The sequence below is a fragment of the Epinephelus fuscoguttatus genome, linkage group LG13, assembly GCF_011397635.1.
Source record: "Epinephelus fuscoguttatus linkage group LG13, E.fuscoguttatus.final_Chr_v1".
NCBI lineage: Eukaryota > Metazoa > Chordata > Actinopteri > Perciformes > Serranidae > Epinephelus > Epinephelus fuscoguttatus.
The window spans coordinates 8,256,417-8,544,774 of record NC_064764.1 but is presented as its reverse complement, the minus strand read 5'-3'; the positions used below and the strand labels follow the sequence as shown (position 1 = coordinate 8,544,774).

General features: G+C 40.3%; 6 protein-coding genes and 1 long non-coding RNA gene across 20 annotated transcripts in view; 3 read left to right on the top strand and 4 right to left on the bottom strand.

Moving 5' to 3' along the window:
* The window catches only part of gulp1a (GULP PTB domain containing engulfment adaptor 1a), a 120,438-nt gene extending 103,863 nt beyond the window's left edge, over positions 1 to 16,575 (top strand). For 8 of the 9 annotated variants that reach the window (XM_049594226.1, XM_049594225.1, XM_049594230.1 and 5 more), the window contains 7 exons: positions 5,161 to 5,259; positions 5,403 to 5,540; positions 5,740 to 5,856; positions 8,769 to 8,855; positions 10,079 to 10,217; positions 10,439 to 10,533; positions 15,745 to 16,575. In XM_049594226.1, coding sequence (XP_049450183.1) covers positions 5,161 to 5,259; positions 5,403 to 5,540; positions 5,740 to 5,856; positions 8,769 to 8,855; positions 10,079 to 10,217; positions 10,439 to 10,533; positions 15,745 to 15,816 — 747 coding nt within the window. In that variant the 3' untranslated portion in view covers positions 15,817 to 16,575. Of the gene's footprint in view, positions 1 to 5,160; positions 5,260 to 5,402; positions 5,541 to 5,739; positions 5,857 to 8,768; positions 8,856 to 9,663; positions 9,895 to 10,078; positions 10,218 to 10,438; positions 10,534 to 15,744 lie in introns of all 9 variants that reach the window. The other variant, XM_049594234.1, reaches the window with a different exon arrangement.
* A 3,064-nt stretch (positions 16,576 to 19,639) lies between these two features.
* col5a2a (collagen, type V, alpha 2a) lies at positions 19,640 to 68,166 on the bottom strand. Its single transcript, XM_049593780.1, has 54 exons — positions 67,907 to 68,166; positions 44,215 to 44,439; positions 43,638 to 43,657; positions 43,492 to 43,524; positions 43,351 to 43,383; positions 43,019 to 43,072; positions 41,851 to 41,943; positions 41,234 to 41,305; positions 38,887 to 38,931; positions 38,698 to 38,751; positions 38,457 to 38,510; positions 37,815 to 37,868; positions 37,621 to 37,674; positions 37,431 to 37,484; positions 36,796 to 36,840; positions 36,419 to 36,472; positions 36,164 to 36,208; positions 35,955 to 36,008; positions 35,729 to 35,827; positions 35,549 to 35,593; positions 35,358 to 35,456; positions 35,191 to 35,244; positions 34,881 to 34,988; positions 33,775 to 33,828; positions 33,481 to 33,579; positions 33,312 to 33,365; positions 33,106 to 33,204; positions 32,944 to 32,997; positions 32,522 to 32,575; positions 32,377 to 32,430; positions 32,164 to 32,217; positions 31,940 to 31,984; positions 31,755 to 31,853; positions 31,137 to 31,244; positions 30,759 to 30,812; positions 30,502 to 30,555; positions 30,162 to 30,215; positions 29,999 to 30,052; positions 29,740 to 29,847; positions 29,419 to 29,472; positions 29,121 to 29,174; positions 28,595 to 28,756; positions 28,046 to 28,153; positions 27,770 to 27,877; positions 27,621 to 27,674; positions 27,433 to 27,540; positions 27,122 to 27,175; positions 26,830 to 26,937; positions 23,974 to 24,027; positions 23,685 to 23,792; positions 23,109 to 23,418; positions 22,594 to 22,775; positions 22,126 to 22,368; positions 19,640 to 21,235 (listed from the first exon to the last, which is right to left on the bottom strand). The coding sequence occupies exons 1-54, from the start codon at positions 67,995 to 67,997 to the stop codon at positions 21,089 to 21,091; spliced, it is 4,491 nt and encodes a 1,496-aa protein (XP_049449737.1). The 5' UTR covers positions 67,998 to 68,166; the 3' UTR covers positions 19,640 to 21,088.
* Positions 68,167 to 89,940: 21,774 nt separating this feature from the next.
* LOC125900231 (uncharacterized) lies at positions 89,941 to 103,933 on the bottom strand. Of its 2 annotated transcripts, none has more exons than XR_007450836.1 (3): positions 103,807 to 103,933; positions 94,417 to 94,628; positions 89,941 to 89,971 (listed from the first exon to the last, which is right to left on the bottom strand). It is a non-coding gene; the product is annotated as an uncharacterized LOC125900231 (long non-coding RNA). The 2 variants fall into 2 exon arrangements; XR_007450835.1 differs by lacking the exon at positions 89,941 to 89,971 and adding an exon at positions 90,665 to 90,780.
* slc4a3 (solute carrier family 4 member 3) lies at positions 103,903 to 204,367 on the top strand. Of its 4 annotated transcripts, XM_049595135.1 has the most exons (24): positions 103,903 to 104,057; positions 124,090 to 124,160; positions 124,295 to 124,466; positions 141,519 to 141,693; positions 144,259 to 144,509; positions 144,704 to 144,891; positions 148,142 to 148,368; positions 170,113 to 170,258; positions 172,186 to 172,366; positions 172,570 to 172,705; positions 179,019 to 179,202; positions 179,979 to 180,084; positions 182,638 to 182,822; positions 183,225 to 183,444; positions 185,363 to 185,578; positions 185,665 to 185,813; positions 185,923 to 186,117; positions 186,357 to 186,548; positions 187,920 to 188,009; positions 188,119 to 188,285; positions 188,421 to 188,674; positions 191,391 to 191,560; positions 194,811 to 194,984; positions 197,769 to 204,367. In XM_049595135.1, the coding sequence occupies exons 3-24, from the start codon at positions 124,413 to 124,415 to the stop codon at positions 197,844 to 197,846; spliced, it is 3,738 nt and encodes a 1,245-aa protein (XP_049451092.1). In that variant the 5' UTR covers positions 103,903 to 104,057; positions 124,090 to 124,160; positions 124,295 to 124,412; the 3' UTR covers positions 197,847 to 204,367. The 4 variants fall into 4 exon arrangements, with proteins under 4 accessions (XP_049451092.1, XP_049451091.1, XP_049451093.1 ...); XM_049595134.1 differs by having other exon boundaries at positions 124,090 to 124,466; XM_049595136.1 differs by lacking the exons at positions 103,903 to 104,057; positions 124,090 to 124,160; positions 124,295 to 124,466; positions 141,519 to 141,693 and having other exon boundaries at positions 144,314 to 144,509; positions 144,709 to 144,891.
* Positions 204,368 to 204,405: 38 nt separating this feature from the next.
* Positions 204,406 to 217,508, bottom strand: LOC125900230 (receptor activity-modifying protein 1-like). The gene is made up of 4 exons (XM_049595141.1): positions 217,289 to 217,508; positions 216,338 to 216,383; positions 214,378 to 214,516; positions 204,406 to 206,833 (listed from the first exon to the last, which is right to left on the bottom strand). The coding sequence occupies exons 2-4, from the start codon at positions 216,381 to 216,383 to the stop codon at positions 206,575 to 206,577; spliced, it is 444 nt and encodes a 147-aa protein (XP_049451098.1). The 5' UTR covers positions 217,289 to 217,508; the 3' UTR covers positions 204,406 to 206,574.
* A 9,383-nt stretch (positions 217,509 to 226,891) lies between these two features.
* Positions 226,892 to 258,606, top strand: LOC125900229 (insulin-like growth factor-binding protein 2-B). The gene is made up of 4 exons (XM_049595140.1): positions 226,892 to 227,730; positions 246,565 to 246,716; positions 252,064 to 252,204; positions 256,107 to 258,606. The coding sequence occupies exons 1-4, from the start codon at positions 227,370 to 227,372 to the stop codon at positions 256,263 to 256,265; spliced, it is 813 nt and encodes a 270-aa protein (XP_049451097.1). The 5' UTR covers positions 226,892 to 227,369; the 3' UTR covers positions 256,266 to 258,606.
* Positions 258,607 to 267,141: 8,535 nt separating this feature from the next.
* LOC125900228 (insulin-like growth factor-binding protein 5) lies at positions 267,142 to 282,251 on the bottom strand. 2 transcript variants are annotated; one of them, XM_049595138.1, is made up of 4 exons: positions 281,538 to 282,251; positions 271,315 to 271,544; positions 271,019 to 271,138; positions 267,142 to 270,516 (listed from the first exon to the last, which is right to left on the bottom strand). In XM_049595138.1, the coding sequence occupies exons 1-4, from the start codon at positions 281,869 to 281,871 to the stop codon at positions 270,382 to 270,384; spliced, it is 819 nt and encodes a 272-aa protein (XP_049451095.1). In that variant the 5' UTR covers positions 281,872 to 282,251; the 3' UTR covers positions 267,142 to 270,381. The 2 variants fall into 2 exon arrangements, with proteins under 2 accessions (XP_049451095.1, XP_049451096.1); XM_049595139.1 differs by having other exon boundaries at positions 271,315 to 271,529; positions 281,538 to 282,246.
* Between the last annotated feature and the right edge of the window lie 6,107 nt (positions 282,252 to 288,358).

Sequence of the window (288,358 nt, the reverse complement as noted above, 5' to 3'; positions counted from 1 at the left end):
GTGAATTAAATTATCTAATTAGACGCTAGAGCCTATATTTGCATATTTATGGTGAAAAATACATCTTTTTTTAGATCCATATAATCCCAAAATATTAAGTTACACCGTGTTTATAGAGTTCATACCACCTGTGTAAATACAAGTGTGCTATATTATTTGCGAATTTATGCATTGATTGTTGGCTCTATATTGAAATAGGCATCTGTTTGCTGTAACAACATATAATGGTTGCACTATAAACTTTGCTTCAAACCTGCAGTCATTTTTTATGGCCACTTGGGGGCAGTATAACAAGCTGTAAGCACAACATTGACATGTAAACATATATTAAATTTGATATGGCAAATGTGGTGAGGCCCAGATACATCAAACCGACATCAAGGAACTAGTGGCGACCAAGGGCGACTGTTGTGTCGCCTCACGTTTCTGTGTGTTGGCCAAGAGGTTGCACTTGAACCCACCGCAATGGCTACAGCCAACAGCCAACTAGCATGTATGTTCTATGCCTGTGTGAGTGGACGAAACTCTCCATACCAGCAAGAAGTGGTAGTCTGTGTTCGTCATTCAAAAAGGGAAACCAGAAGACTGACAGGATTCAAGATGCTAGTTAGCCGGTTAGCACACACAGCACAACCCGGTATTGGAAAAAAAACAACGTATATTTACCATCTTTACCAGTGTATAATAAAAAAAACAATTGCAAATCATTTCTGCAAAAGAGCTCAATGGCAGCCTACCTTACCCTACCTAATATAACACGTTTATTTCGATCTCACGCCCTCTTGACTTTAGTAGTTTGTTTATCACAGTGATTTCATTCACTGACAAGTTCAGTGGGATTTGACGCTGATTCAATGTGCTGAATCAGCTGTAAAACGGTGGCAACAGTGCAGGACACACTGCAAAACTAGGGTGACGGACACTTACTAATGGCCAGCCATCACTTTGGTGTGTCAGGGCCCTTAGCCAACTTCAGCTTTAGCTCTGATTTTGGTCTCCACCAGCTCTAGAGAAAGGTCTGTCTTATTAGCTGCTAAATGTTCCATTGTGTGAGCTAGTCACTAACCTTGTCTCTCTGCTGTTTGGTGCTGGACAAGTAGAGTACATTCCTCATCATCCGCATTTCATTTCAGAACAACTGTTAATAGATCCCTGCAATATCAAACTGTTGAAAGCAAGCTAATATAAAGTCATCATTTAAATGTTTATTCATAGTAACAGTGAGACAACAGTGCTACCATGTGGCTAAACAGGAAAAAACTTTAAAACTTGTATCACTTCCATCCAGCATACCCTGAATAATAAACTTTTTAGAGAAAAAATATGAGATTCTTTTACCAAAACATCTGATACCAGAACATAGTTTAAAAGCAAATAGTTTGAGTAATTCTATATAGTTAAGTTTTCAATTAAATGAAATTAGACAGGGTGTGTAGTCCCTGGTCGCTGAAGAGCCGAGGCATGTGTTGAAGGGTTAAGGTTAAAGTGCAGCTAAGACTCTCCTTTCTCACAGCTTCTTGGTAATGTGGCTCCACTCGCTGCCTGCTGGCCTCGCCTCTGTCTTCTCCTGCCAAGAGTTGAATCTGTGAGGCCGCTTTTAGGGGAGAACTGTTTTCCCAAACCCATACCTCTATTGTTACATTACATTTGATCTTGAAAGCCTGTTTGGAGACCAAGGCTCCATGGTTACTCTCCCAGATACACTGGCAGTCAGGACAGGCTTGGTTATTGTTCCAAAGACCATGTGAGGAGAATTGAGAGACAGCCCTGGAAGGCATGTGTCCACAGTTTAGGTCAAATACTGTAGTCTCATATCAGTTAGAATATAAGGTCATGTGTGTTTTTACTTAAGCAAGATAAATATCTTTAACACACACACTTAAAATCCTGTTCCCTCTCTTTGTCTGTTCACATTTGTGTCTGCAGGCCCTGAAAAGTAAATGTTTTAAATTATAGAAGCTTAACTCAAGGCCTTACAAGGGCTGGATTACAGCATCACTTTACTGTAAGCATTAAAGTGCCAGCGTGTTAAAGGCTGTGAAAATACTGCAGTATCTTATTGGCACACACACACACACACACACACACACACACACACACACACACACACACACACAGCATTGAAAAATGAAATCAAGCAAATGTTAAAGCTACAGATTTAATCTTCTTACATTTTCATGATTATAGTGGATACTTCCTAAACATTAATATTTATGGATATATAAAAAATGGAAATAATTGTAGGGTATTATCAGCTTCCTGCAAGTTTCCTCAAGTGTAGTGATACAGGGTCTCCTTAACTGACAGTGTTCACTTCCCTTTTAACAGACGTTTTTATTGGTTATTGACCTAAACTCACTGCCAAGTCCTGTTGGTATTTATGTCAGTTGGCAACATAACCGTGAAAGACTTAAATCGTTTTTTGGCAGTGCTTGAAAGAGTGACCCACTGAATGAATCTCAGATCTGTTTAATATCCTCTCGAGTCTTCTGTAAAACACTTAACCTTAATGATAATTTCCTCATTGCCCTTTAAAAAAGAACATGCTGCAGTTTTATTCCCCAAGCAACTTTCTGTTGTTTGGGGCTTTTTTTTTTTCAAATGGATTTAAGTAAATGTACCTTCAAGATGTGCAAAATGTAAGTGGTACTTTTAAAGCTGCACCAATCAATAATTTTTAATTAACAATGGATCAAATGACTGTTTGTATATTGAAAGTATTCACTCATGGTGACCAATAACAGAGAATTATCACCCCACTCAATTCCTTTCAGCGCTACCGAATGTCACAGGCTCTTTTAACTCATTGTTTAGGTGTTACAGCACTCAACTAAAATGTTTTGGTTCAGTCTCACTGCTGTGATTGGTGATCATTTCCAGCGGCAGCAACTGAAGCTGTTTTTCATGAATCCACTGCACATTACCTGCTCAGCACCAAACAGCAGATAGATAGACAAAGCTGGAGGAGCATTCAGGAGCTCAAGAGCCCAATATTTTTCTCAGGAGCTGGTGGACACCCAAACAGAGCTAAAAGGAGACTTAATATTGGACTTGAATATGCCAGATGGCCATAAATGCAACTTTAGATGGATGTTGCTCTGTGTCTGTTGAATGGAAAATCAAAAATTTAGAGCTAGCAAGTTTGTCATTACAACCTTGGAAGTGAAAGAAGTAAAATCTTGCATTAAAAATTGCTAGATACCGCTAGATGATGTCACATTTTTATTTGCATGCCTATGACAACACAATGTAATTACATATTTATCAGAGGTCTTAAGGTTTTAAAAATTCAAGATTTGGTTCAATACGATACAGTAGTGCCACAGTGCGGTGCGTTTTCCATACAGCAAAAAAAGTTCAAATGCCAGGGAAATTTATTGAATTTTATTTATTTATTTTTTTTTAAATCTTCTTTTATTTCATGTATTTATTAAAACTAACATCATAAATGTGTTTTGGTTTTTTTTTTTTTAACAGTGATGTAGCTACACCTGAGTGACCCATCTTCTCGGGGTGTGTTCTTAGCAGCAAATAAAAGGAAAACAGCTCCTTATAAAATACCAAATATAGTACTGTAGTTATTAACAAATACAAATAAAAGAAGCAATCTGTTCGTGAAATGCCAGAGACATTTCCTTGATATTTAAATTTTTAAATGTATTAAAATTGACATTGACATTTGGGCTTTCGTTTTTTAGTACAAAGCAGGAATTACTGCCTTGTGGAAATGGGTTTGTGAAGGAATACTGTAACAGGGCTTGAATACATTAAGCATGCTTGTAGACCCTGCATTTTAAGAGCTGAGTCTCTGATCTGCGGCTATAAATGTAACAATACCAACAGTAGCATGTAGCGTCTTTGTTGCCCCTTTTTTTCCTCTGTGGTTCTGCCAGTTGCCATATTGGGTCGATGTTGGTGTAAATGAGTGGACATGTTTGAGGTATTCCCACTGATGTGACCTTGTGTTGTGTAGCAAACTCTCTCACCATCGGCTTCATGATTCACACCAAAACCAAAGTGGCTTCAAACACCAGACCTTTAGGTTACTGGAGGATCTTCTGTTTGGTCTGGTAATGGCGTTACTAACCACACTGCAACAAGCTAACAGTTAGCTTAGTGTAGCGTGCCTCTTAGTGTGTTTGACTTGCCTAAAATGTTTTGTTTTGGGGGTGGGAGGGGCAGACAGCATATTGTCTGTTCCGTCATGTGGACTGTCTTGTTGAGCGCAGTGGCACCAAGAACATTATATTAAACGTATTGTAAGATGTATATTTTCATTTCCAAATGTAAAGAATATCGTTTGGTTTGTAATGTGTACAGAACTCAAAGCTTTATATAGTGAAATAGCCTACATGTGTTGTTACACCCCGAATATGTATACATACATGCAAGATTTAAAAGAATCTAAAGAAAATTAAGTTAAACCTAAACTAATTACAATTAGCTATATCATTAGCTTTTTTTAAACATCTCCTAAATTTGCATCAAACTCTACCTGTATTAGTAAAAAAAAAGGTTTTATGCAGACTGTTGTAGCGACTCCGTTAAGTATGAACAGAGAGATGATCATGCACAGGAAAATTTCACTGTTGTTAACTTTGTCTATTTAGACAAAACAAAATCAAACTTTTTAGATAGTTAAAGCATTTAGAATACAAACAGTGGGGATCAGTGATTGGTCATTAATTACGTACATTCACAGCTCATTCACATCTCTGTCTGACTGATGATTGGTTGACTGAACGTGCTGCTGCTCTGTCCCGCCCTGAACACAGTCAGTCCAGGGAGACACTTAAGTGCACATTCACTGAGAAATACTGGTGACTTCCTTTACGGAGAGTGGAGATCTTTCCAAAAAGTCGCTAGACATGACGCTAGCCACTTTTTGTTTTCCTTTTTAAGTTGCTAAAGCTGTCTTAAAAGAAAGTTGCTAAGTTAGCAACGTTGGGTGACAATGTTGTGTTTTCAGCTTGTTCTGCTCCTCCCTAGTGGCCAAAGACGTTGGCAGCTTTAAAGGTGTGTATGTGGATGTGTACGTTCTGACAGGATTCGTTACTAGGCATCCAGTTGTACTGTTGTACAGTTGTGTTCCTTAGAGATAATGTTGCATTAATAATGTGTATTAATCCAATGTTACCTTTTTATTTGTCTCATTGGCAGTTTCAGAGACATATCAAGAAGTCAGAGGGTCAGAAGATCCCCAAAGTGGAATTACAGATCTCCATTTATGGCGTGAAGATACTAGATCCCAAGACAAAAGTGAGTCCAAAAATAAGATTTGTTGTTTTTTCAGTGTTTTATCACCTGAAGTTACACTGACAACAAACACCATGTAGAAAAAGAAGGGAGTTGTAGTCAACACAAAGAGAATAAATAATGAATGTGTTGTGTTTGTTTTCCAGGATGTGCAGCATAACTGTCAGTTACACAGGATATCCTTCTGTGCAGATGACAAAACCGATAAAAGGATATTTACTTTCATCTGCAAAGACTCAGAGTCCAACAAACACCTCTGCTATGTGTTTGACAGTGAAAAGTGTGTAAGTGCCTCCTGCTTCCTCGTCTTTTAAGTGAAACAAGTGTAGAACACATTATACAGAATGTTAGAGTTATTGTACATGTCCTATATTTGATGCTGCGCCTTCATGTCTTTGGTATTTTTACATCTTTCATCATCATACGCCACGGTGACATTTAGACAAATATCATGAGCAAGTCTTTGTTGCTCCCCTGCTGCAGGCGGAAGAGATAACTCTCACCATTGGTCAGGCCTTCGACTTGGCCTACAAGAAGTTCCTGGAGTCTGGAGGCAAAGATGTGGAAACCAGGAAACAGATCGGATCCCTACAGAAAAGAGTGCGTCTCACGTTACATTGAGTCAGCTTGTTTACCCTCACATGGTCTTTAATATACTTTGAAAACTTGTACCACCATGCTGACACATTGCTATTTTTATTAATTAATGCAAGGCTTGTTTCTATCGACAGGTTTCAATCATGCAGTGTGGACAATTAAGCTGTGTTGATGAGGATATCAGTAATGAATATCAATGAGCTCTGTTGTTACAGACCCAACACCCTGCTGAAACTGTTGAGCTTTCCCAGTGCATTTGGTTAAATGGTGATTTATTAAAACATTTGTTTGAACGTGATTAAATAAGGGACAGGGTGTGTGGCTAAACACCAGCAGGACATGTATTTGAAAGTTAATTTGCAGTCATTTATTAGACTATCTATTTGGTGTTTTGGCTACCTGGAAAAAGCTTTAAAAAAAGATGAATGTATTAAAGGGGAACACCAACTAAATTAGGAATTCCAGTATGTTATTTCCATGGCCTGACAAAGTTCAGTCAATATTTGTGAACATGAGCTACTCTCTCTCAAAGCCAGAAACCAGAGAAGTCTTAACCTAAGGTCCCGTTTATACGACAACGATTTCAACTGAAAACGGTAAACTTTAGTTGCGTTTTAGCCAATCGTTCACACGACAGTGGCGTTTTGGCTGCCTGAATATGCAACGTTTTGAATATGGGTTTCAGAGTGCAATTTTTTGGAAACGGCACCATCATTGTTGTCATGTGAACTTGCAATATGCAGTTCCTCTGAAAACGGAGACTTTCCGCACATGCGCATTACGCTTCCAGTCACTAGGCATGCACGAGAAAGTCGACCATCACAACAACAATGCCGGACTCCCGAGCTCTGTTTGTGCTGCTCACCCTGTTGAATTTATCAACGCTTCGCCATCATAGTGTAGTTTTACTGTAGCAACTCCACCTCGTTGTCCATCCAGACGTTTGTGCGGTTGCCATTTTGTTTGTTTATACATCGCCGCTCTGTAGAAGGAAGCGTAAGCGTCACACCGCCAACTACTGGCCTGGCATGTATACTGCAGTGTTTTTGGTCATTTTTGCGGATCTGTGTGCACAGCGATTGTTATCAAAATGTAGTCATCTAAACGCAGAACTTTTTTCAAAATGAAAATGAGAAACAGTTCTGTTTTCAGTGCATCGTTTTCATGTAAACATGGGCTTAAACTTGTGATGTCTTAAGCTGAAAACACACCAGTGCCACTGCGGTGCAGCGTGTCAAGTAACATGTGGGCCACCCATAGCACACACACGTTGCGCTACAGCTTGTTAACAGACAACCACACAATGTTGTTACTACTGTTACTGAAAGATCGTAACCTCTTCCACCTCTGTATGAGCTGAAAATCACGCGTGGACACCCACTAATTAAAGTTGATTTCTTGCCTGAAGAGCCGTTCTCCAGAGTTATGACTCGCCAGGCATTTTCTTTTTGGTCACTGTTTTTATAATGACGGCATTACGAGTCGTTTAGCTGGGGGTATTTCTCAACCTTAACAAGTCTCTCCTTATCCATTCTTTGTCACTCAAGAGTCACAGCAACAGCTACAGAGTTCTATATATCCATGGTGAGGAGAGAGGTTGAGCTGCCATAGGAGCAGAGAAAGGGAGCTGCTCCAGGAGGCTGGAAATAGCACAGTGGCATGAAGTGCTGTGGAACAGTGTGTCCAGGAATGGCAATGCGCATCTAGCCGTTGGGTGGTACTTTAAAAATAAAAGGGTTCACCGCCAGTGTGTTTTGGCCTTTAGGGTATAAAGTCTGGAGCTGCTCCAAAGACAATGAATGGGAGCCTGTTTCTGTGGACCCACACAATTTTTGTTTTCTTTTTTTCATACCCTAATGAGTTTTATTCTTTTGTGGTGTTGAAAACTGTTGTAAAAATGTCCACATGTAGGATGTCAAAACATCTTCCCCAATTCATTGTCTGTGGAGCAGCTTCAGACCTATTACCTTATGACCTCACAAATTTGAGTTTCAACACTCTAGCTTTGGGATTTGGGAGGGAGTCAGTTTTTGGACTATCATACTATATGAACAACATGTATACGTTTTGAAAATAGGCATAGTTCCCCCTTAACAACTTGGTATTTAAACAAAGTTCATTGTTGTCCTTGGAAATAGTACTTTGACGAAACAATCTCAACCAAAGGTTCACTTACTTGGATTTATGAAGCTTTCAACTGTATCACACGGTCTTTGTCAGTGGATAAGGAGCATTGCTCAGTTGTCTTGGGGATGGACCAATCAACGTGTGAGCTCAGTAGTTGTTATGGTTTCATCCATGACACTTAAGACTTCCAACATGTCCTAACAAATGTGAATAAGAACCTTAGAAAAGCTGATAAATGGCCCCTGAGTTGGGTTTTATTTCTTAAACTGAATTTTTTATGAAGGGTTGACGATGAATATATATGATGAGACAAGGTAATTTTTCAACTGTCACACTGTTTATACCATCTCTGTCTTTAATATGTCAGGATCAATGGGAAGATTTGTTTCAGTATTTCATTCTATAAAAAGCCGAAATTCCTATCTGCAACCACATATTTTTATGTGGGTATATTTAATTTGAAGAAGCTGCATGAGGATTAAGTGTTCATTTTGTGGGGTTAGGAAAAAAATTAATAACCCATTAGATTAAATGCATAACCACAAAGCTGAAAACAGGCCTGTTTTTATTAGACATTATGGGTTTTCCCAGAACTGTGACAGTATACAGTATCATGCAGCGATGTTGCCCACCCCAACCTAATTCATAAGATATATATGAGAATGTCTTCAAAACTCTGCAGTTAAATTGGGTTTTATAGTTGATGTTTCAATATCAGACCCCATACCACACTTCAGTTAATGTACTCTGGCTTCTAAAAAGACTGAACTGCTTTTGTTTTCATGCAGATTCAAGAACTGGAAACAGAAAACTCTGAGCTGAAGCAACAGCTTCAAGATCTTGAAGAGCAGCTGATGATCGCTCACGTGCCACCAGTAAGGACAAACTGCACCAACACTACATATTAAGATATCAAAGCAAGTCTCGGTAACGTCTTAACGGCAGCCTCTGTGGCCACAGTTAGATGAAAGTGTTACATGCTTAATGTAACAGTAACACAAGTAGAGTAGAGTCATGAAGTCAGCAAGCTGAGTCTGCTACAATATTTACCTAAACATCAGCTAACATTAGCCACCATGAGCTAGTAATCGTATCAGACCAAGTGAGGCTGTAGCAGCAAAACGGCTGAGTGGACTGAACTAAGCAATTACATATGAATATAGTTATTTCTAAGATAAATATTGGGTTATTTCAAATTTCTAATGCCACATAGTCTCACATTAACTGCAGAATCTGCAGACAAACTGACACTTATCACTGTAATGTGACTCTCAGATCATTTGAGATTCAAATGTTCCACATCAGCCAAAAGTACACAACCACGACCATCTTTTAATTATGGACATTTATCAAATTTAAGCATGCAAGTATTAAAAGTGTTCTTCGAGGCAGCTGGGTTTTCAGATACTGCTGCTGTAATTAAATGCATTGCCTCAAACTCAGGTTTGGAATGACCACAGCTATCTGGAGGGAGACTGTGGGGGTCTAAGCTGTGTCTGAGGCAAAGCAATTACACACCTGATTGGTCTGATGAGGAATGTGATACATTCACCATGTAATTAGGCCAAATGCCAGTACTTTTGACAGCCTCCTGCGGATGCAATTACCCACACCTCTCTCACTCTACGAGACTGAATAATATTGTCCCTCTCTGCTCATTGTCTGTCTGCCATCTTTTGTCAGCCGCTGCACATAAACGCAGCTAATGAAGCGTACATGCTGCAGAGGCCCTCCGCTCTCTTCTGGTGTCACAGCATCAAGTCGCTCTCCTGTCTGGAGATCTCCTCTGTCACACTCACTCCTATGAGTTCGCCGGAGTCCAACTTGTCCAGTGGGCTACTAACTCCTCCTCCTGCCAAACCTGCTCTACTTCCTCCTAAGCCTACTGAGGGATGCAGCATCCCGCGGCCTCGTGTAAACACCCTATGCTTTTTCTTTCTGTCTGCTCTGTTGCTAACCCTGAGGCCTCAGTGTCTCCTGCTTCTGCTTTCTTTGATTCTTCTCTTGCTTTTGTATGAAACTAGCTGAGTAGTTTGACAGTGAGCAAGCTCACACAAGCCTGACCTCGGCTTAACCATCTCCCCGACTTTATATACAGGCAGGGAGCATCTCCATGAAACCACAGTCCACAGATGTTTTCGACATGGTTCCCTTCTCACCTGTGACACCGCTGGTGCCCACACTGGCCAGTAATGGCTGCCCACCACCACCACCAACCACATTACCACCAGACATAAGTGAGTAGTTACTTTGTCACTCTCTGATCGTATGATTTACAGGTTTTCATTATTTGTCTGGCTCCTGAAAGATTGATTCTGCAAAACTGAAAGATTAGGGCTTTTAAAAATACACTTTAAATATCTGTAGCATAATACCTGGGAAACATAACTGGACTGTCTGTTGAAGCTGTTGTTCCTTTTCTGTCTGTATGATGTTTATCTGCTGTCTGCATTTGTAGGGAAAGACCTGTTTGGGGCTGAACCGTTTGATCCGTTCACCTGTGGGTCAGCTGATTTCCCACCAGATATTCAGTCAAAGCTGGATGAGATGCAGGTGAGTGAACATTAGTGTTTTAAGTGCATGAAGGCAGGTTAACCCTTTGAAGTCCACCACAGACCCATTTTTACCTTTTTTTAGGGGGGACAGGGAATCTTTATGGGGCGAGAACAGGTCAGCAGGAGAGGTCATATAGAAGTGTTATACATCATCTGAAACCAGCAAACCTGAAGATTAATTAAAGATGCAGCTCAGCACTGTGCGTCAAGTTTTTCTAGTCATACATATGTAATAAACGTGTTTGAGTTAGGCGTCGATTCAAACCAGTTGAAAGTGTAGTCTGTAGTGAATTAGACCATTATGAATGAAAGTACAAGGAATATGATGCTATTCCAGTGCTCTATTATATCTCATAAGTTGTTGCAGCAATATTTGGATTAATACCATTTTTGCATTTGCATTTTTGACCAATAATAAATGTCAAAAATCTTTCCAGAATACGACATTAAGGCACCAAGGCCTCGAGGAACACTAGAAAAACTTAAAAACTTTTTGGCGTTTGGAGATTTCTGTAAGAATTGCATTTTTCAGTGATTGCATGGCGAGCACTTCTGTTCTGGAAACTGCTCAAAAATCCCCTTATTGTGAATATCTATAAAAGCCATACGTCCACTGTAGGTTTGTAGCTGTAAAGTTCCATGAGGCTGTGATAATCCTAGAGGTCACTATAGGTCATTCTATACAGTGAGGTCAAATTTCAAAAAAACAGTTTCACTAAAATGAAATGGCGACTTTGAGAACTAACATCATCACATGTGAATAAAACTGGCCTCATTGCATCCACAGGAGTCTCAGCTTTCCAGTCATATCCAAAATAACACAGCTGTACTGCGTTTGAAAAACTGAGTGGTTTTTGCCCCAAAACTGCATGTGGCCAGCATTAAGTGGGGAAGAATGAGAAGGGGAGACTCATGGGTACCCATAGAAACCATTTTCATTCAGATATCTTGAGGTGAGAAGTTAACTGACCCCTGTGAAAATGGCCACGTCAGTTTTTTCTCATGCCAAAATGTAGTCTGAATTGGGAGTGTTATTTAACCCCTACCAAACAAGCTAGCATGACATGTGTGGTACCTCTGGATTCTTTAGGTCTTCTAGTTTAATGTGTTTATTCCAGTGTCAAAATCCAGCCAGGTACAGTCTCTGGAAGACAGTATTGTCTTATTATCACTATCAGCACATTAAATATTTAAACGTTCCTTTGTTTATATGGACAGAGGCTTTGAGCATCATGAGTGATGCCTCAGTGGTGGACATTACTGCTGAATCATTTCAAGACAGTTTGGTCCTAATTGGCTTGTTATGGACTGCAAGCAAGGCCCCACTTATTCAAATGAATAATGTTAGAGTAGATTAAGTGTGACAAACTGTTGTTCAGAGAGGAGTAAAACAAGCTGATGTAAGGGAGTCCCTAACTCTACATTTTTGTCTTTGTAAAAAAGCTGAGCACAGTCAGAACTGAATGAGATCCTGCTGAATACGACTGACGTCTTTATTTAGATGAATCAGGCATATGAAACCAGTTACACATTAATTTCGAAGTGCTTTCATAGAAGGTCTTTTGTGTATCACTTATTTCTGTTCTCTTGTTCCTTGATGCGTTTCGTGGAGTGAAATGTCAGTTTTCTGTGAAAATGAATAATATTACAGTGGAACATCATAGATAACTGAGTTTGTGGGCTGGTGGAGCAATAAATAAACAGCTGAACTGAAATTTTTCTTCCGAAATACACATAATTAGCCCCCACTGTCTGCAAGATTGAATAAAAAGTCAATCAGCAGTATTTCATTAGGGGCTTGTTGATGTTTTATTGCTGTCTGCAGAGGCATCACATGTACTGCTGACACTGTGGCTCAGTGGTTCACAAACTGTGGGGTGGCTCTCAGCGGGGGAACACAGAGCCATTGCAAGGGGGGCAGGAAAAACATAGGAAGGAACTTAAATTGAATAACCTAAATCATCCTGTCAAAACAAACAAAGAGTTCACCAGCAAGACTTTCAGGGCTTTCTATTTGGACACACAAAAATATGCAGCATTGAGCAAATTCATCAAAGTTGAAGTCAAGAAAGTACACCGAATGTTTCCTCCTTGCTCTGAGGTTCTCTAAGAGTGTAAGCTTTCTGTCTTCTGGCAGCTTGGGCTTCATTTGCTCAAAGGAAACTAACATAATAAGGCAGGAAGGCAAGCCACGTTTTTATACCTCCACATCAGTGATAGTCGTGGACAGAGGCATTATGTGTTTGGGCTGTCCGTACTTCCATATGTACGTATGTTCGTACTTACATCAGTCCCATTCTCGTTAGTGCAATATCTCAAAGCTTTCTTTAAATTAGGCAAAAACGCCCACTTGGATTTTGCAATATACTCAGATTTTGGTGGTCAAAGGTCAAAGTCACTGTGATCTTGCATCTGTGTTATTCTTGTGAACGTGATATCTCAAGAATCTTAAGGGCATGTCTTAAAATTTGGCGCAAACATCCACTTGGACTCAAAGATGAACTGATTCAGTTTTGGTAGTCAAACATCACTGTGTCCTCACAAAACATGTTTTTTGACCATAACTCAAGAATTCGCACACTAATTATGACAATTTTTTACACAATTGTCTAATAGACTAAAATGATGAAGTAATGATACTTCACTGTGACACCATGATTTCTACAAAAACACTTTTCTGGCCATTATTCAGCATCATAACTCAGGACAGAAGGGCGGACATTTGGTCAGAGACTGAATTGGTGATTGTATAGATCCTCTGTGCTGCTGCGGGGAAGATGTTTATGAAGCAGCCGTGTTTTCACAGACATGGATGTAAACTTTAACTGCAACTTGACTGACTCGTTAGCCGAGGGATATGACCACGAGGCTGTAATTCCAGTTGGTAATATTATTTTTCTGAAGTAACTTTAAACTGGACACACTTTGTTACGCTGTAAAACATTATAAATGAGTCCAACTGAAAAACAAGAGTCGCATGCTGCCTTCAAAAGTTAACTGAGTTACACTAAAGTTGTTTTTATAAAGTAAAATTACCTGATGTTAATTCACTGAACTACAAAAAACACGTTGTTTAATAAGCACCTGTTTAGTCACACTAATACAGTACGGTCCATTTTAAGAGTCATTTTTCACTGGACATAAAGACTTTATAGCTTTGGCTGCTCCTGTTGGAGCAACTTTGTACCAGAGTTCATCCAAAGGCAACATGTGTGTACTCTCAGTAGCTTTGTGAAATCATATATAAGGTTAAAGACTGGATCTAGCCCCCATCATGGTTTGCATTGTTTACATCATTATGAGAAGAAACTTAACTCAGCAAGTTTTCATCATGTCTGTTTTCTTCAAACTACACAGATAAAGCATGGCTGAAGATGGCTTAACTCCTCTTCAGAAACTCCGTCTCACAAAGTCAGAGGTGTCCAAGCTTTTTTTGAATAGGGGCCAGATTAGATAATGTAAAAATACCTAGGGGCCAGCTGCTTCTCGCATCATATTTGTTATTGAAAAAAATAACACACAAATGAGACAAACACAACTGTCTCATCTTTCAGTGAAAAAAAAGTATTCAACTTTCCACCGCTCCTAAAAGCAGCAGCCCTTGCTGACAACTTAACGCTTCTTTGCTGTGGCCATGTCTGCTACCTAGCAGGAAGTGTCTATGGTTTGGTAATCATACCTTTGCTTGTTTACTGAGTGTTTGTGAAAACACATTAGTTCCACCTGCGTAGCTCCCACTTTGTGCATGTCAGCAAACTGTATGACAGTCCTGCCAGCGTGAGGTGAATGAAGAAAAGCCACAAAGTGAACTTTGTGGCAGCAGGCCATTTATAATCAGCTCTGGGGCCACGATTGGCCCCGCGCCAGCCTTTGGACATGCCTGAGTTAAGTCATCAGTACCTTCATTTAACTCATCATTTAAAGTCATATGATGTCATGTTCTAAAACAGCCTGAAAAAAAAACATTTAAGTTGACTTAAATTAAAACAATTTACATGAAGTTATTAATAAAAAATAATAAATTGATTCCTTTCTACAACGTGCTAATACCACAGTATGGTTATAGTTGAAAACAGTTAACCTGCTTTACTGTGGTGTTGGGGAGTGTGCCATTTTTGTGCTTGCAAAGTTTAGATGAGATGAAGTTTGAGAGCCACTGCGCAGATTGAGTTTATGCCACATTGACAGCAGGCAGTCATTCTGTGTGTGAAGGTTTTGGATAACAGTATGACTGGAAAATAATGATTTATGGAACTAAAGATCAGCTGCAACTTCTGTTTATCTGTTTGCAAAAAAAAATCTGCTTTACGTTTTAGCAGGGTGTTGCCAGTAGGAGGCGGTATTGCACTGACACTTCAGTTTTGTTTAACCTTTTCTTTCCATTTCTACCTCTTTCTGAATGCATCGCCTTTCCACTTGTAGCGTCAGAGATGGTTGGTACTCCTTGCTCTGCTTCTGTGCTGTGCCTGTGGTTGTGTCTTGCATGCTTTGGAGGATGCTGCATGCTCTCACACACTGTGTGATTTAATTTACCTCTTCCATCTTCCCTGAAATGTTGATCATTCTCTCCGTAGAGATTCAGTTTATTGTGCTCGGGCCCCATTGTCTTTAATTAGCACTTTGTTTCCTCATCTCTCTTGCTCTGTAGATAATGAGCTGCTCTTGTGTCAGACTGTGGCTTATTAATTACTGCCAGCAAACACGTTTTATCATCCAAGATGTTGATTTTCTGCCAATAATTGCTCGGGAGTGTGCTATAGATTTTGGAACAGATGTCATGTTTTATATAGAATAATGCATTGATATAAAGAGCACATTAAAACAGTTACAAGTATATTTTACCATTTGCAGTTTGCAAAGTTTAAAAAAAGCTTTTGACTTTTTCCTGTGATTAAAAAAAGTGTTTCACCACTGCTGCTCCCATTGGCTGCATGTCTTTTTGTTTCTGCTTGAGTTTATGGTCTTGTACATAACGCATGGCCAAGCATGGCCAAGCATGACGGAACAACAGTGCTGTAATCTCTGTTTTGTTTAGCATTTCATTTTCTTCCACCCTCTGAGGTTTATTAACTTGTCTCCCATTGGCCCTAATCTAAACATGACTCCAACCTCCTGTTTGTTGACTAAATTGGGACATGTAATCTCACAGAGAGCGTGTCGGCATCCATGGTCACTGAGCGTCACAGCTATTCTCTGGCTTGTCTTCCAGGAGGGGTTCAAAATGGGACTAACCTTAGAGGGCACCGTCTTCTCTCTGGACCCGCTCGACAGCCGCTGCTGATGCCAAGAAGATGCTCTTTGTTGCGTACTTTTAACTCGTTTGTATGAAGAAGTGCCAAAATCCACTGCTAGGGTTGAGTCAAGATGTCACAGTTTTCATCTTGAGGTTTATATGCATTTGCATTTAGATTGGTTTTTCGATATTTCAAGGTAAACTCAGATCCATTATAGAAAAGAACTATTTTTGTAAAAAAAAAAAAAAAAGAGAGAGTACTTTTGCTTGCACAGGCAATGAGAGATGTAAATATCGGAATATGTCCAATGGTACACTCTGTGGCAGAATTTTCATATGAGACCGTTTGTGTGTATGCACCATTTGAATTCTGTATTGTTAACACATTCCTGTTTGTATGCCAAACACAAGCTGGCAAAGAAATTAAATGGAATCTGTATCGTTAATGCAAACTATCAGCTTGCCCGTAACATCACATAGCTTACTTTACACACCCTTAAATCACACATTATGTAGCTAATAATCCAGTCTGATGTTTCTTTGGCTTACTGACCTTTCCATCTTTTGTTTTGGACATGAATTGTTTTTGTTTATTTTTTGTTTGCATTTCATAAGTATGAGTTGCCCTTTCAGTATTAACTTGTCATATTTTTTTACTTTTTCATCTTTTTAATCTCTTTTCTTGCACCAGAAGGCACTTTTTTGGACAGCCTCTGTCCGTATACAGTAACTCTTCCATTATTTTACTTTTGGTTGCATTGACTTCGCTGTTACAGATATTAAAGAAAATCTTACTGGAAAAACAAATGCTGCTCACTGATTCTATCATTTAATGTTATTTGTATGACTTTATTTAGATGTTGTGTATTTTTGTGTTTTAAATGTTTTCCTTCCATTCAAAGATTTTGCCAGCATGGTGATGTGGTCGATCCGTCCACCACTTTGGTCAAGATTGAGACATCTAAAAGGAGCAGTGTGTGCTATGGATTTAGTGGCATCTGGTGATAAGGCTGCAGACTGCAACCAACTGAGCCCCCTCCCCTCACCCCTCCCTTTCCAGGCCTGTGGAGGGATCTATGGTGGCCTTCAGGGAATGGAAAATGTGAAAAGCCCCATCTGCAGTCAGTGTTTGTTTTGTCTGTTGTGGGCTACTGTAGAAAAACGTCGGTTCAGCATGGCGGGCTTCGTGCAAGAGGACCCTCTCTCTATGTAGATATGAAGGGCTCATTCTCTGCTAACAAAAACAACAATATGTTTCAGGTGATTATACACTAATGTAAACATAGTCATGAATATTATGTTCAATTACTACTGATAGATCCCCATCAATCCTACACACTGTACCTTTACGACGCACGAAATTCATAGTTCCCAGATGATGAACCCAACTTGAAGTTGGTGATCCCATTATTTTTCCTCTGGCACCACCAGCAGGTCAGAGCTTTACTTCCTTCTGTAAAATACATACCATGAGGATGATACATTTATCTTGACAACTATTGGATGCATTGCTATGGAATTTAACATTTATGTCTGTTCCCCACAAGATGAATTTTCATATCCCCTGACTTGCCATGGACAGGTCGAATATTTTCTGTGTCCCCTGTGAATGACTCTACTTTGTGTTTGCGGATAAATTACAAAATGTTAGCATGCTAACATGCTTAATTAAGATGATGACCATCGTAAACATTACTACTAATGAAATTTCTGCGCTCCAATACCTTTTGTTAAGTGCTCATTAGCAAATGTTTACAAGCTATCAGTAAACTAAGATGGCTACGTGGGCAAATGTTACCTAACAAACAACATGTTAGCATGCTGACATTATGATTAGTTCAAAGCATTGCTGTAAGCACAACCTCACAATGCTAGTACCCCTTTTTGACAGTCATGTCCTGGCTTGGCTTGGTTTGTTTTGGGCCGTCAGCCCAGCGCGACAGGGATTTGCATTTCCATTACAACAGGGCTACCTGCTTGACGGTGTGTCTTTAACTGTCTTGAGTGATGACTTTGGCTGATCCATGGCTAAACCTTTATTATGAGGCAGCAAAGTAAGGAAATGTTGAGTTTTCAAGGAGCAACTTCTTGGAACTTCTAATATGGCCGAAAGTGAACATGACACAGTGAAATGAAGCAGATATCTAAAGTAAAAACAGGACGCAGGGGAGAAACTAAACTCCAAACTACAGAAGCCCCTTTTACACTGCCAGATTTTTGGCAAATGTTGGGCCTTTTGCTGGCAAGCTGCATGCGTTTAGACACACAGAGCCGGATTGGCGAGTTGATCCGAGGTGCCCAATTTTCCGCCTCGTAGGTAGTCATATTGGCGAAACCGTTTTAATTTGAAAAGACCGACACAGGAGGAACTGTTGATGACTTGTGGGAGGAGATGTTGATGTGCGACCCCCTGGCGGTGGATAAACAGGAAACAGCTGATAGCAGGAATTAGCAAGCAGCTAGTAGCAAACTGTAAAGATGAGCAACTGGGGAGACAAGGAATTGCACGCCCTCGCAAACGAAGAGGCCATTAACCATCAGATGACAGGGATGGTGAAGAACGGGCCGATTTACAAGAGAATCACCCTAAGACTGACCAGCTGCGGCTTCCCTCCCACGTCACTGTTTACGTCACATGCTGAGCTACACGTTTTGTTACTTGCTCACGCCCCCCATTGCCCCGAAAAGGGCGCATTTTGTATAAACAAAAGTAGGTAGGCGCATTTTGCCGCACTCCCCAATTGTGTTTTTATACTGCCAACGCTGAAAGAAAACTGACTGGGCTTTCCTGCAAATTTGCACAATTCCTATTCAAAAAGGGGCTAGAGATTCAGTCAGGACCTGCAACTACTGAGAGCTGAACACAAAGAGACTACTACAAACGTCTTTGTTTCTCTCCTGCACTGACAGAGGTTGCAACACACACAGCTTGTTTGAGGGGGGAGAAGCAGGGCTGTCAGAGGTTGGCTGTGGTCAGTGAAGTGTCACCGCTAACCGCTTGAGGGCAGGCAGCCCAACGTTTGGACCTTCTCTGGAGAAGTTCCATCTCTGGCACGGCTTGGCGTGGCACGGTTTGTCTAAATTGATGATGGAAGGGCAAATCAGCGCAGTGAAAAGTCACAGTGGAAAAGGTCCATAGCATGTTTATCAAGCAGCACCTCCAGGGCTGAAAAAATAAAACAAAGCTGACACGAAGTGCCATAAACTGCAGTTCCTCTAATGGCCACTTGAGGCTGCCTTAAAGAGCAAGTCAATCCCCATAGACCCCCATGTTAAAATACCCAACTTTACAGCAGAATTACACATGTTTACAGCCTGGTGCAAAAACAGTTTTGGTCTCTATAGCTAATTTCAACATTTTTTTTTATAACTTACCTGTTTACATTTTATCAAGGATTAAAGTAAGGCATAATTAAGGGGGTGTCTGTCTGGAGTCAGATGCACCCCTTGCTCCTCCACAGCTCCACCCTCTCGTCCAAGCACAGTCCAATTCTGGCTCCAAAAATCCAAGATGGCGACGGCCAAAAAGATAAACTCGAGGCTTCAAACTAGGAATCCACAAACCAGTGAGTGATGTCTACATCCATTATTTTATACAGTCTGATGGCTATAGATTCGTAGTCTTGCTGTAGATACTTGTGTGACTTGCAATAGTGAGTAAGTCTCAGGAGCAGTTCCCTCTGCCATTGTCCTACTTCTTCATTTACATCTGTGTTCATTTTGTGGTCCAACATCACATTTTACCTTCATCTCTATTTTTCAGGTTTTTCGCCTCAGGATTTCACAGCCCCTTGAGGCTGAAACGATTCTGTAATGATACAAAGTTTTTAAAGGACCAAATGAACTCTTCTAAAACAAGAACAGGCAGAGAGAAGTATTTTCAATATTTATTTTCAAAGATGAAATGCATCTGCTTCCAGTGTGGAAAGCCCCTTCCTCCTCCTCCTCCACCTCCTCCTCGTTCTCTTCCTCTCTGCCGCTGGGGTGTTAGCAGGCAGTCTAGCCTCGCAAAAGTTACAAATCTCTAATAAATATACTCAAATACGAACCAAATGGTCACAATAGAATTACTTGAAGGCACATTCATGAAAAATTAAAACAAACAGCTTACATTAGAAACAACTGTGAACATTATGTTAAATACATCGTTTAACTACAGAGTTTGTCTAAAAATGAGCTTGTGTGCAAAATGACAAACGTAGAGGACCTAACTATACCTGAATTAATATGACAGGAGCTTGGGGGGATAAACAAGCAGTTTGTTTAATTTGTTGCATAGCAAGAAATACAAAGCAAACAGGCACTCACAGCCACCTTATTCTATAAAACTGATAATAAAAAGGATTTCAAGAGCATATAAAGTCCAGGATACTGAAAAGGGGGAACTGACATGCATAAAAAATAGAATATTCTGTGCTACCGTTTACGATATTGAAACTGAAGGGAAAATAAAAATGTTACAAATCACCACACACCACTCACACGACACCTCATTCGTCTCTCCGTCGTTGACAGAAAGATCTTTATTGGTACCCCCACACCCTGCCCTGTACCGCGCAGCCGGGAGAAGTGCACAAGGATCACACTACTTACAAAACAGCACCTGTGAAAAAAAGATTTACATGTATTGTCATCGTTTCTCAGTTTCGGTGACGAGGTAGCTAACACTGAGGAATCGACAGTCTTAATGTGTCTTTTAATGTTCTACGTGGTCAGTACAGAGTTTCAAATAACTGGATACAGACATTTGTTCATCAAAACTGTCTTGAGAAAATACCTGCGCCTGTGAACGCATCACAAGCTGTATTTGTTTCCTCAATAGCACCACAATGTTGTTGTATATGCACACAATTTAAACAAAAAATGAATAGACAAATCTGTATAAAATAGTAGTGGAGGGACATTTGACGTAGCTTCAGTGGGATTTTTCTGGGCCTATTAACAGCAGTTACAATTACCATTTTAAAGCTTTCATATTCATAAATCTTTGGCAATGTTTTCTGAAATAAAATTAGAGGGTAATATCTTTAGATCAAACTACACAATAGTGGGCCTCAGATCATCATCACGTTTGGAGTCAAACACACAAGAAGACAGAGGAATGATTCTGATTTTTAGCAATTTTCTTTTTAAAGCAAATTCCAAACATTCATTCTAACTTACAAATCTTCGATGTCTTGAACTGGGTCGAAAGGCACAATAAATATCTTGCCACAGGGCCAGAATAGTCCTCAGTACTCGTATGTACAACGTGGCTGATCGTGTCAGCTGTCAGTTCAATAGTCTCAGGATTCTCCTCGACGCTTCCCTGTTGATGATTTTACAAGAAGCACACTGGCCCGATGTCGATGCCGAACTCTTGATCTGCGCCACCAATGTCCACAGGGGCCATATCCACAATAGGAAGTCTTGCTGTTTTCTGTGTCCTGTACTCAAACACTGTCTTGCCCCAGTTGCCATTTGCTTGCTGTAAAAGATTGACAAACAGAAGTTCAGTGATTAACTTAATAGTTCTCTATAGTGAAGAGCTAAACTGTATTTTAATGCTCAGGAGCAGCTGGGTGCTGCCATACTGTATTTATTTCATCTGTGCAAATAAGTTTAAACTTTGTTTTCTATTTTTCTTATTGTCCATAAATAACATAAAAGACCCAAACCAACCATTAATGAATCCAACTAACAAGTACTGCCTATGTAGCAGCAATCTGATGTATCTCATTCCTCTGTGCCACAGAGCTCCGCTGCTGTCCAAAAACTATTAAAAACACATCATTGAGACACACTGTGGCGCTGGATGACATTTTCCATTGTTATCATGAACGCACACACACTGTAGTTTGTTTTGACTCAATGCCACATACACCATCATGTCGCCAAAATGCTCACTGGAGCACCAGATGTGTAATAATCTATGACTGTAAAGAGTCCCCCGCAAATGCACTATTTAATACTGCTTACAGATTCTTAGCTTCAATTTTCAGCCACTAGGGGGCAGCACAACAATGTAAAAAAAATAATAATAAAAAAATGCAAGTACAACATTTAGTCTTATTAAAGCTCTGTTTTTGGTCTCCACGCACTCTTGGGGGAAATATCCGGCTCTGTAGCTGCTGAATGCTGCAACTTGTTCCCAGCTGGTCACTAAATCTGTCTTTCTGCCCTCTGGTATTATCTTTTGCTAAGAACAGCGAACTGCTGTGACTGGATACAATGCAAATGAGAACAATGAGAGTGAACCAAAACAGTTGCTAAACTGGGGAGGAACAAACCGTTGAACAGACGCAATATTTGCTTTACAGTGTCCTTTGCTTATGTTCACATTGACTAGACAGCCACTGTTGAAATGTGTGAACTTACTGAGCAGGTGTCCTCCACCACTGTGTATCTGAAGCGGTTGTTTCCCTCTGCTTTGAGCTCCAGATCATTGGAGCCCTTGAGGATGACAGCTTTCTTAAAGTTGCCCGCCTTCTCGTCCTTGTAGCCCACAGAGTTCTTGCAGTGGTAGGTGATGGTCTGAGATGCTTCTTTGGAGAGCAGGCGGATGAATGTCATCTGAACTGTGACGGAGTTTATCGGCTGATCCTTGTTGCCATACGTGAACTAGAGAAAGAAATACAGCGATCAATACAGAGCCTCACAGAAATCCACCAGTAAGTCGAGTTGAACTAATAAAAAATACAGCATGAGTTTCACTGGTTGTTGCCCCCAGACATGGTTGATTGATGATTTTTTAATTTTTTTTTACAATTTTTTCCCCCTATAAAGTCTTCCCTGTACAAAGCCCTGCTTCCCTCTCTTTCCCATCATCAAAATGTAACTGCTCACATGTGTTCCACTGTTGATGTCAGCTCCGAACCAAACAGGTTTGTTCCTGGAAGAGCTCCACCACACTTTACGAGGTATGCTGGATGGGTTGGCAGAGATGCAGGTCTCTCCGGTGTCCATGTTGCAGTGCACTTTGATGGCATCCTCCACACTGCCTTGGTTTGGATCCACCCAGTACTCACCTACGCAACAGAATGAGCAGGAATTATGGACATGTGGCTTTTGACCACATTGCTGATTTATTCTACAGCTGCAAACACTGTGATGGTAAAATCAGTCAGCTGTATTGCAAACAAGCAGGTTTAGAGGCATCATGTCCCGACAGTATTTCTACATTTATCATGTTAAAGTCAAAACAGCACTGAAGAGTGTAATAAACTAGAAGACAAAAGACTGTATTTCAGTTCTGTTTTTTACATAGTAAGTGTAGAATATAGATTTCCTGTCACTTATTACCTTAGTGTAAAATCTTCCCAAACACTCCTCTCACTCAATGACTTTTCACTGACACTCACCACTCTTCTTCATTGGGTAGCATCTCTTAAGGTCATCGCAGGTCCTGGCAGGATGCTTCCTGCTACCGTCGGGGCTCTTCATGCTATCGATCTGGCTGCTGAGGGCCTTCAGGGTGGCCTGAACGCCGGGATCCACAGGCACTATGGTGGAGGAGTTGCTGTTGGGCAGAGCCTCATCCTCACTGAACTCAGGAGGAGGAGGGGGGCCGGAGTCATAATCCAGAGGGCCGTCAAAGAGGTCATCCACAGCAGCCATGGGAGGTCCTGGGGGACCAGGAGGGCCTGGGGGTCCAGGTTCTCCTGGAGGGCCCTGTGGATTTAGGAATAGTAGAATGTTTTATTTAGAATCATATATATAGTCTTTATTTACTGCTCAGAACTCCGTACACACAATAATAAGCCTCTTATTATTCCCTACCTACTGAACATCTGTTGAAAAGATGTTCAACACTTTAATGACAGTCTGATCCTTCCTAACAGCTGACTCTACAACTGGCTGCTTATAAACTACATTTGCTGTAATCTCTTTACAAGTTCAACTAACTTACAACTCAACTCTGTATAATGAGTAAATACCTCTGGTCCAATTTCTCCACTGATTCCACGAGTTCCAGGAGGTCCCATCGGCCCAGGCTGTCCAATGTATCCTTCCTTTCCAGGAGGCCCAATAGGTCCAGGAGGCCCCTGAATCATATTCATATAAAACACTGTTAGTCTTTAGTCTTAAAATAAGGAGTTTGATTCAAATATGAGAGCTGGAATAAAACTAAAATATATATTCTGTTTGCTCCATGTCAAACTTGTTATATTATCACAGAAAAAGCAGTATGACAAAGGAAAAAGCAGATGGAAGTGTAGCATTTACCCTCGGTCCACTTGGTCCAACAATTCCTGGAGCTCCCTGCTCACCTGTTGTACCCTAAAGGAAAGAGGTCAATATTCATTAGTCTCTTCATGCATAGAATTTACACACATTAGATTTAAAAGTTTACCTAGATATCACACAATGCACAGGTGGACCTGCACATGATGACTATGACCCGTTGGATGATACTCAAGCAGGAGAAGTCCCAAGTTTGTAACAGCACCATACAAAAGGAGAGTACTCTGAATCTAAATACAACAAAATCTGTTTTCTGCTTATATTACTATTCTAGATCATACAGTGTATAATATAGTTTTTGTACATTCTGATGCATTTGAGAAACAAAAGGTTCAGTTTTGGAAACAGGTGAACACCCATGTTGTAGTTTGCAGAAAATGTATGCTTCAAAAAAGTGTGTTTAAAACTCTTCAGGCAATCAACAATATTATGACCAGTTTTCTAAGTCAGATTCTGCACCAATAAGGATTTTAAGTGCTGGTGGGGCCATTCACATTCTTGCATCGGCTACTGTAGCACGCCCTCCACAATGAACCGTACAGTATCGGAATAACACCGATTTTTAATGTGAAACTGCTTTACTTAGTGTTTTTACTGGTTTAAATCACTGGGTCCATTTGTTCTGGAGTGGAAGAGACCTCTGCCAATAATTCGGCTACTGGTAAAAACCTGCTGAACATCTGAGTCTTAAGTTAATAGAGAAAAAGGTAAGCACATATTAGCAGACGCTGGTCTGACAAGCCGAGCAGCATAGGAGAAACACTGATTTGTAACGTGAAACTGCTTTATTCAGTGTTTTGCCACTTGTAAACACCCCAGGTCTGAGACCTCTGAGGATAATTTAGCTCCAAGTAAAAACCTCCTGAACAATGAACACTCAGTATGTTTACACGCAGCTTGAGAAAATCGAATTATTGGCTTAGTCTGACTGAAACCGGACATTTCAATGCATGTAAAGAGCTTAATCCGACTGAAATTGGACTATCTGGACTATCGACTAACACACCTAGATTATTCAATTGAACATTGAACTATTGCTGCATGTATCCACTTAGATTGACTGGAGTCGGACTCTGTGTTCTGTGCGTGCACCACTTTTTCTTTCGTGGGCTCTCACCCGGAAGAAGAAGGAGATGACGTAGCAGCAGTGCAGTAACTCCTGGAAAAACAAACAAACACCATGGCGACCGAGAAGCAGAGGACGCGCTTCTGGACAGATGAGGAAACTACATTCATGCTCCGTCAGCTAAAGGAGCTAAACATTTTGAAGTTTATGGATGGTCTGAAAACGCGAAACGTGGATTTATTTTGCAAGGCCAGTGATGTTGTGGGAACGGAGTGTGACTCTCTGATGGTGGTGTCAGAGAGGAGGATGCTGTCTAAACTACGAACTATCTTGGACAATGTCTCACACCCACTCCACCATGTGCTGGTCAGGCACAAGAGTACTTTCAGTGGGAGACTCATACCACCAAGATGTACCACTGAGTGCCACAGGAAATCATTCCTGCCTGTGGCCATCAAACTGTACAACTCCTCCCTCTGAGAGGCCCTGAGACTTCTTCACACACTGCAATAATTTAATTTAACTTGTGCAATAACCCCATTCACCCTGACTGTATATATTCTGTTTGTGTAAATAATCTTGTTCAGTATACAATATATATATATATATATATATATATATATATATATTTATTTACATTTATGTTTGTTAATAATTCCTGTTTATTTAACTATATATTTGTTAATACTACTGTTTAAATTTCTTATATTTTCACGTATCTTTCCTCTCTTGCAAGGAGCACCTGTAACATAAATAATTTCCCCTCGGGGATCAATAAAGTATTTCTGATTCTGATTCTGATACTGATTTATTTTAAAAAGTTTCTGAACAAGAGCTGGAACTAGTTCAATACGCACTATCAAGGCGGAGTCAGACGTACTTGGTCAGAAATTAGATTTTCTCTTCTGCATTCATACTCAGACAAGATGAGAAGTCCGACTTGACTGATTAGCTCAACTACTGCGCGCATGTAAACGTACTGACTGAAGGAATGCTAACTGGGAGTTCATGCTTGGCACAATGGAAAAGTTTCAGCTTGTTGCAAACTGCAATCCTCACCACTAGCTACCACTGAATCCTTCACACTGCTCCTTTAACTTTGAGTTTAATTGTTATTTAGTCCAGAATATTTTATTTTAAACAAAAATACTTAGGGTTTAAATTCAGGGGCTAATTTAAGGGGGCTTTAAAAATGAAAAATGACTCCAAACAGCAAATAAAAAAATAAATAAACTCACCCCCTGCAGTCATTTATGATGACAAAACAAAACAATAGGCAGTCTGTTTACTGCTCTATCAATTGTCTGCCATATATATTAGGCTTTAGATTGCTATCCACATCACACCTGCTTTAACATTCTCCATGGTCAGACACCTCGGATCAAAACACTTTGATAAATCCAATCCTGGTGTGACTGCCGTCATGTCCTCAGTCAGACATGAGATTTGTGCTTCTAAACTGTCTTTACTGTCAGTACTATAAAAAAGAAAGGGTGACTATGTTGAAGGTTTTGTAGCCTCTCCTGAACTGCAGTGTCAACAGAGGACTCTCAGGTGGAATCACCCAGTGCCTGCACTTGTGTTGGAAGCTCTGAAAGCCATTAAAAGTTAGCTGAATGCATTTGAACTTTTAATCACTGCCCCACCACATTTGTGTTTTAGAACACAGATGGCAAAAGTCAGTGTGAACAGTGGAGAGAAAGTGTGCACACAAGGTGGGTGACGAGTACAGAGAAGAATCCACAGTGAGGTGAGTCAGGATTTTAACTTACTGGAGGTCCAGGAAGACCCTGCAAACCAGTAAAGCCTCGATGTCCCTTCTGCCCTCTCTCTCCGTGATCTCCCAGGTCACCCTTATCTCCTCTTGGTCCTTGGGGTCCCTGAATTAGAAAGATTTAACACATTTCACAAAGACTGTTTTGAACTGGGGACATTTTCATGCTGTTTCTGGGCTTATATCAGCTGTCATGTTCATGTAAATTTATCATTTACAAAAATCTACAATGCATCTAGCACATGTTAATGTACTGTATAACGACAAGATGTTCTTAGTTTGACACTCACCACTAATCCTCTCTTTCCAGCTGAGCCAGGTGGACCAACGGGTCCTCTTGAGCCCTGCAAATGAGTCAAATCATTAGGAGTCCCTCAGGGAACACAGCCCTCTGCCAGCACTGAAAAACTCTTGCTTGCTTGTTATACCCAAACACATCACTCCTATCACTTAGTATGAAGTTCATACACGTTCCAACGTGCCCTCAGGGCTTACATCAGATCCACTCCCAGAATGTAATCATGTGTAAATCTGTTATCACATGCTTGTTTCCTGATGAACTGACAGACATCCTAACACACAGATTCTAGGAGACACTTACAGCCTCTCCTCTCCTTCCAGCATCACCCGGTGCACCAACAGGACCTGGAGTGCCAGGATGTCCCAGAGGACCAATCAAACCTTCTGGACCAGGATCTCCTCTGTCTCCCTGGAAAGTAACACATGTCAGTCACTATGCGATATGTAAAACAACACACAGGGCATATTTTCAGTCTCTTTGTCTCTTACTCTTAGTCCAAGAAGGCCATCTTTGCCTGGGGGGCCATCAGATCCTGCAGGGCCCTGAGGACCAGACAGGAAACATTAGGGCAACTGTTAACATGACGGACACACTTTGTGACGGACATCATTTGAGAACCACAACAAGTTGTACTCACATCAGGACCAGGATCACCACGAGGTCCGTTAGCACCAGGAACACCAACTGGACCTGGGGGGCCTTTATCGCCAGCTGATCCTGTGGATCCCTGTTTTCCTGGTGGACCCTAAAAAAAAGAAACAGGCAACTCACAGTGTCGCACTAAAAGGACCATTCCACACACCAGATGAAGCACTGAAATATGACATACTAAATAAAGTAGAAGTTACAGGATTAATATGATTCACGTTTAAACTATGGCATGAAGAAAAACACGCATGTGCAGAATACAGACCGCAGGTCCTGGAAGGCCTGGCATGCCGCGCTCTCCTCTCTGACCAGGAAGTCCAACAATGCCTCTCTGTCCTGTAGTTCCAGCTGGGCCTGGAGGACCATCAGGACCCTGGAGCACATAACACCCCACAGAAAATTTAGATGAAACACTGGCAGAGGTCCCTGTGTATCCAAACTTGATGTAATATGTCTGTTTGACAATAGCACCACACAAGCCAAGAACCTCACAGCTTATTTCAAACCAATTTGTTTTTAAGAGGAGTCAATAAACCCCACAGTCATGAGGCACCTACAAATTAAAAGTGTGCTGGGAACAATAAAAAGCAATATAAGTTTAACTGAAGCACTTTCTCCTTGTTTTCATTAAAACTTTTATACAGCTACAGAGTAATGTGTGGGTTTGATCATTTCAAATATTGTTACTATAAATGACCGACTGCATTTTTATTAAAGAAGATGCAGCAGACCCTGATATTTAGAAGCAGGCATATTAATAATTGATTGAAACTGCCAGTTAAAATGTAATATCCTAACAATGACATCAGTTTACCGTGGGTCCGTCTTCTCCAGAGTCCCCTTTGTCTCCAGGGCTGCCAGGTGGTCCTGCTGGTCCTCGCTCTCCTTGTCTTCCAGGGGCTCCATGGTCTCCACGAAGACCGCCAGGACCCTCTTTTCCAGGAGGTCCAAGAGGTCCTGGTTCTCCAACTGGACCCTGGTAGGAATCGAAGTGGTGATAAGCAGTTGTATAGCATTGAGATCTCAGTGTGTTTTTAACAAAGTAGGTTGTAAAACATGCTGTCCTGCTTCATCTAAGAGTCTTCGTGACTTTATCTTTCTTTCAACTCAAATAGTCATCTACATATTACTAAGCGGTTTACTATAAAGATTTTCAGTGTGTCAGCTGCAGGTCTTCCTCCCAAACAGTCTCATTGCAGTGATCAAAGGTAAAACAATTCAGCAAGTCATCTTCACTGTTCCTTCTGATTTTAGATAATAAAGATGTATACAGTTTTAAACTTATATGACAAATATGTTACCCTAACTTTGTTTTGATACGAACTCAGGGCCATACTTACAGTTGGGCCTGGTGGGCCGACTCGTCCTGCAGATCCAGGGAAACCAGTGGGGCCCTGGAAGCAGAAAATTAAACCTAAACCTCAGATACTGCTATATGAGGACAGAATGCAATATTTGCTGTTTGAAAAAGTGACCTGAGATAAATATAATGTTTAACTTATTACTCAAATGCATCAAACTCTGCAAAATATCAATTAAACTTTTAGGATTGTCACACTTCCTGTGCTCATTAGGTATTTTCTATTCCATGTAATTTCCTCTTATCATAAATTTTCTATGGTAATAAAATGGTCTTACTGGTGCACCCTGTGTTCCTCTTCCACCTTTCAGTCCAGCAACACCAGCAGGCCCCTACAAAAACAACACTTGGTTAGCATTTATCAGCAGCCTATTTACAAAGCTGACCTATGGAACTTTGAAGACATGCAGAACATTGACGATACATTGATTTGTAGAAATTAATTTAGTAAAACTTTCAAAGTGGACCAAATAAAATGTGACAATGACAATGTTTACAACACTGACTAGTAGTCAGCATAAAAATATCATAGAACAACTACTTTTAAGCTAATTTCGCCTGAGTATTTTTCATCTTGTGTCTTTTCATGAGCAACTCACAGGAGGTCCATGAGCACCGGACAAGCCTTGAGGTCCTGGTGATCCAGCATCTCCTTTCTGGCCTGGCTCTCCAGGCTCTCCCTTGACTCCAGGTTGCCCATCGGGACCCTGTAAAATGTTGGTAACATTAAAAAGAATACATGAAAACTAGTCGAATCTGTCTTTTATTTTGACATCACCTCCTGGAGCATTACGAAGAACTGCTAATCATTTTTAGGAAAAATAAAATAAAACAACGTGACCATGAATATCTACTTACAGGAGGTCCAGCAAATCCAACAGCACCAATTGGGCCAGGGTCACCTCTTGCTCCCTGTTATAGGAGAGATATTATTATTTTGAACGCACACGCATCCTGTATCACCGCTGTAAACATGGCCTAAGTAGACTTAAGTTTGAAAAGACTGGTCAGGTATACTCACCGGCATTCCTCTGGATCCTGGGGGTCCAGCTGGTCCTTTGGGTCCAGGTTCTCCCTGCAAAGATGTCACAAGTTTATTGACAACAATTTCTAAAACCACTCACTGAGCCTATGCTGCCCCATAAATCCAGTATATTTTTATGTTTGAGGGGGCAATGCAAGCCAAAGACTGTCCTTCACTGGAGGATGCTGTCAGACACAGCCAACAAAATAAAAGCAGAAGGATTAACAGCGTAGTGTGCATCCTGGGAACTGACGCTTTCCTAAAACAGAACTTGTCATCACCCTGAATCCCCGTGATGTGAATAGCAGCCTCTCTAGAAAGAAAAGGAAGACTCTACCTTCTCACCACTGGGTCCAGCAGATCCTAGCGGGCCAACAGGGCCTGGGGCTCCCTGTTGACAGAAAACAGATCTGTTTGGATATCTCCGCTCATTACAATAACTTGTGCAGTCAAGTCAATGAACACATCTCTTTAAACAAGCTGTGACAAGTCTAAAATATACACTAATACATGATTGGTGTCTTTTTTTCTTTGTCGTCTCACAAGTGTAAATATAACTTCCTTCCTTGGCTGAGTGGAAGATAATTTACTCACTCTTGCACCATCGTTTCCAGGTGTACCTTCTGATCCTTTCTCACCAATTGCTCCCTACACAAAAGAAAAAAAGGGGTAAGGCTCCTTTATTTACTGTTGTTGGCAGACATCAGCACTCAAGTTGTCAATGGGTTCTGTAGTGACATTCACTGAACTCAGACATTGACTTGACAGACAACTCAGATTCATTGATTGTAACTTAAGAACATACTGCTACCGCATCTCACAAAGAGCACTACAGCACATTTCCACTGTAACTGATTTTTCCAACCACATAAGTAAAGCCATTTTGCTGTCAACATATATTTATATGTACTATGAAACAGACATCATATGAAAGAACTGGTAGCATAAGAATGAAGATAATGAAGAACTTACTCTGTCACCTTTAGGCCCAGGAGGGCCAGAGATGCCCCTCTCTCCTGGCATTCCCTGAAGACCTGGAGGACCCACGTCACCAAGGGCACCGGGGGGACCAGGACTGCCCTTTAGTGCCAAACACTGAGGTTAGCAGGCTTACAGCTTACCAGCATTAAACATGTATCAACAGTGCAACGTAACATACTCGCTGCCATTCCTGTTTTCCATTGTAAACTTTAAAATTGTTTATTGGTCCTTCTGTGCAGAAGTGTATGTCTCTGTGTGTGCTGATAAAACACTGGCATGAGGACGATCTTGCTGTCAGTTCTAGCTATCTGATATACAGTGTATTTTCCCTCTTACTCAGTGCTCTGCACTCCAGGCTGTTGCCATAACAGGTATCAAATACTAGAGACTTGCTCTCCTTTTAGTTTAACCCCTCACAGTAATAGATCCACATACATCGGGCCATTTAATTAGCTAATATCTCTTTACAGTTTAAATATACATACATTAAAATATATATCCTTATTTGCTTCATTTGTCTGACAATGATTTAAATGTTTCTGCACTGAACTATCACATGGTCAAAAATAATGTTTTGTTGTACATGCAGTTGAGGCCTCTGCAGAATACCTTTGGCCCATCTGGACCAGGTGCACCAGGGATACCCTTAGGTCCCTGCAGACCGGTTGAACCCAGCTCTCCTCTCTCCCCTGGAATACCACGCTCTCCCTGGGGAAGAAAGAGCATCAGCTTCAGTCTCAGGTATTCAACTTTAACACCCGCCTGAATATTTTAGCGTAATGAAATTCACCTACCCTTGGTCCAATTTGGCCTACAGAACCAAGCTCTCCAGGAATACCCTAAAAGAAACAAACAGTGCCATTATTAATGTTGAGTCTAAACTGAATCCTGATCACTCTCAAGTTTCTATTCTATCAAATGATTGAGTTTTGTTAGGACAGAAAGCGATATTAAAGATAGGACATGGAAAGGGATGCTTCAGGCATTTAGCCCAAAACATTTAGCTTGTCACACTCACTTGGTCACCAGGTTTTCCAGCTTCTCCAGGAGGGCCTTGATTTCCAGGCAAACCCTATGAGCACAAGACAGTCAAACACGAACATCGGAGCACTTCCTCAGCACAGACTGAAGCCTGATCATTTTTAATACTGCCATGTGTCTGGCATCTATTGTCTCGAAGTCAGCATTTTTGTGTTGTCTGTTTTACTACCAACCAAAAACAATTACACACCTGGAATCCATTTACACCTGGGGGTCCCTGCTCTCCTCTGTCTCCCGCGACTCCCTTTGGGAGGATATAGTAATGTCTCAGTCATTCGTGATAGCAGTAAAACTACAATAAAATGAACTCAACAAAAGAGAAATCAGACACTTACAGAGGGGCCAGGGGGACCAGCAGGGCCAACTTCTCCATCTTTTCCAGGGGGACCCTGAAGACAAAGAGACAATTAACAACCTGCCAATAGCACATCTTGAGTGTAAAGGTGTTCTGAGGCTGTGTGAGATTTTTAGATAACTAAAATCTAATAATGACAAAATATACTATGGTAAAGTGGATCATTGTAGAATGTAGCAAGCACACTATATAGAAGCCGACAGAACACATAGAACATGCTGTTGACCCATGCAGTGTTTTATTATGCTTATATGTTCTGTGTTCTTGCTATGTTTACTTTTGATGGATCTATGAATCACTTGCATAAGTGTGATCTGATTAGCATCTGATAAGTTTCTATGCTTGCCCATTTATTGCTGATAAAGTGTACCGCACAATTGTTTATTCATACGCAGTACTCACTCTTTGACCTGGCACTCCTGCAGATCCTTGTTCACCTGTCTTTCCTGGGTCACCCTTTGAGTGTTAAAAGAAAACATGTTTTGCATGAGAAACACAACAGTAGATAAACAGACTGACATGGCTGACTATTAATGCAATGTTTTAGGGACTCTGCAGCCTTACACTGAAGCCCTTGGGGCCTGGCCCTCCCATGATTCCTGCGGGCCCTCTGTTTCCAATGGACCCTGCAGGGCCTGGACGACCATCTTCACCTGGTGCACCCTAAACAAAGAAAAAACACTTTGAGTCAGTCATTTCATATAATTTATCATAAGCTGGAACCTAACTCAGATGTTTAATTGTGAATATGTTTGACCACTGTAACCTACCAATGGTCCTGGCTTGCCCTCTGCTCCCTGGACTCCAGGGGTACCAGTAAGACCCTTTGATGAAGAGATCAAATAAAATATGAACAATGGAAATGTGGGATACAAACAAACATAGTGAATGAAATGATATAGTTGCTCAAAACCAGAATAGCAAACTCTTCAGTGTTACCCTTGCACCTGGTAAACCAGGTTCTCCTGGACGCCCAGGGTCTCCTACAGTAGCCTTTGGCCCTGGTGGGCCAGATGATCCACGATCTCCTTGAGCACCCTTCAGACAGAAAAAATGATGATAACTTGTTCAGTTTGCTGATTAAAACATGTAAGAGCCAAACAAAACACCCACAGTACAAACTCTGGTAACATCTGGCAATAAGTTGCTAATATCAGCTTCTGTGGTACTATATACATATCTTGCCCCATATATTTGAATCTTTATTATATCATTTAGTAGACAATGATGTACCTTTGGTCCTGGCAACCCATCAGCACCAGGGAATCCTCTGTTACCAGGAGCTCCCTGAAAAACACATCATGAGTCAGATTCTACATCATATTCATACTTTTATTCTTACACAAAAGATAGGTAATAATAGAGTATAACCAGGTGAATGAAATAAACACTCTCTGTAGGAATGTTCCCATAGATGTACAGTATAATAATAACTACATATTAGATCCAAGATGGTTCCTATTCATTCCAACTGAGTTGCTCACCTGCCAAAAAAAGTCTCTAGCTTCCAGATTTACTTCTATGTTATGCAGCCCTCTGAATATGCGCAGTCATGTTTCTCCAACTGGCTCCACCCACTAGTTCCAGTTTGGCTCATAGACTTTACAAATTGTTTTTCTTTGCTTGGGTAACGTTTTATAAATATAAAACCTCCAAGGCTCAAAAATTCATAATAGAAAGGGTCATAAGTGACCGTGTGTGCGTGAGGTGTCCAGGGGTCTATGAGGAATGCTTTTTGGGCCTACAACTACCATATCATGAGTGGCCACTGGGAAAACTTAAAGGCAAGGCTAAGCTGCTTTTCTGGGGCCTGGATGCTCCTTATGAAATTCCCAAAACAGAAAAGGTTACATCTATGTGTTTCTAGAAAATCAGCGCTATCAAACAAAATGGGGTTTTACTGTTTATCCTTCTTCTTTACTGGCTTCATTTTGTGCAGGGTCACTGGGGAGCAGTCATCACTATATGGGCGATTTAGATTTTCCAGTCTACCTAACTTTCAGACTATGGCAGGAAACCAGAGCATAAGGAGGACCCCACACAGTCATGGGAAGAGCATGCAGACATCATGCAGAAAGGCCACAGCTGCCTGGGATTTAAATGTTCTTGCTGCAAGGCAACCATTCTAACTATTTTGCTGTTCTCAATGAGTCAAAATATTCCCTGCGTACATTGCAGCATTTCCAATTTCACATACTAATTTACCAGAAACGATTAATTGAACCCCTAATTTTCCCCAAGGAGTGATTACTTTTCTTTCTCTCATTTACTAAAGATGACCCCTGTCCTTCAGCTCTCTGACTGATCAAAGTTACAGTAGGAGACATAATGTGACTCACTCTCTCTCCGACGGGACCGGGAGGGCCAACAGAGCCAGAGTCTCCACGTGGTCCTCGCTTTCCTTCTTCACCCTGAGGTCCGATTACTCCCTGGGAGCCTGGCGGACCCTAGAAAGTTGTTGCACAAACCAGAAAATTCTATGAAGCCAAGTTCTACCTATTTTCTTACTTAAATTACATATGTAAAAATGTCCAGTAAAAAACAAGACATAAATTTGGTTTTGCATGAATGCATAATTCACTGAAATCCAAATTTCATACAGAGCAGCATTAAAACCTAGTTATTTCTATAAATGTAGTAGAAGCTTACAGGTTCTCCTTTGGGTCCAGCCTCTCCTTTAAATCCTGGTACACCAACATCTCCCTGTAACACAAAAAGGCAAAAGTTTGAGTCTCATGCACGTTAAGCAATGTCAGTGTCTATTCAATATTTTAAAAAATTCCAGTAAGAATCTTTAAAATGTAAATCCAGTTTACCAGTTGTCCTTTGATACCAGGCTGACCAGTGCTTCCCTGAGGTCCTGGTGGGCCAGGGGGTCCAGCATGGCCGCCTGGACCTTGTGGACCAAGATTACCCTGTGAAGAGTCAGCCATAGTGAATGTTACCTTTGTGTATCCTTATCATAAATAGCGGATAAGCTGTTTAAAATAAATAACTGTGTACGTACCAATGGTCCTTTGGTACCTGGGCCACCATCTGTACCCATGGGTCCCTGTGAACACACCACGTGTCCAATTTGATCAACAAAGCAGTGCACTGAGCAGTATGTTGACATACCAAGTATAGTTGTAACTTCATTTCTTCATGATGTGTTGTATGTCATGTGTAAGCAAAGTAAGGAATTCACCGGTAGGCCAAGTGGTCCAGCTCTGCCCTGATGACCAGTCTCTCCTCTCTGTCCCTGTGGACCCTCTGGACCCCGGACTCCTGTTGGACCGGGTTGTCCCTTTGGAAGGCAACAGGCAATGTTAAGAAGTAATATCATAGAAGAGTAGTAATAAAATAGACAGTTTAGGGTGAGTGCCCATTAGCGTGAGTATATAGTCAAATGAAGAGTGTTTTACAGTTCTTACCTTCATTCCTGGGGTTCCTGGATATCCAGGTGGACCGCTGAGACCCAAGGGACCCTGTCAAACCAACAACAATGACAATTACACTTGAGTAAAAGAAGCTGGAATTGTGCATCCATTAAACAAATGTACAAACATAGTGAATGAAATCTGAGTATCCATGCTTAACTATGTAAGATGGAGTGTACAGTAAACACTGAATGCTGGCTTACCATTGGACCAGGCTTTCCGATGTTACCAGGTGAACCACGTTTACCCTAAAAGACAAAATTGTATCACTCAGTCTTGTGAATCAGTTAAACCCTGATGTTGGGCACTTTCTTTGTAGGTGCCCCAGTTTGCAGACAGCTGCCACTGAAGGAGCAATTAATAAACAAAACAGTACGATACAACCACCCATTAATGAGAGAGAAAAATGTATGATCGTGGTAGCAGATGTTTCGGATGCACAGTGATATGATCCTTACTGCTATACCACCAGGTCCAGAGCGTCCTCTCTCCCCTGGCATCCCAGCAGGACCCTGTTACACACAGACAGTGATAAATTACACCTGTCCTCCATTCAATGAAAAAGTTTAGAGTTAGGAAGTTCAGAGGGTTATTATGGTATACTGGATATAGCCTCATTCAAGATAAGAGCAGGCAGCAAATTCAGAGTAGTGTCTGTGTGTGTGTGTGTGTGTGTGCGTGTGTGTGTACTGCAGTCCACGTACTCGTACATATAATTAACTGTATAAGCTGCGTGGGCTGTTCCAGGAAACTCGAGAGCGTCAGATACTGTCAGTGTAAGCATCCATTTGCTTTATGGAGACCTTAATAAAGAAAGCATTAGAATATAACTTACCATGGGTCCAGGTGCTCCCATGGGACCTGAAGGCCCTGTAGCACCCTATAAAACCACAGAAAAAGTACTTGTTTAGTAACAACATCATTTCTATAAACAGATATATTTTGGTATCGGAAGAATTCTCTCTGTATTTTCTGTTTGTAGTCTGATTAGTATTGATCAATCACGTTTGAGCAGGCTTTGGTTTTATGCGGAGAGCAAACAAGGCAGAACGCACTGGCTGAAATGCAATCTCAGAACCTACTACTACTACAACTACTCGCTATTGTCTGGCGATAATTTAGTTTTTTATTTGCCTTTTTCAAAAAATGTATCTACATTCATATGCAGATATGAACTGACAGGGCGCCATGACTCTGTGTATAACGCTTCTCAAGTTACTAATTAGACTGTCAACAATAGTCGGTGCAAGAAAGAGGAAGTTTTGGCTCGGTTGTTCTTTATCTGGATATCTGCTTGCTACACTGGAACCCAAAATCGCTGTTAGACTGATAGTCGGTGAGTTACAAGATACATGGCACAATGTTTTACAGGCCTTTGAGCAAGGCAAGGAATTATTATAGAAATTAATTCAAATATGTTTCCCTTTTCAACCAATCGAAAAAACTGACGGACTGACAATAGTTTTTTACCTTGGATCCAACGGCTCCAGTTTCACCTTTTTGGCCAATGATTCCAGCGTGACCCTGTTAACAAAAACAGAACAAAAACAGTTAATGAGTGCACTGACATACATTCTTTAGCAAACATGTAGAAAAAGAAAAGAGCAGCATCATATCCTCAGTAACACTTCCATAAATGCTACATAGAATTTCTACTCACCCTGTGACCCTTCAGTCCAGGTGGCCCAGGTGTACCTGGAAATCCTCTGGCTCCCTGAAATATTTGACATTGAACAGTATTGTTAAGAGCACTACCAACACGTCACTGGGTTTTATCCTTTGAACTCTGAATGACAAACAGAAAATAAAGTGTGTGCAGTTAAGTGATAGAGGTATAGAGGTCGAAAAGCGTACCGCTGATCCAGGGAATCCAACTTCTCCAGAATTTCCTGGTTTGCCTGGTTCTCCCTGTGTGAGGACATGACATTTACACATTACTAACTCATTTGGTGGCAGAAAGTTTTGCTTTGAAAGTTAAATTAAAGCCACCAAACACATCAGATTTCTTTTTGTCACTGACATAGTGGTCCTTTATTTTGTCTTACTATCCCATGAAAGGAAAACAAATGAAATGCTAAAAAAATGTATTTGGATTAAGGGGTGACTCAACCATCTATTATTTTGACATGTAAAACAAAATGTTTGTAGGTCACCAATGATGATACTTTGACATTTCAGTTAGTTTGTTGGTATACTATCTGTCTGCTTGTAATCATCTAGCATTTCCATGATCTTCCTCCTCACAATAATACTGCATGAATGCAACCAGGCCTGTCTAACTGTAGGGATGACACACTTATAATTACAGATTACTCAACCTCTTTCTAACTTTCCTACTGATTACAGTCTTACTGTAGCTGAATACACATTAATTAAGGTGTGTGACAGAAATGTGAGAGTTTGTATTCGAGTTATGGCTTTGATCACTTTAATGAAGGCATAAAACCAGTGTGCTGCTTTAAGACTAAATATGATTTTGTCCCAAAGCTGACTTACATCTTCACCCGGTTTCCCTGAAGGGCCCTCAGGTCCCCTTTGCCCAGATGGACCCTGAAAAATACAAACATACTGTAAACATCCAGCAAAAACCCATCCCTCTGAAATTCATCACAGCAGAATTTAAATGTATTCAGGCAAACCCAGGTGTGTATATACAGTAGATGTGATGTTGCTGCTCTCTCGTGTTTATCTATGATCTGACCATACACACAAATTGTACAGAGGAAGGATGTTATACCATATGCCCTGGATCACCAACATCTCCAGGAGGTCCTTGGGGTCCAGCTTGGCCCTTTGAAGAGGAAGAGATATGACAAAACATTTAACAGATAAACAGGGAGCAAAGCAAAATCATAGAGTGCCTCTGAAGTATTCTCAATCTTTACTGCACAGTGACATTAAAGACTTGTTGAAGATGTTGACTTACAGGTGAGCCACTTGGCCCAGGAGGTCCTCTTGCTCCAGCTTCTCCCTAAAACAAAAATGATACAAAATGATGTGATGAACAGAATTCAGCCGAATCCACTGAAAATGGCCAGAAATAACTCAGTATTTCCCTACTAAATTGATTGATAGTCTCTGACACATACAGTGGAAGTATGAATTCATTTTTTAATGGAGAAACTCTATGAACCCATGTGCAAATGGCCACCACAGCGTAAACAGTAGTCCTATAGTTAATGGTTCATTCCCTACCTGATTAGTTTGACTACAATACAAGCATAGGCTATGTGTCTATTGTAAAAGTTAAATGTAGTTCATTAACTATAAAACATGAAAGATACCAGAAAGAATTTTTATGTCCCACTTTTTGTTTAAAGTTCCTCTCCAGGCCCTTCAGCTTGCCTGCAGTATCACAACATTATTCAGCCTGCAAGACAGGATCATGGGTGTGATGTTTTGACAATGTGTTATGTGTATGACCCATCACTGGGAGATTTAAAAAGTAGCTGGTAGCACTGAGCAGCTAACTCAGAGAAGAAGAACAGCTGCCGAAAATGTCCACAAATTAGGCCAACAATGAGGTCCAGGAGCTCCTTACCCTCTGAGCAGATGATGAGATCAACTGCTTTATAACAGGGGCAGTAAATGATTGTTATTTCCATGTTAATGCCATTTTTATTGTTAATAAAATGCTGCTGATGCATACATTATATATCATGCTACAGGTTGAGGCTGTTGTGTTAAATGTCATGCCCATCACCCCTTTTTTTGATTCTGCAGTGCCGGTATGCTGGCCAAAATGACACACCGGAGCAGCGTGATGCCGCTGTTCTTTGGTTCTGTGTAAAAATGCAAAGGATGCAGAATGAGGGGACTTTAAAGCAGCTCCATAGCAGGATCTCTGTTTGGTGAAAAGTTGAAGTGAAAGTAAAACTTAACTTGCAAGATACCAATACGTAGCTAAACCTGGTTTCTCCTCTGATACCCCTCGTTTTGCCTCAGCGTTATGGGATTGGTTCCTTAGGTTTGTGATGTAACAAACCCTGAAAATCTGAATCCACATTCCTGAGGCTGTCATTGGTACACTGCAGTTCCGAGGCAAATGGCATGACTGCTTATTTCACTCATGATATCTATATATCTTTTAGCATATAAGAAACATCATGTGGACATGTTAACAAGGTCAAAAACTTTATCTTCATTAGATGAGGTCTTGTAAAATCTTAAAAAACAAATATTAAGGAGCGTCGTTGGCTTATTGGTAGAGCAGAGGCCCCATGTATAAAGCTGTTGCTGCAGCGGCCCGGGTTCGACTCTAGCCTGTGGCCCCTTGCTGCATGTCATCCCCCCTCTCTCTCTCCCCCCTTCACACTTGTCTGTCCTATCCATTAAAGGCTGAAAATGCAAAAATATCTTTAAAAAATAAATAAATAAATAAATAAATAAATAAATATATATATATATATATATATATATATATATACATATGTTACTCCGCTTCATGGTAATGAATTTAGAAGCATGGATCAATTTCAACTCTGCCAATGTGCTGTGTTCACTTGCTAAATGTATGATGTACTTTCTAATTAAAACAACAGTAAATATATTCTAATCTGAAGTCAGTGGCTGACAAGCTATAAAACAAAACAAGATGGTTTATGTTCTTTCTGAGCTGGAGCAAGAAAGTTTAAGCTTTTAAAAAATGAGTGTTATAAACTGTAACATTTGAAAGTCTGTGTTACAAACTGGGGGCAGCTGTCACGTCCCTACTGAATGGGGTGTTAACTAGACAGTGAAAAAATTACGAAAATATACATTAAGTTGAATTATGGGAAATTTATATATTTGTCTCTTTATCTCTGCATCTGCTTCACCAATTTTGACTAATATTTTAAAAAGTATCTTTAAGTTCCTTTACATTGTTGAAGAGTAATACTACATTCCTCAAATACCCTGGAAAGCCACCATATTAGGTGAAAGAAGAAATGTGGTGAGAGAAACTCTGAACTGATTTGAATTTAAATATCAAACCTCACATAGACAGCAGTGGTTTGCTCATGTTAAGCTTACAAGTTGGATTTGACAACTGAAAAACTAGTCAAATCAAGTTAGCTTTATTTATATTGCCCCTAATTACAATATGGTTTCACAGAGAAACCATTTCAGTAATTTACAACACTGTTCCTGTGGGTTGTCCTTATATCTTACATGCCACTGTTCTCTGCCACAGCTACAAGCAGAGAAAAATCTTTTTCCAATTCAGAATCAAACCTCATTTTTAAAGTTAAATAGCGCACGCTTTTGACTGATGTTTTTAAGAACATTCTTACCCTTGAGCCAGATAACATGGCTTGAGGTCCTTGTTTTCCGTCCATCGCTCCAGCCATCTGGGCTCCCAGACCCTGCAAGTGAAACACACACACTCAGGTTTAGGTTAACAGTATTAAGTCAGTATATATTTCCCATGTATCAGTATGGCAAAAAGCAAATCTGGATACAAATGATTTACAACAAAACACATGAAGGACAGGTAGAATTATGGGAAGTTGATTAAAACAGCATCAGGTTATGTACATGAAGTGAGTTCGAGTATATGACGGTGAGTCAGTTTTTCAAGGTACCAGGTTATTATTGGTCTACTTGCACATGAATGTGGCCCCATGTGTACAGTCTGCCCTCTGTCCACACCCTAAAAAGAGATTTCTGCTTAAATCCCCAAGATGCACAGTGGTGCAGAGGAGCGACCAAGTCACTATTTTGCAAGTCACAAGTAGGTTTCAAATCAAGACATGTGTTTTTAAGCTGTTTGAGCAATAACTCAGATCAACAACTTGTCGTTTAGGGTAATCTGTCCTGTGTGTTTGCTCTTACCGTGCATGTCAGCACATGCATGTAGGTGTACATATGTGTGTTTGCGGCATGTGAGAGCCCAAAGTGCACAACTCACTCCTGGGTGTGATGGATGTCCTGGAGGTCCTGGCTCACCGGGCTGACCTGGTACACCAGGCTCTCCATCATAACCTGCAGCGCCCCGCAGTCCCTAGAGAGTAAATGGAGAGACAGAGGTGCTGATTCACTCGTTTGAAAAACATTTTATGACTATGCTCAGTCTGACACTGATTTATTATTGTGTGGCTGTGAAAACACTTTGGTTTTACTGTTTGTTTTATGAACTTAAAACTGAAACATAATCAGAAGTAGCTAGGATACTTTTGCATCAGCCGAGATGTACATCATTCCACTCTGATACAAATGATGCAGCTTAATTGTGTTTGTTTATGAACCATGAGTTGTAAAACATGTACAGTATTGGCTATGTACTGATAAATCACCCTCACAATGCTGCTGCCCTCGACTGCACTGTAACTCCACCAAGAGCGGCACATTCATTTATCAACCTGCTTCGCTTTTGCTTGCAAAGCACGTTATACATCAACTTGGCACATTACACTATATTTTGACTGTTAGTCCCTTGCCCTTGAACCAAAATATATGTATATATACTGCAGTGTTTTCATTTTATTTTGACGACTTTGGTGTCATGACCCCAGCAAGAATAGAGTCATGTGAATTCTATTTTAAAGAACATACAGCGAGCTTCAAATGCGTCATGCAGACATGATGATATATTGAAAACAATCTAATATGTGTATTTAATTTAGATATAAAAACAAATATCCATGCATTAGTCTGAATAATGATGCTACAAGGCTTAGAGACTCCATCCCATAATATTGATGCCAAATGTAGATACACAGAAACGTACACATGGAGACTTAGACACAAGACTAATACTGTAATGTATATTTAAGTTAATAAAACTTTGGACCCTAAATGTCACCCATTATTAATGTATAATTTAGCCCATTAAATACTGCTATGGTTTATCCTGTTGTGTACCACCAAATATCCTCTAAAACCAGCCAAAATAAAAATTAAATCTGTATGATGTCTGCTTTAATCTATGATATTTCTAATAATATTAAGTTAAAAGAGGTGAGAAGTTAAAATCACTATTTCATCATCCTACTCTTTGTCTTAATTTCATGTTAAAGTTCTGCTTTTTTTTTTTTTTTTTTTTTTTTTTTTTGTGGAGACTTGTACTTATGACTTACAGGCCTTCCTTTGTTTCCACGAGCTCCTCTTTCTCCTGGAGAGCCGGGAGGTCCCTGTTGTGATAAACAAATAGAACCAATAAAACTCTGATCACAACAAGACCTGTCACAGCGGTGCTTCAAATGTCACAGTGACTCAGATGACTAGAGGACTATTCCCTGCTGTGCAACAGTCCTTGTAAGGTGATGTTATGCAGAAGGTAGCTGTCCTCTCATGCCATCTAGTGTCAGACCAGGTTGCTGAACAGTCTCACACAAAACATGTAATTTGCAGAGGAAGAATTTCTTTTTAGGAGGAGGTAAAAGGTGAAATAAATAACCAAGATGCTCACCATGGGTCCAGGGCGGCCTCTAATACCAGTGACCTGCAGGGATGTCATCAAACACACTAGTTATCACCTGAATTCAGACAGTGCCTCTGTGACTGATAATGTAAGCCTGTTTAAAGGTATATATACTCAGCAAACACTCACAATTGGGACATCCCCTGGTTCTCCCTTCTGACCCTGAATAAACAGATAAAAGACAAAACCTTTTATTAACACACTCCGTGTCGGTGATAACATCAGCAAACACATGATGAAGTAGTAGCAGCAAGTATCACAAAACTGTGGCTCACCTTATAGATCCTGCCTCCACCTACAATGAGAAAAAAGATCCCATTATTTGTTCATCCTAGCTCCATTGCATTGTGAATATGTCAGACATAAGTCCAAAAATCATCCATGTGAAAGCGCAGAATGATGAGTGGGCAGTGATGCTGTTCTTAACAGATTCATTTGTCATCATTATGCAGGTTTGTAAAGGTGAACAAAGGCAACATAGTCAATTAACATTATCACCAGTAACACATATCACTCACTCTTCACACAGGTCTATTCATGTCCAACAGCTTGATAATGGCAGGCTTTTATTTTGTTTCTGACAGATCAATGCTGACATAGTGACTGAAACATATTTCATGGTGATAATATCGTCAGTACTATTGATTCCAGATGTGAATATTATTTCTTTTTTCTTTTTATTGTCCTTAACTGGGGCTCTATGGTATATTTTATCAGTGTCAAACCTGTGTGTGTGTGTGATTGTGTCCTCTACACTCAATATAAAGTAGACACATTAAAAATATTCAAGCACTGACACGTTTTTCACCTCTCAACCTAATAACTAACCACAGGCAGCAGCTGCTCACTCACCACCAAAGGTGCCCTGCCCGCCACCGGTCGACGTATCGCTCTGACAAACTGGGCAGCACTCGCCATCAGGGATGTGCATCTTCTCACAGTTACTCAGCTCATCGCACTGGATTTCGTCACAGAGGACCTGACCGTTGTCACAAACACAGATCCGGCATGGCTCTGGCTTCCAGATGTCCCTGTTGGTGTACACCTGGCCGTCTGCCGTGCAGCTTTTATCATCTCCTGGAACACACAGAGGTAGAGGACACTTTACCAAGTTTGTGTCAGTTAAATTGAAAACAAAAGCAGCAGGTGGACTGTGGTTTTCCAAACCTTTGTTTGTCTACTAAAGGATTGCCAAACACACCTGGTCTTTATTATGATAGACTGCAGACAAGGCAGTGTGTTCATACTAAGCTGGGGTCAAGAAATAACTGAAAATGTTCTTGATCCATTAAACCAGGTAAACATAAATAAACAATCACCCATCCCTCTTTATTTTTTCATCTGGAATGATAGAGCTGAGGTTTATCCCAGTATGCACTACACAAAAGGTAAGGTTGTGGGGTTAATGCATTGACCCTGGTGCTTTTAAGAAAAACTTAATGCAAACTCAAAGAGTACATTCTTTCTATACGGCATTGAAGAACCAGGCTGCAAGAAATTCATGAATTCGTCCTTGGAGCAGCTGCTTCGGGGGGAGCAGATCTGAGTTATGTTCCTGTTTTGATAACACTGCAGGGTATTATAACGGCCTAAGAAATCATGATACATTTCAAATGCTAATAAAACTTTAATCTCAGGTTTTAGTGTTCCACAGCAGCTCTTACGGGAAATGATTAATCCAAACAAATCACCTAAAAAAATCATAGTGGAGAGAAAAACAACTGCAGAGCACATCTTTATACTGTGCCCTCCAACACAAAAACAATATATACTCTCTATATGCTGTTCAATTCATTTAAAGTGGAATGAAATAAGGCCCATATTCTGTAGAAAAAACAAAGTGTGTGCAATGTGCCTCTTTGGTTTAGTGAAGTCTGCAGCCGACAGACATGACATCATTTCCTCCAGAGGCAGCGTCTCAAAAACTTGACTCATGTTCAAAAGAGAAAACCTGCAGCCTCCTATGAAGCAATTGTTACTCCCACAAGTCTCATTATCCACTTTTAAAAGTTGACTTTATATTTCTAATGCACTCCATGTGGTACCTGACTCTTCTGGCAAATTATCAAACAACAGCTACATACACAATTCAACTCACAACAATCTTGAAAATATTTATTGATTGAACAACAAATCCATCTTCTCCACAATGTATGGTCATGAAATTAGAGATGTGAATGCAGAGGGAGGCCCTGGGCCTGTTGTGGGCTGTGCCTGGCTTTAACAGTAATCTGAGCCCACATCTCTCAGGTCTGCAGTGACAAGCCTCTGAAGGAGTCACCTGTTCCTGATATAAACAGCAGGTGGCAGCTCTGAGCCTCAGACTGCAGGTAAGTCAGGTTAGCTGCACTACAGGGGGAAAAAAAAAGTTGCAGAGAGGAGCCCTGACTGCTGATGAAGGTTCATATCATTCTGTATTATTCAAACACACGCTACATTGATGACTTAATTCTACCTCACTGTGCATTCTGGATGGTTCCTAGATAAGAGAGTGGGAACAATCAGGTAAAAGTGCAGGTCGACTTATACCGAGGCCTTAAGCAAGCAGACAACATGTTTAAACATGGCTCCGTCCCATATTTATATTTATGTAAGACAAGCCTGGGGATGTATACACACCGCCTAGGACAGATGCAAAGGGAGATACGGCTACAAGTGCTCTGCGTTTATATGCCCTAACATACACCTCACCTGCACTATAGTGCCGTGGCATGGTGTAAGTTAAAGCCTGATCGGTACTAAATTTTTCAGGCACCAATATCATTACTTAAGAGTAAAACAAGAAAAGTCTGATATTTGTTTTTTACATAAACACATAACATAAATTACATTTTCTGTCAAGCGTACCTATAATTTGGTCACTGAAGTGTTACACTATAAGAAAAATATGGACTAAGGCAGAATCTTTAAAGGTTAATATAGTCATCAACAGTAACAGTGTATAACACATCATTCTGTTAAATGAAGATCATTGGGCAGTAGTTTTTCATCACCCCATTTGGTAGTAGCAAAATATACACTGTGTCGCACAGCAAAGTGCCCTCAACCCACCACTGATTCAGTCACTCAACTACTTTATTGAGCGGCCAATTATCAACATACATACTTTTATGCCCCTATGTAAAATCTAGATACATAGAGACTCCTGAAGGAAAGATCAAAGAACGCTAAGATTTGAATGTGAGTGATAAATAACATTTAAACTTTTCTTAAGTCATCACTGGGACCTCTGAATTACAGGAAGTTGAGGCTTGGATGCTGTACAAATGCACCATGTAATCAGGCACCTTTAGGCTCATTACATCTAATCTCACAAGTATGGGTAGCTGTAATTTGGGTTATACCTCTGTACACCTCTTTTCACCAAAATACAGTCATATAAAATACAGAAATACAGATTTTTTTTACTTCTGCATGTAGTTTCTTGTTTTTTATGTCAATGGGGGGCTGGAACCTATTCCAGCTGACATTGGGCGAGAGGCGAGGTACACCCTGGACAGATCGTGTATCACAGGGCTGACACATAGAGACAGACAACCATTAACACTCACATTCACACCTACTGACAATTTAGAGTTATCAATTAACCTGCATGTCTTTGGACTGTGGGAGGAAGCCAGAGTACCGGGAGAAAACCCACGCTGACACGGGGAGAACATGCAGACTCCACACAAAAGGGTTCTAACACCACCCTGGGTTCAACCCGGAAATGCTTTTGCTGTGAGCCAACAATGCTAACCACTGGACCACCATACCATCATTTTTCCTACTAGTTTTGTTTATTCATTGATTTGCCTTTTCCTCATTCACAATGAAATACATGAATACTGTAAGAATGCTACAGATTTATGGATATTATATGTGAGCAAGTGTATATCTATGCTATGTGCTCTTGCAATAAAATATAAAAGAATACAATCAAATCATTGATAGTAACTGAATAATGCTAATATAATGCTTAACAGGATAGTTCAGTTTTTTGAAGTGGGGTTGTATGGGAAACTTATCCATAGTCAGTAAATTACATACAGTAGATGTCAGTTGGCACACCCCCAATTTGGATGTGAAGCAACCTACTGCTATGGCAGGGTCAGCAACACAACATATTTTAGACACCTGAAAAAACTCCCATCTAAAAACATCAATATCATTTTAAATGTATGCTAGATTGAGAGTATTTTCACTGAATTCCAACTGGAAAATGTAGCTGCTCTTTTGTTCTTTTCAGAGCCAGACTCTATTGAGAAAAACAGTAATTTAAGATCGTTAATTACATGGAGCTGATGGTCTGCCGCTGCCGAAATCAGTTAGTTAGTTTGTGTGTGACTTCGGCACTTAAAATGGTTAGTTTGGATTCACCAAAGTCACACAATAAAACAAACTAACTAACTGATTGAAACAGTGGTAGACCAGCAGGGCTCGTATTCAATGCAGTAAAATTACTGTTATTCTCAATGGAGTCTGGTGGCTTTGATGAGAGCACAGATAAAGAACTCAAGCCGTTAACTGCTTCCCCGTTGAAACAGGCTGTCTGACAGAAAGGTAAAGCTGTGAAGATACTCATGATACAGCGTACACTGAAACTGATATTGATTTTTTTAGATGGTTAAAAAAAAACGTTTCTTTGCTGACCCCATCTACAGCAGTACATTGTTTAATTTCCATGTCAGACTCCAGCCTGCTTCTCCAAACTGGAGGTGTGCCAACTGACATTTAATGTATGAAATACACTGACTATGGATAAGTACACCATACAACCCAACTTCAAAAAAACTGAACTATTCCTTATGATTATTGGGCAACCTGTCCACCTTAAAAAGTGTGCATATGTGTAATTTTAAAGCATTTTAGTATTGGGATCTCACTACAGGTCAGTTAAGGTCTGACTCACATTAACATATGTAAGAACACACTCACCCACACACAAGGCCACAACTGTAAATGACCCCTTGACACTCAACAGCAGCCAGACTTAAAGACAGACTCTTTATGTCCACGCCTCTCCCACCCAGCTGTGTTGACTGGGGACCACAGCCTCTATCTGTGTACACTTTAGAAGATCAACACTGTGACTAGCTATTACAACCTGAAGGTAGACTCTCTCAGCCATCCATGTGCTGTCGGCTGCAAAGTCAAAAACACAACATAGTTGTTCAGGAGTGAAATTTCCTGCCTTTTAGCGGCCAGTAACATCTCACTGTCTGAGCTGCGGCCTTTCCAAATAAAAACCAGTACTTCCTGGAACGCAAGAGTGCATTTCTCTTCATTTGTGGAAAGGCTTGGAATCACACTAGCCATAAATCTTGATTTTTGGAAAGCAAGCTTTTTTTCTACTATAACAATCCTTTTTTTTTTTTTTATTGTTTCACAGAACAAGCACAGTTGTTCCTGGTGCATAGCTGTTCCCCTGGAAATGCTACGTACGACTGACTGGATTTGAATTGTTGTTAATGTGTGTAATGTAATTTTTTCTTCAGCCTCAAGCACACTTCATTAGCTCCTGTTGAGATCTTATTAAGGTAAGCATTATCTTTACAGGAGTTAAACTGCATAACTTTAGTCCCTTTTACTGCTGAGACATTAAAGCATCACACCTGGGAAGTCTGGCCAAGAGAACAATTTTTCCTGTTGGGTTTTGGGAGATCTCAAACACTGCGTGTTGGGACTGTTTGAAATTTACTGGAAGAGAAGTGTGGCTTTCAGAGCGGTCTTAAAAAACCCCACCGCAAGCCCTGTGGAGGAGGAGCAGTGGGACGTTCACTTTTTCCCCTCCTCTCAGCTAATTCATTGCAGGTTCCACACTTTTCCACAGACGCCGTAAAAGCACTGTTTAACCATGACAACGGTGAAAAGGCATGCTCCCTTCCGACGGTGACTGCTTGATCTAGATTTTCCACTAGTCAGCTAAGTGGGCAGACAGTTTCCTCTCCTGGTTCATAACATGGAGTCTGGAGCTCTTCGACATGACTCATGCGTCTGCTTGTACCCATCATTTAGTACAGTTCACCAGACATCAGTCAGATAACAAAGAATCCCAAAACACTGTCTTCTAAGTCATGGAAAACATCAAGAAGAAGACAGAAAAAAAAAACAGGAAAACCTACTGTAGCATTGCCACAAATGTGACTTTGCTGGCAAAAAAAAGTAGATAGTTTATGGATTTTCCTTGGCTAATATGGAAATAATCATAACACACGGTGTTCGGGGAGAATCTATTGCAGCCACAAGTGGAGGGGTTAGAATATGACCTGATGGAAACAATGAGTCACATAAAGCTGGAACCCTCATTTCCTTTAGAAAAAAAAAAAAAAAGATGAGTTGGGTCCAAATGCAAGCCACAAATTGATGACCACACTGTGGTCTCATTTTCAGAGAGATAGTGCCCACTGCATGGAGAGTTTATGAAATCATACCATGTCTGAAGTTTGTTTCCATATCATTCCGAACAAGTTCTTCAATGCAGTGAGAGTAACTGACATGGTTAATGCCATGAAGAACAGAGCCTGATTCCTAGTCCAGATGCAGATGAGTTACAGCTGCTGAGGGGTGGCTCTGCAGCAGCTGCACTTTCCTGCTCTAAAACCCCCGGTGTCATGGCCAAACATAAATCTTCCCTCTGTAAAGGACCTTTAGCTCAACCTGTGATTGGTCCACTGATAAAGCTGTCCTGAAAAGTAGCCGCTCCACACACAACACTCAAGGCATTTGCCATATTGGCCCAAAGCCTGAGATGTAATGAGTCAAAAACATGTCAACACAGTGTTTTGCTGCAAAGGGATTTAACGCCCTGTAATTATCTCGCATCCTATCTCCTTTTTAATAACTGGCAAAAGAATTTTTATTAAGTTAAAAAAAAAAAGCATCCTGTCGGTTTAATATTGTGATGCATGGAGGATTTGCTGTATTGTGTTAACAGAGCTTGAAATCTGAAATAACGCTCTAGTTTGAACATGCTCGCTCTTCACCTTGGCTTCCACAAACAAAGCTCACTATCTCGAGGGAGGGGTAGGAAGCTCAGGCCAGGAAAGTTGAAATGAATAAGTAGCTTGCTGATTACATGTCTCGGCTTTTCCATCAACAGGTCCCTGTCTCCGAAGGGTCTTCCTTTAAAGAGGCAACCACAGTTACGAGCTTTTCCCATCCAATGTTCAACCCTGGGAGGATTGTGGTCCTGCTAAATACACATCCCCCCTCCAAGCCTCTTTATCTATTTGGCTGACTGACTCATTGCTTTCTGTTGCCTTAGATTTGATTCATCTCCATCTTATAACTGTGTATATTAAAGCACAACCCGTAATGGCAGTTACCTACACGACATATAACCTACAACATAACTTTCTGAGTTCAATTAAATTAACTGTGAGAGGAGGTACAAATCAAAACAAGACAGATTGTGCATTTGGCCACATATTCTCAAGCATCCTTCACTGCCATTGTCATCAAATGCAATAAGAGATGCATGCTTAAGTCCTTACGATTTCACCAAACAGGTTCTGTGTCTCCATGCCACATGGAAAATGCAATTTACAGCTTGTGTGTGTACTCATTATGAACTAAATATGCAGTGCGACAGATGGCATGCTCTAAAATGAGTAATTTGCTGTAATGAGAGAATGAGAGAACACAAGCTGTTGCACTAAAAAGCAAGCAACTAAACAGTGAATGTTTTTCATGGCAAACACCAAAGACTGGAGCCTCTTCGGCCCGAGGCTCTCACCAAGGTCAGGGTCAAAGTTCAAAACTGGGGCAATGTATTTCTGCTCAGGCATGAAATGGAGTCAGCATAAACTTTACATGAAAAAGTCTGTAATGCAGAGAGGGTGAGAACACAGAACAGAATTTATTTTGTATTCATGTTCCTCTGGACTCTTTTTGTTTTATGCTGTGTGGATTTAAGTCTGATAATGTTCTGGTTACTCTGTGACCACATGCGTTCTTTATGTTTGCTTTCTGTTCTCTGCTTTTTTTCTGCATCAAATATGTTGCAGACATGACTGAAGACGGCATGGTTGCGCAAATAACATGTACTCTGCAGTACTTAATCATAATAAACGTGGAATGTAATGACTGCACAGTCTGTCTTTATCTTCCAGTTCTTAAACCTTGAACAACCTCAGTAAAGCACACTTAATGGTCTGATGACTTTCAGCAGTTCCTTCTCACTTCAAAGGGACTCGTACTTCCACACTAACACAATCATTTCACATTAAGCAAAAATAAAAAAAAAAGTCTGCCTTAAAAACAGCGTTCCAAGAATCTTCAACACGGTGAACATACTGACATAGAAACACAACAAAGCACCACTACGACTGTTTAGCTTTACCAGGTGGAGCTGTTTGATTTCCTGGTAAACTGTCAACCATGTGTTTCTCATCTCCTCTCAAGCTACATCTAGTGCACATTGATCAAGCTAAATAAAACACACTGACACACTTTACTAAATAAGAGCAATGTGCTGCACCTCCTGTCTAACCTTTACTTGATGAAATGTACCTAATCAATGAAAAACAGTGTACGTGTTTGTAATGATCTACATTGAACGACTGAGTCAGTTAACAGAGACGGCTTGGCCATCAAATCTGACCATGTAATCAAACACACTAAACACTGTGATATTTCCTGTTGCTGCTACTAACACACAGAAGAGGTTTGTGTTACTGCAAAGGCTGATTACTCTAAACCTAACTGCCAAAAAAAAAACTGTTGACATTGTACGTTTTTGCAAACCACAGTTGGGTTACATTTGTATATTAGTTTGTAGCAGATATGTTTAAACTTTACATTTCTTAACATCGCTGGGATGAAGGTGTGGCTAACTTTAGGCACACAAACCACTTGGCCATGGTTAGGAAACGATTATGTTTGGGCTTAAAACACCCACATTTGGTATGTTTTGGCAGAAATGGCACTGGAAAAGCAGGGATGGGTTGGTGGAAACCATCCAGCTTTGGTGCCAATAACACCAGTGGAAACACACTCACCAGAAAACAACAAGGGTTGTTTGTTGGTCTCAAATAATGTTCTGCAGCTTGGCAGCACCCCCTCCACCTCCCAATGACAAGATCAGCTCATTTACTACATCACCTTGGAAATGCTCATATGCATGAAATGTACAAATGTAACATATTCGTGGTTTGCAGAAACGTACAATGCCAACATCTTTTTCTGAAATTCTCCATGCTATGTGTACATAATTACGTGCAAGCAAAATACGTTGTAAAGCACACACAACCATTATCTAATCTCCACTGACACATTTGTAAAGATCCAATAAACATGGATAATGTATTAGTACTGTATTGATTAATAATGTTACATTTGGCTGCTCCATCTACAAATAAAGCAGGTATGCAGCAAAGGAAAATGGATGACGTCAAACATTCCAGTTTACCAGAGCAGAGTGCTAACATATACAAGGGGTCAGAGCGCCCTGGTGTTTTACATCAACTGAGCACATAGCCAGATGTGAAAGAATAAACTGTGGACTCTGTACAGCGAGGAACTCAGAGGAAGCTTTCCAGCACATTGTGCCTTGCCATCTGACTGAAACACAGTGAAATACTATACAGACAAGTGTTTCAGGCTTTTGTATTTAAAAAACAAATGGCAGTAATCTGGATATGTGACGAGAGAATCTGGCAACACAGTGTAGATGTCTCTAGAGTGAAATGGATTATCATGACTGTACGTGTCCTCTCAACACATTCTTATCTTTGTTCCACTCAGAGTTCAACGCATCTATTAGAAGGTATAAATTTATTCACATCCAGCTTTGGAAAAAAATTTTGCCTGTTAATCAAAACTTAACAAAAAACATAGTGAGTGTTAAGGTTAATGCTTACATTATGGTAATGCCAGAAAAGCTAATACCATCAGTGTAATCTAATTGCTTGCTGTCAGTCAGTGTGGTGTGAGATGTTAATGGGGAACACCACCTAAACTAAGAACTCCAACATATTATTTCCATGGCCGTGGAAAGTTAAATCCATATTTGAGAACATGAGTTTCTCTCTCTCAAAGCCAGACACCAGAGAAGTGAGTTTCCAACCCAGTCTCACTCTGAAGTCGTCAAAATCTGGCACTTGGTCAGTGAGGTCCAGTAGCAGACACTGATAAAAAAAGCTGTCCTTTCACATCGTCATTATATGTGGCTGGTCACTGTTATTGTTCCATGGTGGCCTTTGGCGTCAGGGGGAAACGCAGTGGGATAACAACCAATGGTTAGGCAGCGGATGTCTGAGTAGGGTGGGTGGGAGTAGGTGGTGGATGGGTCCAGCAACCATTAACTTTCACCCGGGAGGCCGATGATCGCTCGCTGTGAGGTTGTCAAGCCAAACCCTGTTCTTTTTTCCTAAACCCAACCATGCGCTTTTGTTGCCTAAACCCAACCACACGTGTGTGTTGGCTAAATGTAACCACAAGTGTTTGTTGTCATTTGTTGTGCTGTGTGAGACTGTATGCAAACGGTACATTTCCTGTAAAAACAGACGTGTATTTTTAAAACAGACAGTGCATGTAATAGGCTGATGTTGACATGGCATGCCAGAACATCAACAACCAACACACCCAGGGTACCAAGCTGTATCGTGTATATTGACGTGCAAAGTCCATGACCAAATGTCGATATGTGAGGAGGTCAAAGTGAGACTGCGTTTCAAATTTGTGATTTAATCAAGTAGAGTCTGGAGCTGCTCCACAGACAATAAATGGAATGCTGACATTATGGACCCACAGCATGTTTGTTTTCTTTTTTATACCAAAAAAGAGCTGTATTCTATTGTCGTGTTCTCAGTTCTGAAGAAGAACATCTTTCTCCATTCACTCTCTGTGGAGCAGCTCCTGACTTTAAACCCAATGACATCACAGATTTAAGTTTTAGCACTCTAGTTTTTGGATTTAAGAGAGAGTTCATTTTCAATAATATTTTTGGACTATCTTGGACAATAGGAACAACATATGTGAATTTTGAAAATGGGTGAAGTTCCCCTTTAAAGTGTCAGTTAAGCCAAATCACGTAACATCTTGTTCTCATGTACTCCCAGTGGTACATATTTAGCCACGCAGATCATTTCCTGAGGTTTTAAGACATCTGTCTTTAAATTTTGTTTTGTTCAAATTCAAATCGTTGAAAAAGTACATTAGATGAAAAAAGAGCAGTGTCTGAGTTACTCTTTATAATCCACAGACACCATCTGACTTAAATAGCTCTCATTTGAGCTAGAAATAGTTCCTATAAAAAATGCTGACAGGGTGTTCCACAGATGTAATATCCTTGACATTTTGCTGGAGGATTTTCCAAATGACAGAAATCTCAGACATTTACGTCACATCACCTTGACTTCACATTAGGACTGCAACATTTTTCCCTGTTAAAGGTTATTTTTGGGGGGAGTTTTACCTGTGAGGGTCCAAAGAAATCATGATATTGGGCTTTATTGAATTGAATTATGAGATTTTCATGGTACAAAAAAACATCTCAGAAAGTACTGCGGATCCACAGTATCAAGGTATTACAGAATTATTAGTATTATCAGCAGAATGACCCTTAAAGAAATGAAAACTGAAGGGTCATTTTTGTTTGGACCAGTATTTTATTAATATAACTGAAAGCTGAAATCATTTTTTAACCAAAGTATGAGTAAAATGCCTCCCTTTTGAAAATAAGTTAAACAAAGATGAGATTCTCTGTCCAGTTGCATTTTTTTTATTCAATATTGTAGCTAAGGAAATATATCATGGTATACCTTGAAACTGGTATACCTTTGCAACCCTACTTCACATAATTCTGAAATGATGTGCATGGCTAGAAACTAAGGGCTAAATGAGAAATCTTTTTATGATTTGGATGGAGCAGCTGTTTAAAGCATCAAAATGCATGCTCTGCACTGTTCACCACTGTCTGCAACTCACATCACATCACATCTGTTTGCCTTTTCAACTGCAGACCGAGGTGCTGGCACAAAATGTCTCCTCTCTGCAACTCACTTTGAATATGTGACAGGAACATAATCACAGGGGTTGCATCACCCCAACATCTTGTTAACCATTTCCCCTGGGCAGCCTAGTGGCTTTAGTCCCTAAATCAATACCACAGCAGCATCACACTCATCGGACAACATGGTACAGCATATGGTCAAAATCATCTAAATGCTGACTCTGTAAAAGCCAAATAATAGAATACTCATGTTCTGCTATTCTTCAGGTTGGAAAGGATTTTAAGGTGTTTCACGAGGCATTCTATATTATTAGTGAGGAGGAACCCCAAAGGCAAGATTTATTGCATCCACATTTTGTCTGACCTCATTGCTGCAGCAGTTTAAGGATGCTGCATCCACTCCTCGAACCAAATGGCTGCCGCAGGCTCTGTTTTAAATCCCACTTTTTCTTTCGCATTAGCCTGTGTTTTCTCATATCCCTGTCAAGCTCTCCAATCTCCATTCCTTTCTCCTTATCCCTATCAAAGCACGCTGCCTGCTTTTTGGACTTTTCCTCCACACTCCTCTGTTTTTCCTTTTACTGCTCTGTTCTTTTTCTTTGCATTTCCAGTTTGTTGCTCTAAAAGCTCAGAGAAATGATGCAACTGCGAGGCCACGACACCAGCATGACCTCTATCATACATGCAGCCCCTCAGGCAAAGGATGTTGTCCTTACATTTTCAGCTGGACTGTATTGGGTAAGGTCACAAGCTTAACTTTATTCATACTGAGTTTTAGCTGGTGTCCTTATCCAGAATGTGCTATAACATCTGCAGCATAAGTTAAAATACTGCAATGGGACCAACTCCCCTTAAACAAGCTCAAAAAAGGCCTTAATCGCCTTTTAAGGTATGTACACCCCTTTGTGCATGGGGCGCGTGCTTTACCAGGTGAGCTAGTGGGCACCCCCTTACGTTTAGTCATTAATAATAAAAAAAAAGAATGATTTTAATAATTACTTATTTCATGGATCCTTTACCTGAACCTTTTATACATTTAAGGGGTTTTCAGGTATAAATAGAGGTAATTAGGGGAGTGACTGCAGGGTTTAAAGCCACAACAAAGGTTTTTTCATGCATAAAACTGCATCATGATCCATCCAAAACACTGCCAGAAAATCCTTGTTTGAAAGTGATGTTACATGATTGTATTTACAGAAATGCAATTTAACAAATGGGCTACAGCCCTGAAACTCAAACACAAATCCAGTGTTATGGAGAGGCTCTTGGAAGCACAGACTGAATCTGTGAGGGAAACAACAGTCTGAGCAGCTGTTTAGGCCAAAGATTCCTCAAAACATTTAGAGATATGCTTAAATTGGCGTCAGCCCAGTGTCATCTCTGAAATGGAAACCATGACTTAATTCCAGGTGAACTACATCAACTGTTCCCAGAGCTTTTCAAGCACTGCACAGAGGCATCTATTATTACTTTGCTTGGATAGTGAACACATCAGTTATTATTCTAACAACTGTTAAAGTCAGCTGAGTGTAACTAAAAACATAGATGGATAACAGCTTGGGCAATTTCCACTGATTGCCTCTCCACAGGTACAAACCACCTGGGCCTGTCATTAGTTGTAGAAAATGAACTTTACTTAAATAGAAACAGTGTGGTGCCTCTGCTGGCCAGTAGCCAGTGTTAGCTGTGTTTAATACTGTCCAGATAACTGAGCGCAGAGAAGAACCTGAAAGGGGGTCCACACTGTGAGGCGCCTCACTGTGGTGACGTCACTCAGGCTGAAGCCCCAGGGGACACACACACACACAGAATTTATCACTTTATCTTTATTGCTTAAGTTTTCTGCAGCCTGCATTTTTGTAAATGCTGGAGGCAGACAGAGACAGAGAAAGGTGATGAGGTCAGAGGGGCTCGGTTAAGATACATGTCAGCTTAGTGAGGTCACAAAGGTCAGGCACAGCAGTGGCCACGTGGGTCTCTTTTGAAAAAGTCACATCTTTGAAACTTACGCTAATACAATATTAGCTTATCATATAGACAAGGGCGTAAATATATAGTGCAGGCAGGGCAGTTGCACTGGGGCCCCCATGGGGTGAGGGGGCCCAACTATTTTTTTTTTTTTTGTAAAATAGCCAGTAGCAATCTATAACAAAATATGTAGCAGTGTTAAATATATGCTTACTCTACATTAAGTATAAATAAGGTATAAAAAACTACTCAATTTAATGAATAATTCCTTATTTTCTTTAGTATTTTTGTCCTATACATATATGCTATGAATATTTCTGGGTGATATGTATGTTGGTATCGTCCTATGTCAAGTCTCTATTTGATCATGTGACAATAAGATTATAAAGCGGCTAGTTTAGCTGCATAACAAGTGACTAGCGTGCCTTAGGGCCCGTCATAATAGCATGCACTGGGGCATGCTGTAACTACCTTATGCCACTGACACTTATACTGACAAATTGTTAACAATAAACTCCAATACAGAAATGCAGAGTACATGTTTAAGGTAGTTTAGGAACATAGTTTCTGTTACATATTGTGCACTAGAGATGATTTACAGATTTATTTTGCAAATATAACATGTCCCACTCAGTATATATCTTAGTAACGGTTTCTGATTAACAAAAGAAAGACAGCCTTATCAAATATGTTATTTTTTTCCTAATATATAAATACCTTTATTAGATTTGAAAGAAAAAAACAGCAACTTTCAAATACTGTTTACAGTATCAGCATCATTCAGCTCTTAATTATACACATTTTTGTACTTAAACTGATACAACATAGTTACATAGTTTCACAAAATGACATTTGTTTTCACAGTTCTGACCATCTGTCTGTAATAATGCTGATGGTACTGGTACATTCCCCCAGCAGCTGTGAGGTCAGTGAACTGAGCTAGCAGATTGGGTTTTAAAGCTGTGTGGCACTGCTACAGTGTCTTCACATCACAGCAATTAAAGTAGGGTATAAATATTTTATTATAACAAATTGGAATGATGTCAAAAACTACAAATACAGTAAAACACAGTTGTTTAAAATAAGTGAGTGTTCCTCTATCTGTCCAAAAATGATTAAACTAAATGCCAGTGTGCAGCACATAATACACTCCTGCTTACTAACACAGCCAGTCTACAGTTGCAAAGGAGCTGCTGTGTAGGAGCAAGTTGTATAATCTTCACTTCAGCTTCAATGTTTAACACTTGTAGTGTGCTTAACTTTGCTGACAGAATCAGGCACATTGCTGTGTGATATAAAATCATACCATATAACCTCATTAATTCTGTGTTTCGTGAAGGCATTAAGTCCAAATTCAATTGTACTTATATCTACTTCTTAGTAAATGGTCCCTCTCACACACTCTTGCACAGTGACCTGTATTTCCCTAATGAGGTAAGCATGAGGGGAATATTCCCACCCATGTCCTTGTGACATTATGGCAAAACACCAAACTGCATCAACCAATAAAGCACAACTTTACTAGCATCGTGAGAGCGTTCTTGCAGTGTCATCAGTGCCAAGCGGAGGATTATTTCTTGGCAGATGTGCTGCAGTTTGTTTGCTGAAACTCCTCCCTTCTATCAGTAACAGCTGCATACTTTATTCAACATGTCATCAACAGCTGGGTGAGCCTTAGAAATGTTTTCCCAAAAGACAGACTCCAACCAGAAAAAGGCTGTAATCTCAGATGTCTTCAATTCTTGAGAGCTAACAAATCGCCAACTGACCTAATTTCAATAAATAAACCTTCAGCAAAGTTAATGATTCTAAATTTTGAGCTCAGATAGCTGTCAATGCTGGCAACAGTGCACACTTGCTTTACTTTTGTCTGTAACATGTCCTTTACTAAATTGTCTTTTATTTTATTTGCTCATGGGTACAAGGGGAATGCAGGTACTGGCACTCAAACATGTCAGACAAGAATCTTAAAAAACTTTGTTGTAATCTTATATTTGTCTTATCTCTTGACCATGACTCACAGTAGTCATTAAGGACAACAACCAGAGCTGAAACACGTGCTTTTCCAGGGGAAATTCCAAATTGACATGACTTCCTGTGCTGGACTTGGACCAGTCTGCTGTGATGTACACAGGCTAGAGAATGAGACTACAGAAAAGGACATGTATCAAACACGGGCTTCCCTCATTGCTGTGTCTTCCACATCCTTTCACATTCTCACCCTTGTTTTTCTCTCCCTTTTCTCTCTCATTATAGATTCCAACTCTTATCCTCATCCTCTGCCTTTACTCCTCTCTGTCCTCTTTCTCCTCCTCTCTCTATCTTTCCTCTGTGATCTGCGCCTTTGCTTTTCTTCACATTCAATCCCCCTCTGCTAATAGATATGAAACTATGATGAAATGAAGCCCATTCTTTTCTGTTCTTATCCTGTGTTTAAGGCTTAACCCCCTAAATACCAGGCCACATCAGTGAAAGGCTTGGAAACAAGAGGTAGCATAGGATTAAATAGAAATCAAGACTCAAAGCCTATACTTAAGAGCTCTAATTTAGCCCAGGTAAATAAAGACTGGCATGATGCACAGCACTGTGTAAACCTGAGCTATTTGTTGGTGTGGAACTGGTGTGGCTGATTAAGTTAAGCCTGAGAGAAAATGTCTAAATACACTGCAACAATTAGAAGGTTATTGTGCAAGATACTGTTTCTTTAAGAAAATCCATGTGGCTTTGCTTTAATTCTCAAGTATATTTACAAAAACACAAAGTGTTAGTATTTGATGTCATTCATATGGAGATAATTTTAAAGCTAGCAGACTGTAAATGACCATGCCGGCATTTGGAAATGTTGTTCCTCTGGCTGAAATGTTTCTAACTTTCCACGTACTGTAAACACTAAAAGCTGGAGCAGCGAGGGCGCTTGATGTGTGAAGCCTGCTAGCTGGCAATTTGAATGCAAACTAAATCGCCTCATATAAACAATAAAGCTTTTGCCACTCCACCTGCACCTCTTTCAGCCACTTTTTTTTTTTTTTTTTTAAGCAGTGTTTTATGTTTGATGACTTTTTTTTTTTTCATCTAATGGTAGCCATGAGTCACAGACTACAAGCAGACATTTCCACATCTCATTGGTCTGGCTCTGTGTGAGAAGTGTTTGTTCGGGAACACTGACTGGACATTGCGGCCAGTGGGTAAAGGGGCAGTACAGACTCACATTGTGTTAAAAGAATGCACCCTTCTCTCTACTGAATAACTTACTTCTTTACTGGACATCTTTTGAGTCTGTCACATAGAAATCTGAAGGAGTGATGCTGCTTTTGACGCAATAGACCATGATTCAGTAAAATGTGTCTGAATACCTAGAATCTCCTGCTCAGCACATCTGATTGTCTCTGTGCTTCACAGAATTGATGCTAAGACATAGTATATCTGCTTTGCACACAATATGAGTTTAATAGTAGGTGACATTTCAAGAAACATCATCCCCTCTTCTCTGTGCTGAGTTCTGGCAGTGCTGCACAGTAAAGACTCCAGCAATATGTGTGTTGGAACTATACTAAACCTAACATTTTTCCTTCTGAACACGAGCCTCTTGGAGATTATCTATGTCTGTACTATGGAAAAACACTGTACATTCTTTATAACAATCCATTTTGCCAAGCACACGCTCTGTTTCAGGACTGTATTCCATTGATCTGGTGGAGAAATATTGTGTCTTCACAAGACGCGTCTTGACAGTGAACAGGGGAATCCCACAATATGGTCCAACTCAGTCGAGGCATCCATCATACACGATCAACATAAAGTCAAAGAGATCTACTGTTTCTGTTGCACAGCATGCCAGGGCTCGCTGATAATGATGCAACACCCACATTTAATCACACACAGCACAGTGCTTTTTAACTAAGAATTAATCATTTATAAGACAACATACAGTCTAATATCATTACTTTAAAAGACTGCAGTGATATATAATTCCCTCACATTCAGCTCCACCATAAAAAGACCACCTGCGCTCAAAGAGGACCTGGAGGCATTTCACCGTACTTATATGAGGCATTTCACCATCAAGTCAATCAGCTGTCCAACAAGTTGTTAAGAGCCTAAACATAACTCAGGCCACATTTTTAACCCTTGTCACCCATGTAGCTCCACTTGTTCACCCTCTGCAGTTGTAATATACACAACCTCGCTACAACTTAGAATTTAGGTTGGACCACAACCTGCAATTATGGCTGACAGTCACCATGCTGTGGGACTTAAACAAGCAGCGCTGACAGACAATTTTATCACATTTTAAAGAATATATGAAGAGGATGTTACATGTAAAATTTGGAGGATTTTTCTGACAAAAATGTTTATTGACTTCGCCACATAACGTAACAGGAAAACATACACATCCCATTGAATATAAAAGGTACCAAAAAAAAGGCACATCTAAACAAAACACATATTCAGTTGTTCACGAAAAGGCTTGAGCAAAATCTTCCCCCTCCAGATATTCCATGAATGAGCCCCAAATCTAAGCAAAAGTGTTTCATTTCCTTTTTGCTACGTATGTAAGTTTCTCCATGGTCAGACACTGCAACAATCCACCAACCCAACTTTGCTTGCTTGGTCTATTACAGCCTGTTCTTACTCCCAACCTGCCAAATGTCGCTGCTTTGTCAATGACACTGATGCACAGGGACATTCTATGTGGTGGTATGATCCAGCTATTTCTGACGCTGCCAGCAGCTACCGTAGTATAAAGAGTAAGAAAGTCCATATAGGGTGCGCAGGAGGGGAGGTGGATGGGTCAAACAAACACTGGACTTTCACTTGGGAGCCAGCTTAACTCAATGTTATTTTAATAACAATGTAGTGTGCTAGTCTATGTAGCATGCTACACTAGTGATGTTTGTCACACAACATATGTCATGTGATGTCACATCACGTTAGTAACGACCATACGTATTTTGTTTAAACTTAACCACAGACTTTTGTTTCCTAAACCTACGGAAATAAATGTAAAAATGAAGTGTTTTACTTATGTAATAAGTTTATTTTGAAAAAGACCGTATTCGTGTCACAAGCAGAAACTGTATATTTCCTGTGAAAACAGAAATTAATTGTGAAAAGACGCAATGTTTGTAACAAGTGTCAATTGAGATGTTGTCTGATAACATCCAAAACCAAAGCAGGACATCATACATTGAAATTTAGGTCCACTGACAAAGCAGCAGTATTTGACAGGTTGGGATGAGAACATATAGTCTATTAATAGATTTCCATGACAGTGCAATTTTATGTTTAGCTTCAAGTAAACAGAATATAACCATTTTCTTATTTGTACTTTTAAGTTTTGCATTTTTTTGGGAAGTGATGGGCATCACTTGTTATTAAAATGTTTTTAAATTTAACAAAGTATGCTCGTACTATACATTAAGGTCTCTCTAAAGCTTAACTCTGCCAGGATAGGAAATACATGTGTAAGTCAATCATTGCTTAATACTGAAAATGACACTCGTCTCTGCTTAATTTGAAAATTCACTCCCAACAGTTAATCTAATTTTGCTGAATCATTACCTGGCCCAAAGCACTTCACCGCTGAGAGAGAGGGGTCCCCAGATGGGACGTAACATCTCATGAAATTGGAAGATTTAAAGCAATTACAGCAGCCTTTGAAATAGTCACCGGGGGAGAGACAGAGAACATGTTCAGAGGGAGTGCTTTATTACACTAAGACCTGCCAACCTACAGAGGATAAGCTCCAGAGGGCAAAAGTCCTCCTGATCCCCTGGAAAAACTACAACCAGCTGTATCAACACTCACTGTACAGGCAAACTGCACTGCACAGCAGCAATGGCAAGCCTTCTAAAAGGCATTAACATGAACGTTATGTTTGTTTTCCTGGCATTTAGGGATGGACTATATTACTGTTTAATTCTTAAGAGAAATAATCTTTGCCTAAATTAGATAACTAACAGTCATCTATCAATATCTCATTAACATACTCTCATAAACAATTAAAGAGGTACTCCACAAATATTTAGCATTGCACTTCCATAAAGATGGGGGACCTTCAAGAGTCAGATTACAAAATGAATGGTCAAAATTGAAGTAGCAGAGGCTGAGATATCCTTTCAGTCCTTAGTGTGGGTCAAGTTACAAAAATGTTGAATCCTAAATTTCCCATGATGCAACAGGACAGCATCTTTCTTCAGAATCTCCTTGCCTCATTATTGCCCACTTCTTTCAAAAATACACACCTCCAGATTGTTATACCAACTTTTCATTCACAATTAGAAAGTAAAAGTTTCAAGCCCAAGCTAAGATAACCCTGATGACATCATCCTAAAATTGTGGAGTGCACCTTTAATTTTGAACTTTTTTTCACATTGTTGGAATACAGTAGAACAGCCCAAACTTCAATCTGTAATAAGTTTTATTTTGTCAATTACAACACATCACATGTGAATTTAGTGGCCAAGCTCCTGCCGTACGACTAGTACGAGTATTCTAGCACGTTCTTAATTAGAATGAAATAAAGACAATTACAGCACTCGGAAAACTCAGCCCGTTCTGTGTTTATGTTCCGTCCTGTCATCCTCCCACATGAACAGGCTGAGAGGATGACAGGGCAGATTGGTGACTAAGTGCCAATCAAGGGCCAGGAAGCCTGTCAGGAGGAGCCATAATTGCATGGCTTTTGAACAAATAGTTACTTTAACTTGAACCTGCGTAGGTGTCCGGTGTAAAGATACAGGAGAAGAAACATTTAGGCAAACTGTAAGCTAGTAAGTTCCACATCTATCCATGATCAAGTCATCCAAAAGCAATACTGACACTTCATGTCTTGCATCAGTCGGTTAACATCCTCCCCTTCCAACTATATCTAAAGGCTGAGACGTTTTGTTTTTTTTTTAATCTTTTTTCCAAATACTGCCAAAGCGACTATTTTAACATCTGGAAGTCATCCCCCCACCCCAAGCTTCCATTTGCTGACTGCAATAATTTGGTTTATAAGTGGTTCCCATGGAGCAGTCCTCATAGGCACAATCTGCATTAAAAATCTATCACCTCCATCGTCTGTGCCACCAAGACACCCCAGGTTCATCGCCAGTCCGACTGTTAATACTCTGCCCTCCTTCGAATGTGTAACCCAAGACAATGTACAATCTGGTGAGCCCGACCCCCTTAACTGAGGAAGAAAAGAGGCGTGTAATCAAGTCATAGCTCAAAAATGCAGCATGTGTTTCTAATCAAAGCCGTCTGTGGACCTGGTTGAATTCACATGTTTGGACGTTTCAGCTTTGGTAGAAAACAGCCCATTTGTTGCGATGTCAGTGATGTGGCAACAACAACTGGAACCAATTTGGAAGACAGAGTGACCTCATGTAGGTTTTGTTGATTTGGAATACTAGGATTTTTTGCTTTCTGCTCGAACGTTTCTCTCAGAGAGGGAAAAACGTTTTGAGTTGATTTGCGTTTTGGCTCTGATGTGTATCAAAACCCTGGTGATGGAGAGACATATGTAACTCTGCTAAGAAACTAAAGTAATCCACTGGTTTCACAAAGACCAAGTGTTTGCTCTCTTTGATGTAAGGCGCTAAGTGGCATCTTTGAAGATGTTTTACAGCTATGTCAGCATCTGGGAGGAGTTATGTTCAAACTGTCTCACACACACACACACACACACACACACACACACACACACATACATGCAGAGGCACAATTCTTCTCAGGCTTATACTGTGGGCACAGACTCCGATTTTTTGTTATTGGAGTCAGTGAACTACTTTTTTTTTTTTTTTTTTTTTTTTTACTTTTTCCATGTTCACATCCCTAAACCTTACTCCAAATATTATTTGAACACTTCTGCTTCTTCCAATACAGGTTGTAGGTTTTGTATGAGGGATATACTATATTTCCATCCTGGTAATCTAAACTGGCGTCACCATTTCCAATTGTGAGCTTAAAGTCTGCTCCTTGATCTCATTTGCCAACTTATGTTCTTTTGCAAAGTTTCCGCACATGTGCGTCCAGCCATATGACTTTCATTCTGAACTCTACAACTGCATTGACTAAAAAAATACAACATTTGTTTTAAACATGTTTTCAGTCTTCAAAGAACCATATTTGATTTTGTAAATTCCACAAAAGTCTGGTTCCTCAGATATCTGTCCAATAACCTCAGTGTCCTCAACACAGACTTTTTTGCTGACTTCTTTTTTTTTAAGAGGAGACCTGAATCATGTTGTTAGTTTACTGAAAGAGTGAGACCGCTTGCAGTGACACAGTTTCATCAACATTCAACCACACTCAATTGGAAGTTCAGATTTTCCATATAAAAGTTCCAGTTAAATAGAGAAACGCTGGTAATTGTAGCTGTGGACGTAAGCAGTACCCCAGTGCGACTCAGTGTTTTAAACAGTGTGAGTGCTTTAGATTTAAACTGGTATTCAGTTTGGGGGTGTAGAGTGTGTCTCATGCTGTTCTTACAGCCCCTTATTGGTGGGAAGCATATTGTCTATTCTACCTAAGCACACTTGCTAATAGCAATCTCAGAACCCACTGGCTATCAGTCTGACAATTATAAAGCCTTTGGGAGCAATGGCCAACATTTCAGGATGGCCGGTGGCTTCCCAGATTGCATTTCGGCCAACGCGACCCGCCTCTCCAGATGAACTGTTTACCCGCCGGTTAAATGTGATTGGTCAATACTATTCAAAGCAAGATGCTTCAGAAACCAGAGCACTTCTGATTAAAAATCTTGTCCCATTGCCTACAGAATCTGCATACATATGCAGAATCTGTTTATAGAGATTAAACAAATAGCTACAAATGTAGACTGTAAAATGCTAGAAAAAAATCTGCACATTAAAAACGTTTCCATACAAAAACTGGTCATCGTGTGGAACAAGCCTTTAAAGCTCCTCTGGCACACACACACATACATTGTCTCAAAGTGTTGGTGAACCACATTTTCCCTTAGTCTACAAAACCCATGAACTTTCCACTGTTTTCATTTCGTCGATATGCAATCGCCTCACCCACCACTATTTCATGGAAAGAGGCCTGCAAGATCACTGTGCTGTTTCACATGAACAAATATGGACAGAGACAGTTCCTCAACAAGGACAGAGAAGCTGGTCAGAACAGTGCGTCGAAGGACTTTTAAACTACGAAGGACACACATACAACATACATATATATACATCTAACAGAAAACCTTTTTCAGTAGCCATGTTAGAACAGCAGAAAGCTATAGAGCCTGGTCAAGTTGTATCTTCTTTAACAGTCAGGTAAAGTATCCCTGTTGACTCTTGTCCACATAATTCAGTGAAAATGTATTTAACTGCAGTGTTGCCCCATTTATCAAATAACAACACTGGTTATACAGTTACATTTTTTCAGCAAAGGCAAGGCCTGCACAAACAGTATGAGACATAATTTGGGCCCTGTGCTACATTCACCACAGGGTGGCGCTCTATTTGGTGCCACACCATCAGGCAACTGTCTGTGCTTAATGTGACACTTAGTAATGCCAACTTACTCTGGTTAATGACATAATGAAAGAAAGACTTAAATTATCCGAAGGGAATGAAAAGTATAAAAAATAAACAGTACTGTCTGTGCTTCACTGCCTAACTCCACACTCCATTAGGGGCCCATCAAATGAACTTTCCAGAGCTCTGTATGGCCCATGACATCACATGTAGAGACAACACAGTCCCTGTGACGACACAAGACATCAAACACTCCAGTTGCAGAAAAAAAAGGGGGAAGCACAGTTCAAGTAAAACAAGAACACTCAGGTGTTCCAGCTCTCGGTGTTGCCAGCTGAAGACATCAGCGGCCCCGCAGTACACCGAGTGACTCACAGAATCCAACAGCATCTCTCCTTCTCATGTCTCCTCACATCTGGCCTGAATTAACATGCTGCAGTCTGTGTTCCCTCAGAGGCGCGCGAGCCCTGGTGCTGAAATTCTTTTTGCAGATGTACGATGTAGTCCGAAGGGGAAGAGAATGGTTGTGGTAACACTTAATGAATGTTCCAAAGTGCTGGAGTGGTGCAGGAGTAGTGCAAAACCGCAAAGGTGCTCATTTCCCTCCTCTGCACATTTTCAGTGCCTGAGGGTGACATCACTCACAATCACTGACAGATGTCCACAGGACTGGTTCTTGACACACACAGCTTGTTTGCCAATTGCAGATAATCCACATTAGAGCTACTCTCATCTCTTTTAAATCTACTCTAAGATAAGTCTTCAATAAGCACGTAAGGTCTCAATCATCCCCAGCAGGGATCTAACATGCCGTCTCTACATTTTCAGCTGCTATCCAATAGAAAACAGCAGTCCTAAACAAGGCAGGAGAACAAATTAAGTTGTCATATATAAAGAAAATTCCCTTTGGCACAAGAAAAAATCCAAATAAAAGAAACTAACAACATCTGAGGAATCTCTCTTATCAAAAATGACTTCTTCCTTAATCAGTAGCACACTTAAAGGAGCTTCTGTTTCCTTAACCACTGGCAAGAAAGAAACTTGTACAAGCCCAAGCTTAAGTTCAGTCCATTCAAAGGACAACCATCAGCCACCTTCAAACATTATACTCAACAGCAATTAGGTGTTAAAATAAACAGCAGAGGGGTTCACTTACCACTGCTCCCGTCTTGACATGTCACAATCAAAACCTGAGCTACGGAGACTACCAGAAAAAAGATAGTCCTTAAATGCACAAAGCTCATCATGTCTATAAAAAAGACATGAGCCGTCCTTGCGCGTAAAGCAAGGGGAAAAAGGATGAAAAGGGGGAAAAAATGCTCAGGTTATCACTGCAGCACCATGAATACAAGAGTATCTCTCCTTGTAAGCAGCAAGCAGACCCAGCCCAGACTGCGTGAGTGCTTTTTTTTGTGTAGTTACAGCTTTAAATGAGAAGAATGCTGGCCAGCCTAATTTTCCTCCCCCTTTTGTCAGCCCTCTCCCATAACCATCCTCTCACAGGCTTTTGTGGCTGTGGGAGAACTACACCCATGTTCACAAGTTCTCATACTTTCCAGTGATTCTTGCTGTCTGTGGACAATGCAATAGTCTTAACTTTGGTTTACAGTAAAAGGTGCAAGAGAACAGATAAGGAAAAATGACTTTGTGTGTTTGGAGGTGTCACAGATTTTTGCCTCTCTTCAGAAGTGGTTGCTAAGCAAGATCATAAAAGTGTGGTTTTATTGCTGTCTCTGAGGCACCAAACAAGACACACACAGTAAGCTCAGAATCCCTTTTTACTGGGCAATTAAAAGTAAGAATAGAGTTTATAACTGCTGTTTTCTGATGAGATATTGCAGTCGAGAAATTGTAGCGTTGCTGGTTGATTTGTTTGCTTTTAGCATCTCTTTAGTTGCACTGTCCTTAGTCAAAAGTGCAGAAAGAGAGATAAAAGGCAAACTGAAACAGTGTGTGAGAGTCACTGTGGGTGGTCAGGATTGTAGGTGGTCATGATGGGGAATCCAGGGTGTAAATTTAGAGAGAAATCTGAGGTCAGCACCTCTTGACTTATGGCGAGAACATGGAATCTGACCACAGTGCTATTATCGATTAGATAGTGCAATGTTTGAGATCACCAAAAGCAATATTAGCTTTGTCAGTCTGTCTGATGCAAATAATGTCAGTGTGTATCATCAATGAGGCTATCTATAAAGTTTCTGATCTGGACTCTGTCTGTGTCATCAATGGAAATAGTAGAGTGTGCTGACTTGTATCTTACACTATTGTACCGTACTGTATGTTAATGTCATGTACTCCCAAATCCAACATTGTGCAAGATTAAGCCACAGGCATATAAAGTTTATAGATTCAACTCTTAATTTTGACCCCGCCTCTGTCAAGTGAGACCACTTGGGAAGATGAGCCATTCCTTCTCCTCCCAAAAGACAAGAAGGAATCTGTTCTACTTTAGTTTTCGAAGTCACTCAAATGCGTCGTAAGGAAAACATTGATTCATCTATGGGAAAATAAGACGCTGGAGGAAAAAAAAAAAAAGAGCAGCAAAAGGATTCTCTATGGAGCAGTTTTTCACTGTGTCGTTCAGTTGTGGCGAATCATGGTCGGGAACAATGGGTTCTGAATGCAAACACAATGTTACCATCAGTTAACTATCTGGAACAACACTAAAATCTCAACAGAGAGACCACACACGTCATGTGATGGTATGAAGTAACTGTTTACATCTCAATTTTTAGCTATAAATTATAGCTGAAACTGGTCAAACATGTCGTTAAATAACTAACCTCAAATACACATTTAAATCTGTTTGCAGAACTCAGTAAAATGAGACCTTTTTTTCCCCCAAACTTTGTCACACACCCCAACCCTGGAGAATATGACAGGAAACAGCTGTGTGCCATGTTCACAGGGTGCTAAAAGCATCAGGTGATTGGCGTCCTATCAGACAGAGTGTGTATGAGTGTGTGTGTGTGTTTGTGTGTGTATGACAGGAAGGAGGGGGGTTCAAGACACTAGAGCAGAGCTAATGAGAAAGACAGCTGTTTTCTTGTTGGCCCTGCCCACAAACCAGGTCAGCCAATTCAAAGTTCCTCTGAACAAGACTCACAAGAAGCATCCGTTGTATTTTCTGTGGAAACATTGGTGAAAATAAACCTGAAACATCAGGGCACTGCAAATACTGCCAGTTGCTGCCTGTTTGCCAAAGATATTGTCATTTTAGAAAATGTTGCCAGGGAGGGAAGGTGCTCTGGGCATCAATCTGTGTTTTGTACCCTGCTGGTCTGTAAACAACCCTACTTTGCAACTGATTGTTTTAAAGTAAACAACATGATTGCATTGAGAGCCCATGTGCCTGGCTATTTGTGCATACTTTAAAGGCTGCTGTATTTCTATCAGTAAGCCTTCAGATCTATTTACAGTTTAATATTCTCCTAAATGACAAGGCTGTTGATATTCTGTTTTTGTTCTTGTCAACAAATCCAATGAAAGAAATTGAAGCAGCACTGTTAGTATTTACACTGTCACTTCTAACACAACAGGAAAAATTACAATCAATCAGACGTTCATAACACAAAGTTTTTGTGTGTGTAGTGTGCATCTGCATCTTCTTGGGTGATCCCCATCTGATAGGCAGCACGTCAGTCTACAACTCCTGGTTTCCTTTTACATAAAGGCACACAGTTACAAACATTATGTTGTCATCACTTACAGTAATTCAATAGAGCAGGATTATTTCGATTCAGATTTCAAGGGGTTTGGAGATACTTATCCAGCTCTGCTTCCTGCCTTCATACATCACAAATGCTGGTTACCTTCTTTGACTGCACTGTAAAAAAAAAACAAAAAAAACAACCCTCTCCTTTCTTACAGGTCAGATGTGCAAAAGATAATCAGGTCAAGGTTATAAATATTGGTGTGGCTTGAAGAATGGAGACTGAGCATTAGTGTGTGTTCTACACAGCATAGACAGTGTTAAGCATGTGTTATTCACTGATTTACACCTGTAAATAAAGAAACATAGCTTACATCAGAGATGGGTAAGGGTTACTTTAAGAGTAATCAAAGTACTTTACTGTGTTACTTGTTTTTAAAGTAACCAGGTACTTTACTGCATTACTCCCTGCGTAAAGTAACTCAAGTACTTTTAAAGTATGTCCAACGTTACTCCCTGAGAAAAGTAACTCAAGCACTTTTAAAGTACTTTTGAGTATTCTACATTTCCTATTGGGCAATGGACCACAGGGTGCTAAACCTACATTTGTTTTTGTCTCCAAAATTAAAGTTATGGACCACTTGCCCTTCACTGAGATCCAATTCTCCCATCACAGCCGTCACTTTGACCAGTAGAAACACAGAGCGATCTGCTGCTGTAGACAACTGTATGACAACAACACCCCAGCATTTTAATATTTCCTCTAGGGATGTTACCACACAGAGTAAAAGGGGGAAATGATGGTGTGAAACAGCAGAGGCACTTTGTCAATCCGCTGAGTTAACGTTACTGTCATTAGCATCAAGCTAGCAAACAATGCTACATCCTCACAGTCGGATATAAAGTAATAACATTAACAAATAGCAGCGGGGCTTTTACTCACCACAACTGCAGAGGCTCCCAGCTTCATTTGAAACAAACTACATTATAGACGGTCCGTTATTTATTAATCCCTCTGTGTGTTTATATATTTACTTTTTATCCGCTCCGTTGTCTTTGTAAAGTTAACATATCGCACCGTCATTTCAAACTCAACACTTCCTGAATTTCTTTCAAATTAAAAGCCCCTTATAACCTCGGCTAGAGAATCCCTCCATTTTCTAAATAGGCTTTTATTCTGAAACATTTGTCAGAACTTCCTGTGGAGGATACAGTAGCTTGAATGTTTACATATGGCGCTTCAAATGTAGCTCCTGCCATCTTCTGACGCTTTTAGGTGACTACAACAACATGTCGGCTGGCACATGAACAGACACACAGGGAATCAAATAATAGTAAAGTGATAAAAATAGGACAAGAATAACCCGATGACATCACACACGCCGTGAAAGACGACCGGGGATAATTGGTGAGTACCACTGTGTTGTGTGTCATGTCTGTCGGCCAAGTCACAGCATGATTTTATAACTCCACAATCATGTAATGTGACATAGTGACTTTCAGAACGGGCAGAAAAGTTGTGTAGTGTGTACCAGGCATATAGCAAGTCCTCCTGAGTCTGACCTGTCTGTCAGCGAGTCCACCTTTTTTTAGACTCCACCATAGACAACAGCAGCATTTCTCCGACGACTTCTTTCGGACTGATAGGTTTAACTTTACCTCCGTTATTAGAACCAAACGACAGCCGTTGCTGTTTCGGAGCTGAAGGACCAGCGTTCTAAAAGTAACGGAAGTAACTGATGTCTTGTTTGAAAATGTACTTAAGTATTTGATTACTCAAACAGCAAACTAACGCGTTAGGTTACTTGTTACTGCAAAAAGTAATCAAAATACTCTAACGTGATAACGTGTTACTTTGTAACGCATTATATCCAACTCTGGCTTACATCCACATTTATTTGAGAACTGAATTTGTTCTGTGTAATTTTATGTAACATCACATTTTTATAATGTACTCTCTCTGCTTTTTTTTAGATTTATTACATACATCATTAACATACAGTGTGAAGTGAAGAAACACAAAACACATAAACGAATCAAGCTTAACTTAATGTCTTAACTTTTCCTTGGCACAAAAAATATTTGCATGGGGACTGTTACAGAGTGCTCCAGGGATGACGTTTTTCTGTAGGCCGACGCCGAAGTTCCCTCATCAAACAGCCTATGGGATTTTTTCACTGGATTTTGGACTATTGCAGAAAAGACGCTCTTTGGCAAACAAACATTTATGATGCTTACACATTTTATTTAGCAAGATAATTTTCACAAATGAACACCACTGAGGCCTATATGATTTTGAAGCCTAAATGCAATCACCAGACGTAAAAAGCTAACATTAGGCCATGAACCAACTACACTAAGGTCGCATGACTTAACATCCCTACCACAATGAGGCTGTAAAGCTTTGTTCGACGTGATGATGTTCTGTAGTCTCACTTTGCCACTTGTTAGCAAATGCGTTTTTTAAGACACAAAATTTCTGAGTGGCGTATTTATTGTCCTGTTTTAGAACAAAACGTGACAATCTCTTAGGCTTATGTTAACCAAAGACTTTATTTCAGGCATGTAGCCAAGTCTGATTCAAGAAAATCCATTGACTTCAAGATGAGGGAACCGCGATTGCTAAAATGCTAACTCATCCCCGGGTTTTAGAAATCATTCTTGGAGCACTCTATAGCACTCTAAGTATCAAGATCAATCATGAGCTGAATGCAAGCCCACCAATTGGCTCAGACAGTCACAGTCATGTTGTTAAATAACTGTTCTATTTTATATCATTAAATAACTAATTAAAACCAAATTTATCAGAAAAACAACCTTGTACTTTGAGTTTTTAGTTTGGCCCATGTTGCATCCACTTACATGGAGCTGATGGGCTTTATAACCTGTACTGCAGCCAGCCACTAGGAGGCGATTGAGATGTTTCCGATTTCTCAGGAGCTGTCGTGTCATCCATCTTTATATACAGTCTATGGTTAGACTAGGCTGTGCTCCATAGACTCTCATGCAATTGTCTCAGATTTCCTTTATTTTCAGGCTGGTTTTCTGGGGTGCACATGTGTTAATGATACTCATTACTTGGAGATATTGGATGGAGATACATTTCATCACGATCCAAAACCAAAATGAAACCCTGAAAAGTGTAGGGTTAGCTAGCTAGCTACTGAAGGTATAGCCTACTGAATGTATACACATGCTGCTTTTGCTTTTTAATAATGGAACAATAAATAAAGACCTACCCTGCTTTACATGAACCACCGAAGTAAACAGAGAAACCAGCCGACCAGGCTGATAGCCTTTCGTGATTTTTTCACCAAATGGAAAATCCACCCACATTTGCTGCTTGGCGGGTGTTAATTTCAGACCCTCTGTCTACTGCTCTCTGAAACTGCTTTTTTGTTTTTCCAAAAATTTGATAATATTTCTTCAGGGAGCACAGTTAGTAACAGTGGGGGCTCTATGCTAGCTCCGACAGCTTAACAGATCATCACAAAGGTGTGGGGCTTAGCGAAAGACCAATTCAGTCACTATTCATTGTGTTCTTCCTAGTGGGACTTTTTTTTTCCTTTATAATTTCTAGGTTATATTTGATCAGCTGCAAGATCTCAGGAGAAATTAGCATGGCATTACAAGTTTGATTTATTAGCTTCTATAATGTCTGCATTTATCTACACACATTAATACGACTTAAGCAAACATTTAAAAGTCAAGAGTTATCAATTAGCTGGAACAAATACATTTTTCTTTATTAGTGTCACTAGTGGGCTTTGCATATGGTATGCTTTTAGAGACACTGACAAGAGCAGTTGTGTAGAAACTATTGCTGATCCAAGGATTTCATCTTTTGTAATGCTGCTGTAGATGGAAGTAGAACAAAAGCTCTGCTATGGTACAACTGGCAGGGACACCATCCTCCGTTTCACTCCTCCATCTCCTCCCAGGCTATTAAACTCCTCCAATTGGTCGTTTATTTTGGTTCTGTAACTGTGCCTAAACTGCGTCACAGCATATTTCACACATTCTCCTCCTCAAATATGAGGTTAAAATATCTCTGGAGCTGAAATTGATGACTGCAGCAAAAAACGTCTGTTACAGTGATGTTGGATACAAGCACCTTTTTAATAAAGACACTTTAAAAGGTTTGAGACATCGCTCTAAAACCACATGTTAGCATTTATGAAGGTTGTCTTCCAGTTTGTTTTTAGTCGTTAAGCTAATGCATGCTTTTGTTTTGCAAAAAGACAAACCATGCAACAACTGTTAATTCTGTGCTCCTTTGTTAGACATGGAACTAATGGCACTGACAGACGTAGGGGTGCTTCTTTGATACGATCCCAAATAACCTTAGCTTTGGACAGAAACAGAGAATGGAAATAATTATCAGTGTCTAAGTCTCCAAGGCTACGCCTGCCAAAATATTGCAATAAACACACTCTGCAGCCCGAGCTCACACACTATCAGCAAGCTCACCATTCCTGGGACGAAGTAGCCGTCCATAACCAAGAACTTACATTGTTTCCACCTAGGCTTTTCAAAGATCACGTTCGAATCCACAAGATGGAATTCCTTTTACTTCTGTTACTTTCTTGTAAACTGAGCGATTGGATTGGACAGGAAGAATGTTGGAACAGATGGAATGCATATGGAGCCTATTGTAAAATGCAGACCTCCATGTTGTATATCAGATTATATGGTGCTGTCAAAGGATCACAAAGAGACAAAAAAAAAGGAAACCTCTGGATGACCTACATTTATATAAATATTTGACACAGCTGTACTATATGATCATACTAATGATATCTTTATTTATATATTCTAAGAACCCCTTTATGGACCATCGTAAAAAGATTAAACAAAGCATAAAAGAGCATAAGAATTAGCAAGACAACATTTTTTAGGCAAGAATGCTGATCAATTACTGTTGTACAATATGGACAATTTCCAATAGATTCACACGCTGTGACGTTAAAAAAGTAAAACACTGAATTGGGTGTTCTTATAGATTCAGGCGGACTGTTCCACTTTAGAGGCTCTGACCACAAATGCATAATTACCCATAGAATTTTCTGGAAGTTTAAGGAGAAAGTTATTGGCAGACCTAAGGGTACATTCCAGAGTGCAAGGAGTCCAAAATGTAGGTTGGAACTGAGCCATTAACCACTATATATTTGATTAGTAAAATCGTATAAAATGAATTCTGTATTCAGCTGGGAACCTGTCTATCTTTGGCTTTTGTGAAGAGCCTGGCTGCTGTGTTTTAGGCCCGTTGTTAACAGGAGTGTTTTCCTGCTAATGCCAGAGTAAACAGAGCTGGAAGTAGTTTAGGCGAGATGAGATAAAAGCATGAATTACCTTTTCTACATTTGTAAAAGATAGGAAAGATCTCAGTGAGGATTGTTTGGGGTATACTGTTTGTATTTGACCTTAAGCCTTGTTCTATTAAATTTGATCCAGATGATGCTGGTGTTTGATGAAATCACACAAAACCTGTGCTTTGTTAGTCTGAAAGTGAAACTCTTGCAAGAGCTGATTGGACAGGCAGAGACAGGCATTATGACTTGAGAGAATTCTCCCAGGCAATGTAAGCTGTGAGCGGACTTCCTACAGCGGAAAAAACCTCTGTGCTATCTCCTACTTGTACTTCAACAACCCTCCCTCAACTCCAAACTAAGTCTGAGTCTCCGACTGCCAAGGCTGTGATGACTTTCCCCTCTTTCCTAACATGCATTTTCATGGTCTTGGCTCATCTGCTAAAGTCATCTTATCCCAACCCCCCACTCCTCTCCCCACTTCCAAACCCACAAGACATTTTAGGCCAATAAAACAGAGACAATAACAGGAGACAACTTGAAACAGAAAGTCTGATTTTCTTAACAGAACAAAATGCACGTTGAAGGTACAAAATGTCCAACACAAACAAACATTCACAATATCAAGCCTTTTTTCCTCCTCTGCACTACAGCATGAGTTGTAAATCTGTTCTGGTGAAACAACGACCATGTGCCTGTCATCAGAAATGATATAATATCCTTTTCTTAATATCAATCAGCCACTTTAGGACAGATCTGTCCTCCTGATTCATGGTACTTATCCTCCATTGTCAAGTGGGATTAATGATCCACCAAGGCTCAATAAATATTGTTTTACAAATGCTGTATTACTAGTATGAAAGTCTGCAATAGGTCTTTAAGAATCAATCTATTGAGTTTGAAACTTCACTTTGAAAAAGGAACATCATTATTCATTGGTCTTAAATTCTTGTTTTCTTGCTGTAATTGAGGATGAAACGTGTTCTCACCAAATTAGCTTCTTTGATCATGCAATTCAAAACCCATCTGAACTGCGGGTGAATGTTGGTTTTAGCATGAAGCACATTTCCGGCAAGCATGAGTGAAGGGAACTTTGAAACCTACAACAGGGGCCCTTCTCAGTGCCCACATATGAACACCGCATGCTGCAGTGAACCAAAGGTCAACTTCCTTCACCCCAAAGAGAAATGAATTGTTTCCTTCATCTTCCTGCTGAACTCTTGACACAAGGGCACAGTGTCCTGAAGAAAGCAGGCCAAGGCAATGCTTGGCAACGAGTGAATCAACATAATTACCATGTCTCTACTTCATTCTGTCAGTACAGTGTGCACATTAGTTATGTCCTTAACAAAGATGGATTTGTGAAATAAAAATAAGATTTTCCTAGCTTCATTATTTCAAAGATATTTTAATCATAGCTCTACATCCTCTCTATTCACTGACAATGAAAATCATTATATTCATTCTTTAGTATAGACAGTGACTTTATCAGATGAACAGCCATTTAAATAAAGTTAAAGCAGGATCAATACATTTTTGGACCAATGAGGGCCACAGACTGTATAAAATAATGGACATATTAACTGTGACATCACCCACTGGTTTGTGGACTCGCATTTAAAAGCCTCAAGTTCGATATGTGAGCGATTGCCATCTTGGATTTTTGGAGCAGAACTGACCATATTTGGATGAGAGGGTGGAGCTGATGAGGAACACAGGTTGGATCTAACTGAAAACCTGGGGACACTATCTACAGATACCTATCACCTATAACTGCCATGAAGGGAAAAATTAGCTATAGAGACTAAAACAATTTTTTGTCACAGGCTGTAAACATATTTCTGCTGTGGGCATTTTAACATGCGATTTTTGGTTGTTGACTCACTATTAGAGCCACCCTCAAGTGGATTTTCAAGGAAGTGCAGTTTTTGGCACTTGTGTGTTAGTTTCATTTTTCAGCCCTGGAGGTTCTTGCTTGCTATTAACACATTATGAATGTGTTAGTAAACAGTTGCCTATTTACACATCCACCAGACACAAGGCGACATTAGCATTTTTTTTAGCTCTGATTTGGTCATCCCAAATCCTGACAAAGACACCTAGCTCTTTAGCTGCTGTTATGTTCAACAGGTGGTTGCTAACTTGTCTGTCTGCTGCTGAAAACACAAGAGTGACATACGAACACAGTGAACTCTCATTAAAAAAATACCCGGTAATGTCACTACAAACACAGTGAACTCTTATTTTTTTTTTTTTTTTTTAAAAACCCTGCTTTTGTCACTACAAACACAGCTGGACATGTCCCAATCTCTTGTTGAAAAATACATGATGTGGTTGCTAGAAACATGGAGAACTCTCTTTAAAAATTCTCACTTTGGTCGGTATAACATGGCTGGACATGTCTCAAACTCTTATTAAAAATACACGGTTAAATATTATCACCATATAAAAGTTGTGTTGGTTCATTGTGGTATCAACCAGGTGACTTTTTATACATCCGGCAGATAGACAGCAACATTAGCTTTCATTTGAATTCTAGCCAAAGTGTTTCTCCCTCTAACCGTGTTTTGGTCTCCACCCGTATGTATAAAGAGCTAGTGGCTAGTGCTAGCTAGAGCTAGTGGATTGGTGAGAGCTGTTTTAGAAACCAAAACAGTTGCAAACGAACAAACGGACTAACTAAAAAGTTTGTTAGAGCTGGGAATGGCAGCAGAATTAAGAAATAATTATTTGGGATTAGACTGCAAGTGATATCTTTTAATTTAATTACTTAAAGGGATAGTGCACCCAAAAATGAAAATTCAGCCATTATCTACTCACCCATACACCGAGGGAGGATCTAGTGAAATTTTTGAGTCCTCACATCACTTGCAGAGATCGGCGGGGGGAGCGGCTAGCACACCTAATGGCTGATGGCGCCCCAGACTAACGTCCAAGAACACAAAATTGAAACCACAAAATATCTCCAACATGCTCATCCATAGTGATCCAAGTGTGCTGAAGCCCCGACATAAAAAGTTGTTTCGAAAAACGTCATTTGAACTCTGTTTTTAGCCTCACTGTAGCCTGTAGCTCTGACTGCTTCTTTGTGCTCCGCGCTCACGTATGCGCTTGCGCGAGATCAGCGAAAGCATGAGCTTTGCTTATCCGTGTTTACATCACGTGATACGTGCACCGCAGGGGGACACAGCAGTACCACAGTAACTAAAAGATAATTTGCACTACGGTCTTTTAGCATAGGACAGCCCAACATGTCTGAAGACTTTGAAATTGAGGAGGAACAGCATTTCTTTGTTGAGCCGTATTTGTTTGAGCCCGAGTAAAGTAAGTTAAAAAAAAAAAAAAGTCTCTTTTTCCATTGGATTTTTCCATTTTGGATCATTGAGGAAAATAATCTTTGAGGCGAACAAAAGTTTATGATACTTACACCTTTTGTTCAGCAAGAAACTCTTTACAAATAAACACCACTTTTATGATTTTTGAAGCCTGAAAGCAATCACCAGAAGTGAAAAGCTAACTTTGGTGGTAAAAAAAAAAAACTACACTGCAGTAGCATGATTTAACCACACCACAGCAAGGCTATAAAACCATGTTCAGCATGATGACGTTGTGTAATTTCATTTAGCCACTTGATAGCAACTGCCTTTTTTAAGACACCTAAAGGCTTCATAACTCACAAGCAGGATTTTACTGATGTATTTTATGTCGTAGAACAAGACGTAAAAGTCTCTTGTGTAAACCACAAACCTTATTTCAGGCCTCTAACTAAAAAATCCATTGGGTTTGATAGGGAGATAGGAATGCAAAAAAGCTCACTCATTTCAAGGTTGTAGGACTCATTCCTAGACTACTCTATGGTGGGTCCCCATGTTTGTGTTATTGATGCACATTTAATTTAATTTTAATTTAATTTTTAATTTTATATACTTTATTAATCCCGGAGGGGAATTTCAATTTTTCACTCAAATTCAATTACACACAGGTCCGAACACACACATGCACAAACTGGACCTATACATGCACTAAGTGGAGAGATGTCAGAGTGGGCTGCCCATGACAGGCGCTCCAAGCAGTTGGGGGGTTCGGTGCCTTGCTCAGGGGCACCTCGGCAGTGCCCAGGAGGTGAACTGGCACATCAGTCCACGCTCCATATTTTGGTCCGGACGGGGACTTGAACAGGCGACCCTCCGGTTCCCAACCCAAGTCCCTATGGACTGAGCTACTGCCACCCCCATGCAGATGATGCAATGTATATTTCTGCAAATGGTTTCACACTGATTCCACTGGTGGCTGTACAGCAATGCACCAACAAAGGCTAGCAAATGAACATGGATATAAACAATGCAGGTTACAAAATGCTCAACAAAACAGCTTTGTAAATGATTTATGAGGAAGGAAATGCATCCAACACATTTGTTAGTCTCCATGGATACACACAATCAATTGTGTTGAGTAACACTGAACATAAACACAACTTTTGTTTGTTTACAAAAAACCTCCACTGAGTCCCTTTAAGGGAGAGGACCGCTCAGCTGGCTGAAGCCCAGTATATGTCCATTTAACTTGTATTTTTACTGCCCATTTCACCTGACAGCGGTGCTTTTGATGTTGTAATGGTGATTAATGCTCTGCAGTAGATTGTCGAGGAGCTATCAGAACATGTCCCAACAAACAGAGCAACCAATAGGAATGTCGAGTGACAAATGAGAAAATGAAGCCGTAACACAACAGTCATCAGTCACAGTCTCAGAGAAGCTCCTCCAGGCGGACAGCGAACAGATCTGGGGAAGGGATTTCCTCAGTAATGTGGGAGGACTAACATGGGAAGTGAGCAGGGGATCTCATTTATGGCAAAAAATAAATCCACTCCAGTGAGGGGTATTATGGAAGGACATCCATTCCCCAGTCTGTGTTTGTATCTGTATCTGGATATATATCACGTCATGTGGTGTAGATCACAATTGCAACCACATATTTATGACGTTACATTTAGAGATAATGAAGAAACCTGCTTTTGATCTGCAAAAAAGATGAGGATGACTTTATTTTTATGTTAAAACTAACTAGACTGAACTAGACTATGAGAAGAAGATGGCACGCACTTATGGTAGGCCCTGATTAAGATCTGATATGGTTAGACACAATAATTATACATCTATCACGATCCAAGATTTCTTACTTTCTGCTAAAGCAAGCTTCTGGATGGGAGGTTGCACTCATGCCAAACAGCCTCAGCTATTCAGTGTTTTGCTTCTATAAATTAGCAGGACCAGCCAGAGAACTGGAAGAACCAGAGCAAATAAGTGGTATAAAGGTTTTCAGAGTGGCTTAATGCCTTACCACATGTACATTTGGTTTTACATGGTTGTGGGGAAATGATTTGCACCTTGTGGAAAATGTGAGGAGGGCTGAGGCCACTGAGCATGAGTCATTGGCCAGCTATCTTTGAGGGGGGATGGAAGTCCTGCTTTTGAGAGCCGGACTCAGACATTTGTTTACTTTCCAGACAGAGGAGCTGAGAGGCACAAGAAGGGGAAAATGGTGGACAGAAACGTCACATAACACATTTCAGTGTTACAGGCAATGGTTTTCGATCAAATGCTCTTGTTCTCTGCAATGACCCTGCACCCAGCTCAACAGCTGGGGCGGCTCAGACCTTTTATTGTGTGTGAACACCATTGATGTTCCTCTAATAAATGACATTAAATGATAGAAATTAATGTAAAATGAAACCTCTTAAGGCAACAGAAATGACTTCTCATGTATTTTCATTTAAGATATAACAAAATTATGATGTGGGCAGTTCTCAATAGTCGTCAATTTTTTTTTTTTTTCCAAACTGTGGTTTGCCTCTGTGGATGGAGTTCCCATGAGATCATGGCTAGTCAGAGGATCTTAGTGTCTGTAAGAGAGTCAGGATGCAACAGACTGGGGAAAGTATGACTACCTCTCAGGAGCTTGGCCAACTCTTTAGTGAGATGTGAGGACTGCTCACTGTGAGAAGCCATTAGACAACTTTACAAAGACCATACGTCTTATCAGATGATGACACCTTTCACGTCATTCATTAAAATGTTAATCGGTAGACCGCGGAGAATATTTTTTAACGCCATCCCAACCAAACAACATTGCACTGGAAACATTGGGCCCTTTCTCCTGATCTCCCTCCAGGTTGCCCCAGTTAGTAGTGGCTCAGTTTTGAGCCACAAACCTCCTTTAGTATTTTAACAACTGTTAGTTCTGTCAGTACCGTTAGCAGCGTCAACACGGCTAGTGGTGCTAACATAGATAACAGTGCTAAAGGGGTTTTGCAGCAGCTAACCAGCTGTCTGTCAGCAGATTCAACAGAAAATGAAATTAAAGGCACAACAATTGCATTACAAAACATTAAAATTTCACCACCTCTTAATGGATAGTGCTTTAAAATGCAGTAGTGAAGCTCATTGAGTCAAAGGAGTGTTGCACTAGGAGGAAAGCACTCTTGTATTTTACATCATTTTGACTTTTATTTTTTTCTTAAAAATGAATTGGTAAATTTCCTTTTAGGAATTTGACAACCTGCAAACAGCCCCTCAAAGGCATTATCTGATGATTATGATATGTAAACAACTGCTGTATTTGATGTGTTTAAGTGGTTTACTCAAAAGACCTATCCTTTGTTAAGCTACACTCCTTGTGATTTGATTGATGTGGACAATTTCAAAATACAACCACCACAGCAGGATCAATAAACACTTCTGTCCAACAAAAAAAACAAACAGTTGTAACTCACTCATGAAGTTAGTATAATCCACAGATCAATATTATGCCAACAAAAGCACTGCTCATACAGTCTTTAAACGCTGGTGACACTGTTGCCATACAATCGCAAAGGTTGAAACGATCTAAATCCAGCAAAATATTTAGTCCAAACCCATTGTTACATCCATAGATATCCATAAACTGCTATTGCATCCCTCTAAATGTTCATATTTCTCCACATATTATTTATATTTTTTTCACTCAAGATCTGGACTGGTTGCTGTCTAAATTGTTGCTGAACTCTGACCTTTTGATTGACATCTCACTTGAGCAAACAGGAGCTTCCATACAGACAGTCTGGGCTTCAACAAGCAACAAGGGTTCCTTAGTTCCTTTGGCACCAGAACCAATCAATAGACAACCATTGGTCCGATGACTTAAGGGTCTTGCAGTCAATGACAGTTCTCACCTCCAGAGCCCCTCAGTGCCATCCTTTTAGCCCATTATTGCCGCCATAGACTGTTATAAAAGTACACAAATAAACAAATATCTTATATATCATATATCTTATATATCTTACCAATTTAGGTTTTCTAGAAGTGTCTCTATATACAGTTTATCCTAGCAGTACTGTATCGGGTGGTATGGCTCTGTTCTGGTACTTCTCCACCCTTCCCCAGGCTTCCAGAAAACCTATGGTAGAGAGCGCAAACCTCCCTGCCCTTCCATGTGCTTACATTGCAAGCCTAAGGCAGGGAGAGCAGCACCAAAGACCTTCAGGTACAGAACAGAGCCAGCATCAATGACAATTATAAACGACACTGATAAGTCAGACACAGCATGAAAAGGAGGAGTTGGGGTGGGTTGCAAATCGCAGAAGAAGTAGCAACAGTGGGCAGGCTAGAGCAGTTTAAATAGGGCACCCTGAAGGAGTTAGCCTGTTGGTTGCATAGAAAGAAATCATGTGATCTATCAGCTCAATTGAATCATCAATTGAATGGGCTGCTGAAGATCAGCTGATGTAGCTGGCATGTGAGCTGAGCTTGACATTGTGTCCTACATGAACTAATGCTATGCTCAATTTCTGAGAAATAAAAACAACAAAAAACCCAACCCCTTATTTCAGTGTGTTGAAGCTTAATTAACTCAGTGACTGCTGGGGAAAATAACTTCAGTGTTTTCTTTCAAATGAGATCATATATGTACATGTACTCAAAATGGAACAAAGACAATGACAACTTTCAGTTTACTTTGGGCATGCCTTGGATAGGCATTTCAGGTGAATAAGAATGAAATGTATAGGATGCTTAATAGTTTTTTGGTTTTTTTTAATGGATGTCAGGCTGTCAAAAGTAAAATATACCGACACTGACATCCCTAATCTTGACAACTAGGGATTGATGAAAATTTGTTACATAATACTCAGGGTCCCAAGACGGTAAATTCTAACAACTTTGGCGATTCCCTGAATTTCCATTAGCACCAGCATCAGGTCAAAGATCAACTGCTTTACTTTATAACCAAATATCTTCAAAACATCTGTACAGCATCAAACTGTGTTTTTTAAAATGCTAATTAGCAAATGTTAGCATGATAACTTGGCAGAAACTAACTGACGTGAACTAAACATCAGCATGTTAACACAGTCACCATGAGTATGTTAGCATGCTAATGTTAGCATTCAGCTCAAAGCACCACCATGACCTCGTTTAGGCTCACAGAGCTGCTACTGTAGCATGGCTGTAGACCATTAGGTTGGTTTCATGACAATCATAAGAATGAATTCCTGTATTTTAACAACAACAATTCAATACACATTATTGTCCTGCTAGTGATCAGCAGGCCCAACACTTGGTCCAGAGCATTGCATATTGAAAGTTGCTGCAGATATTTATGATGATGTGAATGTGACTCCCATTGATTTATTTGCCATTCTGGCCTTTCATCTCAGATAAGCTATCTTGGAAACTACTGGCTAGATTTCCTGTGGCTTTTCATGATCCCAGAGAAATAATCAGAGTGTTTTTTCATGACCTCCCAATCTTTCCTCTTGCAAAATTTCCACTTGAGCTTAAAAAATATCAAAAGCTAAATCAGAAATTGCAGAGCCTTAACTTTTCCAACCAAAGTATCACACTGCAGGCTTTTCACATGGAACAGGACTGAACTTGTATGTTTGTGAGTGCAGCAGAGGCTTTATATAGGCTTAAAGCACTTTGCATGGCCTCGGGGCCTGTAGCATGGCTGTCAAACTGTTTGGAAACTGGCAGGCAACTTGGCTGTTAGCTCAGTATGTGCTGAGGTTTGATGGGTGCTCACACTTGACTGGAAGAGATGAAGAAATACTTGAGTTCATTACTTTCCAGCTTAATCTGACACACTGTGTCCCACAGGCATCCGGGCATTGGTCATACACGCAGAGTTTAAACAATGATAGATGTGAAGGTACCAACAGATCAGAGAAAGTCTGCGACTTCATGGCGCAACAAAGCACTTCTTCAAATGACTGTGTTTTTTTTTATTTTAAGAGGCACTCGTATGATCACATAAGACTGTTCCCTTGTTATTTCAGCTGTGCTCATCACGTTATTCCAAGTGTCCTTGAGCCCCCCCTTTTTCAACAATACAGGCTCTTCACCTACAGTAAATTACATTGGTATTTAATTTTAAAAAAGAAGAGCTCTGGAGAAGAATGTTTAAGCAATGTTCAGCAGACGCTCAGCAATTTTCTTTTAAAAATGTAATAATTTTCCATTCTTGCCATCCTTTTTTGGAGCATATTTCCTCTAAATATTTCCCTGGTATGTCTGGTATAGGGTTATTTTTTATCCATTGCAATGTCTTCTGATGTGTTTGCACTTTTTGGCTAATGAAACTTATCAAGTTTTGGTTGATAGTTGAGGCAGTCTGCTCAGCCAAGGGGGCTGGGAATGGGTTGCCCCATTTCTTCTGTTGCAGTATACAAGGAGCTTGAAATATCAAGCAAGGGCATGAGCTGAGTGTGAGACCACTTGGTTTACATGAAAGGTAGATAGGAGTTGACAGCAGTGTGCAGGTCAAAACCTGGCTTAGTTACAGAATACTGCATTGTTACTGGATACATTATGTGTGAATGAATATCTAATCATACATACATCTTACCTACCAAGTTCTGTGCTTCAATGGTAGCAAGCTAAATGAAGTAATCCTCATACCCCTCTTCCCAGCTATTTCATTCAGCTCCTCCTAGGGAATCCCAAGGTGTTCCTAAATCAAATATATGGTACTATCCCTCAACAGTGTTTTGGGTCCTCTTCCACTTAGATGTGCTGGAGTACCCCTGCAGGGAGGTTTACATGAGACATCCTGATCAGATGCCATGCACCTCTGCTTCTTATTTAAATGTGAATAAACAGCAGTTCTACGACAAGGTCCTTCTACTGTAGGTGTCAGAGCTCCTCATTCTGTCCCTAATGGTGACGCACCCTACAAAGGAAGCTTATTTGGTTGCTTGTATCTGTAATCACATTCTCTCAGTCACTACTCAGTGACCACAGGATCATAGATTTACCGCAGTTGGATTGGTAGGGAACTTGAATCAAGGCAGATACGTGTCAAAATGTATGAACACATCCACAAAAACTTCTCAAATCACTCCGGCAGTATAACATGTCTCCTTTGAGATGTAGGTACAAAAAGTAGTTCACATAGTTTCTCTACAACCTAAATACACCAGTTCTGTGTCACACTACTGCCTCCCTATAACTCAGAAGTGCCGCTAGTGTACAGTGTTTTAATATGTGTGAATGTCAGGGTAATCTCAGGTAAACTAGGGCTAGATAGTTATTTTTTACCTGGGGATCTTCTGTTGCCTGTGACTGGTATTTTCTCAAGGATCTTTCTGAAAGACAGGGAGTCAGTAATGTAGATAGGCAACATTTCATCCAACACATATCCAGCTGCAAGCCTCATTAGCTCTTTGTCACTAGTAGCCAGCCAAATTAAAATACAGTTTGGGTTGTTTAGCCAGTGTAGAGCTACAGCCATCTGCAGCAGCTGCAGAGACCTTAAGTTTGGTGGGGTGTATTTCCACAAGCTTTATGTTGTTGTGCTGTAGCAGTAGGTGTTTCTGGAGGTTTGAGGTCATGTACTCGGTGGTGGAGAATATTTGTACCACTACCTGGAACAATGATGTTCTTGTCATCTTTCCTCCAGCAAAAAGGTAATGGAACGACATTTCCAGCTACTGAATGTTAACTTTTCCATCTTCCAAGCTAAGTGACATGCCTGTGCGACGATTACGGAAATTTATCCGGGTACATAATCAACTGTCGGATTTCAGATCAGTCGGGGGTTGACAACAAAGTTTGTAACTAGTAAATTGTTTTTGGGGTAACCATAATATTATGACTGAAATTTTATTAGTACTGCACTATATTACTCGTTACTGGGAAATGTGGTATTAGCTATTGCACTGTTAAAAAGTGCATTTTCACTAAAATCCTACTTTTTAAAACATTTCATTATAAAACATCTCATGAGGCTGGGTAGCGTACCTTGGCATATGTGTGCATTTAAATCTTTGCATAAGGGAAGCTCATATGTACATGTGCTAAGTCATGCTCAGGGTACCGTACTCGAAGGTGCAAGTGTTTTGTACTGAGCACAACTGGATAACTGAGACTTGGATGATGTGTGAGGGTTTGTAAAAGGATATTTTGACAAGGTCCCTGTTTACTCCAACTCAAGAATGTTTGCCTTTCTTGGATTCTCTGTTCACCATGGAGGCATGCAAGAAAAACAAATTTTCTTCACAAATTCAACATAACAGGCAATGAGCAACTGAAATACAAATGGTCATACTGCGGTTGATGTATTCTTTTAATACCAGGTATAAACAGGGCCACAGACACAAATACACCTTATTCAAAGGATGTCAAGTGAATAGGCGGCCCTTCGGTGTGGCCCACGACGCACACACCGCTGACAATATGTAGCCCAGACTACCTCTGAATGTGGTCTAAGCAATCAGAACTCAAGATGCATTAAATGCTTTCACACCTGTACTTAGAGCTGTCTACTTGTGATCCCTATCACCCAAGATGCACTTTAATACCAGGTGTCAAAAGGGCATCCGTCATCAGTTAAACCCAATATAACTGCTGTCAACCCAAGCCAGTTGCAGCTTTTTTTCTTCCACAAAGGAACAAGTAACAGGACTCTCACTCCTTAAGGCAATGTGTATTGGATACTTTGGTATTCCAGCACTACTTTAACAAACTCCAATTTCCTATCCTCCTATTCAGAGACAGACTGGACTGTGTGTCTCCTGTAATGTATAAATTTCAAAGTCAGGTAAATAAAAAACCACTACGAGCTTAATGATCACTGGCTCACATTAAACCATAGGCTCCACCCTCTTAACCACCAGAACTGGTTTTACATGATGAAACACTGTGTTTCATCTCAGCAATATGAGCGATTTGAACCTTTCACTCACTTCCATTATAAACCCTGCTATGCACAGAGCCCTGGTCAAATTAGGAGTATTTGGTGTAATAGCAGAAGCAGTTTTCATCCAAGCCCCTGTGACCACAAGCTGGGGAGCAATTCTGCATACGGAGGCAGAAAACGTCCAGGCTTCTTGGAGCTTGGGCAGTAAAGCCATCTCTCCTTACAATGCAATGCAGATGAGGTCGAATGAACTTCATAGTCCCCGGCAATGTGAATATGGGAAATTCTCTGTAATAAAACTAACACCTCGGGCTACAACTTTGCCTCTGACTACAACCCTCTCCACTGTTAGCAATGGACCAAAGAGATATGGTGCTACACACTTTTTGCAGTATTCAAAAAGTAAACTACTCTATAGAATCGACTGACACATATGGAATTCTGATAGCATTAAAATGAAAATAACAGAGTCGTTGAACTGATTTGCTTGAAGACTCCTTCCTTTTAACTGAAACCAAGACAGAGAAGTGAGTAGAGAGAAGCTGGAGCCTATTTTCTTATGAGAAAGTTATAGTCTGCAACACAGGGATAATCACTGGGTATAAAACAAATGCATGCACTCTGATGATGTCACACTTTTATTAGGACGTGAGCCTTTTCTTTCCACAGCCGAGGGGGGAAAAATCACTGGTCCTCATATTCCAGTAGCTTCTACAGATGGGTAAACCACCCCTGTGTGTGTGTGTGTGTGTGTGTCTGGTGAGTGGGGGTCTCCTCCAACCCAAACTGGAATGTACCAGAGTAATTTATCACTCTGAGGTCTCTGAGTCAAAAGGAAAGAAGATGTATAATTCCCTTAGGGAAAAAAGAAGCATGGTTTCGGAAATGTATGTGAAGCATTTCACAATGAAAAGTTACAAAGCCACCTTTGTACTACAAAAACAGACAACCATTAAAGGTCCAGTGTGTAGGATTTAGGTGGGTATATTGACAGAAAGGAATATAATTTAATATGTTTGTTTTCTTTAATGTATAATTACCTGAAAATAAGAATCATTGAGTTTTTGCTTACCTTAAAATGAGCTTTTTATATCTACAAAGGGATTGGATCCTGTCTACAGAGATTGCCATGTTGCACTGTCATGTCTCTACAGTAACCGAGAATTGACAAACCAAACATTGGCTCTTGATAGGGCCATTTGCATTTCACATTTTTGTGTTTTTGTATCAGCCACTGAAGTTAGAAGCACCTCCGCGGGAGGATTTTTATTCCAGGAGCTGCATTATCCGCAGAGGTCTCTTCATCTTTAAAACAAACGGACCATGCTACTAAAAAAATCGAAACACTAAACATTAAAAAAGCCGATTCATGTTACAAATCAGTTTTTCTTCTGGACTGTTTAGCACACCATAGACGTACCACTTGCAGATATTTTTACCAGGAGCTGAATAATCTGTAGAGGTCTTCTCCAAAACAAATGGACCAGGGGTCTCATTTATAAACATTGCATACGCACAATGCGAGGTCTGAAAGAGGCGTACGCCACTTCCTACGCAAAAGATGTGATCTATAATAACAGGCTTGATGGAAGAAACTTTGACCAATGCTTGTGGAAATTTTGGGGATGAGAAATTGGCGTTGCAGATGGTGAGGTTGAAACCTGATTGTAGAAATTGCTGAATAGTTTTTGGGACATGCTACTTTTGGCATTTGTCTGAACATATATTTTTAGTATGGATCCTATGCATTGTTTTATAATGAGACCCCAGATAATTTAAATTGGTAAAAACAAAGCATAAAGCAGTGTCACGTAAAAAAAGAAAAAAGATTGGTGTTTTCCCTTCACTGCTTGTCGCTAAGGGGCTTCTAACTTGATAACTTGATTGGCAACAAAAAATGTCCATCCATCCATCCATCCATCCATCCATCCATCCATCCATCCATCAGCTTATCCAGGGCCAGGTCATGGGGGCAGCAGGCTGAGCAAGGACCTCCAGACATCCCAATCCCCAGCACCACTGTCCAGCTTCTCCTGAGGTACCCTGAGGCATTCCCAGGTCAGGGGACATGAAAGCACGAACGGCCCTAAACAGCATCGGAGAAACGCTGATTTGAAACATGAAACTCATTTATTCCATGTTTTTACCGGTTTAAGTCAAAGGGTCCATTTTTTTTTAAGAGAAGACCTCTGCTGATAATATGGCTAAGTAAAATCTCACCATTGAACACTGAAGCATTCTAACTGGAAGAAGTTTTAGCTGGTGCAACTTGCAATCCTCACCACTAGATGCCACTATATCCCCCTAAGTCTTACACACTGCTCCTTTAATGCAAAATGCAACTCATCTGATGTATTTGTTATCAACAGGAAATTGTAACTTGAAAGCACCTCTTAGCCCCAGCCTGGTGGTAAATCATCAGATGGCAGGCTTCTCCATATAGCAGCAGTACTATAGTTATCACCTCAACCTCCCTGGACTCCTATGACAACAGTATCTGTTTGCCTGTACGCGTTCTTTGTAACATGCCTGCTGCATGCCTGTGCAGACTCCTCCTTAATGTATACAGAAGCCTGAAAGCAGAATGACCCTCCTTTGCTACAGAGCTGAGTGATGGAGAAGGAGAGCTAACCTCAGGCAGGTAATGTTACAAATAGCTCATAGCTGAGTAATGACAGCTCTTCAAAAAGTTATTTATTCAACCGTGTCGGGTTGTAGTTGGTACAGGTAGGGAGTGTTTGCCTGTGTCGACCCTGCCTGCAGATATCTGTGTGTGTCTCTCTCTCTCTTGTCATCTCTTTTTTCTTTTCAACTGTGAGGCATTGATGATGTGTTGAGTTTCCTTGCCAATAATTCACAGAGTACACCTTCCTCCTCTTGTCCTGACTTGTAAAGCTTCAAACAGAGAGAGGAGTTCAGCAAGTTGTTTAATCTCACATGCAAATCAATCTGATTTATAAGTTTAATATATTTTTTTTTCCCTGTAGTTGATTGATTTCTCTACAAATTAACTACTCTCTGGTTTCGTTTTACACAGTGAACCTGTATTTTAATAAGCTTTATGTTTCAAGAGTGCTGCCAGAGTGACATTATTACATCACAGTATGTTCTTAATGAATATCTTAATGACATAATTGAATATTTTTTCAGCAAAATTACCTTGCTTGTCATTTTGCAATGTTAGCCAACATTTGAACTGGTGGTGTGTTCTGGGTTGATATGAGTTCCACTGGAATGAGTTTGGAGTGAAGCCATGTTTTCATGGCAAGCCTGACATGTTGTGATTTGGCGACTATGCCTGCTATATACTCTCATTTTTCATACATCCACACTTTTATCCACACAAAAACCACAATTTGCATGCACACGTGGACAACAGAAAAAGCCCCTGTACAAGTTTAAGTCACCCTTATCATTTTCAATCCTACTGTCTTGCTGGCAGGACAGTCAGTGCAAACTCGTGTCATGCAGCCAACAATTTTTCAAATCCACAGACTTTTATTATTCCAAAGTTTCCAAAAATATCAAATATGGCAGGCTATTGGGTAACTGTGTAAAAAATGATGGACAAGACATCGAATATTTATTTGACTGAATGGTGCAGCCATAGAAAACCTGGAGTCTAGAGTTTTACTCAGTATAAACATCATATGGCTTTAAATAAAGAACTAAAACAATGCAATAATTTATGTGATACTGTCATGCAGTGTGATAAAATATATTTATGTCCAATATAAAGGTATACTATGCAGGATTTTCCACTCATACAGAAGTAATCCGTCTCAATCATCACTTATGACCCACTCTGTGTGTGGCAGTGTATTTATTTGCAGAGACTCTGCCCTCTGCCTGTATTTTCTTATTTTCTTCCACATTTGTGATGCTCAGGACGGTAGTGGGCATAATGCTCAGTTTAGATCTGGACTTAGTAAGCGACCAACTGTAAGCAACATGCATCTAAGAGGAGCTATGAAAATAGCAGACACAGCACCAAAGAAACACAAATATAGTGAAGGGGAGTCACTCTGGGTTGGCTTTCACTTTCAGTTTCGCCGGGGAATCTATTTACAAAGAGTAACCGTCAATTCCTGCATAATATGTAGGCCTTCCTTTAAAGCTACATCAGGGCAAACGAAAGGTAACTGGGTGAAAAAGGGCTATTAAAGGTAAAGTCTGTATTCACGTACTCTGGTGTTGTTGAACACCAGATTTGATTTGGACATAAAGGTAAAGTGAGATTTGAAGAATATCCCTCTCTTTTGTAGCTGTCTATGTTGGTTATGTGTTATACCGGGGTCAGTCCTATGTTCCCACAGCCCTATGTTCCCACATTTCTAAGATTTTTCTTAAAAGTAGGCCCTATGTTCCCACATTTCCGAGATTTTTCTCAAAATTAGGCCCTATGTTCCCACAGTTCCCACATTTCTAAGATTTTTCTTAAAATTAGGCCCTATGTTCCCACAGCCCTATGTTCCCACATTTCTAAGATTTTTCTTAAAATTAGGCCCTATGTTCCCACATTTCCAAGATTTTTCTCAAAATTAGGCCCTATGTTCCCACAGTTCCCATATTTCTAAGATTTTTCTCAAAATTAAACCCTATGTTCCCACAGCCCTATGTTCCCACATTTCTAAGATTTTTTTTTAAATTAAACCCTATGTTCCCACATTTCTAGGACATTTTCAAAATTAGGTCTTGTGTTCCTACATTTCCCTTCAACTTAAGCCCTATCCCCCACAAGGGTTAGGGGGGATAATAGGTTGGGTGTAATTGGCTACCAAATTGGGAGAAAGGGGGATAAAATCTGATACAAATTTATGAAAAATGAAATGTGGGAACATAGAGCTGTGGGAACATAGGGCTGTGGGAACACAGGGATGTGGGAACATAGGGCGGTGGGAACATAGGCGCACTACCGTTAAATATTGCCATTTTGTCTGTGGACTTTCACGTCTAAATGCGGGTATCCTCCAGCGTCTGTTGCTGACAATTAATGTCAGTGTATGCTTATTACATGCATTGTGTCTTTTCAAAATACACCTCTATTTTCATAGGAAATGTACAGTTTCTTATCATTCCCTTTTGCTAGCCAGGTGTAGCTACACATTTTGACAAATAAAGGCCTGTCTCAAGTAGACACCTGGTCTGATTGCCAAGCAGTTTTTTTTTTTTTTTTTTGTTAATAGAAGTTCTTCGGATGTATAAAACTGGGTTATTGACAACCTCAAATTATGTTTCCATTTCTCAATTACCCTGTATGTTATTCATATATGCATAGTCCATAAGGGTTCTCAGATCAAAAAATCAAAAGTTTTTTTTTTAATAAATAAAATGAACCCACGTTGTGAATATGGTTTTAATGGGATAAGGTGACATTGTATCGGTATGTTGGGTGCCGTAATCGTCGAGTGCCGTAACTCGCATTTCATAATGCTGAGAAAGGTACCTTTGTGCGTCAGTATGTTACACGGATGTCCACTGATAAAGATGCCAGTATTTGGCGACTTCGGTTGGTGGCCGCTGTGTCAGCAACTGCTATCACCCAGTGCATATTATACCTCCGCTAAATGTGCCTTTGTGCATCGGTATCTAATGCCAAAGAGGCAGTATATGACAAGCCAGAATAACAGGCTAGCTACCTAGAGCCCAGTGAGCAGCAGAAAAAAATATGTATATAAAACAGCATGGTACAGTTGAACATTCAGTACTTTGTGCTACTTTGGATTTTGGTGTCATAAGACTGGTGCACTGTATAATGTGTATATTAAAACCACAACTCAGAACTTACTTTTGTGGTCTCCAACTAACTGGCCAGTTGATATAAAACAGCATGGTACAGTTGAACATTCAGTACTTTGTGCTACTTTGGATTTTGGTGTCATAAGACTGGTGCACTGTATAATGTGTATATTAAAACCACAACTCAGAACTTACTTTTGTGGTCTCCAAAACCAACAATTGGCCAGTTGATTTTACAACTGGAATCATTTCTTCATGCTTTTCCAGACCTGTTTGATATGTGCACCTCATTATGTCTGAACGCAGTCTTTCCTTGTAGATGCCTACTGCTCCCCTGATCTGCATTTGTGGGGTCTGGAAATGTCAGTAATGCATGTTTTCATGCTTTCAAAATGTCTACTTGGAGTTTTTGGAAGATGTGTTTTATTTCAATATTTCCTTTAATCTCGTTACAGGAACAGTGGACTCAGGCTCAATCTCACCATCTCACCATCAAACACTCTAATACAATTTTTTTGTGTGTTTCTCCCCTCAAAACTGAATCTCTAAACAGACAGGGTCCATTGCTTATTCTCTGTTACTTGCTACATTGCAGTGTTTGTCTTTTCCCTCTTTCATTAGGAACCGTTTTTTGTAATTGTGCTGCTGCTGTTTTAAAACCCAATGACAGCCTTTAGAAGTTTTTGTGTTGAGGAAAATATCAGATTTCAACACAAGCACTCATGCTTTTTATTTTTTATGAACTTTGAGTTTGCGCAGTGAAAACTGAAAAAAAAAATTGAGAATACTCACGTGTAGGGAAGGAGGGACTAAGAGTGAAGGAGGGACTGAAAGTGAAGGAGGAAGCCCTCCTATCCAAGATGAATGCTCGACGATGACCTCAGAGCTCAGATCTGTTCACCACATTAGACTGGAAAGGCTGAGCTAATTATCCTTGTTTCCTGGAGATGCAGGGACTCAGGCCGGACTCCCCCAGTGTGGTGAAGGTTGAATCAGTTTACCCCCTATAAAGCAGAGTTTTAGTGCTGAGTCACATACAGTGGGTGACAGTACAAAGGCAGAGTGGGCAAGAATGTAGCAGCACTATAACATGTGTTTCTGGGGTGTTTTTGGGTTGGTGCGGCGTGTGTGCTGCATGTGTAGGATGTAGTGTAACATCCATTTTAGGAGCACAGCAGTATTTCCTCTGTTTGAATTTGACCCATGACTCTAACCAACCCCCAGACTGATTTAATAAAAGTGCAATGCCAAGAAAACGTTCTTAGAACCGTCCTTATCTTGCTGGTTCTTCCTAAGATTGACATGACAATATAAGACTCGACAAGCTCCAGTGTTTGCTGACTGCTAAACAAGCTAGTAATTCAACTCCTTGTTTAGCCTTGTTTAGCCCGAGCAGATATACGGGGCTGTGCCACACCATGCACAACATCATTTGGACGGGAGGGTAGCTTGACACTGTTTACACAGTTCCTCTCTGGCAGCAGGCCATGTTTTCCTCTATGTAGATGTGTCTGGGTTTGTGTTTACGCAGGAGTTAGGCCTTTATACTGCCGACCCAGTAAAAACTGTCAGAATCCAGCAGACGCCTTGATGTATGGCTCACATGTGGGGGAAACATTGCACTTTAAAGTTGCATTCAGCGTTTGTCATCAATGTCCCCTACAATTTGGGTTCACTCATAAAATATACTGAGGTCAACAAATCATTCTTGTTAAGCCCAGACTGACATAAGAGTATACTTTAAGGATACAATCAGCAATTCAAGGAACCATATAAATTTTGGGTGTGTAAGTTTAAAAAACAAAGGTCAGCAATTAAATAATAGAACTCTCAAGCCAAGAAAAAGCAGAGGAGGGGAAAAAATGTAAAGCTTTTTTCTGTAACCTCCAGCCAGTAAATAAATAAATAAATGCATAAATGATATGCACAGTGTCACAGGAAGAGATCATGGTTTGGGTTAAAATAACATTTACTTTCAGTTTCACACAAGACACAAACACCAGTCTTCAGGTTGAAATGCCTGTGTTTGTTTGATCCATCCAATCAAACAACATTTCACAAGAACTTTCTCAGTATTTATACATCAGTTGCTCTGAGTGTCTAATGTTGTCGTGGATGGATTTACATTGGAGTTAGTTGAAAGCTTGGTGTATCTCATAAACGCTTTAAGGGTTTGACAAAGTATTTGCTAACCTGGGAATGAGAACGGGTTGTAATGAGATAGGCATGTTCAGGGCCAACCTGTTCTCACCCTAACTCTTCAAATACTGTCACTTTGTCAGTAGACTGAAACATATTCTAAAAATGCTTTTGCATCTCACAGAAAATGTACAGTTTCTGCTTGTTACTGTAGATGCACAGTCTTTTTCAAAGTACACTTGCAACGTATGCCTGCATAAAACACTTTGTAGGTTTAGGCAACAAAAGACCCACCATGTGACATAGGCTATGTCATGTGATAAACATCACTAGCATAGCATGCTGCACATAGTAGCACACCTAACTGTTATCAAAATAACTTGATTGACTTTTGCTTCTTACACAAGAAACAAACAGCAGGCTCCTGAGTTAAAGTCAGGCGTATATATGAATCTACTCACTCTTTGTGCTACGGTAGCTGCGGACAGCATCAGAAATAGACGCCACATGGTCATACCACCACAAAGTGTCTCTGTGTGTCAGTGTCTGACATCAACATCCAATGACAAAGCGGGGGTATTTGACGCATTCGGTGTTGCCAGCGGCATTATAAATAGCTGTCATTCAATGCATATCATCCCACCACGAACAGTGCCTTTGTCAGAGATAACTGTCAAAGTAGCGGTACAAGTTGGGAGTGAGAATGGGTTGCCAGGAGAGGGACTGGCCTGTGTGACTACAGCTTAGCTAAACACTCTAAGCACTAGCCTTATCAGCCAGCTACTCAGCTGCAGCTCATCAATCCATCTCCAACCGTCAGTGCAAGTATTGTTAATCATCTATACACCACATACTGTCATAGAATCACTGTATGAACTCCTGTAATAGTAGCTAAAACCATTTAGCCAGCGAGCTTCGCTAGCAAAGATAGCTGGTTAATGCTACTTTAAAAACAAAACTAAGAAAAAAAAAACATTTAAGTCACACGTATCTACAAAATGTGACTTAATTAATCGTCCTGGAAGAGGACAAGAGAAATGCACTGGAGAATGAGGATGATATAAATATGGAAGCATGTGTCTGTGAAATATTTTAATAATACCTAGATACCAGATGCCAAGATGGCGCCTACTCATCTTAATGGAGTTGCTTGCCAGGTGCATTTACAGAAACGTTTTTAGCTTCAGGAATTTATTTACGTAGTATGAGGCCCACTGAATATTCACAGCAGGCCTTAGGTTTACCCCACTGGCCCTGCCCTCAGGTTATCATTTAGCTCATAGACTTGTGATGACCTCACAGATTTTCACATGTAAAACATCTTTTATAATGATATCTTATGGGGAAACTTATGACTGCAGGGATTTTTTCTGCTGCAATGCCATCAGTGGCCACTTCGAAAAATTGGCTGCAAGGCTGAGCAGTGTTTATTGGGGCCTGGTCTGTGAACTAGCTAATTAATGTTATCTTTATCAGCATTTGCTGGCTGGCTAAAATGCTTTAGCTACAGTGATACAACAGCAGACACAAAGTAGTCTACAACAAAACAAAATCAACAATAAAAATAGCTTGTATACGTTAAATAGATGAGTAAAATTTTACAGTGTATTTTATTTTAATGACTAATTGGTGATCAATAGTTTTATATTTCTATTTACACTTTTATTTATTCAGGTAATCATATTCATTGGTGCATTTAGGTGCAGTATATAGGCTTTTTTTTAACTTTGTTTTGTCAGTTATGGGGCTCCATATTTAATTTCTGTTATTATGCATATTGTTAATATCTTAATAAGCAGTGGTGCTGTGCTGTCAGTTGGACTGTTCAGGAATCCTGGCAGCACAGGGAATTCAAGGATTTTCTGTAACAACATATCTTCATAAAACAGTTTGTTATTTCACTTTTTCAGTTTAGCACATTATTGTTGCAGCACTAATTAAGATAGTGTTTTATGGCTTCTGGGAAACTCTCCAAAGGGAAATGAGAGGTTTCACATGGTCTTTGACTAGTTTTGCTAACAGCATAGATGTCCAATTCAACAGAACACTCAGTTGTTCTTTTGTTAGACTTATCAAACCCTTTGGGTATTTGTGGGAGCTGAGGCAACACAGATGTTGTTTGCTAAGTCGTAAGTCGTGTTACGGCTCTTCTACTGTTCTACTCCAAGCATTGTGTGGCTCACCGCAGCATTCCCCTCGACTTCTCCTGGGGAGCCTGTCCTCTGCCTGTTGTGGGTTGTGTCCATATTGTCACAGAGCTTCTTCTTTACTCAGTTTGGTTTGATTAATTGTTATTTTTACCCACGAGACCTTGTGTGTTTTTTTTTTTTTTTCAAACTTAAGATCAGAGTCTAATACACTCTAGATTTTAAAGAAATGATACTTTGGACTCACAAACTTGATCACAATTCATCTTAAGTGTTGGACTGTCCCTTTAAGATGTTCAGCCTTGTTGAACCAGGCTCCCAAGGGGCATACTTTTCATCATCTGCACATTTGCAGTCGCGATACTGCCAACTTCCTTTCAAAATGTCTGCTTCGAAGGACATTTTCCAGCACAGGCATGCACTGGCATTACTCGCCACAAATCATCATTTAAAATTTATTTAACTGGTAGAGCGTCATGCTCATAAAGGAACTATGCAATAAATTATGAGTTAATCAGGAGGTGATACCCTTTAAATAAAGGATAGTACCAATTTGTAGAACCCCACCCCCCCCACACACACACACACACAAATATGTTTATACTTTCTCATTTGAAAACAGCTAGGATGCTAACCGTGCTAATGAACTGCCTTGAACACTATGGACACATTTGCCTTGGCAACACACAACAGCCCAGCTCTAATGGTCCGTGTTGCTGTCTGCACTGCCAGATGAGATGCAATGACACATCAAGATGCAGTTTAGCAGCTGGCACAGAGAGAAGCAGAGGGGCGAGCTTTGACTTGTTATCAGACAGGAAATCAAAATAAATTAATCGACTCCATCAAACTCCAAAGGAAGCAGGGAAGTATGAGAGGGAGGAACTGATTTTATATGAGATTACAACCACTGGAGAAGCTGCGCCATTACGTTGCCATTTAAGGAGCTATTTCTTATTGATGGACTTTTTGTAAGAGTCCTCTCTTGTGATAGCCTGCACTTTTGGTCAGCTTTTTTTTTTTTGACACAGACAGTTCCCCCTCCCCCTCAAATTCAGCCCCCTTTAACACATGCTGCATTTCCAGTGGTGGAATATGATTACATTTTATTCAGAATTGACTTTAAGTACAATTTTGAGGCACTTCACTTGTGTTTTCTTTTAATGCTACTTTGTACTCACTTATACGACTATTTCATAGAGAAATATTGTTTGTTTTAGTCAGTACATTGAGCGTCCCCTGGTTGCTGGCTGCATCATGAACCCCACCCCCCTCCATGTTAGCGGATGGGACATGGGCCAAACTGAAAAATCAAAGTCAATTTAGGTTGTTTTTATCGTGCGGTGTATGTTCAAGTGTTTCGGATGAGTTTGGTTATAACCAGTTATTTGAGGCTGATGTCATGATTAACAGCTGTGCGCCTATCAGTGTGCCCCTGAGTAATGGCTGTGCTCGCTATTGGTCTCATGGCTCAAGGAACTCGATACTGAATCTGACTCCTCTGACTCTACAGATTCTGGCTCCAAATGAAATACCCAGCACAAGATGGCACCAGCCAGAATAGTTTGGCTTCATTTTTGTACAGTGGGTGGAATTGGAGATATGTCATCCATCTTTAGAACAGTCATTGGTTCCCACAGGCTCCTGAGGAAAATATCAGGCTCTTTAGCTGCTCTATGCTTCACATGTTCATATGTTTGGTGCTGGGCAGGTAGAGTACAGTGGGTTTATTTCTGAGAAGTTGTGGGCCAGAAAACCAAAACAACGATCTAAAAAAGACTGAAAGACTCAAGAATTTGGTGATAACTCTCAGTGGGTATGGCACAATGAATGACCCCTTTCACTTCACACAGAGTAATTTGATCCATTGTTGATATAAAAATAATGATTAGCACAGCTTTAAATCAAGAAATGGAAAAGACAAAACTCCAAGCAAATGTAAAGCTGCAATTGTACTTATTGATTACAACATGAGCACTGGGTTGTCACCGAGTTCATCGGGGGAAGAAAGGTGTTTGAACAGAGTGAAATTAATGACTGGTGGTTTTGAAGTTATTTCTCTCTTTGTGAGACCTGTAATCACTGACTAACAGCCTTGCCCCTGGGCCGCAAGATTCAAGCCTCAGATACTGACGGAGCCAAATGAAACATCCCCTAAAAGCAGCTGAGGAAGTCTGTCTGAGGTCACGTTAGGAGACAAGCTCAAAGCCAGTGATTACATTCCCTGTAAGTTCATTAAATGTGTTGTGAGAAAGTTTCTACTGTACGTGCACTCAGCATTTTGCACTGCTGACTCAGTTCCGCAACTGATCCTCACTTTAAGTACAGATCTCCACTTTTAACTCTTTCTTCTCTTGTATAAATCCATTGCTGTGCCTTCATGTCTGACACTGTAACAATACTCAGACGGTGTTGATCATGTTAAACTGGTGTGCCTGAGGAGGGTGAAATCATCTTCATCATAAAACTGAAGGATAGTCCCAGCAGGAAACCTGAACACAATAACCTACATCATGGCTTCCATGTGACAAAATGTTCAAAAAAAAAAAAAATCTCCCTTTCTCTCTTTAACCAATTTAATGGCTGTGGAAAATGTTCCATTTGGATGATCCTCCAGCTGTGAAACGTCTGCCTTGCAGATTTAAACATCTTTGAACTTTAAACATTAACAGGGTTTCCTAACACCATTGTAAAGTCTGCCACATAATCTGTCTTCCTCTTGACAGGATATTGTGCGGCACTTCTTGCCATAAACTAATCTTAAGAATGATGTAAAAAAAAAAAAAAAAGTCTGGTCATTAATGTTTTGGGGAAAAGAAAAGGCTTAAAAAATAAAATGCCTGAGAGACTTTAGTCTTCCTCTTCCTGTTATAATTCCTAAGGTATTTCCTTTATTTCTAAGGCATCATGAGCTTTTAAACAACTTTTTGGTATTTGTGCTGGGATACTGTGTATCATACTCAAGTAACTTTTAAAATGTGTGTTTTCATTTTATATTTGAAGTTAGGGCTCCCTCTAGTGGACTGAAGCCATGTTGCATATTTCCACATCTGTTGCATGCACAAATGTTCAGACTGTCTTCCATCTGTTTCAGTGTGTGAACTAAAACCTAGTTAAATTTCCTTTACAAAATGTATTCGAAAATAGTTTATTAGGTGTGTGTTTATTTGGTGTGCAACTTTGTGTTGTTGGGAGGGTTAAATATGATTGACTCCTCACTGTCAAATGGTGGCTGAACTCTGATCTTTAGACTGACACCTCACTTGAGCCAATAGGAGCTTCCATACTGACAGTATTGGCTTCAATAGGCAGCAAGAGCCTGTGGTGAAGAAAGTGCCTATCCTAGTTCCTGTGGCCTTACAGCCTATCAATAGTCAGCGACTGGCCCGATTGCTTATGGGTCTTGTAGTAAATGACACACTTAACCTCAAGAGCAGTTTTTAACCCCTAATGATAGACTAATGGTTTAAGGGGAAAAAAACACTATATATTTTTTATCTATTTGGGTTTTCTAGAAGAGTTTTTATATATAGTAAGCTCCTGAGCAGACATTTCTGTCTCTGTTTACTTGTTTTTCACTCATATTCACACATTCTGTGCATTATTTTACCCTCTTTGTTTGGAAAGTACTCAGACAAGACCTTAGAAAAGCTTTTGTAAAATGTTTATTTGTTTGTTACATTGTGATCTACTTTGAATTTGGACCAGGTGAGGCTTTGTGCTATGGTCCCATTGTGTTTTCCAGCAAATACCTCCCAGTTCTAGTCATCTGCTGCATATGTTTTCAAGAAAATATTCCGGTTAAGATAAATATATATGTATTACGGTCAGTTTCAGAGCCGGAAGTTTGATTCTTGTGAAGCACCGCAGACTTGGAGCGTGACTCAGAGACTTGTTTTAAAGGTCTAGTGTGTAGGATTAGGGGCATCTATTGGCAGAAATGGAATATAATATTTATAACTATGTTTTCATTGGTGTCTTTGTATCTTGACAAGAGTCCTCCATGTTGTTCAACAGTAGCCCAGAAAGACAAAGTAAACACTGGCTATAGATAGGGCTATTTGTGTTTGTGTCAGCCACTTTAGTTCTCCTATGCACTTTTAGAAATTTCAGTTATGCAACCTCACCACTAGATGCCACTAAATCCTACACACTAGACCTTTAAAATAACAATAGCAAGCACGCAATTCGCACCTAAGCAGTTTAAGTATCAATTTCAGCCAAAGGTTAGATTAAAAAATATGAATTTTTAAATGTTCTTGCACTCAAGGCAACTAACCTCTCCTGACTGGTCCAGGTTTATAATGTGTGAGTTTATTTTTAGTCTCCTAATTAATCACTCATGTAGTTAGGAATATGCACCATGGAAGAATAATGTGAGCTTAGAGGATTTTGTCTTTATTAAAAGTGGACAGTAGAGGGGTAAAATAGGGCGTTAAAGAGCAGGGAAATGACATGAAGCAGAGGATGAGAATTAAACTTGGAACCTGCATACAAAGTATCTGGCACAGCACATGTCCTAACCATGAGACCAAACCACAAGTGAAATGTTCTAAAACCTTTATTTGACAAAAGACCCCTCAAAAGAGCCAAACTATTAGTAATAATATGTCATACTGGCTTCAACAAAATCATTCAAATGACAGAATCACAGTGAATTGGAGCTTTAGGGGCCTCAAAGTAGTGTCCCACTTTGTCTGGTTGATGAGCCAACCTTGTGTGTCAGTCTGTCTCAGTACTTTAAATGTAACACATTACTGCCACACAGTGGTGGTGATTTCACTTGCCTGAAGCCTCAGTAATAACGCTGTAATACTTGTGTGGGTTGAATTTATTTTGTATCTTTAAAACGTATTGGTCTATTTTTCTTGTGTGTCATGTGATGTATTATATTTGCACAATTCAATCAGCTGCTTCTTTGTTCAGTCTGAAGCTCGGAAAGCTGGAACTTTTGTTGGATTTAAAAATCAAATTATAGAAATTTATCTCCATATGTAATTTTTCATTGAATAAAGATGCAGCTCTGCACTGTCACCTGGCAGTCCTGTTTTTTATGCATTTTGTTTGTGTGTGAATGTGTGTTTGTGTAAATATGCATACATGCATATGCAAAAAATTATCGGTTTGCCCTATGTTATGCTTTACCACATCAGACAAGCATTCTATAACAGTAGAAAAAAGGTTGATTAAAGAGATATATGCTTTGCTTCTTGTAGAAGATTTCCTTGCCAAAAATGCTACTCCCTGAGTCATGTTAGGGAAGAGGGATAGTCAGAGGGCGTGTTCAGGAGGACTTGCATCCGAGTGATGGGGGGAAACTCGACTCAGGGACATATTTTTAAAAAATTAACCATTAAAAATGTGTAAATAGTGACTAGTAACATCTGGTGAAGAATATTATAAATAAGACTATGCAACAATGAGAGATGTATAATTTGTTTGATTTCTATATATTTGTCATTTAGATTGAGCAAACATGATTGGGGACATAGCAATTTGAACTAGTTGTGCTAAAAATGGGGTCATTATTTTATAGCCTATGTATTTAATCCTTTGTACATATCATACTGTTCTATGATAGATGTGGGTTAACCATGTGAGACAAGCTTTTAGAAGTTAGTATTAGCCCATTTGTTTAACACAAAAATATACCACATTATGTCATGGGAACTCAAATGGCACTGAAGGCTAGGAATGACTCATCTGGTGTATACTTAGTAAATGAAGTGAGCAGCCTGTGTTAAGTCTGCATATATTAATCTACTCCTCACAAGGCTGCATGTGCTGCAACCCTGAGGCTTCTTTACTGTTGAAGTTTAATTTCACAGTTGCAAACACTACCACCACTACTACTGCTTCTCCTGTTACTAATGATGATGGTAGTTTAATTACCTACCTCTCTAGGTCAGAACACGAGCTGTTGAGACAGCATGCTGTTGTTGTCCATCCATTAGTGACTTCAGATTGGCAGGTTGTCCTCCAGAGTCACGTGGTCATGCCGAGCATCCTTTGCAGATCCAGCAGGCTGCGTGGCGTGTCTTCACCAGGTTACGGCATGGACCAGTGTTGCTGCCGCCGCGTTTAGTCGCAGCATCTCTTGCTTCTAGTTTTTTCTTTCTACCGCTGGACTGCCCTCGGAAATCGCAGGTAAGGCGAAGCACACGGTGCGGTGGTGACAAATGCAAATGTTACAGCGTGTACTTTGGAGTGAGCAGTTACGCACTGGCACCAGGATGATGCTGAGTCGCTGCCTGGGTACTTGCTATGCAACAAAAGACACACATGTGCTTGAGGAAAGGAAATGAAAGGCTAAGGTGATGAGATTGAGGTGTTTACGCAGACTGAAATATGCAACTTATTGAATCAATGCTCAAGAGTCTGTCCTTGCAGGTGTAGCGTTGCCTTTGGGTGCAGGGCTGCACTGTGAGGCAGAGACGTCTTCATTGTGTGCAGGCAGAGCGGCACCGCTCCGGAGGCGGTGGCTTACTGATTGTAGTATGTTGATAGTCGTTGTTGTGCTGCAGTCTTTGTAATAGAAATTACATTATCTCCTTGCTCCAAAAAAATATCCAAACACGATAGGTGATCAGCGATCCGTGTGAAACTGTCCAATATTCAAGTTCAAACACAAGCTGGAGGTGGGAAAGGTCACATAGTAATGACTCAGCAACTATCGTCTGCTGAGGAGAGTAAAGTCATGGTGCTTCACAGGGTTCCCTAAAAATTGAAGGCATACAGCAGCTGGTTGTTTAGGTCTTGTGGAAAGCAGATGGCTGTTGCAACCTGACACCTTTTAGCTTTAGTGTTTTATAAATAAGGAGTTTCAGAATTGAGTGCAAGTATTGATTATTGTACCACTTATGTCTGAGCAAGAAGAAGCAGAGTGGGATTTTAAAAGCTGTGTAGACTACAGTATGTCCTCCAGCTGGGTTAGCATCATGAATACACCTAGGGCTAACATAATATGTCTTTTTAAACTACCTTCTATTTTGCTTTTCACATACAATAATAATGTAACCCGTTTGCCATTTAGGAGAAAACCTGGTGATTGGAACTAAGTGATCAACGAGTCTGTTTGGAGTCACAGGTGTAATGAAGACAATTTCTCACTTACCACCAGTAGTATCACCATGTAGAGTCGGTATTTTGCTTTTAGTTGTTCTTGTGTCATCTGTGAGATTTCTGCCTCCATCACAATACAATGGAAGTCAGCAAAATTTTGTTTACGGCACTCACTAGGGATGCACAATATCAGGCCGATAAATTATTAGCTGATAATGCGACATTTTTATTATTATACATTGTTCCGATAATTGAAAAAATATTTGATAAATAGTGCCAAGATTGCTTTACTTGACTTAACAGGGGCAGCATTTACACACCGACACAGTGGGTGGCAGTGCATTTACCTTTAACCTCGGTTTTGAGCCACCAATAAACACAGAGAACAACAACAACTGCAGCGTGCTGTCTGAAAGGCAAAACATGTCTCGGAATGGACGTCTTTCACGGTTCCAGAGGAAGACAACAGGATCACGCCAACGGTCTGATCTCCGACTGTCCAAAACCCTACCAGATCAGCAAACTTCCTGCAGCTATTAAACAGGTTAGACTCAGGGCTGAACAACTGTCTCCAGAGTGTTAGCACAAGCTAATTAGCAGGAGTGGCTCACATCCAACACCAAGCGTTTAAAAGGCTCAACTCTGTTGTTAAACTAATTAATAACTGCTAGCCATGTCATGCTACAGTTAGAGATTATTTGACCTGTAAATGTGCATTTACCCATTCGTATGAGTCAGCTGTCACTGTTTGTTAGTAGAGACTCTACTCTGCAGTGTAGTTTATACACTGATACACCAGGGAATTACACAAACACCAGGCTTTATAATCTCCCGCTCTCTTACCGTTAACTATAAATTTAGTACTCATTAAAAGTAATTTTACTTTCAAACCCTTGTATTTATTATGTTCATCTGTACTGTGGGGTTATATGGTGGCAGAGGTGTTGAGGGTAGGCCATTGATCAATACCCCAGAAAATCTGCCTCTTTTTAAGAGCCTAATGTTGGCAGATATGTAGAGGTCAGAAGTGTTCTTTGTTTTTGTTGTGTTAACAATGGTGATGTCAGTTTGATTTGGTTAGGTCAGGACTAAGGTATATCTAATCATCCATATTTTCTCACTACAACTTAGCCGTTCTCACTCCCAGGTGTAGGCCTATGTAAACTACAGGTTATACACTTCTTTTTTTAAATACAAAAATGAGAAATTATCTGTTATTGTATGGCTTATCGGCCATGAGCAGCAGGTAATTCTCGGTTATCAGTATCGGTTGTAAAAATCCATATCGGTGCATCCCTGGTACTCACAGCAGAGAATTTTGTCATTTAAAACAAAATTAGAAACCTCTGAGCTAATGCTAATGTCGGCAGCATATGCACAGTAACAATGCTAACATACGTACTTGAAACCTTTTAAAAAGCTACCAATTACACAGTAAAGTTACTCATTGTGGGTATTTTATTTTCGTCACTCAGCACAGCTCAGTCAAACTGTCTGAGCTGTGCTGAGTAACAGCCAGGCAGCAGCTCAAAAGGATTTAGGTTGCTTTCAAATTTGGTTAATTTGTTCGGCACCAGAGGGGGAAAATGATACATTGACTGTGTTTACAAGGTCTTTAGTATCCCGGTTTTGAGGCTTATCCCGGCTTTGAGCATATCCGGGATATGATGTTTACATGGAACACAGAGAAACCCGGTTATTCATACATGATAAATACCAGTAACCCGTTTTCTGATCACTGCATCCTATCCGCGCAGGCGTGTGTTACGTCTTTTATGTCTTTTGTTTACAACAGATTGAGCAGGAAATGTGATATATTTATTATATTCAGAGCCACTTTTCTGGTTCTGATGCTTGGCTAAGTAGTAGTGCTTCTTCAATATTTTCCACTGCGACCTAACTTGTTCAGCGGTGCAAGGTGGAAAACCAGCGTCACGTAGCTTGTCCACAACAGACTTGAAAAGGTCGGGATTTCTGTCTCTTCTGCCGTCTAAACACGTAGTTATGTTGAGTTCTTTCATCATTTTCAGGCAAAATTCATTCTCTTCATTGCTCCAAAAATGGGAAGCTCTCATTGCTGCCATGTTGCTTGTATATCTGGTGCGTCACTCTGGTGCCTGCGCACAAGGTGGGCAGCCGTCAGAGACTGGGATAAGGCGTATCCATGCTCCAGTATCCCGGCTTTTATCGGAGGACTCCAGGTGGCAAAAAAGGGTTTCTTGAAACTGGGAAAAGGGCATAACCCAGTTTCTGAATTCAGGATATGGTGTTTACATGCACAAACACAAAAACAGGATACTTAAAAAACCCAATCAAAACCAGGATACTAAAGACCTTGTAAACACACTCATTGTTTTATTTTAGTTTTGGTGTGCTTCACACTCACTTTTTGCAAGTGAACTAAGAGAAGTAAACATGAAGTCCTGCTGACTGAGAGGTAACTGGTTGACTGGACAGTTATGGTGTTTGTAACCCTGCATCATCAGGACCCACATTCATTCATTCATCTTCTAACCGCTTCATCCTCTTGAGGGTCGCGGGGGGGCTGGAGCCTATCCCAGCTACATCGGGCGAGAGGCAGGGTACACCCTGGACAGGTCGCCAGACTATCGCAGGGCTGACACATAGAGACAAACAACCATTCACACCTACGGACAATTTAGAGTTACCAATTAAGAACATGCAAACTCCGCACAGAAGGGCTCCCACGCCCGGGATCGAACCGGCAACCCTCTTGCTGTGAGGCGAGAGTGCTAACCACCACACCACCGTGCCGCCCCAGGACCCACATGGGGAAATCAAATTCTATTTCTGCAGCAGCACCTTAATGCTTCTAAAGTCTTTATATTTATGTTTGTTGGTTTCACAAAGAGATCATAGAGAAATAACTGACTTTAAGCATTATTAGTTGGTAGGGCTGCCACGATTAGTCGACTAATCGATGACTAATCGACTACTAAAATAATCGGTGACTATTTTAGTAGTCGACTAATCGGTTTGAGTCATTTTTCATAGAAAAACTATAAAAGTACCCCAAAATACTCTTATTGCAGCTTCTTACGCTCAAATATCTCTCCCATGACGGTGAACTAAAACCCTTTGGCGTACGAAACAAGACATTAGATGATGTAATTTTGGGGTTTGGGAGAGACAGGCCGACATTTTTCAACATTTTAACACATTTTCAATAAAATGATTAGTCGACTAATCGAAGAAATAATGGACAGATTAGTTGACAGTGAAAATAATCGTTAGTTGTAGCCCTATTAGTAGGCTATTATTAGACTGCAAATCAGTCACATGTTTTGAATAATAACTAACATAGAGACAGAATGAAAAGAGTGTCTTGTACAGTAATGATTCTGGGCTTAATACTGTGGCATCACTGTCACACACTTCTTAATGAACAGACAGTACACAGAGTCAGATACACTGATGGCCAGCTTTTTAATCAGCAAAAATACCCTCCCTGACATGCAAACGTGTAACCATTGTCACATGTATGCATTAGCATAAACAGGTTATGGGATATACATGGCATTTATCAGGATCAGTTATGAGATCGCTGACAGATTTCATGATCAGTAGATGGATTTATTATTGGTGTAGCTGTTGAAATCATGCTATCATAAAATCCTGTGGTTGTTTTGTTTTCTTTCACACCACAAATTGCATTGCCACAATGTGCATTGTCATTGCACATCCCAGTACAACGAAATTTTGTTGGGCAACTCTCCTTATCGTAGCAGCAAATGAACCAAACCAGAGTCTGTTTGGAATCAGATGGAGACCCACAGTTTCAGGCTGTCTTGGTTTGGTTGTTTGGTACTAAACCGTAATAACCGTGCAAATGGACCTGAGTTTGTTTTAACTAAACCAAACAGGTTAGGTGTGAAAGCACCCTTCGCAACTATAGACAGCTAACTCAACGTCAGCCTCCGTAACTGCACCCAGCAGTCCCTCACAATGAAGCTAAAACTCTGTACAAAAAAATTGATACAGCATAGTATTGTGATATTTTGCATGGCAATACAAGAAAGCCAAGTATCAAATTCTTTACTTAAATAAATCATTAAAATTGCAACTACAAATTAGACTTTGGTATATACTAGAAAAATAAAATCAGTTATTTTTTCAGTTCACTTTGTACATTTTGCTGCAATAAAAAGGAAATTAGACAAATGAGCTGAATCCTTATAAAATAAAACAAATGTTAACAAAGTTTTCCTTTGGGGGACACAATTTGCAGTTAAAAAAAAGGTAATTAATTGCAATCCATCACATTACTATGTTATTGCAATGCTCAGCGTATTGCAATCTCTCGTATTGTGTTAAAATCACAATAATGTTGTATCGTGAGTTAAGAATGTGATAATATCATATTGTGGGGCCCCTGGTGATTCCCGCCCCTAAATAATGTAGGCTTATCTCTGGCTTACATTAGCAAGCCTGAGCCTAAGAACACGCCACATGTAAATTAGACAACTTACAAGGTAGCAGGAGTCACATTTCTCCTCTTTAGGTAGAGACTCCTGTGCCAAGCTAACATGCTCTGTAGCTGCACTCAACTTAACACACGGAAAACAACTGATATTAATGCTCCATCAAACTCCTGGTAGCACAGCCAATCCCAAATGTCAAAGCAAGGTAACATGGGATTAGTGTCTATAATTCAGGGGTTAAAGTTCTCCGGCACAGCGCCGGATTTCCGGCGTGACGAAGTTTCTGTCTGGCATGGGCAGAAGTGCTCTGCAGTGCGAGCATTTCACTCGTATTTGCCCCTAAAAATATATGTGCGAACCGGGAAAATGATTTAGGCACACAGTGTGCGAGTAAACACAACCTACTGTTTACCATAATCGGCATCAGACGTTTTTTCATTGATAACCGATCAAATAAATGTATTTTAAAACTCGCTCCTTTGGCTCTGATGCAGCCGTCTCGCTCTCTGTCTGCAGTCCCCACTGGGCTTTGTAACAATGTCCCGCCTACAGCCCCCTCTGATTGGTTACACGGCACAAGTGATAGCCAATCAACACTGACGCCTGTGCATGCTTTCACATCATGTCACATTGAGACACAGAGCTCAGACTGAGCGGGAGAGGCTCCGGTAAACTCGCAATAATTTTGAAGGTAAGGTAACAGAAAGCAGACAGAAACGAAAGTTTCAATAAAAATCCTCTATGCTGAAGTTTTAAAGTCACCACCACAACGTTATATGATCCATTTCAATGATGACGTGCTTGCCCAGAGGCGAAATTTCGATGTAACTGCCTGTTTAATTCACATCAAGCACGATACAATTTTGCAAACAGCCTAAATGATTTAGCTTCTAATAATAAATAGCACCAAGGCAAAAAAGAGAAGTAGGAGCTATAAGTCAAAAAGTCTGGTGACCACTTAAAGTTTAATCTTTATTTATGAACTCATTATGCTATAAAAGTTTAATCTGAAAAGTAACTACTAAAGCTATAATCTTTTTGTTCGTTTTGATAATAAACACGTTCCTACATACATTTTTATTTCTTCATTTTGTGACTGGAACACCAAGCCCCCCCCGCTCCGGAAAAGAAAATCTTCCGTGCTCCACATTTCAGGCACAAATTTTTTTCTTGCTTTAACCCCTGATAATTACTAAATTGTAATTCTTTACACTCCTAGCTAATGCATTACTAAGCACTTTTGCCAAAAACAGGTTGACATGCTTACTTTAGCTTATTAGCACCAGTCACAAAGTGTGCTATATCTGATGGGGCTAGATAAAGTTGAGGTTGCAGAACTGAAACTTCTCCCATGTTCCAGGTGTGTCAGAGAACTATGTGGTGGCCAACAGCAAAAAACAAATGGCACTATCTAGAGCCAGTGTTTTGTTTGTCCATTGTGGGACCTATGTTCTAACAACATGGCGGACTCCATGAAAGAGGGCCTGCTCTGTGGCTCATTCTTAGGGAACAAGAACACGATGATTCTTATTTTCAGCTGATTAGAAACTAATAAAAACACAGCTTAGTTATGAATAATAGTAATGCCCCTAAATCTTACACACTGGACTTTTTAGAGGTCACCAAATATGTCATGTCATTGGGATTAATAAAGTTTTATCTTATCTCTTATTGGATTAAATAGTTCAGAGTTACATAGATATTTTATTTCCATTAGTTGTGACGATATTTGATTAAAGGAGAACTTAGCCTATTTTCAAAATTTGTGCATTGTTCTTATGTTTTAAGTTAACATAAACAACTCTCTTCCAAATCTAAAACTAGGGTGCTAAAACTCAGATTTGTGATGTCATAGAGTAGGCTATGGAGTTGCTCCATAGACAGTGAATGGTGAAATATGTTCTAGATGACAGGGGACCCAGGGGAATGTTCTTAGTCTGTGTGTACATTTTCTGTTTCAGAACTGAGAACATTACAATAAAGCTCATTTGAGTATTAAAAAGAAAACAAACATTCTGTGGGTCCACATAATCAGGCTCCCGTCCACTGTCTGTGGAGCACCTCCAGGCTCTATACCCTATGACATCGCAAATTTGTGACTTGCATTTCTGGCTTCTGGGTTTGAGAAAGAGTAGCTCACTTTCACAAATACTGATTGACATTTCCCAGGCCGTGAAATTAATACTTTGGAATTCTTAATTTAGGTGGTCTCCCCCTTTAAAAATATAACAGAAATTTGTCTTTTCAGAAGAAGTCTCCCCAAATCTGAGTGCGCTGTTACCTTTTTTCCACAAGGACTATTTTTTGTGAAAAGTATATCTAATCAGACATTATCAGAGCGGGATCTGTGGATCATTCAGAGTAACTAGGACATGCTGCTGAATTTTTATTAACATTATTTTTTAGTGCTGGGAGGACCCGTAATGGAATTCCATTCACCTGGGTTGTTGTAATTGTAATTGTAATTGTTGTAATTCTTTTGTGTAATTACGGTGAAGTAATCCTTCAAAGTTTTTCTTGTGTTGTCACTCAGCCTTTCCTGTGTTTAAGTTAATAACATTGTTAGTGTAGTAAAGAGGTGCCACTAATTTCACCAAAACAAGTTGCAGTTGGTATATCAGATCTACTCTCTGATCACCTCTACTGTCTGAGTGAATGAATGAATGATAAATGTAGTGATACAAAGATACTTGTGTATTGCCTGTGTACTTCAGTCTGTGGCATCACATTGTTGGAGTTTGAAGCCTTTGTAGAACTATGAGCCACAGAGTTTACTGCCCACTTGTCTCTAAATATAGGTCTTTACATCAAAAAATAGAAAATCACAGCCGTGTCTGGAGAGGCTTGATCTGGCCTGGAGTGGGAGCATGTGGTTGTTACTGGGCAAAGACCTGTGAAGGGTGTCTCTGCTGGTGGCCTCTGTTCAGACTTTCTGGCCAACATGATTGCATTGTGTTTGCACAGATGGCTTTTTGGCAGTGCTGCCCATTAGTTGATAAAAGCTGTGCGTATACGCAAGGCTACATAAAGTACTCAGTCGTGTTCGTGGTGCTACAGACTGATATGTGTAGTTTTAACAGGTTAACTGTGGTTTGCAGTGACTTGTGATCTTGCTCTCTCCCTCTGCACTGTATGTGAAGTCCTGTTCATGTTTGTCATTATGCACTGTGAAACTCAGCAAGATGTCTGTGCACTGATGCCAACAGTCATTCTTGTTCAGTTTTAGTTTCGCTCCTAGGTTTCCTAAGTCCTATATTAATTCCCACTTAATATGATTTATTGATTGCAAAGATAACAACCTGGAACATGTAATCAGAGTATCTGTTGTTAATTCAGGACAGTGAAACATTTTATGATGAAAGTGGTAGAGAGGTGTCCTCACCAACTAAGATTTTTCACGTAGTAACTTTTTGATGACACCATACTAATACCTGTGGGCTGGTCTTCCTTCACTAGAGGGTAACCTCTGGGGTTGAAAAAGCCGGCTCCGAAAAATTTCCCCTTTCATGACAACTGTACAGGGCCTGAATTTTTATTATACTCACACTTTTAAATGTTATTAAGCTTAAAGTGATTTAAGCTCGTAACGATCCATCGATCTGGATCAATATATTGATTCAATGATCAAAGATCCAGTATCATCGATACAAATTGAAAACATTGATCTATATTGCCATCTTTAGGATACGCTGTAATTTTGAAAGTCTGTTTCATTGTCAAACAGCGGCAGGCAGATGGCGAGCAGCCAAGAGAAAGACGGTGAGGATATCATACGTAAAAAATGCCGTTACGAGATAAAACACAATGTAACGTTACCTGCCTGGACAGGCATCTCACTCCGCTAATGCTCTGTTTCAACAATGTTCGGCTGAAAAAATGTGCATGCAGGCTGAAATTCAACCAAGCTGTTACTGTCCGGAGATACAGAGACTAAGGCCATGTCCACACGGAGACAAGATTAGGTGTATCCACAAAGGTTTTTTTTTATCATATAGACCTTTCGTAAACACAGAACCAGCGTTTTAGAAGCCTTATACGCCAACTTTTGAAACCAGGTCCCAGAGTGAAAAAATCTGAAGACGCCACCTTTGTGTTTCCCTATTTACAACACAGTACGCCTCTTTTCTGAAACGATGATGCCATAACCCCACCTCTCCCTTAATCTGCATGCACTAGTCAACATTCTGCAGTTGTGTAGTTTTGTAATCAAGTGTGACCCTAAGTAGCAGCTCTACTTCGTCGTCAGTCCATACAAAGTGGGCTCCTTTAGCATTTGTATTTTCCGCCCTTCTTTTTCTTCGTGTTTCTTTACATCGCACAAGTTTTATGCGCATGCTCCATTTCTTATTCTGTTTTTGGTGTACTTTGTGGCAGTGTTGCAGTGCCACTTACAGGCCTTACATATGTACTACAGCGTTTTCAGTGGCTTCATGTTTACATACACATATCTTGAGATGATTCTGTGTTTATGGAAAACTTTTAAAAAACAAAATTGGTTCCGTCTTCATGTGGATATAGTCTAAATCCAACACTGAGTAAGAAAATAATAATGTTACGTGCAAGCTGTTAAGCTATAAGTCGAGGAAAATGTCTGCTAGCCACTAGGCTAATTTATGCAATGTAAACATGCTAAAGCTCATGATGGGTCACTAGCAAAACAATTGTTTTGTTTATGAACCTTGTTAATTAGCCTATTACTGAGCTGAATTTAATACTTTTGTTAAATGATGTTGTTAATCCATGTTTTATGGCTGTTTGGAGTTTGCCTTCAGGGTTTTAAACCAGATTGACCTGAAGTTTTCAGAATAAAGATGATGGTTTGGGTTAAATTGAAAGGATCTCTTATCATGATCAGTTTATTCCATGTGCTGTTTTATGTGTTAGTGGAGTTGGTTTGAAGTAAACTTTACTGTACTTAAGCAGTTACAGTTACTTATTTATGTGTTGTTTTTATCTTTTATGGCCAAAAGCAAAGAAGAAAGGGGTGGCAGCTTCTTTTGTAACTGATTGTGTTAAATGGGCAGGTTATATTAGCTTAGATTAGATTAGTTTCGATGCGCATCTAGAAGTGTTGCATCGGAAAATTATGATGGAAAGGCCAAAATTCAAATTAAAATCCCCTGATTCGCACAAATTAAAATACGTTTGCTTTAGCCAGGTTTTGGTTGATTCGAAAAAATGTTGATTTGCAAAACGGGGGATGGAAACAGTTATGTTCGAATTAAGTCTGACATAGCGCACCTCTCTCCATGGTGATATCCACACTCTGGGTCAGGAAGGTAGAAGTTTGTAGTTTTCACCAAAGTCCGTACATTTAAGGGAAACACACAGGATTCATAATGCACATTTCCCAGTGATTCGAATCACTTTTGGATGGAAACATGATTGTGTCTCATATCAACAGCAGGCCCCTAAATGTTATCTGCATATATCATATCATTTTCCAAAGAATCATTATAATATCGTATCATGATGAGACTGGTGATTTACACCCCTAATAATCAGGGGCGTGGCAGTTTTGATTGACAGGTGGGTGCCACCCATTGACAAGTTGCTGTCATGTCCGCAATATAACAAAACTCTCCAGGTGTGGGACACTTTTTGTCAAAAAAATTTCATTTCTGTTGAGTGACATATCAAAAGTGTTGCGTGCCCAACAATAAATCAGGCTTAAAGAGTTGGATGCTCATTTTATTCAGAAAGTACATTTTGTTTTAAGACTTTAACCCTGTTTTTTGCTTGCTAAAATTTCCATTAGCAAACCCAGAATACGCTGGAGGGATTACACATCTCATCTGGCCTGCCTTGCTCAAGAGCACCTCGGCAGTGCCCAGGAGGTGAACTGGCACCTCTCCAGCCACCAGTCCACACTCCATATTTGGTCTGGACGGGGACTCGAACAGGAACCCTCTGGTTCCCAACCCAAGTCCCTATGGACTGAGACTGAGTTTTTTATGTTTACTAATATTTTTGGACTGCCGTGGACCGGGAGGATGACATGTATGCATTTTAAAAATGGGTGTAGTTCCCCTTTAACCATATCTGTAAATGCAGTGTGCTAACCAAGCTAGCAGCTTTGGTTGGGTTAGCTCCACCCTCTCTTCCAAATATGGCTACTTTTTGCTCCAAAATCCAAGATGGCTTCAGCTGGGTGATGTCACTGTGCCTTTGTACATGATTTTATACAGTCTATGTCCTATACCTGTGTTTCCAATAAGCACCAGCTGCCAATGAACCTCAAAATACACTGAGTCTCTTGTGGTTGTCACATGAGTATGGTCTGTTTGTTTTTACTATGTGACAGGTGTGTGAGCAGCTACAGAATCCTGCTGAGGGACAGGGCAGCAAAAATAAGAATAAAATCAAATACACTGTAGTAAGCATAGCATAATTAAATGAAACAGATGCTATCCAAACAGTAGAGACATTGGAATCAACATAAAAAAATAGAGGTCGGTATAGCAGTCTGCTGAGCTGAAGACTGATAGTGATATTCACTAATATTCTATATTATTCATGACTGCTTTTAGGTTGTATGGAAGTTGCCTTTAGTAGATTGAGTCTGTATAGCCAGCTGGAGGCCACAGGGCACATATGACTTTGGCATCTGTAGTAATTTGTGAAGTGCTGCACCAAACCCAGTGCCATTAGGCACAAAGATCCACTGTGGTTACTTTGATTAATTGATGTGCAACAAGCACCAGGCTGCTGCAAAAATAAATAACCACACCAACATACTTGCATTAGTGCTTCTGTGCACATCAAATTGTTCACTGCTGTCCTGGTTTATGTGTGCCAATTAGAGTTCACTCCTCTCTTTCTCTCATTCACACTTTCCCTCTATCGCTCTCAGGGGTCTTAGCTTTCCTTCCAAGTTGCCTGGAAAAAAATGGCACTTCATTCTGGCCTCTGATATAAAGTGATACAGCAGAATTATGACTGCAGCTATTTTTGTTACATTTCATTGAGTAAGTCATCTTGAAAAAGACCCTCTTGAAAGTTAATATGAAGCTTTGTTAATTGATGCAATCATTCATAATAGCTCTATTGTTCACTGGCAGTAGCTGTATTATTGTGAGATGTAAACATATTTAAATCCAAATGAATGCATTAACCTCTTCAACTTCAACTTATTCATTGCATCATACTCTGGGAGTGCAGAGCATACTCTGGCCACAGACAGAGCAGCAGATAGAGCTCAGAAAGAGTTTCGTCTGTTCTGCAAAAACATTTGAATTTAGAGAGGAGACACAAAAAAAGGAGAAAAAAAAGGCACATACACAATAAACCCCCCACAGACCATTGTCAGATAACACCACTCACACATTCCAATTCTGTGGGAAACACTGCAATTAATTGATTTGTCTATCAACGGAGAAATAGTTTGCAACTATTTGAATAATGAATCAGTCATTTCAGCCATATTTCAAGCAAAAATGGCAAAATGTTTCCAGGCTCCAGCTTCTTACTTGTGAGGATCTGTTACTTCTTTTTGTCTCATTTGATAAGAACCTGAGTATCTTTAATCTTTGACAGTGTGTCGACAAAACAAGATGACAGGACGGTGACATTAGTTTGGGATTTGAGAAATTATTGGCTTACATTATTTTTATTCTACTTTTTCATTAGTTTTTGATTAAATCAAATGTCTGATGTCTGATTATAAACACAACTTTCTGCCTTTTATATCTATCAAATGAGTTGCATTCAAAATGTGATAATCATGAGAACAGTAGTAACATTTGTTAGCCATCAGTTATCTAATCAGTGTGCCTGCATATTTGTGTTTATCAAGATTTCTCACTTTTTTTTTTTTTTTAAAAAAAAATCCATTGGTAAAATTTTCCATCATTTATTTGGTATATTGTAATGACATTATTATTCCTCGATCAGCAACATCTTTAGTGTGAATATCTTTAGTGTTTGTTGGTGGGTGAAGTTAAGGATCAGGTGCTGAGTGTGCTGCCCCCTGGTCCATATGACCGAGTATTTAGGCCAGTATTTATTTTCTGCACTAAAATATGTGGTTGATTATTCCAAGGAGGTTTGTCCTGAGTAAGCCTTATATCATTTGTATTATTGCCCCGTCATTCACCAGAGGTTTTGTTTCCCTTTTTAGTGTCTGTTGCTATTCCTCAGCTGCTCCAGACCCCCACCACAACACTATCAATGTCTGTCGCCCACGTCTGTCAGTGTCCCCTTCACACATTCAAAGGACTAGCCATTCAGGGCTCTCTGATTACACAGTTGGTATGAAGGGGGTGGGACATTTGATATTAGTGTAGCAGTGGGTTAGGTGGTGGTGGTGGGCAGGAGCTGTGTCAGCTTTTGCCAAGGTCGCTACGCACTCCACCGGTGGCCAATCAGGATGACACACTGGCCCTCCAGACACAAAAGAAGGTAGGAAGTAACATGTGAAGGGGGTATATTTCCCCATAGCATATTTAAACAGCACAAATACTACTGTAGTTATTAAGAAGGGTGTTAGGTGGTGGGGTTGCTCAGAAGGGTAAGGGTTAGGCACATGTTATTGAGCTGTTGTTCTTAGAGATGCAGCACAGTGTAATAATACCACATTGTGCACAGTTACTGCCAAAGTGCAGTTCTGCATACTAATCTCATACTTTTATTTGTGCAGCGCCTTGTGGGTAATTTCAACTACAAGCGAGCTGTAAATGTCTCAGAGGGAGCAAATGAGTCAGCTGGATAAAACTGAGACAGATGTAGGGACTGTTATTGTGTCAGTGGGAAAACAGCAGCTTTAAACAGAGTGGCTGACTTGGAATTTATCATGGATTGCCATGATTTCTTATGTCCACACTATCTAATATTCACATAATGTTTGCTTGGTGATAAAATGATAACGATGATCATCTTGATTAAATTTTTTTGTCATAGAAATTTAACAAATGTTTGATAAATATACAATATAAATAAGTCACCCATACACCAAGAGAGGGGTCGCTAATGCACCTTAAATTCTAGTTTCATCACACCATTAAACCAACACATTCTCTCTCCCAGCAAGCCAGATATCACTTTGGTCAGTGGACTTTCACGTCTTCATGTAACACGCTAGGTATCCTGGCTGCATTTGTTATTGCCGTTCCGGGACACCGTGTCAGTTGACACTTGTTATTGCATGTCTTTTCAAAATACACACATTCAAGTGTACAGTTTTTGCTCGTTATATACAGTCTTTCAAAATGAACTGACTGTCAGTAAAATACTCAGTACTGACATTTATTTCATTTTGCAACCAAACCCCCAGGTTAGGTTTAGGCAACAAAAGCACATGGTTGATTCATATGGGAAGTGATAGCTCATTCTCATTCCGAAGTCATCAAATACCGCTGTTTATTTTTTGATGAAGCATGGCTAGGTGACGTCAGCATTTAACGCAGCTGGATATAACCTTTTGCATTGTTATAATATGCTGCCGGTCACCTGGATGGCACCTGTTGCTAGGGATGTCCCAATCCAGCTTTTTCACTTCCGATGCGATACCGATATTACAGCCTTGAGTTTTGGCCGATACGATACCAATCCGATCCAAGCACATATTATACATATTAACTTATTTTGTTGTCAGTCATGTTAGAAAAGGTTTGATCAAGTGATATTACTCTAACAAGAACAACTACTTAATTGGGTTAGTTAGAATGATCCACAACAGTTGGTATGAGAAACTGACCTGTTTATTGTTAACTGGGTTAAATAAACAAACTTTAAACTTGAACATTAACATTAGATAAAAAATATAGCTGGTTTGCTTTGGCTGCTTTGGCCCCTTAATAAATAGAAAATAAATCAACACAAGAAATCTTTAAAATGTCTAACATTGAAATTAAAATAGCAGCAAGACTCCACACACTTGTGCTTTGGCCCCCTAATAAATAAAAAATAGATTAACACCACAAGACATTGTTGACATTTAACAAACAATGCAGCCTTTCCTTTTCAGTTATTTTGTAGTGTCAGTGCCAGCCTGGTGCTGCTGTTTCCTGTGTGTCTACATGCTGGCCTGGTGGATTGATAGTAAGTGCTGGAGCGGATCACTGGAATGGACTGCTTGAATCACGGAGTGCTGGGCTGGCCGGAAAACCTGGATTGGAGTACATGAAAAACTGGATCGGAGTTCGTGGGTCTGCATTTTTTCATGCAGTCCGATCCGATGCCGATGCACGTTTTTTGCTAATATCGGCAGCCGATACTGATCCGAATATTGGATCGGGACATCCCTACCTGTTGCAGTGGTATGATAAGTGGTCCAGCAGCATAGCATGTAACATCATCTGATTTAACCTTTTGCGCTGTTATGATATGCTGTCCGATGGTCGGGAAGGCAAATGTTGTGTTGGTATGCTACACTAGATGCTACACCGCTGGAAGGCGTCAGGTTGAAATGCTGCTGGTTACAACATAACATAAGGTGAGTCCCATAGGTCAGGTGGGAGAGGTGGAGGATGGATCCAACAAACTCCAGACTTTCACCCAGGAACCCAGTATTTGCTTCCCAAATGCCAAACAAAGATCTTTCTTTCTAAACCTAACCATTTGCTTTTGTTGTCTAAACCTAACCATGTGCTTTAGGTGACCTCCTGGCATTGGTAGCGTGTCAACATCAGATGCATATGGAGACCTAGCGCATACTATGTAGATGTGAAAGGCCACTGACAAAGCGGTGATATGTGATGACATGGGATAAGAACGTTTTGGAATTGAAAACAAAGCTTCTAGGTGAAAGTCTGGTGTTTGTTGGACCCATCCACTCTCGTACATCCTATAAGGACTTTATAGCTTCTTAAGTTACGCTGTTACCCAGTGGCATTTCAAACTGACACCATCCGGTGGCAATACGGGCTTGTGGTGTATCATACTGTGGTGAAAGGATGCCTTTTTTCATCTGTGTCTGGCGCCAAATTCACTGACCAAGTAGTGGTATTCGATGACTGAAGAATGAGAACAGGTGACTGATCAGAGGAAAGTGAAAACGTAGAAGAAGAAGACAAGATTTGCCACCAAGCTTATACGGAAGGTAGCTTTATAACTTTAAATCGACATTTAACACACTCATAAAGGTATTTTTGTAATGATTTTTTTTGACCACGGAAGTCAGCACAAACCTCGAATAACCACCCAGATGATGTTAGACAAGCCCCGACTCTGACCACTTTTAAGTCAAAGCTAAAAACATTCCTTTTTTTACACTTCCTATCCCACCATGTAATGACAACGGCAAATTTATTTTTAAACTTATTTTTATATCATTTTGAAATAATCTTTTATCTTTGCGCCTCTTGTCTGCACTTTTGCTCTTTTTAATGGGGATTTAAAAATTAAAATTATAAATTATTTAGTACATAATTTTACCTTTTATATCTTTTTTGTCTTTATTCTTTTATTGTAAATATACATCCTTTGTTATGTTTTATATTTTATTGCTCTGTAAAGCACTTTGAAATGCCCTGGTGTATGAAATGTGCTATACAATAAAGCTGCCTTGCCTAGCCTTGCCTTGCAACGTTCGCTACAGTAGCTGTATAGGTAGTAAACTCATCTGATGCTAATGGTAAGTTTGCAGTTACCATTAGCTGTTGTCACTTTCAGATATTTCATTAGAATGTAGTGACATAACACTAATAAACAGGAATAGTAATAATGTGAGGAAAACTTTAATTTGTTCAGCTGTTTGGCAAGTTTGTCGTGTCCTGACAATACATAATAGTTTTAACCACAGCTAACTGTATGGTTCCTCCAACTTTCACTCAGAAGCAAAAAATTAGCCCTTAAACTTATGAACTGATATGAAACAAAATTTTTAGCCACATCGCCCAGCCCTACTTGAGTCTGACTTGATTTGTCTCCTCATTACATGCACTGTTCTAACTTTATGATCAGAGACCACAGGAGCATTACTTTATGGTATTTCCTATTCATAATCTATGAATCTATCCATGCAGAATTGCATATTAACTCTGAGTGACTGGATCTTTACCGGAGTAAATGGCAGTGATAAATGGCCATGGTCTGGCTCGCCCTCTCCCACACTGCCCAGAATAATTGCAGGCCAACAATCCTTGGCATGTTTACATGGATGAGAGGCACCTGTTTTCCTCCACGTGAAAACCAAAATAATCATCAGTGTCTATTTTGGCATCATCAGGACAATTAAGTGGTCCCAAGGTGCCTCCTCTTGTTTGTTTATGAGCATGTGTGCTAGAGTGGTTTTCAAGTTAGACTAATAAGTGAGAAGTAAGAGTTAAGTAATGCCTGTAGCAGAGTTTGTTACTCAATATAAAAGACGTGGATTCTACCAAGACAGAGGTTCATTTTATTTTTAAGACACTGCCTGCAACAACTTACACATTCTTCACAATTAATCAGTCAATCTGATATGTTAATTGTTTCCCACAAAATTAGGTATCGGTTTGTATGAGTTTTGAGTCGCTGTAGACTTTAGACCCAGCAACAAGGTGCACCTACCGTTCTGCTGTGCCCTCTGTCTATGGAGCAAATAATAACCGAATGGTACATATATTCTAACAGTGCACCTAATGATCATTCATCCAGAAGTAAAAAATCTACCATGGTGGCAGATGTGTTAATCTTGGCGACTGCCACACATATATGAGTGGGAATTCCTGAAATTGCTAATTGCTGTGAAAGGTTTCAATTCTTAATTGGAGTCTAAGGGCATTTTCACACCTAAGTTTCTTTGCTCTGGTCCAATTGGCCTCTTGGTTCAGTTTCTTTTCACACAGAAAAGGATCCAAGTGAACCAAAATGCATCATAACAAACCATATGAAAACATTCAGGCAAGCTGCTGTACACAGAAAATGTACACAGAATGGTTGGCATGAGATCTTGTGAATTAGCGTCTACAAATGACGCCACATTCTTAAAGTAAAGTTACGTTAATCCCTTAGTAATGGAGGTTAGGCTTAGGCAAGTAGATGTGTGTGGCGATGCAGACCTCAGTGGACACAAAGCTTTTATATACTTTAATTTCACAGATAAGAAACAATAAATTGTGAAGACAATAAAGCCCCCACAAAATAGCATTTCAGGTCTTGTGTATGATTTATCCTGGCTTTATATAAATAGAGGAAATCTCCACCCGTCACCAGGCTAATTTATACAATGTAAAATGCCATAGGCTTGTGCTAATAATGTTAGCATGTTATATTTGTTTGGAAAACGTGTTTAGGATAAGACAGTTGTATTGGTGGTGAACCTTGTGATCCAAATTTTGTAACGTTAAATATTGCTGTTGTCCCTAGATTTGTATGAAAAAGCCCGCTGGCCGCTAGGCTAATTTGTACAATGCTATAGGCTTGTGCTAATAATGTTAGCATGTTGTATTGTGGTGAAAATGTGTCCAGCCAAAGACAAATTCTTTTTCTGTAAATGCAGCGAGTTATAGTGAAGCTAATTCGTGTACTTGTGTTTGAAATTGTCCATATTAAGGCATATTTAATGTGTGTTTTGAATCAACTAAACTTTACAGCACTTCACAGAAACCCCACCGCTGACTGGTGGTTTAGATGTGTAAATGCAGAGTGACACAGACATACCGCCGCACAAGTATAAATGCTCACAACGGTGCAGGCCACGTAGGCTATGGCGTAGGCTCTGCATAGAGCTGATGCACAAATATTAATCCTGCTTTAATCCAGCACCCCAACCTGCCTCTTCCTGAGTACTTGTGATCGCTTCCTTCTTTACTCATAATTTATCATGCTTACTAATGCATTACTTTCATAGGAACACGTATGAACAGGTCACAAGAACAGCCCGTATAGAGTCAACTGTGGTCTGTTTGGTTAGGGTTATGCATTAATGAGCACTGATTCTGGTTCTGTTTGCTACATGCTTAACAAACAAAATGTTTTGAAATTGAGAGTAATAATGTTTAGTTTTAACTTATACCAATTTTGTGCATGGTGAGAAAATATGTCTGAGGCCTGCTAAATGTCTCTCACATGCTTTTTGAATCCAACAACACTAAACCATAAGAGAAGAAATATTACAGTAGAGGCATTGGAGAATAGGACACATTGTCACACATTCTTAGAGGGGAATGTGTAATGTGGCATCATAACTGTTTTTTTAATCAGTGCATTCATTGTATTTACCTTCACTCCACTAAGATACCAGAAGTAGAAAACCATCTAAAATGAGCAGGAGTGGCATGGGAGTAACTACAACACCCTCAGTGTTAGTGCAGACAGGGGCTCTTGTTGCATACCAACGCCCTCTGCATCCTCATGGCAGCTGATAAAAACACCATAGGGAACATATGGATCATAAGAGATGAATTTATTCATTTTAAAATACAAATACCACTATGTGGGTGGGAAGCAGCGATGAAATGCTGTGATATACAGTATGAGAGGGAGGTGTTTGGTTTATTACATAATCTAATCTCATACTCCTTCATGTATTTTCATTAAGGTAACACTCTGGTTTACATTTTATTTTGCAGATATTTAAAGGGTTACTCAAACAAGTAAAGTATTTAAGTAGAAACACAACTATCAACACAACTATTCACTGTATTCTCAGCATGCAGTGATTAATTACGGTGTCATTATGTGTACTTGGTTACTGTCCAAAAGTTGCCCATATATCCCTCTAATCAGACTTTTTTCTCCTGTCCACTCTCTTGCAGGTTATGCCACCGCAAGGGCTTCCTGGATCCCCAGCCGTGAAAGAGAAGGGCTGATCCCTGTTCTCCCCCAGGTTCCTGCTGCTTTGCACCCCATCTTTCCCTCCTCCTTTCTCCTGCTTACTCCCCTCTCCCAACTGCACAAACCCCATCTGACTCCCACACCCACACCTGACCTTGCCACCCCTGTCATCCTTTACATCCACAGCAGCTCCATACCCAGCCTCTCTGCTTAGTTTCACTCCAGCCACACCAGCCGTCTTCTCTGCAGGCTCCTGCCCTTGTCATTGAACTACTCTTCACCCACTGGCTGCACGCCAGGCCCCATGGCTACAGGAGGTCATGCCCCAGAGATAGATGTGTTGATCAACCTACAACAGGTAAGAATTAATGTGTTTCTTGCTGTTGTACGAGGAAGATTTAAAATGTGAGAACATAACTATGGTAAAACAATAAAATCTAAAATCGAACATTACTCTGTTATTCCTTCATCCCACTCTGAATTAGTCTTGTGCAGTTCTGTTATCAAAATTTCTTAAACCTGATATGTTATAGGACTGATATGACATACATCAAACCCCACTTCAGTTTAACCCAAAGCCAGTCCGTTCTGAGCTGGAGAGATTCAGTTGCCTTTTGGACAGCAGCCCTCCCAGGAGGTTGACTATCCAGCCTGGTGCTTTGAATGACATAACCTTGTGTCAAAGCCAGCAGCTTTCAGTTTGATCTGAATTGCCCTAATTAGACCTGAGAGCTCTCCAAAGCAACCGAGTGATTAAGAACGGTGGCAGATCCCCTGTGGCAAGTAAGGTAACCTGGGCCCCTACAGTTGTGCTGTTCTGTTTGTGTATTGAGTTGGTCCTATTGTTTTCATTCTTGGATTTTCCATAAACAGTGTGTTGATAAATACACTAATGGAGTGTATTCATTGTAATATTCCTTAGTCGGTTTGCTTGGCTGTCAGCAGGATCATACTGTAGAAAAACTTCATCTTCATTTTCGTGAAAGTTGGTGGAAGGGTGTAGCATGGGCCAAAAACGAACCTTTTAGGCATCTGGCCTTGGTGGAGGTCTGTATCTTTGTCTGCCTTTGGGTTTAGTAGTGTATTCCTTTTAATTCACAAAATCAGTTATAAGTGCTAATTTATATTATAGATAATGTGCTTTATTGTGTCTTACACAGTCAGATGAGAATATTTATGGCACTCTCATGTCTGTGTCTTAACTATAGATAGAGCCAAGAGGAGATTAGATTAGTTAGCCTCAAGATTGGGAATGGACTAGCTCTCTCCAAAGTTCACTTTCTGTATGTTCCAAAATGTCAAACTATTACTTAAGACATACTATGCAGGATTTGTTGCTCAGTGTTTCTTAACACAACATCCAAACTCAGCTCATGAGACTAAAGTCCAAAACACACTGGCGGCATCACATGACGGTGGCGTCACATGACGGCGGCGTCACTGACACGAATCAAGTGCCGCCCCCAACACACACAGAAAGCGTTGTGCTGTGGGGCGTCTACCAGAATTCTATTGCACACTCCACTCCACTAGGTGGCGGTAGTGTGACTAGCAGGTTGCCAACCGCCAACTAGAACAAAAGACGAGGAAGAAGACACAGAAAGAGAAAGAAAACACACAACACAAGACGACTACGACAGCCAGACTAGACCAAACAACGACAGTAAAACAAACAATAGATGGCGCCAAAGTTCTTCTTCTCTGCTCTTCAACAGAGCTGCTACTACGGGAGATGGGAAGTGCAAAATAGGCCTTTCTCTTAAAAAGAAGTGCTTCTTCAAGAGCGGTGACGCTGGAAAATAGGACAGTAGCAAGAAGTGCTGTGGCGCGTCACGTCGACACGTGTTGACACGCCGCCGGTGTGGGTTTGTAAATAGAGAATAATGGGGATGTCTGTTTTGACGCGCATCATACGGCGCCAGTGTGTTTTGGCCTTAAGAGAGCACCAGATGCAAGTATATGAATCAAAGAAATAAAATGGAATTTTCTCGTTGTTTCATGGCAGTTACGTTCATGAACACAAATAACAGACTCACAACTCTGCACAACCCTGCAGAATGGTGTATGGTTTATGGATTCAGCTGCAGCGCATGCTCCTTTCCCGCTTGGTTTCTCTCCCCTTGTGTGTGTGCCTTTATACAAACAGACACATAGACCTGCAGCTGGCATCCACAGAGCAGAGCACAGTTGCAACGTTTTTATAGACTCCTGACTTAATGCACACACCACTTCCCAAAGGTTGACACACAGAAATGTCTCAAGCAAACCAAAATAGAGTGCTTTAGGGATGATGTTTTTCTGTAGGCCACCATGGAAGCACCACACTGGTTTCCTTGTCAAAAAGCCTGTGGGATTTTTCCATCAGATTTTGGATTATTGCCGAAAATAAGCTCTGTGCCTGCACCTTTTGTTCATCAAGGTAATTTCACAAATAAACACCATTTTCATTAATATTGAAGCCTGAATGCAATCAGCAGAAGTAAAAAGCTAACATTAGGCTATACACAAATTACACTGCGGTCACATGATCAAAAGTCACCACCATAACAAGATTTTAAAGCCATGCTTGGCACGGCTTGGCTTGATAACGATCTGTAGTTTCATTTTGCCACTTGTTTGCAACTGCCTTTTTTTAAGACAAGCTTCAAAGTTCATGAATGGGGTATTCACTGAGGTACTGTATGTTGGAGAAGAAAAGGTGAAAGCCACTCAAACTTGTGCTAACCACAGACCTTATTTCAGGCATCTACCCCAAAACGTATTCAAAAAACCCCACTGACTTTGAGATGAGGGAACCATGAGTTGTAAAATGCTAACTCATTGTAGGGTTTTAGGACTCATTCCTATCACACTCTATAAGAAGAAAATAAATACAGGCGGAGGGCAGGTTCTCTGCAGATACAGACACCACTGCACACTGCTAGTGGATCGTAAGTGATAATTAAGAGAGATTACTTTTGTGTGGCCGATGTCAGTTTTGGTTAACTTTGTTTTCTTAAGGCTGACACCCATTATCTGGTAACTAACTGATACGTTTTTAAGATTTTTTATTTTTTTCTTTAATTTTTAAAAAAAGACGTGATATCAAGTGGCATCCTCCGAGGCTGAAAAGTTCGTCGAATGGCCACTTGAGGCTGGCTCAAAAACAGTGAAAGTCCCCACTGACCCCCATGATAAATGCCCAGATTTACAGCAGAAATAAAGGTGTTTACCACCTGGTACAAAGAACAGTTTTGGTCTCTATGGCTTATTACAACATTCATGACAACTGTACATAGGGTGATTTTTTTTTTTTTTTATAATTCACCTGTTTACATTGTATTAAGGCTTAAAGTTATACATATTGAAGGGTGGGGCTGCTTGAGTGACAGGCTGTTTGCAAGGTTTTGTCACAGTTTATGTGTCAGTTCCACCCCTCGCTCCTCCACAGCTCCAAGCTCTTGTCCAAATATTGTCTCTTCTAGCTCCAAAAAAGTCCATCCCAATATGGTAATGCTGTCTTGGCTATAACAGCAAATAGAAATACATTTTAGAGACTGGATTCATACAGCAAGACCATTTGTGGTATTTAAAACCACTGTGTGCAAGAAAAATAATATGATTTGTCCTTTTCAGCTGGCAGTGCTACTTTGCATTATGGGATATAGAAGTAATGAAAGTGGAGGAGGGTTAATGGTTCATTTTAGAAAGCGACCGGCATCTTAAGAATGGAAACATGGATATGCAAATGCAGACTGCTGAGGAGTGAAGGGAGTTTGACTTTGCAGGAGAAAAACTGCTGTGCAGAAAAATATCTGAAGAGAGAAATGTGGGCAATGTGTGTGCAGCAGATGCCAACATTACTATGTCAGCTTGTACAATGGAGTCATTCTCAGCGAGCCAGTAAAAGAGTCCTTTATAGTTAAAGTAGGTGGCCTTTTTAGTAGGGACATTAATGCTGGCAGTGTGGCTGTAAGCTTGAGATTGAGAAGTGGAGTGAGAGAAAAAAGACTTCATAAGCTTGGTGAACAGATAGCTATGAGAGTGCTTTGCTCCAGTGTTATTTCTTAAATGCAAAATCCCAAACACTTATTTCACATTTTCACACCAATCGGCTGCCAAATAGCTTGTCTATTACAGGCCAATAAGCAATGTCAGTGTGTCAGGTAAAATATATATGCTAAAACACACCGTATTTATTGGATGTGATGTTTCCTGTTTCCCTAATCAAGCATTTTCCCAGCCAGATCTGGTGTTTCTAAAAGAGGCAACTGTCCTCTAACCCTAAGGCCAGTGCTGCCCTTTGAAACAGTTTGTGTATCATAAATGTCAAACAAAGGGCCTGTTTCAGTTCTTTGAAATGGCTCTATTGATATTGTTGCAATACTGTAAAGGGCTGGAAAAACCACATCCATACACAGTAGTGCATGAAAAATCTGAGTGATTCTCAGCTCTACATGCATGGTGCACATAAGCTGGTACAGAAAACATGTCATGCAGAGCTGCCAACTCTCAGGCAGTGACTGTAACATGCTCTGCACTGGTGCTTCTAATGTTGTGTTCACACTGAATGCAATGCAAATTTTGAACGCTAGAATATTTTGTGTTGACTCGCTCCATATGCCCGAATAACTCACACCATGTGCGTGAAATCACTGAATTGATGAATGAACTTCTGCCGGTATGTCCTTGGTGTCATACGTACCTGGAAGATCTCAGTGCTGATTGGCTATCATGACGCAAATTGGTCGCTGATCTTTCAACTCTCGCGAATAAGTTTATAATGTGCGTAGGAACAAAATTACTCACTACCATACCATGTAGTATTCTGCTTCCTCATGTGTATAAGGCTGCATTGTACCTGAAGTTAACTGTGTCCTTGGAGAGTTTTCATTTGTGCACGAGAAGCTTGCTTTGTAGCTGTCCTCAAGACAGTCATCAGTTAAGTGGAGGCGTCCCGTTGCCTCCCTTTTGCTGTGCACTTCTAAGTTTAATTATATTATGTGACTGAATCTGTGATTTTTGCTCAGACCTACAGAGGACACTCCAGGAGTCAAAGCTCTGACCTTTTAGCTGAAATAGATTGACTCTGTTATAACTCTTATTATTCTGTTTAATCACTTTATAAAATAACACAAAGACAGCTTCATTGATTCACTCTTTGTTTTTTCACTTCCGCAGCAACCATGTGAAACTGTGCTTCTGGCTTCATTGGTGACGCTTCATTTGTGTATTTTGCGTCATTCGTGTCAGCCATCACGCTGCCTGGCGGGAATTCACTCGTGCAAATTGTTGTATTTGTGCTCAGTGTGAACACAATATTAAATGTCACTTTTGTTTTTATTATTATTTACATTTTTATTACTTAAATTCAATAGTGAATAGAATACATTAATTTCAAAATGTGCCACTTTGTTTGGCTCAGATGCAGCTGCCTCTCTCTGCCCCTCTCTATAGCATTGCTCAATGCCCCACCCACATTGCAGTCTGATTTTTTTACATGTCACAGGTCAATACAGAAAGCTGCCGTGCTGGGCAAAGACAAAGACAGACTGGAGCTGTTCTGGTGAGCACGTGGAGATGTGTGGCACTGAAGTAAAAAAAATATATATAAATATAAAAACAAAAACACCCAGTGTTTCTGCTGGTAACGCTCTGCCAGTAGTAAGTTACTGAATGTAACTTGTCTGAGTGCAAGGCTAGAAATAGGGAGTGAGGAGTAGAAAAACAGTGTGAAAACAGTCTGGAGCCTGTTTTCACACAGTGAAACATACATTAATAACTGATAATATTGTGGCACAAAAAGACAAGACACAGCAGCACAACACAACAGCAGCACTGTGTAGAACACTTCATTCAAGCCAGTGCTGGTCAGATATAGCTGGTCAGAAATGGCTGGAAGTGCAGAGAAAAGTAGGATGCAGCAAAAAATAAAAATATACATATATATATGTGTGTGTATATATATATATATATATATATATATATATATATATATATAATAAGTTCACAACAGAATTTAAAAGAAGTATTTGTTATTTTAGGGTTTTCAGATGAACTATAATGAATATCTGGAATGAAAGGAGCACTGAAATGCCTTCAGGACAGAATTGTTCCCTCCAGCGTCTCAACATAGGGATGAGTCACACTCGGGTCTGTGGAAAATACTCGTGTCCTGCATAGCAGAATGCTTTTTTAGCTGTTATTCAAGTAAAACAGATTAGCCTGTATTCTCATGGAGAAAAAAGCTCTGCCAACTAAGTAGGTGATGTGTCATTATGCACAGTGGGGACCATGACATCCACAGTGTGCGTAGCATATTGTGACTCTGGCTTGAAGGAAATAATAGGCTGAATGCTTGGCTACATAAGTGGACCCCTTCAATTTCCTACCCTCAATTACTTGTGCACTCTGTACTTAAAACACACACACACACACACACATACACACACACACACACACACACACACACAGCATCCATAGAGAGAGACAGACCAGCTTCTTTGCACCGTTACCTCTCAGTTGTTCGATGCCGCTCTGGTCTATGACCAGCTTGTCTTTCTTAAAGGTGGTTTAGTGTGAAGGTATGTGTGTATGGAGGATAATCATCTGAGTCTGTGCCACCACAGGAAAATCACCAGCTGCTGCCATCTTACATCAGCTGCAGTTACTCTAATAGGTCTTAGTGGTTTGGGGCATTGTGTATGTCTCAAAGGAATACTTCACCCACAAAATGACAATTTTAATATAAATTGTCCTGCTGTGTTACCTTGAATTCTTGAGGAATTCTTACATGCCTCATGCCTGAACTGAAAAAAAACTTTTCTATGCTCTCTTCAAAGCCAGACTCCAATACTAAGTTTTTGTAACAAACATATATGTGTTTGGGAAGCACTGAGTATATGCCAGATAAATTATATTATACTGCATGAGTTGTATAAGAGTTTGTAAAAGGATATTTTGATACAAACGTGGTCTCCAATCAATCAGTAAATCAATATGTTTGCCATTTACTGTGCAGGCGTTCAAGAAAAATGAAGTTCTCTTGATAAATTTAATGTAACACAGCATGTCTAAAAGATTTACACATTTTATGGTTTAAGTATTCCTTAAGATAAAGATTTTAAGATTTTATAAATGTATGTTTTTTTGGTACTTTTAGCACGACAAACTGAGTGCTGTCTAGAAATGAATCTGATTAATAGGGGTGGGCGATATGGCCCTAAATTAATATCATGATATCATAACAATATTCTTGACAATATAAAATTAGTACAGAAAATAAAATCATTTAGGTAAATAGAATTGCAACAAAATAAGTGATATAGTTTACATGTTACCCTAACAGTTTGACTTCAGATATTGAGTAAAAATTAAAATGATCTCTTACTTCTTTAGTTTGTAAACAACAACAGTAATTCAGATTGAAATTCAATTTTTTTTTACAATATTAATATCACAACAAAATACAATCAACCACAAATAACACATTTAAACAGCTCCCAAATCCAAAAAATATACTCTGGTATCTATAAATCAACAGGCGATATTTTTCTCTTTTAGCAAAATCCTAAATGATTGAGTTGTTTTTTTCCCACCTGGACCTTTTTGCTCTGACATTTCTCTTCTAATCATCACGCTGTAACCTGTGACAGGCTATGCCACCATAATGATTGCACATTCACATATGTAGTTTTTTTGTTGCGCCACAAGCGGCACTTGAATTTACATTACCAAAGGTTTATAATAAAATCACTTCATGACATCGACTCCCGTGTGTGTGAGATGCTGTGCAGCTGCCGGCGGAGTCGCTGAATGAATTCCTTCTGCAGGGAGGGTGACTTGCAGTAAGTCACTAAAAGAGTCTGAGAAGTCCAGGCCTGTTCATAAAACATTCAGGACACCACAGTATATTCCACAGTACTGAAGCTGCACCTCTTTGTTGTCTTACGTCAACAAGTTGAAATATCGCGAGTATCACAATATTAATTTTTAATTTAACATTAAGAATTATACTGGTATTATCATGAGGGAGATGATATGGCACACCCCTACTGATAAATACAGTACAACAAAGGGCTGGACCATATAGTAAGATTAGTATCTTAGCTAGGTCTGTCGAGTCTAAAGTCAGGGTTTTCCATCCTATGAAGGTGGCTCTCTTTTAACCTGGTGGGATTGCCATGTAACTTACTATACTGCAGACCTTTTTTGTTCAGAGTTTTGGCTTGAAACCAACTCAAAAGTGCCTTTCACAGCTCCTTTAAGTAGTGTCACTCCATGGCAAATGTCAACATATGAGTGATACAGTTTCTCAGATGAGGGAATATGCTATAAATGCACTTTTTCCAGCTTGTTGAGCTGCAAGCTTATGTAAATGCCACCGAACAAAGCCATGCAATTACAGAAGTATTTTCTGTAGGCTATGTATAGCCTCACATTTTTCTTTCTTTCTTTTTTTTTAAACAAGAACCTACAGTATGACAGGAATGCAAATGCAAAATCACAGGTAGCATACATCAGTAGTTTATCATATTATTAATCAGGATGACGTTTATGTAGTCCTGACGTGATCCTGAGTCTATTTTACACTGCTGTTTATGGATTGGTATTTATCACAAGTAATAGTCCATGTAAAATTCGTTTTCCTTTGTTTGTCCAAAAACTTAAGTGATTTCCACGTCTCCTTTACTGTATGACTTCAGTAGACCTAATTGCAGTTCTTGAGTGTTACATTTGAATCTGCTATATTAAATTTAAAGTTTAAGAGCTGTACAATGTGCAGCTGTCAGAAAGAAACAGAGTGGTAAAATAAATAGGCTATATTAACTTAACTATATTAACTTGTCTATATTAAATCACACAATTAGTTATTTTACATTCTCGGAACCCATCGGCTGTATTCAGCGTCTGACTTCCGGCAGACGGCGATACAGCCTCTGGAGGCAGACCCCTGATTTTTTGGCATTCTGGTTTGATTTGGGCGGAGAAGGCAAATTTCCGTTTCTGACTTCCGTTTATATATAAGTAAATATGCTGAATCATTGTGATGGATTCAGAGTTTGCAGTGACGCCAATTATGTTCCGCCTCGTTAGTTCACCGCACGGACCCTTTAACCTGGCAACAACTGCAGCTGGCTCAAACGTGATTGGTCAATATCACGCGGACTACAAACAGCCTACAACCAGAAACCAGAGCTCCTCCGCTCTTCTTACGGAGGCAAGATCTCTGGGGTTTGCCTACAGACTCTACATTCACTGAATGTAGAGTCTGTATATAGAGACTAGACATTTTATGACAGAATTCCTCTATCTCCTTAAGAGAAGCAACAGTGGTGCTTTTTACAGTCATCATTTTTAAATATTATCTAAAGGAGGAAGTAGACGGCACGTGATTGTTTTTTATATATGGTGGTCGTTTTATGTGAACGCGCACAGAGCCTGAAGACAAAAGCCTGGGTTAAAAAAGCAAGTTGATATTCAAATTCGTGGTACCTGTTATCTGACTAAGGCTTTAGGGTGATTTGAGCCAGCTCATTCAAAGAGAGCCTGGCTCTGTTGAACTGGCCTCTCGGTACAGCCCCCAGGTAAAGTATGTATTTTTGATTTCCCTTTAAAAGCTCAATGAAAATGCATGAGGGTTGGGTTAGAGGGTAATGGGAAAACAATACCAAAATATGGAGGGACAGTTATTTCCATTTGCATTGTATTTGTATGTTTTTGCACTCCTAATGTTACTTCCAATAAAAAAAATATATATATACTGAAAAAAGATTAATAAAATTAATTAATTAATAAAAACCCCCTTAGTGCCACCAGGCAAGTTGTTACAGCTGTTGTTCAACCTTGTTCAGATTCACTGATAAATACATCAAATTCTGAGAGAGATCCAAAAGTTTTGAAAGATGCCAGATATATCAGAATGAATGTTGGTAAATGTGTCTCATATGATGGCCAGGAAGAATGTGCAATACTTCCAAATCTGCTCTGCTCTGCTGAATCTGCAGATAACAAGTGTAGAGGAGCTAACTTAAGTTTTTGCATTAGTTAGATGTTTTAGTGTATGTAGGATGAATTATATTTAAGGAAAAAGTGATTTCTTTCATTAAAAAAATCCATTGAGTAATAAGGGAAACTTTTTTTTTTTAAATAATGGCTCATAAACATCAGCTGCGCAGTGAAAAGGAAAGCAAAACACTGACGCTGATATTTGTTAGTTGTGATTTGTTTGTCTGGGAAGTGTGCCAGCTCCCTCAATCAAAGAGGCTGAGATGAAGGGATGAAGGGAGTGGGAAGCGGTTTTCAACATAGCTAAATAAAAAGGGCAGGAATCAACAGAAAGCAATGTAAACTGCAGAGGCAAACACATTGATTGCATATTTTTTTAATCAACCTGAATTTACTATTTTTAATACTACACAATTATATAGTATAACGTACTGTAGCCTGAAGTCATCTGCACTGACATCTGGTTCAGCCTAAAGACAAAAACAACTCCCTTTGATTTTATTAAATTGTTGATCCACTTGTCATAAATGCGTCCACAGTGTCCAAAAATGTTGTGATCCTCTATATCACCTCTAAATTTCACATGCTACTGCTAAGCCTCTGTCACAGTCAGTGTGCAGGGTACTGTTTGCTGACTTTTTTATATAGTTCATCAACAGGTGGTTCCCCTTTACTGTGCATGTACTGTACGTTAAACCTGCATTCACTGCTGGCCTCGACAAATGATGATTTTTTTTTTTTTTTTAAAGTGGAAATAGACAGTTTTTGCTTTAATTGACCATTATGAATCAATTATTGATTGCAGAATATAATGGCTGTACAATAATGACACTGCTGGTGTCTAGATTGGTTCCTTATGAACCTAGTTTTCACTGTGCAATTCTGTCTGCCACTGAGTACAATTCCCCTTGAAAATGAAAGCTCAATTTACGGCATAAAAGGAAGTGTGTCGACCACTTTGCAACTATTACAGGAAGAGGATAGTGTTTCTGTTTTACCTGGTAGCTATTGGTAGCTATCCCAAGTGTAAGTTCTTTGCTATCACTGTCCCTGCAGCGAAAATGGCAGATGATGGAACAACTGAAGAAACTGTGGAGACTGGGGTAGTTGCGAGGCTCTGAGGAAGACGGAAAGCGATGCAGTTGTCTCTGTGACAATGACCAAAACTGTTTTTTGCACCAAGCTGTAAAAGTGTTCATTTTGGCTGCAAAGTTGGGCATCTTAACATGGTTACCAGCCTTAAGTGGACATTAGAGAAAATACAGTTTTAGGCACTTCCATGTTGGCTTCATTTTCCAGCCCTAGAGGTTGCTACTTGTTTTCAGTATCTTAAGATGCTAAATGCGCTCCAATGTTCACCAGTGCGTCAGTAAATTTGTATAGCTTCTGTTTGGTGCTCAGCAGGTAGAGTGCAGTGGGTTTATCTGAGCTATTTCACATAAAACAGTTGTGGCTAAAATAGTGCTATGACAGAACATTAGAATATTTAATGTGCAAGCTGTAAAACCAACAAGTTGAAAATTATTGCTGTGTAATCCCTGCCCTGTAGGGGCGGCAGTCCATAGGGACTTGGGTTGGGAACTGGAAGGTCGCTGGTTCGAGTCCCCATCCGGACCAAATATGGAGCGTGGACTGGTAGCTTGAAAGGTGCCAGCTCACCTCCTAGGCACTGCCGAGTTGCCCTGAGCAAGGCAGCGAACCTCCAACGGCTTGGGACGCCTTGCCAGGGCACTCTGACATCTCTCCATTTAAAGCTTATATAGCCTGTGTGCATATGACATCAGAGCGAAAAACTTGAACTTCCCCTCTGGGATTAATAAAGTATATAGAATTAAATTAAAAATTAAATTAGAGCTGAGACTGCAAAGTTTAATTTGGTTTGTCACTACTAGGGACCACGTTACACAGTAACAGCCACTTGAAGTAACCAAAATGTCCCACCCTTTTACGATGTTCTGCAGATGTTTCTAGAGTTATTGTAGGACAGAGCTGGGCAAAACATGCAGCTCCTTCACATTTAAAAAGCTGGAAATGTACTTTTTTGTCCACCTGCTACTGTGACCAGTGGATTCAATTGAAAAAAAAAAACAACAGGGGTAATCAATTGAATTGATTACCCCTGTTCTTTTTTTTTTTTTTTTTTTTTGAACTTGTTAGTGAAGCAAATTTACCAGCCACTTGCATATTTTACCAGCATTTAGCTGGTGGGCGGTGCTTATTTCCAATATTAGTGGAAGGACATGACTTTTTCAGAGGTTAGTACTCATGGTGAATTCAGTTTTACAATTTGCAGTTGTGATTAATGCTTTTACTTTATGAAAACTCAAATGCATGTGTATGTATCTTAACTTGGTTTATGCTCTTTTGTCTGACAGTTTATTGAGTATTGTATTGCAACAGTGTTGTGTTTCCATCTTGGCTTGAAAAGAGCTTTTCTACTCCCAAAATTCTAACTGGGGAAAAATAGGGAAACCGTATTATGTACCTTATGTGTACCCAATAAGAAATCTTTTGTAAGGTATATAATGCCTATAGTATATTTTTATGGCTGCACCATCACATCAGGAAAGATGTGGATGTCCTGTACAGTATTAACACACACATTTCTCCCAGTTTAGTTCTCAGAGTTAATATTTGGTGTTCAGACTTTTATGTAGAATAATGAGTGAGTTTTGCGGGTACTTGCTCAGCATGTGTTTGTAATGATTGATCTCTGGTGGGCTCAGCAAAATGGAAGAGACTGATTACATTGGTTAGATGGTCTGCAAGTTTATGAGTGTGTTTAGCCTACAACTATTCAGGTTCAATAGTCCAAATAGTTTCTACTGTTGGTGAATTTCTCTGCTTTACTGAGCATATTCCTGGTAACTTAAACCTGAAAATTAAACCTCGTTGATTTAAACTTGAGCCTTATTACAGTCCCATACCTCTATATGTAACCTCCTACCAGTAATCCTCACCCACCTGTAGCTTTAAATCTAATGTCTTGGACACAAATATGCCACTGATCACTACTGTGAGGGCATTTGATCCTGACAAACAAGATAACACATAACACAGACACACACAGCCTCCTCCATATTAGTCACCAGCTGATGAATATTTTAATGCTGCTCTCTGGCTCAGCATTCCATTAAATATGAAATATTAATGTTGCAGCTGAAGTTTAGCAGTTCATGTGAAAAGGTTAGACAGCAGCATGTTTTCAACTGAACAGCGGCTTGGCTCAGATGATCATGCTATTTTAATTGAAACCTCCCCATAGTTGATTAAGTGGCCAAACCAGCCACAGAGTAGATGGATTGTGATGCATCGAATATCACTGGGTTGTTGTCGATGGTAACCCGCAGTGCTAATGCTCATTCATGAGATGAGAGCTCTTATCCAGTATTCATTAAAATAATATTAATATTAGGAGATTTCCATCTCCATGTTGGCAACACAGCTTACTGAAAATGGATTATATTAATCCTTTGCGCTCCAGTGGGGTTTCACAGCATGTCAAATGATCCACTCTGTTGACTGCTGATTATTTTTTACATTTTCCTCAATTAATTGCTAAATGCCAAATGTCAGAAAGAGTCCAAGGTAATGTCATCCAATGACTTGTTTGGTCCAATAGTCCAGAACCAAAGACAGCTAGTTTACTATCAAAAAAGATTTAAAAAAAAAAAAAAAAATGCAAATATTCATGTTTGAGAATGTGAAGTCAATGGATGTTTGGCATTTGTGCTTAAAGGTACAGTTCACCCCAAAATCAAAAATATTAACACAACCCAATCACACTCTCCAGCCGTATCACCGTGCAGAAGGCAGCATGCATCTACTCCTAGCTCAAAAACAGACACTGATGTAATATGGTAGCTGTAAGCTACTGTCATTATCGTCTGTCCTGCATCTCTCTCTCTCTCTCTCTCTCTCTGTCTCATTGTGTCATACGGATTACTGTTAATTTATTATGCTGATCTGTTCTGTACGACGTCTGTCCGTCCTGGAAGAGGGATCCCTCCTCAGTTGCTCTTCCTGAGGTTTCTACCGTTTTTTTCCCTGTTAAAGGGTTTTTTTGGGGAGTTTTTCCTTATCCGCTGTGAGGGTCTTAAGGACAGAGGGATGTCGTATGCTGTAAAGCCCTGTGAGGCAAATTGTGATTTGTGATACTACTGCTAGCTCACCTAGCACCTGAGTAGATGCACATTTCCTATTTCAGTAGAAAGAAAATAGTTCCTGCATGAAACAGCTCACAATAAGGTCTGTGGATTATCTTCTATCTTTTATCTAGTTTCATTGTATTCAAGAGAGGGCAGACATCTCTATGACTGATATCGCCAACATTCTGCAACTCACACCAAACAATCTAGATTGATAAAAAGCACTACAGGTAAGAGGAAAAAAGTGTGTTTATGATTTTGGGTTGAACTCTCTCTTTAATGAATGAAAAAAATGTTGATTCATTTTAATTGTTTAATCAAGTAATTGTCATGGGGCAACATGTAAAGAACTTGACAAGGTAGATTTTTCTCTGACAGTCAATATTTCCATGTTTACCACAACTACTGTATGTACAGTAACATAAATATTAGAGTTACATGAATTGCCCAAGGCTTCATATTTATAGAAGAGGCAATGCTAGATTTATTATCTCTCAAAGAAAGAGGCAGCAGGAAAGCAAACACATCTGATACAGACAAAACAGATACTGTAGAAAATTATACTGCTTCAGTATTTCAGTATTGATAAATCATATTTCTCCAGAGTTTGGTGCAATATTTTTCACCAGGAGCAGGATGGGAGCAATCTAGTTGGAGTCTTGCAAATAGTCATCCTGCAAGATTCCCAGTTTTTGCAAAATCTAATAAGGCATATTGTCTTCAGATGTATGAGAATGTCAGACTATAGTCTTCTAAAAGTATTGCACAGTCTTCCAGTGTACAGTAGGTATGATGCTGACACCGTCAGTTGGCTTGAGTCGAGCTAAAACAAGTCAGTTCACACTATTGAGTCTCGTAGCGAATCTTCGGTCTGAACTGGGCATAGGCAAACCCACCTTTGAGAGCTCCAGTTCATTCTGATTTGATTTGAATCCCTCTTATAACTGATGTACCCACAAATACGTCACATTACAGCAGCTGAAGAAGCTCTAGATTCCTTTTCACTGTGACTTTAAGATATTTTCTATCTGACATTAGAATTTCTTATCAGACAGAATGAATGTTCCATCTGTGCTGATGAAAGCAGAGTTTCAGTGTATCCAAACACTGTCATTATAGGAGCCTGTTCTTAAACCTCTGATTGCCATTTGCGCCCCACTGTTGATAGAATGCATTGTATCTGAAATCACTGTACTCTATTGTCTGTCATCTAAATCCTTCTCACATAGTGCCTCCACCACCTGGGCATGGATTGCCCTCCTCCTGTGTCTCCCCACCCTAACTGACTTCAAAGCTGACATGAAAGAGTTTGGAGTCATGTGCACCAATGGAGCTAGAGCAAAGCAAAAGCAGGTTTAGAGGAAATCTCTTTACTGTAATATCTGCCACAGCTAAGAGTATTATTCCCTCATGCATTACATTAGGACTATTAAATTCAGAGTCTTACACTGATAAACAGTGCTCACCAGAGCAAGGTAAGGAGGGAAGAAGTCAGAGAGGTTGAAATGAAACTAGAATTGGTTCTCAGGAATATAGAGAACCTTAAGTAATGAGCAAAATTGAGCTGGCCGTCCAGTGAAAACAAGGCTTTTACCGCTTAAGTTAAAATTCTCCCTTTTATATTCGATTTGGCTTCATCTGCCTCGGCCTTGTGGAGATAGGTAGCTCAGATCATTAAACGTATCCTGTCCCTTCATCCCACTGGTAATTAGGAGGTAATGGAGCCCTGGCTCAGAGAAATCGGAGACCACAGAGCTGTAGCCAGAGTGCTTACCATGCCAGCACCAATCTGAGGCAGAGGAAGCAGCCTGTCCCAGTGATTTGACCTATCACAGGGACTGAATGGCTCTGGCAGGACACTCCCTTCAGCCTCCACTGTCTCTAGGGAATGTCTCGTGCATTAGTTCTTTGCTGCTTAGCACTTTGTTGTATTGATTTAATGTCCTCCATACATAAGGTGGAGGTTGTACAAACACTATGTGCCCATTGTGCTGAAACAGAATTATTTTAAAATGCATTTTTGAGGTTTCTTAAAAATGTATTTTCAATAAATACAAAGCAAAATCAGGGTTTGGGGCCAGCCACAGTGGGCTTTGGCTTCAGTTATAACAGGCACAATAAAAAAGCTGTGTTGGCAGCAGGTTGTATTTTTTTGCTCTCCACAATTTTAACTGCTTGCATGCAGTGCGTTGAGACGGAGTCACAATAATATAGACGTAGTACTGAATTGGTGATGGAACTCCCTCACATTTGTTTGTTCTGAGTTCATCCTGATTAGGATTCTGCTTTTATCATGCCTCGCATCAGAGATAGCCTTGGCTGGAGGCATTATGTTTTTATGTTGTCTGTCCTGTCCGTGCATTTGTAGGTACATATGTATGTACATACATCCCATTCTTGTCTCAAGAGCTCCTTGAGGGTTTATCTTTAAACTTCACACAAACGTTCACTTGGTCTGAACAATAAACTGATGAGATTTTAGTGGTCAAAGGTCAATGTGACCTTGCATCCATCTCCTTCTCATGAAAATGATATCTCAAGAACACCTTGAGGGAATTTCTTCAGCTTTGGAACAAAAGATAGAAGTTTTACTCAGTGATGAACTGATTAGAATTTGGTTGTCAGAGGTCAAGGTCACTGTGATCTTGCATCTGTCTCATTCTTGTGAACACATTATCTCTTAAGGGTGTTTCCTCAAATTTGGTACAAATGTTCACCTGGACTCAAGAATAAAGTCATTAGAATTTGACGGTTGAAGTGCAAAGGTCAAGGTCACTGTGACCTCACAAAACATGTTTTTGCCCATAACTCAAGAATTCCTATGCTAAAATGATGATGTGATGACGCTTTATATCCAAAAGGTCAAAGGTCAGCTTCATTGAGACATCATAAAGATCTACAAAACACTTTTCTGGCCATTAATCAATGTCATATCTGAGGAGCAGATGTGGAGATATTTGGTCAGATACTAATTTGGTGACACAAATCATGTGTAGATCTTCTGTGCTGTCTGGGAGAAAATGTTTGTGAAGCATCCATGTATGAATGGAAACTGTCAGAGAAACTTGAGTGGTTCACAGAGGCATACAGCCGCGAAGCAGAAATTCTAGTTTGGCGTGAATCAGCTCTGTCACCCTGTTTCTCACCCTGTTTCTTTGACAGCTAGAGCTGTCTTGCAATTCTTTATGTCATAGTGTCCTCTCTGTGTCAACTGCTTCTTCCTGTGCTTTTTTTCCCAGTGTGAAAGTTTTCTCATTCTCTCCATCCTTCTGCAGGTTAAGGTGGATGAGGAAGATGAGGAAGGATCGGTGGAGGAACTGGAGGAAGAAGAGGAGGAGGAGAACTGGGAGAAAGCACTGTCTGTGGAGCGCTTCGCAGACATCATCAGTGACTCTGCTTCCACCAGCGGAGACAGGATGGGCCGACACTACACTGAGAAAGATTTTGAATGTAAGCAGAGCTACCATGTACGAATACCATAAACACATTATACCTACAATTAACCCAGTGTGACTAATCCAGTACTGAGTATTATCAATATCAAAAAGCAAGTTATTATGATTAGTTAGCATTAGTTCCATTAAATTCTTAATTCCATACAACATCAACATTTTTATAATCAAATCTGTAAGTATTTCAGTGGACTAAAATTCACCATAATGGTGTAGACTGAAATTATTCAGCCATTACATGGACTGCCATGAAATTCTGTTGAGCTATTCCTGGTCCTCAGAGGAGGAATCACACTGACTTCCCTGATCCCCTAAATTTTCTATTAGCACCATCATGAGGTTGACAAATTTAGTTCTTAGTGAAATATCTGGTTTCTTTTGGATGGATTACCTTGAAATTTGGCACAGAAATGCATGGTGTCCATAACTTTGGTGATCCCACTACTTTCCATCTAGTGTCATCCTCTGGTCAGTGTTATACATTGACAAGTACTTTAGTTTATGATTGAATACCTGCAGCTATGCAGCTAGTGACATATCCATGCATGGTGGTGTAGTGATCATCAGTGTCACTTCATAGCACACAAATACTTCTGGTGTTTCGGTGTGAGATCTGCATGTTGTTCCCATGTCAGAGTGAGTTTTCTCTTGGTTCTCTGGCTTCGTCCCAGAGACCAAAGACATGCAGTTTAGGTTAACTGGAGACTCTAAGTTGCCCATAGATGCCAATGTGAGTGTGAATGGCTGTCTGTCTTTGTAGGCCTTTATACACGGAGACTGTGCTATAGGGCCACTATGAAGTCCCTTCCTCATGCTTCTTTTGCATTTTTGCACAAAACCAAACAATGGCAGCATCGTGCCATGCCAGTGTGTGATTGTAGATTCCTGTGGTGGGTTGTAAACATCACATTTGTTAGGATACCTCGTAAAAATGTCACACCTGTCCTGTCCATGGTCCTTTCAGCTGTCCTATTTATAGTACCAGCCCCCCTGGAAGTGGCCAAACAGTGATGCTGCAGTTTGTGGGTCCATGAAGTGATGACATTGGACCCTAAAAACTCTTCCCCATAGACTTACATTCGGAAAGACAAGTCTGTATATCAGTGGATACTTTTTTTTGGAGCGTCACAACCACTGCAGAATGACTTGTTTCACTATCAGGATTTAATCAGTTTGGTCTGATAACATTTCGAAAGTCTAAAAGAGCCGCAAGATTAAATTCATACTGTGGAAACAGAGCTTTTTTGGCTTCTTGCACCACTGAGCAACTTCCATAGGAATGAACGAGGTCCTGCCACCAATGCTGTATCCAGGTCTCCTAATACATTCATAGTTCATACATACACAAATTCGGCACTACCTCCCGCGGCAGCTTAAAGGTGATTCCTTGATCATACCTTATATACATAAGGCTGGGCAGCATATTCCTGTCTTGAACAGGCAGTGTAAAATGGGCTTATGTATCAGCCCTCTGATTGTGTGTTAACCTCTCCAGGGTATACCCCACCTTTCGTCCAGTGTCAGCTGGGATTTTCACTACTCTAAATAGGATACTGGTTACAGATAATGGATAAATGGAAGGCCAGATTATGTGTGTTTACTGTTGTAGAAACACATTATTGTGTCATGTTATCAACCAGTTAAATATAAATGTGTTTATGTGTGTATAAATACACTTGATGCAGGATGCTGACCTTGTCCATCATAGTTTGAGTTAGATTAAGAGATCAGATTTAGAGCAGGGCAACAGTTTCTGTGTATAAGTATATCAGTGGATTAATATATAGAGATTAGCAGAGGGGTACCACATGCTCTGCTTGGAGATAATAGTGGCTGGGATTAGACAGAGCTGCTTATTTTGATGTGTATTTAACAGTGCATGTCTTCATTATTGCATGTTAATTAAAATCTAAAGCTTCTGTTTCTGTTGTGTTTTTCAAGTTTAATAGGGCATCAGGGGGAGAGAGCATTTCCTCTGAGAATAGCACATTTTTTTTCATTTGCATGTTTTATTTGATTAAATTAAAAGCCTACAGCTAAGAAAACAGTGTGTTCCTGTAAGAACAACAAATACAAGGTGACTGACATTATGATTTCTTAATCAAGTTAGTCTTGGTTGGAATGCATATAGTGACGCATATACTTCTGTGTTAGAGCTTAGATTGCCTAGATTAAATGCCACTATGGAAAAATTCTTTGCCCAGTGTTTGAGGAAAAATCAGTAATAGGTCAGGAGCATTGTGTGACAGGCTGAAATGTGTGAAGTAGCTTAGAATACTAACCTCCCCTGATGAGGCTGCTGTCATCCTGAGTAGACCTCATGACTTGCCATTTGCAGCGTCAACTGAGTCTCATATCAAAAGCACAATAGAACAATAATATGCCATCTGTTCATAGAAACATCAAGTACATACTTTGCTCATACTTTGTGCATCTAGACGTCACGTACAGTACAAAGGGATCAGAAATGACACACTGTATGACACTGTCTACACAATCAGGAGACTGAACATTTGGAACCATGATGTCCTTTTGATTTTATTCTTCATTTTGTTCAACACAGATCACAGACACACATTTCACCATACACACCACCCCTTATCCACCCACCTGCCCCTGCCCCAGCGATTACGCAAGAGGGTGTACAGCACGGACAGAAGGCGCAAAAAGAAACGGAAGAAAAAAAAGACCTCTCTCCCCCCCTCCGATGTAACACCGACCATCCAAGAGGTAGACGAGGAAGAGGCCGAGTCTGAGACAGATGGACAGGGAGTGGCTGCCACGCCCACAGAGCTACCTGATATCCAACCACAGGTAAAATAAGACTGAGGAACCCTGGGACCTTTAGTGTAAGGGTCACAAGATAAATCCAGACAGTTAACCCAGAATCTTCCTTGTGGAGGTATGAGCACATGTAATAGTATTGTTGCAGGAAGAATAAACTTGACATTCTGCTGGGTATGATATATATATTCCTCCCCTCTCACTAATTTTCCTCTTCCTCTCAGTTTAGTTTGGGGAGCAAAGAGGACTTGGAGGAACCCCTTCCACCTGCTACCTTCCACGCGGAAAACGAAGAACACCCACTGTCGAGGAAAGTTGCATCTACTCTGATAAAGGGGGAGGCTCCTAATGGGGGAATTGCCATTCTTGGACAGAATGAGGAGGTGCATGGAGAGGAAGCAGCTTGCAACAGGTAGGCCATTTCAACATCTCAAGATGCTCAAGCTGTCCTGAGCTCTGTTACCTGCATGGGTTTATAATCAGTGTAGTGGTACATGTGGATACTGCGACACTGATTCAGTTAGAAGAGAAGATTTGGATACACTGCAATATTATGTTGTTAATATTTTTTATGTAAACAAATTAAATTACTATTTGTGGTGTGAAAGGTGTCGCTTGTAGTGACAAAACCAGACAATTATCACCTCCACTGAGCCTTCCTCTGCTACGCATCATTCAGCTAATTGCTTTGCTTTCCGGGCCACACATTTAATGTCTTATTAACCTTGTTGTCAGTGGCAACAGCTATTTTCAGTTTAAAAAAAAGCTCAGATAAACCGACTGTACCCTACATTCCAAGCACCAAACTGCAGAGAGAGCATGAGTATGAAGCCAGAAATAGATAGCTCTTAGCAGCTAAAGAACCAGATATTTCCCCAGAGATTTGGTGGAAACCAAAACACAGCTGAAGGAGAGTGAATATTGGACTTACAACTATCAAGTTGCTCAAAACATGACATCAACATACATGGGAAGGTTGCTGCCTGTCTGCTGGATCAACAAGTGTGAATTTGCAATAGCTGCAATCGCATCCATGGTGTGTAATAAAGATGGATGTCATGACAGCTTCCCAGAAGTGGAGCTAAAACATCTCAACCACCCCCTGGTGGTTGGCAGCGGTATAGGTCATAAGCCCCTCCCACTGTGGATTGGCCAAACTAAACAAAGTACACGTCAAATGAATTTTTTCCAAAGATTGTGTCTGTCATTTGAGGTAGTTCTTAGGCAGCAGCCAAATCTAGGATATTTTGGCTTCATTTTTTGAACAGTGGTAGGAAGTGGAGATGTATATTTAACACACACACACACACACACACACACACACTAGGGTTTCCCACACATTCATTTATTTGTGGCCACCCTGCCACAATAACATGGCTGGACTATATTTTAGAGGCACTGTTGGAATATATATACTGCTTGGTTATTGATTGCACCATAGTCTTTGAGCACAGAGCTTACTCCAGGCACAGATGGAGCAGCAGAACATCAGGGGCAGTGAAAATTTAACTTAATTGTACACTGCGCTGGGTCTGAAAGTTCGCTTTCACTTGTCTCTGCAGCAGTTGCTCTTCTCATCTGATCTGACCAGCTCTGATTGGATCAACTGATCAATTATCCAACCTTCGATTCAAAACCCCACAAACTGCTGCTGAGATAAAAAAAGAACTCAACGGTTTTGCCTGCGATGCATTCACAAAAATATTTGAATTTAAAGAGGAGACACAGAATGATACAAAGGACACCAAACAAAAAAAAAAAAAAAAAAAAAGTTTGCTGACACACCCCCAAGCCCACACACACAATCTCACAAACACAACACAACGATGCCTTCCTACAACAACTAGTAAAAGGGGGAAGTGGCAAAAATTGGGTTGTGAGTTTGTGGATGTCGGTCTAGCTGTGTGTCTGTCTTTTTGTTGAATCTGTTTAGAAGGTATGCAGGTTTTTGTTCCAGACCTCTCCCCACAAACAGACACACAAAGGGTGCAGTATTTCTGTGGACCTACTGACAGACAGAGTGACCTATAGAGCCTCTGGCCACAGCTAAAAATAAGCAACTATTACAAATACATTTGCCACAAGAACTTTGTAAGACGATATTTTATGTTGTGTTTACAGCTTATTCTGCCTCCCCCATGTGGCTGAAACAACTTTTATGTTCTTAGTAACTGTGCTTTCACCACTTTAACAAGGCAAAATGTCTGCAGTGATAACTGAGCCTGCACACCCAGCAGACATGGAGCAACATTAACATTCATCTTGAGTCTTTTCTCTGGTCACTGATGAATGTAAATTCAGTAGACTGTCCTTTTAGATTTTTTTTGGGGTCTCCATCGACTCATTCTACCTGTCAAATATCTGTCTCTGCTGCTGTTTGGTGCTGGGCAGGTTTTTGTTTATTGCCATAAACAGCTGCCTGCTGTGGTTGGAAACAAGGCTGATTAGAACAGTGAGGATGAAGTGTTGCTGTGGGCCATAAAACTAAAACAATCAGCTTGAAGATGCTAAAATGCTTCATGGAGCTGAGGGAAACTGCAGCGTTGAGTGATAGTTTCTCATTATGAACAGGTCCTTTTTCAATCCGTTGTAATTAATTGATATAAAATATTGATTTTGCAGCTTTAAAGGTTTGTAGTCACTTTACTGTTTTATTACTGTAAATCTGTTCACCAGGGAGTGTTTACTGGTAATGTAGAATGAAAAGAATGTTATACAGAAGCGTGTTGCTATGGTTACCTGCAGTTTAATATGCCTTGTGGACTGGTTTACCGTAGATTGGTTAAATCCACATATGAACAATGTTTGTGATGCAATGTTTTTCAAATTTAACGGCTACCTGCCAGACTGACAGAAAGTAGTACTTTGCCAGCCATGGCACTAGAGGGGATACCAAAGCGGGATTAAAGATGATTTAATTAATATTCGGAGGTTTCTAAATTTGGAACTGACCCCTTACATCAAATATATTCCTGAAACTCTTTTAATATAGCAGGTGCTTTTCTGAACAGCACAGTACAGAATAGAGCAAACAAGACCATGCATCAGGCTCAGATGTATGCATGTGAACTTTACATTAGCAGCTTAAGTGTTTTAGTAGGAATGTGAGCATCAAACAAACCAACACTAATAACCAGTAATATATCTACAACTCAGAAGGCAGTAATGGTTCACTAATGGCTTCAGCAGGATTCTAGATATTAGAAGGCCATCGAGCCCGCAAAACAACCATAACCATCTGAATATGGATTCATTGTTTGTTTTTGTTCATCATTTTTAAATTATGTATGGATTTTGCTGCTGGGAGGTCAGGGGCCCCATGGTGATTCAGGCATTTGTCTCTGCTAATGCCTGGTGGGATAAAAGCACAGAAACACCACCACGCCTGTGCCATACAGGCTTGTGTTTGAGTGAACACAGCTGAGGATGACTCAGAGGGTTGGTGAGGAGGTCCGGGCCTGCAGCTGTGTTGTGAAGCCCTCTACTGGTGAAGAGACAGCACTGCAATTAGGAGGCACAACACAGCATCTTAGTCAGCAGCAACATTTAACCTCAAACTTTTTAACACTTTTTTATTAATGTCATATGATGTGGAGCTCATTATGGCAACATTCAATTGTCCATACACTTTCTTACCAATATCTGTCTGTGCTTTTTGTCAGCGTTCCCCGAGGATCAGACCCCTCGAGTTCAACCACGACCCGCGGCTGGTTCCGTAGGAAGCCCGTCCACCATCGTCTGGCGGGTGCCCAGCGGAGCAACTATGACTTGCGGGAGCGGATCTGCATCGGCAGCATGACTGCTCTGGAGACAGCTGTCTACCAGCAGGTGCCCACTGATGAGGCTGAGGCCCAGATGTTGGCAAGTGCTGACCTGGATGACATGAAAAGTAAGAGGGATATAACTGAGGGCTTTTTTTTTTTTCATAACTTGTTGGGAAGCTACATGCTAATCATTATTTAGCTGACTCTGTGTTCATACTTTGTGTTAGCTGCTTTTGGTTGGCAGGATTTTGTCCTCACCAGTTACAAGGAAATTATGTATCCTGTCTGTTATCGTCATTTTAAGTGGACATAGAAGACGTGTTTATGTTTGCTGAAGCAGTAATCACAAGTTTTTTGCAACAGCCAAACAAATCTAGACTCAATATCTATGATTATTAAACCTGTGATGACCAGTGTTCAACGACAGTGTTTTTTTTTTTTTTTTTATGACAATGACGAGATGTTGGCGAGCTAAAACTAGATCTTAGTAATTAAAACCATGTCAAAATGTTTGTTTTTTTTATTGTATTGTAATGTACTTATTTTTACATTGACAAGACATGACTAACATTTTAGCAGTGGGCTGTCAGATATTCAGAATGCATAAAAAAGGTTTGGTCAGAAAAAAAATAACTGATCTATGTGCAAACATTATTTATCATCATGAAGTAAAACACAATGCACTGAAGTAAGGGCAGAAGGAGAGACGTTCTCTGGCTACTAATTACCAAGCTAAGGAATTTGGATATTAAGGTATTAAGGCAATCAAAAGTTGCTTTATGAATTTCAAAACTTGACACAACCTTGATTCCAATTTCTGATACCTATATTTGTTTTATTGAATTAGTTTAGAGAGAAAATATTTAGAGCAAAAGTTGACTAAAGTTAAATGACTTTTTTTTTTTCAATTAAAACTGGACTAAAACATTTTGAGGTGCCATCAACTAAAACTAGATAGCTAAATGGATAAAAAATAATGAAATGTGGCATTTTTGTCAAAAGACTAAGATAAAATCGAAACTGGCTGCCAAAATTAACACTGTTTCAGAGCTGTTGTTTCTGTAAATTGACTTAGAACAGCCTGCACAACAGTGTCGCTCTCATGCCCTCCGCGCTTGTTAACATTTTCGGGCCCTTCTTATCCCTCTGTGCCAGCACCAGCTGTGGCCAGCTCTTTGTCCCATTCATAAATGCAATACCTCAAGAACGCCTTGAGGGAATTTCTTCAAATTTGGCACAGATGTTTACTTGCCTGTCTCATTCGTTTGAATGGGTTATCCCAGGAACACCTTGAGGGATTTTTTTTTTTTTTTTTTAATTTGGCACAAACGCCCACTTGTATACAACAACTCACTGATTTGATTGTGGTGGTTAAAGGTCACTGTGACCTTGTGCCCGTCTCATTCTCATGGACATCATGACATCTCAAGAATATCTTAAGGACATTTCTTCAAATTTGGCAAAAATGTCCACTTGGACTCAGGAATTAACCTATCAGACTTGGGTGGTTAAAGGTCAAGGGCACTGTGACCTCACAAAACATATTTTGGCCATAACTCAAAAATTCATACACTAATTATAACAAAATTTCATACAAATGTCTAATAAGATAAAAAGATAAAATGATGACATTTTATATGCAAAAAGTCAAAGGTCAGCTTCACTGTGACATCATAATGTTCTGCAAAAACACTTTTCTGGCCATTGTACAATGTCATAACTCAGGAACAGAAGGGGAGACATTTGGTCAGATAAGCGTTCACGTTTTCACAGACATGGATAAAAACTGTAACTAGAGCTTGACTGGTTCTTGGAGGCACCCAACCGCAAAACTATAATTCTAGTTCTGTCACTATTTTTCTGGGTCTGGCACAGGAGGTTAACCACCCACAAAGCTCTGATTTGCTTGAGCACTTTTTCCAACCAGGGAGTCAGCTTTCAAAAAGCACAACAACAAATATTTTTCTTAATCACTGAAAGAAAAAGCAGAGCAGCAACTTAGCAGTCTGGAACCAGGCTACATGTACACTTCAGATTAGCACAAAGTCAGATAACCAACCAACACGCCAAGAAAAGTGAAGTGTTGTGCTGTAACTGCTGATGGCTGATATTCAAGCTAAATTGTAACACAGCATGAGGTAAAAGTATTGTTGCTATGGTTGCTGTACCAAGTGCACTGACAAAATGATTAATGTTGGCAGGAAAACACTTTAAACAGACAGCTGCCATCTAATAAGAAACAAGTAAATATTCACTACAGTGGTGCTGCAAAAATGTTTTTGTTGATTCTGTGTCAAAGATTAAACTTACAGGTCATTTTGGAGGCTGTTACTTTTGGTGATGTTTTGGACTGTATTATATTTAGACATATTTCATATATTCCACCCAACATGTATGTAAAGAAATGAGATTTATAATAGTTTTTTCTTAATCTGCAAATGTAATAGGGCTAGCTTTTGGCATATTTTGGCCCCCAAAGTGATGATATGGCTGCTTTACTATTTACCTTGACTGAAGAAACAACCTTCTTATTCTCTCATTGTTGTTGGCTTTGGAGAAGGGGAATGGGAGATGATTTCCTCTGTTGTTAAATGCACCTTCTGAGATGACTCAGTTTTACTTTTCACCCACGCTGCAACAATGATGTGGGGGGATCTTTGTGAGGTGTCTTTTTCTAGCGTGGTTGTTACATATCAGCCAGTCACTGTGCGCTACCACTTCTCCATCAGACCTCCATGATAGCACCTGATGTAGTTGCTAGGATATTTATGATATAACTACCAAGTCTGTATAGCAGTTCATGTAACCATGCATGGAATACATTTTTAGTTTGTGTATTTAGGCTAGTGGTTCATTTCACAAATTTCAAAGACTCATGCTCTTATAGCCGGTTACAGTGCTTTAATTCTACACACTACGCTAATGACTCAGGTATGAGGTCACAGCCCAAAATGAGAATGCCAAATATTATAAAGATTAAAGGTATTGACAAATGCCAGAAGCGCTCTTTTTGGTGTATGTCGGCCTGCACTTTGAAATATCTTATATTGAAGAATGGAGGTCAGGACAATGTATTTGTGTAGATAAATGACTGTGAGGATGTGGGAGAGAAAACTGAGAACTTTTAAGATGTTTTATCTGACAACACAAAGAAAAAACATGCCAGTTCTTTAGTTGCATCAGCACTCTGATCTGAACATAAATGGTCATGACTCTAGACTCCGTGCTTCTTTCCTCTCAGTAGACAGGAAAGGTCGTTAGCATCCATGTTATCTGACAGAGGTTTGGATGCTACTCTCCTGATGTTATCTTGACTGTTGTATTGCAGAGGACAGATTCATGTGCTTTGATCATACACAAATAGTATAAATGTTTAATTAAAGACTTAAAGTTTTACTATCACAGTAACAACATGTTTCGATCTCGTGCAGAATATTAATGTTAAGTAGCAAAATACATCCTGAAATAACATGATTTGCTCAGATTGGGTTTCCACCTGCATTTTGGTTTTCAGGCTGGATTCATATTTTTTTATAAAGGGTTCAGCACCCTCTACTGGCAGTAAAAAAAAATACATTTGCCTTTTCAACACATTTTTAGTTCAAAGAAATCATGGCTATTACAATTTAACCTCTTCCACTCCCTTCCTCCCTACCATAGACACATTTTTGCTTTTTTCAGCTGGGACAGGGGATCTTATTGTTGAGATAGCAGATCACCAGTATATGCCACATAGATGATGTATATATCATCTGAAAGCTGGGAACCTGGAGATGAATTTGAGGTACAACTCAGCACTGTGTGTCAAGTTTTCCATCTCATAAATCTGTCATAATCATTGTGGCTTGGATAGGCCCCTATTTAAACTTAGAAAGTTTAGGGCTTAGAACATTATGATGGAAGTATATGATGACAAATGTTTGACATTTAGAGATTTCTGTAAGAGTTGCATTTTTTAAATCCATTCTAATTCAGATACCTAGCTTAAAACTCAGACCACTACAACCTCTGAAACACCTTAATGTTGACCAAGGACTTCAGCTTCCCAGGGGAGTGGAAGAGGTTAAACATTTTAGTTTTTTAAATACGAATCCATGACTTCCCTGTGACCCTCTCCAGTACTTGGATCCTGGGCATATGTATTTAGATTTACTAGAGTTTCACCCAGTGGATTTTTCTTTCACACACACATGCAATTTATTTTTCCACTGGTTATCTGTCTAAACCAAGACACATTTACCATTTGCCTTGACTCATTATGACTCAGCAGCCACTGCTCTTCTTCATGAGTCTCAAACAGGAGAATAACTTAAGCCTCTAAGTATCAACTAACAACAAAGTATGATTTTAAATGTTGCTTGCTAGTGTTCTGTTATTTTATCCTGTTATCTGTAGTGATATCAAAACACCTCCTGTATGGAAACATTTCTGACCACAGAAACAACTAAGACAGCGCAACAGACCTTTACTCATTTTTATTTCTTTAAATGTCAAATTTAGAAAATTCTCTATAGATCATCTTTCATTTGGATGATGATAAGAAGTGGGTTATCTACAATATGTTAACCTTAAAGCCTATTTTATGTCAACACTAACATTGATTTGCTATTATTCTTGCCTCTTTGAAATAGTGGTCAACCAGGAATGCCTGTTGCAACATTTATTGACTCCCTTGCTGCTATGGTGCTGACCATTGACAAGTTTTCTCACTGCTGCCTGTAACTAGGCTCTGCTGTGGGCGTCCCACACATTCTGTCTCATGAAATCAGCCCACACAGCTCCTGGCCCCCACATACACTGTTAGAAACCAGCTTCCTACTAAATAACACAAAGGATGGAGGACAGAGAATTGACAGTGTTTAATCACGATTTCTGTAAATCATAATCACATTAGAAAGTAAACTCCAGAATACTCTTGGATTTTCATTATTCAGTCCCTTTTACATTGACGTATATGTTTAGTTATCCTTGTGACATATGGGACACTGAATAAACTGCCAACCTAATCACTTGAACAAAAAGTTTGCCTGGAAGGTTTCTGCATACCATGGATATGCTACATTTGCACATTATTATATAACAGCTCCACTGAAACTTTGCATTTCAATGACTTTATGTGGTTAGGCTTTGGCACAAAAACCACTTGGTTATGGTTAGGAAAGATCATGTTTTGGCCTAGAAAACCCAGTTTGCTGGGTGCAGTCCCAGCAGGAAGGGACGCATTGTCTTGCTAAAAAACAGCCACTTTTTATGGCACTATCCCTGTCAACGGATCTTAACAAAACACATTTGGAGCCAAAACAGCTCATGGAAACACACTGACAGGTTGCTACAGCAGGCAGTTTTGTTGTTTGTTGGTCTCAAACAGTAGTCTGCAGTAGTCTACAGCTTGGCAGCCTTCTCACCCAGATGCCATGTTACCCACCCCCCCTCCACCTCCCAATGACAAAGTCAACCCATATGTTACGCCACTTTAAAAATGTGAAGTATGAAACGTGCAAATGTAACGCAGAAATGTATAATGCCATTATTTTCTTCTGGCGACTGGGCTGCAAATGCATCAGAAGTAAGCATCACTATCCATTTCAATCTAAAGCCCTGTTTAGATGACAACTGTTTCTCTAAAAACGGAAAAGTCTGTCCTTTGCGTTTTAAAAACTTTCGCGTTTATATGACAATGTTATTGAAACAATCCCCATTCACACAGAGCTGCAAAATCTACTGGAAACGCCGTAGTATGCACGCCAGGCCAATGGGTGGCAGTGTAAATTTGCAAAGCAACACCACGGCATGACGCTACGTGGCTGCGCTGAAGCGTCTTCCTCTACAACACAGTGATTACAAATGAAAACAAAGAAGACACAATGGCGAAAGCACGCACAGATAACTTTGTTTGGACGGAAGATGAGGTGGAGTTGCTACAGCAGACCTGCACTTTGCTGGAGAAGCATTGATAAATTCAACAGGATGAGCACCATAAACAGAGCTTGGCATTGTTGTTGTGATGGTCGACTTTCTTGCACATGCCTAGTGACTGGAGCCGTAACGCGCATGTGCGAAAAGTCTCCGTTTTCAGAGGAACTACATATTGCAAGTTTACATGACAATGGAGATGGTGCCGTTTGCAAAAATTGCACCCTGGAACCCGTTTTCAAAATGTTGCGTTTTCAGGCACCCAAAACGCTGCTGTCGTGTAAACGATCGGCCAAAACGCAAATAAAGTTTACCGTTTTCAGTTGAAATCGTTGTCGTATAAATGGCACCTAAGGTCCACTGCAGCTAAGTTGCCAATTGCTCATTGCCAATGATAGATGACATTATCTTAACAAAATGTCGCCCCAAGTATCATATTACCATATTACCAGTGTTTGGGAAGCTACTTTGAAAGCCTAGCTTTGCAAGGTGCCGATTGATTAACATTGGAAGAGGTTGAACTATATACAGCTGCTCTAGAAAGAAATCTAGTAAGGTTTACTATAGCTGCATGGAAAAGATAATATAAAGTACTTAAACAAAAGAAAAAAAAGACTATTAATAATGCTTGTAGCTACTGTGACATCAGCCATTGGTTTGTTGACTACATTTAAAGCCTCAAGTTTGGCATATCCATCATGGTATTTTGGAGCCAGATGTTACCATATATATTTACCAGGGTGGAGCAGCAGAAGAGCAACATCTCACAGACAGCGTGTCACTCAAGTGGCCCCACCCTTAAACATGCATAACTTTAAGCCTTAATAAGTGAGTTATAAAGAAATTAAACCTTTCAACATTAATGTTGAAATTAGCTATAGAGATGAAAAATGTTCTTTTGTACCAGGGTGTAAACATGTATCTACTGTAAAGCTGGGCATTTTAACATGGGGGTCTATGGGGATTGACTGGCTTCTGGAGCCAGCCTCAAGTGGCCATTAATGGAAATGCAGTTTGTGGCACCTCCACATTGGTAGACTCACAAGTCAGTCTTTAGACGCTTTGCTTAATTAAAGACTGATGACTTTCTCCCTGATTTTGTGTTTAGATGAGCGGATACAATTTCAGAGTTTAAAACCAATAGTAAATCCACAGGGCAGTCCTTTGGTGGCTTGCTGAATTCTCGTGCTCGTAAACATAGTCCAACTAGAAACACGTGTAGCGGTACAAAATGGCTCATGTCGCTGTAAGTCCTTCATTTCCACAATCTTGTGGACTGAGCACACGTTTGATAAAACGGAGTTAAATCTCTCGACATCCATTTTCAAGCTCTCTGCGTGTTTGTATCCTTGCAGATGAGAAAAGGGGGAGCGCACATTTCCGGGAGGGCGCGTCCTTTTCAAAAATGCAAGAGGCGTTGCTTTGTTGCCGGCCGTTTTCTCTGGTGTGTTAAACACACTTTAGAAAGGAATGTCCCCAGACTACCACATTGGCTTCATTTTTTCAGCCTTGTGGGTTGCTGCTTGGTTTTGTATAAATTGTTCAGTCAGACACCTGCCTTCTAGAAACTAGAGTCCAGGTGGAGGTATTGCACCAAGCAGAATTTCTCAGTTAGCCAGATAACTTCTAAAATACCATGCAACAACTTCTCTGAACAGCTGTTAATACATTTTAATAATTGATACCTTTATCTGATTCGATTATACTAGAGAAGTAATGGTTAAAAAATTAAAAAAAATCCTTTCATGGCCCAAAAAGTAATGTAACTACTTGAATAATGCACATATGAATGTAGTTGCAAAATATGGTTAAACTACTAGTTTAGTTAGATGTAGGTCACTACTCCCAGACACTGATTATAACAGGGTACAGGCCATAACTGGTGTTCTGCCAGGTGAGTTAAATGTTTAGAATCAATAGAAAGAAAGAAAGAGTAAAAGACATTAGGTGCTGTGGTGGCTGTAAACCAACTTAACATTTTCAGTTTTGCAGATTTGACCGAGTCAGCAGCACCATTGATCATCTGTTTTGTTCTTCTGTTTTATTATTTCAATGAAAGTTTCAGATGTAATAAAATAAGATGCACCAAAAATGTCATCATCTTTCCTGGATGGTTCTCCCTTCCCATGAGCATGGTAAAAGATAGAAAGAGAAAAAGAGAGAAAGGAGAGAGTAGGAGAGAGCGATGGGGAGGTGAAGCTTGTGTTGCCAGAGAAAAGCCTCTCCCTCACAGCATCCAGGGCATTAATTAACAGAGCCTGCAATCGATTCCCCTTCAGCAGCGACCCTGCCCCTGGCTTTTCCTGCTTTACCAAGCAGAGTAATCATTGACTGTTTAGGAGCCATCTGTAAACAGCGAATGGGGCACCCACAGTCACTCAAAAACAGCTATCTGATTTGTATTTGTCTGTCAGTGTCTCAGTCCCAAACCCATCTCAGTCAAACAACACTGTATTGTCATGATGTTTAAAAAGTAGAGCATAACATTAAAATAGAGGAGTGTGAGATGGAAACTGTGAGATTAGATAGAGATACTATGACTAAAAAACTCTTGAACACTTCCGGCTTTTGTGCAACTTCCAGCTGTATTTCATTGTCTTCATCAGTGGATGGAGTTTGCTCAGTTGTCATGGAGATGGCTTTAGTCTTGTGATAATAAGTAGTCATATATTTGTGTTCCACCGCTCAATGATTGGATCATATAATCTTTACATCTTAACTTTAAATGATCCTTCTTTACATCTTAATATCTCTGAATCTATACATCCAGAATTCGGAGCAAACCTGACAGGGTTTAAGCTAACAACAAGCTGTCTTTGTCAGGGATGGAAATTACCAGGCATAAAAATCGCTCACCTTTTGGCGAAATTTGTGGGTTTGAATACAAATAGGTGACCTACATGAATTGTGTAGATCAAATGATGGGGGGTGAAGCCACAGAAAAAAGACATAGCGAACATGCGCGCGGGTGAAGGGCTGAAACAAAATGCGTGTGTGTGAAACTCCTTGGTGAAGGGAGCCAATCATGGATCTATTAATGAAACGGAGCCATACAGCATGGCTAATGAGGGAGGTTGTTTGCCATTCCAAAGTGTCGACATTCCGAAAATTCATTTCCATTAATCAAAGTGGCGACCCTTCCTCTTTTTTTCAAAGGGTCCGCCATTCTGAATTCTGTTCCCTGAGTCCTGACAGTAGCCGTATAACTTACTGAGGGCATATATATGCTATGCTTTTTAATAAAATTACCAGAGGAGTTCTCTGAGAAACAGGTAATGTCAGCCTGAATTACTTGCGTGTGTCCCCAGTGAAAATCACGGACATGCATGGGAGATACAGCTTCTACAGGCTCGCCATAGCTTTTTTTTTTTTTTTTTTTTTTTTAACCTGTCTGCATTAGTCTTTGTAGCTTAGCGCCACAAAAGGGTGTAAGCTTTTTTATGAAGATTGATGCACTGTTAGTCTTGCAGTCAAGTATTTTATACCCATACTGTGCATGATTGTGACCGTCACCCACCCTCCCTTGAGACTAGCCTATCAGTCTTTATTGGAAAAACTTCCTAATATGAGCCAGAGAGGGCCGTGATACACCAAAGTGTGTCAAGGGGAGAGTAAGGGACAAGCAGGGGGGATTGAGGGACAGGTGCTTAAGTCCTGAATTATATAGCGACAGCGCATGCGGAGAAGACGGAGAAGAAGAAAAAAAAAGAGGAGAAACAGGCAGTGTAGTTGATGTATTGTGGCCTTGAGGTTGTTGTGCTCCATACAGATTACCGAAAATAAACAAATAAATGTATAATAAAGAAAAGAAAAGAAAAGAGAAAAAAAAGAAGTCTATACTGAACATCAGAAATGTGAGAGTCCTGGTGATGGAGGAAAGCCCGATTATGGAGAAGAGTTGCCAGAGCAGTGTGGTAGGTTTGAGAAGCAACTGAGCCCCTTTTGTGTGATCCCATCGGTTCTTTGTGATGCGTCACGGAGCTGAAGTATCGGACATGCATGCGTGTATTTTAACCCTCCCAATGTGAGATGAGATGAGAACCATCACCAGGGTCCAGGGCCAATGTCCCAGCCCAGCGGGGAAGGCGGGTGGTAAGGCACCCCAAGGCTCACCAAAGCTTACTGTCAGGACTCAGGGACCAGAATTTGGGATGGCCAACCGACAGAATGGCAACATATCACAGTGGCGGCCTGTAACCGGATACAGTACAGCTAACGTTATTTAGACTAGCTAGCTAGCTAGCTAGCAAGTGTTAGCTAGCTAACATAGCTTGCTAAGTTTAGATGTGTCACTCTCAGTCTGGTCGATTATCTAATGTTTCCTAATGCTAGATAATTGACCAGATAACTTTTTTGTGTGACACAGGCACAGCTAGCTAGCTATATTAGCTAACAGGTAACTTTGGCTAACCCACTTAACAAGTTAACCGTAGTTAAACTAACGTTAGCTAATTGTTTTTCATTCAGAATGAGTGTGTTAGGAGAGAAAGATGCTCTTGTTGTTAAACAACTGGATACAGGGATAAAGTGCAGCTGGCACTGGTCTTGGCTTAAATTGGAAGCTAAAGTAGAGGTAAAAGGACAAGAGGTTTCATTCCATCTGGCAGATGTATTCAGGAAGATCAAAAAGCAGGGATTGGTAGGGTTGCCACCTTGGATTTGTGAAAAAAAGGTACACTCGACCAAATGTTTGAGGCAGAGGGTTCGGCTATTATTACCAGTTCAGACTGACCAATGAACATGAAATTCAGACATAAGAGACCAGATTTGCCATCATTTCATGTCCTCCTATGTGCCTGTATTTTATATTAATTTTTATATCAATGAAAAAAACAAATCTGTGTTACTAAATTCTTACATTTTTACATGTATCTCACCATAGCAAGTTGGAAGTTGACATATTCTGCCATATATGAAGAGGGGAGACTCTCTGGAATCTGGCAATATAAGAACCATGATGGTGGGACATTATGTCACTTCACAGCTGTCCAAAACATGTGGTTTGTGCCAGGCGGAAAATGATTGCCAGTATTTTTTCATTATTGCAAGAAATTCCATTGACTCATTCACAAGTCAAAAATGTGTTTTATCTGAAAGAAACATGCAATATTTACATCTAAGATAATAGAAAAATAGTGAACCAAGTGCAATGATGTCCTCCAAGATAATATTTGCCACTTTGATTGCAGTAAAAAAAAAAAAGGGCATTGGGAGGGGGCACGTGTCCCCCTCAATGTATATGGTGACTATGGCCCTGTCAGCATGCATAATTAGGCTACAGTTGTTTGGGTGCGCAAAGGTAAGTGTGCTGGTCTTGTCATACAAAGTTTGATGGAGTGTCAGCTGGACAATATGGAAATATTTGCATCTTGAAAGCCGGACTACAAATGTGGATAGACAGGGAGAAACACACGCAAGCCTAAGACGTGGTAAGATACAATATTCCTCACTATATGAAGTGACTGATAACAAGATCTGTATAATGGGTTGTAAAGAAATTCGTTAGGACTTTATTTGGTAGACAATTGATCTGTATTTATAGTGTGATGGGATGACAGCACAATGATGTGTGTGGTATCATTGGAAAGCTTTCATGTGATATGCGTGGCATTTCTGTGCGAGCCTGCATTCGCGAGTAATCCATCCAAGAGTAATGTGTGTGCAAAGCTGTATGAAAGCTCTGTTATACATCATTTTAGTATAACTTTATCATTTTTTTTTTTTTTTTTGTGAAAACATTCAGAAAGCTACGATTCCGCTGTTTCACATGATATGCGTGGCTTCTCGCTATGATGCATGGTTGCGGAGAAAAACCATAGAGAAGAACAGGTGTGAATTTGGACACACTATGCGTCGTTCGGGCCCAAAGGGTTAAATATAAATGGAAAAAATACAAATTAAAACATGATTGGATGTGCAAAGCGAACTGTTAGGACTTCCCACAGCTCCTCTTACCTCTTTGCTGTCTCTCTGACACAGATGTTCTTGAGCTTGCACTGATTCTGGATGGACTCCTTGGCCTGCTGATGCTGCATTTTCCCCAAAAAACGGGACAAATTGTGTCCCGGGAGAGATTTTTTTTTTCCCGGGACATCTGATGAAAAAAGAGAACAATTCTGGGAAAAATGGGACGGGTGGCAACGCTAGGGATTGGCAAGATGAAAAAAACAACAAAACAAAAAAAACAATTGAGGAGCATAACCCCGGGACCCCCTAGCAGGTGCCGGATCTCGTATCCTTCTCACCTTTTTGACCTTTTGACCCATTTTCATGCCTAAATTACATGAGTTTATTGACAGGTTAGGACATTAAACTGTTGGCAGAAACTGATTTTTGTATTTATGAAATATAATTTAGTGCTATTCAATGGTGTAGTAAAGTGTATGGAACTCCACTGTATCCCTGGTTGTCTCTGAAAATCATGACAACCAGGGTCAACCTGCGATAGCTGTCTAACTACATCATATGCGCCCTGGGAAATCTGGTGATAAACAGCTGCATCTTTTCATCAGATGCTTTTCATGTAAAAACTAGATCTGTTTTAAGTAATGCTTTGTAGAAATCTAATACCAAGGAGACCACCAATTGGTCAGGAGTGTAATGTACTCTATGGACATAAATTATATAATATAAAACACAAAGCATAATTTCTATATGATATATAATTCGAATTTAAAATCACAATTTGGTTAGAAAAAAAAGTTACTATCCCCAAATATCCCAAAAGTGTCCAGCCCCAAAGCAGTTTTCCTGTGTAGTGTACTTTATAAGCTGTGAGCACAAGAATATTTGGCCAAAGTTGCCCCCAAACCCTCCATCATTGATGTCAGGTCTGTGTTAATGTGAAATGCTCTTCAGTGTCATCACTAGTGGCATTAAAAAAAAGTCTAAAGAAGTCTTAAATTTAACTTGCCTTAAGCTGTAGGAATCCTGTGGTCAGTCTTTCCACTCCCCAACAGTCACCATCTGGTTTAGTTAAAAAAACAAAAAAACATTTAATTGACTGATGTAGATGTGAAAATATGCTGGCTCAAAACACTGTTTATCTCTACTGTTTCTCTCTGCCATTGTTGGCCTCTTTGTGCTACTGGGTTTGCTTGCTGAACGAGAGTCTGTTGAGTAGTCACGCATAGTCAGACTTATCTCCACACTTTGTTTCAGTATGTGCCAGCTGCCCACTGAGCAGTGGCTCTCACTCTTTCTTTGAGGCAGACCATTAAATTAGCAAATAACATGACAGAAATCGCCATAAAAAGGGCAGTGTAGTCAGCCAATTGCCAACAGCTGTTATAGGCTTCAGTCACCCAACCATAGTAAGAAATTAAAGTCAGTGAAAACTAGAATACCTCCTGCGTTCCTACAAAAATTTCTAATCTACATCTTCACGTATAAGCACAGGTATGCAAATGTGAACAGTTACACACAATATTCCAGCATGTCAAGCACATTTTAGTGAGGGTCCTGTTTACCTCACACTGGTGCGCCTGCCATAGACGAGTCAGACCATGACACCTCAGGGGACGAATGGTTTCCATGGAGACCCAGGGACAGGAACAGTGCAGCTTGCTCTGATAATTAGCACCATGATCTCTCACTAAGCGGAGTGGTGGAGCTGATTCTTAGGTGTTATTTTATTATTTTTATCATTTAGGTTCCTCTCTAGCAGCCAGCATTAGTACACTCTGAGTTCTCAGTTTAGATTTCTGAAGGTGTCTTTTTGGTGTATTTGTGTGCTTCTTTTTTTAATTTTTAAGCTGTCCAGGTGGAGGCGCCAACCTTTCGAACTTGACCTTTACATCCGTGCACATCACATGGTTGGAAAGTGATGGTGGCACTATGGAAATGAAAGGCACCGACTGTTCTGCTTGGATCCACATTATGTTGGTTTTCCAACAGCCAGGAAGATCAATGTGCTGGGGACATCATTAAAAAAGGGCGGCACTACCATTCAGCTGACAGGCAGGTCTCACAAAGTAGACCATCCCTTATCGATACTTACTTTGGGAGTTGCAGCTAAAGTGGATGTTGCTACCATTTATGTAGCTCTCTCATCTTGGATATGGTGGATCTTGTATATGTATTTCTGGACTGAAGGGTAATTATTGTGACTGATGGAAAATTTCCACGAGTTTTTTCCTTTTTTGTGCTTGTTTTCTTCTTGATAGAACTTCCTTTTGAGAAGTTGAGCTCCCTGAACACACTCTTTTTATTTTTTTTGGCTGCCTTGGGCAAAAGTCTTTTAAAAACATCTGATTTAGGAGCTGGTTCCCAAAGTTTACACAACCAGAGCAATACATAGGAAGTAGGCTAGTGGTGTGTGCAAAGACCCAGGCTCATCAGAACAGTGACCCAGGGTGAGCGACGGCGTTCAAGAGTTGGAAGCCCTGGATGAGCAGTGTGTCCACCTGGAGAGAGGAGGATAGGAGGAGGTACCGACCGTGGAGATGACAGACATTGAGGGACAGGAGAACCAGGGGCATGGGACCCCTGATAAGAAGCGTGGCACCGACCACCACGGACCAGAACGTAGGTGCAGTGTCCAAAGAGGCTTTGGCACCCCAAAGCAGCACCAACATGACCACCAGAGCTCGTTGTCCAACGTGGAAGGGGACTTTGAAGAGTTTGTTTTGGATTTTGATGACTATGACTTGCTTGAGTCAATTCACTCTCATCTGGAGTCACCACTCGAGCCTATCCGTAAGTTATATGTAAAATCAGTCGACATTCTTGCTTAGTGGCATTGCATTACTGCCTATGCAAAGAAAAACTTTAAGTCATGCACAGTAGTAAAAGTTACGTCAAACTTCTGATGGCAGAGGTTCTGATGCAATGAAAACACAGTGAGAAATTCACATGGACGAGCATTTCATTCTATTTTTACATGGATGATCAATAGACAGGAGCTCACTTGTTTCCATTGATCATGTAGCATGCTGCTTGCTTAATTAATGGCATTATAAGGCTCATTCATGCCCACACACAGAACAAAGTTGTCCATGATATTGAGCAAATTGACACGGTGCTCGACTGCTGCTGTTTCCTGCTTTCTTATTGATCCAGTGGCACCCATTCGGCTTTGGGGTCAGCCGCAGCTAGAGCGGAAAGACATTTCATTGACCAGCAATGTGTGGCTCTGCTATTTTTATCCCTATTTAGAACATGGCACATTAGTCCTGTGATGAAGTTGTTTTCCAGCACATACAAAAAAAATGAAAGTGATCAGCCTGCAATATCTTACCACATTTGAAATCACTAATTGATGTGAGCTCAGCTGTAGCTAAAAAAAACTGCTGGCACCAACTGGGTACATTGGGTAGGGCTGACATGGCTAGTGATATTTGAGAAATATTATTAGTTGCTTGATAACTGTGCCTGCCAAACACCATTAACCATCAGTGTAAATTTAAACATGGCGCTGAGTCTGTGTCACCCTGCCTTGCCACTTGTATGCATTTTAAAATCTATTTTTAGGATCTGTGGGGATGACAGTGTCAGTCAGTCTCAACTGATGTGAACATTTCAACAACTATTGAAATGATTGCCGCTCAACTTGGTTGATATTCATGATCCCCAGAGGATGGGTCAAAATGACGATTTCCTGATGTTTTCCTGATTCAGCTGTACTTTGTGTTTAGTGCTAATTAGCAAATGTTAGAGTGCTAACTCGCCATAAAGATGGTGCCCAGGGTGGCAGACATTGGCACCATCTTTGGCCCATATGCCCCACATAACTTACTAGACATCAGCATGATAACACTGGCACTTTGTGTTTGTTAGCATCCTGATGTTAGCATTTGGCTGAAAGTGTTGCTTTGCCTAAGTGGCCTCACAGAGCTGCTAGCATGGCTGACTTGATCTATTGGTGTAAGCTCTGTGCAGTTACCATAAACTAATGACCCAAGTCTATTGGCCAGGAAGTTACATCCCTATGGTTATGTTTTGTCAGGCTGTACTCATACACTGTTTGTTAACCTACAAAAGGTAAGGTACCAGAATTCATATAACCCACTTGTACACATATGACTCAGTAATTTGTATTTGGCCCACATAATCAGAAAGGAGTGATCATTGCCAATGCGCTGACAAGAGTTAGGAAGTATTATAAGGAGTGGAAGTCCACATAAGATTGTAGGTGGGAGTGGTGGATGGGTCAAACAATTACAGGACTTTCCCCCTTGTTCATATCCTTTGTAAAACCAAAATAACTTTGAGTTGTTTTTTTTAGGTACCTTGTCAACGTGATTCTTTTGAACCTACACAGTTTTATGCTAAGTGTTTAACATGACAATGCCCAACCTAAATTCTTTTCCTAAACCTAACCATGTAACTTTACTTACCTAAACCTAATCTACATAACTTTCCATAAAGTATATAATTTTATGTTGTGTTTGTAATGTGACAACACCATTCATCGGGTGCAAATTTTTAGATATCATACATTGTCTGTGCATTTTCATAAAATATCACAGGACCTTTTATATGATGATATGTTGCTTTTATCAACAGTAAAAAAAAAAAAAAAATGGCCTAAGTAAAAGCAGAGCATTGAGGCAAAACATGCCTGTTTTGCAGTAACGAGTAAAGTAACGCATTAGTTTGCTGTTTGAGTAATCAAATACTTAAGTACATTTTCAAACAAGACATCAGTTACTTCCGTTACTTTTAGAACGCTGGTCCTTCAGCAACGGCTGTCGTTTGGTTCTAATAACGGAGATAACGTTAAACCTATCAGTCTGAAAGAAGCCACGGAGCTTGTGGCTCGATACGTGGTCGGAGAAACGCTGCCGTTGTCTACGGTGGAGTCTAAATAGGTGGAGTAGGACTCACTGACAGACATATTTCAGACCCAGGACTTGCATTATGCCTGGTACACGCTACACGCTGGTACTCACCAATTATCCCCGGTCGTCTTTCACAGTGTGTGTGATGTCATCGGGTTATTCTTGTCCTATTTTTATCACTTTTACTATTATTTGAGTCACTGTGTGTCTGTTCATGTGCCAGCCGACATGTTGTTGTAGTCACCTAAAAGCGTCAGCAGATGGCAGGAGCTACATTTGAAGCGCCATAAGTAAACTATCAAGCTACTGTATCTTCAACAGGAAGTTCTGACAAATGTTTCAGAATAAAAGCCTGTTTAGAAAATCAAGGGATTCTCTAGCCGAGGTTATAAGGGGCTTTTAATTTGAAACAACTGCTGAGTTTGAAATGACGGTGCGATATGTTAACTTTACAAAGACAGCGGATAAAAAGTAAATATATAAACACACAGAGGGATTAATAAATAACGGACCGTCTATAATGTAGTCTGTTTCAAATGAAGCTGGGAGCCTCTGCAGTTGTGGTGAGTAAAAGCCCCGCTGCTATTTGTTAATGTTATTACTTTATGTCCGACCGTGAGGATGTAGCATTGTTTGCTAGCTTGATGCTAATGACAGTAACGTTAACTCAGCGGGTTGACAAAGTGCCTCTGCTGTTTCACACCATCATTTCCCCTTTTACTCTGTGTGGTAACATCCCTAGAGGAAATATTAAAATGCTGGGGTGTTGTTGTCATACAGTTGTCTACGGCAGCAGATCATTCTGTATTTCTACTGGTCAAAGTGACGGCTGTGATGGGAGAATTGGATCTCAGTGAAGGGCAAGTGGTCCATAACTTTAATTTTGGAGACAAAAAAATGTAGGCTTAGCGCCCTGTGGTCCATTGCCCAATAGGAAATGTAGAATACTCAAAAGTACTTTAAAAGTGCTTGAGTTACTTTTCTCAGGGAATAACGTTGGAAGTACTTTTAAAGTAATTGAGTTACTTTTCTCATAGAATAACGCAGTAAAGTAACTCGTTACTTTTAAAAAAAAAAAAGTAACGCAGTAACGTACTTTTAAAGTAACCCTTATCCCGCATCCAGGGTACCTTGCACATCATATCTTGATATGGAAAGTCCATGACCAAATGTCAATATGTGACGAGGATGTAGTGTAGTGATGTAGTGAGTATGTGTTGTTGCTGGGGAGTACCACTGCATATGTGGAAAAAGTTGTACAAAGTTTCTCCAGAGAGCCATTACCAGCATAACACATCCAAATCTTCAACCCCTGCCACTTATTCAGCAGGGGTAAAAATGAAATTATTTATCAACTCCCATTAATATTAATTGTATTGATCTAAGAAATGTAATACAGGCTAAAAACGCTCAAAAGATAGTTTAAATGTGGCGGCAGAGCTTTAAATCTAATGACTTCTTCACAAGGAACAAACATTTTGGAGGCAGATGCATTGCAACAGAGCATATTGTGTGTATTTTACAAGACTCTTAGTGACATTTATAGTGTTTAGATAGTGACTGATCTTCTGTACTGTAAATGCCATACATATATTTAGCAATTGTGCTTTCTATTGCAATATGTAATTCAGCTTCTTATAAAAACATTCCTTTCCTATTAGAACCCCTTAAAATCTTAAGATATAATGTTTAAATTCTCTTTTTGATTTTTATGAAGCCAGATCTCATCCCAAGCCAGATTTTAGATTTGGTGATGAATATGACGCAAATCAGAATTGTACAACAATTGGATTTCAATTGGACCATGAGCACAAGAAAAATCAGATATTTGGACAGCATTGTACCTGGCGAGCAAATACATTGTCTTATGATTTTTGATATTGAAGGGATTTGGTCATCCTTGGGATTAGTTTAATTTGTAATTTTGCACATAGATCAGCACTATCAAAATGAGATGGTTGGATTCACAGGGATAGTTTATCTTACTTGTTTTCTCAGAATAAATACAATCTAGAACACGTGTGTCTTATCATTGACCCAAGTGAACAATCAAGACTAGTCACGAAGCTGCTCGAGTTGCCCATGTTAAGTCGCATCACAGTTAAAAGCCAAAGGGTTTGTCTTCCAGCTCCCTACAAAGGAAATCATAATCAAAGGTCTATGAATGTGCCACAAGGCTCTGCAGTCAGTTATATTAAAGAAGTACTGTGTGTGAACTCTAGGTGGACCCAACATTGCTTTTTAAAGGCTTTATCTATGATAGCTCCCTAAAGTCATTCCAATTCCCTTTTTTCCATGGAATATAGGGTATCTGTATTTACATTTATTTAGGTGTGGATTTCGCGGCAAGTGCATGTTAGCCAAAGAGATTTTTAAATTGTTTCATTTATGCATGATGCTTACTTTTGGCTGCTGAACCAAACGGTTCAAAGCTGTCAATACCACAGGACAGAGATTCAAAAATAATGTGCAGTATTGTTGGATTATAACATTACAAGTAATGTTCACACCTGCTCCCATTTACTGTAGCTGACGTTTTCTTTGGCGTCATTGAGCAAAAATTCCATGACAGCCTTTGAACACATTGTAATTCAAGTGGTCTGACAGAGAACTAAACTTGTGCACCTCCTCTTTGTTCTGTTGGCTGTGACTTGAGACGCTGGTCAATCACAGGTCATTTCAGATTAAAGGTGCGGCTGTTCTGCGAAAACAGATACACGTCCCCTCAGATGGTGAGAGATTGATTCACTGGCAGAGAAATCTGCAAAAGTTGTTATTCCAACATTTGCAACAACTACCTACACTGCAAAACAATCCCAAAACAGGCTTATCAAAAAGAGATTCTAAAAGAGAGTCTGACAATAAACAAAATAAAACATGTCAATATTGGCAAGCATCAGAGATGCAGAGAAAATGTTGCTAATAGTTTAGCTGTCTCACGGCTGCAGCTTATTCAGGGGCATGTTTATGTAGCTAGCTGGAGCCTTGCAACACGGTGTTTCATCTCAGAGGGCTTTACAGGCTCACAAGAATGCAAAGAAATCAGGATGGTAATTTTTATGGAGTTGCTGCTATATAATGACATTTGGATCACAATCACAATCGGGATGGTTGAAATGACTTACTTCTACTTGTTCAGGTTACTTAGGCCCTGTGTCCATCAAAGCCATTTGTTTTTTTGGTTTTGTTTTGTTTTTTCTGTTTTGTTTTTTTGGGAGTGTCTGAGAGCATTTTGGAGCTACAGTGTTTTTTCATCTAAGACACTTCGGTTGCATCTGTTTGCTATGATACAGAATATCCGCAGAAGTCAACTTGTCGACATAGAATAGAGTACTTGCTCTGGATAAAGGGAAGGCTGAAGCATGAGGGGAGATAGGATAGACCAGCCAGTTCATGAAATGAAACATATAGTAATATATATACAGTATACTAACAGATTTCTCCTGAATTGTTGTTGTCCAGCACTAAGACAGTAAGACACTAATACAGACACTACACTAATACAGTAAGATGTGACTAGGCACTGGGCATGCCTCGTCACACTGTTGGTGTTTGTTGTGCATGTAAATTGCTATGATTTTAAAAAAAAACAATACATTGGCCTCAGAAAAGAAACACAGATGGACATCGTCCCTTATTGTATGAAGTGCGTGTATATGCCCCTGCTTGTCTGGTCGAAGGGGGTTTAGGACAGAGAGGGCGGAGCTGCAGAGTGAGGGTGTGTTTTCAAATTCTGCTATTTTTTTTTGTTGTTGTTGTTGTTGTTGTTTTTTTTTTGCCTTTTGGAGAAAACTGCCTACCCCAACTTTAAAAGCCTTAACCCAGGTCAGACACCAGCTCAAGAGGAAGGAGAATAACAAATTAAGTCCTTTTCACCCAGAGTCATTTGCCCTGTCCATGCCCTGCCCTGTGGTGAGAAAAATCAGCTCATCCAGATCAGCTGTAGCGGTTCATACAAGGACAGCCTTTAGAGTTTTTCCCTCGGGAGACTGCACAAAAAGGAAATACAGCCTAACTTCATCTTGATTTCCATTTCTCCCTGTTTCCCTGAGGAAGGCATGACGCAGCAGAATGGAACAGTTTTATGCACACACACATCCACACACTCTCACACCTCCACTTTGGTTACTTCTGGGTTCTCATGTAAAAGATTAAAAAAGACAGTGTTTATTTAGTCAAAATTATATTTGGCCAGCAAGAATGGTCACCAGCAGTTCAGGACTGAATGTAAATGTCAGTTTGTAAACTGTTCCCCAGATCTTTACCGTGACCTTAAACACACCAACCCCATGTCATAACTTTACCATATACAACCTAATACAGTACCTACCCATAGTCCCTAATTGCAGCCTGGAAAGTCAGAAATCAATCTAAACACTCGGGGGATGCTTTGGAAAATAGCTGACAGAAATGTAAACACACCTGATTTGCTGTAAAAACATGCAGCTACTGGTATTTTCCTTCCACCATCTCAAATGTATTTCTGAAGTTATACCTAAATGTCACCAAATAACTACATTTTACCATTTCTGTATAAAAACACATACTGGGCCTCAAAATAATTCATTGCTCACAATTTTGCCAAATTACAATCATTACTTCAAATCATGTAAGACATCATTTACCGCTCTCTAAACACATTTCCACACAGGTGGTTAGTGTTTTACGTTCCATTTCCCAGTTCCTTTATCCAAATTAAGTGACCTCACAAGCTTCCCACTCTTTTACATGACAAATGATAGCCAGGTCCTATAAGACCTCCTCATTATGCTAAATTCAATAAAATGTGATTTGTGGGCAAAGGAAATTGAAAATGAAATTACTCTTTTTGAACTGACAAACGTCTGGGGGCAAAACCACCTCCTCGGTAACAGTTTCCCATGGCGTACAAAGATTCTCACTCACCCATGCAGCTTTTGCCTTCTGTTATTGGATGTTCTTCTGTCAGCTGGAAACTTAAACAGACATACAAATTAGATTTCTGATTTTCCAGCATAGAGCACATTTTCTGAGTTAGAAAGGATGATGTTGAATTTGTTCACAATCCTAAAAAGAGCGTTTCAGGCTTCTGCTTACAGATTGTGCCTAGTTAGGTTGGTTTCTAAATGACTCCTCATCATGACTCAGTAATGTTGACCTTTTGTATTTTGAATTAAACCACTTGTGGCTGTTCAGGTCACAGATTTGAGGACAACCCCGGGGTGAGACGCCACCTGGTGAAGAAGTCGTCACGATGTCAGGTGACCCGAGCCAGCAACAGTTCCACACCACTAAGCAGCCTGAAGAAGAAGAAAAGAGCAGCAGATAAGAAAACCCATGAGGTCAGCAGCACACGTGTTTCCCCAACCCATTCACCTGCATATTGAATTGTACTTGAAATGATGACATTTAAAGCAGTACTCAGTTCTTGGCCACTTCAGTGTTTTTGAAGTGGCAAATTAGCTCTAGTTCTTGAACCAGTTCCTTGAAAGACACTTGGAACCTTAGTGCTTTCTAAGAAAACAGCCTGTGTTTCCACTGGTTTTGTTTTCATCAAGACAACAAGCATTGACCAACTGTTAAGAGACCAGTGCACTCATTTTTTTGATGATTTCTGTTAGGTTAAGAAAAACTTGATATGTTTTTTGGTTCCAGCTGAGAACCAGCTTTTCAAGTTCCAAATCTATTTATTTTTGGTCAAATGCTCTGAATGGTTCAAAATTAGGTGCAGGAACCAGAATAGAACCTGTTCCATGGTGGTTAAAATTAGGCAGACCTCTCATTCACTTGAAAGCAGGTAGTGAGTCTAGGCTGCTGTGGTGGGACCGTAGGGGATGCCAGAAAAAAAAGCTCAGTGGCTTGTGGCGAAAAGTTGAATCAAAATCAGGTTTTGGAGAACACTGCTGTGGCCATTCACATAACCTGTGATCAGAATGAAAGATGCCCAAATTCCACAGGAATGAGTAATACACTTTTTATATTATTGAATATTATAGTGAGTAAAAGCATAACAAAGAATGTATTAACAGCTTGTGTGTCCTTTTTTACACACGAGAGCTCTCATTTTCTTTGCGAGTGTGCACATTGTCTTTGGTGGCAGTAAAGATACCACAGCAATGATAATAAAAAAAGAATCCTACAGATCTTTTAAGCCAACATAAACAAACTTAGTGAAGACAAACACTCAGACACTGAGATAATGAGATTGGCTATGAAATGGTCTCCACCCTCCACTCCCCCACAAATGGGCCATTTAAGTGATACATTGCAGCACAACCCTATGGCTAATTGCCACAATGCCTGATTTGGTGTGAATGCAGGACGTTAATGTGTTAGCATCCACTTGTGTATTCACACAGCATTAATTTGGGGTAGTGTTTCTGTTCCTTCAGCTCTGGAACAGAAACACCACTGCTTGTAGCTCTGGTTTGGTCTCCACCAACTCAACGAAGCTGTTAAACTGTCTATCATGCTTATTTCAACTATTTAGCCCTAGGCAGGTAGTGCACAGTGGGTTTGTCAATGGTTTTGCGCTGTTAACAGCTGCCCACTGCTGCTGGGAGCTGGATTAATGAGAGCAGTGAGTGTCAACCAGAAAGTCTAGGACAACACTAGAGTTAGTTGTAATCCTTAGTCTGTTTATCATTACAAGTGACATCTCTCATATTACAGAGTCATTCGATCCATTGTTGATAAATGATTGATAAGTACGTACTTCTTGGTAAGAATGACTCCATAAATTGTGCAAGTCTTACTGTATAAAGTCCAGGTCTCCTGGAGTGTGGTCATAGATTAAACACATTTGTCTTGACTGAACTGATGAGACAAACTTGCTCCTCATGTTACTTCTCAGCTAGAGAGCAAAAAATATCCCAAAAGCACAAATCATGTGAGTATTATTTTGTGTTGCTCTGAGGACACTTTTCTAAAAATGAATTCTATGTTGAAATGTGACTTAATGTCTCTCCAAACCATGTGGTTATCTTCTCAGTCCAAACCACTCTTAACTCGAGCCAAACCACTTAGTTTAGTTGCTCCCCGTAAACATGTGTGATGACTGTGTCATTGGATTAGCTGTCTTTGAATTCATTTTCCTATCAGTACGATATCATGTTTTGGTTTAAAAACAATCCAGATAGGGACAGACAAACTCTGGTTGCTGGTGCAAACTGCTGGTGTTAATGTAGGTGCTAGCCTTTTTATAGCTACACTGTAGGAGATCAAACTGAGAGCAGATTTTAATGCTCATATGCTCTACTTCATCTTCAGTTGTTTGTGGAGCTGAACGAGCTGATTGTGGAGAAGGACCATGAAATGCGTTGGAAGGAGCGGGCCCGCTGGATCAAGTTTGAGGAGGATGTGGAGGAGGAGACAGACCGCTGGGGCAAACCTCATGTGGCTTCACTCTCATTCCGCAGCTTGCTGGAGCTTCGCCGCACCATCACACAGGGTAAACAGCTCCTGCATACATACAGCAAGGCAGATGTTCACAGCACATAAAATATACAAAGATAAACATCAAAGACGCAAAACTCATCCAGTGTGTTTTTGGTCGAATTTCTCAAATAACTATATGTAAATGAGCAACATTTTCTTCCTGTTTAGCAGTTTTTAACAGCTTATTTGGCTCATTAACTTCCCTTACCTCCCAAGGTGCCATCCTTCTGGACCTCGAGCAGAACTCTCTGCCTGGAATCGCCCATCTGGTGGTGGAGACGATGATCATCTCTGATCAGATCAGAGCTGAGGACAGACCCAGTGTGCTACGGGCTCTGCTTCTCAAACACAGGTCAGTAACCAGGCGAACATTCACTTTAATATTTAAAAGGCATCTAATTTAATGTGCCTTTTGCAAAGAGAACATTTGCTACAGTACTGAGTACAGTACTTCAGAGTCTGTTAAATAAATCTTTTACAGTACCTGAGGCTGTCTTTATTAAGTGAGTTCAGCCTAGTCCCACTCTCTTTGATCAACACTCGGCTTCACTAAACCTAATATTAACAATTCACTTAACCAGTCTCATAAAGCTGGCAGTCTTGCCTCTGTGTCTGACCATCCACCATCCCCTCCTCCTCCTGATGAGCAACTCAACGTATACATATACATACATATAATTTTACTACAACACTTAAAAAATGTTGATATGATTCGTATGAAACATACATAAGTTACATATCCCTGGTTTGCAGAAACATCAATGCCAACATTTTATTCTGGTGACTGGGCTGAAGCCTGATATCTGGAATTTTTTCCACTGTGCTATAGAGCTCACAGATTATTGTTATGTAAAAACTAGTGAAAACACATCAATGATTCACGCTGCCGAACTGGGTGATGGTGACAACACAAACATACTGGAGTTTAATTTAAGTCAATACCACACTCACTGCTGTTGGAAAAACTCACTAGAGCACCAATGGTATATCAACCTGCCACTGAAAATAGTCCCAAGTAAATGCCCTAGTTACAGCTAACTTTTGCTAAAGATTACAATGCCCAGCTGTTTGAGAAAACTGGGTTTTATTTCATTTCTTCTGTTGGAAATGTTGGACAGGACTAGGAACATTTTTACATTTTTGCAGTTTATCAGTGTAAACTTGTTTACCCGGATTGTGAGAAAGTTCTAGAATACATAGGGAAGTGGTTAGGTTCAATGGTACCTGTGTTGCATAGATGATGCCTACCAGGGGATCCAGCAGAATTGCCCAGTATATCAAAATGACTTTGCAGTGATAAAGATAGGTGTTGTCCTGGCTGCCTAGATGATCTCAGATAATGGAAAAGTACACCCTCTCCAGATCTTAAAAAATGGATGATATCTGTTAGAAATGGTATATGAACAGATGTTAGCCAGAGTCAGTTATGAAGGTGAGAATTTTAAGAGGTTACAGGTCTTTTTATGCCTGCACGTCAGCAACAGCCCTGGCAAGAGACATTTCATTTTGGGGTTGCCGTCCATCCCATTTTTGTGAACGCAATATCTCAAGAACACCTTGGGGGAATGTCTTTAAATTGGCACAAACGTCCACTTGGACTCAAAGATGATCTGAATACATTCTGGTGTTCATAGGTTAAAGGTCAAGATTACTGTGACCTGGTCTGCCTCATTCTCTTGAATGCGATATCTCAAGAAGACCCTATGTAAATTTCTTCAAATTTGGTACAAATATTCACCTGGATTGAACAATAAAGTGATATGAATTTGGTGGTCAAAAGTCAAAATCACTGTGACCTCTCAAAACATTTCTGCCCGTTCCTCAAGAGTTCATTATGACAAAATTTCACATAAATGTCCAATAGGATATACTGATAGTAAAGACATTTCATATCTAAAACATCAAAAAGTCAACTTCACTCTGACATCATAATGCTCTACAAAAACACTTTTCTGGGGCGGATCATCTCAGTATCTGACTGTATTGCTACAATTGCTAATTGTGTATTTTGATTGTTCTAAATAGAAGTTACTTTAGAACATGTTATGATGTCATCAGAGGCTTATCCCGTAAACATGTGTACTTCAATGTGAACATAGTATTTTTGACTCATGGTTGATTGATGAGGACTTTCATAGGTTTTTACATGTTTGTTCCGAAAATCTGTGCTTCGTGCTACTTGCAGTTTTGGTCTGTGGTGTTGGTTACCATGGCAAAAGATCATGATTTCATTCTATTTAATACCAAAGTTTGATTACTTTAATTGTTTTATGATACATGTATTAAAATACCCGTCAGCGTATGGTATTGTGGATGCAGCTTTGTTTACATTGTGATTGTGGGTTGTAGGTATGGCAGCATGAAGCATAAAATCCTTGCCCTCTTCCTCCTCCTCATTAATCATCGTGCTGCAGTGGAGGTTGTTGCAAAAAGTCAAACCCAAGGGAGCTGAACAGGGAATTTCCAAATTGTGACATTTAACAACACTTGGCTCATCATCTGGTGTACTTCCCCGGGGTTGACTAAGTTGCAAATGTGAACAGTGTGCTGTAGCTGCACTGGGTCTTAAAGCCTAGACGTTCAGATTTAAAGTTTGATTCTTTATCGTGTGAGCTATGCTGGCCCTTTGATCTCTGCTTTTGTTAACATCTTTGCTTTCTCAGTCAGACTTAATTCTATTTCATACAAAAAAGAGTGAGCGATTCAATCTGATGCTCAGAACTACACACCAAGAATGAAAAATATAGTGATAGAGGCTTTGTAAAAACATTAACTAGCTTGGAGCCAGCCTTTCTAACAGTTTTGGTACGTTCCATAAATCCAGGTTCATTATGTGTCTTAAATTTTTGGTTTGAGATGAGACAGACGAAAAGCCTAAGATTTAAGATAAAAAGAGACTGAGTAAACATCAAGCTATTTGGGTGTCTTCATTCCAAAGGTTTACTGTTTCTCGCCAGCAGGGTCAGTTGTTATTTTAGCCTTTGAGGTTTTTGGTGCTTTGTGGTTTCTGCATGAGCCATTTTTTTCCAGCTCACCCAGTCAGACGCTGCTGGTTTCAAGTTCGATGGTGTTGTTGGAAATTATTGGGTGTGATGTTGTTAAACCAGCAGAAGTGTATGTGAGTAGATTTAGAGAGCGGATAGTTATTATAGGACACCACAACTTGTTGTCAGGATCTCAGTTTAAAAAGGCATTAGCAACAAGGACTATTGGAAAATCTCAAAGATGCAAATTCTCTCAGCTGAACTTTTTCTTTTGTAGAAGTGCTTAAAAAACACCAGAGGGGATATGTAGCACACCCCGTCCGCAAGCGTGCCACAAGTGTCAAAGTCAAAGTCACAAGCGTGTCACTGTAATACATGTGACATGTCATCTCCATGGTATCTCTCTCAAATGGTCCTCACTTATTGATTGGCACTTGCATTGACATGCCAGCTAAACTGACAAACACATATGGCCAATGGAATACATAGTGCATTAAAGATTTTTCACAGTTACATAACCACAAAAACAAGTGAACTAAATATCGGCCGTCAAATTGAATTAGCAGAAGAGAGATAAGCAGTGCCTGTCAAAAATACAGATGTTGTTGTCATGCTTGCTTGTTCCCCAGTTCATTATTTGTGTCATTTTAGTGATCACTTTGACCAAAGTCGATCACAACTAATCAAACTCAATAGCAAACATTAGCATTTAGCACTCACTGAGGCACTACCATGAGGACTACTAGTCTTTTTGTCTTTGAGTTGACTCGCACAAAGGTTAGTGTCGAAGCCCACTTGCACTATATATAAATCTATACACACCTCTTGACAATAGGTTAATCTATTTCTTATTATATCAGAATTTATAAGCTGTTTTGGAGCTTTGATATGATGAAGGTTGCTAGCACACATGCTTCCTTAGGAAATGGGGTGTGTCCAGTTGTCATAGCCTGGTAGGTGTTCAGATTTCCATTGTTTAAAGGCACTTTCCAGACTTCTGTGTCAGCTTAAGAGTTCTCAACTTCTGTTGTGTGATACGAGTAAAAGCTCCAGAACTGCTACTAAATGGACTGGTGGTAAATGGTGAGATTGTTTTGACAACTGCTGTTGCCAGGGTCAGGAATAAATTTTACACTTTTTTTTATTTAGGGATGCACGATAATATTGGTACATTATCTGTATCGGCCATTATTGGCTTTAAAATAAACTAAATCAGAATTGGCCAACATGCTTTTACTTATTTTGCACAATGAATGAATATAACATACATTGACAAGCATTGTATGTCTCCATCTGCTGGTGGGCCATCACGATAAGTGTATGCATGCATAATATGAGACTTGATGATCAATAAAATTAGCTGTTATCAGCCAAATAAGTTATTATATATTGGCATATTGGATATCGGCAAAAAATCCAATATCACGCATCCCTAGTTTTATTTTTCCAAAGAACTTATATTACCCTTATGTCTCTGTATACAGCTCTCGTAAGCCACTGGTCCAGAATTCTCTGTCTGGCTCCCCCTCTGTTGAGCCAGAATGGTACAGTCTGGGTGTGATCACTAACAGTTATTTTGCATTGACAATGCATTGGTGTGATGGCATTTCAAAAGTTTGGATTAGGCTCGTATATTATAGCAAATAATTCAGTATTACTTACATTGTGATCACCAAATTTGCTGTTTCGCTAAAACCTAATGTGCACGGGATGTATTTTGCACACACAGAGCGACTCAACAGATGCATAGAAACTAAGCCAGCCAGCGGACATTCTTAACAGCAGGCCATCATGCATTCATTCCATCTTTCACAGCCTTTCCACATAAAGTCCCAGCATGTCACTGGCTGCTTCCACAGGGCTGAAAAAAACACTGTCATTAGAGTCATCACCAGTCTGAGATATCAGATTTATGACTTGGAAAGACACACATTGAGCTGCTGCTAAAATTTAGCTCATCGCTTACCCAAACCACTTTAAAGATCCTCTGGAAACGGTTCGAGCACAATCCACTTCAGTGTCACACCTCGTTCTTTTGTCTCGAGGTGCTGTCGCGTCCAATCTGGGCGCCGTCTTATTGGACCGTGTGGGCTTAGTGAGGTGATGTCACCATTGGATTGAGTAGTGATGTAATGTTAAAAAACTTGGCCGGTGTGACACACAAAATACTTCTCTGTAAGAGTGAGTGAAATGCTTACACTCAAATGCATAACAAGGGAAAATAATAAAGCTACACAGATTTGTCTCTGGCCATTTCATCGATGTTCTCATGCAAATTTCACATTTTGAAAAATTACTTGTCAGCTCAGATTTTCTCTTAAGAGTTTTCTAATTAGTTTGCATCAAAAAGTGATTTAGATTTGGAAGGATTTTGCAGTTGACGTTTGTAAATCGATCAGCTGCATTGCAACTGCATGAGGTAAAGCTCTTTAACATGTTGAATGAAGAAAAGGTAGATTGGGTAAATAAGAATCACAGCTGGGCTTGTCACTTCTAAAATCCAAATAATTCTGCAGATCTCTTAAGTGAACTCCCCTTTGTTTTTTATTCGGCCCATAACCAATACTGATATCGATATATAGCCACTTTTTTCCCCAACTAATTTTAGTGATCATCAAGTCTCTTCTGTTATGGAATTAACATCATATTATGCATGCTGCTCTTATCGTGATGGCCCACCAGCAGATGGAGACATGAAATATAATGCTTTTCAATGTATATAATATTCATTTATTGTGCAAAATAAGGAAAACCATGTTGGCCAATTCTAATAGTTCAATTTCAAGCTGAAATTGGCCGAAATTGATAATAAACAGATTATCAGCATGTTGGCCGATTCCGATATTTCATTTTAAGGCCAATATCGACTGATTCCAGTGACTTGCCAATATTATCGTGCATCCCCACTAGCAATTGAAGGAAATCCATGACAACTCAGCAAACTCCAACACTTCCACACTAGGGCACAAAAATGACTCCAGACACTTGCCAGCATTAGCTGTCTCCCACAATTTCAGCTCTTTGCAAAGGCAGTAGAGTGGTCAGGCTGGCACATACAGGCATTTTACAGGCTTTTTTTCTCATATACTACTCTGTGGATATAGTGACAGTTTCAGCAAATATGAGGAAAATATGTATATTTAAAGTTACTTTCTGTAGTGGGTCTTGGTTTAAGAATTCGTCAAACATACATGATGATGATATGGGCTCTCTATGAAGTAAGATAAAGTACAATGTTTTGATGCAGTCTGCTGCAGAAGCCCCTGTTAGGCCCTCCACCATAGTGGCAGAATGCGTTGTGTTTTTCTTTGAATGACAGAAGATACAGTAAAACCTGGGGACTTTGCTGATCTTTTCATCGAGCACCACAAGCACGTCAAGGATTCCAAGTATATAGTGAACTCACTTTACATCACCTGGATGGATTGGCCAAGACTTGGTTCAGATATTCATGGTTCCATGGTTTGGTTGATAATACTGACATTCCCATCAGCCTCAGCTGTACTTTGTGAAGTGCTAAATAGCATTTGTTAGCATGCTAACACACTAAAACAAAGATGGAGACTTTGGTAAAAATTACTTGCTAAACCTTAACGTGTTCATGTTTTCACTGTCAGCATGTTGGCATGCTGATGTTAGCATTTAGATCTTACTCATGTATGCTTTTTTTTCCCCCATCAGCCATCCAAGTGATCTGAAACATCGTTTTCACCGCCACCACTCATCCAGCAGTCTTCATGGTAGCTTCAATCACAACAACGTCCAGGACACCAGTCTACCACTGGTGGCTGAAGAGCAGGAGGAACACCATGATAATAAAGGGCCGGTATACGACCCAAAACAAGACGTGTTTGTCAGCCTGTTTGTAAGTTTCCTTGGTCTTTTCTGTTCGGCATTTGTTTGTCCACTCCACAGCAATCCTTATACCTCACACCTTTACTCTTTGTGTCAATTTGAGCAGCAGATGACAGAGATCTGAGACATAGCAACATAGTTGAAACAGTGCAAGCAGACAGCACAGTAAATACGATTACCGAGGCCAAAGTAAGCGATTAACTACTTTTGACAAGAATCCACAAGGATAATTGAGCTCAGCTATCTAAATGGACAGAGATAAAAGCCATTCTGAGCTGTCTTGTTCTAGTTTATGGTTTGCATTAAGTTCTGAGAATCAGCAGTAAGCATAGATTTAAGCGTGATTACACTAAATTCCTGATGTGAGGCCTGTGGCTCTCACATTGTTCTTTGAAACACCCCTCTATGAGGTCAGAAGTCATGTAGGTAGTTCTTGAAGTCGGAGAAAGCGAGCCTGCCTGTGCCACATGTGTTGAATTATGTTCTTAGTCAGCTTACAGGTGCTTCTAGTTAAAGCTTCTTGATGCATTAACTGTGAAAACTTAATGCTCCCCGTGGCTTTAAATGTTGGCAAATTTAAAACAGCCTATTAAAAACATTTTGTTCAGACATAAAGAACTAGTCATCCTGTTGTGCAATTTAAAATGAATTTCGCAGGGCCATTAGAATATTATTATTCATGCATACATTGCTATTAACACAATAAGTTCACATTATTGGTCCCGTGCCATATTCTGGTGTCACATCAAGTTGGTCGGATAATCTTGGTTCTTTTCTTTTTCCAAGAAATCTCTCCACCCTCTGCCTCCTGAGAGCCATCCAGCTGCAGCCAGATCGATGAAACTTCTTGCCAAGATTCCCAAAGATGCTGAAGCTGTCATTGTTTTAGTTGGTAAGCTGCGTGACTCTTACAAAGTAGATTAGTTAGAGGAATTGTCTCTTTTCTTTTCTTCTGTTTAAAGAATCTGCCAAGAGATGAATACGTACTTCTGTGTGTTTTCCTCTGTGTTCTACCACAGTTTTTAGTGTTATGCTGCTTTGCTAAACCCCCTGAGGATCAAAAACTGAAACTGCAGCATGTCTTGATTTAGCCTTAAGGGAATACGTCACTCACAAAATAACCATTTCTACATCAGTTACTCACCAGGTGTTACCTTAAATTTGTGAAGAAAACTTTGTTTTTCTGGCTCCCTCCACAGTGAACGGAGAATCCAAAAAAGGTGAACATTCCTCATCAATTGAAGTAGTCAGGAGCCACGTTTAACAACAGCAAAACTTGATCAAACATCCATTCAACTTATGCAGTATAATCCAAGTCTCATTTATCCAGTCATATGCTCAGTGCCTCCCAAACACATAGAATGTGCTAAATATTGCAACTGAAATGACGTCAGTACAGTCTCATGCATGGCCGAGGACTTTGCCTGGGAATGTGCGTGCATTTTAACTCTGCTTAAGCGGAGCTCATGCGCATGTATGGGCATGCTAAGGGGGCGCTACTTATAGGCAGAAGTGTTTTGTATTCAGCGAAGATGCATCTGTTTTGGGAAGTATTGAGCATATGACTGGATAAATTGGACTTGGATTCTACTGCAAGAGTTGTGTGAATTTCTAAACAGATGTTTCAATATATTTTTGGTCTTGTTAAACATGGTCCCCATTTACTTCAATTAATAAAGAATGTTCACCTTTTTTGGATTCTCCGCTCACTGTGGAGGCATGCGAGAAAAACAGTTTTCTTCAGGATTACAATATAACATGTTGTATTTGTTATAAAAAAAACAGTCCTTTTCTGGGTGAAGTATTCCTTCACAGCAAATTAGCACTACAAAAGAAGTCAGTGAGGACATTCATTTTGCAGATCCACTTCTGTTGAGATTATGTGACCAGCCATGGAAAAACCAGGAACAAGTCTCCCGAGAGGCATTTTGAGTTATTTACAGATTCTGAAAGTGTAGTTTCTAAGCTTTCCAACGATGTCTAACACATGGAAATCTGAAAATATTTGAAGAAGTTGTGGCCATTTGAATGCAGGCACTCCTCAAACTACTTTACTGAGAAATCCAGCCTGAATGATTTTAAAGTGCCAGGTAACACAATGCTGCTCATTTGCATCTCATGTAGATAAGCCCTACCCCCTACTGGTCTAGCTCTCAGTGACATCTGGTATCTGTTAGCCTGCAGGGCAGAAACTATTGTAGTAGTTTGAACAATGTAGTTAATGTTGATGTAGTGTTATTTTCCTTAAGCACTTTAGTGGACTGATCAGAATCAGAATGTACTTTATTGAAACGGGAATGCGTTTGTTACAAAAAGCCCCTGAATAAAGTTGATCATTGGGGTGTACTATTCTGTATACAAACGTGTGTTTTGTGTTCCTCTGTGTGTGCGTACGTACGTTTAATCCACAGTAAATGCCCTAAAACTCAAAAATACACGATCGGCCATCCAGTCAAAGTACACACATTAAACGGTTAGAATTTTAAACGGAGGTCTTGGGTCAGGGTGGTTTGGATCCTGTAGAAAGTGGACTTACCGGCGTGGGCCCAAGCACTGGGCCCGTTGAGATGAATGGGTGTCCGCTGTCCACAGCTGCAGTCAGTCCGGTGTCCAGAAAACAGCACAGACGGTGTAAAAATGGGTTCTGGGGTGGCCGAAGTGTTCACAGGGTCTTTCCCTCTCAGGCGGGCAGTATTGTTGTGGTCGATCCGGTTGTAGAATGGAGGAAAAAACTAGTATATTGCTAAAAGTTAGCGAAACGCTAAAGTAGTTGGTGTGGCTGTGTCGTTAAGCTAGCTTGCTAATCGTCAACAAACAAGTTAACGTTCACCAAAACGCACAAACACGTATCGTTACCATGGTTCTCAGCAGAATGATGGAGAGCAGAGACGTTATAAAAAGTCCAGAAATACTGATGAAGTGTTTAAATCCTCGTAGCAGTTCCTTATGCAGGAGTGGCTGGCTGCATAAGTAGCCATGTGGTTCAGCTGATTGGCCAAAAAAAGAACAAAAGCACGTGAATAGCCAAAGAAAGCCAGTATGCAAGTTTACTGTTATTATCGCCGCACCCCCAACTAGGATCAGAGCATTTCCTCTAAAACAACCCAAATTCAAATACAAAGTTTATGGTTTTAAGGCCACCAATACTGTTATTTGAAACATGGAGTGGCTTCTTCATGATTTCAACTTATACATTCTGCAAAAAAAAACCCAAAAATCACTCATTTTTAAAAAAAAATTTTAAAGAAAGATTTTTTCTTTTTTTTTCTGACTTGTGCCGGGCAGACTTGTTGCTGGGTTTCTCATGGCGGGTCACATATTTGAGAATAAACAGGTGATGGTTGCACAGATTCTGTTACCAAAGGTGTCACACATTCCCCCATGTCGAGATGTGAAAAATCTCAAATGACTAATGTTGTTGTGGTTTGTTGTTGCTTCCCATCAGGCTGTGTTGAGTTCCTGGAGCAGCCAGCCATGGCCTTTGTCAGGTTGAACGAGGCAGTCCTTCTGGAGTCCGTACTGGAGGTCCCTGTCCCTGTTCGCTTTCTTTTCGTCCTGCTTGGTCCCAGTCAGTCCAACGTTGACTATCATGAGATTGGACGCTCCTTTTCCACTCTCATGTCTGACAAGGTAGATAGAAAACTTAAAAGATGAAAAGCCACATTAGGATTGAGGCAAAAGAAAGAAAGTAAACAGATGAACTAAGTCATTTATACACTCAATACATTGATTATATTTTAAATTCATATGGTTTTCAGTAAGTGAGATTTATTCTTCCAGGGCATATGTCTGTAGGTGCTGTTATTCAGTGGTGTGGTTTCTTGCCACTTTATACTAAACCAAAAACTTCTGCAAAGAGGATAGTCCAGATAACGATCCTAGAATTAGAAAGTCGAGAGAAGAATGGGGAAAACATGGGAAAAAAGCTGCTAATTATTCCCCTCTGAATAATTTCTGAAGCAGCTCATTGGATATCTTTGTGTTGCATGAATTTCATCCTGGTGATGACATTTCTATTGTATTTTGTTGCAGAACTTCCACGAGGTGGCCTATTTTGCTGACGACAGACAGGACCTCCTGAATGGTATCAATGAATTCTTGGACTGCAGCATTGTCATTCCACCCTCAGATGTGGAGGGCAAAGACCTCCTGAAGACAGTGGCCGACTTCCAGAAGCAGATGCTGCGCAAGAGGAAGGAGAGAGAACTCAAGAGGCACCACTCCTCATCTGGAATGGAGCTGAACAACAAAGGTACTCTGTCAAGTCCCTTAAGAGCGTCTGATCCAAGCCAAATCCTCAATGACTACGGTATAGAGGAGGCATTTCTGATTCTGCAAACTAATTTTAGTTCTGCAAAGCAAGGACAGATTGATGGCAAAGTTTAGACATCTTTTAAATTGCGTGCAGACCATTCCCAGCATTTGCATTGTTAAAAACATACGTAGATTTAAATGTTTCACAGCTTCAAATCAGCAGAGCAAAGATTGGAGATAATCTAAAACTCATCAGCTACTGCCCTGACAACAATAGGCTTCTGAGGGTGAAGGCCAGTATTTCGCGCTGATGCAGTGTAGCCAGTGGATATCAAAGCGAAGACTTCGTCTTCCATACACCGCTAATGTAAAGTTAACTGTCCATCAGATAATGGTTGATGGACTCTGAGACTGCGTGTCAGCCATTCTGTCTCCCCCCACAAACTGTTTATATGCTGTTCAGATGGGATTGGTCAATACTACTAAGACTACAAAAGGAAACCAGTAAACGTACGATACCAAAATTTTGTCCCATTACCTACAGATTCTGCATACATAGGCAGAATCTTTTTTTATAGAGATTAATCTTTAACTAGTTTTACAAATTAGATAATGCATCCCATCACCTCAGTTAGCAAAACTCACATGATCTATTTGTTCGATTGGTAGTGTTCCCAAAATCTGAATCAGTTAAAAGATCTTGAATTTAATTTTATCCCCCTAATTTTCAGGAATAACTTAACTTAAAACTTTTTATAATATGATTAATGATCTAAAGCTGCCATCCACCTCTTTAAAGGGCCAGTTTGTATTTTTACCATATAAATATGATATAAATGACATAAATATGTAAAATTTTTGAGATATATTATAGAATATAGATACATAATTCCCATTTTTTGTGTTGCTTAAGAATCTTTTTTAATACAACCACTCGGGGGTGCCAAAGTTAGGCATTTTCAAATCCCACACAAATCCCACACACAGTGGACTTGGCATTTAGGATGGCATTATTCTGCATTTTTCTTCTTATCAACAAATGTCATGAAAAGAACTAACCAAGCAATTCATTAGTCCACCTCTAAGTAATCCAGTAATGTCACTTAATCCACAAGCAAAACAGCTGGGCACTGTAGTTTTTAAGAAAATGTCACTCAAATAGAAATAAACAGTGCATTTGTTGAGGACTAATTTCAGCTGCAGATGACCACGCATTCGATGCTCTTGTGAGTATCTTTTGAGATAACAGGACAGTGTTTCTGGCACCAACTCAACTATACTACATGTTAATGGTAATGAAGGCACATGTCACCCAATACAACAGTATGTTTCAGGCTTTAGATATACATATACGATACTTGGTTGGTTTTGACCTTTTCAAAGTATTGTTCACAATAACAAGATATAGAGTAATCGGCAGTGTTTTCCTTGTGTCGGGGCAGAGCGAGGGGATGGCTTTCAGAGCTCCAGCCCCAAATGTTTGCTTAAAAGCCTTGAATATATTCAGGTCTTTAAGATACCTTCCACTTTGTGTCAGTCAGATAATAATGAATGCCCATGCTGTTTCTCCCACTGTGCTCTTCCCTAAAACAATCTAATATAATTACGCAAATGTTTTCTATTGGCCTTATATTCTAATCAGAGTATTGAAAACCACGTTTGCTTGGCATTGTTGGGGATCCTTGATTTGCAATTACAGCAGCCCAGATTATTATGGTATGGATTTAAATGTAGCAGACTTATCAGCTAAACAATCATTATGTGCGCTCTGCTCCAGCATAGTGTAACAAAAATAGCTTCAAAGGTTAGTAATGCTGTTTAAGCCTAATTTATACCCTACCTTTCTAATGCAACTCAAAAATAATAAGTAAGTAAGTAGTTTCTTCATGTAATGGAGCCTGTAACAAACTCCCTAGAGGTGAGTCCAGAAGAGGAGGAGGAGGAAGACCAGGAGGTGGACCCATTAAAGCGTTCAGGGATCCCTTTCGGAGGCCTGATCCACGACATACGCCGCCGCTACCCACAATATGTCAGCGACTTAAAAGATGCTGTGGACATGCAGTGCATTGCCGCCGTCATCTTCATCTACTTTGCTGCACTGTCGCCCACTATTACCTTTGGAGGCCTGCTGGGTAAACTGAAACTACAAAACATTTGGATTCCATGCCATTTTTAACCTGTGGTCTGAAGGTGTGTTTCTATCTGATTTCATATACAGGAGAAAAAACAGAGGGCATGATGGGAGTGACTGAGCTTATTGTGTCAACTGCAACTCTTGGAGTTATATTCTCACTGCTTGCTGGTCAGCCCCTCCTCATCATCGGCTTCTCAGGACCGTTACTGGTGTTTGAAGAAGCCTACTACAAGGTACTGAGTTTACACAATAACCATCACACAGTAGATCACATACTCCAGTTTCTGTCTTATGTAATTCCCATTTTGTTTTCCCTAAACACGTCTGTGTCTTTTCTCTCAGTTCTGTCAGGCCCACAACTTTGAGTACCTGACTGGTCGTGTTTGGATTGGCTTCTGGCTCATCTTCATTGTCCTGGTGATTGTGGCAGCAGAGGGCAGCTTCCTCGTTCGCTACATCTCACCCTTTACCCAGGAGATTTTTGCTTTCCTCATCTCCCTCATCTTCATCTATGAGACTTTCTCTAAGCTCTTCAAGGTAACCAGACATTGCACAGCACACAGAGTTCACCAAGAGTTTGGACAGCAAAAGACACTTTTTTGTGTCTTGTCCCTAAGAAACGAAAATATTTTCTCAATTACTCATTTATTGTGTGTAATAGCACAGTACTTTTTGGTGAAGTTGTAGCATGCAAGAATTTAATTTTATCCTTTTGTTGTCATGACTGCAAATAGCAACTGCCAACAATCAACAGAGGCTAAACTTCTTGTTTCCAGGTGTTTAGGGAACATCCGCTGATGGCAATGTACCCCAGTGACACCCCTCCAGCTACTGGGCTTCACGAAGTTGATAGTCCCATCTTCAACCAGCCCAACACTGCTCTCCTGTCTTTGGTCCTCATGATGGGCACTTTCTTTGTTGCTTTCTTCCTCAGGAAATTCCGAAACAGTCGATTTTTAGGTGGCAAGGTACACACAAAGTTATGTTGACAATGTGCATCTCTGACCAAAATTCATTGTGTGCATTCTCAAGGTTACCCAACGTCTTTCTCATAAAACATTGGCAAAACAAATTTCAAACCTCTTTTCCGCCATTGCTGTTTCTTGGCACATTACCTCCACCCTCTGTTGATCAGTGGAATAAGTCAAAGCTGTCAGCAGGAACCAAGTGGCAGTTTCCAGGGCTAAAAATTGGGCCAATGCAAAAGTGCCAAAAAAATGCAGTTTCTCTAATGGCCACTTGAGGCTGCGAGCCGCAAAAGCGAGTCAGTCCCCTTTGCCCCCATGTTAAAATGCCAACTTTACAGCAGAAATAAACATGATTACAGCCTGGTACAAAAAATAGTTTTGGCCTGTATAACTAATTTCAACATTCATGACATATTGAATATTTATATAATTCACCAGTTTACATTGTATTAAGGCCTAAAGTTACACAAGGGCGTGGCTGCTTTGAGTGACAGGCTGTCTGCCGATAGTGTCCTCTGCCTGTCAGTCAGATCTACCTCTTGCTCGAAATTGTCTAAATATGGTCAGTTCTGGCTCCAAAAAATCAAGATGCCAAACTCAAGGTTTCCAAACAGGAGTCCACAAAACAATGGAAGACGTCACAGTAGTCAAGTCCATCATATTTATGGTCCATGCCAAGTGCAAGTTTGTCCTTAACATGCACAAGAAACAAACAAAAAGGGGCAGACGTTTTTAAAACACTGCTCCATAGTGCTACGAGTGGTCAGAAACCCCACAGGGTTCCTTTGCATACATTTCATTTCAAAGTCAACACAGATAAAATGTGTATTTGTGCATTTTATTGAACTCTAATTGTACAAATTTAGTCAATCAAAAGATGTGTCCAGCACAGCTACAAGAAATCCTGACAAAGGAATCTTTGTCAGCTTGGTAACAGTTAAGAGTAAATGTTGGGTTTTGCTGTTAACATACCAACATAACAGAAATACAAATACTTCAATGTTGTAATGCTTTTGTACTTAACCAATGTTACTACAGTTTCTAATAAATAAATTATACATGTACACCTTAGAAGCAGAGGCACCATTCTGTCTGCCAGCAGTAGCCCCTATGGATCCAACTATTATACAAAAATGTATGTACTCTATGTTAAGGAGGAGTTCTGTTCATGTTTGGTGTCTCAGAGCTGTTGAAAATAATTGAGGAACTCTGAAAAAAACTCTTTAAATTGAATCTGAAGATGCTTGCTTTGACTTCTCTCTGGTTAATCTTTGGCTTGTGGTAAAGTGAGCTTTATATGAACTCTTACAAAGCAAAGTATGCTGAATCTTGGCTTTACTTGATTCATGTCTGGTTTCTCAATGTTCCCAGGCCAGAAGAATCATTGGTGACTTTGGCATCCCCATCTCAATTTTAGTTTCAGTGTTGGTGGATTACTCCATTACTGACACTTACACGCAGGTAACTGTCATGTCTAATACTATAGTGATAGCAAGTACATTTGTATCGCAGTTTCAACATATCATGGCCTTCCATCAGTACTTTAAAATCATTTTTTACTGTCTTACAGAAACTCAATGTACCATCTGGATTCTCAGTCACCTCCCCTGACAAGAGAGGGTGGTTCATCAGCCCCTTTGGTGACAAGCATCCCTTTCCCACCTGGATGATGGGAGCGTCTATTGTACCTGCCATTCTTGTCTTCATCCTCATCTTCATGGAAACTCAGATCACTTCGTATGTACAGTATGATTATTTGCAGTGGCGATGTGTTGGGTGCAGTATCTGAGTGTGATAGTAAGGTCTACTTTTTACTAATTTAATGAAATTCCATTTTTCAAATCTTTTTAAACTTTCCCTCCAATCTATCAGATTGATAGTCAGTAAGAAGGAGCGTCGCCTGGTTAAAGGCTCCGGCTTCCACCTGGATCTTTTGCTCATCGTCATTCTGGGTGCCATCTGTCCTCTTTTTGGCCTGCCGTGGCTCACCGCTGCCACTGTGCGCTCCGTCACTCATGTCAACGCCCTCACCGTCATGAGCAAAGCCACTGCGCCCGGCGAAAAGCCCATGATCCAGGAGGTGAAGGAACAGAGGCTGACTGGGCTTCTTGTAGCTATTCTTGTAGGTAAGACCAAAGGGAGGGATGGGAGTGTGGGATGTAAACAGATCATATGATATACCCGACCCGCAAACAGTAACTGTCCAATGAAAGCAGAGCGAGCTTTCTAGCTTTGGATTTCTGTATGTGCTGAAAAGTACTACTGAGTATCTCAAGAGTTCAGAGTGTGCTGTCTTTTTTCAACCCTAATGAAACCAAAACCATGTTTACTAAGAAAAGCATTAATCAACCAATCAGAGTCCCCACTGTGGATCAGACTTGGCTCTGATCTATCGAGGCATGGACACAGGTCCTCTGGTGGGTGTCCTTTGGTGTCTGGCACCGTGGCTTTGGCAGCAGATTCTTTAAGTCCTGTAGGTTGCAAGGTGGAATACCAACATATCCCACAGATGCTCTGTCAGATTGGGATCTGGGGAATTCGGAAGCCAGGTTGATGCCTTGAGCTCTTTCCTACGTTCCTCATGCCATTATTGAGCAGTTTTTACAGTGAAGCATGGCACATTTTCCTGCTGGGGGTGGGGGTGGGGGGTAGTGCCCTGCATGGGCCTATTATCTGGGCCCGGGCCCGTGGGGGTGGAGCCCCGGCCCGGCCCGACAGGTTTTCAGAATTCTCTTGCCCGAACCCGAAAAAAAGTTAAAATAGTTTAATTGGGGTTTCTAGCATGGTATTAAGCTATATTCATTATATTTTGATTGAAAGGATAAAGTTAAATATGAATTTATTTGACTTAATGACTGTATTCTCCTATTTAATGAGAATTGTCAACTGTTGCTGTGCACTGCTGCACACTGTTGCAGTTGTATCACACACAGTCTTTTCAAAAAACAAAATAATCATTTAAACAATGCCAAAAATGCTTCAAACACTTTTCTAAATAATCTTAATATTGAAAGGAAATGAAATATACCCACTTATGCCATTAAAAGTGCTTAGATAAGGTCGGAGGTCTCCAACCTTATCTGGGTATATTTCGTTTCCTTTCAATATTAAGATTATTTAGAAAAGTGTTTGAAGCATTTTTGGGGTTGTTTAATTGATTATTTTGTTTTTTGAAGTGACTGCACAGCGGAGAGGGAGAGGCACAGCGGCTGCTGCGTTCAAGTGTTGCCGTTTAAATTGGTTAAACACAAACGTACACCTCTCTAATTGGCAGGTTAAAAAAAAAAGCCTGAGCCCGGCCCGTGTCCGAGGTAATGATGTGGTAATTGGCCCGAAGCCCGGCCCTCGGGCTGCCATCAAGGAGTGCAGTTGCCACAAGGGGGTGCACTAGGTCTGCAACAGTGTTTGGGTGGGTGACATATGTCAAATAGCATACACATGTGACAAGCAGGCAGGGTGATCAGAGTTACTCACTTCACCTGTCTGGTTTTAATGTTTTGGCTCATCGGTGTAGCTTTAGGCTCAGTCTTTTAGCACGATATCATGTATGCAGCCATCATGTACATACTCAGGACTCTTTTACAGTGTTCATGTTTCACAACAAATTAGCAAGACACATTAAAAAAGTCAGCTATAGTTTTCAGTCAGCGCACTCAGTTTTAACGTTAGCATTAGCTTCTGCTAGGTAGAGCCAGGCTTGTCTCACAACCAGACAATCAGAGATCTCCGCTTTCTAAAGACTGACTTGTGAGTCTAGAGCCAGGCTGGCTAGAAAGGAGAGGTCTGTTTGTGTTTACTGCCTCTGTGTAACCAGAGACCCATTGTTTCAACAATTACTGAGAGTCTTGAGTAGTAAATGCCACTATTATCACTGTAAACTTTGTATGTGCCGTGCTAACACACAAGGCTTCACAGGCAGAGCAACAGTAATCGGGGGGGATGGTGCCTACAGTTAGTCAATTGGTTGGTGGAATGCTCCTCTTGAGTACCATATTAAAAATTATTTTATTGTAAATTCAATTATAAACATACAGTGAACCAAGAAAATCCTTTAATTCCACAAAATTGTTCACTCACTGAAAGTCACAACAAACAAATCACATCGACACACAACATTGCATCTGGAATCAGCTGGAGGAAAAGTGGACACTGAACTAATGGCCACTACCAGAGCAATTATTCTGTTTTATTATCTGGCTGTGGGGTTGTATGTTTCTACTGCATTATTATAGTGCTGGAATTTCCAGGCAATTATTTGTCTTGAAAGAAAACATGAGCTCAAAGATACAGAGGGCAACTTCTGCAGCTCCTGCATGTCTAGACATTAATGAAGTATGAACCAGCCGCTGCAACAGCTTACAATGATTTTACATTTTGTTTACAACCATTTTGTCCTCAAGACGAACCGAAACAATCGTTTTTCCAAATCAAAATTATTAAACTCAAAATGCAGTGTCTTGACATTGCAACATTGTTTTCATCCACAGACTAGTAGTATTTTGCCAGCAGAATATCTTGTTTCAATTAAGGTAGGGTTCCCAAAGTAGTCTTAAGTATAGTTTGATCCCGTTTGGGTATACAACCATAATGACTCATCGTGATTGTTGAGCTTTTGTTTGATTGAAATGCTGTTTGGATTAGGCATAAGACTTTTTGGATTAGCCCAAAGAGCGTTTTAACCAGTGAATATGTTTCGAATAAACGGCATTGACAGTATGTTTGTCATGAGGGCTGCTCCCTTGTTGAATGGATAATTCTCTCCACAGTTGCAAATTGCTGTGTGCATGTGATGTGTGCAGTGTCTCAAAAGCACGTCACCTTTAACCCTTTTCTACCCATCAGGTATGTCCATAGTGATGACGGACGTACTCCGCCTCATCCCCCTGGCTGTGCTCTTCGGCATCTTCCTGTACATGGGGGTCACCTCTCTGACGGGCATCCAGCTGTATGAACGCATCACACTTATGGTCACGCCCGCTAAGCATCACCCTGACCACATCTACGTCACCAAGGTAACACACGCAATAAGAATGTTGACATGCCCTTGTCTTCTGTTATTAGTGGTAAGATGGAGAAGCCAAACCCAGCAGAGTGGTAACTGCAGCAGAGTCCAGGCAGCCTTTTTCAGCAGTCTTGGGTTTCAGCTTGGTTTGATAGAGAGACATGATTATTCAGATCCCTGTATGCAAGATACATGAACAGCATCCAGGTTTTTACAGCTATGCCAGTCTTGGACTCCTCCACATCCAGTAAATCTGTCATTTCTTTACCAACAGAGAGCAAAGTAGGGATTTCATCTATTTCCATGATGCATGGAAAAAGGAAAATGTTGCTGGTGTTTTGACCCCAAACAGAGAGTTACCTCAATGGTTGAGGATAAACACAGTTTGGTTTCTGGCTGCGTTCATCACACTGCTGGATTTAGCTTCTCCATCTGATCATCAGTAATGGAAGAACACAATTAATGTGCCCTCTGCATGACTGGCGTCAGATGTTAAAGTAATAATCTGGAAGATTTACATTTAAATGAATGTCTGTTGAGTCACTATCTATCGCGGAATGAGGTGACATCATGACGTCTGAACCTATGGCCCACAAATGAAAGCCCTTGCATTTACAGTATTACAAACTGGTTATCTGTGGCAAGATTCTCGCAAAAAATTAAAAGCGGTGTAAAGCTAGTGATTCAGTCACCCAGCAGGGGTTGGCCCCAATGAGACTTTTAGCCGGCTAACACAACAGACTGGCTCTTTAACTTACATGTGTGTGATGCTGCGTACTGTTTTTCCAGTCTCTGAGCAATGACTATAGACAATGAAACTTAAATAAGAAGTGAAACCCAAACAGTGCACTAAATATTTTACTGAAGACATTTTAGGTGAGAAATAGACAAAGCAGAAACATAATCTTTATCAGCACTGCTTAGTTTTAGAGTTTGATTGGTGTTTGATCTGAATTTGAGAGAGCGAGAGAGGAATATCTCTCGATCCGCTTCTATACTCTTTATGTCTATAATGGCGGGCATATGAAAATGCCGAAGTGCAATCTGTAGTTCAGGCAACAGCCCAAGAGCCCACAAATTACCGTTGGATGACACATTTCTTGAGCTAGGAGATGAGCGGGCCGATCTGGTGCTGCCAAGATGGAGAGAAGTTTAAACATACTACCTACCTGTAATGATGCAAAGCTGGTTGAAAATCAGCAGAGTATTTCTTTGATAACCCAACTGTACATTCCAGTCAGTCTTAAAACAATTAGGTGCCCATATGAGCATAAAACTAGCTGAAATCATCCTTCCTGTTCATATTGGCCATTAAAAGATCGCTTTCTCCCAGACTTCCAATGGAAGTGATGGGGACCATATCTGCAGTTGTCATTCTCTGGAAAAATGAATTCCAAGGTTTATTTGATCATAATGTGATAAATCTTGTTATTATGAAATGCCCTCTATGTGTTTCCCCAGCCAATGTTTCCTTGCTGAGCTGCAGTGGAGGGATAGTAACACAAAGAGGGACTTTGATAATAAAAAACACGTTAACTTTGGAAGATACCAACTGGGTTTGTCTAACTCAATTTGCTAAAGCCTCATACTAACTTCAGATATAGTAAAAGAGATACTTTTTTTCCACAGAACATGGACGGCAGATCATTTCCCCCGTCACTAACATCCAGTGGGCATTTGGAAGGGGTCTCTCTAAGGCCACCGAACAGCAAACCCCTTTTTCTTTATGTGTTTTGATGTTCATATGGGAACCGCACAATAATATACAACGCTTCCTTTTCAGGGAGGCCAAGGCTAACACAAAAAATGAATTTTCATTCAATAATAAACAAACCTAGCACTAACTAAAATGGCAGCGGTAGTCACAACTAAACTAACACTTCCAACATTACTTGCCATTACTTACCTTAAGACATCAAAAAGTATGAGCCAAAGCTGAGGGTAAAGGTTCTTCCCCCCTAGAAATATGTGTTTCAAAGGCTTTGTGCCTGCTTTCTGGTGCATTTTAAAGTAAAAATAACAAGTATTGCAACAGCATTTCTATGTTAAATACCTCAAATTTGGTTTCGTTTTTGGTTCATCACCCTGGTACTCCGGCCAAGTACCAGGAGGAGAGAGGGAGGCCAGGTTGTAGGCTGGGAATGTTTAAGGGACCTACAGCTTGCTGTCCTCCCTGGCCCACATTGGATACCTGAGCAAGACGGAATGGGAGGCTCACAGTCTGTAAAAGACTAGGTACTTTGACACAGCAGAAGAGGGCAAGTTAGGTCCCTCACAACACTCAAGGCATCCCTCAAACACCTGCCAGAGCATCTAGCCACGCACACGTAACATGGTCACGGTGCTCTCAGCTTATGTGGGCCCAACTCTAGAGGACTCTCTCAAGCCCAAGAGGGTCAGAGAATGAGTGGATCACCACCAATGGGATGGAAGTCCCAGCCCTAGAGTTTAGGGATTCTACACACTGTACATTGCCACAAACTGGTTGTGATAATGAAAAGAAAAAAAAGGTGTAAAATTTTGTCGTGAATTGGAAGAAATATGAGACAACTGTGACCCCTGGAAGAAACTGGGAGAGGGCCATGACAACTAGAACTCTCCTGGGAAGATTAAGAGGATTGGCAAGTAAACCAACAAGTTGACATTACATACAATAGTAATCTCACAAAAGTATGAGACAACGAGGGGAGTGAACATGAAAATAAAGAATCAGGGCCCAAGTGTCTTTTTGAGTTTATACTGCAGCAGACTGACCACAAACCAAGGTGAATGGATCAACTTAAGTACTGATATCACTAGATCCTGTTTTGTGTTTTGATATTTGCATGATTAGAATTAATACCAATAAGGAAGGAAAAGAGGGATCCCTCTCACATGAACACTCATCTTAGTGCATACACTCTGCTTCTTTGCTGCTCTTGTGTGCATTCGACCTGTTAGTGCAGACATTTCATGCATTATCATCATCATCTGATAACGTGTGTTTGAACATTAAATTTGATCAAGCAATTAAACTTTGTTGTACATGAAGCGAGGACAGCAGCAGTCTCTGACATCATTAGATGTAAGACTTTCCACTAGATGGAGCCAAAAACATATCAGAGTTTCTCTATGCAGGGAACAGTTTGGGATTCAGTATGTTTAGTGTGTCTTTATATGTGTCTTTGAGTATTTGTGTGTGTGAGTGTCTGTGTGTGTCTGTACTGGGGTTTGTGATCCTTTGGTTTTCTACCTATTAACCACTATGTGTGTTGCTTCAGGTGAAGACATGGCGTATGAACATGTTCACCATCATCCAGCTGTTGTGCATTGTGGCTCTGTGGGTAGTGAAGTCTACTGTGGCCTCCCTGGCGTTCCCCTTCGTCCTCATCATGACGGTGCCGCTGCGCCGTCTCATCCTCTCCAGGATTTTCGAGGAACGTGAGCTCCAGGCGGTAGGTTGGGTAGCAGAGACACTCCAGGAATTTTTGAATCCCTGCCACATTAATTTGAACCCACATAGCCTCAGGATACTTATTTTACAGCAAATTTAATACTAGATGGATGTTGGTGTGTTTTTATAGGCTTCTTACACAAACATCCCTTAAAGAAATCCTACAGATGAACTACGGATGATTTTCTCCTCTGTGATCATGGACAGCTTTCTCATCCAAATATTTTCAGTTGATATGCAAATATTTCTTTTTGCTCTGGGTTCTAACCAGAAAAAGATTCACAATCCATCCTGAGGCCGGGCTTCATGTTTTCTTGGTTAGATCCCCTAAAGCCATACATGTCAACACCGTCAGATTAAAACCTTCCATTTCCAACATGTCAACTTTTTCAGGAGCTAGTATAAACAGCTTTGTTCTTAACTTGACCACCATTGGTGTTGTGTTCATCCAAAGGTCTCATGAACCCAAGGCACTGTAGAATCAAACTAAATTAAGTTAAAACTTGAAATTTAGCAAAACTGACCCTCTACGATGTCAGACCCCTAACCCATCTAACCCTCACTCTTAAAGTATGAACCAGATCCTACTCTGTATATCTATTTTTTTATTATTTGCTTTCTTCTTCGCTACCAAACACATTGATGTTTCTGAATCTGAGGTTGTTTTACATCTTCTTTTTCTTTTGGTCCAGACCACTTCTGATCCGCTTCGTGTTCACACTGACACACAAAACATCTGTAAGCATGAAGACCCGGAGCTTGCTCTATCAAAGCAATTGTCTGACATTTGGAGAAATAATTGGGCTTTCTTGCCGAGAGAAGGATGAGAAGATTGAAACCATTCACATGTCAGTGTGCTCAATATGAATCTGATTGAAAATGGTCAGGCACATAACCCCCAAATAACGGTAATTGTTGTTTTTAGGCTTTGATTTTTGTAGATGGATTAAACAAATGTGATACAACATGTTTATTAGTGAGCGTAAGGGTCTAGTGTGTAGGATTAAGGGGGATATATTGTCAGAAATGGAATATAATATTAAAAGCTTTCATTTGTTTAGAATAATCTATCTAAGAATCATTGTGTTTTCATCACCTTAGAATGAGCTTTTTATATCTTTATACTGAGTGGATCCTTTTTCATGGAGTCCGTCATGATGCTCTACTGAAGCCCAGAACCATAGACTGTATATAAAGATGAACAATGCATCTCCACTAACCCCCACTGTGCAAAAATGAAGCCAAATATTCCAGATACAGCGGCTGCCATCTTGCACTGGTGACATTATTTCTGCGCAGTAGCGATCTCCACAGTGTCCAGTTCCTGCCCAAACACCCGTTCGTCCAATCACAAGCAGCGCCAGCTATGGCGGGCACACCAACTGGCACACATAGCTTTCAATCATGATGTCAAACCGTTGACACAACATCAAATGACTAATTTAAACCAAGCATTTTCGAAGACTGAACACTTTACATACATTGGCGCGATAAGAACTATCTCAAATGTCAGAAAGCATCGTTAGGAATCATGTATTTGATGTGTACTTTGATCTTTTAGTTTGGTACATGTGTCATCTGCTAACAGGGAGAGGATGGGGTTTATGACCTGTACTGCAGCCAGCCACCAGGGGGTGATCGAGATGTTTTGGCTTCACTTGTTGTCATGTCATCCATCTTTTAGGCCCAGAACGGACAAACCAAACACTGGCTCTAGATAGGGCCATTTGCATTTTCGCGTCAGCCACTATAGTTCTCCTACATGCTAGGCACACTTGAGACATTCCAGTTGGTTGCAATCTGCAACTTCACCGCTAGATACCACTAAATCCTACACACTAAACCTCTAAGCAATGCTGATTCCCCCTGTTTTCAGTCTTGATGCTCATGCTGGCTGCAGCTTCATGTTTAGTATATAGATATGTATCTAGTGTCAATCTTCATGTAGCTCTCTGCAAGAAAGCAAATGAACAAATTTCCCGAAATGCCGAACACTTCCTCTCATAATCAGCAGATTTAACGGAATTTATGCTAAAATCATATATCTATGATCACAAAATCCAGCTGGAAGACCAAAACGTGCACAAAGCTCCAGACATGAGCAAAGGTGCGACGGCACATTTATCACTGCTTGCAGCTTTAATTATTACCCTTTTTAGTTTTAGAACTTAAGCGCGTTTTTAAGGGACTACGAATGGTCGAAAACTCATGAAACTTGGCACACACATAAGGTCTCAAGCTTGTTGGCTCAGTAGTGCCCCCTAACAGTTTTCAAAGTGCCCTCACCCTTAAATTCCATGTACACAAAGAAAGTTCGGTGTGCACATGTATCATGTCCAGACTTTTAAAAAAAAGTCTCTCGGAGCAATGACCCAATCCAACATGAGGTCAACCATTTTGAATTTACTGCACAATTTTAAGCATTCTTTCCCGCTATTTACGGGGGTCACACTTCAACAAACTCCTAGAGATTTAACCCAATGGACTTTTAAACTTGTCTAAGCCATCTAAAGACCTTTGAGATGAAAAGTTGTTAAAAGCTTGAGGATTTGTTGAAGGGTGTTGCCGTGGCGAAGTATCAAATTTTTGTGTTTTGCCACGAAACAGCAAGTAGTTTGTAACTCAAAAGACCGAGACCCACCTTTTTACACGTTCTGATAAGTTTGTCCTCCCCAGAGTTTGTTTGAACAGCACCGAACAGATTAGGTGTGAAAACATCCCAAACTGCCTTACTTTGAGCCTTGAATGAAAATGACTGATGATAATCTAACATTTCTTTTCACAGCTGGATTGCGACGAGGATTCCCCCAACTTTGATGAAGATGGACGAGATGAATACAACGAGATCCACATGCTTGTATAGATTGAAATTGGACTCAGCCAGTAGAATTCCTCCACCCTCCATCTCCGACCAATCAGAGCAAGCCTCTTTGGAAACCTCAGTGTCTCTGGGTGGCGTTGACAAAGTGAGAGGAGCTACCGTAATGGTGTATGTAAAAATATCTAAAGGCTAGAGCTGGATGATCTCTTCTTACCTTTGTTTATTCCAGTTTTATAAAAGAGCACACCTGATGTTAGATCTCTGTGGTTGTGGTGGTGGTCGTGGTGGTGTTGTGTTAAACTCCCTGAGTCCAGAAAAGAGCTCTGAGCACCCTACCTGAAGTGGACGATGCAAATCTAGCAAAAAACATGAACACTTTATCCAACTTTTTTTCCTATCAATCCCTTTAATTACTCTGCAGGTTCTGGGCATAAGTGCAATGATGATGGTGACCTCTGGGACTACAGTGGGTGGGATTATTTAGATTTATTTTTGTCCCGAAAGTGGGAAAAAGGGTCAATTTGCTTTCATTTCATTTTATTTCATTCAGGAAGTGGATTTTCATCAAAATTCATTATTGTTCTTGTGAATTGACCCTAAATCTCAAAGCCCTGAATTCCACTGCCTGTGAAATTTAGCTGCCTTTTTTCCTTTATACTACTGCCATTGCCTATAGGTTGCAATGATGTGCAAGCAAGGAGTTAAGTAGTCCCTTTCCTTTCTGTACAGTCTTTTAGTAATGAGCACTTTGACTGGGCAAAAGTTCACTTTTGTCGCTGCCAACCAAGCTCCCTGGCACAAAGCCTCCTCTCTAAATGTAGTCTCCCCTTGAAGCCAAAATTTCTACAGAGACTGTGCGAGCCTCTTCAAGGGGTGTTACTGTACTTTGTTAGGTGTTTAATGCCCAACATACCAGTTCACTGACCCTGTTATTGTGACCTTGGATGTATAAGTAAATAGCTAACATGGTCTCAACCTTATTTTTCTACTGTGTTGTATCTGTTTATTTTGTGACCTTTGGACTTAATGCCATGCCAGATTCTCAGTGATGTTGAAATAGCTCAAACTGTTAAAAGAGTTAATATATAATAAAAAGAAACATTGTGTAGGTTGACACATTCAGCCATCATTCACCCGTTCTTTCATCTTCTCTGCAATATTTCCACGGCGTGGTGCATTTTTCAGAGATGTCATGAATAATATAATAACACACTCGACTGGAAAAGCATAGAAACTAAGCAAACACACAAGGACTGAAAATGCTGGGGAACACTTGAGTGTTGGCAGGGTGTATGAATGATGCATTGTACAGTTAGACTGTGAGCTTGGAATTATAATATACCATCTGTGCTCAGAGTTGTTTTGCAGAGATTTAGTTTTACGCCCTATATTGCGAGCCCACTATAGAATTGTAATCATTAAGTCATGACACCTGTAATCAGAATCCTTATGTCTGCCACACAGAAACACCAGTTGTTAAAGCTACTGTACATAGAAATGGCACAAAGAGATTTAATTATCCTGTAACAAGTTGTGCACAGATTTCTGATTTAGGAAGAAGAGGAAGAAATTGATGTGATTTTAAGAAAAGGTCAATGAGTTAGACTCTACTCTGACAAACCCTCCACTCATACTTCATTTTGGAATATTCTGTCAATGTTGTTGTAGAAATGACATTGTCTTGACAGTTTCTCGGAAATGTGCTAGAAGGATTAGCCCATTTAACATAGAGAAAGGTTTCTGCACATGGTCACTATTCCTAAAATTCAATACTTAGTCTATAAACTTTTGGAGTGAATAGAATGCAGACTCCTTCCTCCTTCTGTCCTTACACCTTTGGTTTCTACCCCAGTGTCCACCTCTGCACTGTATCTGCTGCAAAGGATAAAGAAAGTCAAAGTGGAATCAGTAAAGAGACTTTGTGTGGCAGCTTAGGAGGTTTCTGTAAATAACTATTAAATATGATAAAATAGAAAAAAAGTCATTATGTTTTCATGTATTTACCTGACAATAATGATTACTGCTGCAGGCATACAATCAACGAAAAAAATCCCAAAGTGCTAAAAAGTGACACACAGATTATGACTTTTTAAAAGTACATTAAAAGACATTTAAAGGTCAGCAGTGTAGAGTAGTTTTTGTATGCTAACCACAAGAATTAGTATATCTCATTTCACGTAACCGTGTCCTACATTACGAGCCATGCAAGAATTCTGTCTCAGGGGAAACTGACCTTCGATCTGTAAATATCACTTCCCAGCCTTTTAGTTTGCTGTCTCTTGTGTGTACATAAAGCGGTCAAGGCAATCCAACACTTGCGATGTAAAAAAATATACGGCTTACAGTCCAGGCTTTTGTGTTACACAATGGAGAAAATGAGGGCAAGCGAAGAGAATAATGTGTTTATACCAGTGACGTGACAAGGAGTTATAACTGAATTAATCCTCCATTGTTCTCTTTAGGCCTACACGTGAAGCTTCACTTTGATGTGAAGCGTTTACCTGGTGTAGTACGTGTTTAATTCTGCAGCTCCCCAAGTTAATGAGTTACTGAGTGTGCTTTACATTAAGACTCTATAGCAGTTTAATTTAATGTAGGCTTAATGGACCTTTTCAACCACATGTTTATGTTTTAGGGTTTACAAAGACTGGACAGGCAAACTGAGAGCTAAGACACTGATAAGTTATCTCCATTATACTCTATTATACATGGCCCCACTATGTTTGTGACATTATTGAATGTAAATGTTTGGCTGCCCATATTTTCAGGCACATGATTTCGCTTGTCAGATTAAGCAAAACTGATTCCACTTTATGGAGGCTCACTGACGACAAAGCTATTGAGCGACCATGAATAAATTTTAGTTGAGCACACAAGAAGCATTATATGTTAGATGTAAGCAAGCAGGGCTCTCGTCATAATTGTAAGAATTTTTAGGTTTAGCCAACCTCCCAGTTCCATAAGCAAATTTATAAACTGGAAAAAAAACTTAAATTGTATTAATATTAAAATATTTTCCATGTTTAATTCAACAACAGTTTTATTGTTGCTTATTTTGTTATGTTTTTTTTTTTTATTTATTTAAAACAAATACATGCCACAGAGTATCCCTACATGGTTGTCCAAGAACTCTCTCCCCTCTGTCAGGAATTAATGTCTAGTTGGGAAAATTATTTTTTCCATTTTATATTGAGTCATTTTTCTTGGTCTGGATATAATCAGATTTAAATTTCAACCATGCTTTAAATGTTACTACAGTTCAGATCCCAAAATACAGAAGACATGGCCTCTGTACTTAGCTACAGCCCTAAAAGCTAGCAGTAAGGCTTCCTTTGCGTTCTGTCTTCAAAGTCACTTGCTATGTGTTTTGGCACTATATATTTGTTTCATGTGAACTCCAACTGAAAACAGAACAGTCTATTAGAGTTGACCTGGAGTATCATCTGATCAGAAGATTTTAATTGTGACCTTAATAACTGGACATACTCATGTCTTGTCAAAGCCTGTTAGCCAAAAATTGCTGGCAAGCAGTTTGATATTGTCAAGACCTCAGAGACTCAGCTGAAATAGCTTGAGAAAATTGAGAACAGATTTTACAACATGTTTTACACAAAACTTGCATTGAGATGATAAATATGTTGAGCTCGTTGTCATTCCCAGGTTGTCAAATACCCAACGCTTTGTCACGCTCCTTGGCGTGATATCGACACCAAAGGCACATTGTGGCATCTTTATGAGACACAATGGGCTTTCAACTACTATCTCCAGTTTAAAACCATCCGCTGTAATACTTGATGCCTAGGCAGCTGACGTGGTATAAAGATTGAGTAAGTCTGTGCAGGGTGGGAGGGAGGAGAGGTGGAGACCACTGTTTGTCTCCTGCGTAAAATCAAAGGTCAGTGTTGTTTTAATGTAACGTTACATAACTTGGGTACCCATTTCCAGTATGAAACCAAAAGTCACTGTTGTGTTACAGGAGTCAGCAACCTTTGCCATCAAAAGAACCATTTTTGGCCTGAATGTACTTTTTTTAAATTTTCTTTTTCTGGGGCTGGAATACATATTTGTGCTTTATGATAAAAGTAACACAGCCTATTAGGTCTAAATTAGCCAATCAATATTACTAATAGCTCTAAATGAGCATCCGTTAATATGTTTTAGCACACGGTGGCTACTCTGCAGTGGGCTACTTGTGATTATTTTGTACTACAACAGTTCAGCGTTGGCTGTGAAGGCAAAGAAATCCTTTTCCTCTGAGGCTTTTTTGCATTTGGAATCAATAGCTAGGCACGGGAGACTCCACTGCAAGCTAGCCACTGCCATTTAGGTTTACAAACATTTAGGAGAAGGGACCAGGTCATAGACGTATGACGCACACTTTAGTTGACAGAACTTTTTTTTTTTTTTTTTTTGAGTGTATAGGTTAGACATGTTTACAACTGAAAAATGTAAGAATCACTTTAGGCCTACAGCAATGACAAATTAAAATGTTGAAAATTAACTTAGTCATTTCCATATATTTTTTTGTAAAAGCCACATAGAGCCATGGGAGAGGGGCTAAAGAGCCGCATGTAGCTCCAGAGCCGCTGGTTGCCTACACCTGTGTTAACATCATATTACACTACACTTATTTGTACCCAAAACATGTTTTTTTTCTAAACTTAACCAAGCAGGTTTGATTTGTTTTTCTTTTGTTTTTTTGCTAAACCATTTCAAATCAACCACCTGTTAAAATGTGTTTCAGCTATACCTCGCATAGATACAGTAGTAGTAGTAGTGCCCTGTGCGTTGATAACAGACACGGAGGGGCATTTCAAATTTGACGACTTTGAAATGACAACGGGCGGATCTGTACCTGTACACTCTCATGCTGACTAGAATTTGAATTTGTTTTGTGCTCAATAAATAGTTTTGTCATTAATCACCTTCCATACCTAACCAGCGCAGGCTAATATTCACACAACACTTACATGTGCAGTCCTATGAGAAGCAAAGATTAGATGGACACCAGCTGTGATCCTCTGATCAAAACAATTTTGACTTGATCAAACAAAATGTCCATTTAAATAAGATGACAATCATTGTGTGGGTGTAAATTTTGTCTTAACAAACACTAAATTAGCTTGTTTACATCTGATGTGAATTTTGACCAATCCGTTTTTAGTTCAAGTTGTTGCAACTGCCGTCTAAATTCAGTGGAACTATGTATTTGCTGTGCTGGTCAACCCACAGTGGTAAAAGAGTCAAAGGCCTTTGTTGTCTGAAAATACAAGTCTGTTAGACTGCTCAACACATCCACGTGCTCTTGTTATGGTAAGACCCGGTGTGTCTGAGTGTGTGTGGAGCTGCGTAGCCCATAGCCAAAGACAGAGACAGAGCCAACGAGCATGTACGTAGCAAAACATCCTTTTGGTGTTTACACAAGAGAGAAAGTGGAATTGTGGGTATTATTTAAGATAATAAAAGGTGTGGTGCTGCCACTCTGTCCCGTCTGGGCGCTGAATGTTAAAACGTGCAAGATGAAAAGAAAAATAGTTTTTTTCTGACCCTCAAAGTTCTGCCATGTCAATGTTCTGCGTTTACCACATTTAGTCGCCTTATACCACCATGGTAGCAGGGCAGACCACCCACCAAAATCTAAGACTTGGCTTTGTTATTTTTGAACCTCTTTTAATTCAGCATCATTGCTTTGAGTAAAGACGTCTGGCAATCTTGGAGTTCTAGCATATGGAATAGTGTGTTAGTTTCAACTATTATATAGCTATAAATCAGATATGTGTGAAACTAGATCCACTATTATAAGGAAGGTAGTTCATGCTGATAGCGGAGCACAGAATTTAAGTGGATAGTATATTTTGGATACTACAGGAATGCCAGTCATGTTTCGTTAATTGCACTGCATACCAAAGGATTAGTTCCTTGGCAGGGTTAGCTTCCAAATTTTGTTCTTCATTGTCATATTTTGTTGATCTTGTAGGTTGCATATTAAATACTAATCCTTTGTGGATACTTTTTTTTTTTTTTTATTCAGCGAAATATTCTCATCAACACAAAACCTTTATTTCAGTGTTATGAAAGATATGTTAATTCAGGCATGCCTGATTTCTACGAACGATGCCGCTCATTTAAAGCTATGATTTCCATAAAACTTCAGTATTAATGTCAAAGCACTGTTTAAGCTGCGCTAAGTGTTTTTATAACCTCTGGAGCACAGAAACTTTACAGCAAGCTCACGGTAACTTGTTACACATCCAGCAGAAACAGAGCAACATGGCTATTCCATTGGACAGTAGAGCACAGAGCTGCACATTGGGTCGTTGATTCTCAGTGAGATTGGCAGTACTAGCATCAATTTCCCATTATAGGCATTAGACTCGAGTTCAATTGAAAGCACTGCTTAATGGAGCGTTAGATTGTTTTGATGACACACAGCCGGTCCTCATGAAGTCTAACCAACAGTCTTTTGATGGATACTAATCTGATGACAAAATTGTGACATGCAGTGTGATTGCATTCATTAACAAAGACTGACACTCAGTTTGTGTGGATACCTGAACAGCAGGTCCATCTTGTTGTAAAGAGGTTTTCAAACGACTGTAAAACATTATTTTTTTGTCTGAAATAAATATTTATTATGTGTTTCAAATACAAACAGAATCATTGTTTTCTTTTCGTTTTTCTTCTTTTTTTTGGTCAGCTTAAAAAGTTGATGATACAATACAAATTATTCAAGTGCCACATAAACTTCTGGAGTGAAGTTGGTGTGAACTGGTGCAGTAAATCATTAAGGTTTTGCTTTCCTCTACTTGCTATAGGTGCCAGATGGGTGGGGTTCACCATATATGACAGAATAATTAGTTCCAGAAAGTTCAGACATTCACAGCAAAGTATTTAGACAGTCAAGTATAAATTTCTGCCTACAGAATGATGATATGTGTAATGCGTGCTGATTTACAGAACCTCATGACACACCCAGCCACTGAGAGATATAGAACGTTTGACATTTGAGGAGAGAAAAAATATTGCAACAATAAATGGCTTGACAGTTGTTCTGGAAGAAATAGCAGCCAGTGATGTGGAACACATTTGATATCATGCAATGTAAGGTTTTAGGATGAAAATGAAAAAAACATATTGAATATTAGTGGAAAATATCGTCTTTGATTGGGCACTTTTAATTTAAAGAGGACCTATAATGCTCATTTTCAGGTTCACACTTATATTCAAGATTTCTTACATGCTTTAGTGGTAAAAAAAAAAAAATACTGTCTGTGCTTGAACACTTGTATTCAAGTGCACTCGTTAGTGCCAGTCTCTTTAAGCCCCCTTAAAGCCCAGTCTGCTCTGATTGGCATTTCTGCACTGTCACTGCAGCCATGGAATGACTGTAATGGAGAACAGAGTCCCCCAGGGATGACATTTTTATGTAGGCCGCAGCAGAAGTTAGCTTCTCCCTGGTTCCTTTGTCAAAAAGTGTTTGGAATTTTTTCACTGGATTGTGAATTATTGTGGAAAATAAGCTCTGTGGCAAACAAACCCTTTAAAAATGTACATGTTTTGCTCAGCAAGGTAATGTTCACAAATGGACACCACTTTATTGATTTTTGAAGCCTAAATGCTATTACCGGAAGTAAAAAGCTATCATTAGGCTATAGACGACCCACACTACAGTTACATGATTTAACACCCCTACCACAATGATGCTGTAAAGCCATAGTGATGACATTCTGTAGTCTCATTTAGCCACTTGTTAGCAAACGTCTTTGTTTTATGTCGTAGAACAAAATGTAAAAGTCCTGTAAGCTTGTGTCAGGCATCATGTTCCAACAGGAATATGACCCAATATTGAGGGAAAATTTACAACATCAGCATAAAGGTTTACGTGCTTCCCTGATGTTAGCGTGTACTTGCAGCTAGGGAATAACTGTAACTGAGGATAGCGGCACTTTTACGGTGAATTATCACCAGTGATAGCTTCTAAACAAAGGCAGATATGCTCTGGCAGGAATAGCTTTCAAAATCAGCGAGAAATTGACACCATTGGCAACCAAGTTTACGTGTTTTTCTAACATTAGCATGTAGCTTAATTTAGCAGTGTAGCCTACATAATATATACACTTGCAGTTACATGCCTAGAGCAGAGGAACTCCAGCACACTATGATGTCATACTATAGCTGAGTAGAAAATCCTTTTGGAAACGGAGTGTTCAAAATAGTAGAGTCACAGAGATTACCTCCTTATATGTTTACATCAATATTTAGCACTTTTGCCATGTTTAATATGAGCACTCATGTTCATAGAAATGGATGTGTTTCATAGAAACACTATAAAACAAAAGGTCCTCCAAAATTTAAGTTTGTAATAGTGCCATAGTACATTGTATGTTGGTTTGTGTTCGCATACATGTGTAAGCAAGTCTCTATTACTCGAAGGAAAACTGCAGAAGGCCTTCTCTTTTTTAAATTTCTACAATCATTGGTTCTGACTGGGTGATGCCAACTTTGCACTCAGTCTCTGTTTAACATGAATTATTACAGAATCCGACCAAAAGTGAAAAGAAGTTATATGGCAAATTGTTCCGAACAAACTTTGTAAATTTGAGGTTTATTGAAAAAGCCTATCTTATGTACAGTATTTGTTGTTTAGCTAGAGCCCACATTTCCTCATATCTCTGCGCCCCCACTGGGTAGTGCAAAGCTAGCATGACCCACTGTCAGAATAAGTCCCAGGCTGAAAAATCCTGCAATTTTCCTTTGTCAGCCCAGCATATCAGAGGCCCAAAGTGCTGGGCATCTCTGTGTCCCAGGTGGTTAGAGTGACACACAGAATCGGCAGGAAGAGTGTGGCGATTAAAACAGGTGCTATTAACATAATGAGAGTGGTGAGTGGGGGGTCGTGGACCTGTCCGCAGAGCTTGAAGTACATCTTATGAACTTCCAGGAAGACCTCGTCTACCAGAAATCCGTGACCCCTACACCAAGACACACTTGCCCATTCATCCACACAAACCTTCAGTGCGTTGTAGGTGCTGCAAAGAAAGAGAGCAAGGTAGAGCACAAAGTTAAGATGGCTCAAAATGTTTCCAGTGGTCCCTCTAACATTCTTACATTGTTTTTTTTTTTTTTTTAGAATTAATATTAGTCTGTAGTCTGTGAAAAAGTTCTTGCTAGTTCATTCCTGCATTTAAGTTTGTGTTATGAATTTTCAGTTGCATGGTAAAGCAATGCTAACATCTTATATCAGTAGACACTTGCAGTTAACAGTATTTTCACACAAGAGCAAAACTAAATTGACAAAAATACAGGAAATGCATGACGTTTGTGTACGTTGTGTACGTATTTACGTTTATTATAAGGCAGCAAACTCTAGTGGCAGTAATAATGATGACACAAGCAAAGGAGGTGTCAGGTTAAGTATAAAGAGGGACAAAGTCTGCATAAGAAGGAGGTTGAGGTGGATAATGAAGAGGTCAAACAAACACGGGCCTTTACTCAGGCAGCTGCTGCTTGTGTTCCATGTGAAACCAAAAGTTTGACTTATTTTACGTTAACTTACATGTAAGTTTGTTAAATAATTTAAGTGAAGCACTTAACGTACCAAACTTAAGTCACATATGTAACCTAAATTAACCTAAGTACATAAATTATGTTACAAACTCACTTATTTTAATCCAACCCATGACCTATTCCTAAACCTCTGTCGGTGAAGATTCTCAGTCATCCAGGTCTTGATAATCGTAAGTGCTACGTATATCATCTTCAAGAAACGCAAGCAAGTCCAGTTGTCTACAGTATAGCACTTATGATTCCTAAACCTTGCTACATAGTTTTGGTGCCTAAGCCAAAAGAAGCTGCAACCGTTTCTTAATGTTGGAAATCTCTTTTTCTTCTCTTCTTCTGTCTTTTTTCTCTCCATTCCTGCCAACTGGTAGGTACAGTTTGCCTCAATTAAAGCATTACAGTGGTGGTGATAATAACTGATAATGGCCATTTAATGGGCTGGTAATTTTTGAAAGAGGTGCCAAACTCATCTTTCAAGTCTGTATCTTCATATGGAAATTAATGGAAAACAATGTCTGCAAGGTAGAAGACCATTTATAAATACTTTCAGCTGTGGTTCCTGTGTGTTTTGAAAGTGGCCACTAATGTGACAAATATCACTTGAAGTATCGGCTTTTAAAAAAGAAAAAAAAAAAGGCTGGCATGGGCCTTTAAAGCTGCAACTTTAATATTTAAAGTCAGTATTTTAAGATAACGCAAAGTGAGCCAAAAACATCTAGCCTTGGCGACTTCAAGCTTTTTATAAATGGAGAAATCACCCACTGGTGTTTAGGAGTCAGCTTACATTTCACTGTTAACTTTTGATGTGTCATGTCCTCTGGGTGGGGAAGCGACCATAGCCTCACTAAAGCAGTATAAATCGCGCGAGTGGTTGTCACTACAAGGTTTTAGTGTGGAAAATATCCACTGAGATTCAATTGAGCCTGACAGCTGGAAGCCTGATCAACAAGCTGGGCTCCGTGCGATGATAGACACTCCACCCTAACACACCATTTGAGCTGTATGGAAGCTTAGCCCCAAATCATGTTAACAGTAAAATATGGATTATTACAGCCATAATTAAAGTATACTGCAGTCTACTGTAGGTAGCACGGCAAGAGCAAAAGTCTCCACAAACAACAGCTGTCTGGAAATATGAGCCCAGCAGCAACAGTCTAGCACTTTTTCATTAAAAGTTGAGTAATTAGCTGAAACTTTGACCAGCACCAAATGTAGCCAGGAAACAGGAAAGTATCTGACTTTCCCATGACTAAAGGTCGTATATCTTTACTGAAAAGGCCATAAAATGTGTAATGTGCCACTGTATCCAGCCTTCAGTTTTCACTCAGTGGGCTCTACAATGTTTTTTTCAGAGATGGCAACACATGTATGCCAAGGCAACCAAACAAACAGCAAACATTAACACAGACTCACAGATGGCGTGGTGTATATTTGTAATAAAGTGCTTGCTAAATACACAGTTTATTGTATAAGCAGAGATGTCCTGATCAAGCTTCAAAATACATTTGAAAAACTCAACAGCAATGTCTCGTTCCAGAAATCATGACCCGATTAGTCAAGATAATCCATAGACCTTGTTGTGAGCAGTTTCATGTTGGAACTATTTTCCTTCTACCTAACTACACTTGCGAGCTGTATCACTGTGCAGAAGGAAGTGTCCATTTACTGCTAGCTCACCTAGCACTCACTGAGCTAGCTAACGTTACAGCTCAGCTGATCAGGACAGCCTTGCCTCCACCAAGGCATTTATTCCCAGCTGAAAACACCAGGAAATATTCAGCTGGGAGTGCTTTGGAATGCAGCATTTTTTTCAGCTAAGACACCTTGGTTGCATCTGGTTGCTATGATAGGAAATATCCTATAATACTTCTTGGCACAAGATTGAGTACTTGTTCTGGATAAAGGTACACTGAAAAAAGTAAATCTGAGAATATGTAATTGTAACATAATTAAGCCTGTGATAATAACGATAAAAAACAAAGTTTGTCTCTTGACATGAATATATCAAGTTGTGAATTACCCTAGGTGCACAACCTAATGCACTGATGGATTGACGCCGACTGGAAGTCATTCATTCCAATGGAGGTGAAAATGACGGATAGTAACGGACTAACGCACAGCATGGTAGCGGTTCCGTTGACCATCGGACTGTGGAGGCGTTGGATTTTTCCTACTCGGGCGCTGACAACATGGGAGAAACGGAACGTTACGGTGCCGGATGTAGGAAATAAATTGCAATCGCAGTTGTAAACAAACAATATCTAATTTATCTATGCAAAAGAAAAATAAGCATAAGCTTTTATTTGCACTATTAAAAGTGATTGTTGACCATAGGTTTATTTCTATGCAGTTGATAACTGATCTATATTTTCGAATTTTGCACTGATTTCCATAGCCCATTTCGCGCATATCAGCTCTTTCAATAGTACACTACTCAACTAATCTCAGTTCAGTTGGTATAGTGACAATCAACATGAGAGATCTTCCCAGGAAGATATTGCTGGCTCTTCTGCCAGATGACTTACAGCTCTTGCCGACAGCACGCTGGCTAGCCGCCCACATCTGGGCAGGTCCGTCAACGATGGAACCTCGTGGAGTGGGGAATGCGTTGGGGGAAACACTCGGTTAAAACAGGAAAAATAGGTTGTGCACTCAGTGTTAGTCTACATTTGTTCAAAAAACAAGTCATATTGAATTTTTTCCTTAACAAGCTATATGTAAGTGGCTCAACAAATCTTCTTATGCAGACCCACACAACAAACAAATTGCTCATTGTATTTACTCTGCTCCAACTGCGCCCCGTGTGGTGCCTTCTGGGTACTTCGTGCTAGAGCAAACCAGTCCAAACCAGTCCCCGCCAAGGAGAAAAGCTCGAGAACGTGGGAGACTGAACTTTAAGGTAAGAATAAAGTTAATGTCAGTGATATCGTTGGTTAAATACTACCGTCTTTAAGGTTTTATATTATTGTAGAATTTAATAAGTAAACTAACCGGAGGCTCTTGGTGGAATTAAGAATAGCATTCATTCATTCATAACAAGTGGATTCAAGAAACTTCCTGTGTAGGCTAACTTGAAACTCATGTTAGCAAGTTGTTTTAAAATACTTGCTTCAAGTGGCTGTACTTTAAAGTAAGCAGGGATGTGTTTTCTTTCCTCCACGTATCAGACGGCGCCCGGGTGCCATGTTTTCGGCAGCATGCAGAACACACCTGTGCGGTGTTAGCCGTTAGCAAGGAGTTTCAGCTCTTAGTCGGCCAGAAAAAGGCACCCGTGTGTGTCTGGGCGTGGGTGACCGCGCTAGTGAGTTAATTTGTGGAGGTTTTGGTCACAGCGGTGGCTGTAGGCAGTTAAGTTAGCTCTGCTTGTTAGCCGCTGAACCGTAGCAGCAGGCAGAGCGAGTCCAGCCACAGGTGATAAACAGCGCCGACTTCAGAGTTACCAAATACGAGAGTAGAGGGGAACTGCCCATTGGTTCGACATCCCATTGTTCCAACCATTATTTAGGCACAAAAACCACTTGGTTAGGGTCAGGAAAAGATCATGGTGTGGGTTAAAATGAAAAAGAAAGTGATAAACACATAAGCTGTGAGCCTGCTCCGCCTCAAGCCGGTCGCGACGCACCATACGCCCGCCGCAAGCCGTTCAGCACCGCAGACAGTCGGACTAATGGGCTGTCAAACCAATGACATGGACCCATACGAGAGCCCCCTCGTGAGATGCGTGCTGCACAGACGATCTCTGTGCTCGCTAGATTGCACCAATCCTAACATGTACCAAAATGACAGGGATAAACTCAACTAAATGCCCATACCAAGCATTGGCACCCTAACGAAACACAAAGAATGTATTCCAGCTCAATAAAACGCTGCTAGTTAGCTAGCTAGTTCGTCTGAAATGCATTGTGAAGGTCATAAACCTTCATAAAGACAAAGGGGGTTCTAGAGTAAAGTGTGCACTCTTTTTTACCATACTATCTTTGGGGTGACTTCCTTCTGGAGCGTTAACTGTGTTTCTCACTTTAGGCATGAATGCACACCATGAAAGAGGCCCAGGAAGTTTGTCGCTGTTTTTGTTTGTTTTTCCTTAGTTTGACACCACACACATATATACATTATGCTCCTAGTTATTGCAAATTTGGGTTTATGTTATGCTTGATTATTCACTTTGTTTATATCGTAATATATATTTCAAATTTCTATGCATATTTTTTATTAGAGATCTGCTGATCACACTGAAGCCACTACAGTCCACATTCCTGGGGAAGTTGGACCAATACACGCCCAGCCTGTTGACCCTCTACAGGAGGAAGGGAGGCGCTGTTTGGAAGAAACTTGATGAGACCCTTGACATGTTAATTGAGGCATGTACTTACTGTACAACAGTTAAACAGTTAGTTATAGGTAGTAGCTCTCTGATGTCTGTACTTAGCATGATCTCATTTCTTTTTTTTTATTGGACAACAGCATTGAGTCCAGAAGAGAAGCTGTGATCAGAGGCCTCATTCTGTACCTTGGTGAAAAGACAGAGGAGCTAATCAAGGACTACAAGGTAAAGAAAACTGTTTCAAAGCCCTGCCTGTTTGAGATGAGGTTGTGCAATCCAGGATAGCTGATGGCTTAGTTGTATTTTAATTAAATTGATTTTTAAGGAGTGCCATAGTAGAAATGGATGGAATGTTATGATTTTAGCATCTAATTATTAACATTGCTATAGTCAAAGTTGGAAAATCATCAGAGAGATACCTAGAGACTTGTACATGAATGTGCTGCAATTTGCTGAGAACTGCTGCTAACATTCTGATTAGATTATTTTATGGAATTTTGAAGATTGTCATTTATTGGAAATTAAACTATCAAATTGAATGAGAAGATTTAGCCAATGGGTCTTAAAATGCTCTTCAGTAGCATTAAATTTAAATCTGTGATACCTGTAGACAGTCTTATGAAGCTACAAAACTGCTCAAAACTACCAAAGCAACCAAATCATATCAATCTGATCTTCCATGCAGGGAGAAAGTGCACCAAGAGAGCTATATTATATGCATCATTCACACTGGTATACACGAGGGTTTTATTCTTTCTGGTATATTTTACAGGTTTTTGATGATGACGATGCTGCGACTGTCCAAGAGGCCCTTACTACACATGTCCTCAACATCTTTGTGGTTAGCAAAGCCAGAGACGAAGATCTCCCCAAGCAAGCTGGAATAGCCATCGAGGGAGCAGAGGTCCTTTTTGGTATCCCTGATGTGGCACATGCTTGTACATATCTGATGGGCCTCATCTAGGCTACGCCGTGGAACTAAGGTACCCTAACAAACTGAAATACACTTTTGAGGTTTTTCAGAAGATCTTCCTAGAGCTGGAGGATGTCAACCAAAAGGTGTCCTCCAAAGTTCATGATCTCAAGGTCAGTTTACATGCATAGTTTACATACAGAACAGGAAAGTTCTGTACAGTTTTATATTTTGTGAGGTGCTGCATTTTGTGTTTTTTGCGTTATCAACGTATTGGTCAGATTTTGAATGGAGCCGTCATTTGCTTGGGATGTTCAAACCTTTAAGGTCAGACTTTCGGTGGGGTCTCATCCCTGCAAGTGCTTCCTCAGGCTAGACAGAATGGATGTTCGTTTTGTAGAACATGTTTGCGGAAGTTCACTTTTCATTAGAAGAACCATTATGTAATAGGATGTGAATGCCATGAGATATGTGTCGGGTCATTGGCATTGTCTTATGGTGCGTCTGGCGCTGGCGTCTCAGGTGTTTCCGATGTTGTATACTGTATGTTCCATGCCGTAAATACACTAAAATATTACAACACATCTGGAATTATTATTAAACAAAGCAAACAAACCCTTTTGTTTTGTTACGTTGAATAATTAATACCAGAGTATACAGTATTAGGGCTGCAACTAACAATAGTTTTCATTATTGTACAATATGTCAGTTTTGTTGAGTGTACTTATGATTTCCAGGGAATTAACCCTCTTAATTTTGTTGTTTTTTCTAGCACCATGAGGCCAAAATGTCAATTTTTATATTGGACAGATTGACCAACACATACGTAGATGTCATACTTGATTTAAGTAGTTCACCATGACAAAAATATATCGTATTTTATCTACTGAGAAAAAATAAGGCAACGTTTTGCATCATTTTATCACATAGATCAAAAAAGAGTAGTCTTTGTATGTACATTAATTTTGCAAGTCATGTTAACTTACCTTTGCTAGTAAAGTCAACTTAACACAATTGAGTTGACTTTATTTGCAAAAATAAGTTAACATCACCTGCAAAAGTAAGTTGACATCACCTGCAAAAGTAATGTACATGCAAAGACTACTCTTGCTTGATCTACAGGATAAAATGATGAAAAAAGTTGCCTTACTTTTTTTAAGTAGATCAAGTACCGCACTTGTATGTGTGAGATGTGACAGTTGGTCCTCGAATTTGCAGCATGCAGTGCTCAGCGACGATCAGTGCCTGCTCCCATTGCAAATCACTAAAAAAATATGCCGGCCTCAGGAAAAAAGCTTTGGTGGACATGGCGAGGTCATGATTTCTGGAAAGAGACATTGCTGTTGCATTTCTCAAATGTATTTTATTGGTGCTTCCATTACTCATGGCCAAGTTACATCTAGTTCAATTTCATTGGAGAGAAGGCAGACATCTCCTCAGCTGATGTCTCCAATACCTGTTAACTCACACCAAAACAATCTGGATTGATAAAAAGCACTACATGTAAGAGGAAAAATATATATTTCTGATTTTGGGGTGAATTGGAATATCAGCTGTTGTCTACTTCATCTGACACCTTATTTTTCACAAGCTACCTGATCAAAGTCCTGAAGGTCCTAGTAAAAAAATATTAAGTTTATAAGTTTACATTATTGATACTGATATGAATAAAGAGATTAATTGTGAGAATGCAACTGTGAACCCTGCATTTGTTAAGCAATGACCAAAGCAAATTCTATATCTGTATCTATAATTAACTATAAATTAAACCTTACCGTTTTACAGTAGGCCATGGGCACATGTCTTGATAACCACTCGTCTCCATGCTCCTGTTGAAGTCTGACAGGCAGTAGCCAACACCACTATCAAACATGTGGCTGTCACATGGTGGAACAACAAATTTTGCAGCCATTCCTGCAAAAAACTTATCATGAGTAAGAGTAACATTCTGAATTGTCAGTACAACTGAAGAAAAACATCTACCATCATTGACACAGACATGGTTACCTACTCTCTGTGAAGACCTTGTCCACACTGAAATATCTGGATTCTTTTTCTTGTCTTTCAGTCATTAAGCAACAAAACTATCCCCTCTTCTCATTTCTCTGTTTGTACATTCTCAATTCCTTTCCTCACCCCCTCTCCGTGCATCTTTGTTCCTCCCACCTAAGATGCAGGTGGAGGAGGCAAGGCAACAGGCAATTCACAATTAAATATGTGTAGCACAGCTGTATCATCAGCCGTGTGCTGAGCTTCAGCTGGTTAAACTTCCATTCTGTAATCTTATGCTCCCTGTGTTCACCTATTCTATTTTAACACAGCTGATCTCGCAATTTATTTTGTTGTCATGGAGGCCTGCTGTTCCTGTTGTCAGGATACTGAATGACAGCTATTCGATCCCAGGTAATAAATGCTACCCAGGCGAACAGTATCTCATCTACAGCTGTATTGAGACACTGATTAAATCCTTATTTTATGATCGTGAAGTTGTCAGACAAAATCAGCATGTGTCCAGGCAAGCTTATATTATTGTTTCCCAAAAGCTCAGTTTCATATTAAAACCCAAGGTCAGCATTTTCAGACTGTACTCTCTGTACTCTCGTTTTTGAAAAGCTAATTTTTCAGTAGTGAATAATGCCTTCTTAGTGTAGACGGGAGTCCAAAATGGAGAGAAAGGCAAACATTTTTGCCTGCTTAGTATGGACTGAGCCTGACTGATATATAATAGGCATGCATATCAAGGGAACCTGATAGGTCTAACTTTAAAACCACCCTAACATTGCCCTGAATATAACATGATCTCACAGAAATATATGAAATGACCATAGTCTCTTAACACCAGATTACGTGATGGTGGTACATAATGTGTTAAATTACACGGTGGCGGCATGGTTGGGTTTAGACACCAAAACTACTTGGTTAGGTTTAGAAGAAGATAATGCTTTTGAATGGAATAGCTATGTTTGTTATGTATAGGGCACCACGGTTTGGTTTAAGCACCAAAACTATTGGGCTATGTTTAGAAAAAGATGGTGTTTTTTATTTAAATAACTACGCTTGCTACGTACAGGGCTGCAGGGTTGGGTTTAGGCACAAAAACTACTGGGTTAGGTTTAGGAAGATTGTGCTTTTGATTAAATAGCTATGCTTTTCATGTACGGCATGCCAAGGTTGGGTTTAGGCCCCAAAGCTACTTGTTTATAGTTAGAAAAAGGTTTTGTTTTCAGTTGAAATAACTATGTTTGTTAAATATGGGGCAGAAGTACATCGTGAAGTGACATAAGTACATCACGTAATGTGACGTAACTATGTAAAGGACGTAAGTACGTAAAAGTAAAAGAAGTCAACATTGACTTGACATGAACAGTGAAGTCCTTTGTTTGTTCGACCCATACACCACCCTAACTTTCCTCCCTGTGTGGACTTTCTTGCTCTTTACGGGGTCGTAACATTGTGGCATTGCTGAATCAGGGAATTTGTGCGTCCACCATGACAAAGGATCCTAACTGACTTTCCACTGGTATTGTTTCCATGGAGCCAGCACGTAACTTTAATACATTACAAGCCATAACTACATAATGCAGTTTTAACAGGTCGTGGTCATTTCACATGATCTGTGAGACCAGATGGTCCAGATAATGCTCATTTGAGCTTCAAACCATTGTGATGATTTTGCTTTACTAATGTGTGGATGACCTTATTACCAGAAAGCTAAGTACTTGAAATTTGGCTTACCTGTCCCAATGAAGACAAGTGCCAGCAAATATGCAGTGAACACCATCTGTTAAAAATAACAACAATCATGGCATTTAGTTAAATTGTTCTGTCATTTAGGACCAGCTTTTACAACAGAAATGCAAACACAATGGAGATTAATGGACTAGTAGCATGCAGGAGCCTGAGTTCTCTGCTTCCTCTGCAGAAAGAACAAAATGTAATTTTCAAAATGTATTTGTCTCAATTTGTGATATCTGTCATGTCCAAGCACACAGGCACACTTCCTCCAGCTGGAAAATCCATTTTCTCCACTTCCACCCCCACACTATAGTGATAATGTGCAATACAGTACATCGATTAACACCAAATCACAGAGACAATGCATGACCTCTATAGCAACTATTTCTTCCTGGACCTGTCTATGCTTAAATTTAAAATTCCACCCTCACAAGCTCTATTATTTTGAAAGCAAGGATTTGTGAACATGTTCAAACTTCCAGCAACACATTTTGAAACGACAAAAAAAACCAATAAGCTCTATGAAACAGACGTGATGGCCATCTGCTTCCTGGACATTCCCACAAATTAATGAACTTATCTCGTGGGAGGCAGACACTGAAAACAGATGTTACCAGGGAATGCAGTGAGAGGAAGATTTCCTCTTTTTTTTTTTCCTTCTTCTTCTTTTTTATTTGCACACATGTAATGTCTGTGCTTGTGTAAAACAAAAACACTGTAAATGCTGGGAATTCTCAAAACTGGCAAGTTACTTAAAAGTTCCTGAAAAATTAAAAGACTGATAAAAATGCAAAAAACTGAACATATTAATCTTCTATATTATTTACCTTAATAAAACAAAAGCACCAGTTATTGTGCTCAACAAATATGAATTAAGTAAAGCAGGTTTAAGTTTAAAATATCAAAAGCCCAGACTGATAAGCAAAGAGAAAATACTCTATAGGCACATACCGCAGGTTTCACGTTGCTGTTTGAAGCAGGATTGTTTCCGTGTGGATCCCTGGTTAAAGCCTTGATTAGAACCTGTGCTGAGGACGCTTCAAATGGTTTACCAGCCAACAAACAGATGTACAAGTGGTCACAAAAAGCCTCTGTGTGATCTGGTCCAGTTTTCTTATCGGTGTAACTCAGAGCTAATTGGATTGTGCAACAGAAATGGACAGCCTGCTTCCTTTCCCAGACTGAGCCCGGCTGTTCCCATGCTACCCAAAGACATGTTCTGCACAAAGCCCCCTAGGGACACTTGAACTGAGAGGCCTCAATGTCAACAAGCCTGTATAGTGGTATCTCACAGATATATTTAATAGTAATGTTTGTTTTGTGGTCAGTTTTATTCCTACACAGGGTCAGAGGGGTAAAGGTTTAAGATCAGGGGGTAACAGCAACATTTGGTTAATCCAGCATGCACTCAGCAAGAGGTGGGGAAATACCTTCAACAGCTTGCCAGGCTGTTATTGCAGGCGAGCAAACACACAAACAGAAAGTGAAACATTCACAACCAGAGGCAGTTCACAGTTTCCATTTCACCTGAGCCTCATGTCTGTGGACTGTGACAGGGAGCCAGAGCTCCTGGAGGAAACACACAGACCTGAATGTTCCCATCTTTGCTCAGCACTTTCACTACTGGCTGGAGATACACACATACTCAGATGTGATCATGTGCACTTACACTCAAAGTTTGACTTGCATTTTAGGAAACTTAAATCAGTTCCTGGAGGCCTGTCTTAACCTTTAGCTAACACTTATCCTTATTAAGTTAGGAAACATTTAAGCATGCCGAATGCAGCCGGAGTGAAACCAAACTGGGAACTGGCTGATGAGAGTGAAGCCGTAAAAAAACAAAACAGTGTGCTGAAAGATGCTACAGTTTTCCGCAGAGCTAAGGGGAATGGTAGATGCAGGTGATCTTCTGTTGGTTCCCTTACACCTTTTTATATTGCACATTTGATCTATAATTTCCAAAAATATTGATTAGTGCAACTTTCTAACAAACCTTATTACTGGATCAATACAACTAATTTTTACTGTGTGGCTAACTTTGGTTGTAGAACTAGATGGCCTAGTCACTTGGAGACAATTTTGGCATTGTGCATTTCTGCAAACCACGATTACGTTTCATATGTATCAGCATTTCTACAGTGACGTGATGTATGAGCTGACTTTTTCATCAGGCGGTGGTGGATAGTGTGTCATCTAGGTGAGACGTCTGCCAAGCTGCAGACCACTGTTCAAGACCAATAACCTACAAAACCTGTTGTTTTTTAGCGAGACATCGCAGTGTTCATCGCAGTGTTTCCAGTCAGGGTTGTAAAACAGGGTATTTTAAGACAAAGCATGATCTTTTCTTAACCATAACCAAGTAGTTTTTGTGCCTGAATCTAACTACATGTTAACCACAGTGTTGTTGACTTATAAAATTTCAACGTATCTGCTACATAATAATGTGCAAATGTGACGTATCTGTGGTTTGTAGAAACGTACAATGCCAACATTTTTTTCTGGCCATTGGTTTGAACTATTATTGTTGCACCACAGTGGACAGAGCCAGGTATTCATAGAGATGACTGTGGCGGTGAGCATCTTATTACATACTAGTTAAGGTGACCACTGGATACTGGATCACATTCAGCCCAAGCTCTTTGTGTACAGCCACTGTTTGATAAAACAAAGCTGGATGGAGTTTTTGCTGCAGGGCTGTTTGGTGTTCTCTGGAGTAATTACATGATAATCTGCTTTCACTGATCTGCAACTGAGCCTGCTTCCCCAAACACTGCAGATACGTACTTTTTAAAAAAAACTTTTATAAGTTAAATATGTCTCATTAAATCTATTAGAAGGAACAAATGTTCCTCTGTGTGGAGAATATTAATGAATACTGATTTTGTTGAGGTACAGTTTTATAAAGTACAAATCCTGCTATTTTATCAAAAATCATTTTGAGACCTATTTTTCTTCTCGACCCTACAGCCTCATTAGTCTGTTGTTTAGTGCTTGGTATCAGAATCCAAGTTAAGGCCTCTTTTCACTCCTCTCCTTTGCATTATATCCATGAGTGAGGAAAATGACTGACTGTGGAAAATGTGACCACCTTTCTGTGGCATTCCATTTGTCTCGACTAAATGACGCTTTGACAGATGGATCTTTCAGGAGACCAGTTAAAATATCTCTCAGCACTGCACTATCAGGTCGTTCCGCTTAAGTGTAAAATTAAACGTTCCAACATTGTTCAGCTATTGCCCACTCATTTGGAGTTGCTAAGCGACGCGTACACATAATATAATCATAATGCATTTGTGAGTGGGGAAATGCTGAGGAGTGGTCGTAAGAAAACATTTCCATTTCCCTAACTTGAAGGCATAACAGTGTAAGTGACAGAGCAAACAGAGTACACAGCAGATAGACACGGTTTGCTAAATGCTCCATGCCTGTGAAAGGCAACGCACGTGCTATTTGGACAGTGTCTCTTATATAAAGTCATGGAAAATATTTTGTCAGGTAGGAACAAGAGTAAAGGCCATGTACTGTAAACATGATATTTGCCTTAGAAAGGAGGGGGAAACACATAAATCCTTGTTTTGGTCTGCAAAAACTACTACGCTTTTTCCACAGATCTGTTAAGTACATACCACCAACCTTGTATAAATTTGTGTGTGTTCTGTGATTTACTGTCATTTGTACTACCCTGCTTTGCACTGGAGGAGATGTGACGATTCAGATGGTTAGGTAGTATGGATAGATCTCCCACAGTTAAGTGAGGTATAAGGTATAACGGCTGATAGCAGTGATACCCTGGCAAAATCACATTAGCTCTATCTATACCTGGTACTTACATGCATCTTGGGTGATCCAATCACAAGTGGACAGCTTTAAATACAAGTGTAAAGGACCACCAAGACGCATTATGATCCGATCACTCAAACAAAGACTATCTGAGACGCATTTGACCACATATCTTTTGTGGTGTAAAAGCTAACACGTCCTGATGTGTCCCCATCAAGGACTACGCCATCAGTGCAGGATTTGGTGGTTGTTTTGGTAACAGTGAGCCAACACTCTATAACTTGCCCAATTTATGTTGAGTCGGATGAAGTGTTGCATGACTGTCCATCGTTCTGCCCTATGGAAAATCAAGATTAAATACTGTTGACAGCGATATCTCCTGCTGTACTCACACAGCTGCTAATGTGGCTAGCAAGCATAGATGTAATAGGCCTAACTGTGCACATGGTCCTTTGCCCTTCTGGCATAAGTGACTTGGGCAGTAATGGAATCTGAACACAAGTTGTCAGCTGGAGATGCATTATAAACACAGGCATCAACAGAGATGTGTCTTGGCTGTCCACTTGTGTTCGCATCAGTGAAACACGTTAGAACTGGAATGCCTCTATTGTCATTGCATGTAGCCATGGATGTTTAAAGAAAACCGAATACACCTTTGGAGGTGGGGCCCTGTTCATTCCTGTGAAAGTTATTTAGGAGCACATGATGCCAAAAAAGTTCCACTTCCTGAATCCAGTGCCTGGACAAAACCTTAGAAACACTTGAAAGATGTTGATTTTCTGTGACTTCAGGGTGTTTCCTTTTCGTCATGGGATTTCTCGTTCATTTGTGAGAGCCAGTTCTTTGGCTCTTGGTCACTTTGAAGAGCCGGTTCAAACATGCAGTTCATCCGTTTGTTTCATTTTATTTTTTGCTCTGTGTGTGTGTGTGTGTGTGTGTGTGTGTGTTTGGGGGGGGGGGGGGGGGGGATCCAGTCCATAACATGTCCCGTTCGTACCTGAATAACCAACAACCTCCCCCTATCCCAAAACATGGCCAAAAGGGCTCTCAATAACAAGTTTAGAGTCTAAATTCAGACTTATTCCAGCGTGTCCAAACTGCATGCTGGGTAACATGCAAACTAGACAAATAAAGAAATTAGGAACTGGTTCGTTCACCCTAAGGAGCCGGTTCACTCGTTCACTTCAAAGAGATGGTTCAAAGACTCGGCTCGTTCGCGAACATCACATCACTATTTCCTTTCAAATAAGACCATGCATGAAAGTGTACTTAAAATGGAACAAGAACAGATTGCAATTTACCTTGGCTATGCCTTGGATAGATGTTTTAGGTGAATTTACAGGAATAGTAAGAGTAAGCTGACTAATTTGAACACTGACCCAATAAAAGAAATGAATAAAATACCTTACCAGCCTTTAGAGGATTGAGAATGGAGTGTCTTGTGATATGCCAGTTGTTCAGTGGAACAAGAGTCTTCCATCACCATGCAGCTGCATATGTGGGTGGGGAGAAAATTGTAAAGTGCCTTAAAATGTCAGTGGGTTGGAATTTTGTCCAAATTGGAGTTTGGACCAGAAAATCCTGAATTTCACCACGCCAAGTAATGCATTACTCTCTGCCACAGTCTTTTTTACAATACCACCGTGGCAGGTGCAGCAAGAAATCTTCAGATTATACACGCAGTGGTTTCAATCAAAACCAAAACTATTTCATTACCAATTATATCAAATTTACTCCTAATGACATATGAAGCTCATAATAGGGCAGCAACAGTTTAAGGACATAAACATGCTTTTTAACTAACACTTTGGGTTATTTTTCAAGCTAGGAATTCATAAATTTGAAGGCTTAGTCTTGTTTACAGGTCGTCATGCCAAAAAAACAATTAAACCATTACCAAGCTTTTCTTGTTTCTCCATTGGTCCTGTCACAAACATTTTTTTCCAGTCCAGAAATCTTATATAAGTGGCAGAATTAGGCATAGTGAGGATAGATGGCCTTGACAGACATTACTTCATACTCTCAAAACAGCTAAGGTGAAGCATATTACACAGTGAGTTACCGTGACATCACACTGGCGCTGCACTGCAAGGCTGGAAACCCTAGTGTGCATCCTGAGGTCAGTTAAAGATGAGGAAATATCTTCCTTCTGTAATGGGCGAGAGGTTTCCTGTTAGTGCAGAGTCTCCAAGAGGTGCAGCACTCATTTCTGTAATGGGCGAGAGGTTTCCTGTTAGTGCAGAGTCTCCAAGAGGTGCAGCACTCATTTCTGTGTGTTAGTCCATCATTACATCAAATGTCACTATGCAATCATCATTCATGTTCTCATGATATAGTTTTAACTTCTCTGTTTCAATCAATGAAGCAAAATTAAATATAAAATCTAACCAATATAACCTTGTAGTTATACTGTATTTCCTTGAAAAGTTCTTGAGACATTCAATAAATAGAAAAAGAAAGTGACCAAAATCCATGACTTGTTTGACCTGTCCTGTTTGGGAGGGGTGCATTTAGTTTAAGTCTAACCACTCAGTGCCATGTCATATGTCTCATTTGCACTAAGTGCCGTACCTGTCCTGCCCACACCATTTTCAGCACAGTGCAGGAGCTGTGTCGGGGTTGCTGGGAGCAGTTAACTAAACATTGCGTGGACATGTCAGAATGATGGCCAGTGGTTTGTTACCCCCCCCCAGTCAGAGTCAGAAGTGATATGAACGTGGTTTATGACTATTGAAGAACATGATTTTTACATTGATGAATTGGTTAATTTTAGTTAAGCATAAAAACAGAATATGTTTAAGTAATATGACTGGAATCCATAGCTTATTACAAGCACAAAAATGGTTTACCACTTTTGACTGTTTTGACGGTGACTGACAGTGTTAATCAGGAGGGATATGTCAACCAAAACTCATCCAAAGAATTAAAGCCTGTTACTTCCTCTGTGCTGCAACCCTGTCAAAGCTACAGATCTGACAGTTAAAATATCTCACTGAAGAGAAGGAGGAAGCAGCGCTGATGGACTTTTTCAGAGGGGTTAGCTGCCAGGAGGAGGTGTGGAGTTAAGTGCCTGAGGCTGTGCTGATCAGGTTGTGTCGTTCTGTCTAAGACAGAGACGAATACACCAGTGGCCAAAGAGCAGGAGGCCCCCTAGTGAGGAGCTTTAGTAGTCCTTGCTCCAGGGCCACTGAAGGGATATTAGTCCCATCAAATGCTCCAAGGGTACTTATTAGGAGTGTACCAGATCTAAGCAGAGTCTGACTGAAGATGTCAGACTCTGGTAGACTACAGTCAGCAAGGCTAAAAACAATAAAATAAGAAAAAACGGATGCCGACGAGAAGGTGGATTCCTGTGTGACGAACTCTAGTATTGGGTACTCCAGGGTCACCGAAGGGGAGTCCGTCAAAGTCCAACAGACTTGGCCACTGAGGATTCCAGCAGAGGCCTGACAGGAGATGGCTACCCAATGCTCAAAGGGCACCGATGGAGAGTCCACCAGAGTCAAATGCACTCAAATGGAATACTTCAGACTCTGGTGGACTGCAGTCATGAAGAATCAAAGACAGCCAGAGGCTAAACAAAAACTTTCCAATATAAGGATAGGAGGCTGTATCAGAAAGTTAGTGTTATATAACTTGTATTAATTATTAACTGTGGCTGTTAAGACTTTGGAGATTGAAATGACTTTTTTATCTTAATGCAAAAGGCCAAACAACCTCAGTCCAGACGAAAAGAGGAACAGAGTGGATACACTGGAGGCAAAAAAAATCTGTTTCAATAAAAAGAAGTGAAAGGCTGATAATCCAGATCCAGTGTTGTATCACTTCTCCTTATTGATTATTTGCCACAGTCTTTAAGATACTAGAGGTTGAACAATTTGTGTGCAAAAGGCCTGACAGTCTTGGTCCAGACAGCAAGGGGAGAAAAGTGGACCTAACTGGTGAGTTGTAAAACAGAGACGATAAATCTTTAGTTATCATGCCACAAAGAAAAAACTGAGAAACAAGACGAAATGGGAGAGACAAATGGAAGCCTGTACAGGCTGCAGAGAAACTATAGCAGTTTCTCTAATGGCAATGCTTGGTTCACAATTCACAAAAGATCCAGAGAGGAAGGAGACAAAAGGTGAAGCCTGGCAAGGCGCTGACAGATAATAGCAACACACCAACACTTGGGACCCATTTGTTATTTCAGTTTGTCACAAAATGTCTTCAGATCTGGTAAACTATTAACTGTGGTTTCTCTGACCTTATCAGGACATTAGTTTCAACATAACACTTTGATGTAAGGGAATCATACTCAGGGTTGGTTTTGATTTTCAAGCTGTTTCTGACTTAGGGACTTTTCCCTTTTCCCCAAAACCAGTTGGTCAAAACCAGGTAAAAATTCGGACATGTTTGTTGTGGCAAGTTAAAACACTCACTCAGAGAGTGAAAGTCTGGCTCTGAAATCTCAGGTCTCGCGAGATTCTTCCTCTTCTTTGGTGTTTTACTATACAGTCTATGGTGTTTTACGGCAGTTGGTCTCGCGAGACTTGAGTTGTTGCAGGAAATTACCGCTGGAGCAAGCTTACAAATGCGACTGTTTGGAGTAGTCATGGCTGAATTTTTACCCGATTTTGACCAACTGGATCTGGATGAGCCATTTGAATTTGATGACCGCCCGTATTTATTTGAACATGGAGTACACGGATGTACATGGACACAGAGCTCATTGAAGAGGGACGAGGAGAGAAAGAGAGGGAGCAGGCATAGGAAGTGTTTTGACTTGCCACAACAAATATGTACAATTCCAGCTAAAGGTAAAGACAGACGTTCATTTCTCCTTTCCGTTATGTTGTCGGATAATCCGAGCCTATCTGTGTGGAAAAAATGCACTTTTAGTGGTTAGTGGTGTTTGATGCTGTCCGAGTGCCCTATTACTCAATATAGTGCGCGCTCACGGGTTGCAAGCAGGTCAACCCTAGCTTCGTACTGGAGAAATGTCAAATATTGAACATCCTATCACTCACTCAGACAAAAGTAGATCGGAAGATATGGCCCAGGTTGAAAAAAAACGTTAGTTCCCCTTTAAGTGAATGATATGTTTAGAATATTCAAACCACTTTACTTTGCTGTGGAGACAGCCTTTTCCAATGGGGAATTGAAACTTTATCAAAGCCACCAGACTTCACTGACAAAAACAATCATTTTACCTAGACCACTTGAGTTGCTGGTCTACCACAATGTAATGTTCAAATATAGCGTACACTTACACTAATATTAATTTTTTAGGGTGACTGAAATACGGTTTCCTGCAGCTCCTGTCCACAGCAGTACATTGTTTAGCTTCTGTGCCACTAGATTTGGTTTATCAAAGATGATAGCAAAGCAACACAGTATACAAAATAAGCACAGCAGGAACATCACACATGTCCGACCACTGTGTTTAATTATCTTTAAGTATCACAGTTACGACTGAAAATGACGACAGAAATAAACAAGTGTCCTGATTTTACATATCTCTGCAATTCAAATCAATTGCCAGTTGTTTACATGGAAATGACTATTGTTTGCGTGATGTCATGGTGATTCAGTCTATTTGAAGATTTTTTAGATTTTTTTTTTTTTTTTTTTTACTTTTTTATAAAACTTTTTTGGCATCTATTGTTAAATAGGTGCACAAAATGTCCAGAGATGTGATGTACAAGGGTCTAAAGGGCATTTTTATTGCATCTCAACTTTAATGAAAACTCTAGACACAGTTTCCTCTGTTTAATCAAAATATTGCCCTGTCCTGCAGAAGGTATTATCCATCTCACTTTTAAGTTTTGCAGCCTATGTGCAGTCATGATCAGGGCAGAAGCCCACTGACCAAATCACCTAAGAAATAATGATTGCAAGTGACAGTAATAATGGAGATACATTTAAATGTACTGTAAGTTGGTTTAGTTGTTGCCTTGATGGGCAAGTATGTGTTCTTATGTTAAAACAAAGTCTTTGTTTCCTGAAGCTTAAAATCCACTCAAGAAAGAAAAAAAGACAAAATATGTTATTTGCAATTTTTGTTTTGTGCAAAAGCAGTTCAGCTCTCAATGTACATTTATTGTATACAACCAAGACACATGTTAAACTCGACTTATTATTTCACTGGATTGAATTCTGTGTAGGACTGGAGTGGTTACTTTTTCATTTCATTTCATTTCATTTCATTTCATTTCATTTCTTCTTCATATTTATTGAAATAATTTCATATCAGATTATCAGTTGTGTATTTTGCATTTCTTAACCTGTTTATATACTGATTGAAGTGTTGTTGTAAGTTGTCTTACAAGCACTCACTGCTGCATGGATGTCATTCACACTTAATGTGTACTATATGTAGTTACAGTCAAAGAATAAAGAGGTGAAATGACAAAAAAAAAACAAACAGAAAAAAGAAACACCAGATTGAGGTCAGTTGTATGTCACAACAGTCCCATCTCCATAGGGTTCAAGTAAACACTGACTTGTTTGAGGCTGAGGGACAGCTGTGGCGTAATCAGTTTGGTTTTCCAGGAAAATTTGGTAACGTAGCACATTATGTTAACCACCACCACTAGTAAAAATAATTGGGATACATAGAAATGGAGAGCAATTTTGGTCCCCCCTGGCCTCACCTTTAACTGAGTGCCAGCTGACGTGCAGGGAATGAAGGGGCCACATCACAGACACTCAGCACTAGCTTTAATATTCCCCAGGAAAGATCTGGTTTTCTGTGGTTTGTATTGACTTGAACTTTCTTTTATGAGGGAGTGTGCATGGGGCTGAGTCAGTTGTATTTGTGTTTGTCATTTCAGCTCGGCACTGCTATGATTTTGAGAAAAAGAAAAACAATGAAGTCCACCTGATTTTTGTTAATATATAATACTGAATTTGATTCACATGTGGGCGTAAATCTTTTTGTGCGCAAATGAGAATACTTGTAAACACCTTGTAGACTTCTAGGGATTCCACAATATCTTTCTATACCATTTAAACTTATATCTGCACAAATAAACCGAAACAAAATAAATCATTCCAGGATGGAGCCTATACCTTGATGTCATGGGCCCTCTAGTTCTTCTGATTTTCAGCCAGGCAGTAATATGAGAGCAGATAGGACCCTGTCAGTGGTATCACAGTGTTTACCCACTCACAGTTGACTGTCAGGGTCCTGAGGTTCATACTGTCATCTTATGACCAAGGGTCATTTTGACTTACGGTAGCCACGAAAAACCTAGAAAGCGTTAGAATGGTCATATATGTTACTTACGGGTTGCTGTTTGCATATTTTGCTTTGCCAGGATTCTTACTTGGGGATTTGGCTTTCCGATGCCCAAGTTGTACCGCGGAGCGCCTAGCTGCTTGTCCCAAAGTCACAACAACATGTGCGGAAATAGTAAGGGAGCCAGGCTGCGGATGCTGTCCACTGTGCGCCAGGCTTGAGGGGGAGCTTTGCGGGGTCTATACACCGAGGTGCTCCAGTGGCCTGAGGTGCTACCCAAGCTTGGAAAGTGAATTACCTTTGCAGCAGCTCATTCAGGGTTTAGGACGATGTGGACAGAAAGTGGACCTGGATGTCACAACAAGTCTGGACCACCAGGCAACAAATGGTAAGTTTTTGTTTTTTCAGAAAAGTTTTGAAAGGTGGAAGTTCAAGCTGCTCTCATCAAACACTTGCATTAACAATGGATAAAATCGCAACATGTAAGGTAAAAGGGGTCAGTGATAAACCCATGGAGAATTTTCACTCTACTGAACCAAAAAAGGCCAAAATGCTCTTCTTAGCATTTTGGCATTTTTGGCTCATTGTTTCAGTTTCATGGACCACAACTCAATAATTCTGCCTCAGTCTCACTGCTCTCATCAACATTGTTTTTAGCTGATACCAAAAGCTAGCAGCTAGCTGTTGAACATCACTGGTTTAATGTAGTGGCATTTAGCTGTTAAATAAATGTCTTATTTGCAGTGCTTCAGAATAGTGAATAGTCTATCCATCCATCCATCCATCCATCCATCCATCCATCCTTGTTCATCCACTTATCTGGGGGTGGGTCGCAGGGGCAGCAGGCTGGGGCCCCCTACCAGTGGGACATGCCTGGAACACCTCTAACGGGAGGAACCCAGGGGGCATCCTAATCAGATGTCCAAACCACCTCAGCTGGCCCCTTTGCCAGTGGATTGCCATCCACTAGCAAAAAGGCAGCGACTCTACTCCGAGCTCTCTCTGGATGTCTGTGCTCCTTACCCTATCTTTAAGGCTGAGCCCAGCCACCCCACTGAAACTCATTTTGGCCACTGATATCCGCAATTTCATTCTTTTGGTCACTACCCAGAGCTTAAGACCATAGGTTAGGGCTTCTGGCTCAGCTCCTTCTTCGTCATGATGGTCCGGCACATAGCCCGCAATACTGCAGATGCCACGCCAAACCGTTGATCCATCTCACACTCCATTCTACCCTCACTGGTGAACAAGAACCCAAGATACTTGAACTCCAGCCCTTGAGGCAGTAACTCACTCCGACCTCAGAGGGGGCAATCCACCATTTTCCAGCAGAGAACCATGGCCTCAGACTTGGAGGTGCTGACTCCCATCCTAACACGCGTCACACTCAGCTGCAAACCACCCCAGTGCCTGCTGGAGGTCAAGATGTGATAAAGCCAACAGAACCACACCATCTACAAAAAGCAAAGAAGCAATTTTGAGGCCTTTTCCAGTGTAAATGTTTAATTTTCCCCCCAAATCTCACAAAAAAAATCTGTTTCAGTCAGGGTCATTGTGCAAGTACGTCATTGTTGTTTTTCAAAGGAAAGGGAAATTACATACAGACAAACATTTACGATGTAGCACAAAGTTAAAAATCTGATTTCCATGCAAAAGAAGTTAATTACTAGCAGGGTCAGTCAGACCGAACAATGACTGTAAGAGAGTAATTGTTACTGTTTTCAATAAGCTTGCAGCATGCATACATACTTTGATGAAAGGATGAACACCAAAAGACTACTCAAAAAAACTTAACATCCTTTTGCTTTGTTTAGGAGTAGAAGCATCTGATATATTCTCAGAAATGTAGCCTTTGTCTCTGGTAAATGTTAATTAATTAGGGATGTTAATTTATGAGTCATGAGACAGTGGTAGTCTATAACTGTGCAGCAATATCTTAAAGTGGCAGAGAATTACCAAATATGTGTAGGGACTGTATAAACTTTTTTTTTTTTTGATCTTCTAAGAGTGGTCCACTGCCAAGTACTTGCATACTATAATTTAATACAAAAGCCCTCTAGTTTAAGGAGTATACTGCAATAATTAATATTTTGCATGTGTGCACGCATCTCCAAGCCAGCTAGTTTTGACCTGGCATCATACCTGCACATGATGTTAAAATAGTTACCTTAAAGTGGTGAAGTTTCACCAAGAAGCTGTACACTGACTAAAACCAGTATTTTCACCGCAGGACTCCGTTAATGTCAGAAAAACCACATCTACATCAAACGTAGTTGGTCACAATAACTACCCAAAATAAATAACCCTAAAAATCCTGTGAGAACATAGAAATGTCAAGCTTTGCTCTCCCACATTATAGTTATTAAGGACAAAGGGTCACTATCGATTCCCGAGAATGAATGTTGACATATGCAATATGTTTGGCAGGCAGTGGAAGGCCCACATCTGTGAGCACAAACAAGCAGTATCCCTCAGATGAACCCATAACATGTCTGTAACCCACGTATCCTCAAAGCTCTCCTATTGGGAGTGTCCTATCTTAATACAATGTTATTGATGGTGCTTGAGGGAAACAATTTAATACACACTTAAACAATTAAATACTTACAAGTAAATATGGAAGACACACAACAGACACTCTTCAGTAGGTGCTGGTAAAGTTGCAGATCTCTATATTAACAGGTGCAACCTAGTTTCTCAATCAAGCTCTTTTTGTATATAATCATGTATCTTGGGTCAGCTCTCTGAGGAATGTATTTTTTAAGTTCTTGGACTGAAATGTTTTGAGACAATAAAAGACTCAACAGAGGTGATTTTTTTCTGCAGGAATCTTCTGTTGTTTTCAAGACTCTTCAAGGTTTTGTTGGGAGAGGGTAGTAAAAACAAACCCAATTCCAACCCCTGTAACTTTAGCTAAGCGTGATGCTCTCTGCTGTGATTTACCGTCTCTGGTGTTCAAACCAGTTAGAACACATAAAGGAAAAGCTGAAAATGAGCATCAGATCAGACCGCAGTTTGCCCTCAGTTCACTATGTTATGCTTGGCTTTTCAAGCATGAGCAACTGCTGGCTATCAAATGTCAACATCTGTCTCCTTTGTCCCCATTAAAATGCACATTTTGGGGCTGTTTCCTGTGGTTGGTTGAAATTACATTCTCACTCCGAAATAACCACACTGCTGTTCACTTAAAAGAGAAGAGATACTTGTATTTTTAGGCTTTTTGTTGTGGTTATTTGGTGTAATCCTTAGTTCAAATGACCTTATTCTCACCTGCCTGAACTAAACTGAAGTAAACAGCATGGTGACCTGAGTAAACAGTCCAGAGTTCAAATCAACCACTTCAGCTTTATACAGTGCAAGCACACTCCATATCCTCTTACAATCTGGGCATCTTTTACATTGCTGATGTCATTAACATGGCATTTACCACCTCTGTTGCTCTCATACTCCCCCACACTTCGCGGCAACAGTACTTTGCAAATTTCCACATTGCAGTGGAGACAGAAAACAGCAACACTGATGTTTTGAATTCAGGGTTTGAATTCTTCCAATCTGAAAAGTGTAATATTAGAAATGGCACATCATCTTCAGTGTTTCCACTTGAACTATTTTTGCAATGGGAGTCGACTTGGAAATGTTCTCTCAGTCATGGTCCACAAAGGTTTCAGTCCGTTGATGAGTGTGTGCATGAGCTTCATTTTCCAAATGAATCCAAATATTTCCCTGCCTTTGAATCCTGGACAAAGAAAATTAATTCACTGTCTCTCATGAGGCACTGAAGTTCATGGCAGGTGTGGAGCATCTGTGAGTTACACGGTTGCATCATTATTCAACAATATTTGTATTAGCCATTAACTTGTCAACATGTACTGTAATGCAGAGGTCTGTTGAGCAATGCACAGTCTTTGATTAGCACAACTGTGTTCATTTACTTAAAAAACTGAAACCCAATACTTCTTTTCCACAACATTATTTTAACTCCACTGGCAGCAGCAGTTTTGATATTTAATTACTTAAATATTTGTGAGGGTAGAGCTGCTCTGAAGGCCTAAATAATCATCATGATCGAGCCAAACTTTAGTGGCAGAATCAAATGTAGCTACCATTTCATACATATTTCCGATTTACAGATTGAGGAAGGTCCACTGTTTTTAAGGAAGTAGAATTGCACTTGTAGCAGGCTGAATGATGGATATCAGTCTCTACGCGATATCTCTGACAGAACACAGAAATAGAAACCATAAAAATAGCATACCATAAAAAAAAAAGAAAGTTCTTTTTAAGGTATGTTCTGTTACACTCAAAGCCATCCAGGATATGTGACATTAAAAAGGTAACTGTAAAAAAAAAACAGTGAAAATGTACAAACAAAAATTCAAAGTAACATGTGTAAGCCTTTTTCCCACTGCCCACACTCGCAGACTTTAAGGTGCATTCCTGTTAATTCTGTGAGGGCTTTGGGCTCTCCTAATATCAAATATTCAAGAGCACTTTGAGCCCTTTATGCACACATTCTGTAGTCCTCATTTCTGCCGACTTTGCCTGAGATAATTGCGCACAATTCATAGCATTGTGATGTTAAATATGGGGTTAGCAGAGTAATAGCAGAGTAAAAAACAAAATGGTAAACAGGCACAAAAGGAACCACCACAACTACCTAAAGTTGGGGAAGGCAGTGATCTGGAAAAGGGAAAAAAAACCCAGGAGAATTTAAAAATACACCCTCTATCTGCAGCTCTCCCCTCTCTATCCTAAGCCCCTCCCACCAGACGACCACAGGCCAGTCTTTCCCATGCACTGATTTATGTAATCTTATTTTTACTGTAGAGCTGCACACAGCAGATTCACTCAGACCCTCATTGCTCTGTGCTCTCCCTCTCTACTTATTAGACCAAAAATTAGAAAAGAATTAGCTGCGAGCCACCCCTTGGTTCCACCACCTCTCCACCACTGTGGAATACTTCCCCATGAGGAGAGTGGCAACAGCTCACTAGGCCAACCTTCAGTGAGTGACAATGGCATCTAAATGCCACGCAAACCGCCTCGCGCCAGGTGTCACAGGGGGCTGTTAATCTGTGTAAAGGCAGCAACAGAAAGTTTGCTGATCTAGATGGGATTTGGGTTGTCTGGCTCCCCTGAGCTGGGGTTTGTGCTGGCTGGGTTCGTGTTGCTATGGCCACTGACTGGGTATTCATTTCCAGAGCTGCTGCCGGCTCTCCTCCTGGTAAGGTCATTTGTAGCAACAGGGAATGACGTCACAGCCTGGATTTTCTTAAGCCTGAAAACGGAGGCAAGAGGATGTACAGAAGTCTAGTGTTCTCTCAGTCCACTTAAATTACAGTATACCTAAAATTTGTTGTGGGATTTTTGGCCAGTGACTCCAAAATTAAACTGCCTACCCCACCATAAATGAGGCTATCTTGACAAAAAAACAGTAAATGTATTACCTCTACCTACCTTAAAACTACCTCTAGCCCACACTGTAAAGCAAAAACCTGCAAGATGTTAAAATCAAGCAGGCCTTGACTGTGAAGACAGTAAAAAATCGTAAGCTTAAAAGGCCCAAAAGCCACAAACTCTCCTAATACGTTTAGGTGTTATCAAGGTAAGGTGATATGTTGCAAAGTGTGGTCCCATTCCTATTTATACCATTTCAAGCCCCTGCAGCCTCTTGCACTCAAACACTTACCAGGTGACTTAAATTAAGTCCTTTAGGGTTCAGGGCTTAGGGTTTAGGGGGACATTGCGTTTGGGCCTTTGACTTGTCAAGCAGGCAAAGCACAGGTTGCTGATAACATTAATGTTGCCACTTTTCTATTCAAGTGTCCCAAAACATCAGCCAGTGTGCACAATACCAGGACCCTGAAACAAAGCGGCTAAATAGCATAAGCCATCATTCATTTTATTATGTACTAGTGATTTTTCTACTGTGATGTTTCTAAATGTCTGCTGTGAAAAAAAAGCCTACTGCTTCAGTGAACGTGTGAAAAAAAGTCACCTGAGAGAATATAAAAGTTTAGGAGTCAGACCAAAGTTGAAAATACCTTTCTTTGATAAGTCTAGCCTTATTTCAGTTATTTTTGATGATGTTGATCATGCACTGCTGTCACAGAATAAAGGAATGGGAGCTGTTTTACAACAACTTTGACAAATTCACACATACACAGTCATACTCTCTGCACATAGCCCATCTACATCTAGGCCTAATATATCTGCAGTAACATACATATTGGACTCATCTTGACTTCACAATTTAAAGCCAATACCTATATTCAGCAATGATGCAGGAAGTAGTGTGATCTTTATGTAGTGAGGTGCACAGACCTGCAATTCATATTATATGCATAACTTCTACCTTAAGTGTTTATAACCATACATGAGCCATTTTCTTCATTGCCTATCTTTAACCAAACCTTAGTTGCCACGTCCAGATACTGTAATAGCAAGACTCTTACAAATATTGTCACTGAACATCATTTTGGAGAGCTGTCCAATATTGTTCTTGCCTTGCAATAGGGTTGTTACAATCAAATGCATCAGTATGAAGTCAAATCACCCCTTTCTTTTTTTTTTTTTTTAACTTTTTATTTATCAACATGTAAATAGAACATGAGATCATCATGGGCGGTACAGTTAAAATCAAAGCTTTCTATTACACATACATACTGTACATACATATACATCATAGTCAAATGTCACACTTTTCAAGGCGCATATTCGATCCATTTTTCCCAGCGTTCCATACACTTCTCCAATTGGAGTCTTAAAATAAAAGTAAGTTTCTCCATACAGTAAATTTCATGAATGATCCCGTGCCACTGGATCAATGTTGGAGGATCTACTTGCATCCACCTTCTAGTTATGGCTTTCCTACTGCTAGCCAGAAGAATCTTCAACAAGTATCTGTCCTTATGCAAAACTGTTTTCGGAATTTTGCCGAGATATAAAACAACAAAAGAAAATTCTAAATCCACTCCTACAATTTTATTTATCTCGGTTAATATGTCCCTCCAAAATGGCTGGATTTTCGGACAGGACCAAAAAACATGAACATGGTTAGCCATAGGGGTTCCACATTGTCTCCAACAAAAGCCTCGGCTCTGTGTGCCTGTTCGTAGTGCTGTTATTTTAGGAGTTATAAAAAATCTCACTACATTCTTCCAGCCAAACTCTCGTAGAGATCTCGAGTTTGTAGTGGTTGCTTGTGTCTCACATATTTCTATCCAGGTCTCTTCTGATATTTGTGTTTCTGACTCCTTCTCCCACTTCTGTTTAATGGAAAACGTAGAATGATTTTTAGAAGCTTGGATACTTCCGTATATTCTTGAGACCAACTTTTATTATCTTTCTTTTCATAAGCCTCATGAAATATAGAGATTAAATTGTATTCCTTCTCCTCCTTGATTTGTAATTTTTTAATATAATAGTCTCTGACTTGCAGGTATCTATGGAAGTCCTGCTTCTCCAGTCCAAATGTGGCTGAAATAGACTCATAACTCTGAAATTTACTGTTTGAAATGAGGGAACAAAAGGATGTGATCCTCTCCTAACCCACTGTTTAAAGCCCCCGTCCAATCTAGCAGGTTCAAATTCTGGATCACATGCTATCCAATTCAAGACTCTTGCCTGTTTCTCTATTTGTAACTTCCTCAAAACCTTAAACCATAGTTTGAGAGTGAATACAGTCCATTGATTCAAACTGTTATAATATTTTTCTGCTTGGTTTTTATTTCCTATAATAGATTGAATTGGAATTTTTAACTGTGTAGTTTCCAAGCATTTCCATTTAGATTCACAATTTGGAGAGCACCAGTATACTAAGGGTTTCAACTGTGCAGCATAATAATAATCCTGTAAACATGGTAAAGCTCTCCCTCCCTTCTCTTTTTTTAGCTGCAGAATCTTGAACTGGACCCTAGGTCTTCTACTGCTCCAAATGAACCTCGAGATCCAGACATTCCACTCATCAAATTGTTTTTGGGGCACCTCTAGTGGCAGAGACTGGAAAAGAAAAAGAAGCCGTGGCAACACATTCATTTTAATGATTTCTATTCTATTACTCATGTCCAGTGGGAGGAGTGTCCATCTAGAAATATCAGATTTGATCTCCTTATTAATGGAGCCGTAGTTACTTTCAAAAAGTTTTGACATATCTTTAGTAAGGTTTATTTCTAAATATTTTATTTTGGGCGAGTCCCATTTAAAATTGTATTTCCCTTTAATATCTGGGTGGGGAATATAGTTAAATGTGAGGGTTTGGGTTTTTTGGATATTAAGCTTATATCCAGAGTATAAATTATATTCTTTTAGCAGGGACATCAATTTTGGGATGCTTGAGTCTGGGCTTGTAATAAAAAGCAAAACATCATCCGCAAACATACAAATCTTATGTTCTTCTCCTCTAATCATAGTCCCCTTTATCCCAGAGTCCTCTCTAATCGCTTGAGCAAGGGGTTCAATAAATAATGCGAATAAGGTCGGACTCAGGGACAGCCTTGGCGTGTCCTCTTTCCAAATGAATAGTTTGCGACAGGTGTCCATTAACCCTGATCCTGGCTGTTGGAGAAAAGTATAATGCTCTAATACATTTAATAAAACCATCTTTGAAGCCGAATCTTGCGAGTACCCTGTATAAATATTCCCAACCCACCGAGTCAAATGCCTTTTCAGCATCTAGGCTGACTAAAATTGCACTGATGTTTTCTGATGTAATATGACTCACCACCTGTAGAGTTCTCCTTATATTATCCTGTGTCTGTCTGTTTAATACAAAACCTGCTTGGTCCAAATCTACCAGCTCCGGGACGATGGACTCCAGTCTCCTAGATAGGATTGAAGCAAATAATTTATAGTCTACATTTAAGACTGATATTGGTCTGTATGAGCTGCATTCATTTTTATCTTTCCCTTCTTTCGGGATGATAGAGATAACTGCTTCCTTCCATGATTGGGGGGCTTCTCCTGTTCTCAGTATATGGTTGAAACAGTTAAGCAGAACAGGTGTTATCTGTTGTTTAAATGTTTTATACCACTCAGACGGATAGCCATCCGAACCTGGAGCCTTATTAGCTTTCAATCTCGAAATGGCTTTGTTCAGTTCTTCTGCCGTTATCCCAGCCATAATTTCTTTATTTTGTTGTTCTCCTATAGATGGTAAATCTAGTGAACTTAGAAAAGTCTCTATTGTTGTAATATCTACCATGGTCGGTTGGTTATATAGTTCTTTATAATATAGTTCAAAAGCATGTTGAATGTCCTCTGATTCACTGCAAACTTTTTGTGTCTTGGGGTTTCTAATCTTATAAATCATATTTTTCCCCGTTGTTTTCAATCCTCCAGGAGAGTAGTTTCATTGCCCTATGCCCTGTCTCATAATACTTTTGTTTAGTGAATTTAAGTTGTTTTTCTATTTCTTCAACGATATGCCATTTATATCCTGTTTAATTTTGTTTATTTGAATTAATATTTGTGGATCTCTTCGTTCCATGTGTCTAGTTTCTAATGACTTCATTTCCGCTTGTAGTTCTACAAGTCTTCTGTTTTTCCTTTTACTTAAAAGCTGTGAGGGCAATAATTTTGCCTCGAACAACTGCTGCCCCATAAAATACTTGGAGACACCTCCCATTATCGTTATTTTGTAAATATGTTTTAAATTCCTGTTGAATCTGTTTCTGAACTGTTTTGTCATTTAAAATGCTCGTATTAAGTCTCCAAAGTGTATTTTTCCGTTGCTTAGTTAGGTGCAGGGTTAGGTACACCCCTGAATGATCAGATACATCCCTAATCCCAATTTTACAGTCCCTGACTCTGTGCCAATCTGACTTATACATAAACAGATAATCAATTCGTGAGTATACTGAGTGACATGGGGAATAATAGGTGAATTGTTTTTCTCCTGGATGAGACTCTCTCCACACGTCTATCAGACCCAACTCTGTAAGCATCCTCTGAACTAGGATGGCATTAGGACTTTTCTTTTGGCGCTGATTAGATGTATCTAATTTTGGTTGCAGTTGGACATTAAGATCACCACCACAAATTAGAATTCCTTGTGTTTCCAAAACTATCAATTCAAATAATTTTTGAAGAATATTTTTTGCTCCCAGGGGGCATACACATTAAGTAGAGTTACTTCTTCATTGTCTAATTTACCCTTTACTAAAACGAATCTCCTTCCTTGTCTTTCACTTCTGAAATAAATTCAAAATTTACTGCATTAGGGATCAGTATAGCCACTCCTCCTGCGGGCTGATTTATGAGATGAGTAATAGGTATTTTGAAATCCAAGTTTTTAAATTTTTCATGTTCTGAAGAGGACAAATGAGTCTCTTGCCAAAAACTACCTGCAACTTTTCTCATTTCATTTTAGCAATAATTTTACTCCTTTTGATCGGGTTATGCAGCCCATTGACATTTAGTGTGACTATCTTATATTCCTGATGATGCATGTACTCTTTCAACCTGTGTACACTCGTATAGCATTACCCATGATATCCCGAACAAGGACAGTGAACAAAAAAACAGCAGAACAAAAACCAAAGACTTCCAAGTCCGAAGTTCAAATAAAATCTCAAATTGAGAGGAGATCCTCGTGTCCGTCGGGGGCCTCTCATCAGTATCAGAAGAGATACTGTGCATCGGTGACATTCTTATCGAGTCAGTTTCACCAAAACCGGTATAATGATCCATCTTGTCAAGTACAGTAAATAATAATATGTATTCTCTTTGTAAATTGGCAGAGAGTTGAGAAACACATGAATTATCTTCTCAGGTAACTTTTAGCAAAGAAAAATCTAATTCCTTAATAGGTTGAAAATTAAGTTGTAGGAATATTTTCTTTTTGGGTATAAAAATTCAAAATAAGTGAATTTGAGTAGTAGCCCTCCTTTTGTAAATAAACAAAAATTAAGGGCTCAGAAGCCCAGGTGTCATCATCTTAGGTAGACTATATAGTTCAAATTTAGGTAGATTTAAGTAGAAACAGCAAACTGTAATATTTACCTCTTGAATATAAGGTTTAGCTTAAACAAATCTGGGTAATTATAGTATTACCTCACCTGTTAAATTAACTAAAGATAAATCATCCACTTTACATTGGGGTTAATAACACTTTTCTTTTGAAACCCAGTGTAATTAATGAAAAAAAAAAAAAAAAAAAAGGGGAAGTCCAAACGAAAGTGGTTGGACCCAGATCATCACAGGATGATATTTCAATTAACAGTCACTGGGTTCTACTTCTGTAGAGTCATATGGCTCCAATCACTCCCCCCACAATGTGTGAATATGTTTGTCCTCAGGTGTTTCACTCGCCAGCAGCAGTAGCTCCAGGTGGAGCCCGCTGAAAGCTCCGTAGTCTCTCTCTTATCCGCCCTTGGTCCACTACCTGTCTGCGGCGATCTGCACCTGCCCTCTCCCACCTTGCCAATCTCCGCTGCTTCAGCGCTGCAGGGTCAGGCTCCTTAACGATCTCCATAGGGAATCCTCTCTTCTTCAAGTCTTTAGCCGCCTCTGCTGCGCTCCGTAGGTCTGTGTGCCGCTGTCAAAAACACCTTCAACTTGGCTGGATGTGGCGTTGAAAGCGGATCCCTTTAGCTTTAAGCTCTCTCAATATGCCCACATACGCCTTTCTTTTCTTCAGTATTTCGGGGGGGTAATCTTGATCAAAATAGATCCTTTTCCCCTCGTAACGAACATCTTTCTTTTTCCACGCCGTACGCAGTACTTGTTCTTTCACTCTGAACTCGAGGAAGCAAATCACCAGTGATCTCGGTGGTGCGTCTTGGGGAGGCTTTGGGGCCAGCGCCCGGTGGCAGCGCTGTATTCCGAGGTCCATGTCCGCGACCGGCAGGCCGACTTCTGATTTTATTAGCTTCGTTACAAACTCCGACAGATTGGACCCCTCTGATTCCTCCGGTACTCCGTATATACGGAGATTGTTGCGGCGCGAGCGTGCTTCTAGCTCGGTTAGCTTAGCCTGCAGGGCCTCTTGGTTATCTAGCACCTGGGTGAGAGCCTCCTTCGCTGCCATATTCCAGTCTTCAATATCGGATATGCGCTGCTCGGCCTCGCCCACTCTTGCTATGGTGGCTCGTAGCTCACCTGTAGCTTCTTCGAGTTTTCGGTTGATTTCTCCTCTAAACTCATTCAACTCCTTCTTCATGTCGTTACGAAAGGAAAGTCGAAATTCACTCATTTCACTTTTAACATCCGACCTGAGCGCACGAATCTCGTTATAGATGGCCTGCATGACGGGGTTAGCTTCTTCCTCGTCAGCGCCGCCATTGTTCTCATAGCTTTCCTCGTCGCTGTAGTATTTTCCTTCGACGGTCTCTCCTCTTTCACGTCTTGAACCTTGTTTACCTTTACTCTTTTTTTGCTTATCCCCTTCCATATTAAGTTTCTGGCAGTTTCTTAAAATCTAATGTTCTTCAAAGGGGATAAATCTCCAACCGGTTAAGAGCACGGTGTTTAGGCTGCCATTCGCTTCAGCGTCACCACCGGAAGTCTCCAAATCACCCCTTTCTGATCAACAGTGTGTATTCTTTGCTATCTAAATGACACAGATTGACCCCTACTGACAAACCCCCTCTCTAGCCAATGGGAAAACACAGCCCTGTTTTTTGCACTTTCCTTGTGCATTTTACTGTCTGCTTTCTTTCCTTTTGTTGTCGGTGGTCCACGACTGCCCTAGTTGCCCTGCAGGTGATCCTCTGCTGAGACATGCTCCTTCTCCTTCACTCGCACTCTCGGGTCTTTAATTACTCTATGTAGATGTGTGTGCACACAGTATGTGTGTCAGTACACATTCACAGGAAAAGGTGAAGCCATAAGAGATCACTTTGGGTGGGAGCTGCATGTTGGTGCCTGCAATTCTGAGAAAACTCCACCTGAGGTGTTAATAGGATCCCTCTTTTGTGCAAATCTTAAAACAGTTCGTGTAGAAAAGTTGCATAATATGATTACAACACTAATGAGTCAGAATTTACTTTGACAACTCAAATTTATCAGTATTGTAGATCACACAACCCAACAGTAAACAGTAAAATTAGCTCCACCTCGAACAATGTAACTACAACATTAAAATTCCTTATCCATGCACCAGTACAAGTAAGATTGTTTTTATAGAGAGAATTTTTTTTTCCCCCCCTCAGTCTACAGCTGCAGCGAGAGGCAAAAAAGCCTAATTTCATTTTATAGTTATAGTTTACAAATATATGTAAGACTTGCCATGGTATGAACAGTGGTTACATAAGCTTCAAAACCAGCCATAACTCAGCCCTGAGCAAGAGTGACAGTTCTCTATTGACTAATCAAGGGACTGCAATGTTTCTAGCTCCACCTTTCAGTACCAGATCTGTGTGCAAGGTACCCCAACAGAGGGATGACCAGAAATGGGGACAGTCAGCAATGGTTCCAATCAGTACCATCCACAAAATTTGACAGTGGAAACGGAAAGCATGCGAACTGAACTGAACTGAAGTGTACTGGACTTCTTGGTGGAAATGGGGCTTTAGTTTCTATTGTTAACATCATTGAAGCAGGGAATTTGTGTGTCCACTGCGAAGACTTTCCCTTGTCACTGTTTCCATGATGAGACTGGGTTGCACAATACATACTTGTCTGGGGCACAAAATTCCCAGAGTGGCATAATAAAGGTGATCTGAACCTGATTCTAAATTTTTTAAAAATGTTAGAAAAAAATCATTCCTGCAATTTAAATAAAAAGATCTAAATACTTTTTACACGTCTGACAACAGGTGGCAAGACAACAGACACAAACACTAAACATTATGTTTTATTTTTATAAAGAGAAAAAAACTGCTGCAGAAAACATTGTCACACAAATGTAAAAAATAAAAATAAAACATTATATGGACATGGTTCTCTGAAATACAATGCTGATCAGTTGTGATCATTTGTCTTTTTGTGTCAGTCAACACCATGAGCATGTATGTTGATAGTAAAAAGCATACGTTTTCTTAGAGAAAACCACCCTGACCTTAGGGTGCACTTATTGTCTTTTAAGTCTGACAAACACTGTAGGAGCGCCAATTGGCAACAGTTTTCCCTTAAAACTACAAAGGCAACTTCATTTGGTTTGGATGACACACATGGCCACATGGATGCATAGCAACATCAAAAGTTGAAAGAACTAGCTAACCGTAAAAGGTTTGAAGGGGATCTCTGGCTAGGCAAAACCTTCTTCATTTTTCAATTGCTTTTTGTCTGTTTGCCAGCTGCAAAGTGTTTGAAGTGGCCGAGCCTTGAGAGGAACCATTTACACTGACAATGGTTTGAAGTACTGTAAGGCCACTTTCTTGGCTGTGGAAGCAAAGTTAAATTTTTGAGACACAGCTTCACTGTATACAATAACAGGGCAAATACATTAATGCTAAGCAACTCTGGAAAGACATTACTCATTCTGTGCTATGAGAGAACTGTGAAAGCATTGCTTTAAGGCAGTACCCAAAGCCAACACTCCCAACAGCTCGAGACAGGTAGTTTCTATGGCACTGAAGACAGAATCAACAACACAGTATTTAGATGACAGCTGTTGGCCAAAGATGTGTTTTGTTTTGTTTTTTCTCCCTGGCACATGCTGTCATTAATTCATATAAGTGTCTATAGAAAACAAAATCTTAAACACAACTATAGAAATGGATTTTTGCACCTTTACAAACTTTAATTGCATCTCAGTTAGCTTTTTAACATTGCCACTGCACTGAGTGTTGTTTTTACAGTCAGTGTACTAGCAACTACCAAGGAAAGGAAAACTATATCACTTTTCACCATGCTGGTTTTTTTTTAGAGCAACATACTTAAATTGAATCATTAAATCAAGCTCTCTCTCGAATATGTCTAATGTTTTCTGCAGAAACTCTCACTCTTACATGTCATACACTGTTTGTGTATATCAGCCTGGACCAAAATTCTAAGTCTGTGTGGTTGTGAGGTTGGAATTTATGACTCCTGGCCATCACTCACACACTAAAGTGAATATAATTTGACTTCTTCAAATGTTAAGGTCTTGTTTGTGGCCACACAGCTTTAACTGTACACCCATGGGAAGTGTTGGCTTTCTAATTGGATTATCAGATTGGAAAGATCTCTCTGTGTGGCTTGGGTCACATAAAGTCATACAAATGAACAAAAAAGTTATAATGTGTGGTCAAATTTTAGGCTCAAGGGATGGCAATGTTGGCTCAATCCAACACTTAAGTTCAGCGTAAGATATCCCATCAAACACTGAATGAATTTCCCATGACATTTTCCTTGAGCACCATCATGGGGTAAAGTTTTTGGTTGTTGTCCTGACAACTACTGAATGGACTGCCATGACGTTGCTGCAGGTATGCAAAAGCCCCGAAGGATGAATCCTAACAACTCTGGTGATCTCCTGACATTACATATGATCCCACCAACATGTCATAGTTTCCATTTACCTAGTGACATAACCCAACATTTACTGCATGTAAACCATAGAATATAATATATAATAGACGACGCCACTGTGAGGTCACCCATTGTTTGGTGAACTCCGATTGAGGGGTAAAACTGACTCATACACTGACGCGACAGCTAGCAAACAGCTTTACATGCAAAGTGGTTAAGCCCTTAATTATGCTTAACTTTAGGCCTTAACTTTAAAATGTAAATGGGTGTGTTATACAAAAATTCCCCCCTTGTACAGTTTTCATGAGTGTTGAATTTAGTTTTAAAGACCAAAAGCATTTTTTTGTACCGGGCTGAAAACAAGTTTAGCGTTGGGTGTTTTTAACATGGGGATCTATGAGGATTGCCTGGCTTTGGAACCAGCCTCAAGTGGCCGTTCAAGGTTTTGGCGCTTGCACATTGGCTTCATTTTTTAGCCCCAAAGGCTGCCGCTTGCAACAGACATTCATGACTCCCAGACAATGTATCTACCTTAAGTAACTGCCCAACGTTTAATGTTGTGTAACCAGCAGGTAGAGTAAAACTGTTTAATGGATTATCGTGGAGTTGACTACCAACATTCATGATTCCTTGAAGATAAATTATAATCACTTTGGTGATCCCCTTACCTTCTGGTGGCATCATCAGATCATTGTTTCTATCTGTCCAATATTTCAGTTCTGACCAGTCCACAAAACTAATGACATTCCCATCAGCCTCAGTGCAGTTTGTGTTTAGTGCTAATAACTACCAGAGCAGTGAACTTGAGTTACATGACTTGGACTCAAGTCAGACTCCAGTCATACAATTTATGTCTTTAGACTTAATATGGCAAAATCAAAAAAGGCTTGCAACTTCACTCGGACTTTAACACTAATGATTTGTGACTTCATTTGGACCTGAACCTTTTGACTTAAGAATATTCAATACCTTTTCCCAAACCCAAAGATTTACAAGTATGTTATTTAAAAAGTAGCCCATGGAACATTACATTTCTCTTCATTTCCTGAATTAACTAACGCTATTAATTCCCAGCAAGTCAACACTTAATTCCTCAGTGCCAATCTGTTTAAACAAATTCAACAGCATCTAGTTGCAAGAGAGAACTATAAACATAATGTTACATTACTTGGTGCCAGGAAAATAATGATACCAAAGACAATTTAATTCAGGTACAAAAACTACACAGTGATCCACAAAAAATGAATTACAGTAAAGTGTCTATGGGTTGAAAATTACGTATAGAGATGCAACAACTTTCAACAAATTGCCGAAATACAAATTTTTAAAAAAGCATTCATGATTTGTAGTTTTATCATACTATTACCCTGTCATTAAAATTGCATTGTATTTGTTCAAGAGCACATTATGACTTGTTTAGGACTCAAAACTTTAGTTAAAAAAAAAAAAAAAAAAAGTTTAGTACCTGGGACATAACTTATGACTCGGGCCTTGAGCTCAAAGACTTGAAACTTACTTGTGACTTGCAAAACACTTGGTCCCACCACTGCTAATTAGCAAATGCTATCATGCCAAACTATGGTGATGGACATGGTAAAAATACCTGCTAGACACAAACACGTTAACAGAGTCATTGTGAGCATGTTGCAGACTCTTTGTCTTGTTTTAAGACATCTTTAGACAAAACAACAGTTGTCACTGCTTGTAAAGCAGAATACAGAATCACCATGGTCATAATGCAGTTGACATTACATCACTTGGAAAACCACAGTACATAAATTTGCAACTTTTTCAGGATTACACATGCTTTACTTGTACTGAACCTATGGGGCTACAGCCTCAGGTTCTGATTTTTCAAGGGTCGCCTTAGCTTGCATTGGCTAGATCTGGTTGCTGGATATACAGTGAAACCAGTTAAAAATAATGAAGGGGCTGGCAACTCTAAACATCTGAGTTACTGACTGCATTCTCATTACATCATTGCATCATGTCACTCACATGTCACTCACTCACAAACATTTTAAAAATGTTTAAAGGACCTATACGCAACATTCAGAACATTTAAAATATTCAGAATTTGTGCCTGGATTGCCCTCACATGTTTCTTAAAACGGAGATGGCTGAGCCTTGGACTAGATGGCTAATGGTGCTAACAGCGCGAACAGTGTTAACAGAGGTAACAGTGCTTACAGAGCTAACGGTTTTAACATGGTAAACTAGAGGGTGGCCAATAGGCTTCTGCCACGATGCCGTTCCCCTACTATAGGTCAGGACATCATTATTAGTAAGCGTGGTAGGAGCACAGTGCAGAATGGTGGCAATTAGCGAGCAAATGGGATACACACACGGGGGCTCACATACACTAACATGCACGAGCGGCTGGACCGTCTACCACAACAAAGAACAGATATGCTCTTATTACAGTAACCAAAGAGAGAGTGTGACTCCTTCTCCGCCCAGGACAACTTTACTCCACTATATCTCTACGTAGCAAATAGCTGTTCGCTGCTGTATGAATGCTCTGAATGTTGCATACAGCTCCTTTAAGGCTGAAAGTGAAGACATGGCTATTGCACCGTAGAAGCCATACTTATTCACACATCTGGCAGAGTGTGCACTGAAATATACGTGCACAGACACGTGTGAACACGCACAGAAACATTTCAAAAGGTGTCATGGCATGTGTAAGGAGCTCTGAAGATTAACTGGGGGGCCTTTCCTTCTTGGGCGTTATTTACAACCTTAGTGATCTGCTCCTGTTTTTATAGTGCTAATTACAGACACACACACATAGACACACACACAACTACACACACACACACACACACACACACACACACACACATGCACAAACAGCCTCTGGCAGGTAGATTAGACAACCAAAAAACCCTTACTCAGCATGAAAAGCCTTAATCAGAAGTGCTTCCTCATAAGTCTGGACTCACCACCAATGACGAGCAGTTGAGCTCAAGTCTTTAATTCAGTCACTGCTTTCCTGTTAAAATGTGTCAGACGATCTCAGGTCATTAGGCTTGTCATGAGTGTGCTGGTAAATGCCTATACGGTGTTAACCCCTCCTTGTATTTGTGTTTCACAGTCTTTGGTGGCAGAGTAGTTCTCATTTTTTGGACTGGTGTCCTGTATTACTTTGCTATCATACTTTGTCTGTGTCTGTTCTGAATTAACTCGTTAGCTTGTTTGTGTTTTGTCTCTTCTGTCTCCAACAAATGACGAACAGATTTTGGTATAACATTGGCAGGAAACACACTCAGATTGACCCCACTGATCAGAGGAGACCTGTGCAAACTTTGTCATAAGCCCAGCATTATACGCCCAAGTGAGCTGGATGTAGCACTTTGCTATTTCACAGAAAAGATCTTAGAGGGCCTGTTCACACTGCCGCCATAGTAATTACAGCCATTGCAAGGCCTGACTGTCCAGTATAACATTAGTGACATGAGGTATGAGGGACACAGGATGCCTCGAGGACACCAAATGACTTTGTCTTCTAATTCCAGGACTAATACGACTTGTAAAAGGGCCTGTAAAATGTTGGCTTTTAATAACAGCTTGTGATTAAAGAATAGATACATGCAGATAAATGTGTGTGAGGATTTTAGAAAGCAACAGAGATGATGAGGCAGTTTTTTTGTGTGCGTGTGTAACATCTGTCCATTAATCACATACCTAGAAGACAGGACACAGGATTACTTTCATGCTCAAGCAGTTGTCTCAGTAGAAGCGTTTCTGAGAACCTTGGCAGATTACAGTATATGTACAGATGTTGCAGATAAACTTTATGTCTAAGTGTGTGTTTGTTTGGTTGTAGAGGTGCACGGAACTGAGAATCCACTCACCAGAAGACCCACTGCAGATGCTTGGTTCTGGCAGGAGTGGGCCAGGAAACAACACGTGCTAAGGGTGGGCACCAAGATGAAGACGAATCAACTAGAGGACCCTCGAACCCAGAAAGTTCTACAGGTCAGATCTAAACCTTCAACTTTTTGAGTGACAAGTCATGATCAACTTCCCCACAACTTATTACTTACTGTGACTCAAAGCAAAGTTGTAAAACCGACACAGTACCACACTGGTTGTGTGTCCTATGCCTTTATGGACCCATAACTGACACCAGTCCATTTATGAGCTGAAATACTAAAGTAGTTGGTAGTTATCATAAATCTTACACGCAAAACTATTTTAACTTAACTGTTCTCCTACTATCTTGTTATACAGACACAGCAGCAGAATACTGAAGAAAAACTATTTGCTCCCTAAAAATGGTTTCTTTTTCCCCACTGTTGGATTCCAGCTTATGTTCTGCATGCAGTCTAACAGTAGCTGTGTATGGTGGAGTGCAGTGAGATGTCTCCCTATCAAAAGCAGGCAGTAACAAATGGTCAACAATGTGCTGCGTGGGCAGCATTGTCTGGTACAGTGGTGCCCTCCTCTGGGCACTCTTTCACTCAAACAAACAAACGCACGTGCACAGACACACTTTTTAAAACACATCACATTGTCTTACATTCATTCCCTAGGTGATTTGCCCAAACCTGAATCATAACAGCCACATGCCCAATCACAACTCTTATTTTAACCTAACCCTCACTTTAACCAAAAACCAAGATTCAATCTTAAACTTTTATGGCTGTGGGGCCAAGTTTTGTCCCCATGTAGGAAACGAGTCCCTGTAACATGATTGGTTGGACAGATTTTTGTCCCCACAACATGACTAATACAAGCAGATATTTATGTGCTTTCATAGAACTGTTGTGTGGATGTATTTGTTCATACATTTAATTGTGCCTATTGCAAAAACTGTCAAAATAAGAAAATAGCATGCAACAGAGTTGATTATATGGTAATAATCAAGTTACATGAAATCCAATTAAGGAAATGCTATGTTACTTTGTGTATATCTTTCTTACAAAAATGCAAGACTTGCATTTTTAACTCACTTAGGCTAATATGGTGAAGGCCTTCTACTTTTCAGCACTACCTCTATGCATTGATTGGGACATTTTTCTATTATTTATGCACTGGCATCCCCATTGGAGGCCAACCTTACTGTCTTTAAGAGACTGTGGCATGTTCAGTTTTAGGGTAGCAAAAAGGTAGTGGTATCTTGTAAAACTAGACAACTTAAGGCATCCATTGATGTCAGCCATGCTGGCATAATTTGTCAGCAAGGGGGCTAAATATTGCTCCAAAGTTAGGGTAAATTTTGGCAAGGGAAAACCTGGCACAGCCATTTTCAAAGGGGTCCCTTGAACTCTTGCTTCAAGATATCTGGGTATGGGTAAGATAATGGGTTCTATGGGTACCCACGTGTCTCACCTAAACTTGAGAAGGCTTGATTTCAGTAAATGTTTTGTTCTTTACAATCAATGTACTCCTTTAAACTAAAGCTGTGTAGTCTTCTGTTAAAAGAAAAGCACCACCAGCCTATTTGAAGAACAATGAACTGCCTAACATGTATAGATGCATAACACATAACAGGACTGTTGTGGAACTTGAAATGCTAAGTGTACTGGTATGAGTCTATGCACATTAGATAACATTAACTGTAAAATAAGAAATCAAAGTATATCAGTATGCAATTTCTTTACTCTCATATTGACATAGTTGTCAACTAGCATATAAACTTCAACAGGATAATAGAATTCTTGAACTTCAGTTAGGGCTTTTGGTTTTGGTGTACCACCCCAGGATTTTCTGTGACCCCATCTGGCTACCACTATGAAAAGTTTCTGGGGCACCACCGTATGTATGACGTAAACTGAAGCAGCATTAGCTGCATTAAGAAGGAGAGTTGCCTTAGTTTCAATAATTGCTCATAGTGAGCATCTGCATGATGCAAAGTGACATCAGACATTGTACACTGGAATGTGTTGTTGGAGGTTTAATGCATTCTAGAGATTATACCCCCCTTCCCCGAATTCTTTACCATTTCACTCTCAAATGCAAAAAAAACAATTCCTGGAAAATCCTTAATGGGGTGGCATACAAACACAGATATTCTTTCTGTTTCATGCAAATGAGCTTGGGCCCAGGGGCTATGCATGTGGAGGCCCATATATGTCTCAACATGGCAAACAATTATGTGCATTTTGCTCATTTTCTCCCTCACTTAACTCACTCGCTTGCAGCAAAACAAAACAAAATAAAACAAAAAATCATAAGCGGGAGGGTACAAAACAATTGTCAAGATCATTAGAAGCAACAAAAGGGAGAATGCAGCAAAATGAGTCGTGCAGCTGGGCAGCGGGAGGAACTTTAGACAGCTGGTGTCAAGCATGGATGCACTTCGTTGTGGGTGTTCCTGTGAGGTCAAATACCGTACACAAAATACATGCTTCACTGTCAGTACGGGTTGCGTGACATTTGTAACCTTTATTACTTGAATATAAACACATTTGTTTCAGATAATTAAAGGTATCATTTGCATCACATTTATATTATTATTTTCACACCAAGACCCTGTAACATCAGTTGCCTTGATTTTGACTTCTTTTTTTTTCTTAATCTTTGACTCAAAAACTTTTCTGATCATGCACTTGATGAGTTCAAAACTGATTGAACTTTGACATGCAAATTGTGACGCTTTCTATTGTCAAGTGACCTCTCATTCGAAGAATGGAGTTTACATCCTTGTCAAAATAATGCAAGTTGCAGAGAATAATGAGGACATGTGACTGGCTGCAGTAAGTGCATGCTTAATCACACTGACTAATGACAATACTGTAAAGTGCTGTAGAAGCTGTATAACTTACAACTTGGTTGAATTTTGCTGTTAGCCCACTAGCCATACTAGCTCCTGCAGTTTATGCTTCCAGCCCAACCCATGCTAATTACTGCCAAAATCTGGTCAGACCACATCATAGCAAAACTACACTGTAAAGGCGCAGTCAGACCAACCCAATGGCAAGAATAAATGTTGGCATATGTTTGTGCTGCAAACTATGAATATGTAACACTTGTGCATTATTGAGTAGCATATCTGCTGAAACTGTATGTTTCTTTATGTTTAAACACTGCTGTGATTAAAGTGTAGTTATATCTAGGCACAGTAGCCACTTGGTTATGGTTAGGAAAGTATCATATCTGGGCTTAAAAAAATCTGTTTTTGGTGGCAAAGCCACGGCTGGAACTGCTGCCATTGTGTAGCTAAAAACAAGTGGTTTTGGTGTATATTGATCTTGAACAGTGGGTTGCAGTGTTCTGCAGCTTGGCAGCTATCTCGCCCAGGCGTCACGCTATCCGCCATCCTTTCTATGTCCCAGTAGCCCTTTTTACACATTGATGTTGCTACAGGGCCACTGCACTGTCCCTTTTGCATGCTGCCTTTGCATTTTTACACAGAACCAATGATGACCGCATCATGTCGCTCCAGTGTGTGAGTTTAGATAGCATGATCGCAGAATCAAAAGAAGTGTGATGGGCGTAGCATGTGACACATCAACGTCAGCTTCTAGTATGGCATATTAGCATACACCCCAGCAGCACTTTATAAGCAATAACAATGGAATTAACATGGCAATAACCGTCACTTACCGTTCCTGTTTTACTTGCTGATCTTGCTCTCTGCTCGGAGGGTAAGGAGCTCCCAGACCTGCTTTCCCAATTTACATTTTCAGCTACTGTTCTTCTTTGAGTTAGCTGCTAACTGCCAACAACTACTTCTTAAATCTCCCGCTATGATCCACATGCAACCTCACACCCATGCTGCCCATGATCCTGTCCTGCTGGCTGTCCTGTTTATGCAGACATCATTTAGGCATTGTTACTACCTCAGATGCTGCCTCAAAGGTGAGACAACTCTGTCCCCCCATTTCGTGATTGTTACTTTTATACAGAACGGCGAGGCGGCACAACAGCGTGAAATTCCTGACTTGAAGAGGCAGTGTAAAAAAGGCTAGTGACAAATTCAGCTCATATGCATGTAATCAGAACTACATCATTTTAGAAATGTTGATACAATTGTAAAACACAGAAAGGTACCATACCCAAGTTTTGTACGAATGTGCAATTCCGACATTCTCTTCTGGCAACTGGGCAACTAATATGTGACTTCAGCATGTGAGACAAATTTATTTGCTTGCAGCAAGGAAACACTGTGTGTAGAGACACAAAGATGAAATATTGTAGTAAAAGGACTAAAACTTTAAAGATATTCCCTCAAGTCGGCTAATTCAGCCTGCTAATGCCTCAGCTTTAGCTGAACCTTACAATGTATTTTTGCTTGGAGTGAGGACTGTTGAGTTTGTTCCCTATTTCTTACAGTATAGACATATTTATGAAGGGATCCCTTCAAGGCCAGTATGGAAAGAAGGAGTAATTAGCCTACAGCAGTCAATAACTCTTTGAATGTATATATAGCATGTGAGTATTATATGACATAAAATGGCCTGAATCTATCCTTTAATATATGAGAGCAGTAAGACGGCAGGGAAACTAGAGGATACATGTCCTGAGGTGTAGGTTTATATGTGTCTTCATTATAACAGAGGGAGAGAGAGGAGGAATCAAAGGCTGTAGAGAGAAATTGTATAAGAGAACCAGAGAGAAAGAAAAAAGACAGAGTACTTTTCATCCATATGTTCAGATGTCTGATAAGGTTCATGGCAGACTTCACCTCCTCCTGCCCTTTTCTCTCATCTTCAGCCAACTAATCATAAGACTGGACCTCTTTGATCCCACTGGCAGCCTGATCTCTCTGTGTTACAGTAAAGTGAGTGTGTGTATATATGTGTGCAGGTACACATGGATACTATACATGATAAGTGTGTGTGTGCACATCCATGCAGCAGAAATAGGGTGCACTGTATTTATGTAGGTGTATGAACATGTGTCTGCACAGGTCTGCGTGTGTGTGTGTGTGTGTGTGTGTGTGTGTGTGTGTGTGTGTGTGTGTGTGTGTGTGTGTGTGTGTGTGTGTGTGGCCGTGGCCACCTGCTGAGTGGAGCAGTCTAGCCACTCCTGTTCCACTCCACCAGACTCACATCAATAATATTGGCTGAACTTTCTGCTCGCCTAACTGCACCTCATAAAAATGTTAGCTATAAATGTGTGTATTTGTGACATTTTTACAAGACACACAGAAGTATTTTATTTCTCCATTCTTTTTCTTGGACAGAGCACATTCCTTGGCCTCAAACTTAAGCCAAACTTACTGTATACTTACTCTATTTCTTCTCTCTTGGTGATTATATTTAACTGACTTGAAGTAGTTTTTCTTCTGTGAATATATTTATGTCTGCTCCAATAAGTGCTTCATAGTTATTACTAGTTTTGGTGTTATTAATTTCCCCTTTGCTCGTCCTTTCAGAGTGCCTGTCAGCAGGAGCTGGACCAGGTCTTAGAGGAGATCTCCAAAATGACCTCTGAGGACAATAGAGGCCCGCTGGAGAACCTGTATGAACTCAAATTTCCAAACTGCGACAGACATGGACTGTACAATCTCAAACAGGTGAGGCATGGACAGAGCACTGGTCTTACATCACATCATTCTACTGTACCTGAACACACACACACACACACACACACACACACACACACTGTTTACTGAGTAAGAACATTGTGACTGGCTGAATGTATAGTGTCCGCTAATTAATCTTCAAATTTGAACAAACTTTCTTTGAGTGAATCATCATATTAGAAGCTCTCAAACTGTATTAGACTGAACATGGCAGCTTCATCATTGAAAAACATGGTAAACATGACAAAAGGCAAGGTGTATGTATGTATGTAGGCACAAAGCTAATGACATCACCCAACACCATGAACAGCAAATTGAACCACACACTTTAGGTAAACATTTGAAGCATTTTTGCATTGAAGCATTGATGATACATTGTTAAAAAAAATCTGCTATACATGTCTTTAAAAAATAATCTATGTTTAAAATATTTGTTTAATAAAAAAATGCACCCAGTGCAGTTAAGAGGACAGGATCACCTGCCAAACAAGACTGGAAAATATAAAAAAAACAAGGAAAAAAACCAACAACAACACAAATATAGTAAATAACAAACTTATGTCTTGTAGGCAAAGATCAACAGGAGAGGTTTACATGTGTAAGAATAGTTAAATATCAAACCCTGTTTCCTGTTGAAGAAGACAGCTTGCACAGTCCTCACATTCTTAAATATCTCAAGTTGCTTAGTTTTCCTGGGAAACCTTGGGTCCTGACATGCACCACCCACTCAAACACTGTTGCAGACCAAGTTCATCCCCTGGTGGAAATGAGGGGATAACCTCCCCAATGGCAGTGCCACCCCTCCACCCCCAGCAGGACAATGCGCTATGCCACACTGTAAAAAGTGCTTGGGAATGGCATGGGGAACATGATAAAGAGCTCAAGGCATCAACCTGGCCTCCGAAATCCCCAGATCCCAAGCATCCATGGGACACATTGATGCCACAGAGGTCCTGTGTCCATGCCTCCACAGGTCAGAGCCAAGTCTGATCTATGGTGGGGCCTCTGACCTGTCATGGCATGGACACAAGCTCTGGCAAAGTCCTGTGGTGTCTGGCACCGGGGATTGGAGGCAGAATCTTTTGAGACCTGTGGAGTTGCAAGATGGGATACCACCATGTCCAGTGGATACTCAATCAGTTTGGGATCTGGTCATTTGAATGCCAGGTTGATGTCTTGAGCTCTTCGTCACTTACCTTGGACCATTTCTGAGCAGTTTTTGTGGTGTGGCATGGTGCATTGTCACTGCTATCAGATAGTGCCGTTGCAATGAGGAGGTGTACTGGTCTGCAACAGTATTTGGGTGGGTGGTGCATGTCAAGTGGCACTCACATAAATGCCAGTACTCAAGGTTTCCCAGCAAACACTCAGTTTTATGAGATGATAAACGTTAATCTCTTCACCTGTCAGTGGTTTTAATACTGTGGCTGAGTGGTGTAAATATATACCTTGCTTTTAGCCATTCATCTGATGAAAAATTGCAACAAAGCAGGCAACTGCCAGAAGGGCCCCAGAACTCCAGGGGTCCAAAAAGCTCCACACCAATAAAGACCTAAAGGTCGTGCTTTAATACATCTTGAGGCCCTGTCTTGAAGAGAGTCCCTGTGTTTAAATCTACATTTAGCCAGCAGGGGCCCAGCAGCTCACTTTTGCCCCATTGCTTTCTAGTTGGTTAATCGTCCATGTGCAGTTGGGTGAAAACATTGCCTGTTCATGTAGTTAATAACATTCAGGAGTGTGTGGTTCCTTTAAATCTTCCTCTTTACTGAGTCTGTTATCTAATCTGGCCTATATGAACACAATTACTGTTCTGTATCCAACTATAAATGACAATAATAATCCACATTGTCTTCTGGGTAAAAGTATATATATTTTTTCCATATTCATTTTGATATCAGAATAGTTTGTTTTGTTAAAGGTTCCAGGATTTCCAGAGATATCAGAAATAAAATGTCAGGCAGAATTTTAGAAAAGTGTTGCCCATTTAAAAACCTATAAAACACCCTGGACAGGTCGCCAGACTATTGCAGGGGTAACACATAGAGACAGACAACCATCCATGTTCACATTCATACCTACGGGCAATTTAGAGTCATCAATTAACCTAACCTGCATGTCTTTTAACTGTGAGAGGAAGTCCGGGCACCCCGAGAAAAACCATGCTGACATGGGGAGAACATGAAACTCCGCACAGAAGGGCTCCCCCACCCTGGGTTCTGACCCCCACCCTTGGTTCGAACCAGGAACCCTCTTGCAATTCATATTATTATTCTTTCATATCAAGTCTACAGTGAGCTAATGTATTGTATTGTAAACACCAAAACGCACGGTGAATACACTATACACAATACTGGCCACACCTCAATCAGTGATGTCACAGCAGGTGTTTTTCATTCGCTGTCAAAGTCAAAACACCTGCTGTGACATCACTCATTAAGGTTTGGGCCAGGGTCATGACATGTTTAAGTGTTTCAGCCCATACAGAGCGGCGCAGCAGACGTTTTCTGCTCTGTGGGATTCACTGACTTTGATGATGGAGAAAGCTTCTGTTGTGATCAGTGTGTGTGCCTACATGTGTAACATGTTTTAGTCTGGTCAAACTTGATCACCAGTTTCTCTCCCTTTGTAGTTTGTTGCTTTCACCTCACATCTCACACGCACTCATCCTGTATCATTTTGTGAAGGTCTCCCTTGGATTTCCCCTCTCTTCTCTTTCATACCAACACACACACACACACACACACACACACATGCATACACACACAGAAACTCTCTTGTAGCAGCCTGGCAAAATCACCCTGGCAAAAAAAAAATATAACCTCCCCCTCACTCCCACCTGCCACCACTCTCCACACAACCCCCCTTTTTTCTATACACGCACACACACCCTCCTCTTAACACACTGCTTTTAGACACACACACATGCATGCACACACACACAAATGCGTGCGGAGATGTTGTCATCATGAATGAGGCAACAGCTTCTGAGCTCAAGGTTACAAGGCAATAAAACTGTTTGGCGTACTTCATGGGAAGACTTTTGTTAAGCCGAGGAACGAACTGTGCTTCCGACCGGGGGCTTGAATTTGAATTCTGCTCATCCATAGAAATCAGACAGAGGAGGACAAACAAGGTCACATATCCAGTGTTTTCTTACGAGGATAGTAGAGCAGAAAAGAAGATTTGAATAGGCGCCACAGTTTCCTAAAGCAGGGCTCTCAACCACTCAGCCAATTTTCATCACTGGTCACAAACAACAGCATTGTTTCGGACCGGAGTCCTCGGTTCCCAGGGAGGAACACTGTACCTCCTCAACACTCGGCTCCCTTTTGGAGTTGTCCCTCCTTGTCGCGGGGTAATTACTGTAACTGTCACTTTTTTTGTTCTTTCTCATCGAAGGAAGAAAATGGAAAGTCTTTTCTTCCCCCCCAGCTCTTCATTCTTTTCGACGTCCCCTCCACGGCCGCCCCGTGTGCGCGGCGTGAACTGTGTCCACTTCAATTACGACCTCATTTCTGAGTAGAGGGGGGCTCCGTGGGGGGGGGGCTGGTCTACTGGCATGCTTGTGTGTGTGTGTGTGTGTGTGTGTGTGTGTGTCTGTGATGGCATGTGTGTCTATGGATGGGTTGTGGGTTGTGAGTAGGGGGCATGAACTGAGGATGGGCTGTTATTGGGTGAGTGTTGTCCCACCCAAACCATTGCCCTCACTCTCATCCAATGGCCCCCCGCCACCAGAAGATCCACAAGTACACACACACACACACATCTCAAGCCACCGTACGCCATGCTTCATTAACACACCCCCCACTTCCCACTGTGTCTCTTTACCCCTCCCTCTTTTTTTCCAGTGTTTTCTAACTTGTCTATTTTGTGTTTTTCTTCCTTCTCTCCAGTGCAACATGTCCACCCACGGCCAGCGGGGCGAGTGCTGGTGTGTTAACCCATTAACCGGGGTCCAGATTCCAGCAACGCCTAAAGTCAGAGGGGATCCAAACTGTAACCAGTTTCAGGAGGAGCTCAGAGCGATGCCCACTGCAGCAGTGTATCAATAGCACAATCCAGCAGATCCTATGACATGGTTGGGTCTTAAAAATTCTAAATCTGAGAGGATTTTTCCATGATTATGGTTATACTATCAACATGTAAAGAAGTTGCTGTAGTTGAATGTTTTTGTCTCTTTTTTTAATTTGCACCAGGTTTAAGGTTAAAATATTGACTGAACTAAGGGATAATTTTTACTCTTTGTCAGCACATCTCATATAAAGAGACAAACCATTCTAAATGCTTTCCAGGTTCCCTAGCTGGTATGTGGGGCTGTAACTCTTAAAAAGGGGGCACAAATTTATGGGTTCTTTTTATTCTTTTCAATGTCCTGAAAAAGCTGGGCATTGTAGTTTTCAGCATATGTTACTCCCCATTTTAAGTACATAGTTTATTTGTTGGGGATATTTTTAGCTGTGGATTAATACCATTTGGTCCGCTACTAAGTTTTTATGCATTTACAACAGCAGGACAGTTTATGTGGGGTTGACTTAAACTATAAATGCATCTGCCAGTCTGATCCTTATGACTTGTGCCAAATGCGTCCACAAACAACTGCCTATTACAACTGACGCAGAGTAAGATTAGAATCATTTTTAGTTGTGTTTTTGACCCCCTGACAAAAGTAAGTCCAATATTCACTCTAGTTTTAGCTCTATTTTGATCTCCACCAACTCATGAGGAAAAAAATCTGTCTATTTAGCTGCTAAATGCCCCACTGTGGTTGCTAACTTTGTCTGCCATTTGGTGCTGTGTATCTAGCGTAAAGTACAGTGGGTTAAAATGGTGCAGTGGGTATGCTCAATCTGTTTCATTTCCAGGCTGTCAAATACTGGTGCTTTGTCAAGCCCCCGGCGTCTCATAGTGAGGCACAGGGCACTCTTTAGCATATTAATGTGACACACAACCAAAACACATTGAAAAACATGGTTATCATTGTGAAATGGTCGCAGTTAAGTTTAAGCAACAAAACTACTGGGTTTGCTTTAGAAAAAAGATTGTGTTTTCAGTTGAGATAAGTGTTTTGTACATAACAAAACATGACATTGATATGTCATGTGAGTGACATCAATACGACACAACCGGATGTAAATTACTTACCATCATGTTAACAGAGAGGTAACTTTCGCTTTTACACGGGACAGCAAATAGTGACATATGAGTCTGTTTTTTGAACCCATCCACCTCCCCTCCCTGCCACCCTACATGAATTTTCTCACTCTTTATACTACATGAGTTACTCTTAGCATCAAGTATTGTCACAAATGGGTTTGCAGCATTAGTTGAAAGCCCCGGTACGTCTCATAATTACATAAAAGGTTGCCTTTGGCGTTATGATCATAGCCAAGGGGCATGAGAAAGTGTTGGTATTGACAACCTGGTAATGAGAGCTAGCTGGTAGGTTATGGTAGGACAGCAGTGACACTGCACCAAAACATGAAAATTGCAATGAGCTATAAGAGGCTAAATGCTCTCTAAGGCTGAGAGTAACTGCAGAGTTGGGTGATAATTATCTGTTGGTTTGTCTCTATAAGCAACCTGTTTCACATTACACATTATCATTTGATCTATTGTTTGCAGAAAAATGTTAATATGTGCAGCTTTGAGGTTTAACCTACTACGGCTTTTATTTGAATTCAAAGGACTTATATACTATCTTAGTAACTGTTGTGATTTTGTATTTGTTTTACAGTGACAATGTGACATCTGCCCAGTAATCCAGAAAAGTCCAGATGACATGTGAATATTATGTTGACTTTTTCATGAAAACATGGAACTTGGTACACTTGTACTGTTTGAGGCCCTGAAATTTTCAAATATGAAGCCACTGTAGAAGTGCCTCATGGTAGCCATGGCACACACTTAGCTATGCGCCATAACTGAATAATGTTATTTACATCATATTCCATGATCTAAACATGATGACACACAATAAATGATTTCTAGTCAATACAAGTGTACCAAGTTTTAATCTTTCATGAAAAAATGAACATATTACCTCAAATGTATTACATATCACCTGGACTATGAAAAATAGCATTTTGGCTTAATCTATATTTATCAGTGGTGTGATTATTATCAGATTAACCTAGAAATCCAGATTTTCCAACCTAAAACTGTGAATCGTGCCAGATTTGATGTTATGCCAATGAACATGTACTTCAGGCAGACATGCCTTTTGTGTACTTGAGCTGAGGTTAAAGACTTAACAGGTGCTCCTTGAAATCCTTTCACATATCAAAAAATGTGTATGCACAATCTAGAACTCATTTTAGTGCCAAGATATTGTGTAACCTTGTTTCTATGATTAAATACTTTGCAAGCAGGTAATTAAAAGTTTTGTCACTGTCATATTTTTCACTGATTACATCTTGTAAAAGTTCGCTGTTGATGCGTGAACTTTGCTTCCTACATTGTTAAATTAATCAAACTCAACTTTGCTCTTTGCATCTTAACTCAAGATGTAAAATCTGACACCATCCATGTGTTTGTATGAATCCACACCCAGCAGTTTGTTGTTGTTGTTTGTCAGCAGTTTTCCCATCAGCACTTGTCAACTCCAAATAAGTGTCACAAAAGAAAAATGGCACTTAGGGTAAAACAATGGAAACTGCTGTGTGACATCAACACTCCTATCACTGCTGTGTGCACAGACATGCATGTGAATGTGTGTGTGTGTATCTGTGTGTATGTGTGTGTGTACCCATGTGTTGCTGGGGTTACTAATGAAGTGTTGACATAAGGAGGGATTAGGATGGGGGCTGACATTGACAAATGTGATACTAAGTGGGTAAAGGTGTCTATGAATAAACCAACCCGAGGACGCAAATGCACTCAGGGACACACACCAAACACACACACACACACACACACACACACACACACACACATAGCTGTGCTGCAGATCATGGTCTAAAGAGAGGTGACCAAAAGGATACTGTATAGGGGCGCTATTAATGATTCTGAATTCCCCCGACAAAACTAGATATTGGGACCATCGTGACAATGTGTCTAACTTTGTATAGTATTGTTTTACTTTTGCAGCCTGTGCTGGAACAACTCTGCCATCCATGAGCTGTAAGCAATCCACTGTTTCTGCCCGACAGTCAAGCCCATTATCATGAGTGATGGATGACATGGAATGTTTTTATCTTATTTCAAAAATGTATCTGTAATCTATCGCAGCCACTATAAAAACACACAGTAAGTTGATTATCCAGCAGATGCAGCACTATTGAAAAGCTGTGTTATATATTTTTATTCCTGCTGCGATTATGGAAGTATTTGCAACTGCTTGCATGTGACTTAGAACAATAGTTTCGCAACCTTCTGACATGTCAACGGGTCCTTGTGGAGTTAAAGTGATGGTGACATTCTCATGAATCCCAGTGACATGATGATTCTCTCAACCTCCAAGGGGTTTTAAAATGTGACTGAGTTCAGAAATAAAGCTGCATAGATGTTATTCTAAATAAACTGAAACTAGCCTCATGCAGACATGAAACAAAATGTATGTGAGTGCATCTTTTAGGCCAAACTGACTTAAACGATAGGTCAACATGTCACATTTGTTACAGTACTCACATGCCATATGTAAAAAAAAAAAAAAAAAAAAAAATGCATTTTAAAGTTCAGCTGAAGCTCCTATAAGGCTTCAGATACCCAAAATAAGATGTATGAAATGTAAGGTGTTTTTAGTGGAAAAATTGTATGTCCTTCTGTGTCTCCACTGAGCCATGGCACAGAGATCCATCCTAGTAGTCACATGTAGGTTTGTTGCGAGGAAACAACACCGGCAATAAACCTACACACTGGCACCCAAGATACCCACTCGATTTGGCTGACTAAAAGTAGCCTTAAAGGGATAGTTCAGATCTTTTGAAGTGGGATTGTATGAGGTACTTATCCATAGTCAGTTCATTACCTACAGTGGATGCCAGTTGGCACACCCATAGTTTGGAGAAGCAGGCAGGAGTACCAACATGGAAGCTAAGCAATGTACTGTGGAAAGGGGCAGCAGCAAAACTTATTTTAGCCACCTATGTAAAAAAAGAAATCAAAAGCAATTTCAGTGTATGCTATATTTAAAAAATGTTCACAGCTCTATCGCTCTCTTCAAAGCTTCAAAGCTGCTGGGCTACCACTGCCCATCAGTCAATCAGTTTGTGTTATTGTGGGACTTTGGTGAAACTGAACTTATCCTTTTAAACGCCAAAGTCACACAATAACACAGACAAACTGATCATGGCTGCAGAAGACCAGCAGCTCCCAAGCTTGGTAAGCCAAAATTACTGTTTTTGCAAATGGAGTCTGTTGGCTTTGACAAGATCAGAGATGGGGAAAAGGCATCCCCATGGGAACAGGTTGTCTCATGGGAGGGTAAAGTGATGAAAATACTCTTACTAGCATACACTTAGACTAAAAGTGGTTAAAATACATACATACATACATTTGTTGCTGCCCCCTGTCCACAGCAGCACATTGCTTAACTTCCAAGTCCTGCCTGCTTCTCCAAACTAGGGGTGGGCCAGCTGACATCTACTGTATGTAATACACTATGACTAAGAACTTCATACAACCCCACTTCCAAAAACCTCTATTAAAGTGGCTTCAGCTGATGTTTGAGATGCATTTTTGCACAGAATGTTGTCCCTTCATCTTTTAGTGTGTAGTCACATTAGGAAGAGAATGACTGATAACTCTCACATTTTCATATAAAGTGAGTGCTGTTTTAAGGAAGTACTAAAAAGGAATAGAAATGTGTGGTAATTCTCTTGATCGGACTCAATGCAGAAGAGGTGTCTGATAGACTTCACTGACAAATTGAGATATATGATTGTACAGGCAACAGTTAGGACATATGTAATGTTTTTATATGTTATAAGTACATTTCACACAAGGCTTTCAAAAGTCCCCGAACAAAGGTCACCAATGATTTGCAATCAAAATGATTCAAGACATGGGTGTAAAGAAAGACTTCTTTGAAGTTCTGGCCAAAAGTGTATCATATGAGACCACTCCTGACTGGCTTTGGCCTTGTAACCTTATACATGTGCCAGTGAGCCAGTTAGCTGAGCCCCAGTCCCAGAAACGCTCTTTCAACTACAGCTTTACAGCTTTGTTCAGTTTTTGTGACACACTGTTTTTTTTTTCTTTTTATTTTGTCTTATTAATGCTGGGTTTTTGGCAGCAAGTTTGCTTTAAAAATTTGACAGCTTGGCTTGGTGTCACACATGGATCTCGGGCGTCCTCGGGTTGTTCAGCACATTTAATGGTAGTTTGAAGCTGGCCTTTTCTGAAAACAAATCAAAACAAGTGTCTTTTGTTTTGGGTTTGATAGATCAGGCACAATGGGCTGAGGAGGGTAGTTTAGCAGTGGGAATAAGAGTGGGGGTGAGTATGTGTGTGCTTGCGTGATTGTGTCTGTGTGTGTGTATGTGTATGTGCAAACGCACATGTGCGTGTATTGGCCTGGAGAGCCCGAAGATCTGCCCTACTTTCAGGCTAGTATTTCTTTTGTTAGCATTCAACAACTTCCCTTGATATGTTGATGGTGGGTCTGCATCTAAGACTCACGGAAGCTGTACTTGTTGAATGTTAACAAAATAATTGTTGTTTTATCTTTGTTAAAATGACATGGTGCTCCAATGTTTAGAGGAAGTACAATAGCAGAGACATTTATCTGTGAATATGGACAAAGGAGCCAAATATTTTGTTTCAGCTTTGTAGAAAGACTTATTAAAGAAGAAAACCTCTATGCAACAGTATGCAGTGTAACAGAGGCTTGTCAGACCTGGAGATGAGGGAAGTCTCCATAGTCAGAGAGTAACAGTGCTGGAAATCTCTGCACATGGTTATGCACATGCATATTTGCACTTCACAAAAGTGGCAAAATAGAAGAATAAGTTAATACATTTAAGCTAATATGTATTTGTCTAGCCTAGATCCGTGGCATAATAGAGACTATAAGCAAATACATTATATAACAAAGGAAGCTTTATTACAATTCGGGTAGTAGTTTTGGCCTGAGGGTATATGCAGGTATACAGAGCATACCAACCTCTTTTTCTGGCCATTTACAGTACACCCACCTATTAGCCAAAAAAAACACTGGAATATATAGAAGAGTATACCTACTTCCTCCTCTGTAACATACCCTTCTACCTAGTAGTACGCTCACCTTATCAACTACCACTACACTACTGGTTCGGACCATCAGTTCTCTCACGTTACATTATATTATGCTCAGCAAATGAATTGCTGAGGCCTCGGAGCACAGTGACATCGCTTAAGATTAGTTGGACGGGGCAAGAACTATGGATTTATACAGAGAACTGGTACAGTTTTGCAGGCAGGGCCCTGTTCATTCCTATGCAAGTTGCTCAGCAGTGCAAAAAGCCAAATCTAAATTTCTGCGGTTTGAAATTACCCAGATCTTCCCCGTCCATAGTCCATAGAGCATCAGTGGCATCATGTGATGGACCCGAAAGTTGTAATTCCACATTTGGCCACTATGTAAACTTGGCTTCAAAGCCCAGCGCTGGTCCTGGGGGCTTGGCAAGAACCATGAGTGGGTACGACTACAGCCGGAATGGCGGCTCAATGTTGAACCTGGAGAATGGTCTTTACCCTGTGATGGATGTTTACAACAGACTGTTTGGTTTATGAATTTACTGTTTGCTTTCATTTTATCTTCCAAATAATTGGTCTAACCTGAGGGTCTGTTTACAGCCTGTGTAGCCACTTGTGTTAAGGACATTCTGACCTATTTTTAGCAATGTAGCTGCAGTCTGAGATCTGCAATTACTTTGCACAGTTTAAAGTTAATGCCAGAACTACAAGCTTAAAAAGTTGCAAATGTCAGATTACTATAAATCTCTCATGAGATACTTTTTTAAATCTCTCGTTTATCTCTTTTCCTACTGATATGAAGCAGTTTTTTAAGAAAAAACTAGATCATTAGTGAAATACATATAAAACTTTGCCCTTGACTGAGATATTGCAATGCATGGCAGCCAGAACAAGAATTATAGCTATGCTTTCAGATGTTCCTTTTATGGTTTGTAGGATGTAAAATCTTAATCTCTAAATGTGTTTACTTAGCATGCAGTTGTGGTTCTCACAGTCACATCCGATCCACGCTGAAGAACCTTCCATTTAGGATTCCGGCTCTAAGTCCATCTTTGATGAAAGGGCTTGGATGAAAACTAGCAGGCACTTGTCTGCCGTCTACTACCACCGGCATCGGAGGATTCCACCACTAAGTCATGTGATTTACTCCCCAGCGCTGTACATTCTTTCGAATCTCCTTTCATCTCCATCCCGGTGATGAAAAGAACCACCATTAGCTCTTTAAGAGATAGTATTATACCAGAGCACAAGCAGTGATTTGCAAAGATCCCAATTATGCAGTGTAAACATCTGCATACCATTTGTACACTCATGTCTTTAAATGCCCCATCATTGTCTCTAAAAGTCACATTTAATGATATGAGCCAAAGGCAAATCGATGCACAAGCAAGTGAAAGCATCTCCAAAGCTGTTCATGTGATTTTACAGCACTGATCATTTGTTTAATCACATTATTGCAAAGCAAAGAGGAAGAGTGCGCAAAAGCATTTGTGCAAAACTTTTGAGGTCTGAGCGGCACAGAGATGCACGGCACAGCAGTTTGACTGGGTTTGGGATGGAGTTAGGTGCGTGAGTTGATGTCAGATGTAGCCATCCGATGTTGTTGGCCTAATTATGTAATAAAAGGGGCATAAATGCTTTGAAGTCCTAAGTGCAGTTGTCAGTTTCTTTGAAGGCAAATAGTAATTGTCATGTTCACTGCCTCACAAATCAAATCTTCTACACATGTTTCCTCCTCCCCGAAGTCAAAGTCTGTGCCCTCCTTTCTGCGTGTACACACACACACACACACACACACACACACACACACACACACACACCACAACAACCTTTACGGCAGCCTTGATCTCCTCACTATACAGGAACTGCTGGGCCCTCCACCCTTTAATGCCCTGCTTCAGTCACCCACATCTGGAGCTGGTCAAAGTCCTGAGGTCCCCAGGGAAAGACTTTGGTGCCCCCCAAAACGAAAAGTCCCAATCTGTCACTTCCTGGAATCCACAAGGGAATAAAAATGACCAGACATCCCTCTGCAAAGATGCACACACAGATTTTTAGATCCCTTCATGTTTTTCTTTTATCATCATTTGTATGAGAGTCTGTATGTGCTGCTGAACCTGAAAAAAACTGCTGATACAGAGCTGATATCATATGTATTTAAACTTTACTTAGCCAGGTGATCCTATTGTGCCTCATACTGTTTTAGTAACAGCATTGTGACATCTGTGGGTGTGTGAATATAAAAAAAGCTTCACCTTAAACTTACTGTACCATCAAGAGCCAATTCTTGCTATAAATACCAGTGTATCTATACTACAACTTTTCTCCCTCTCATATCTATTCACACCTTGCCTCTCAGCAACCTGATCTCAAAGAAATGGCGACATGACAAGGACCTCTTAACACCGCATTATGTGGTTGTATTATGTGTTAAAATTAGGTGCCGGCACCCGGTAAACAAGTTGTTTCCCCAGGTGCCAGCACGTAATTTTAACACATGAGTGGTTGCAGTTTTAAACATGTGGCTAACATCATGAAATGTTACAGTTTATTAGTTTTAAGCAGTGGTGTAGTGGAGGGTTTACACTGGTTTACAGGGTATACCCACCTTTGTTTCTGGCTGTTTACAGTGTACCCACCATCAGCCGAAAAGACACTGGAATACATAGAAGAGTATACCTACTTCCTCCTCTATAATCTACCTATCTACCTAGTAGTACACCTACCACATCTACTAAAAAAAATGGGTTAGGTTTAGTAAAAGATCATACAGGACGAAAGTACATTGCAACTTGACATAACTACGTCACAAAAATTCATATCACGTCACGTAACACAGGCTGTTCTTATGCACCGTTAGTAATTTTGCTACCAAAAGTAATGCACCAAAATTCGTACCCATCGCATGTAATCCTGAGCCAGTAATTTGTATATGACCCACGTAATTTGCAAGGCTCTTATCGCATGACGAATGCGCTGACAGGAAAAAAAATGGAAGCAGTCCAGAGAGGTCCTATTAGTAGGCAGGTTGGGGCAGTGGATGGGACACAAAACACAAAACTTTTCCCCTGGACTTTCCCCAGGAGACAGGCATTCGCAACTGTGTGAACGTGAGTCATTTTAAGGTACATCCTCAACATGATTCTTTTCCTAAACCTAACCACATTTTACTTGCCTAAACCTAACCTCTGTAACTTTATTTTACATAATTTTTGGGGCGCTAATTTGTAGAATATCATATGAACTGTTGTATGAGGATACAATGTGTAATGCGATGTTGTTACATAAAGTATACAAAGTTAAAAAAAAACAACAACTCAATTTTCAATTTTGGTTTCACACAGGAAACGAACAGCTGTCTCCTGGGTGAAAGTCCTGTGTCTCGATTCAACGCTGGGGGACACACATATGAAATGGGGGTTTTGGGGTCCTCCGCCATAAAAAAATTTTGAGCATCAAACACTAAGTTCCCTGCATTCCTGTGAATATTTCTGCACCGTTGTTTGTCTTTTTGCATCAATTGATGTCACAAATCTCTTTAATTTTGTCCAAATAAAAGTCAAAATGAAAGTCCACTGTTGTTTTCATATTCTAAATATTGATATTGAGGTGGACATGTCTCATGTCCCCCCCTAACACTTTTATTGGCCTTGTTTCCATGGTGCTGACAGGTAATTTTAACACATTATATGCCATCCTCATGTAATGCGGCATTCAGAGTTCTTGGTCATTTTGTGTATTTCTGTAAGATGAGATTGCATAGAGACAAAATGTTGGACAGAATTTAAGAGACAGAACAGCTATAGAGCATGTAATCTGGTATTTATAGCAAAAATCTGCCATTGACGCTACAGAAAGTCTACAGTAAGTATTTCTATAAGACCAGGCTGGTCTATGTATGCACTTTGGCTGCATGTGTATGTCTTAATGAATGGACGTGTCTCAGGGGAGTCCATTCTGCCTTAAAGTGATAATAAAGGTAGGTTTTCCATAACATGATGAATCCTCCTCCAGGCTACAAATCCCTTCTTCCCAGTCATTTAGATAGTGAGCTGGTCCCACTAGATGTTATCCCCCCCCTTGAAGTTCAAACTCATGTTAAATGGCTTCCTTGTTCCTGTGCAATCTTTTTGACTACGGTGTTGAAAACCAGGTGACTTGCCCTCGGGCAAGGCTTTATAAAGTCACATCCTGCATGAGAGATCCTTGTGGGCTAGCCTGGGTGTCTCAGACTTATGTCTAAGAGGTTTATCAGCTCGTGCCTCGGAGATTAGTCAGTGCTTACTATCAGGATAATTCCACTTCAAACTGTACTTTTCAAGCCATTTTAGTGGCTACTCACTCCTCTTGAAAATGCAAAGCTAGAAATGAAAGCCTCACCAGGGTGTTTAAATGAATACATAACTTTATTTAAATAAATGCTTTGTCATAACAAAAAAAGACAAAGGTTAAAAGAGTACATAAATTACAAGTTGAATAAATATTACACAGTGATATTCACTTTAATAATTTGAGATTTTTTGTCTTTTTTTATTTTTTTGTTTTATGTAGTTCCAAATACTGACCATTTTATTTCCCACTATCCTCCTGCCACCGATGGGTCTATTTCACGGGTCCATGTCATTGGTTCGACAGCCCATTGGTTCGACATCCCATTAGTCCGACTGTCCGCGGTGCTGAACGGCTCGCGGCGGGCGTATGGTGCGCCGCGACCGGCTTGAGGCGGAGCAGGCTCACGGCTTATGTGTTTGCCACTTTCTTTTTCATTTTAACCCACACCATGATCTTTTCTTGACCCTAACCAAGTGGTTTTTGTGCCTAAACCTAACCAGATCTTAACCACAGGGCATCATGATGATTTCGGAACGGACTTCAGAACAATGAGTTTAATATGGTCGGAACAATGGGATGTCGAAACAATGGGCTGTCGAACCAATGGGCAGTTCCCCTATTTCACAAGCCAGTCAACACCAAATTATGAAAACCAATTGTATTGACTCATTACATCCAGAAAATGCTATGTACTCAGAGAAAAAGCTGTACTGTCGTTACTGTGCTACTGAAGTATGAAATGTGAATATGAGTTTAAACCAAGTAGGAGATGTGAAACCTGAGGACGTCATTACTCGCAAACAGGCCTTTTTTTTTTTAAGCCTGAACCTCAACCTGCAAAACAAACAAAAGGAACAAATACCTGAAACACTTAAGTATTCACACACTTGATTGACCCAGACAGTGAATGGTCCCAGATATCAGATATTTCCTTGGTTTTTTTTGTATTTTTTTTTTACTGAAAAGTAACTTGATACTCTGCTCTTGGTTTCGGTATTGCGTTCCCCAGATTTCCATGACTCCTTGTAACTGTTTTGCTAACTGTATCTAATGTCATGCAATTGGTGACCCCCATATCGGGGGAAGTGGCTAGGCCCTGATTATGACCACTGCCCATGGCGCTCACTCTTCCTCTTTCTTTTCCTCTCCATCTCTTTTATCTCCCCTCTCTATCTCAACTCTCATCTCTGTGCAATTGGCCATGAGAACATCTCTAGCTGCGTGTTACTTTAAATCTATTTTTCCCTAAAAGATGTTGCTGTATTGGAGGTCCCAGGCATGGGCTGCACAGCCCCTGTCGACAAATATTACCTCAAAGCACCACCTTTAAAAGGTAAGCACAAGATAACACAACATTTAGCTTTTGTGGCTGTTTTTTTTTTTTGTTTTGTTTTTTTTTTTTGTTTTGTTTTGTTTTGTTCCACCAACTTCATGATACCACATCTTAGGACGTTGTTGTGTGTCAATATCAATAGTGAGTAACTGAAATAAGTGCAAGCTGCTTTTTTTTCTCGAAAGTGGTAGTGGGGATTTGGTGTTGTAAGTGGGGCGAGGAGCCTTGATAAGATATTCACAACTGGAAGCCGTTCAGGATGCTAGGATGCACATATCTTTTTTTTTGTGTTTGTTTTGTTTTGTTGATTTACCTCCAAACATCCTTTGGCTTCCCCTCTCTGGCAATCATATACATTGGCATTCACATGAAAAAAAAGCAAGAATCTTAGCTTATTGGTTGTCAAAGGAAGAGAAGAGGGAGGTTTAACTGGCTGTGGCTACACAGCAGTTCCTCACACATCACTCTTGTCCAGAGTTGCCCCCCGAGGTACAGGCGTAGATTACAGATGGGTTCACTATGCATTGCTGACACCATTTACAGGAACTACCACATTCATTGTTCTTCTCTCAGAATTAAATCTAGACCTCTTGACCGTATCAAGTATCAGCTGCGACATAGGGGCGCTGGCTGAAAAAGGAAATTGCCCCGTATGATATCCATGTCACTTTCACGTCACAATTTAAATGTATTTGCATGTAGGAAGGCACTGTGACTTGCACACAGAGAAAGAACAACTTTTAAATGACCCTGTTATAACCTGTAACCTTTTTGTTTTGATCATGCTCTCCTTAGATGTATAACCTTTGCATGGAGGCATGTAAGCAGAATGGTTCCAGAGGGTTAGCTTCTTTGACTGCCCTGTAGTCTAATGACTGAGGGTCATTTTCCTGACAGGCTACAAGGACCTATTCAAATTCTTTACAGGCTAAAAATCTTTTTTTTTCCAAGCACAATTACATTGTTGTCATACTATGTTTCTACAGGAAAAACAACATTCAATAACTATATTTAAAAGTAATGTAATACACCATGGTTACACTGTAGTAGCAGTACTGAGGGGAAACCACTTGATAAAAGGAACATGGCTCAAAAGTGGGCGGTCTTTACTTCACTGAAGGCAAAGAAAACAGCACAAACAAAACCATACAAAACTACACTTCACACAACTGAATCAGAGAAGCAACTGGCCCGACTGGCAAGTTTGATTATGCACTCAACTCGAAAGATCAAAGTCAAACTTGAGTCCCATCACTTGAGCTGAAAACACGTATCTTTATTTCACCGGTAGAGTCAGCGCTCTCTAAGCTCTGTGTCGCCCTGCATGGCAGTGTCTGTTTAAATAGGCACAGTTGGCATATCAGGCTAGCTACATTGTCGAAGAGCCACTTACATAGGTTCATCTGTGATGATCTGCGTACTCATTTGTTTCCAAACGCTCCGTGTCCCAAGACATACTTTACATCGGTTATAGAGAAGGCCAGCCCCAAGACCACTTCAAGCGCTAGCAACACTTGTTGTGACAAAATCAAACAAAAGAGAAAGAAAAAAAAAGGACATTCTTTTTGTAATAGGCTCACTCCATCATACATCAACACAGGCAGATACATACCACACACACTCACTGTACACATACACGCATTCATGCACACATCATTTTGTGAAGTTACACATATCTAAGCAGGTTCCCCTATTCATAAGTGCTCTGACAGAACCACATACCCAGATAGAGTCAACTGTTACAGCATATCCCTATCTATTGTTTCTTTTTTTTCTTTTGGAAAACAGACAAGAAAAACCAAATTACTCTGCCAATTGTCAGTTCCACAGTGGCATCATGTTCCACAGCCGAAAACTGATCTGTTTTCAATCAAATGTGCCGGATACTTTTTTTTTTCTTCACAATGATTTTGTGTTAATTTTACATCATACAAAGTGTTGTATTGAAACCCAGCTTTTATAAAAAATATATCCATTATGTGCATATATTTTCATGGATCTGCAGCCAGGGGACCCGCCTCGTACAAGGGGTCCCATGAGCAATAGTCAAGGGATCTAGTAAATCTTCTGGGACTTTTCCCCTCATTCGGGATGAGTGCTTGGTCAACAACAGAAAAGAAAAGAAAAAAAATACAGGTGTCTTTTTTCAGCCTGTTCTTTCGTTTGGATTTTTTTTCTTCCTTTTTTTCATTTTGACAAAAAAAACAAAAACATCTTGAAGTGAATGGAGGGCGGAGCATACAGATGTGATTCAGAGAGGAGGCGTGGGCCCTGGGTCACGTGGTGGTTAGGGGTGGGGGGTTGTGGGGTCAAGGGTGGTCCTCCCCTTGTCACTCATTGTTGTTGCTGCTCTCCAGGTCTTTACATTGAATGTCCCCTCCGCTGTAGTCTGTGCCAGGGAGCTGGATGCCGTACTTGTCTACACACCAGCAGATGCCTCGTTTGCGGCCACGAGATGGCTTGCACTGTGGACCAGAAAACAAGATTGTAGTTTTGATAAAAACTAATGTAAGAGTTAGAAAAGGTGGCGAGGGTAAACCAAAAAGTTGCGCAGCAAAGTTTATTTGCACATCTTAGCAAACTACACTAAAAGCTTGGTGATATGACTACTCAAAGGGTGACTTGGTAAGCTACTGTAGCTGGCAAGCTAATGCTTAATCTGTTAGCCAGCAAGGAACATGTTAGTCAGTCATAATTGTCACAAAAGCTTTTCAAAATAGCTTACTTGCCAGCTGTCAGTTAACAGCCTTGTTAGCTCGTGGCTAACATGTCAATGACTTTATTGTAATGAAAGACTGTCACAGATTTACTTTCTGGCCACACACAAATCCACTGAAAGCAACTTCTTGTTTCAAAAGAGTACACTAGTGAAAAAAGGGATTCTAAATAAACTTAGCAATGCAAGGTCAAAGTATTTGGAAGGCTCTCTTTGTGCAAAGTGCAACAATGTTTCTGAAGAAAACCCACCTGCTTGCGTTTGAAGAATCCTTTTCTGTCACAGTTGGGAAGGTACAAAGACAGGGCCATAACACGAGAAGTGTCCTTCATTCCCTGAATGATCCCATCCAGTTTTCTCCTGCATGGACCCTTTGGGAGAAGATAGCACGGGGTTACAACGGCTGTGCAAAGGCACTGAAATACACCTTTATTACATTCAAAACTCAAAAGTGTATGAAGATTTAGCAATAACGGTGGAGCTTGCATCACTATTCTACACATGGTAGCTTTGAAGTTCAATCAACTAACTAATATTGAATACTTACAAATTCAGGCTCATGCTTGTCGATGGGCAGAGGGGAGTAGTCCAGGGGGGAGCCCATGGAGCGCTGCTTGCCGAGCTTTCTCTTCTGCTCCTTGCGCAGAGCGTGGACTTTTTTACTGTTCACAATGTCTTTGGGAAGGAGTGGCACTTTAGCTGGCTGCAGCTCCTCTGTAATCTCTGTGGTTATGGTGTCCTCATGTTCCCGAGACTCGCGATCTGCAGTGGAGTAAACTAAAATGGTCAATGGTCAATTATAATTATAAATAAAAAATTAATTTTTTTTTACCTATAACAAAGCTTTATACTCAAGCATTGACATCTTTATATATGTTGGATTAACTCCTCATAAGCAGATTATTTACAGTAGAATAAAACATAATGTGAGAGAGTGTTTGGCACTGGCCGACAAGTTGTGCCTGCCCACTGCTGGAAATTAAATGGACTAAATAGAATTCCTTCACTCAAAGCTCCAACTCATAACAAGCTGCACGTTATCCATGTTGGCAAACAGTTCAGTCTCCTTAAGGCCAAAACACACCGGCGGCGTCATATGACGGCGGCGTCACTGACGCAAGTCAAGTGCCGCCTCCAACACACACAAAAAGCATCGCGCTGCGGGGCGTCAACAGGATTTCTATTGCACACTCCAGTCCGCTAGGCTGGGAAGTACAAAATAGCGCTTTTTCAAGGGTGGCAACGCTGGAAAAACAGGACAATAGCGTAAAGGCGTGCGGTGCGGCACGTCGACACACGTCGAGCTGCCGCCAGTGTGGGTTTGTAAATAGAAAATAATGGTGGCGGCTGTTTTGACGCGCGTCGTACGCCGCCAGTGTGTTTTGGCCTTTACACTTCCAATAGACATTGGCATACATTTTTTGGAGTCATGTTTCTATCCAGGTCACAAGTGTAAGTCAAATATTCACTATCATTTTAGCTCTGTTTTGGTCTCTACAAACTCCTGCAGGGTATATAGCAAAGAAAAGCTTCATTATGTTCTCACGATGGTTGCAAACTTTACTTGTCTGCTGTTTGATGATGGGCAGGTAGTGTACAGTGGGTTTCTCAGGGCATTTTTCTTATGAACAGCTGCCTGCCGCACATGGAACCAAGACTGATGAGAACTGTGAGACTGAAACTAAACAGTAAAGTTGGCATAAAACCAAAACAATGAGCTAAAAGATGCAAAAATGCTTCGAAGAACTGAGGGAAAGTGCAGTTTTGGGTGATAGCACAATCTTTTTCACAATGCGCATAGTCATTTGATCCATTGTTGATATAAAAACACTGATTTATGCAGCTTTAAAAGAAATTCACAAGCTCATAAGGTATACTGGGTAATTGCATCTATAATGGTCTTTGAGACAGTTCAATGTGTCTAGATTCAGTTGACTGCAAGAAGCAAGGACAATTCAAAAGTGTGATGCTTGATCCCATTTTTGGTAAAATGGTAATTGATAAGATATCAAACTCGAGTCACTATCAAGATCCCGAAATCTGTAATTAAAAGTGTCAGAAAAAGAAGCTCTTTGTCATTGTACTGCTTTTTAATGTGAATATTTCCCCATGTTTGTTTATATAATCTCCAGCATTACTTTGTGATGGAACTTGTCTTAAAATTTAATGTGAACTAGAACATAAAATTCAGGAATGTAAAATGTCTCTGTAAAGGGTAATGTCTGATCTAATTACAGTCTTCATAGACCCATAATCAAGTATTACGAGGAACCAGTAAAACGGAGAGACGTGATTTATATTTGCAATATCTTTGCAGTCACTGAAAAACAAATCTGCATAAATCAGAAATGTGAAGTTCTGCAGCTTGTTAGTGTTTCCCACATAAATACAATACCAGGTGCTTTTCCCGGGGTTTGTGCCACCAACTGTTGCTTACCATTTGTTTATAGAGGAGGGGAAGCTGGAGCTCTGATCAACAGCTGATGAACTCTTTCAGCTCACAGAGGAGTTTAAACTCCCACCAACCCCAACTTCCAACCCCCTTACTCTCTACTTACAGCATTGTTAAAAAGTAATGCTAAAACATCGACGTAGGATGAGTTAGAGCTACAAATGTCTTTTAATGTCCTTCATATATCAGTGAGACATGTTGGTCTTAAAGCTACTTGCACATAAATACAGATGCACAGACACCAGGCAGCACATATTTATGAGCATACAGGCCTCTGCAGCTTGGGAAAACTGCATCACATGTTGCACGACTGCCTACACAGTGCCTGGAAAATTTGCTAACACGTTATCTGGACTGCTAAACTTCAGCAGGGACTAACAGGCCTCAGAGTGTCGTAACTTAACAGCGACGTGTCCCACATTAAACTGATTCAAATGTCAAGCTGAGGAAAATCCAGTTGCTCTGAGGACTCGTATAAATGCTTGTACATTTCTGTCACATTTTATGCGATTCTTAGACGTAATTTCAGCTCCCCCAGGGGGCACTATGGTCTCTTGATAGGATGTTCACAGGTTGAGGTCCTTTATCCTTAACCTAGCCCCCTCCCTCCCCTCCTCTGCAATGTTTGGGGCTCAGCCTCTTAAGCCTGGACCCCCAGCCAGAGGTTCTTTGAGGCCACAGAAAGAAGCCCTCGGCTCCCCCCCCCCGCCCCCTTGGCTTAGCTGTACCATAAGTACAGAGTTATTGTGGGGACTTTGCCAGGCCCCAACTGGCCAAAGCGATGGTGCCAGTGGATGACCCTGGTTATATTTATCTGACAAGGAAACCCGCCGTGGTGCACAGGGCCAGACGCACTGAACCAGAGAGGAATGTTGGCTACGGACTACAGGCGGACTGCTGCTGAAAGACAAATCAACTTCCGTACAAGTATACGGACAAAAGAGAATAAGCTGGAAAATGTGATTTAACAAGTTGCCATAATTCCGCTGACGGCCTGTTAGTACACAACCACCGTAGAGAAAGGCACTGAGACGTAACAAGGACACGAGCTCCGAGAAACTGATGTTCAAAGAGCCTGACACAGCATGAGCGTCTGGAGTCCTCGGAAGGGGAGGGGTGGGGGACGTGGGGTGGGGGTGCAGGGTGATTACCAGAATTGGGTCTTTGGCTTCTGCGCTGCACTGCCGTCTCTTTGAAATTAATCTCACAACTCATGACTTGGCAGGCCTTGGTTTGTGTTTAGATATGTCCTTGTGTCTCCCCGCTCAGACTACGAGGCTATTACTTGCTATAAATAAATACGTCAAACGAGCATTCCTGTGTACACTGTGTATGTGACCACTGTGGAAAAACTCTTCATTTCTCCTGTACAGTCCAATAATTTCTCAGGACACTTGATTAAAATGCCACATATTTGGCACCAAAATATGCTGTTGAAAATAAGGGCTGTTTTTTTTTTTTTTTTTTTTTTTTAACGTGCATTCTTGTTTCATGTGTAATCTCATTTGAGCACATAAATGGCCAGGCTAAGAAAGGTCTGAGCCGTGGCACATCAATTATATCCACCTTACAAGTCAGTCACTTAGAGAAAATGTCTCTTTCCAGAATGGTGTTAGAAACACAGGAAAGATACAGTTTTTCTTCTGCATGTTAAAAAAAAGATGAATCTTTTGTGGAGACAATGGTGTCTGACTTCTTTTCTCCTCCGCTCACAAAATAACCAGATTCATCTTTTCTGAAGTGGGCTCTTCGGCGTAGCCACAAAAACTCAGTTTTTCCATGCTCAGGGTACCCAGCTTGTAAAGGAGGCTTAGAGGGTCTGTGTTTAACTCCTGACACTTAGCCAAGACGCTGGATGGGAGCCAAGTGAGCCAAGTCATGTGCAGCTCTTCCATTCAGCTGAGCCCAAAGCTGTGCTGCTATCTCTCACTCTCTCTCTCTCTCTGCCCGAGCTAAAGATTTCATTAGGACGAGAGGAGCCGAATAGCCAAAGGAGGTGCACCTGATACTTCTCTGTTTAAAAATTAACATCTGCACACAATTACGCTTCATGAATATCCCAAGTTTCTTACGGGCAGCAGTCCAAGCATGAAAGATAAGCTACCCCTTCTTTGGATTTTTCTCTCCTCTGGATCTTTAAGACTATGATAATACCATTTAGATTACCAAAAAAAGCCAGGACAATAGATTCTTCAGCCTTTTATTGGATTCCCCAGCATTACACCACGTTTGCTATGTCCAGCCTTTGATTAAGTCCGTCTCTGTGCTGCATCTGAAATTACATCTTTATAAGATGTAAGAGAGTCATGAATAGAGGTGCTGTTTAATCGCAACAGGGGGTAGGACAAGATAATGTGGGGATAAATGCGCCTGAGGGCCATTGTCATATAAAGCACGACGTTAGTAAGCCATCCTTCAGCCTCAGACTGCCTACACTACTTAATATTTGAAAGCAAAGCCATGGCCTGATAACCCTGCAGTTTCTAGAGCAGAAAGGGAGGTGTGAACAAACCAGAGGAGTTGTACAAGTCAAGGAGAATGTATGTGCAGCAGCATAAAAGTTAGGCCCTGGAAACCAAAGGAAAATGGATCACTGAGGCTTTTTAAATTTGTCACAAACTTACTAATGCAACTCTGAGAGCAAAGTTACTTGCAGATAAAATTACACTGGAGTTAAACCTTATGGGATGGATGGCCAGTTGCATTTTCAAAATGTGACAGATCCGATACACCCTCTGCACATGACTTGACAGCAGTGCACAAAGGCCGGTTACATGAGAAGACTAAGAGACTGATGACTCCAAACCAGTTGGAGCAGTAAGAACATAAAGGCTTTATCGAATGTTCTGTCCATGACTTGTGTATACAGCCCCCAAGTGTAAGGGAATTATTTTCTGACCCTTATGTCCTATTGCTTCCGTGGTATTTCTGTAGCTCGGCCCTGTGCGTAGTCTCAGTCAGCTTCTGAAAAATGCAGGAAATAACGCTTCCCATGGTATTGTGCACGCAAAATATGTTCATTGCAATCAAAAAGTTTCCTGCTTTTCTGAATGCATGGTATAAATAGCAACAAGAACAATTCAAGGATTGTAAATCACAAAACAGGACTTATGAGAGGATGCAAAATCTTTCCAAGAGGGAAATGCTGGTGTAGGTAAGCAAACTGTCTGACCTGTTTACAGTCTCTTCCACGGCCCAAATCAATGCTCGATTCATGTTGAAAAGCAGCATTATCAGAGCAAGGCGCACGGCTCTTTTACTGTACATTCCTAATTTTGGTTTGAGGTCTCGTCCTACATCAGAGTTTGGGTTTTCAACAAGCCACATGGACGGACGCAACCTCTTTTTGGGTCACCATCACCACAGCACAATTGCTGGGTGTGACGATGTTCTAACTCCCCAGTGGCAGGAGCAGCTATTTTGGCGAGAGTTGAGCGCTCCTGGGTGTACTGTACAAAGCTGATCTCCCAGCAGCATTAGAAGGAAACATCACAGCAGGAGAAGAACTTCAACATTGATTAATTAGTTTTGGGTTTGCAGTATAACAGCATGAATAAAAGCACATCTGAGAATGAGCAAATTGCCGGTTTATGTACCATGATACAAACACATTCTGAGGTAACCTATTGGAATGCTTTTAAGTCACCAAAACTGAAAATCAATTTTTATCACGGTAACTACCTCACATGATATTTGATGCTAAAAGATTCACAACAGTAAAACTAAAACTGCTTTAAAATGGAAAATGTATGTTTCATGAAAACAATAATTTAAAGTGTTAGAGGTTTTTGTATTTACAACTTTATTCTCTTTCATGTCTGCTTAAATGATGCTACCTTGCGAGGCAGCTGAATTTGGGAAATCACGTGAGAATTCCAAGATCACATGGTAATCCAGCCCTGATTTGCCACCTATGCTGCGTCACATTTACCTCGGAAGTCTGAGCTCGGAACTGGGAAGGATGTCACACCCAAGTTGACCGTGTTGCAGTACAACAAGTCGGAATATCAAGACGCCGTATGCAATACCAGTTCTGGCTAGGTTAGCCATTATTAGTAATACCAGTTGGTAACAACACATTAAGCTGCATTTTGCAAATACAAACACAGTAACAACATGTCCACAGATAGAAGTTGGACAGGACTGTGTGTATGACTGCTTTAGTGAGACACAAACAAGGCAGAAGTGCTGATTAACGGTATAATACCACAGCTTTCACTACTGTTGATGAGTGAAGCATCCATCTTGAATTTCGAGGTCAGAGTTGGTGAGGTTCCTCTGACTTTCCCAGCTGGATAACTGACTTCAGGGGGCATTCCAGTTGGAATTTCCAACTTCCCAGTCCATATGGAGCACACTAATAACCTGCCCTGGATAGGTCCCGCGGTAGAAGTGGTACTGCCAAATCTCTAACAGTGGATACATTTCTACCTACCAGGACAGGGCACAACAAAAACTTAGCCTGTCTCACATTCTGAGACAACACCAACATTTCAGAAAAGTCCCTGGAGCTTCTATTGTTTTCAAAATTCTAAGAAACTCAAGAGGCCTATTTCTGATCCCTTCTCGCACCATGCTAACATGTAACCAGGTGTTGGAGGTGAGATTACAGTACACAGGTCAGGTGTAAACACGTGACATCATTTTAAATCCCAGCATGTGGTCATCCTTGACTTTATTGAATCACATGCTCCTCACATAGAAAGACTGCAGCAAGTGCTGATTTCTTTCACAGCTGTTGCCACCAGCAGGCTAGGTGTCAGTGACCAATAAGCTGTACAAATACCACTGTAAAGTTTTATAGGAAGAAATCAGGCAAGTGTGCCAAAGAGGCTATGAGATTGCCAGCGACAGCTCCACTACTCTGGACTGTCCCTATGATCATACTGTGCCTCAAAGTGCTATGTGCAGACAAAACCAGTTCTACATCAACAGTATCAATGTCACATCTAAGAAACCGGGTTCTCTACATTTTCTTGGCATCACATTTTCCATGAATTGCGTGCTTCTTCTCCCGAAGTCCTCATGTGATATCTTGACAAAATGACCTTTCAAAATAATTCTCCCTAGCACCTGCAACAGATCAGTTGCAGCATGCTAAGCTTTCACTGCACTGTCTCAGATGTTCAAGGTGAGACGGATGGAAAGCCACATACAGTCTTTCCTTTCGCATGAGCCCATCATGAAGTTGTCAGGCAGCTGGGGCCACACGTGACCGGGGCTATATCGAACGTGGCATGTCTGTATGAGCACGCAACGTCCACAGCAGACAGAGTACGGTGGCTGGTTGTCATTAGCCTGAGTGTACGGTCGGAGAGAATCAGCGTTTTACCACTCGCTTTAGTTTCTCAGCTACGACCCAACAACCAGCTGTGTCAGTGAGGCTGCGGACATGGAAAAAGCAGATGGTGATCCTCAAAGTTGAATAGCTTTCTAAAAGTATGTGATGACAAGTGATTCTGTATGGTGCTTAGACATGAGAACGCAGTGTGACCATACATATGTGAAGTTCTCTGGCAAACATTAAGAATCACAAGTCTGCAGTTGCTTGACTTACTCATGATTGTAAATATCAATGACAAAGACGTGACATGTGAAAAATCACCAACTCCGAAGCTGTCTGGCAACAAGTAAAAACTGCATCTACACATGCAGAGAGCCAAGAGAAATGTAAAGCATTAAAGTTGTCAGGAAAGGCACCAGGCTTCCTGTTGCTATGCTAATAAGGGGCATAGTATTTCTGTCCGTGAGTGTGGAGTATTCTGGATTTGGAACCACTCCCTAATCATCTTTTGTTTCTTGGCAAAGAACAATCTGTTAAAACATAAGGCCCTTTCAGAAGCTTGAAGGACGAGGGGCCCGCTGCTACAGTATGAAGTCATATCTGTTGGCAAGCTTTACAGGGTCTGATTCACTTGTAGGGGGCTAACAAAGTCTGAGTGCCCCCACAGCACATGCCACCTCCTGTGCCTTACAATCCAAGCAACCCCTGGGATCACAGTGCAAGAGCAAAATGTGAATTAATGCACTGGCGGGACACGAACCCAGACGCAGCGCGATGGCCAGGATTTTTTTTTCTTACGCGAGCAGTGAAGGGAGGGGGGGGAGTGTGGGGGGGCTGTAGGATAGCAAAGATTCCTCTCTCCCATTGTTTGGCTGCCCCAGTCAATATTTAGTAGGCTGCGGACACTTGAGCTCCTCCTCCCTGTGTTTGGCTTGCTCAGCTGGTACAGCACACAGACAGCTGCAACCCCACACCACAGGAAACCAGAAGCTCACCTCACCAGTGCCCATCCGCGGAGCTGTTTGACAGAGGGCCCTTGAGAGGAAAGAGAGAGCCAGAGGCATTCTGCTGAATCACTGCGTTGTGACTGAGCGCCCATGCAATGAATGCACCGCCAGAGGCAGGAAAAGATGCTCTGATTACCTCTGTGGGCCAACAAAGAAGTCAGGTTCTGTGTGTGTTTTTGTGTGTGTGTGTTTGCATAGCCAGAGTGAGACAAAACTGCCTGAGGTGTCATCATTCACAACAATCACACACAATGCACACCCAGACACCCACACAGCCCCGCCCAAGTATACATAAGAGCAGACACACAAAACACACACACACACACACACACACACACACACAGAACTGAGAGCCTACCTTGACTTCCTTCCAGTTCACGATCAATGCTTTGCAAAACACAAGGTTTGCTGGGTATTTTTAGAACCACTGCATTCATGGACAAACCACATTGTGCTGTAATGTCATTAAGAGGAGAGGTGTTCTGCACGCTGGGTGCAAACAGCCTAATGACTCTGTCAACAGCCAAAATGAGCCCAGTGGCAGCCTATTTTATAGAATGAGGCGTGTAGCCAAACCCTTTGTGGTTACCACCTACTTATCTAGTTGTTGACAAGCTGCTAAAAGTCTGAGTGACAGTGAACCTCTCTGCTACACCAAGAAATACCTTAAATCATTCAAGGCTATTGGCTCTGCTCTCTCTCTCCCTCTGTCTGACTATCTCTATATCTCTTTTCTCTGTGTCTCTCTCTCTCACGCATACAGATTTAGTGGTAATCCGACTCTGAACACCACGCTAGGGGTAGCCTGCAGACCTAAATCTATCTAAATTCCGCTTTAACAAGACCAAACGTTTGCGGAGTGGCACCTCATTCCTTCCCATGTAGTCTATACAGTGGGACTTTTTCCTTATGTCTGGACAGATTTCACGTCTCAGGGTGCGAATGATATTGAAAAGGCAAAAAGAAAGAAAGAAAGAAAGACATAAAAGCTTAATGCGCTCTGGCGCGAGGATGGAAAATAGTGAGGTTTGACAGACACTTGTTACACTATGGTGGATATTAAAGGCGGTAATTTGCAGAATAAGCTCCACTTTAGGGGTTCCCACATTTTTCCTCTTATTATTCCTTACATAAATACACTATCGTGCGGTGCACAGACTCCTTTTCATAAAGTTTTTCACTCGGTTGAGACTTTTTTTTTCTAGCAGCGGTGGAACCTCTTAAGAGAAGTGCGTTAAATAATTCGCCTTCAGCTGTAAATATTTTAAATTGCCTGGATCCCTACAGCCGCTCCTGGATCCCGCTAGACCGCAGTTTGACAGCCTCTGCCCCGCGCTGGAAGCTCATCACAGCCGGGACACGCCATGTGCGTTCACCGCAGCGGAGCCGCCCGCAACAGATGAACCGGCACCGCGCGCACACAACCCGACTGCTGGTCCACCTTGTGTTGTTATTATGAGGAGTCATAATGAGCAGCCGAACACAACTTACAGCTGGATACTGACTGCGGCAACCAAGGTGCGTTTGTGTCCCTTCAAAGGGCCGAGAGGAGGAATAAGCTCTTGCAGCCAGTTTAATCAAGGCAGTGGATAAAAGTTAATCAGATGGTACCTCAAAGTGCCATCTGTCAAACAAACGCTCTGTCAGAGAGCACTGGTGGCGGCTACTTATGTTCTACAACACTGCATCTCATGGTGAGTAAAGGGACCCACCTGGAGTCTTTAGATGAAGCAAAAACACATAATCAATAATGCAATTTAACGACCAAACAATGATAGGATTTATCATGAAAGACAGTCGATTGTGGTTTTAATAATTCCTGCTCCATGCTGCCATCCCACAGCAGCACATAGCGGATCCCCACATGGGACAAGATGTCATCAAACACTGCTCCACTGAGGAGAGAGGAGACCCTGCTGTCCTGGACACTTTTGCATTGATGCGTCTCTAACTGCAGCCGTACACATTCTCAAGTCACCATTCGGTCCCAAGCATGCATTCAGTCAGCCAGCCGGTGCGCGTCTTACCTATGGGCGGGTGCGCAGGTTTGTATCCTTTCTCGTTGGTGCACACTCCCCTGCCGTGGAGAAGGGCGTGCAGGGGTTTCTCCTCCCCGCTCCTCGGCAGGCAGCGGAGGCCCTGGGTGCACGTCCCGGTGTAAACGCCGCACGCCTGTCCCTCAGACAGGGCGCATGTTAGGCAGCAGCCGCAGCCCGGCTCCTTGACCAGCTGGCAGCCGACCGGGACCGGAGGGCACATGGACAGCGCCTTCTGGTCACAAGGCTCGCACGGCACGTATGAGCCCAAACACCCGGACAGCCCCAAGATAAATGTCACCAAGAGGCAAAAACTCAGAAACATTGTTGGTGTTCTCTTCAGTTATAGCATAAACCTCAAAATGCGAAGAGGAGGGGGAAAAAAGTAGACTGGTCTAATGAGCACAATGCCTCAGTCAGATAATCCGATTTTTAAAAGCTAAAGCCAAGAGTCTTTATCCAAGAGTGTTGCTATCTGTTTCAAAAACATTAATTACAGGCTTTGCGCCGTGCACCCTGCAAAAAAGAGTTCAAATGAGCAATTACAAATATATGTGCTATTTTTTCCCGATGTGTCCTCTGCAGGAGCAAGGCTTTGCACAAAATCTCAACTTCTCTCCCCTTCAGTTTGGACTCCAGTACTTTCTCCACCAGAAGTTTCCTGAGCAGACTGATCAACTGGAGAGCTGCCTTGCCTTTTTAAAAACAGCCGAGCCCAAACCCCTAACTATGAATACGCTAAACAGCAGGGAAGGGAGGCGCACTTGTTCCACGGCTTGGCAGGCGGCCAAACATTTTTTTTTTTCAGCAGCAGGAGGATCGCTCTTTCACCCTGAAGGCTGAACTGATGCCGAGGTGCAAGAGGCAACAGCAGAGAGCAACGCAAAGCCTCATCAAAACATTTCAGCACAGAACACTCCTCAAAAGCTGCAGGCTTTCACTGTCTGTAGATTTGTAGCTTCTCGTTCTCCCCCCAGAAGATCTTTAAAGTGCTCCACACTGCAAAAAATGACATTCTCAACAAATCAAACGGACTCATTCTCTGCCATACAATCTTACTTGTGTGTAAAACAAGCTTTTTTTTTTTTTTTACAGTGTGTGAGATAATTATCCTGGAGATTCATAGAAACAGTCCAAGATTAGAAAGCCTCTTTACAGTGCCACTTAATTCAAGAAAGACCTAATGTCTCCCACTTCACCTCATCACAGAGCAGTATTAGTCCTTGATTTGAAAATAATGTGCAAATTCCACTTTCATGAGTTTACAAACATCTGAAACTTTTATTCAAGTCTCAAGGAAACATCATTGTCTTACATCATAAGTGTTCTCAAGACGAATCACCGGTAACCCCCTTCTTGAGTCATAAGTGCCTCATTGTCACGGGTTAGGGAATATCCTCAGTAAGAAAAAGCACGATGGAGACATGTGAAGTGCATTCATGCTTGGAACAGAAAAGAAAGCACCGACGTGACTGTGTGTGTTCATTATTGAATCACTGACTTATATAAGGGATGGAACAGGAAAATGGATTTGCAATTCTTCTTCTTCTTGGTCCAATTTACAGCTTTTCCACGCTGAGCTGTTTAGATAACACTCGCAGGGATACCTGCTCCGGTTCATAAGTCACCTGCACCTGTTGCTTCCATTGGACACCATTTGTGTTACAAATGTAGCCAGAAGGGAAATCCACCAACATGCACCCCCTCCCCTCTTTCTCTGTGTCACACACACAGACACATAGACACACAGAGAGAGACAGAGAGTCATGTGCAGGGAAGAAAGAAGGGAACAGAGAGAAAAAGGAGGGGGGGTGTCACGAACTTTGAGATTTGAGGCAACAGCCTGACAACTTAAGTGCAACTGGGCTCTATTATTTTATAGCCTGTATGCAGAATAATGCCTGATTGCTTCAGCGTGTGCTCTGCTCGCACCACATATGCACTCTAAATCAGCCTGGCCAGGGCTGTTATTCCCATCTCTGCAGCTTTCAGGGCAGATTTTTCTTCCCTAAGTAACAGCAGAGTGTCAGAAAGCTGTATCGGTTGTCCTTCCCATATCCACTCACTGCTTGATAAACGGCCACGGTCATTTCCTAAACGTGGCTATCATTTAATCTAACCTCTGCATTTGCAGGCTGAGGATCCATAGAGGTGATTTACTCACGTTAGTTTAGCAGCTGGCCACTAGAAGGCACTGTTAACAATGATAAACTCTGCAGAGGAGCTCTTGCTGAGACTGCTGATGCTGTTGTTCTTTTTGGGGGGACAGTCTCTGACCAAACTCTTACCTTTTCTTGCACTGGCGCTGAATGTTGGCAACTGCTGTGAATGATGATCTATAGACTAGTGAACATATAATGTAAGTTTTAGGCTACTATGATTGGTAGGCAAATGCATACTGAGAGTTGAGCAGACATGTTGTTTCATGTTAATAAATGAAAGACCACAGACATACTACATTTGTGCGTTTCATAAATCTTTGAACATTTTTAAAGTGATGTTCAGATTACATGTATATGAACTGAGTATCTTAGCAGAAGGAGGGGATGGTTGATGTTGTGACACCTTCATGAGATGGCTGGCAAGTTGCAGTGAGCAGCAGACCATTGTTTGAGACCAACAAAAGCAGGTATTTCTTAAACGTGACACTGGGACATTACCAGCTGCTTGTAGCAAAAAAATCGGCTATTTTTTAATGACAGGTCAGGATATTTCCAGCTGTGTTTGTGCCAACAAAAGCAAGTATTTTTAACGATACATCAGGACATTTCCAGCCACGTTTGTGCCAACAAAACAGTATTTTTAAACAACTCGTAGGGACATTTCCAAGCCATGTTTGTGGCGACAAAAGCAGGTATTTTTAATGACACATCGGGACATTTCCAGCCACGTTTGTGGCAACAAAAGTGGGTATTTTTAACGATACATCGAGACATTTCCAGCTATGTTTGTGGCGACAAAGCAGGGTATTTCTAAACAACACGTAGGGATATTTCCAGCCATGTGGCAACAAAAGCTGATATTTTTTTTTACAAGAGGTCAGGACATTTCCAGCTGTTTGTGGTGAAAAAAGCGGGTATTTTTAACAAGACGTCAAGACTTTTCTAGCAATTTGTGTGACCAAATGGTATTTTTTTTGAAAACATGTCAGGACATTTCCAGCCATGTTTGTGACAACAAAAGCAGGTATTTTATATGACATGTCAAGATATCTTTAGCAGTGTTTGAGGCGACAAAAGCAGATATTTTAACAAGATGTCAGGACATTTCCAGCCTTTTGCAGTGATAAAAAAGGGCAATTTTTTAACATCACATTGGGACATTTCTAGTCATGTTTTTGGCATCCACACTATGTATTTTAACCCAAAATATGTTTGTACCCCTAAACAAGTGGTTTCGTGCCTAAACCTAATCACACAGTAATCACAGTGTTTTCACAAAATTGATGCCCAAAGATATGTTAAGTTTCAACATATGCACTACATATTAAACGTACAAGTGTAACATATCTGTGGTTTGCAGAAAGGTGCCAACATGTATTCTGGTGACTGGACTGGTATTATCAATGAGCGGATAATATTGAAATGAATAATACATCATACATACATGAGATGATTTGTGTACAGAGTACTTGGTAAACAGGTGTGTAAAAAGCTGGAAAATATACAGGAAGTTAATCACAATGATGGTTTTTCCTAAAAATTATAGGAGAAAATAAGGCCAGCCAGCAAGTTGGTCTGGTTGTAGATCCCTGTGTAATTAGCCTTGATGGCCATTTCAGGCAGTATTTGAAATGATTTGTGTAAAAACCATAAAAAGCTGTGGGAGGCTTGTGTAGCCCCCATTTCTCTGAATGTCTACAACTGAGCCACAATAGCCACATTTATGGGAAATACGCAAAGTTGAAATAAAACAGAATTGTCCTTTAATGCCTACATTCGATGTTGTTCAACCCTTTCTGCTTCTTATTAACTAAATACCAGCAGTCATGGGTTGCACGTTGCTTACAGAACACATAAACTACTGATTTCGTCATGAGAATGTCAGCAATAAATGCCAAACATGCTAAGCCCTCATATGTGTAATGAAAACAGACATGTGTACATTTGTGATTTACTCGTGTCCATGTGTTTAATTGCATGTTAAAGTATGTGTAAAAAGAATGTGTTTATGCCTTCAACTTTGCTGTAAATTGTCTGTGTGTGTTTGTGTGGGCAGGTGTATTTGTGTTTTATGCCCTTGTGTTCCCCATAGATGGAAAATAATGAACACCAGAGAATGCAGCTTGTAATTTTTCTTGTTCCACTTCGTCAAGTCGTCACTTTACATATACACAAGAGGAGTGCGTAATACACAAACACTCTTGGGGCACACAAACAGTCCCAGTTCCAAGGACACACAGAAAGGTGTTGTTGTGTACTGTATATCTGTTGAGACCAGACAGCACGGCTCCAGGAGTGAACCTGTTAGCACTCTGCATTCTGTCCTTTAAACTGTGGAATAAAACTCTATCCTCTGTGGAGAGTAGGACACAAGGATGTGTAAATGTTAGTATGCAGGAAAGAGAGGAAGGAAAGCAGAGATTTGACCAGTACACTGGGCTCATAAAGAGCCTTGATATACAGAAATAATGGACAAGGTTGGTTTTATTTTTTGTGAAAGTGGATCTCTCCCTGCTGCAAGGAGCTACCAACCTTAAAATTGTTTCATTTATCTGGGTTTCAGTGAAGCAGTTTTATAATCTTATAATGATATAAATGCTGCTTCAGAGTCCTATATGCTGTCAAGAATAACATATTGACTTTTTGGTTGCATGACTATGGTCAAACCTTCATGAACTGTAATGAATAACACTGCAAAATATGAGGTATTGACAGTTCCAGAACAAAAACACTGATATCAGTATCAGCCTTGAAACATTTGAAATCCACATTATTGGACAAAAACTAATTTTGTAAATGACTTGGAAGAAAAGCCATGGTGGTTTTAACTGTATATGTGCATTGGCTCAGTGAAAGCAATTCCTAACTCACTTCTAAAAGAAAAAAAAATCTCTCTGTCATTTGGAAGCGTGCACAAAGCTTTTGATTCACTAAATAGTGAGAAATATTCAACTTGCTCCCGCTTGGATTGCATCTCCCGACAGTTGACAGTGTTGCTATAGAGGCATTGTCAACAGCACAGTGAACTTTGTGGTGATGAGCGCCCTGCGGGTTTCCATTAACGTGGAATTGCCTCGATGTGACCATGAGAAGACCTGCATGATCTGGTAATGTGAGACGGTGCGAAGGCTTATCTGAGCACTGCGATGGAAACTCTGCAGATCGAGATAAGCTGGCTGTTAAGTGTAAAACCTTACACAAGTGGTACTCTTTTTATAGTCTATTAATGTATGGTTGGCCTAAAGCATTTCCAAAACAAAGCCTATTCAGACATGTGCATGTAAAGCCTGAGATGAGGGGTGTGTGAGCACCATGGGATGGTTTTGCTTTGTGGCCTGGTCCCTGGCCAAACGTTTAGCTTGAAATGGCTAACGCTGGGTTTTGTTAAAAGGTGATGTATTCGTGGTTTCTCCTCCCTGCTGTTTCAATCCTTCAACGCCACAGATGATTTACTTAAAGAGAAATTTCAGTACTTTTCAAACTGGACCATATTTTCCCAAGTTTTTTGTGTCTAAGTGACTAATGGGAACAACAGTTTTTGAAATTGGTCCATTACTGAGCAAGAACACTGTAGCGGGCAGCTGGAGAACAGGCTGCAGTGTAGTCCTTAGGGAGAATAGCAATCTACCAATGTACCGTAAAACTTCAATTAATAGCCCGGGCTATTATTGGCTTAAATCACTGAACTCAACAGGCCTATATCTGAGACAGGCGTCTATATAGGACAGGCTTTTAATTCCTTTCACACAAAAGTGTTGCTCAGCAAAGATGGGAAATAGAATCAAATTGTTTATTTAAACCAACATGACTATTACTCGTATAAAATTTAGCCTTCAGTTAATATATCAATTATGAGTCGCTCATTTGATCTAGCTCCAACAGACAGACCATCAGAGAGAGAGAGTTACGACACTCAAGGATTACGACACCTAGCATACTTACACAGCACCACTTTATCCCGGTAAAATAATATTCAAAACTTTGATAATTTTTGGGGAAAAATCCTTTTGATTCTTTTGATCAGTGGAGCCTTGCGGACTAAAGGAATATGTATAACTTACAGGGTAATCGAGGAGTGGAAACAAAATTTGAGGTAGCAAAAAACATGGACTTATACATCTGAAGATTTTCTATTAAAAAAATTAAGTGCTTAGCAACCAGACCAGGCATCTACTTGAGACAGGCGTTTATTTATCAAAATGTGTAGCCAAACCAGGCTTGTAAAAGGGACTGAACATTTAATAAGGACGAGGCTTTTAGTTTACATTTTACGGTATATCTATTAAAAGTGACACTGACGTGTGCAAATTGTTAACATTAGTGTCTATAAAACATTTTTCTTTACCTTTCCCTTGATCCATTCTCTTTGTTATTGTGTCTAATCGGTGAACATAAAGAAAAAACTATCACTAACTAGTAACTAACTAACTAGTTCTCTGTAGGCTCCTTTGCATGCAGCGGTCAGATACTTGTAATGACAATTTGTGATGACAAATTGCTGGCCCCCCATGGAAAAAATTATTGGAGGCTGACATAACTGTGGTATCCGTTGGTACCACTCTTGTCAACATAATTTGTGAGGAAGGGGGTCACATAACACTTCAAAGATGCCAGAACAAATCCTCACCTTAGAATTAGGGGGTGATCACA

Coding starts and splice junctions, on each gene's coding strand:
- slc4a3 (XM_049595135.1), top strand. CDS start 124,413: ATGGCTACAGGAGGTCATGCCCCAGAGATAGATGTGTTGATCAACCTA. Junction 185,579..185,664: donor TACCTTTGGAGGCCTGCTGG/GTAAACTGAAAC, acceptor TTTCATATACAG/GAGAAAAAACAGAGGGCATG. Junction 186,118..186,356: donor CTTTCTCTAAGCTCTTCAAG/GTAACCAGACAT, acceptor TCTTGTTTCCAG/GTGTTTAGGGAACATCCGCT.
- LOC125900230 (XM_049595141.1), bottom strand. CDS start 216,383: ATGGTGTTCACTGCATATTTGCTGGCACTTGTCTTCATTGGGACAG. Junction 214,517..216,337: donor ACTTGTCTTCATTGGGACAG/GTAAGCCAAATT, acceptor AGTTTTTTGCAG/GAATGGCTGCAAAATTTGTT. Junction 206,834..214,377: donor CCATGGCCTACTGTAAAACG/GTAAGGTTTAAT, acceptor CTTTCTTTGCAG/CACCTACAACGCACTGAAGG.
- col5a2a (XM_049593780.1), bottom strand. CDS start 67,997: ATGATGAGCTTTGTGCATTTAAGGACTATCTTTTTTCTGGTAGTCTCC. Junction 38,511..38,697: donor TTGGTGATCCAGGGCATATG/GTATAACATCCT, acceptor TGTATTTTTCAG/GGTCCATCTGGGCAAAGGGG. Junction 27,675..27,769: donor GTGGTGATCCTGGTCCTGAT/GTGAGTACAACT, acceptor TCTGGTCCTCAG/GGCCCTGCAGGATCTGATGG.
- LOC125900228 (XM_049595138.1), bottom strand. CDS start 281,871: ATGTTTCTGAGTTTTTGCCTCTTGGTGACATTTATCTTGGGGCTGTCC. Junction 271,545..281,537: donor ACCTGCGCACCCGCCCATAG/GTAAGACGCGCA, acceptor TGACCATTTTAG/TTTACTCCACTGCAGATCGC. Junction 271,139..271,314: donor ACAAGCATGAGCCTGAATTT/GTAAGTATTCAA, acceptor CTTCTCCCAAAG/GGTCCATGCAGGAGAAAACT.
- LOC125900229 (XM_049595140.1), top strand. CDS start 227,370: ATGGTCATATATGTTACTTACGGGTTGCTGTTTGCATATTTTGCTTTG. Junction 246,717..252,063: donor GAACCCAGAAAGTTCTACAG/GTCAGATCTAAA, acceptor TCGTCCTTTCAG/AGTGCCTGTCAGCAGGAGCT. Junction 252,205..256,106: donor GACTGTACAATCTCAAACAG/GTGAGGCATGGA, acceptor CCTTCTCTCCAG/TGCAACATGTCCACCCACGG.